Here is a 288,358-nt window from a genome sequence, read left to right as displayed (position 1 = left end):
ATCCTTAAAGGAAGCTGTTTCCATGTATACTGCATACTCTGTGTGTTCAGTCCATGCTAGTCGACAACCGCCTGCCCTAGTTCTTCTGAAAACCTCCATGAATATGGATTTTTTTCTTTACTTTCTGAACCTGCCTCAAAGACAACACACCCATTTCTGTTCCAGCACCTTCTGGCCCTGTATTGCTCTTTCCCATTTCACCCCTTCATCGTTATCTTGGATTTATAATAAAAATATGAGGCTCTCTGGTGCAAACTCCATACAGGTCTGCCAAACAGGAACAAAAAACAAAAGCAACTTCTAATATTGAATATATTATGTATTTTTTTTCTGTAGTAATGCTGCACATAAAGTCCCCTATGTGCTTTATTTTGAGCTCTCTGCTGAGTGGCTTAATCAGCCCATCCATTCAGTAAGTCACCATAGACAGAGAACAGTAGGAGCTCATGGCTTTAGTGAGATTGTGTTAAACCCAAAGCTGCTACAGCGCATTCCCAACAAACTTTTCTTTATATAGCTTCTGTTTCTTAACATGCCTCGCTGTGAGCTGCTTCTAATGACCTTTGAAACGTTTTATTTAATTTGTCTTTTCAACGTTGTCATATAATTTTTTTTCTTTTATTAGTCTACACATTAGTTATAGTCAATTAGGTATATGATAATAGTATACTGTATACTACTATATTTTTAACATCAAAATACATTTATTTTAACTTGTGTATATTATCTTGCTTAGCCATATGTACTATAAGTACATTCATTATGTGCTTTCACACTGATTTTTAACATAATCCACCTTATCTTTAAAAATGTAGAACCTACACTGAAAAAACAAAGGCTGGATTTACTTAAAAATATAGTGCATCATTTTTGCATCCATTTATGCAATTGCTTAAAATTTCAAGTAAAACTTACTTTAAAAAGTGGATGCAAAAATGATACACTATACACAAAAAATGCTGGGTTGTTTTTAACCCAGGGCTGGGTCACTATGGGCAGAACACACTGCTGGGTTAACATGACCCAACTGCTGGGTTATTGTCAATCAACCATGTTGAAACAACCCAGCAGTTTTGTACAGTGTAGAAGAATAACACAAATATGTACACATAAAATGTCATACTAAATGTCCTGAAATGCTTTAAGACAGTAAAACTAATCCTAAACACAGTTCACCTATCAGCTTACTGGCATGATTTGATAAATAAGGGGAGTGCTGGTTTTGGATTGGACATATTATACTCGTACAACAGAGTTTGTCACAAGACTGCTGGAAGTTTTTGGAGCTTATGGGTTTGTGATTGACAGAGAACATGATGCTTAGTTCAAAAGGTGTCACATTTGCATCCACAACAAGATCTACAACTTGATAATTATGCAGCTGTTCACAGCCGGAGACCCTGATACGCATTTTAAAGGATTCTAAGCTACATAATTACCAAGCCCTAGCATGTATATATATTTCAATGGTCCCTTTCAGTTATTCTAGATATACTATTTTATACAACAGTTCTTTCTTTATATAAGTATAGTTTTATTAACTTTTACCGCGCGCCAAAACAATAACAACACAAAAGACAGTAAATATGAATAAGAAACCAAGTGAACACTGACGTCCGCTCATGCTCTGGTTCTCATACGTACCGAATTAAGCAAACGTTCAAACAGGCGCTATCCTTACTAATCGACTGCAGATTTAAATATAATATATATATTCTCGACTGAACTAATCTTAAAACAACACTTTGTGACCAAGAAACAGTAATATAAAGAAATGGCTACTTCGTCCATTGAGTTATTATGAGATTCAAAGCAGCCGAAAGTGTTACCTGTCATTCTGGCCGCCCTCAAATCCGTGGCTGAAGAAAGTAGTTCCCAAACAAAGAGGCTTTAAAAATAACTCCGTTGTTGTTTTCTAGTTTTCTTTTTTCAAACGTGTGCCGTTGAACTGTTGTATAAAAGCAATATCGCTCTCGGAGTCGTGTGATATAGCTCTATATCATCACGGCTGTGATTGCCCCCGGCACTCGTGCCTCTGACCCAATCACAGCCGTGATGATATTGAGCTATATCACACTCCTCGAGCGATATTGCTTAAATATACTACCATCAACAGTTTTGCAAAATTCTCAATAACAATAATACTTTTATTTGCATTTATGAAAAAGTAAAATGGGGAAAACATGGTCAAAATAAAAAAAGATGCTGTGAAAAAAGATTTTCCGATCTTTACATGTATTTTAAGAAAAATAAAAAAACGGATTTTTAGTCACATCCTTCATGAGTCTCGTCATGCTCAATCTTTTATATTTGCTGTTGGGTGACACTGTCACTCACAGGTTTGCTTTTATTGAAATTCATCAGTTATATATCCATTTTATATTATATGTACATACAACACACTTCATCTGATATTTGTGGTGCTCTGAGCATCATTATAAAATTAATCATGTTTTGGAGGCAAAAAGGTCAATATTTTCAGATTTGTCAAGTGTTTAATTAATTTTGTCCACCACTGTATACTAATTCTAGTATCAGCAAATAGTTCATAGAAAATAAATGTAACAATTTAAAGGATTTTCAGATCTATTAGATTTGAGTCACTTCACTCCAATTAGGATTCTCAGTCACTCAGTGCGCAACATTTCTACCTGCAGTTTCCCAGCAGTTAAATTTACAAAATTTCGGCGTTAACTCTTATTAGTACCATTTTACATAATTATTTTCACAGTTCTTGATGATTTGTTTAAAGTTCAACATTCAGGTGGTAATTCAAGGAAATTCGTCTCTCAAATCTCATCCTGCATGCTATTCCCTAAATCTGATGCTAGCATTAAGGATCTGAAGATGAAAATGAGACTTCAGAGCTTTAGCTGAGGGAAACATTAATATTATATATTGTACACATTAGGAAGAAGCCATGTTTAGTTGGCCACTACAAACCTGCATAGAAACAAAGCCAATTTTTACTTGCATTTGGCCGTTGTTCATTTGGATCCTGTAAATACTGCACCCTGCTTGGTTGTTTTGCTCTGTTTGTTGTTTGCACTCCATGTTTTAGCTGCTACTATGCGGCCAGGATATAACAGACAGATCAAGCTGAGAATACAATGGCTGAAGTTTTTGATGTACACGTGAGAAGCAACAGCAATGAGGCGAGGCCTGACCGGCAACCCCATTGCATTAAAGTTACATGCTAAATATTTTCAATGCAAATAAAGTCTTTTGTTTTTGAGGTGAACTGCCCCTTAAACATGATATGTGGACTGCTTACTCAGATATATTCACATGATTGTTTGTTATTTGAAAGAGAGAGCTAGATGTGCCTTTGCAATGCACAGTCATCAAAACTATAATGAAATAATGTATAGGGCTAAATTAAAATTTGGTGGAACAAAACTGAGTCGACATCACAGATAAATGAAAATAAACTAAAAAGGTGAAGAGCATGTCACATTGCTCTACCATTTAGATGGTAGTTTTCTGGTCCAGCGGCACTGAGGTCTTCAAGCAACGGATCAACAGCTCTATTGATTTCCTGATTATATAGGCGCTACGTGCTAAAGTCAGTGTTTGTGTATTAGATCTGAATTGCTGAATCCACAAAATCGAACGTCTATGTTTATTTTCTCATTTACAAACTTTAGTCATGTGCTTGCCAATTAATCCCTCATTTAATCGGTTAGCAGAAACAAATTGTGTCAGGCAAATAAAGATGAGATGGATCAGCATCCAGTTTCTAAAGCATATATTTAGTTCAAAAAAGCTTAATTTTAGGTTTACTTGAAATGATTATGAAGCAATCTGCTAAGGACTTTGTCATCAAATTTTCCAGCTTTCATTTTGATATATGATATACACTACCAGTCAAAAGTTTTAAAATACATGACTAAAATGTTAACAATAATCTTCAAAAACGTTTAATCTAGGGGTGTAGGGTTAAATGCTTGAAATACTTTTGTAGACAAAAATATATGTGCAAAACAGATGTAAAAATGTATTTAAAAAATCTATAAAAAAACATGATTTAGACTGAAAATGTAAGAAACAGCAGCCAATAATAGTCCAGATTAAATGTGAACTCCTTTTTAACTCATTATTATTATTTTTTTTATCCTAAGGTGAAACTTCAAGAAGCTTAATTTCCTAATAAAATGACACCAGCACAGTTTTTCAATGTTTAGGCAAAGGGTGACTTCATGTGATAAACTATTACAGAGTTTTGATCACAACATAATTCCCACAGTTACATGTGTTTTCTGCCATAGATAGTTCATATTATTTTATAGATATTTTAATGTGAAAAAATACATAAATACTGTTAAGAATGTGTTAGTGTTTCAAAACTAGTTTTTGCATTGTAAAACAATACTCATGTCATTTTATTTATTTTATGTCAATTTAGGATGATTTAATAAGAATATTGAAGGAGTTCACATTTGATCTGACTCTTAATGGCTGCTTTTACTTCAATATTCAGTCTAAGTCATCTATTTCAAATAATGTTGTATTATAATAACCAAAATTAATGTGTTTGGCACAGCTATATATTTGTGTTTGTTTTCTTCAAAAGTAATTTCAAGCACTTAACCATGCACCAGATTTTTTTTATTTCAGTCACGTTTTTTAAAACATTTGACCAGCATTTCAGGGTTTTTTCATCAAATATCAATTGTTAATCATTGCGAAAATACAAAAATAAACTTGTTTTCTTTGCACTAATCAAGATGAAAACAATGAAAACTAAATACTATTTATCAAAATGATAACTGTTGATACAATATCAGGGGAAATAACTGACAATTATTATTATTTTTTCCCTTTAAAAAAAATCTATTGCTATGCATTGATAATACAAGGATGGTTAGATGAAGGATCATGGATGGATGAATGTGTGGATATCCATCATAGGCAGATATATAAACAATATCCACATTTAGTATAGTATATAGACAGAATTTTATTGAATTATTTGTGTTTAAACAAAATTACAACAAACCCTCTGTTTGTTACAATTAACCAAACCTACGGGGTAAATTGTATCATTTGTACTCATGTCCCTTTTGGTGTAATTGAACGATAATGGTAGGTCCCACAAACAAACTTTGTGTTCATTTGTAGCATTTGTTGATTGTGTAAAAAATTATTAATCTAACTTAAATAATTTTTGAATGATAGAGCCAAAGCCACAAAGTGTTAGGTTCTGCCCCGCTCTCCCCTACATTAAAAAAAAAATCAATAGATGGCATTTGATACTGTAATCTAAAATAATGTTTCAGGAAACACCTCATATATTGTACACATGATAACATGTTTATTGGTCATTCATACAAGGAAATGAAATGTAATAATAGAAACCACTAGCAATTGAATTTCTGCATCCTGTTTACTTTCTGAATTTTATTCATTTCCAAATGCACATCTACCGTTCTCTTGTTGATGTTGTGCTGTATCCTATATCCAGACTTATAGTGCAGAGCAATGCAGTCAAGCTATACATTTTTATCAATGCCTGTTCCTTGGGATTTAAACCAACAACCTCTGAATTGCTTGCTCTAGCACACAGATTTGTAGTTAAATAAGACAGATTTCCAGGCCACTCTGGGGATGATACAGGGCCGTGATGTATCGCAGGAATGAGTGTTAGGGTGAATAGGAGGTGGTGTGGAGGATGTTTTACATGCAAGAGTCGAAGAGGGGCTGCATAAGGATATTGATTACTGCTGGGATCACCAGGCCATGAGCATATCTCTGTTCGACAATGTAATCATCACAACACCAATTGTAATTCACTAGATGCTATAGCCGCATCAAAATGAGCCGGGTAATGGAGCTGGGGAAAGAGAGCTAAAAGAGGCTGAACAGGTTTGCCCTCAAATGTCCTTCAGCTTATTAACATCCTATAAGTTTATGTTCCCAGCTTATAATGCTACACCTATAGGAAGAAAAAACTTATACAGTTGTATATCGTTAATGGTATTTAGACACGGCCACATGATTGTGTTAAAAACCTTTATAAATACTTAAGTACTTTGCATTATGGTCTTTCTGTGCTACAGTAACTGTATCAGATGAGTATACCCGAAACGATAATATTGAAGTTATTATTTTTCTCTAACAAACTTTAAATATGGCGGTGCTAGCGTCCAAATATCATTGTACTACCACAAAAATGGTTAATGGTTAAATGGTTAATATTAGGATCCTGTTAAAGGGTACTGCCCCAGTGATGGCTTGGCATCATTTTTTTTTTACTTTTTTTGTTTTTGTTTTGACCGTGTATGCATGAAGTGAATATTGTAAAGTAGCGTAAATGTTAACAACTTTAGCTTTAAACAAAACCTTCTCTACAACAGTAATAGCACAAAAGTCCCTCAATTTAACAACACTGTTATGACAATACCTATGGAAATATGTGACCTCTGAAAAAGTGTGTAGGAACACAGTAATACTCGCCTGTCATCACCCCAGTTGATCCTTTGACAGACATCAACTAACAACAAGTCAATCCGGAAGAGTTGCAGGCTGCTGCGGATTGTCAATACTCAATCAAGAAATGCCTTCTGGTGGTTAATGCTTGGGCTTGATCCTGGATCATAATGATATCCAAGCTTCAGATGGGGAGGGGGGAGTGTGAAGGTCTGTCTCTCTGGGTGTTCTGGATTGGCAGCAGGAATTAATCCTTTTCACCTGAGCTACGCAGACTGCCTTATAAAAACAAAATAAGGATTACAAGACCAGTGTTTGGACGGAGTGCAGGGAATGATTATGAGGCCAACAAGATATGGAATGAAATATTATCATCAACTCATGACCCGGTTGATACTTTTCTGTTATGATTTGTGAAGGACGAACCCAAATGCAGACAGATAACTCAAATAGGACTTTTAATATATAATGAACAGAAAACAAAAACCCACGAGGGGGCAAAACAACATAAACAGGGTTATATCAGGAACACTAAACTGTACAAGACACAAGACTAGACTAAGACATTAAACAGGAATACATGAAACAAAGAACTAGACTGGATAATATAAACTCTACAATACTTCAGACAGCGTACTCACACGATGACAGAAACAATGCACAAGCACAGGACAATGAATACAAGAGGATTAAATAGGGTAACAAATCAAGAGGGGAGCAGGTGATAAGAATCAAACAATAATGAGGAGGATGACAAGGGAGCGGGGTAAAAGAGACAAGACACAGGGAACACGTGGTCTAGTAAACCAATACTAAGACCACATGAACCCACACAAAACATGGGTCTGTCATGATTCTGCCACAAGACTAGATTAAATAAAGGACAAGATGGCAGAACCATGACACTTTTCAACGAAATTCAGTGTTAAACAACCACACACGCAAAACTCTGCCGCTACCCCGGATAAACAAACTATATCCATTGTTTCCATAAGGCTGGCTTACTTCTCCTTACATCCAAAAACACACTTCTTCTTTCGTGCCATTGTTGAGTCTTGATATGTAAAACAAAGCTGTCGCGTGATGCCTTTGACTTCTAGCATTCTCGTTTCTCGATCTCCCGCTGATTGACGTGTGGCCATGCTTTTCTGTGGGATGTCACCCTTAAGAGAAATGATGTCCCCGTGTAAGAAACTTGTATACACCCTGGTGAAGTGCATTTGGCACAGAAATACTCTCTCACACGTCAAGACGTTAATAAGTCAGAATGCATGAAATACCATTAACACCCCCCCCCCCAATGGAAATTTCCCTTTTTCTAAAATATGCTCATTTTCCAGCTCCCCTAGAGTTAAACATTTGATTTTTACAGTTTTGGAATCCATTCAGCTGATCTCCGGGTCTAGCGCTAGCTTAGCATAATCCACTGAAACTAATGAGACATTTAGCATCACCCTCAAAAATAGCCAAGCAGTTTCAATATTTTTCCTATATAAAACTTGACTCTTCTGTAGTTACATTGTGTACTAAGACCGACGGATTTTCTAGACAGATATGTCTAGTAACTGTACTCTCATTTTGGCATAATGATCAGGGACTTTGCTGCTGTGGCATGACTGCGGGAGGCGCAGTGATGTTGCGCAGTGCCCGAAAATAGTCTCTTGCCATTGAAAGTTACCAAGGGGACTATTTTTAGCGTAACATTGTGCAGCGTAATATCATTAATATCGTAATATAATTTTTGTAGCGTGATGCTAATGGTCTAATCAGATTCAATGGATTATGCTAAGCTATGCTAAAAGTGGTAGCGCCAAACCCGACAATTGGCTGAATGGATTCCAAAATGGTAAAAATCAAATGTTTAACTCTAGGGGAGCTGGAAAATGTGCATATATGTTTTTTTAAAAGTGGAGTGTCCCTTAAATTTAATAAAAGGCCCACGATTGCGGTTGTACTACACTGACATTTGAGGGCAAAGTTTTTCATTTATCCTAACAGCCCAATAACTACTGATATTTGTGAAATTTGTTTATAGGAAAGGTTTTGAACATAAAACTATTTAAAATTTTTCATAATTTAAAAACCACTAACACAAACATTTTTAACAGTTGTCTTAAACTGCTAATTTGTACAAACAGTTGCTCCGTCTGCCATTTTACAAGTTTGATATACAGTGCTAAAACAAAAATATATTTTTATTATAAAAAATGTATCTTTTCTGATTATTGATCATTGTCCACACATCAGACAGCACAAAAACATTAACATTGCGTCTTAAATATTTATAACTTTTAAGTATTAACACATTCACTAATTTCAAACCATTGCAATATCCACATTGTAATATGCACATGATATTTCACATACTGTGCAGAACGGGTAAAAAATAAAACAACAACAACGCTATATTGCATAAATAATGTTTCTTTTTCATCTCTTTTAGCATACACCTTAGCTGATTTGCACTGCTTTGTGTTTTAGGTTTTGCGTGTTTCATTTGTTTGGTAAAGCTAATCTTCTCCTACATATTGCCATCCGTTTCATGTCCACGGCTAAATCAAAATGCCAGTTTGCACCCACAATTCCCATTTTTTTTCATATGCTCATCAAACAGCTTTCTTTCAGTTCAACTCTGCCTCTGTTTGCCAGGCCTGTCATAGTGAAGTAAACAACTCTGAAACACAGCTGTTCAAACTCATGCTGAAATGCACAAGAGAACATAGCAAAGCAAAGCACCAGCACAAAGCCTGTAGAGCTGAGATTGTTCTAGGCATAAAGTCAGGTGTCTCGAGTGCACTCATGAGCTGAGATTTGACGTTGCATTCTTCAGCATTTTGTCTTAATATGAATTACATTAGTATGCAACAATGAACAATGCTGTACATGTTAATGTTAAACTAATGCAACATTTCTGTAAAGTGTCACTATGTCCTTTTAAAAATTCCAGTCGACAAATATTCTGTTGTAAAATGTGACCTTACAGTAAGATATGACAATACATTGAACCTGTTTTTTTGTTTGTGTATCATACTGTATATATCACCTACCCGGACTATGAAGTATCCTAAAGGTTTATTAAAATCTGTAAAGAGAAATGTTTCATGATTCACTCTAATTGTCTTTACAAATAAAGAGCTTTTCTATTTATTCTCTCTGAAGTCTTTTAAAAAGCCCCAAAAGAGCTTTATCAGGTGCTTAAGCGACAAGTCATTTGGCTTTGGTTCCTCTCAGCATTAGTAGGAAATCTCATCTACCACAATGCAATGTAGAAACAGACAGGCATGAATTAATTGATGCTGCTGTGAGGTGCTGTTCCTGGCTAACATCGATTGAATGTTTAAGAATGCAAAACATCCGTTAGACTTTAAAGAAGAAAAACATCACATTATACAAGAACTGACTCTGAGATTAATAGCACCCTCCACAGGAACATGTCAGCATGGCAAAATAAGTACAACTTCAGTTGTGAATACTGGAGACTTAAGCTGAACATCGAGTGTTTCTTATCATGAGATTAATAGCAGAGTAGGCTATAAATGGAGATTCTTTTGTGTTGGTTACATACTACTTTATCATTTATAAAAAATTCTGTTAATTCCCGACAGAGACCTCAGTGCAGTATTATTGCAGAGGAAGAATGATGCTGAGTCTGATGATTAAATAAACGGATGAAAACAGCGTGACATGACTTTTTGCTTGTCGTTTTGCTTTTTCAAAGAAAAAAGCCTTCATTTTGTATATTTTCAGCATGTTCAGCAGAAAGAAAAAAAAAAGCAATTCTGGCAGGTCGCTGATGACCCTGTTTGTATCTAAGATGGCATCTTTAACATCTAAATAGACTAGAAGTAAAGTCAAATGGGAGATTTCATTTTCCTCTTTGAAATGACTTTCATTATAACTGAAATGACTGCATCAACCATTCCACAGATATACATAAACTTTAAATTATTTATTCAATTACACTTTAACAATAAATAAATAAAGTAAAATAAAGTATAAAATAAATGTATTTAAATAAATAAAGTAAAATATGCTAATTAGATTTTTGTGAGACTCCTCATCAAGAAGGTAAAAATAGAAATAAAATCTAATACACTTTTTCAGCATGTTGTCTAAAGCACACAGCCAGTCTAAACGGGCATGTCTGGAAAAATGGTTTGTGCGCCAAGCGCAGAGTCTAATAAGGTTGTTCCTATTCTTGTAATAGTAATGGGTGTGTTTTGGGCGTAAAGTGCAATAAACCAGTTAGAGTCTTATATCTCATCCCCTTTAAAATCCAGTTGCGCTGCGCCATGCCGATTCCCTATTTAGATGGCGGAATTTGTAAACCGAAAAACTAAGTGGAGGAAAAAGACTAGTGTTGGGAAAGTTCACTTTCTACATGAACTAGTTCAAAGTTCTGTTCCCAATTTTTAAAATGAACTAGTTCAGTTCATGGGTCATGATTCAAAATTTTGAACTAGTTCACAATTCCAAAAATGACCTAATTTATAGTTCTTTTTTCCCATATTATTTTTTTATTATTGCCATTATAGCCCATATAGAACCACAGACAGCAATTATTTTATCAGTTTTAACACTGAAGCTAAATGAGTCAGATTTCATCTTCATATCCAACTTTAAAGGTGCTCTAAGCGAATTCACGTGTTTTAGACCATAAAACATTTTTTGTTACATACAGTAAACATCTCCTCACTATCTGCTTGCTGCCTGTCCGCTGATCAAACTGTAAAAAACGCGATCTCTGTAGACAGCCCAGGCTTCACAAACGGCAATAAAACACAGTGGCCAAACCTACCAAAACGAAACATAACAAAGTGTTCCAGCCAATAAACGACCAGAAGGATTGTGGGGTGGGGGCTGAGCGCGTACATGAACGCACGTAAGGGAGGGGGAGGAGTTAGCTACGCTCCGTTTGTTTAAAAACAGTTTAAACATCAACAAAAAGTGACGTCTCACGGATTCGCTTAGAGCGCCTTTAAATCCTTATCCAACCAGGGTTTACATTAGCATAGACTGTCTTTTAATTTTTGTATTTGCCTGCACATACCTTGAAAGGCTAGCCGGGTGCCTCAAGGGGATCGCACACGGGACGAGAAGCACTGCGCGGTGTTGCGTGTAGGACCACTCGCATGTATATTGCATGTGCACATTAAATAGTGTGAGCTTAGTCAGAGCTTATTTCAATATCTAAAATATGCATTAGCAGCCTATGTTAATCGTTAACGATTTGGGACAAATATGATGTTATTTGATGTTAAACTATGTGAGTGGCGCTCTGTGGCGCGGCAGGGATTTCAGCAGGGTCCAGAGTCAGTGTGTTTGTACATTTAAAGAACATAATGTGTTTGATTTTTAGATACATGATGCGATGCGACGCTTCTCGTTCGGTGTGCGACCCCCTTTAGTTCAATGTGCCATTTCAGGTTTGCAATGGATGTGACAAAATTGCGGATTTTTTGTTTAAAAGCCGGCGGTCAAAGTTTGCACAGAAGTTTAAGATTTTTCCCATCCTCATCTTCACCGACCATGTCATAAAACTCATTGCTGCTTTGTCGCCTACATGCCGCTGCCACCCTAATGCTGCATTTTGTTTTGATGACGCATGCAGCGGTGAAACACTGGTAGCTGGAATTGCCAGATTGGGTGTTTTTCTGCTACCCATTACGGCCTGTTTACAGTGTGTTTTAGCTGAGTTTTTGCCTGGAAGACTATACAAATCTGGCACCCTATTGAACGACGTTAAACTGAGAGAAAGTGCCGTTCACAAACACCAGAATGAACAAGTTCACATTAACGTTCATCAGGCAGTAATACAGTACGTTCAGTTCACGTTTGCCCAAAATATGAAAGAGTTCATGAACTATCGTTCAATGAACTTGTTCAGGCACAACACTGAAGAAGACATCCAGTTTAAGAGGTCTTTAAAAGCTGTTTTCCTTTAGTCATGGAAGCTACTTTTTACTCCTTCTAATGTCTCATAATCGGTCCTCATTTATGTCCAAGAGACTCTAATAATCTTTTACATTTTAAATTTTTTGGATTTTTCATATTTTAAAACGTTTATGTGCTGCTGCGCATCCATGTGTGTGATAAGCAAGTGTGTTGTCATCCCGTTTATAGGCGCATATTCGTAAATAACAAAAAACAATATTGCGCTATTTACCTTAGACCAGGTTTTGGTCAATGGCGTAGTCTATTTTAGTTGCCTAAAAATAGCAACGCGCCAACAATGCGCCTGAACACACCTCATTTTCAGACCAAAACGCCCATGGTTGTAAAACGTGGCGCTAAACGTGAAAATGATATTTGTGCCAGGTTAAAACTAGCAAAAGACACTTGCCTCCCGCATTGCACTCCCCATGGAGTCTATTTCATAATAATTATTAATTAATTTAAATATTGCCCTAAAATTGTAAAATATGTTACCCTGCTATTAAAAACCCATGAAGTCATTTTTTTGTGATTTACTATACAGAAATTTTGTGAAATTATAACCTTGATATCTTTAATATTGACTGAGTAAGACCATGTCAAAGAAAGCAATGAAATGAATGATTAAACTCTTTAATACTTCTAATCTTAGCATTACATTACCCTGGATTTCACAGGCAGGGTCACATATAATAAAGAAAAGAGAATATAATTTTTTTTACACTTGATGTTTTATCTTTGTATGGTAGAACAAAAATGCAGTCGAAATATTTAATTTTAAAAATAAATATAGGAATTTTCTTCTGATAAAAAATTCCCTACCTTGTGGATATTTCCACTTAATCCCAGGATCCGTCGACCTTGTGCCAGAGTGTCTTCATCTCATCAGGGAACAGAGTTGTGTCATCCTTTTGGGATGAGATCAGAGTTTGGCCTCTGCAGTGCTGCTGCTGATTCATCTCTTCACCCAGGTGGTATTAACATCAAGCAGAGCCCTGAGCTGGCCTGCAGATGGAACCTCCGCTCATCTGCTGCTCAGGAAGCCATTGATACTCAGGCTCAGCATGGATAATGAGAAACACGATCATATATTCTCTTTGTGTGCTTTGGCCACCTTTCTGAGAAGATGACTTTTATATTTGGAGTTGTGTTGTGGGATGTGCAGAGGAAGACGCAGAATCAGCACATCTGAAAGACTGAATGTTAAAAAATTGGAAAGTTCCATTTATTTGTGTTTGCAAACTCTATATATATTTAGCGCGGTTCAATGCCAATGTCAACATTACCATAAAAAAAGGTTTTTACCCAAAGTTTACCCATACAGATATCTTAGATGTCGTAAATGTCACAACCACAATTCTGGATTTTCGCTTTAAAACTAAATAAAATACATAAAAATAAACATTGTCAAACTAATACATACACATTCAAAATATATAGTAACATTTCAGAAAATCAGTAATCATTACTTCTAGTCCATTGTGGCTCATAAAAAGCCTGGACTTGCGTGATGCTGATGTACATTAAAAGAAAGCTGAGGAGAATAAATAGACCGAATGCATGACAAGCCACTCCAATCTGAAGCCTAATGGGCCCCCAGTGGCTTTACCTTGCAGAGAAGATTTGCTCTGTTTACCGTCCCCAGCTCTGATAACATGCTGTTTTCAAAAACTTGACCTTGGGCACTCGGGCGTAACCAGTCAAATCGCAGTGCTTCAATCCAGTTGGGTAACGTTTTATCTCAGAATGAGCCTGTAATAAATATTTGAAATGTTGTGGGGGCTGCAGTCCAGACTTTTGGTTGTCTGGTGTTTAGTGCGTGTGTTGCTGAATGTCAAGTTCACATTGTGCTGTATGTTAGCAATGAGGAAGGCAAAACACCTCGGAGGCTTCTGTGGATACTCATCAAGTTATGTTTCAATTGTTGCTTCTATTTCGCAGTGACTCATTGATATCTAAAATGACACATGAATATTATACTGACTGGTTAACTGTTTGGATGGTGTGTTTTACATATCATGTTTTTGAAAGCTTTCGCTCCTTAAGCTCACACAACACATGCTGTTTCTGCATTTAAGATGTTAATCTGGAGTACCTATAGAGTAGTATTACATCCTTTATATCTCCAAAGAGTCTTTAGTTTAATCAGATTTATAAAAGAAAGATTAGCTTTACCGAATCTTTCCGATAACGTACGAAAAAATTAACTCTTTCCCCGCCAGCGTTTTTAAAAAAAGTTGCCAGCCAGCGCCAACATTTTTTGTGATTTTCACACAAATTTAATGCCTTCCAGAAAATGTTCTTCTTTAAATATACAGATGAGTATATCAATAAACAATATATCAGATGAAAAAACAGCAACAGGCCCTCTGCTTTCAAACAAAAAAAAAAACGTTTCATCCTACCTTCATTAGTTCTCTTGTAATCACCTCTCAAACACGGGTAGGTTTCTTCAAAAACACCCAATTTTGAGCAAAAAGCTGAGATAATTCCATTTTTGCGAAGGACTTTTAATAGAGATCAGATGCAGAGCGATCTTTAAAACATACACAGAGTTCTTTCTCTTTCACGTGAGGCGCTACTTCCGGGTTGTATAAGTTGCAGAAGTGCAGATAATAGCGGTATTGCGGAAAGACAGAAAATCTCGTCATTGGCGGGGAACCGTTTTCTCTTAATTGACGAGATATCTCGTCAATGGCGGCGAAAGAGTTAAGAAGGAGGAGTTACTACTGCGGGAGGAGCGAGTATGAGTCATGCAACACTATACAACACTTATAACTTATGATTCACTACTTGTTCGTGTCATTTATATAATATGCACACCTTACCGCATGCAACTCATGACCCGGTTGGGAAAATCCTGTGCATCAAACTTCACTGCTACCTCGGATAATAAACTATATCCATTGTTTTCATAAGGCTGGATTTCTTCTCCTTACATCCAAAAACACACTTGTGTTTTCGTGCCATTGTTGAATTTTGAAATTAAACAAAGCTTTGTTGCGTGATGTTTGCAAGTTCTAGTGTCTCCTGCTGATTGACGGGTGGGCAGGGTTTTCCGGGAAAGCGCCCATTACAAAAATTGTTACGTATAGAAACCCCTGAAACATCAGCTGGACTTGTAATCGAAAAAACCTTTCAGAAACTTGCATTCGGCACAGAAATACTCTGTAACTGGTTTTTTGACACTTTGCCTACGTTAAGCATGAGGAAACAACTCCTAAACAGTGTTAATAAGTCAGAATGCATGAAATACCATTGAACCACTCCTTTAAAAATATTTTTATCTTCAATCCATAGTTGGGTCAAAAGGAACAAACACAACCGTGCTGGGTCATTTTAGCCAAAAATCCTGGGTTGTTTCAATCCATGGTTCAGTCAGATATAGACATTTAGGTTAATTTAACTCAACTTTGTTTCTTTTGACACAAACATGGGAAAAATTAATGTCTATATTCCTTTGGAGATTATAATACACATACCCACATATTTGATGAATTCAAATTTTATTTGAAGAAAATTCCCTGTAAAAAAATAAATAAATGAATGAATTAATGAATGTTTTAATGGATAAACAAACAGAAATCCATTGCAGCTTGGTCTAAGAAAAATTGATAGACAGGTAAAGCACTTGTTGAAAGGGGGCAAGTTTCCTGACAACAACTCATAAATTATAGTGAGTCTGTCAATCTGTCTCGTATTAAAAACGTTTAATTTTTTTTTTCAAAAGAATTTCAAATGTATCTCATTACGAATCAGATTATCATATCTGTCACATTTCTAACCCAACTACTCAGCTACAGAGGGATTCTGAATAATTCAGAACACCATATAATGCAGAAATACACGACGCATTATGATCAGACATGTCAATCAATGAACCGCCAACACCAGCAGTACCACACACACTCAAATGTAATACATGCACAGCTCTCATTTAGTCCACATTCAAACCGTAATGGAAGGAGGTGATATGATCATGCGTGCTTTTCCAAACCGATTTTCTGGAACTGAATCACATTTGGCTTAGTGTTAGTGGATTAGCACAGGTGTGCAGGACCCATTGTGAGTTTTCATTAAAATGTGTGTCATATCCCACTTCCCCCACCCTTTCTCTCTAGCTTACCCTGCTGTAACCATATGGACCCCATACAGAGTCCCATTATACTGGGAGAAACGAATTAACTTCCAGAAGAGAGAGAGAAAAAGAGAGAGAGATTGCTTTATATTTGCTGCACGATACTTATTTGCATTTTCAGCTTCTCTTTTGAATTAATTATCCCAATCATCTTGTCTTTAAATGCATTGCACTTAAAATATTGGCACGCTTCTCAGTTTTAGACATTAATATTTGTAAACATATCCATAACAAATCTCAAAATCTGATTCAGAGGTGTTTCCAGACTTTGGGACATAAGAGGTTCCTGATCATGCAAGGACCAGGTAGGGCATAACATTAATGCTTGTCCAGGGACAAATGAATGGATTTGGATGGGCAAGTAAGAGACAATTTTACTTGCCCGACTGGACAAATAGTGTAAAAATGTCTATAGACATTTCATTGGATTACGCAATAAGTCGGAACTTTATTTCCTGTTTCTGTTTGTCTAATGCTGCATTCACACCAGCCGCAGTAGAGGGTCAAGCGCGAGTGATTTCAATGTTAAGTCAATGTAAAGACTTTGAAGTTGATGCGCTTCTGGAGGTCTCGTGGATGAGGCATTTAGCGCGGTGTAGTAGACGCGATTCCTAATGGCGCAAATTTAGCATTGCCGAACGCGCAAGTTGAAAATTTTGAACTTTGGGGGAAAAACACGCCACGTTAACCAATAGGGTGCTTGGTCAGTAGTGACGTGATTACAGGAAGCGAGCGGAGTCGCAAGAAGCCCCTCCCATGCGCGTGGTAGACGCAAATTGGTGATTGGGCATTTCAGGGAAAAGGAGGCACATAAATAAGACATCCGGAGAACAGAGAAGGAAGTTTGATTCCGACCAACGCTGTGGGTGAGACGGAGTGTTTGGTGAGTTTGGAGAGACGTATCTGTGCGGATATAGCAGGCTGGGCGAAGTCAAAGCAGAGGATTGGGCTGAAGAAAGACGGAGTTAAGTGGTAAAGCATTCCTTTTGAAGTATATGTGTTGACATGTGCTACTTACCTTGAAGAGATTGTGTGCATTGGGAAGTCACCGGAAATGCATTGAGAAGAGGAAGGAACGGAGAAAGTGTTGTACCATCGACCTAGGATACACCAGATTTCTGGAAAAGAGAGGGAAGTAACAAGTGTCAATGAAACTGTGAGCTACATTGGAAATGTTGTCTTCTCAGTGACATCTCTGTTAATACTGTGTCCCAGTGTATCCCTTGTGTGTTGATCAGTGTGTGAGCGGCCCCACCTGTGACAAGGATTTCGGTGGGTGAGCCGGAACTGACCAAGAAGAGGACGGAGTGGGTTTTGGAGATCGTTGTCCCGACGCTCTCACATGGTCGTCCTCTTCACCCACCTTCGACTATTCAGGACGATAACCTCGGCCCAACGTTGTGATTCTGACCTTAATGCACTGTGAGTGTGTGTAGTGCGGTGGGTGAGTCCTTTGACGTGTGTACACCTGAGATTGTAGTGTTGTGCTGTGTCAGTGTTGTCAGACATCACTCCTTAGGCTGAAGAAAGAGCCCTGTCATAGAAGAGTGGAGTGGCTATGTTGGGGCGGCTGTCCTCTATCTATATACATCCAACTGCGACTCATAAACCCCTCTGTCCCGCCTGGTGGCGGTGTGGCAACTATATGAAGTAAGCATTTGCTGTGAATATTGGGTGGAGTATCGAAGGAGGGAAAACTTGAATCAGCTTCTTTGTGAAATGAGTGGAGGTGCTGTCTCTGTGTATGATTATACATCTGTTGAGTGCTTGTAGATGCGAGGAGAGGGAAGCGAACGACCTACTCGAGCAGGACATCTCATGGTGTGGCCCCCTATCCCAATCTACCCACCTTTGTGATACCACCTGTGGGCGTGCCAGGCCCAACATGCAGCAGCCTCAAGCTGTACCTCAATCTGCACACCTCGTCCAAAGTAGAGAGGTGTTGTATCTTTTCCTAAGTGTCCACTAGAGCATTATACTGATAAAGGGAATCTGTGTGTTTGTCTGCTGCCAGTCTGCAGGTCTGAGCCAAGGGCTCTGTGTAGCCGTGGGATTGTTCCACTACGAGTTGGAAGTCAATGTCTAAAGTGTTCCTTAGAAGTCTGTCCTAGTGAGGAAGACTAGAACTTTGCCGTGTGCATATACGTCCTCTCCAGCCGCCTGAGCCTCGAAGAGCTAAAGCCTGACGTCCATCCATCTACGGGTCTGTGAGTTGCCTCCATTTCAGCTAAAGCTTAGTATACTCACCTGTACGCCCAAAGCCAAGAGCCCAGTGTACCTCCCTGTATACAAACCTGTACGCCCCAAGCCTAGAGCCCAGTGTACCTCCCTGTATACTCACCTGTACGCCCAGAGCCAAGAGCCCAGCGTACCTCCCTGTATACTCACCTGTACGCCCAAAGCCAAGAGCTCAATCTACCTCCCTGTATACTCACCTGTACGCCCAAAGCCCAGTGTACCTATCTGTATACTCATTTGTACGCCCAAAGCCCAGAGCCCAGTGTACCTTTCTGCATACTCACCTGTACCCCTAAAGCCCAGAGCCCAGTGTACCCATCTGTATACTCACATGTACGCCCAAAGCCAAGAGCCAGTGTACCTCCCTGTATACTCACCTGTACGCCCAAAGCCCAGAGCCAGTGTACCTCCCTGTATACTCACCTGTACGCCCAGAGCAAAGAGCCCAGTGTACCTCCCTGTATACTCACTTTTACGCCCAAAGCCCAGAGCCCAGTGTACCTACCTGACCAAGTTACCTGTGTCTCGTCCCTCTAAGTCCGGACAGGGAAGCTGCGAAGAACCACGAAGAGGGAGACAACATTAAGGATACTCAACTTAATTCACGTGTGGACAAAGAAAACGAAGGACAGGTTTGGAAGACTTACCTGTGGTCCCCGTGTGAGTCAGAAGCGAAGGAGTCACCCAACACTCTAGAACTTACCTTTTAAGTACCCATCCCCTTCCCCATTTTAATATTTAAGAAAGATTGTCACAATAAAATGTTTCTTGTCTGTTTGTTCATTGGGGCATTTTGGGACCTCCTCGTGGTGGAAACTGAGGGAGGGGCGTGACTCACGTTAGAGGTGGTCCGCTTCGACCTGTGACATAATGGTCTTACTAGTCGCTAAACTAAACTCTTGAACAAATACCTTGTCGAAAATAACAAATGTTTTTGTTTCCTAGGTAATGTACGTGTTGTTTATTTTGTTTGTTATATAAATAAACTACTTTAAAAGGACTTTGTTGTTAGTTATTCTTAGTGGAGTTTTTATTATATAAAAAATAAGCTTAACCGTACATAGATTTTCAATGGTTGGGACTAAATCTAACCTTAAAACATCTTAAACTGTGTTCCGAAGATGATCTGAGGTCTTCCGAGTTTAGAACGACATAAGGGTAAGTCATTTATGACATTATTTTAATTTTTGGGTGAACTATCCCTATTAAGGAGCCACTCTGTTCCCTTTGGGGGCGGGGGCAAAAACACCCGCTTATCCAGTATGTAATGCATGCTAGAATCTCTGAAAAAAAGCAGATTTCAACCGAAAAATGTACATTTTTAAAGGTGCTCTAAGCGAATTCAAGCGTTTTAGACCATAAAACATTTTTTGTTACATACAGCAAACATCTCCTCACTATCTGCTTGCTACCTGTGCGCTGATCAAACTGTAAAAAATGTGATCTCTGTAGACAGCCCAGGCTCCACAAACTGCAATAACAACACAGTGGCCAAACCTAGCACCACGAAACATAACAAAGTGTTCCAGCCAATAAACGACAAGAAGGATTTGTGGGTGGGGGTTGGGCATGTTCATGAAAGCATGGAAGGGAGAGGGAGGGGGAGGAGTTAGCTACGCTCCGTTTGTTTGAAAACAGTTCAAACATCAACAAAAAGTGACGTCGCACAGATTCGCTTAGAGCGCCTTTAAATATACAAAAACTGCTATCTCAAACATGGAGAGGCTTCTTCGTGATCTCAACTAACAGATTCTGCAATAAAACAAAAATCACAAATTTTGAAAAAAAAAACTTTCTTTCTCATTTTCGTGAAAGCTGTGCTGCCGACTTGTGTCACTGGTTTCTGTGACGGGTCACATTTGTTATAGTGGTACCGTGTAAAAGCGTCCTCTAGTGGTGAAAAACGAAATATTGTGGCTTTAATGTCAAGTATGGAATTGTTGAAAAGATTTATATCAGTCATTCTTGTTATAATGGGAGTCGTTTCGAAAGAGGGAAAGAAATTTCCTATTTGACTTTTACTTATAGTGTATTTAGATGTCAAAGATGCCATTATCTTAGAAACAAACAGGGTCACCAGCATCCTAAAAACATTGCCCCGACATCTCTTCCATTTGAACACCTGTCACAGAGGTAGCAGTCCTTTTATATGTGATCAGTCACAATGCTGACACACACACACACACACAGAAGTGCAGTTCTCAGCAGAAAGACCGAGACAGCCACTTTCACTTTGATTTAGATACTGCCTATAATGTAATCATTTACAAATCACACACGGATATGAATGAAGAATATATAGCTTGTCTAAAAAATATTTTTCCATTTGTAAATGGCAAATAGTAAAAAAAATAGACAAATGCAAAACTTACAATTTAATATACAGTGTTTTGACTGCTTTTAAAATTTTGTTTATTTTTGTTCTTCCTTAAGATGATTTATTTTAGGAGACATGAAAAATGACATCATCATCAGCAAAGGTAATAGTTACAGCTGTTGAGCATAGGTTTGGACTGATGGTATTATGATTACCGTGAGCTCTAAACTGCAGTATGCAGTGCACCAGTCTGGATAGATGGGTCACAAACAGGTTTTGACATATTCTAAAGCTACTGGACCCATCTATGCAATTTTAATGTATAGTGTGGCCTTAGGGAATCATATATTATTGAAATATTTCTGTGGGCTTGCCTCATGTTGAAAATAGTAAGTTTGACAGGCTGGAGATGTTGTTTAAGCTGATAAAGCAGTGAAGAATTATTTCAATAACTGAAGCAGGGGTTCGCAAACATTTCATTTGTCGACCCACTAAAAGGGTATAATCTATGCCATACCATAACATTTTTAAATGAAAATACTAGTTTTTTGTTTGTTTTTAAATGAATGAAATGTAAGAGGAATTGCAATATCAATACGCTGGGATATATCATTTCAAAATCATTGTCATTGCTTGTCATTAGTTGTCATTGTACCATTCACTCCTGTAGCCAAGCTGTGCAACCCACCTTATATTACTGTGGAACCCATAGTCTGAAAACCAACTGATCTGAAGGGTAATGTTAACAAAATTGTGAATGCATGCACACAACTCTAAATTAGAGTATATTCTATATATAACTTTTAAACACAGTTTGCAAAATGTGAATGTGATTTTTAGCTTTGTATTTGATTATGTGCTGGGGAGTTCGCCTGCCGGCTATTCTTGAACTACTGGACCCTGTTTTAATCTGCCCACCTGCCAATATGCTTTCTGATTATATACATTTATAAATATTTAACTCTTTTTCTTTGGCTACAGTGGTGTCAAAATAATAGATTTGGCTAATCAGAAAATTGTAGCTTTGAGGTAGCTTTATATATAGTGTGCTCCGTAGTGGCAGCATGCACTTGATCTGTTTTGTCACAGGCTTTGATATGTTAACTAATGATTACTAAAACTAATGCTTTACTTATGTTCTTACCAGGTAGGAGATGTAAAAAAAATTCTGTTATACTGCATTTCTTTGCCATATGCTCAGATTTCTTAAAGCAGACATTTTACAAGACTTTTTTAAAATGTAAAATAAATCTTTGGCGTCTCCAGAGTACGTATGTGAAGTTTTAGCTCAAAATATCATATAAATTTAAATTTAAAATTGCCACTTTGTAGGTGTGAGCAAAAATGTGCCGTTTTGGATGTGTCCTTTAAAATGCAAATGAGTTGATCTCTGCACTAAATGGCAGTGCCGTGATTGGATAGTGCAGATTAAGGGGCGGTATTACCCCCTTCTGACATCACAGGGGGAGACAAATTCCAATGACCTATTTTTTCACATGCTTGCAGAGAATGATTTACCAAAACTAAGTTACTGGGTTGACCTTTTTCACATTTTCTAGGTTGATAGAAACACTGGGGACCCAATTATAGCACTTAAACATGGAAAAAGTCAGATTTTCATGATATGTCCCCTTTAAGAAAAATATTAATAAACAAATGAGATATACCAAAACAAGATAAATTTTGTCTTTCAGTATGAGGTTAGAGCTAAAATATTCACGTGGATACCACAGTTTAGGTCATTTTTATTTGGAAATGTAAAAAACTGTCTTGGTATCTTGGCAAATCTGAGAACAGTTTGTGACATTGTCTTTTCTGAAACTCTAAAAGAAACCTGATTTTCATAAAAATCTGAGAAGCAGGACACTTAAAGGAACAGTATGTAAGAAATGTATATCAATTAATCATAAAATGGCCCTGATATGTCACTAGACATTAAGAATTCATTTTCATTTCAAATACTTACATATTACTTATAACAGATATTGTTATTTAAAAAGTGGAGATGCAGTCCTCAACTGATGTTGATGTTGTCATTTTGTGTATTGGCCACCAGTTGTGTGATTGCAGTACCAGTTTAAGCCACAAGTTTTGTGGTTGCAGTACCAACAAAGTTTAAGTTTAATTTTTCTCTATTTCAGCTCATTGCTTTCTAGTACACTTTCAGGAAAAATAGTCAACAATAGTCCCAAGCTGTCACTGGGGCAGTACCCTTTAACAAGATCCCAATGACGTACTTGAATGAACTCTTTAGGTGCAGAGGTGTATTTTTTTCTATAGGGTACTGCCCCCGTGACAGCCAGGGACCTTTTATTCTTACCATGTTGATGCAAATTTGTTATATTTTTCACTCTCTCCTATGATATTACAGACAGCACTTCATTTCTATTCATGTAGTCCCAGCAGGATCACATTTCTAATATCCAGAGTGTTATTCATGTCTTAATTTGTGTTTTACTGCAACCCACCAATAATATAAAATCAGGGAGATACATTCTCGTAGTATAGAGGACTTTGTATATCAGACCAACAGTTATTTTTACATGGCCGTGCAAAAAAAAAATACAGAAACTACAGGTCTACCTGAAAAAATGCTGTTTGAGGAAGTAACACAAGACGTGCCTATGCACATCATAACCTGATGGAAGAGAGTGATGAGGTTTTAAACACATGGGTAATACATTCAGAGGCTGTGATGTGGGAGAGGTAGTCAGGGGTGGGTGCACGCTGCAATACTCATGCTTCCATCTGCTGCTGCTCATCGTAGCTCGCTGTGCGGATGGCTCAACAGACACCGGGAGCATTTGGAAGCGGGCCCAGGGTCCGCCTCCAACATCGCTGGCAATTACTGCATAAACACATTTGAATTAGTGCCTGTATTTGGACGCCGCAGTGTTATCATATCAGCTGCTGTCGGCTGTCAACAAACAGCTCATGGAAACGGCTGTTCAAACAATAAAGAGAGAAAAAGCGTGGCTAGATGGAAAAAAATCTGTTGATAGATCCTAGAAATATTCAGCCGCTTGTTGTGTAAATGTTTAAATATTTGGCAGGACATATGAAGTTTCGAACCTAAATTTGGCAGGAGGTATTTATAATCTCCAGGGTGCAGATTACAAGGGTGATTTGTGGAGTCTGACCCTCTTCATTAAAGGTATAACACTTAATAGTAAATATAATTTTTTTTGTAGTCTGGAATAATGTTTTCAGCACAAGGTACACATTGGTACCTTAGAGGTACATACAGCTACCTCAAAGGTACATTATTAGGACCTTTTTAAAAGGTACCGTCCCAGTGACAACTTTTGTACTTTTTCTCTGTACAAAACAATCTAGTAATGTAACTATTTACAGTTTATGTTCAAAGTAATAATGTATGTCAATAATATAATATAATATAAAAATACTTAAAAAATATATAATTATTGTAATAATATAATATAATATAATATAATATAATATAATATAATATAATATAATATAATATAATATAATATAATATAATATAATATAATATAATAATGTATGCGGTAGTTTACCTATGCAGTGCTTCATGCAAAACATTATGGGGGAGAAACCATTCTAGTCAGGCAGTCTACCATATGTGCACTGACAGTCAGGTTCACTGTGAGCATAATAAATTATAGAGCAAGCGATGGAGGTGTGGGTACAAGGTACAGTGTTGACGGCAATGTCAAAAAACATCAGTAAAAATGACAAGTCCAAGCTTCTGACCTGCAACAGTGACACTTGAGCCTCTAATCGGAAGCTACAGCTCTTCCCACTGTCCAGCTCAGACTGATGCAGGACAATTCAATTATTTATTAAGTAAAATGTGGTGGTGTAGTCTTATTTTTATGGGATAAACTGTATATATGTGTGTGTGTGTGTGTGTGTGTGTGTGTGTGTGTGTGTGTGTGTGTGTGTGTGTGTGTGTGTGTGTGTGTGTGTGTGTGTGTGTGTGTGTGTGTGTGTGTGTGTGTGTGTGTGTGTGTGTGTGCATATAGTTCTGAAAAGGTGTGAAATGTTTCATGGGTATGCATTATTTTTCAATAAACGTACACCTAACCTGTCGGATGTTTTAAAATAACCACCAGTGCAATATTGGTAACTGTGGTATGGGCGGAATAATATATTTCGGTTCTTTGAATTGTTTAAAGGGGCCATGGCATGAAAATCTGACTTTTTCCATGTTTAAGTGCTGTAATTGAGTCCCCAGTGCTTCTATCAACCTAGAAAATGTGAAAAAGATCAACCCAGTAACTTAGTTTTGGTAAACCATTCTCTGCAAGCATGTGAAAAAATAGGTCATTGAAATTTGGCTCTCCTTATGATGGCTGGAGCGCGCTGCGATGCTTCGATAGCATTTAGCTTAGCCCCATTCATTCAATGGTACCATTTAGAGATAAAGTTAGAAGTGACCAAACACATCAACGTTTTTCCTATTTAAGACGAGTAGTTATACGAGCAAGTTTGGTGGTACAAAATAAAACGTAGCGCTTTTCTAAGCGGATTTAAAAGAGGAACTATATTTTATGGCGTAATAGCACTTTTGGGAGTACTTCGACTCGCCTGAAAAGTCCGCTCCCTTTCTCACTCTCGTAATGGGAGAGGGAGGGTGTTACTGCGCCGAGTCGAAGTACTCCCAAAAGTGATATTACGCCATAAAGTATAGTTCCTCTTTTAAATCCACTTAGAAAAGCGCTACGTTTTATTTTGTACCACCAAACTTGCTCGTATAACTACTCGTCTTAAATAGGAAAAACGTTGATGTGTTTGGTCACTTCTAACTTTATCTCCAAACGGTACAATTGAATGAATGGGGCTAAGCTAAATGCTATCGAAGCATTGCAGTGCGCTCCAGCGCTTACCTGCACGCACACAGATGATAGAGGGATGTATCAACAATTCTTAGTTAAGGTAATAACATATTTTAATATTGAAAATGAGTAGACTATTCCTTTAAGTGCAGAGAGAAAGAGAGAGAGAGAGAGAGAAAATAATTCATAGCACAATTGAGTTTCGATTGCAACAAATCACCATCATTGCGATCATTGTTAAAATTTCATCAGCTCATTTGCATTTTACATGACACACCCAAAACGCCACATTTTGGCTCACACCTACAAAGTGTAAATTTTAACATGTTATAATAAATTATCTATATCGTATTTTGAGCTACAACTTCACATGTTTACTCTGGGGACACCAAAGATTTATTTTACATCTTAAAAAAGTCTTGTGACGTGGCCCCTTTAAAAAAGTAAACATTTTGCATTGTGCGCATTACTACCTTGGGTGTGCATTATTTTTGAATAATTCAACAGGCCAACATTAATATTCCTTATATACTGCATGTACTATATAGAGTTCCCACATATGCATATTTTTATGTGAGTGTGTGTGTGTATATGGATATATATATAGAGAGAGATAGTGGTTAGTCACTCTTTGAATATTTGTATAAAACTTATTGTTTTCCAGATTGTCATCAGACCGGAGTTGCCATGACGACAAAGTGGAACGGTGTGGTGAATGTCACCTTTGCTGTCTAAGCTCTCATGTCTGGAGCTCAGGTCTGTGTGTGTGTGTGTGTGTGTGTGTGTGTGTGTGTGTGTGTGTGTGTGTATGTCGAGTTCCTGAGTGTGTGTGATGGGGCGCGGAGGGTGGCCCCTTGGGCCCCTGCTGCCCTGACGGCCCTGCCACAGCTGCACTCAGGTGAAACCGACGTGGTGGCAGCAGCATGAAAGCTCCCAAAAACAGAAAGCAAACGTCTCTCCAAGATCAAAGACTGAACTCTGTTTCTTTCCAAATAGATTTTGTTGGGTCTATTTGTGGGAATGTATTAAAAAAATCACAAAGCTCTCTCTAGGGCAGTGGTTCTTAAACTGGGGGCTGGGACCAGGGGCCCCCAGTTTTATGACATTTAAATAAACCTCAGAATAATAAGGCTAACCAACAGCACTACATTGTATAATTTATAATATTTTATTCAAATATTAAAATTCTATGTTTAAGATTGTCTAATGTCATGAATTTCCCAAAGGGGGAGCACCCTACACAAGGCTAACTTTGTTAGGGGGACTGCACTAAGGCTAACTTTATACCATGTAGGGTTGCCAGGTCTACGGAATTGGACTACATTTAAGATGGCTGTGTTTTTCCATGGATTTCCATTAGATTGTGTTTATGGTTATAACTATCCAGTAATATTTTAGGAAGAAGTTGTATTTACTGCATAAACAAAGTGACAATAAAATACATATTTTAGGTATGGGATGAGCATATTTTGAGTTTTGGTGTTTGGGCTAAGCTTATTGGGCTACTTTTGGCTACTTTTGATTGGACATTGGGCTGGTTTTGTTACACAGACCTGGCGACCCTGCACACAGCTAAACAGCCCGATGTCAGTTTTATAGATTCATAAATTAATTGCTTTCTGGGTTTCTCTCATTTTATCACACAATTTTTATCAAACAACCCTGTGAAAATCCTGGGATATTCAACACAGATTAGGTCAAATATCGACAAACCTACTGTAAAGATTCCCCAAAAGCTGGTGTCTGCTCTGTTTAGGGCTTTTATTTGAGGGAATACATTTGAGTCACTTTTGATGTGAAGGAGGCAATAGATTTTGCATTATCTCAGACCCTTTGGGTGTACTAGTCCATTGCAGCATTTGTTAAAGCAGGAAGCCCCTGTAGACCTGCTGAGTTCTGTAATGTGTGGCCAGCATCACTGACAGGTCATTATTGGCCATCATGCTGAGTGACGGACGGCAAGAACCGAGCTTGCATTTATTTCATTCATTGTTATTGAGAAAGAGAAGCAACATTTTTCTACCTTCAGAGTGATCAGAGAGCACCAGCAAGGGTTTGTGCTGATGTATGAGGTGGAACTGCCGACCAGTAACACCAATATTTTGAATAACACAACAAACTCTTATGAGAAAATGTTAGATGAATGTGTATTTTATTTTGAGACAATAATTAATAAATTTCTTTGATTTTATGCTGTTCAACGTTGCTAAAAAGGCTGGGGTTGTTTCAACCAAAGATTAGCTCAAATATTGATAAACCTGACAAACCAAAAGCCCTATTTTACTTCTGTGTAAAATGTTTGGTGTAGCCTACGCAGAGTCAAGTTTTAGAATACTATGAAAAACCATATTTCCAGATTTCCTTTGCTCTTTTTAATCCCTTCCAAAAATTAACCAAAACCAGCTGAAGATGGTTGGCTGGCTTTAGCTGGTCTCCCAGCCTGGTTTTAGCAGGTGAAGTTTTAGAGAAGTTTGGCCACTTAACCAACTTAAAGCAGCTAAGACAAGCCAACCAGCTTAGCGAAGCTGGCCAAGCTTGCAGCAGGACCAGGCCGGTTTCATTTGGTGGGTCAGATGATGGTCCAGCAATATAATAGCTCGACCAGAAAAAAGTGCCCAAAACCAAATCACCCTGCTACATCAGCTAAACCAGATAAAATCAGACTGGGAGATCAACTAAAACCAGCCAACAGTAGGCTGTTTTTAGCTGTTTTTCCAGCAAGGATTTATCCTCTATGAAATGGAAACATAGTTTTAACTATCTAAGCGCATGGTCCAGACTAGAGCGCATGGCACCAGTGTACTTAGGGCTTGTCCGAATGCTTAACGACAGGAAAAATGGTTAGCGTGCCCGGTGCATAGTCTTAAAGAGTTGTCTTTATTCTTTTAATGAGTAAAGGGTGTATTTTGGGAGTAACATGAAAAAAACTAATAAAAGTCTCATCTCCCTTCTCCGTTAATAGCAGTTGCGTTCACGCCATGGTGGAATCCCTATTTTTATGAATGTATAAGTGGAAAAACTAAACAGAGGAAAAAGACAACCAGTTTAAGATTGATTTTAAAAATATTTGCATTGGTTTTTTTGTAATAAAAGTTTTGGTTTCTTTAAAGGGGCCATGGCACAAGACTTTTTTAAGATGTCAAATAAATCTTTGGTGTCCCCAGAGCACATATGTGAAGTTTAAGCTCAAGATACCATATAAATAATTTATTATAGCATGTTAAAATTGCCGCTTTGTAGGTGTGTGCAAAAATGTGCCGTTTTGGGTGTGTCTTTTAAAATGCAAACGAAATTCAAACACTGAACACAATGATGGTGGTTTGTTGCAATTAAAACTCATTTGTGCTTTTCTCTGCAATATTTGGCAGTGCTGTGATTGTATAGTGCAGATTAAGGGGTGGTATTATTATAATAAGACCTTCTTATGACATCATAAGGGGAGCCAAATTTTAAAAACCTATTTTTTCATCTGCTTGTAGAGAATGGTTTTCCAAAACTAAGTTACTGGGTTGATCTTTTTCACATTTTCTAGGTTAATAGAATCACTAGGGACCCAATAATAGCACTTAAACATGTAAAAGGTCGATTTTCATGCCATGGCCCCTTTAAAAGTCGTTAATTCAGTCATGGAGTAAGTAAAATCAGCAGGGTTTTAAATGCTAAAAAAGTATTGATACATGATCACTGTAATTTCAAAAAGTATTTTTACAAGAATATTTTACAAATATGCAAAAAAATAAGGGTTTTACTCTAAAAATATTTAATTTGTAACAAACAAGAGAATCTACGAATGTATCAAGAGCTGAAAAGCTTCAGCACCTGGGAAAGCGCTGTGTTTTGATATAAGTAGCTTATTTCTTAAAAAAGGTTCTCATCTCACATATCCAGAGGTACAAATTCATCATACAATACATATGGGGTAGCATTTCAAAATAACATTTCAAAATAAAGGCAATATTTGCACTTTTTAAAAGCAAAAAATTCAGCTTACCAGGCTACAGGTGAAGCAGCTCTTCTGCAGTTGATCTCAGCTTCATGCCTTCTAAAGTCCAGTACTGTAATTTGTCCGCATTCATGTCCAAGAGACACAATAACAATCTTTTACATTTTAACCCTTTACAGTATATATATATATGAAGAGTTTGCTTCCAAAATTAGATAACCTCCGTTTTTTAAATTTTTCAAAAAAACGTATTAAAACTGTGCATATCAGACTGCAGTTGGTTTGTTTTAATTGAAGCCTTCATAAATAATAAAATACAGCTAAGTAACACAATAAAACACTATAAAAACATGATAACATAATAATAAACATGTTTTGACAAAAATGTTAAAAACAAAGTTATATCGTTTTGGAACCAAACTCTTCATATATACAAAAAAAATCCATTGGTTAGTTAACAAATTTAGTGTAGGACATAAAAGTGAAACGGCGTCAGGCTGGAGCAAAAAGCACTTGCGTTGGGCCTGGCGCCAAGTGTATGAAAGGGCCCACTGAGTTTAGAGTTGATAACAAAATGCTATTTTAACCATTTCACAATGATATGTTATACCAACTAACTGTATTGTATATAAATGCAGAAGGCTAACTCTTGTACCAATCTTGACTTTTAACCCATGAGCTGAACTAGATCTGTGATCCTTAGCATAACTTTGTATTGCAATATTTGATCAAAATCTAAACACTTAAGAAGTATGTTGCTATGAGTTTGAGTATACACATGACTATGTCCCTTATTTAAGTGTGAGTACATATGTAATTATTGTATATATGTATATGTTTTTCTTTTGCTATGTTATTTGATATTTGTATCCTTGTTTTGTATTTATTTGAAAATAGAAAAAATACACATCACTATACTATTATACACTTTCTATCAAATGTTAGTGAAAATATTTTACATTATATTGTGAAATAGGACATGTCCCTGGAGAAGGATGTGTGGGGTACAATGAAAATGTTTAAATAAGCTACAACCGAGAAAAAACTACAACTACTACTACTACTACTACTATCTGGCAACAGTTTATTTATTGATTAGTTGTAGCAAGCCAAAATGAACAAGTGCATATTATCCCATGGGCTGAGGTTAAGGTTGGGGTCAAATATTTTCTGATAAAGCTCTGGCGTTTGTTGACAATCATGATAACCATTGAGGATGTGCACTGGAGGTGCTTTGGTATATTCTGGAATGTGCTACAGTACTACTTGTATATCATTTCACACCATAATGCAATACTATCTGAAAGTCAATGATTTATCTGCTCTTAAAATATTTCATTCATAATTTTAAAGTTTTAAGAGTGTAGTAACACCCTCACAAATGCATGCAACTGAACTTAAGAAAATGCACAAATAAGATAACTGTTAAATGTTTCAACATTTCATCTTTTCCAATGCATTGATGTTTATCAATACTGATATTATACTGTAAAGCAAATCATAACTCATATGTGTCATGTGCTCCAATAATGTGGTAGTTAAGAGATTTATGTAAGGCGTGTGAGAACATTACACATGTGCTTATCAGTTCATATGTAACTCTGTCAGAAACTTTCTGATGATTGGATATAGAAAACAGTTTCTCTGTATATATACCTGAACAACTTGATATTTACACTGTAGCTGATTTTTTGGAGCCGAGGAGAGATGAAGCTTCTGATCTTGGCAGCCTTGCTTGGGCTGAGCTTTGCTCAGTTCGACCCTAACACTAAAAATGGACGAACTTCCCTTGTCCACCTGTTTGAGTGGCGCTGGGCTGATATTGCTGCAGAATGTGAGCGATACCTTGCACCAAATGGCTTTGGTGGGGTTCAGGTGAGTATTTAATAGTATATCATTATTTTGATATTTTAAAGCGTTCCATGAATTGATATGATACGATTGAATGAAATATTGGCTTTCTATTTAAAGATCTCCCCTCCAAGTGAGAGCATTGTTGTTACAGACCCTTGGCATCCTTGGTGGCAGAGATATCAGCCAATCGGCTATAATCTGTGTTCCAGATCAGGAAATGAAGATGAGCTGAGAGATATGATCACTAGATGCAACAATGTTGGGGTAAATATGGCAACAAAAGATCTCCAAATATACAGAACTTGAATTGTAAGTTGTAATATTTGTTTTTAAAGGTGAACATCTATGTGGATGCTGTCATCAATCACATGTGTGGAGCGGGTGGTGGAGAGGGTACACACTCCAGCTGTGGTTCATATTTCAATGCTAACAAACAGGATTTCCCTTCAATTCCATTCTCAAACTGGGACTTCAATAACGGCAAATGCAAAACTGGCAGTGGAAACATTGAGAACTACCAGGATGTCGAACAGGTCAGAAATATTTGCGGTGCGACTGTTTTCTTAAACTTTAGCTCTGTCATGTATTTGTTTTTCCAAATACGTCTTTCATAACATTCCATAACCAAAACCATGCCAGGTCAGAAATTGTCGTCTGGTTGGTCTTCTGGATCTGGCTTTGGAAAAGGACTACGTGCGAAGTAAAGTGTCTGACTATATGAACAAGCTGATTGATATGGGTGTTGCTGGATTCAGAGTGGACGCCTGCAAGCACATGTGGCCCGGTGATCTTTCTGCTGTTTATGGAAGACTACATAATCTCAACACTAAATGGTTTCCCTCTGGCTCCAAACCTTTCATCTTCCAAGAGGTTATTTCATTCATATTACATGTCAGCTAATAGAATAACATCAATATAAAAGTGGCAAAGTCTTTACTATTGAGTTAAAATGTTTTTTGGCTATTAGGTTATTGATCTTGGCGGGGAGCCCATCACATCAAATCAGTATTATGGAATTGGAAGGGTCACCGAGTTCAAATATGGCGCAAACCTGGGCAATGTGATCCGCAAATGGAACAATCAAAAACTGTCCTATCTCAAGTAAGATTTTTATTAATAACAGAAATCAGACATAGAAAAGTTTCAACTCAATATGTAACTATTTTTGTATACCAGGAACTGGGGTGAGGGTTGGGGTATGATGCCTTCTGATAAAGCCCTGGTATTTATTGACAACCATGATAACCAGAGAGGACATGGAGCAGGAGGTGCATCTATCGTCACGTTCTGGGATTCAAGGTACAGCTTAACTTCAGTATAAACATACTTAAAACTTTAAGTCTTTAGAATACAGTATATATGAAGAGTTTCGTTGCAAAACGAGATAAATCCATTTTTTAACATTTTTGTCAAAACAGGTTTACTATTATGTTATCATGTTATTATTTTGTTTTATGGTGCTACTTAGCTGTATTTTTAACTTATGAAGGTTTAAATCAAAACAAACCAAAAGCAGTTGAATTGAAATTAATTGGAATGCACAACCAAAAAATGAGATTTCTGAACAATTTAAAAAACGGAGTTATCTCGTTTTGCAACGAAACTCTTCATATCACAAAAATACTTAAACTGGGTTTTCACAGGTGTGGTCACATATTGTATTTGTTTCGTTTAGACTTTACAAAATGGCCGTAGGCCTGATGTTGGCTCACCCATATGGAGTTACAAGAGTGATGTCCAGCTACCGCTGGGACCGCAACATTGTCAATGGACAGGATAAAGGATGTGCTAAATTCTCTTTTGAAATCAGATCCAAAGAAGTAACACTGTGTACGGATAAAAATGACTGGATAGGACCTCCCAGCTACAGTAATGGAGCCACCAAGCCAGTTCCCATCAATCCAGACTCTACTTGTGGAGATAACTGGGTTTGTGAACACAGGTGGCGACAAATCAGGCGAGTCCCAACACTTTCATTGTAAAGATGGTTTATGCATGCATGTACTTACATAATCCACAATTTATGATCAGCTATCGGTGTATAGTTAGACCTGAGAAATGACCAAAACGCACATTTTCTCCACAGAAACATGGTGATCTTCCGTAATGTTGTTAATGGACAGCCATTGTCTAACTGGTGGGACAACAACAATAATCAGATTGCTTTCAGCCGTGGCAGTCGTGGGTTCATCGTCATCAACAATGATAGTTGGTAAGAACTTTTTGTGAGAGAAAATTTCGGTTTGAATCGCATTGCGAGAAACATAGCATGATGCGTAACGTTCACTCTGTACTTTAGGGATCTGGACGCGACCCTGAACACTGGCATGCCAGCAGGCACCTACTGTGATGTCATCTCTGGTCAGAAGGAGGGAAGCAGATGCACTGGGAAACAAGTCCAGGTTGGAGGAGATGGACGGGCTTACTTTAAAATCAGTAACATGGAGGAGGATCCATTTATTGCATTCCATGCTGATTCAAAACTGTAAAAAGTTAGACATAGAAAGATACAATAAATAAAAGAGTCATGCATAATAAAACAAAGGTGTTTTAGACTTGAATGTAAACACTGTTGTTAAACACTATTCTATAAGTATAACTACAGTAAAAACTTGATAATAGGAGATGTATTACAGTGCAGCTATGTTTAGAAAAGTCACTGTAATGAAAGCAAAATGTGAAATTTCAGTTTTCCTTACAATTTTTTTTTTTACATATTTTCTACATATTTTAATAAATTATAAAGTCCAGAATTCTAACATGTGCCAAACAGTCAAGAGATGGCAATTCACAAAATAAAAACACTACCTGCTTTATTTAGGCCACATTTGTTGATTCATTTTACATGTTTCATCTAAGAAGTCATGTAAAATGCTTTTATTTCTAAGTGCACTCAATAATGAATTAACTACTTTAATAAATCATAAATGCATTGCCTTATTTTAATTTATAGCAATTACATTATATATTAAATTGATATAGTTTTTTAATATTAACATATATATATATATATATATATATATATATATATATATATATACATACATATATATATATATATATATATATATATATATATATATATATATTTAATTTTACATTTTATTTATCATTATCAAACACTGTGTTTTTTCACTTATTTACCCCATATTGATTTACATTTACAATGAAAGCCTGTGAGCATGTGTGGAAGCGCACCAGCACCACCATGAGACAGCAAGACTATTTTAGAGGCAGCATAACAAATCCAGTTTCCTGAGAATATAACCAGACTATAATCCGCATCGGTCTCTGATTGTGCAACTTTAAACTTTAAAATCAGTCTGGATATGACTTCAACAAACATCAATGCAAGTCTACAATAAGAAAGTTAATGAACAATGATTAGTGTCTGGATAGTGATGATACACACTTGTGTAAATACTCATTCATTTGACATCTGTGTGTGTTTTAGACGAGCAATCAAGTATTTGTTGTGAGATGATGGAATTATCATTGATCTTTACAAATTGAGTCCAGTGAGCTAGTGTTTCTCTGATGTTAACCCAAAACTGCTTGATGAATACAACACAAAGCACATTAGTCTGGAGTCTGTTGAAATTCCCAGTTGAAAATGTCGATTGCTTTAGTAAAGTGTGGAATCGACAATTATTTATAAACGGGGCATATTGTGATCTATTATAAAAGTCGAGCAGAACTGATAGTGTAGTGCATATTTTGATAATGTAATCTGGCATTGCAGCATGAAGAAAATATTCAGAGAGCGTTCCCAAAAAGACTTGGAAAACATTTTAGGATAATAATAGTTTTTAGGAAAAAGAGGCTTATTTTCTGATTTGATACTGTATAGAGGTAGGCTGATGTAAATGTAAATGAGGGGAGGATACTAAGAGAGGAGCTAAAGTATGTGCTGGAGGATGGAAAGTTATCCACAGAAGTACAGATGGAATCAATTTTATGATCTGGTTTCACAGTAGTCAGCGGGAAACTTCTTCTCATGGGTGCAAGCCGAAAGACAAGTCGTTCTGTTTCCCCTGTCTCTCTTCTCCTGTCTAAGAATGTGTTCACTATTGCCCTCGATGATGAAATATAAAGTGCTTATTGTTATCTTACTAAAGAATTATTTCGGTAAAGATTCCCCTTAACGGTAACACTTTACTTGAAGGGGTGTTCATAAGACTGACATGACACCTTTATAATTCGTGTCATGAACATGAAGGAGATTTTATGCACGTTTATGACAACTGTCTTTAAGTGTCATTTGTTCAATTATGTCATTTTTAATGGAAAGATGACATAAACCAGTACATCATAACTTGTCATGACAATTTGACATTACCAAGACAACATAACTTGTCATTAATTTAAGTGCCACCACTGAAGATGCTCGGTCTCCTCTGTTCTTACGCCTAGACCGTGGAACATCTAAGCATCTGATTGGACAACCTCAATGATCTAGCCGGAGTCATTAAGTGTTAATACTATTTGTTAATAAACATACACGTCAAAAGATTATATTTAACTTTATGTATGTGCAAAATTCATAAAAAAACTGACAACTAACAGAAGCTGTTCTTCCTCACACAGAGGGTCCTGAAATTTTCTGACATACTGTAGAAGAAAAAAATGTACAAAAAAATTTAATTAATTAAATGTGTAATTGCTATGGAACATGTTTTGTCACATTTGTCTAAGACGATGGCATGTTTGTCCTGTGGCAGCTACCGTAGCTTCACCAGCACTTTGAAAGGGAGGAGTGAGTGGTGGACTGACGCGTTGGTTGCAATTCACAATCTCACCCCTAGATGCTGCTAAAAATCTACACAGTGGACCTTTAAAGGGGACATATAAATCTGAGTTTTTCCATGTTTAAGGGCTATAATTGTGTCCCCAGTGATTCTTTCAACCTAAAAAATGTGAAACAGATCAACCCAGTAACTTAGTTTTGATAAACCATTCTATGCAAGTATGTGAAAAAATAGGTCTTTTTTTTATGAATATCATCAAGTATAAAACACATTTTTGTTCAATGCCACATGAACATGAGGTATTACTCACACATTGTTCACAAGTTATCGGAAAAGAAAATAGAAAAAGAAAAAAAATACAAAAAATTTAGTATTTTTAAAATATTATGTGTTTTCTGAGCTTTTTTGTTCTTAACTTTTTCCAAAGGGGTACTGTATAATTTGAAATCATTTATAAAATGTGACAGGTTTGGTTTACAAAGGGCCCATTTTGTTTTGTGTATATGATATTTTCCTAATACAATAAATAGCTGTATAATATATTGTTCATTACTTTCCAAATTATCTCTCTCAAAATAAAAAAACACGTGAAAAAATAGGTCATTAAAAATTTGGCCACCCTTGTGATGTCAGAAGGGGATAATTCCACCCCATAATCTGCACTATCCAACCACAGCACTGCCATTTAGTGCAGAGATCAGCTCATTTACATGTTAAAGGACACCCAAAACTGCACATTTTTCCTCAACACCTATAAAGTAGCAATGTTAACATGCTATAATAAATTATCCATGTAGTATTTTGGGCTAAAACTTCACATATAAACTCTGGGGACAGCAAAGACTTATTTGACATCTTAAAAAGTCATATGAAATGTCCCCTTTAAACAGTTTATTATGCTAACAGATTGTGGAAAATATACATTTTGAACTAAAAAGGTAGAACTTTACAAAATATTTACTAAATATATCGACTGTGAATGTTAAAAGTTTAAAAGGTGTTGACAGTTTTCCTAATCTTTCTACTTTGATAACTTTCAAATAGGGGAGAGCGGGGTAAGTTGTCACACGGGTAAGTTGTCACACTGTTAATAACTCCAACACTAGAGGCTCTATCTCAAAAATCAAATAGCCACTTTATGTGACTTCTTCTTCTATAGTCAACTTCCTGTTCACATGTGGTCAAGATCACTGTAATCTGAGGTTAGCACAATTTTCTTATTTTTCTGCTTAAAAAGTAAAAAAAAATCACTTTACATTTTATGCAATACAACTTTGTTAGGTGTGAATGTTTAAAATGATTATTTTGCACAAAATAGAGGAGACCGTAAAGTGTCTTTTGATACTTTAGCTAAAGTGATATAATGAGCTATACTTGAGATTTAGACAACATTAGCACACAAGTAAGTATGGGGCAAGTTGTCTCAATGACTTTGGGGCAAGTCGTCACATCTGACAACTTGCCCCTGTACAAACAAACACATCGAACATGCTCAGAAAACATGATATAGAAAAGAATAAGCCTCAATCTAGCAAAAAGCTGTTTCAAAAGAAAGGGAAGCAGAAATCTGGACCTATGAAAAACAAGGCAGCTAAAAGAAGAAAAATCATGCAAGAGTCATCATCAGATGATGAAGAGTGCTTCTGCCTCGTCTGTGTAGAGCCATTTTCAAAGAGTCGTCCAAAGGAGACCTGGGTAAAATGTGTAAAATGCAACAATTGGGCCCATGATGCTTGCACCTCAGGCCAGGCAATTTATGTGTGTCAGAATTGTGATTCTGGAGATGAGTCCTATTAGTCATACAGGGCATCTGTTTTGTTCAGAGGTTAAACATGTTAAGTTAAGCAAGTTATCTGCAGCGTTCCATTCAGTTATCTGGTTTTATGTGAAAGCCATAGAACATTTGAACCAAAGTTCAAAGTAAAGTGGTCTTGCCACTTAATTGAAATGTGCATTATTTGGATTGAAATAATTGTTTTTCCAGATTCTCCAGGCACGGATGTTTATATTTCCAGTTTGGTTTGAGTTTAAAAATTAAAATCAATTTTCACAATTAAGTAGTTGTGTTCTTATTTTTAGATAATCTAGTGTGACAACTTACCCGCCCTAGTGTGACAACTTACCCTCCGATGGGGCAAATTGTCACAAGTGCACAGTCACTATTCAACGGTCTACAACTCTGTAATGAGATAAGATATAAAGATGTTATGAATACAACATATGTGCCCAAGACTTCCTTCTTTCATTTGGTATGAGATTTATACCATTTTGATGTATGGTGCTCAGTAAATGTTAGACAGTGTGAAAAGTGTGACAACATACCCCGCTCTCCCCTACATTGATTATATTAATATGATATTATATTATATTCTTTAGCTGGCACAAATACCATTAGCCTATTGAAATTGTAACCGAGTCATGACTAAAATGAAAAAAAAAGAAGGTTAACTGAAATACAAGCAACTCAACTTCTTTCAATAGCCTACAAATGTTACTATCCTCCTGGGCCCGTTGTCCAATTTGTTACAGGCCAAGAAAACTTCTGTTGTCATAAATGCTTAAAAAAATGAAGGCTGTAAACTTCCATGTATGCTCTTTAATATTTTGTTGTAAATATTTTCATAATGCTTCTCAAATATGTAAAGAATTCAGGTAAATATGATGTCTGTCAGATGACTGAGATGTCCTAACAAACCTGAAAAAGCTGTTTATATTATTCACCAGGGAATTGGATTTTTTAACTTAGTTAAAAGTGAGACTCCCAAATGTGTAAACCCAGTGCACACATGGATATTTAAAATTGTAAAGAAATGCCTCGCTTCAAGTGGAAAGGGTGAGAACAGAAGCTGACCAGATGATTCAGTGCCTGTGGATTTTTATTTGTTTTGATCATGGATACAGTTCACAGTATGCTCAAAATTTTGCCTTTTTTCATCCAACTTTCTGTGTTCATCTGGCTCCGTTCTGCTAAAGGACGCTGCCATAACAGTAGCCAAGAGAGGTTCTGAATTAGTGGCACCAGAATTCAATCTGCTGCATTCTGTTACCAAAAAAAGAGAATTGCTTGGTGCAGACAACATGACATACTTTTCCATTTATATTCTCTATAGACAGCATGGTTAGATTTTCATATAAATATCTTTTCACTGGCCTTCAGTTTCAAATAGTTTTGATTTCTTTTTAATTTGTATCTTTTTCTCTTGTCCTTTACTGAAATTAGCTTCTTTTGATCTAAAAAAAGACTAGTTCACTAAAAAATCCATGAAACGTGTTATTAGTAAACTGTATATTTGACTAATTATAACATTGAAATGGTGGCCTTGGACCTACATTAAAGGACCAATTCAACCCAGCAATGTCATTATTTATGTCACATGTCATTCCAAACATCTATGAATTTATTTTTGGGGGATCTGCGAGTTGGCTTGTGAATTTGTTCAGTTTGAATTGTGAACGAATGATTCCTTCACACATCCATAGTTGCTATTGGCCTGAACTCTCTTGAAGCACAGATCTCCAGATTATTTATATAAAGCTATCATACTACATTGCTTTAGTCTCCTCATTATAACTGCATTGAAAAAATAACAACCACAAAATGTAAGTGTTTACTTTGGAACAAGTTGTGATAAAGTGATGACAGAAATTTCATTCCACTTCTTAAAGGTGAATGTCAGTTTGAGGTCAGGGTCAGTCAGAGGCATGGGACTGCCACCATATGCTCATTCTAGATAACATATGTCGTGTTCACAGCCACAACCTTTGTGCGTGTGTGTGCTTCTGTCTGCTTGTTTGTGTGTGTAAAAGTGAGAGTCTGAAACAGAAAAGATGAAGCTTTAAAATCCAGGAAGTTAACTTTGAAACAAAGCCATAAAAATTTGATGGCAGCTCTTGCAGAATAGAATTAGGAGACACGGGGATGTGAGAAGGAGGTACAGTTGGCTAAAGAGCTTGTCTTGGCTCTGCGGTCAGACAGGGATTCCAAGCCACACAAAAAAGCATAAAACTTTTCACTTACTGAAGATCTTACTGAAGAGAAAGAATAAGAGAGACAATACATTGATGATGCAAGGAGCATTTGAAACGCCGTAGTTGAAAATGTCACATGGGGGGGCTTTTTAATGATCACTGTACCAACTCTTTCCACTAGGGGACACTCCACCCAATAAAATGTGATACAGCAATAGGTAAACAGAATTCCTTGGACTGCTTTTCAAGAATTATAATGCTTTGTTATTTTTACATCAGACGATGCAAGATCCTGTTATCTTTCTCCAGGAGGATAAGGAAAAAACCTCAAACTCATTTCCCCACTGACTCATCTGGAAATGGTCACTACATTTTGTTAACTCAACAAACTTTAAGACTTGCCAGGTCCTCGGGTGGTGTTTCCCAGTGTGTGCCAAGCACTCTTTAGCTTGGCACCAGAGGGCAGGGCTGTAACCTGTCCACAGATCCATTTGCATGTCTTCGCTGACACACTGAACCACACGCACCCCTGACATTTTGCCTTTTCATGACTGCAGGGTTCCCAGGCATATTTAAGACTTCAAAACTGAACCAACCACATCTTCGTCGAGGCATTCATTGACTCGTTGCCATTTTTTAGCCCGTCGCAGAGATTTCGATACTATATAAGTACAGCCTTCCATCCAAGACGGTCATTAAACAAGTGTGGCATACATTTGAAGCGAGCTTGACAAAGCCACAAGACTGCAATATGGTTTCGCGGTTTCATGCTACTAACTGAATGTTGGCTACTTTGTGACATCATGCCACCAATTACAGTGCTTTGATTGTAGGTTTTAGAAAAAGCATGTGTAGCAGAAAACGCAGGACATTTATCAGATCTACTTGAAAGCATTTTCTGAAAAGCTCTCTGTCCCTGCGAAGAATAACCCTTTGGGTAGTTTATTTGCGCTGTTCTAAATCACAAAAGTACGATTTAATATTTTTACTTGGCTTCATACAAACGTTCTTATGTCATGTAAACATCTGCTTTTCTGTTTAACCTCTGAAATTTATTGGAAACAAATAAAGAAAGCTGCAGTCACTGGAGCAGTACCCTTTCAAAAATACACTTTTGTGCATATTAGAGGTACATATTGGTACTTCAAAGATACACATTGGCACTTCAAAAGTACATATATGTACATAAAACGTATATTAGGACCTTTTCAAAGCGTACTTCCCCAGTGACAGCTTTACCTTTATATCTGAAAGTGCCGTAATTCCAAAAAGAGACCCATCTAAAGGTTAAAAAAACTCTGGTGTCTATGGAAACAATGACACTCCGTATGGGAAAATCTGATTTCACTTGAAGGAATGTGCTTTCCCACTTTTAACAGCTTCCAGATATGCCATATAAGCTTTTGCTCCCTGTCAAAGTTTTTAAATGTATAGCATTTGTTTTATCCGAGCTTTGTCTTATCTTACACATGTCAGCAAATTGTTGGCATCTGTGTGCAGAATAAAAATGAGCTTGCTGTGTGCATGTGGTTGGTCACATTATCTCAGTCATTCTCTTTGACTTTTTGTTTTTGATACCTGTATTTTCCACTGGTCGATGTGATAGGGCCACCGAACAAAAACTAATTTTCTGCCCAAATGCTTAACAGGATGGAACAGATCATTGGAAAGATTGTTTTGGGGAAAATAATCCGTTATTATCAATGGTCAGCTGGGCAAATAAAAAATTGTAGCAAAATATGTGACAATGACTCAAAGTGTTGATGGAATTGGTGCTCTGTGGATCACCGGGAATTCAAAATGGAACTATAGCTTTGACCGCATTGGTATGTGTATAAAGACCAACGGAAAACCCGTGTGATTTTTTTCCAACTCTTCCAACACGCCACTGGGAGAAGATGCATAAAGAAGGGGGGAGCTGATGAATCAGGCAGGATTCCAAAAGATCTCCTGTTTTACGGACACGACAGAGGAGCACCTCCATCACACTAGTATTTGGAGATCTACATCTCACAGGTTGATGTGTGCTTTTCTCAGCCGCAGCTGCATCATTTGTCTCAGTCACAACATCTATTATCTGATTAGATCCTTGGATCTTCTCTCATAGGTTAAAATCAATCCAGTTGTGTTCGTGAAATGCCATAAGTGTTTTGTTCAGATCACTGTCACGGAAACAAATATCAAACATTCCTTAGTGATTGTTTTTTTTTTTTTTTTTTTTGCTGATGGACATTCTTATTTCCCAGATGACCAGTCACTGTTCCTTACGTTTTCCTTCGCTAAAACTGATATGATTGCGGTGCTGCTAATCAAGTGCATGTGTTTTTCCGAATCCTTGGCCAGAGCCGCTTCTTTGCTCTGCGGCTTGGGTTTACAGCAATAATTGGAAAGAAAATCAAAGCAATATGTTCTTAATTGATGTTCTCTGGTAGAGAGAGAAAGTGACATCTTTCAGTTTTTGTATCGGTGTCAGATACAGAGATCAAACAGGCATCTTTTCACATTCCTACATGTATTAGCTAAGTGTAAACAGATGTCAGATAGCAGTGAAACGATGGCTCACACAAAAAATAATAGTACCTTTTTAAAAAATCATTTACATAAAGATTCAAGGAATGTGTCAAGGAAGTTTGGAGCATACATATATTTTCAAAAGTTTGCATCAACATCAATTAAATATGAAATTAAGCATATTTAGCCTTGCTGTCCGAGGGGAGGGGTCCTAGTTCGGAATATTAGTGTGAACCCAGAGTACTCCCCTATCCTTAAAGAGTAACTAAACCCTAAACCAACTTTTTTAGTTAATGATCTGTAAGAATGATGCTTTATTGGTGCTGTTTAGTTAATTTTTTTGACATTTGGATATAAAGTGTTTCAATACTAATATATGGTGTAAAAACGTATAAGTACTGCCCTCTTCAGGTTGAACGGTGGCTACTGCAGTTGAATTTTCCTATTGGATGTTGGGTCCAAAAAATACTTCGTGACGTAAGCAGGTTCAAGCTCACCACACCCTTGTTACGATCTCACCACACTTGGTACAAGCTTAGCTCGTCCCCTCTATCTCCGTTGGGATCTGCCCACTTTTATTGCATTTTTCAAATATTGCAAGTGGGTGGAGTCAGGCTCTGACCTGGGGTTTAGTTACGCTTTAAAGGCAGGGTTCATGATCTCTGAAAGCCAATGTTGATATTTAAAATCACCTAAACAAACACGCCCCTACCCCAATAGAATCTGGACCTTCTGTTGATAGACCCGCCCACACATATGCAACCCAGGCAACAATAGAGACAGAGCGCAGCGCGTCACAACCTGAAAACCACGCCCACCGGGGGGGAAAGCAATCCGACAGCCTCCATTGACTTTGTATTGCAAAAGGCCGCCTCCTTGTCATTTCTGGCTTATAACAAAAAACTGAATAATGCCTAAAAGCTGCTTTGGGACAATATGTACAGCTAACAAGCCAAAGAACACAGAAATAAGTTTTTATAAGCTGTCAAGCCGTAAAACCCAGTCTTTAAGGAGAATAAAGTGGATCGCCGATTACGTTTCCCCCTATTGGACGCAGTTTTACTAATAGGAGTACTATGAAAAGTTGCCTGTTTCCATTTCTGTGTCTAAATGCTCGTTTTTTGAAGTCGACAGCTTATAAAAAATTATTTATTTATTTTTTTGGCGTGTTAGATGTACACCTTGTCACACAGCAGCTTTTAGGTATTATTCTGTTTTTAAGTTTAATCTGTAAATAAGTTTTTATAAGCCGTCGACCCCAAAAAACGAGCGTTTAAAGACACAAAAATGGATACAGGCAACTTTTTTATAGTACTTCTATTAGTAGAACTGCGTCCACTATGGGGAAACGTAGTCGGCGATCCACTTTATTATCCTTAAAGACTGGGTTTTACGGCTCGACAGCTTATAAAAACGTATTTCTGGGTTCTTTGGCTTGTTAGCTGTACATATTGTCACACAGCAGCTTTTAGGCATTATTCAGTTTTTTGTTATAAGCCAGAAATGACAAGGAGGCGGCTTCTCGCAATACAAACTCAATGGAGACGGTTGGATTGATTTCCCCCCCGGTGGGCGTGGTTTTCAAATTTGCATAACGGCGCTCTGTCTCTATGTCGGTTAATAGACACGCCCCTTATACTGCCGATTGGCTACAAGTGTGTTGGTAGTCGGCCCGACTCTCTTTTCCAAAGCGTTTTTTAAATATCATGCACTTCGCCTTTAACTGGCATAGATACTCTATACCAGCTGAGAGTGAGGCGATGGGGTGGAGGAGGGATGCTGCAAAAAAATGGTCACAGGACAGAGCTAAGGGATGGAGATGCTGCTACCCAGTCTCATGAGGTAGTCACGTAATTTTTTTATTCTTTTTTCGTGATATTATCACAAATTTCCAAGTTTTTTCGTGATCATATAAAGAATTCCTGTTTTCGTGTGATTATCACGTATTGGTTACTCAACTGCTTTTTCCTATTTTTAAACCATTGTCACTTCGGTTAGGGTTAGATTTGGGGCTTGCATTAGAATGTCACTTTATATATTGTTTTATACTAATATTTTTTTTATATGTCGCCTGGGATTAGGGTTACAGTTGGGTTTGGGTAGGGATGTAATTTTATGTAAATGTAACCCTAAACAGAAGCGACAATGTTAAATAAAATAGTAACCAATACGTGATAATCACACGAAAACAGGAAATGTTATACGATCATGAAAAACATGCAGAAATTTGTGATAATATCACGAAAAAAGAATAAAAAAATTACGTGACTATATAACGAAATGTCATGAGATTGGGCTGGATATAGAGACGTCTGTGCACTTATTGGTTGATTACATGACCATTCCCCTCCCTAACTTAATTAAATAAACTTCATTTAAGCAAATCTCTAACTAATGTATTATAGGTATAGGTTTTAGAAATTATAGTAAGAAAATTCGAAATGTTATAATTGTTCAGTGGTAAAGTCTAAATATGTGCAGTACACTACAGTTCATTTTCTGAGGAAATGGATTATTTACTGTAACATTGGATGATGCTCATTTTTGGACATTCCTGTTTAGTCTAAATGACCCAGAAGTTGATCATGTGATGTTTAATAGTAGCCCTAGTCTGTCTAAGGGTGTTTACTTGGTCCTTTAATTTTATTGCCAAAGATTTGACTGTGTTTTTGTTTCAAACATTTCCACTTCTTTCATTGCAATTTTAAGCAGTCTGTTTTATATTAATCAGCTAACCAAACAGATAAAACCAAATGAAGATAATATAAACTGTGGTTTATTCAGGCTCAAGACACATTTGTGGTCTTCATAGTCATTTGCAAAGAACTTCCCAAACGTGAACCTTCATTCACCTCAGCCAGTGGCTTTTCTGTCTGTCTGCACCTATGAGATGGACGTGGCCAATGCTAATAGATGTAGAACGATCTATCTGCTGTAGTCATAGATGTCAGTGGCTTGACACCATTGTAGTCAAAGCTATTTAAACATGTGTGTGTGTGATCATTTCCAAATGAATAGCCCTGGGAACATGCACTGCTGTAAATAATGTGGAGACTCACTGCGAACACATGGCCGTAATTACACAAATCACACTGATTTATACTAAACCCTTTTTTTCTATTGAACATTTTGTCATGCCTTTCGCTTCTCATCGCTTCAACATGCAAGATTTATGCTACAGTTGTTTGTACACTATAGTGCTACAAATAAAAAAATGCAGTACTGCTAAACGTTTTTGAAAGGCAATATAGTCAAAACAAAATGCTGAAAGAACGCTGAATAATGAAGGACTAGATAAAAGCTCAGAAAAGGCTAATAAATATTAAGAAAATACATTAAATCACAGGGCTACTCCCTACTAGACCAATATGATAACATTTCAACCATGCAACTTATAGTTTCTTATTTTGAATTAAAACTATTGGTTTCTGCATGTATCCGTGTGAGAAAACAGGTAGTAACAAATATTTAAACAACGAATACAAAAATCTATACGTTTCAGATACAGGTTGTAATAAATTCATGATGTTATTTAGTTGCCAGTGCAAGAATTATTTTCTACAATTTTTTAAAGTAACATTTTTAATGGAAACTTAATAGACACAGATTTGTCCTCATTTTGAAAAATACATTCAAGTTCATTTAAATTTACAAAAAAAAAAACAATATGATATAACAAATTTAACCACTCTTAAATTTTTAAAAAATATGGGATTGTATAAAAAGGGGAAATATCATGAACGTTTAAAGGCACACAAGGCAAGTCTGAGTATTATTTCTCTACTAGCTCCCCCTAGTGTCTGGGAGTAAATGCGTTCTATATCTGAGACTATACGAGACTGAAGGACACCGGGTCGGATACAGCGAACTTGCAAGTGGGGTATTCTTCCTACAGACGGTAGGGGCGGGCGAGAGAGTCTTCATTCGTCATGTAATGAGTCATTTAACCATATACCGACTTACGAAGATGATTTATTAACATAAAAATACTGCCTTGGGTCCCTTTAAGTGCTATAATTGGGTCCCCAGTGCGTCTATCAACCTAGAAAATGTGAAAAAGATCAACCCAGTAACTTAGTTTTTGACTCCCCTTGTGGTGTCAGAAGGGGTAATACCGCCCCTTACCCCTCGTTCAGACACCCAGCGACGTTATCGCTGTGTGTCTTTGTCTCTTTCAATGAGGCGTTTCTAAATCTGCTTGTCATAAACAAATGAGTACCATCCACGCCAGTAACTGACGAGAGAAGGATGACGTGAACTCCACTGCTTTGTTCTCATTGGTAGTCGCTCCCGAAAGTCGCTCGACATTTGCATAAAGTTAAACTTTCTCGCGTCGCTGGACACGCCCATACGGTCCCAACGGTCACTTTCGCTCGTGTCGCCGGAAGTCGCCAGGTTTCCATTGAAATGAATGAGATTGCGTCGCTCTGCTACTGCTTATCGTTGGCTGTCTGAATGGGGCGTAAATCTGCACTATCCAACTTCGGCACTGCCATTTAATACACAGATCAACTCATTTGCATTTAAAAGGACACACCCAATTAGCACATTTTTGGTCACACCTACACTGTGGCAATTTTAACATGCTATAATAAATTATCTATACGATATTTTGAGCTAAAACTTCACATACAGACTCTAAGGACACCAAAGATTCATTTTACATTTTAAAAAAGTCTTGTGAAATGTCCCCTTTAAGCTGCTGTGTGCAGATAATGTTGCTCTTCAGCCAATAAAAACATCCTCAGACTAAAGCACATTCCAGAGTCTTGTGGTTAAGCCACTCATCCATAACCTACCGCATGGTTTTACTGTAAGTTCTGCCTGCGTCACTGCAACAGTTTGAGGCTGATATCAGATAACAGTTAGTCTTACTGCATTAACCATTTTGATCACCTTTAAAGGACATTTTATGCAAAATCTACTTTTACGAGGTGCCAGGACATGTGTGTTGGCAGTGTGTGATCACAACCACCCTACGAATTAGTCACTTATTTTTTTGTCTTATTAGACATGCTGTTTTGATTCTCTTGTAAATGTGATGTCACACTAACAAAGCCTCACCCATGACCCCCTACTGACTGTCATGCATTAGTTTCCGCTCTCACTGAGTTGTCTGTCATATCTCAACAGTGAGATACTATTGTCTCAGACTGTATTTACAGGACTCAGATATATTTTTACTGAAAGCGCTTACTGTCTTTTTTGGTAAGGGAGTGAGGAGCAGTAGCAAATTTGCATTTAAAGGTGCACACACAAAAAAGCATGTTTTTACTCCCACCCAAAAGGAGCTTTAGAAGTGAATCTCCAGCATTTGAACATTTCAGTATTTTACCAGAGGCTGGATTGCTCAGAGGATAAGTGCACCCTGGCTATTTAAGCACAATGTCCACCAAGTTATTCTGCTTCATCTTTTGTCATGTTTTGCTGCCTTGTCATTATCCATGACATTTCCCATAAGAAGAATAGCAGGAAAACTGAAATCAAAATCAAATAGTTTTTTTAAACTGAAGATTCACAGATGCAGTCTGGGCACAAAAGAGACTTATATTACATCTTATAAAAATGGGCATAATAGGTACCTTTTGAAGGGGACATTTCACAAGACTTTTTAAATAAATAAATCTTTGGTTTCTCCAGAGTATACAGTATGTGATAGGGCTGTGTAAAAAATCGCCTGCGATTCTCATGCGTGTTTCATCAGTAAAGCTTGTTCCTTGATTAATAGTAAATCGCCATCAGCTGCTTTCAGATGGAGCGGCATTTACTACACAGAGCTGTACTGTACTTCACAAAGAAGCTAGCCAAAATCGCGTTCATGATCGAGGAAAATCGACTCAGATAATCTATGCGATTTTGCCTAGCTTCTCTGTGAACTACGGCTGCGTCCGAAATCTCAAGGCAGTGACTCATTGCCTCGCTGCCTCATGAGGAAATTACATTTTTTGAGGCATGAAGGCAGCTCAGAGAAAGACTTTCGGACACACTTCAAAGGCAGCGTGTTTGAAATATAAACAGAGTGCGCCTTTGTGATAACTAATCACATATTTGAAAACTACAATACTAATTTCTCACTAGAAATGCAATTAAAAGGTGTAAAAATTGAAAATCTACCTTTATTTACACTAAATTTGTGCTCCAGTCGCTTCCTTGCCATTTTATTTTTTCGAACTCAACCAGGCTCGACCAATCACATTGGAAGTAAACCTAACATCAAATTCGGACATGCCTTGATGCCTTCCTGCCTTGGAAAGCTGCCTCAGAAGGCAGCAATTTAAAGTTTTCGGACGCAGCCTACGTTTCTGTGTAGTAAATGCCGCTCCATCTGAAAGCAGCTGATGGCGATTTACTTCTAATCATGGAACGCGGCTTTACTGATGACACGCGCATGAGAACCGCAGGCGATTTCTTGCACAGCCCTAATATGTGAAGTTTTAGCTCAAACTACTATATAGATAGTTTATTATAGCACATTAAAATTACCACTTTGTATGTGTGAGCAAAAATGTGCAAAATGAGCTGAACTTTGCACTTAACGGCACTGCCGTGGTTTGATAGTGCAGGTAAAGGGGTGCCATTATTATAATAAGATCACGTTCTGACATCACAAGGGGAGCCAAATTATAATGACCTATTTTTTCACATGCTTGCAGAGAATGGTTTCTCAAAACTAAGTTACTAGGTTGTTCTTTATCGCATTTTACTAGGTTGATAAAAGCACTGGGGACCCAATTATAGCCCACAAAATTTCAGATTTTCACGATATATCCTCAGGATGCCATAATGCTACCACCAGCAGTGCAGCAACAGAGTAAAATTCTGGTTTTGTTTCAAACCTCTAAGCCTATCATCAAGCCAAGACAGAAGTCAACAACAAAGCCACAAAAGTCAAGTTGTAATGATAATTTGGAAAACAGAAGCTTTGAGGTCAAGATCTAAATGACATATAGCCTATGGCAGCAAAGCAGACCAAAACCAGAATATAATGTCCATGGGGCAAGAGTAAAAATTGACTCATGTCTCAAAACTTCTGGAGCCAAACCTATAAATGTATGGCTTTGAAGAGAAAACAGAAAATGTTTGGCATGAGAGCCTGCTTTTTAGGTTAAATCTGAACTATAAGTTAAACTAGCCGATCAAATTGAAAGGCTCTATAAAACAGATGAAAAATTGAAGTATGTCAACGTACAATGTTTCAAATGCTTAATATAGAATAATTATACAATGCATGGATGTTTGTGCATTGACTGCTTCATTTATAGAAGGTTTGTAAAAACAAAATATAAACATGTGGATGCTGAAAATTGTATGTTATTTGTAAAAAAAACTGTATAGACATTTGTAGCAGCTGCTTTGTGTGTTTTACAATGTTTTTGCTTGCTCCAGCAAGGGGTCGGCATATGTTTGTGGTTGTGTTGTATTGTGTTGTAAGACAAAACTTTGGGGGAAAGTAGAAACAACTAGGCAAAAAGTTAAAACTCTTTAGCAAACTTTAATTAGTGAAGGCTTGGTACTTTGTAGATATATTAACCATTTGAAAACCAGATGAATGCTGACTGCATAAAGTGTTGTTTTGAACCTCCAGCTGCTTTACAAGCAGTCGTTTAAGTATATTGTGCTTCATGTTTAAATTGAAAATTCACGCATTTGGGTCTTTTCCATTTACTTACAGTTTAGTCAAAATAAGTCATTTTCTCCACACACAACCTATTTTGTCAATATAATTTAGTGTTGGAAACTTAGTAATGTATTTCTGCTCTCGCATGCATAACACCCCTGTCTCATCTGCAATTAAACAGCTTGTAATTTGCTGCATTTTGAAGAAAGATACACTACGAATCCATTTCTTTTATCACTTGCTTTTATTGTTTCTCTCTGCATTCCAAAAATCAATGTGCAGTTATTAAGGGCTAACACATGATGTTGGTAAATGTGTTCTGAATTTCGATCACAATTATTTTGCTGTCAATTATGCCACTAAAATTTTAATGTGGAGAAGCTTTAAAATTTATAATGACTGCAGCATTATATGCATGCCACCTGTTTATCAGTTAAAGCATTCAATGACTTAAAAAAAAATCCTCTGCCCCACAGAAATCCCATAAGACACTTTTAAAAACTTTCCTTGTCTCTGGAAAGAATTCCAGCTTGAAGCAGTGGCGGATGCAGAACGTGACATATGGGTGGGCATGGATTAAGTCCGGGTGGGCCTGAATCTATGGGTGTCACTTTTGAATAAGAAACTATAACAAGTCTATAAAATTCGTCAAAACTTCAGAACACTAATTTAAACAGCATACACACACACCCGAACTGCACGTCACATTTTTGACATTATTGATACTGCAACGTGACATTTATTAAGCCTTTTTGGTAAAAAAAATATTGGGCTCTCATAGCCTACAAAAAAGAACATGCACACAGTGACAGGAAATATAAATGAACCCAAAAAACCCTTATACTTTTTTAAATAACCTATTAAAGTGTTTAAATAAATACGGCTACTAAATGCTTAAAATGAAGCTTCTAACATCATATTCTCTTCATGCAAATCACTAAAAATATATTTTCGTTCTCACATATTTAAGTTAACTTACTAAATAAAGAAAGAAAAAGGGAATTGCTAGAATAATGTTAGACTCTGGGGTTAAACGAAATGACAAATAAATAAACATTTAATATATATGAGAAATAGCAGAGCGTGCTACACTGGTGGTCAAACACTGGTGCTCTTTGGACGTTAAGAGGCAATAAATATACACAAATCCAAGGCACTCGAGTGAGAAAAATATTAAAAAGCCTTTAATACACTGGGCTACATACAAAATTAAAAGGTAGATCTACGCGTTTCGGCTTACGCCGTGTATCCTGATGAAGGCGTAAGCCGAAACGCGTAGATCTACCTTTTAATTTTGTATGTAGCCCAGTGTATTAAAGGCTTTTTAATATTTTTCTCACTCGAGTGCCTTGGATTTGTGTACATTTAAAACATTTAATATACTTTTTGATGAGCACAAGAGCAAGCCTACTCGTGAAGAGCGGAGCCGAGGAGCGCGCATATCAGACGTGAACGAAAGGAATAATGGATTTAATGCTTTCACTTCATTTTCTGACAGTTTCACTTGTTAGTGAGGATAGTAATGGCTAACAAGATGACGCCGAATTACATACAACATAATTACCTAACTAAATCTGAGAGAATGCAAACACATTACAATATTTTTTCCTCCGCCCGACGGCCAAGGCGCATCATTTGTTTTAGCCCGACAGGAATTCGCCATAGCCCGTAATGGACGTCGGGCAAGCGATTTTGCGAGGTTTGTTTTGTAGAAAGACTTTCTTTAAAGTGAATTTCGTTTTGTATAAATTGTATCTTAATATTAATCAATGTTTGATCAAACAATTGCCTCGATTTAATAAATAAGAAGCAAACCAAGAACGTCTGTGGTGTGGATTGAAGTGAACCCACTATATTTCCGCAGCCTACGTCTTTCTGCTTTAATGCATTTCTTAAATTAATGTCTCAATTACACAGTAGGCTTATAGGTTGTTATGAGAGGCTATTTGTTGTTTAAAAGCAATAGGCTATATTGTATAAAGTGTAGCAATAAACGTGGCGTGACTTATAGTGCTGCTATATCGCTATATCAAACAACATCACTACGATCAGATGTTTTCTTTCTATTTTTTACCCCGCTGTCATATTTGTTGTGTGTTAATGTTATTGAGAGGAAAGCGCGCAGCACATATTTATAACGTGTTGTTATTCAAAATACGTTTTCTACTTGCTTGCAAAAAAAGTTCTCAAAGTGATCATGGCTGAAAGCTGCTCGGGAATATTTCATTATAACGCAATATTCAACTGCTTTAATAGTTTTTAAATAGTTATCAGGCTTACTTATAATTTTACTGTTTTTAACATAACATGCAATAGATAAATTACACCACATAAAGTAGTATACATGTCTAACTATACAGAGTAGTATTTTTACATTTCTGATTGGGCGGGCCAGCTTTCAATCTGGGCGGGCCCAGGCCCGCCCAGGCCCGCCCATAGCTCCGCGCCTGGCTTGAAGTCTCATCTGCAGCTCTCATTCATGCTGATAGTATCTTTTACCACATTTTGAGGAATTTAAAATGTGCCACTTCAGGCTAACACTTTACACAGGCAAGAACGTTTTAACAAGTTTGCACATTTGCACCTGAGTAAAACTCTAATGTACCTGCAACTGCAATCACGGTTTCGATTAAGCTATTCAGTATCTTAACAGCCACATATGCAAGTTTTTGTTAAAAAAAGATACATAAATGACATAGTCATTACCTAGTTAATGTAAGTAACTGATAAGGGACTAGACAGTAAGAGACAGTATTTCAGTGCAATAATAATCATCACCATTAGTAAATCAAGTTGTGCAAATAATCCTTATCAATAGTCAAGCCAGGATGCAGGATGATAATCCAGGGCATGATGTGACTCTCTCCTCCAGTAAACTGGTGTCCATCCCCATCTCAAAAATGCAAAATCCCGACGCGAAGGTACACCTAGATCTGAGTTTTAAGGGACAAGTTTAAAACTTTTGAAGCCCGCATCAAAAAATGGGTGTGTCTTTCCAGGGCTGCCGACTTTCCCGTGTTAATTTCTTTTTCCTCGCGGGTCACATTTTGTCCACATGTCCAACCCTCCAGAAGACTTGAGCTCTTCGGGGAACAAACGGGTTTCCTTTTTTTCATGAGAGCCCGTTTACCTTCAGTCTGTCTGCTGGGCGGAGGGAGTCAGGAGTTTGTTCACGGAGAAACCTATTGATTTTTTACGCTCATGGCAGTTCAGAAAACATAAAAAAGAGTGTGGAAGGGAACGATTTTTAAAAAAGACGCCCGTTTAATTTATGCATTTGAGGGCGACGGTCATGGATAAGGAAAGGTGGTCCACAAGATGGAAAACGAAAAAGTGTCTCAGGAACTCCGTTATCACCGCTATCATCAGTCTAACAGTAATCCTACAGGCAGCACATGTGAGAGCAGGTAAGGAAAATTTATTCAAGAGACGACGAACTTTTAGTGATGCCAGTTTACAGTACATCTTATATTGAATTAGAGATGGACTTAAAATAATGGAGGGCATTTCTGTGCCAAAATTTTAATGAGTTGAATCGATTGGCTGCGTCCCAAAAACTAATGAGCTGCCTACCTAGATAGCATTTTCGAGCACTTTTCTTAATTATAAATTTGGTTTAGAGAGGCAGTCCAACAGGTTTTGGGACACAGACAGCACAGTAAGTGTGAAGTGATACGCAAACACAAGGCAGGATCTTTTTTTTGCAGTTAATGACAAACTATGGACAACACTGTCATCTATTGTATTTTTTGTAATAGAACACTATTGTTTTTTTTTTTCATTTATTATTATTGGTTTTATAGATTTTTTACTTATTTGTGCTTTAGTAGTGCGTTTTCAGCATTTGGGCATTTCAATATTTAACCAGAGGCTGAATTACATAAATGCACCCTAGTTGTTAAAGCACCTATTCTGCTACATCTTTTGTCATATTTTGCTGCCTTGCCATTATACATGACATCTCCCACAGGGAGAATAGCAGGAAAACGGGAAATCAGATTGTTTTTCAAACAGTTATAAGGGCACCTTTAATGATGTTAAGGTGCACTAGGAACAATATGTGCTTATTTCCTGCCTTTATGGATTTGGGATACTGACTGATTTTTTTTAAGAGCTTCTGTGAGAGGGGGGTCCTGCGTCTGCCAATTCCACATCTGGAATATATGAGGCCTTTAGGTATGCAGCAATGCTGAGAGGCATTCTGACGAGCACAAAGAGACATTCAGTTTAGAGTTTTGAATAGAAAAAAACAGTAGCACCGGATTTGGAAGAGGCTTATAAAAGTTACAGTCTGTTACCTTCTGCTTTACGAGTTTGGATGCGTTTTACTGATATCTTTTTTTTGCTCGCTCTTATTAAGAATGATAAGGCAGCGAGTTGCTCTTTGTTTTGTCAGTGGGGGTTACACTGAATGGAAACTCTTCAGAGACTGTTTTCACAAAGCTACATTAAGACCTCACCGCATCATTAAGCTCACAAGCGTGCACATGGATGTAGACACAGTGAGCTTTATTGCATGCAGCTGTTTTAACGTTATCAAAAAAGTCTAGCTGTCTCAGCAAAATATTTCACATTTCTTTAATAAAACTTAAGATACTGAATTATACACTACAGAAAAAGATCTACATCTTAGTTGTAGGTTAAAATACAGTAGCAAATTTCAATTTATGCTTTTTTTCAGTGCCTTAGATTTTCTGAAAGCTGTGCCATGCAGACACCATAATGTGTTTTGCATGCTCACTAACCCTAAAAGAACACCACCCTTGCCACATATGTGAAACAGGATCTACCAAATCAGCACTTCCTGCATGCTCCTACCATATGGCTAAAGACAATAATATATGACCAAAAAATCTGTCAAGTTGTACTTCCATACATTTTCAGATTTGGGTTTTAATTGTAGGATGAATTTGTAGAGGCTTTCAGCATTTGAAACTTTTTTCTTGTATTTAAAATGTTATTTGGATGACCAAATGGCTGTGTGGAGTTTCCCCAGTGTCTGTTAACAAATGTAGCTTTTATAATGTATTGTCTGGTTTATTGTGCCCTCTATTGCATCTTGTTGTAGGGCTGATCTTTAAAAGTTAAATAAAAAAACTTCTGTATAATACTAAAGTGCTTTCACAGGCTTAGTTAGTAGAGTAAGACACGGTGGAAAATGAAGCTAAAACCGTATTTGAAAACTTGAGAAATCCAAGTGTGTTGAGAGCTCATTCTTGGATGTATGGTTTATTGTTTTTAAGACTTTGAAAAGGATACTTCCTGTCTGCTGCCTGACTAGAAGACAGATATGTTCAATTGAACTGATGTTAAAGTTTTTGTAGTCTTTGGTTATGGGGGTAGTCAAAGGAAGAGTATTTATGTGCTAGTCATCTGTTGAGGCTCTGTTGCTGGTTTTTCCCGAGATTCAATGACCAGTTTGAAGCAGGAAGTTTCAGTTTCCACTGTTCAGCATCCTTAATCTTCTTCACAATCATGGTGGTGATGACAAACAGCTGCGTCACAGGGACAGACACTGTGTATGTACAGATGTATGATAGCTTAGACAGTGATGGATGGACGTAGCCCAGCTGATACTTTGTAACTCTTATCTCCTGGACCTTGTGTATCTTCTCATTTATCAGTCTGGAGTGAGGGCATATCTTTTCCTTTTCAAACAGCATCAAAGCCTAAAAGGCTCAAGTAGAGCGATAAATCAGTGTGACATTACAGTCCACTCTACAGCACCAGCCATGAAACGGGCATATTCATCATACTGTAAATCTCCGAACCTGTTGAAGAATTAGCTTAGACTTGATAAGGATCATTAGAAATGAGTCATGGGTGAACAAAACCCATGAAAAAACTCTTTCATAGAACATTGGTAGCTGCAACATGATGGAGTGCAGTACCTGACATATTAACTAAAGGGAGCTGAGTGGAGTTGAGTTGCTTGTAAAACCTGCGTCTTGTTGAACCGCCATAACTGTAGAGGAGCAATGACCGGCACCAGTGACTCTTAACTCCTGGAATGTTTGGATTTGTGTATGAGTCCATGTGAAGTGGGGCCAATGATCTCTGCTGGATACTTTACATCTTTACTGTTGTGCTGCCCAGAACTCACATAAAAGTAAATTTGCGTTATTGTAGCAGACACACAGTTGCGGGGAATTATGGACTGTAGGGTAAAACCATCCGTCTGCATTGGTGTTTTTACAAAATGACATCTTAGCAAAAGGAAAGATTTTATTTTATTTGTTCACTTTCAGATTTAAAGACAGTAAAATCTGTTAACTTCATACAGTGTAACTGAGTTAATCACTCCAGACAAGGTAAAAACAACTAGGCCTTATTGCATGAGAGAGGAGAGAGAGGTTGTCAAGTCGCTTCCAGTTTAACAGTTATACTGTCATAAAATGTAATAATAACACAATGGTATTTTAAAGGAAATGTGAAAAGCAAACATCTGGATATTTACAGCTTTATACTGTAAATGTTTAATAGCTTTGTTATGCTAAAGGGCACCTATTTCATTGCTAAAAAAAACGTTATTTTGTGTATTTGGTATAATACAATGTGTTCACGTGGTTATGGTTTAAAAAACACATTACTTTCCACATACTGAAAATATTTGCTCAGGATATTCTACCTTCCCCAAACACTTTGATTTTGTACAAAACTCACCGATCTGAAAAGCGTTTTGTCCCTGATTCGCCAGCTATTCTGTATGTTGTGATTGGTCGAATACCTCTGACGACAGATAGCTGGAAATGTGACGCTTCTTACTATGTTTGAAAAATTTGCTTACAATACAATGCTAACAGGAGTTAACTTACAGGCTGAGAGTCCGAAGCGGGAGGAATTATGATAATGTCGTTCTTGTCTACGTTAACAATCCCAGGAAGTAAACTGTTGCCTACAATCTGTGTGTTTGTTGTAGTCCAAGAAAAGAGATTTACATTGGAGACGATAACTCGCGTCATTGTTTACTTTGGGGTTTGTACCTTTTGCATATCGTTAACATGTACTAACATAAACTTACACACCAAAGGGAATGTAAAATCGTGAATCGGATCATAGGTGCCCTTTAAGTCATACCCGATTCACAGATACTGTAATGCACACACAGAAATATTTTGGAGATATAATCTGATATTATTGCATGTTGCTTTAATGACACAACTTTGCCGGTGCGGGGAAGAGAGATGTTCGACATTAAAACTGCCGCCAGTCAATGACATATTATTGTATTGCTTTTAAACATGTCATTTTACAGCATAGTAAGCTGATTATATATTAAAATTTAAAGATAATTATAGATTAATTTTGAATTTTCTCTGTGTCACTTTTCTAACATGTAAAACGTATCAAATCTATAAAATAATACTTTATGTTAAGACAAATTAATAACTTCCTCAGCGACAGTTTAATTTAGCAAGTGCATGACATAACTTACCACAGTTAAACCGTGATACTTATGAATTTATGAAACTAGGTATGCAGCATGAAACTATGTTATGAAACTATGGTTATACAAATAATAATCAAAAAATTTTACTATAATGAAATAATGGGTAATTTAATAATAATGGGAGTCTTTGCATTGCATTTGTTTTCTGAACTTGTTAAAGGACAAGTTCGGTATTTTACACTTAAAGCCCTGTTTTCAGATTGTTTATGATGAATTAGAATGGTTTTGACTGAAATTTGGACATATGATGCTGTCCCGAGAATTTTCAGGCTCCGGTTGTATCACCTCCCACCTCTATAACGCACTGTATAGGTGCGATTTTTGTGTGAGCATATCAGTGAACACCCCTGACCACTCGATAAGTTTCACGTCTTTGTAAACGAAAGTTTAATGCATTTTAGGAATGCATTTTAGGAATAAGTTGCCAAAAGGATAGAGCTGCACCTGCACACATACAGTCTATCTGTATATCTGCACTGTCCATGCCCAAAGAGCACGAGATAGAGATTCAATGCAAGACAAAGTGGTGAACGTCCAAAAAACACATCCATCATTAAAGAAATCCAAATGATTTAATTGGGTTAATAAACATCATCTAAAGTGAAAGATAAATTTTTGAAAAAAATGTATTTAGGGAAATTACGATGTATACAAAATTTAGAAGAAAATGTATTTAAATATGCCGGCATAATGATAATGTGAAATCCCAATAGTTCTCGCATGTATTCTGGCTAGTTGCTTATGTATGTTTCATCACATGACACCCAAGAACCAGTGGGTTTGAGATTATCCATATGGCACTATATTTAAATTTACTATGAACATGAAAAGCATATTTATTGTGTTGCCACAGAGCTGGACTACTGCACCTAATGAAGAAGTAATGAAGTTAAATAAGCCCAAATATATTAATAGTTTAATCCACTTTAGTCATTTGAGTCTGTGAGTGGGGCTGAAGAGGCAATAATATGAAAAAAGGCTTTGATCTTCTTCTGCAAATGCGTTTTTTGGTCAATGATGATGTCATACTGAGACATCAAGGGTTTTGGCAGCACTTTTTCAATAAAAGCTTTTTGAATGAACAAGGTAGTCATGAGTTCTGAAAGTGTCAGTATATTTTTATAAGTCATTGACTTTTTGTATGTCAAATGATCATGAAAAATATCTCAATTCATCACCCCTTTAAAGGGTGATTTTGACTTTTTCCATGTTTAAGTGCTAAAATTGGGTTCCCAGTTATTTTAAACCTAGAAAATGTGTAAAAGAACAATCCAGTAACTTAGTTTTAGGAAACCATTCTCTGCAAGCATGTGAAAACAGGCCATTGAAATTTGGCTCCCCTTGTGATGTCAGAAGGGGATAATTCTGCCCCTTAATCTGCACTATTCAACAACGGCACTGCCATTTAATGCAGAGATTAGCTCATTTGCATTTTAAAGGACACACACAAAGCGGCTTATTTTTGCTCACACCTATAAAGTGGCAATTTTAACATGATATAATAAATTATCTGTGCGGTATTTTGAGCTATAACTTCACATATGAACTGGGGACACCAAAGATTTATTTGACATTTTAAAAAAGTCTTGTGAAATGTCCTCTTTAAGTTTGATAAACTATAGAAATAGCTGAAAAATAGATTTTTTATCACTGTTTAGGTGAAGCCTATGGTGTTTGTTCACCTGTAAAATGACATAATGATAATGTCGTTTTTGTTTTTACTTTTCAGCTGAACCAGTAGATGTGCTCAAGGTCTTAGACTTTAAAAGTTCACCTGAAGGAATAAAGAAAACGCAAGGCTTCTGCACCATCCGGAGAGGATCCAAACCAGATGTTGCTTACCGAGTGGACAAACGGGCTCAACTTAGTACCCCAACCAAACAGCTTTTCCCAGGTGACTAAACATGAATTAATTATGTGCTCTCATCACTACTTATATAAAGCAGCTTTTTAGCATCGACAAGGCCATAAATCAGCTCTGAATGTTGTGAGAATGTGACATTTTAAGTCTTTCCTTAATTCCCTTTGAAATGCATCTGTCAGGAACTGCACAATGTTGTTAAACCATCTCATTCCAACTCATCTGGACTGTTGCTTGAAGTCTGATGCCCAGACCTTGATGAAGGAAATTAATCCACATTTGTTGTTTCAGGAAAGGGTCCATGAAGAGAAACAAAACGCTCTCTTGATACTGTTTTCTTTGCATTGGCTACTGTTTCGACCAGCCTAATGCTTACTGAAATGTTAGTAAGTGAGAAAAACTGCTACTAATGGCCAGTAATGCCAAGTCTTTTGGAAAGTTACAGCTTTGTTACGTAAATCTGGTATAGTATGTTGTCCGTAACAACATGCTGTTAACTGTTATGTATACACTAAGCATTTAAAGGAATGGTCCATTTTCTTAAAAGAAAAATCCAGATAATTTACTCACCACCATGTCGGCCAGGATGTTGATGTCTTCCTTTGTTCAGTTGAGAGGGGGTTGTGTTTTTTGAGGAGAGCATTGCAGGATTTTTCTCGTTTTGATGGACTTTAATAGACACCAACACTTAACACTTAACTCAACACTTAACAGTTTTTTCAATGGAGTTTCAAAGGACTACAAATGATCCCAAACGAGGCACAAGGGTCTTGTCTAGCGAAGCGATTGTCATTTTTGACAAGAAAAATAAAAAATATGCACTTTTAAACCACAACTTTTCGTCTAGGTCCGATCCAGCGCGACCTAACGTAAATGCGTAGTGATATAGGGAGGTCACGTGTTACATATATAAAACGCACATTTGCGGACCATTGTATACAATAAACTGACACAAAGACATTAATTAGTATCATTCCACATACAACAACGTCGGAACGGTCCTCTTTCAACACACTGGTAAACACTGGGGAGGAGTTTCGCGTTCATTCTCTTTGACCTCTTGACGTCATGACGTATTGCGTGAGGTCACCCTGACGCTTTCAGGGCCGGATCTAGACGAGAAATTGTGGTTTAAAAGTGTATATATGTTATTTTTCTTGTCAAAAATGACAATCGTTTCGCTAGATAAGACCCTTATGCCTCGTTTGGGATTGTTTATAGTCCTTTGAAACTCCGTTGAAAAAAACTGTTAAGTGTTGAGTTAAGTGTTAAGTGTTGGTATCTATTAAAGTCCATTAAAATTAGAAAAATCCTTCAATGTTTTCCTCAAAAAAATTAATTTGTTCTTGACTGAAAAAATAAAGACATCAACATTTTGAATGACAGGGTGGTGAGTAAGTTATCTGGATTTTTCTTTTAAGAAAATGGACTATTCCTTTAAAGTCTCCCTGTAGTCAATAATTTTATCAGTTAAACTCATCTTTGAGCATCATAAAAGCATATAATTTTTTTATTTATATAGCGCTTCACAGTTGTTTGTTTCAAAACAATTAAACTTTACATTACTTTGCATTAATAAAAGCATGAAAAAACACAGATAGGATAGTACAGCAGCTAAAATTAAACCGTACTAGTGAGTGGAGTATAGAAGAGAGTTCTAAGTTAAACCAATGTCAGCTGACTCCCTAGGGGTTGAAAAAACTCCTAGGAGATAAAAACCTAATTTTGTTAGGAGGAAAAGTCCTATAGAGAAAAAAATCTCTTGAGAGCCGGACAGGATATATTAGATACTATATTATAAAATTTTATGGAAATTAAAGCATGAGGCAGACATCGGCTAGGCATCACATTGAAGGAAGGCCAGTAGATTAGTGAAGAGTTGAAGAGTTTGGTTTCAAAACAAGATAACTCCGTTTTTTTTTAAATAATTTTTTTTATTGTGCATTCCAATTAATATAAATCAAACCACAATTGGTTTGTTTTGATTTAAGTCTTCATAGCTAAAAATATACAGCTAAGTAGCACAATAAAAACATGACAACATAATAATAACCATCTTTATCTTTTTTTGGAACCAAACTCTTCATATATAAAAGTGTTACCTGTCACAGTAATTTTTTTAACCCTTGCCTCATTTAGTATACGCGGATCTATAAATATGCAAATTAGTCCCAACCTCTACTCAATCGCACAGCTCGGACCATACCCACAACCGGCGCAACGTCATAGAATGTCTCTGAACAGGTTCACGTCCACTTTTGGGGGTAAACAAGCTAGACCTTCCATTGACTTCCATTCAAAATAGCGGAACAAAGCAACGTTCGTACACAGCTGAGAGGGGTAAATAACTTAAGAAATCATTCAGATTAAACATGTTGAGTAATTATCTGTCCACCATGGCTGCCATAGAGCGCGAAAGATACATTAACACATTTAATTTGGTCAATATAAAAACACGTCCCTTTCATTCTCACAGCGTCAAATTTGTGTAACAACACTCCCTATTGGTCAGAGGTGTCTTACCCGGACATTTGCTCGTACCTCATCGTGTCAACAGGGAAGCAAGTGAATGATTTTAATTCGTATTTGAAAGTTACTTCGTATTTATATATTATGTCTTTATATTTAGAGTACTGAGTGCACTTTTCCGTCCAGCCATACAACTAGCCTTAGTGATATTTTCAGCAATCACTGGAGAGCATTGTTACACAAATTTGACACTGGGAGAATGAAAGGGACAAATTAAATGTGTTAATGTATCTTTCGCGCTCTATGGCAGGCAGGGGGGACAGATAATTTAATAAGTTTAATCTGAGTTATTTCATAAGTTATTTACACCTGCCGGCTGTGTACGAACGTTGCTTTGTTTTGCTATTTTGTATGGAAGTGTACGAGAAGTCTGGTTTGTTTTCCCCCAAAAAGGGGCGGTGACGAAATTTACAGTCAAGTTCCCGGATGTGCCGGTAGTCCGTATACATACTGTATGAATATGCAAAATAGTCCCGACCCCCCACTCTTTCGCACCCCATCAGACCATAGATATACAGTACTGTATATGTAAATAGATGCAGTTTCAGACACATGACTGCCAAGTTCGGTTTCACACAATGCATACGTGAACCGTGTGTTTGCAGCACTAATCTTTTAGCACTGATGTTAACAGGTTGAGCATTCACAGTGCATGTGTGAACATCACAGAAGCAGAGCTGAAGCAGATGTGCTGCAGTCATTTCAGGGCTGAGTCTATGCAGCATCCATACATAATATCTATGACTTGATCCATGTGTTTAACTTTATTGATGTGATTGATTACATGTTTGTGACGTTGGAACCAGTGCGATTTTAAACCGTGGGAAAGAGACTGTCTCCAGTTTTATGGAGAAAATATTTAGCAAATTAAAAACACCACATAGACATATATAAACAACATAAAAAACAGATTTTTCAGACTAATGTATTATGAATCTAGAGAATTCTCTAGTGTTGAAGTGTTATTGCTCATCATGAATTGTTACTTCAACAGCAAGTCTAGGGTAATGCAGTTGAGTATTTTTTTGTCTCTCTAATTATTTGCACCATATAGATTTGCTAAGTGACCCTACAGTCAGATTAGCTACAAAAGCTACACGCACTCGCTTGATTTAAAAGTATTTATTACTTGATAAAAGTAACAAAATATATTATATAAAATGCCAAACTTATCAGATATATACAGAAATATGCATTTTCCGCCATCTTGAATTATTTTCTTCGAATCAAGCCACTGACCTACATCACGGTTCCCATTCACTCCGATTGGCAGTCGCTTTGTCGCATCCCTCAGCATTTGCATAAAATAGCCTTCTTGTCTATTTTGGCCCTACGTGCTCGGCGCAGCGGCGAGCTTGTCGCTTGTTGCGGGCAAACAGCCACTCCCATTAAAATGAATGGTAGCCTGTCGCTCTGTCTCTTGTAGCTAATGTGAGTGCGGGGTAACTCTTATAGATCTTGTGAATTGGGTCTTCCTCCAAAGTGGCCAGTCTGCTATGGCTGAGACACTAAATTGTAGAAGAATACTGTAAACTCCTTAAAAATAAAACTGCATTCAAACCTTGTGGTTAAGGTTGGCAGATGGGTTTTGCGAAAAACATCAGGCAATAGTTGGAACTTCAGTTCCACTCCAGTCAACACCTTTAATTGTAAATTTCATCTAACACATCGTAAAGTTAATGTGGTAACAGAAAAGACAAATTGTTTCATGGTTAATTCATTCCATGCAAAGGATGTTAAGGGAGGGATTGTTGTAAAAGGGCAATTGCATATTTAAATAACTTTTTGGTAATTTACTGTATAGATTACATTTGTTCATTTACCAGATGCTTTCTATTTATTAAATTCGACCTTTCTGCTAACAATAAACATGGTACACAAAGCGAGTAAGTAAGTAAGTAGGTGAAGTAATGAAGCATCAGAGAAGTCGAAAGGCTTTTTCTAATAACAATATACTGGAAACTTTTTCGATGAGATGTGTCTTCTTTTGATTTTTTGGATATACTGTAGTGTGGTCTTACGTCATCTCACCCACATAAATGAAAACAAGCTTATGAATCACCAACAACAGCTGATGTTCAACCTACAATAACTTTCTTGTGTCTTCTAAAGGAGCCGTCCCTCAGGATTTCTCCATCCTTATGACCATAAAGCCGAAGGTGGGAGTGCAGTCCTTCCTGTTGTCAGTATACAACGAGCAGGGCATCCAGCAGCTGGGTGTGGAGGTGGGCCGCTCTCCGGTCTTCCAGTATGAGGATCAGCATGGGAAACCAGCTCCAGAGGATTACCCCCTGTTCCGTGCCATCAACCTCGCAGATGGAAAGCAAGTTGACTCTTATATATATGTTCGGTGTATAAATCTTTAGCCTAGGCCCTAAACCTTTAAACCTTTAATTGTGCTTTGTATTATCAGTCATTAAGACATTAATCTCAATCATATCAATCATAAACACTTATAAGATTGAAAAAACATATGAAAAATTATAAACGGAGTACGTAAGTGTTACAATTATTCCTGCCTCTCCCTAATGTTATGTCTATTTTCAATCATGATATGAAGATTGTCCACTTAAGCTATGTAAACAGTTTCTTTAGAAATACACACTCTTTGATTTATTGCATAAATTCTATGGTTGTAGACACACAGAAAGACTATAATCACTCTCCAGGGAGCACAGTGTTTGAAATTTACATTGATTAATTTGCATGAAGATAAAATTATTGTGCAGCCACATCCGCTAAACATATTCAGCTAAGAAATGATTTAAAGGGATAGTTCCAAGAATGAAAATTCTGTCATCATTTACTTACTCTTATGTTGTTACAAACCTGTATAAATGAGCCCCATTCACTTCCATAGTATTCTTTTTCCTACTATGAAAGTGAGTGGGGCTCATTATCCGTTTGGCTCACTTTTTATCAAAGGGCATTTGAATATGTCTCAATTTGTTTTGTAATTTGTTCATGGAGATTTTTAAATGCATTTTGAGTGGTTTATTTTTTTAGCCATCTGCCTATTTAACTATTTATCTAAATGTATCAATGTAACTTAAGCAGGATAATAGTGCCGTATGTGAGTTTATTCACTTAATCCGTATGATAATAAAATTTACACTTGCATGCCAAAATGCAATCAAACATTTGGTTAGTCAGGTACTGTATACGTGTGTACTGTAATCGGGATAGCAAAACAAAGCATTTGTTTCAAGACACAGAAAAAACGCAGCTAGCTTCTGTGTTTCTCATTACTCATAATAAGAGGTGTTTTTAATTTAGGAAAACAAATACCGTCAAACAAAAGCTCATGAAATATTTATAATTGATTCAGCATGACAAGTAAAGCCGAGTAAAGTTTTATCATGCAGCTATTGTCTTTCTCAGTTTAAAGAACCAAACATATGTTTTAGTTATGTAAACATGGACTGAAACAGGGGTCCCCGACCTTTTACATCGCGGACCGGTTTCAGCTTTAAAAAAAAGAGGACTGGAGGTGGGGTTTTGGGGGTTGGGGGGTCGCTGAGTTGCTGTTCGAACAAAGTGTTGAAAATCCTCCTTCGCAAAATATGTAACGTTTAAAATGGAAGTAAAGATCAAAGAACCACGCATTAGGAAAATGAATAACAGCTTTATTTTAGTAGATGTTTAAAACCATAGTTTAGCGGATTGTTTTACTTTCATAGTTTCACAAGTTTGCCTGCCCATTTATTCGTAATAATTAATTGTAAACGAACTAGGCTTGCTGTTCTCAAAGGCAGCTTGAACCTCTGATCGGGCTCGAGCCCCAAGTTCAAGTAACAGAACAGAAGAAAAATATGAGCAGTGACAAAGGAGATGAGGAGGAGGAGAGATGCTCCTGTTTACCTTATGATATTAATGATGATTGGCACAAGACTAAATGTTTAGGTTCCTTTCAAACCTGCATTAAAAGTGTACCCATTAAAATATGGTTACTGCAGTAAAGGAGTTTATTTTCATCATGCCACAATCGCTGGGTAATTTTTAAGTTGTTTTCCAATTACTTTTGTGATGTCACAGAGTTGAACATCTTCACGTACTGACATGATTTGTGAGGTACATTTGCAAATAATTCATACCTCAGCAATTCTTTGATCGATTGTGTTGTAGAAGTACGCTCAAACTCTAATGATCGATGTTATTTGAAGTCGGCAATTTAAGGACAAAATACCCAATTAAGCTATTACGTAGCTATTAAACACATTTTTAAGGACGTTCTTACGACCCGGTGGTAACTTGTCCATGACATGGTACTGGGTCACGACTCGGTGGTTGGGGGCCTCTGGACTGGAACATACATCAGGGTCCAAAATTCTTGAGACTGCTATTACAATAATAACCTCTGGTTTTATATTTTCTGATTTAATCAGAAACTTTTCAAAAGAAATGTACTGAATTGAGTTTAACAAAATTCTCAGTACTTGGTATTTCTATATTTACAGGTTTAAAATAGATTTTAATAGTTTAAAAAACTGTGCATTTTGTTTTTAAACTAAACACATCACAAGCTTCATGGGTTCATCTTTTTGACCTCTTCACAGATGGCATCGTGTTGCTATTAGCATAGAGAAGAAGACCGTCACCATGATTGTGGACTGCAAAAAGAAAATCACTAAGCCACTCAGCAGAAGTGACCACGCAATCATTGATACCAATGGCATCACTGTCTTCGGCACCAGAATCCTGGACGAGAATGTTTTTGAGGCAAGCCGATCAAATTTTCTATAAATGTTTTGACAGATACTAATGGTGGACCAATATGGATTATCAGATGCCGATATAAAAGGGGCCCTATAACCAATATCAGATTTTAATGACAGGACTGAAATGTGAAAATATTTTTATTTATTTTCCTTTTTTTTATTTTACATCTACAATCACAAGGTTAATCAGACTAGCACGTAGTTAGCAGTTGATGTTGATAATTTCATATTGGCCATCAATATATCTGTCAATAGTAAATACACTCTTTTCCAGCCAAGGACAGTCTTGCAGTCTTGCATGCAAGTTGCATGTTTTATTCTGCATGTTTCTTTAAAGGTGACTCAATATCATAATAATTAGGTTTTAAAAGCCTGTTAGGCTGAGGATACAAGATAATGAGTGCTTGCTTTAATTTGGTCTCAAGGAATATGTCAACAATGTGAATATCCTTTGATTCAGTATGACTGAAGTTATGCAGCAAACAACATACTGGCTTGATATACTGTCCAGTCAGATGATAATGCTTTATAAGATGATTTCACTTACATATGACAGGGCAGGTTTATTTGCCTATTAATCACTAGTAGATCCGCAATACTTTATCAGCTGTTCAAGACTAAAATACCTGTAAATTTTGGAAGAGCTGTTGAGTCTAATATCTATATAGTTTATAAAAAAGTAACCAGATGAAAGGTTACTGCTTCTGGAGAATAAATACTCTAAACATCCCCATGAAGATATAGCCTTGTTATATAATGGTACTATAACGTAACATACAACACAAGTTACAAATAAAACCTGCCGTATCTCATTCACAAATTTCTCTGTGCTGTTTTAAGTAAGGGCAGCCGTCTTATGTAATGTCGCATGTGAGACAATATCTGCAGAATTTGTCTTTGATGTGAGCTGAAGGAATGTTGTCTAATAAAAACAGCATGCTAAGTGTTAGCCTCCAGGTTAGAGATGCCGTAGAGCAGAGGACTCTTTTAAAATTCCCATTTCTTCGCTTTTTCTCCTTGTCACACTAAAGAGTCAAAGGATTGTGATGAGCCAGCTAAATATACAGCCTCAAAACTAAATCTGCCATTGCATGATTGTCCATTGCAAACACAATAAGAGACTTTTCATACTTCATGTGATTGTGATGGAAGCACTGGTCTGTCAAAAGCTTTGGTATAGGTTTTAGTGTTGTGAATTAAATGTTTTATGCATGTAAAGCCTAGAAAGAGAAATACAAGTGCAAAGGCTGTCGTTGGGGCATAACTTTTCAAAAAGTATGCATTTGTACCTCAAAGGGACATATTGGTACCTCACAAGTATGATGCATAAGGATGATTGTTATCTCTATATGCCTCTGGTAGAAAATTATGTATTGGTTCTGTTAAAATATTTATGTTTCTAGATGTCGTTGTGGTTGATTGACTGGCACGGATGATTTTAAAGGTTAGGCTGCTAGCATTGTAATTGACTAAGTTAGTCTCTACTGTATATTATACTGAATTTGAAGGTTTATAGAGTATTTTGTTTCTTTTTAGTAGTGCCAGGATCAAATTATTTGATTTATTTAAGTGTGTGTCTGAGATTCATTTTGTCTTTCTTTTAGCTAACTATATTTCCAAGTGGTGATTCAGTTTATGATTTTGCTTTAGCAATTTTCCTATTGAAAGCCACAGTCTTAAAGCCTGGTTTGTCAAACCCGCTTCTGTAATTGTAAGTAAACAATAGTTGAATTTGTTCTTGGGTCAGGATTGTGACGGTGGAGGAAAATAAGTCGCATATATAAATATGCATTAACCATATACTTTTAATAAGGTGACAAATGTAAACTTTGCAGTACTGTATATGCTCCTAAATTGATAGTTTTTTACAGCCGTTTAGACATAACAGTTACAGCCTGCCCATTAAATTCCACTCAATCAATGGCAAAATAATTTCAGCTCTGACCACTATGGGAGCTTTCCAGAGTCTGGCAACAGTAGGCTATGTTATTAATGCAATAATGACATAATACCGTGTGTTTGCTATCAGTAAGTGTGGTTTTAATTTAATGTTACATGCTTTCCTTGGAGTGTTTGCACATGCGTATGCTGAAAAAAGTGAGTTTGAATAATGAGACTAAAAGGTAACACCAACAGGCAAGATGTAGACTCCTATTAAATAGATCAGCAGAAGGGTTTCCTACCCATTGTCTTTACTTGGGAGGGCCGCCCATGCATATTACTGTAACAACTGCCCATGTATATCTGGCATCAAATTTTGTCTTTTTTTGTTCTTCTCTGTTTATCTTTTTGTCACATTGTATCCTTCCACGTGTTGTCCAAGTTGTATGCATTAGAGGTCTTCACGGAGGTCTTCATTAGAGGTCTTTCTATATTTGAAACGGTCAGTCAGATCTGGGTCAGTCCCAGTTTAATTACTTCGGGTCTGTTTAACATTGTGCGTAAAACTCGAGTCGATAGGAGAACGAACACGCTAAAGCGCATGTGCAGTCTCAAGCGTGCCTCCCGTTTCTTTCTTTTTATATCTAAAATGTTTGCTCAGATAGCCGAGATGGTAGCAAATAAGCAATGCTAATGTCAAGCCCATTGCACAAAATGAGCAATTAAAGCTCAATGGGCAAACCGTTATTATTATGCAAGCTGACTCAAGATATTAAAACCTGCAAAGCTGTAATATTAAGTCACCCGTCACCGGGACAGCAAGTAGGTTTCTGAATCTGAAATAATAAGTGGATTAAGTTCTTTAAGTCAGCAAGAGAGGAATAGAAAGAGAAAGCCAATCTATCTCTATACTGTAGATCTATTTAATAGAAAGTGAAGAAATTTACATAAACCATTACCGGTCTCTAATCTCTAGACCTATTTATAATCTGTAGACCTACATTGTCTATCATTAATATGCTTTATATTTATATTATTGTATTCAATAGAGTTTTTCTACACCTTTCACAGTGTTAATAAATCCATTCAAACACTGTGTTTTTGTGGTGCTTTGACAAACAGCGTCTGCTTTGTTCATGCCAAAGCGAAGGCAAAGAAAATTTGGAGTGGTTGGATTTATAGACATAAATGTAAATGTTCAATAAATCAAAGTATTGGCTTAGGTCACACGTTACTAGTTGTTTTGTCACACATATAGTGGACCATTTTTTGTCGGTGCGTAATGATTGTCTTTCACCCGCTACCACCACATCTATATTTTAGGTCTATCTTTTTTCAACAAAGTTTTTTTAGAGAAGTCTTCACTTTTAGCCAAGAAAGTAGCAGGGCTCAGCCCATCTGACTCCTGTGAGATTTGGCACAGATCAAACAATCGCTGGCGCAAAGTCCAACATGTCACAATCACTCCAAATTGGTGCTCCGTTGAGGATGTGTGTTACATTTTGTGTGTATGGAAAAAATCAAGATGAATAAGCCTGATTAAGTGCAGAACACTTTCTTACTGAATCATACTGGCTGTTTCATTCTGGTTTAAGAAATATGATCATTTGTTTGTATAAAGCAATTTTTTATGTCAGAAAATAACCATATATGTGAAATTTTTCTGCATCCACGGCACCCACTTACAGATCCACTACAGCTTTTCAAGCATCACGTCAAGTCAGAAGCAAATTGAGGCACGTTTTGCATGCCAGCTTGTATGCTATAAAACTAAACACAATCTTTTAACCCTTTTCTCATTGTTTTTAAGGGTTGTTTAACTTTAAAGCTACAAAGTAATGCCTATAGAGTTAACTGGCATTAAGCAAATACAAATATGGGAATAGGCTCATCACATTTTTGTGACTGAATCATTAAATCATTACTTTTTAACAAATAATCAGTTTTCTTGACACTACAAAGCAGCATTTTTAATGTTTGTATGCAATGTATATATGATCATGATAAATGATTTTTCAGTCCATTAGTCAAACTAACATGGAAAGCCAATAACTGCTAACACAGTTTTCCACAGTCCACACTTCATTTTTGTTCTGCGCATAAACAGAAGAGTGAAATCGCTCACACTAAGAACATCTCCTATGTCTCTTAAGTCTTGTCGACACTCAACTAGTTTCTCCCAGGGGCACGTCATGTCTTAATTCCTTTTGGTAGTCATTGCTCAATTGGAAAAAGATTTTTCACAACTTTGTCACATCGCTGTATACGCCCTTAACGCATTTCCAACGATCACACTCTCGTGTTGCCAGCAATTGTCAACTCTCATTGAATATAAATGACTTCTGGTTGCTTTGGTGCAGTGAGTATGAAGCCCCCCCTTCTGTCTGATGCAAACTATGTAGCTCATGATGGAGCATCTGCGTTTCCAGCTTTTGCAGATAGTATAAGCAGGTGTGAACCTGGAACTAGCCACTGAGGGGAAAATATGATCAGTGTGTACTTGGACAAAGATTTGTGGGTGTTAAAGAGATATTGTATCCAACTTAGTCTTTGTAAGGAAAGTCATATGAAGTACAGCTTGAATGTTTGTTTTTCTCTCTCGATAAGAAATTACAATGAGCTGATACCTGACAAAATTGTCTAGTAGATTTATTTATAATTAACAAGGGTAGTCTGGCCTTGGAAAGATGGTGGTTTATTTTGGTTGGTGCTGATTTGATGCTGGTCTAGCTGGTGGATTTACAAAACAAAGATTTTCAAAGATTTTGCTGGTTAAGTTACAATAGTTAAAAAGCTTCTGGTCCGAGTACAGAGTACTTGCGTACTTGTGTTTTAAATAGAGCATCTATCTCAAGTTAATAACTTACTGTTTTTGCTGACTTGATATCCAACTATTCAGAAATTGTTGTGTATACCTGTGCTCCAGGGTGATTACCCCCCCCCCCCCTCGCTTTACATTCTGGACATTCTGGACCAACAGATCATCCAGTAAGCTTGAGTTTTCCCAAAGATGTTACATTGCATTCTTATTTTTATCTCTCTCTGTACCCTTTACTCCGCCAATTGGTCTGTTTCTCTGTCCCGTTCACTGCTGGGAAACATAATTTACTGTTTAATAGCTCCCAGTAGAGTGATATGGTAAGAGGCCTGCTTCAGGAGTCTGTAATGGCTGCTGTTTGGAGCATTGCTGGAATGGGCCAAGTATGCTGAGGGCTTTATGCTTAAACCATTATTTGAAGTCATCCTTGATTGTTAGTGGCTTGAATGAAGGTGAGAGGGGCAGATTTCAAGTGAGCATGGAATTTGTCTGTCCTTTTTTTAAAAATAAGCTTATTTCCCCAGACCTTGCCGCAAAGACTGCATTTGATGAAAAATACAAAGATTTGTAGTGTGTTAAACACTGAGTGTTGTCTGTTCTGCTTTCTGTGCAGTTTTTAAAGAATGTGCATTTTCCATGATATTTTTCCTCTCTGCACTTTCCTCTGAATCTTTGTCCAAGCCTCCTGCTGATTTTTTATGATAAAGTGTCAGTGGGATATTCACTGACTTTAGGGCTGTGTTTAGGTTTGTAGGTTGAAATGTATATGAATGTGTAAGGGAAAGTCAGTGTTTGTAAATTTCAGGATTTTTCCTGGCTCAGATTGAGGCTCAAGCAACAGGCTTTAAGAGCTCTTATAATTAATAAAGAAAATGACAACAGAGTTTTTTTATATTATATTAAAAAGTGCCCTGTTTAACAGCAATGAACTACAGCAAATGTATTCATTTACTCGTAAAACTCCCATCACCCCCTGCCCAACCCCCCAAATCTTTACATCTCCAGAATGAGAAAAGGGGCTGAAAAAATAAATTTGGACCCCACACACACAGCCCACTCTTTCTTTGAACTGTTGCCCTTTGGCCGGCACTACAGAGCACTAAGCATCAGAACAGTTTCTTCCCCTTAGGGTTTTTTAAAGAGACCCCTATTACGTTGCTTAGAAGAATGTTATTTGGTGTACTGCAATGCGTTTGCGTGGTTTATGGTTCAAAAAGCACATTATTACTCACATACCGTATTGTAGCTCCTCTATGCCACGCCTTTCTGAAACGCATTGATTTCTACAAAGCTTAACCTTCTGAGAAAGCACGGTGCTCCGATTGGCCGAAAAAGTGCGGTGATTGACTGAATACCTCAAATGTGTTCTGGAAAAATGACGCTTCTTACCATATTCGGAAGGTCAGTTCCCAAAGCAACAGTGAAAGAAGATAATCTTTACTATTTAATCAATACAAGCCCAAATCTAATCCAGAAAATGCAGATGGCCAAACTGATCTATCAACTTTGCAGAGCAGCTTGAGCAGAATGTTACAGGATCAGTTGCGGCTCGTGACTGCTCATCCGAAGGGCGCAAATTCAAAATATGTGTTCGGAGTGTCATGTGTGTTGCTTGTGTTTTCAAAATATGTGTTTGTTGCGTCATGTGAACCATGTGCATCACGTGTTTTGTCAAAATAAGTGCCTGCTGCAAAACCGTTTATGATAAAAGACGCTCACGTTCACAAAATACACGCAAGACACTCCCTTAAAAGTAAATTCTGATTACGCATGAGATTGTGCGAGTATCTGGCAAACGCGAGCATCTCTTTTATCATAAACTCTTTCGACGCGTCTGCAGCAGGCACTTATTTTGACAAGACACGTGATGCACACAGGATCACTCGACACACAGAACACATATTTTGAAATTACGAACCACACACATGATGGGCTACATACATGTTGTGACGAACTTCGCATCGAGCACCCTCAAAAAAGAAGTCACCGGCCGCCACTAGTAAGGATACTAAAACATAAAACCATGCCTGCATTTGGGATCATTGACAAGCAAGTGCTGCTCTACACTGCTCAAAACCTATGTTTGAATTGTAAGTAGTAAATTCTTAAAGTATAAAACATAGGCTACTTACAGGGCGGAGTTATGATAATGTGCATCTAGTCCACTTCAACAGGCTGAGGAAGTAAACTGTTGCCTACAATCCTTGCATTCAAGAAAAGAGATTTTAGTAGGAGACGATAACTTGTGTCATTGTAGACTTTGGGATTTGTAACTGCTGATCGTTAACATGTACTAACACACACTTACACACTAAAAGAAATTATGAAAAGGAAAATAGGGGCTCTTTAAGCCTGAACAATTAAAGCACCCATTACTTCCACATCTATAGTATAGTAAATGCACATTTTACACATCACTATAGATTTAGTCAGGTCATGTCATACTGAAACAGAAAATCCTGTGTTGGCAATTAAAGCTGCAGTCAGCAAGATTGTTTTGATCATATTCACTGAAACCGACACTATGCTCCGATAAAACAACATAAATTAGACAGAAAAAACAGTGTTTCTACCTCCACCTAGAGCCTGTTATTTGTTTGGCAAAAATCCACCGCTCCCGGTTAATATGGTCCAATCAGCGGAGGGCTGTGTAAAATCTGCCTGTCAATCACAGTTCCTGCACACGCCACAGATCCACCCTCCCCCCTCGCACGCGTTACAGTATCACATGTATCCGCCTGAAGTGTTGGATTGAACGCAGCGTGATGGCGGAGAAAACATTCACAAACAAACTTCTGATTCCTCAGTTAACAACCAGAGATAGGAGAACAACCAAGGAAAAGAAAACAATCAAGGAAACAAAGATAGAAATAGGGCTGGGTATCGATTCAGATGTTCCTGATCGATTCGATCTCGATTCACAAGCTATCAAATCGATTCGATTCGATTCTCGTGCCCGTAATAGAACTAGGATCATTATCGGACCGGCATTTGAAAGGTGGAGAGATCTATGAGATTTCAAAGAGTTCAAGCTGGATGCAGGGCTTGCCACATTTCATCTCGACAGGTAATCGTGCTTTATCAACCATTGATTGTATTTCTGAGTGTCTAAGTATGCTTGCACACGCACTGACGAGGACGAGCTAGATGGGAGGTTGCTCGGTGGAAGTGTGGGAGGGGCATGAAAATTGTAAACATTCAAAATCATCTCAATCCTCCAGAGTTGCCAACTGCAGCTTTAAGTTGCTGTTGTTGTTGTTTGATTTTTTCTTTTATGTTCTTCAGCATATTTTCCTTTTAAGTTTATTATTAGCACAGCAGGCACAAAAATGCTACAGATGGCAATGGTAATTACAGGCAGAGTAGATGCCCTCAACCTTCATAGATATGAATAGATTAAGGGCATACTTTCTGATTCACTTCTTAAAAAACAGTTTTATGTTTTTTTTTATTAACGTTTTTGACTGTCTTAACCTGAATTGTCTTTAGTTCCTGCATGTTCCCATTGTTTCTTATGCACTAAGCTAAAATTAACACATTATGGGGCGGTTTCCCAGACAGGGCTTAAAGGAATAGAAAATGAGTAGACTATTCCTTTAAGCCCAGTCCATGACTAACTTAAATGTTTGTGTTGTCTTGACCGAAAACAACTTGCTCTGACATATCTTAACATATACAGTATCAGTGTGAGTGAGGTGTCTGAAGATGCACACCATTAATGTTTATTTATAAATTATACTTTTAAAAATGACTTAAACATTAAACTAAGGCCTAGTCTGGGTTTAAAAGACAAGTTCGGTATTTTACACTTAAAGCCCTGTTTTCAGATTGTTTATGATGAAATAGAAGGGTTTTGACTGAAATTTGGGCATATGATGCTGGCCCGAGAATTTTGGGGTGTTTGTTGTTTCACCTCCCACCTCTACAATGGGTGTATTGGTGCACAGGAACAATCCTTCCTTAAATGCATTAAACTTTCATTTACAAAGACGTGAAACTCACCAAGTAGTCAGGGGTGTTCACTGATATGCTCACGCAAAAATAGCTGCAAAAGACGCATTCCAACAGGTTTTATCGTAGTTTTGTCCAACTCCATTGACTTGTATTAGATGTGCTGTGAGGTACGGTATTACTTCGCGCCGGGAACTTTGTTTGTATTCTTGCAATTGGCAAAGGCAGATTATCGCCACCAACTGGGCTGGAGTGTCTATTATTCAAACTCTCAACGGAAGAATACACGGGTGTGAGAGGCGTTTGGAAAAATAGGTCCACAAGTTTACAACGAATGGTAAAACACCTGTTGGAAAGCATCTTTTGCAGCGATTTTTGTGTGAGGATATCAGTGAACACCCCTGACCACTCGGTGAGTTTCACGTCTTTGTAAACGAAAGTTTAATGCATTTTAGGAAGGATTGTTCCAGTGCACCTATACACCCATTGTAGAGGTGGGAGGTGAAACAACATACCCCTTTCAGTCAAAACCGTTCCATTTCATCATAAACAATCTGAAAACAGGGCTTTAAGTGTAAAATACCGAACTTGTCCTTTAAGCTAATCCTTGTCCGTGAAACCCCCCCTAAGAGAGTTTTTTGCAGACTAGTGATGCATTTAAAGACAAAATCGAAATAATTGGCAAGGGTTTGGATAATTATCTGTTGTCAAAACATTTCGCTTCTTGATCAATATTCAATATGAGTTTGCTTTAAAATTACCTTTTCTCCTAGACGTTTTCTGTTATGAATCACCAAAGTTTACAACAATCCACTCTAAAAACAAACGGTGCTATATAGCACCAAAAGTGGTTCTTTGCTCGTAATCATAGAAGAACCATTTTTAGTGCCATATAGCACCGGTGAAGCACCGGTGAAGCACCTGTGTAGAACCATATAGTGCTATGTAGAACCAAATGTGGTGCTATAGTGGTGCTATATGGCCCCTATATGGTTCTACACAGGTGCTTCACCGGTGCTTCACCGGTGCTATATGGCACTAAAAACGGTTCTTCTATGGTTACGATTCAAATCAACAGTTTTGGTGCTATATAGCACTGTTTGTTTTTTTAGAGTGTTGTAAGACAGGGCAACCCAATGGATGTACTGAACTATTCAACGTAGATATCTTGTTATCCCCAATGTTCAGTCCAGATCCACAATAGTATTAAAGCTTAGGTCTCAGTAGTAACAAAGATGCCAAGCACTTGAATAACATCTTTAATCCGATAATTTAAAGTCACTGGATAGGACAGTAGTGTGTTTAGAGAGATAACAGTAGTAGTCCAGAGCTTTATTGAATTTACTTTTAACTAAGTCAGGTGTGTTCGATTGCTCTGTCTGAAGTGTTTGAATGGATTCACTAAAACTACATTCACACAGTTATTTATTGGGATCTTTAGAGATAAATACAGGTATGATTCTCAAATTCACCTATATAACAGGAGTGGATATTGTCTGTGCAGTCAAGTAACCCAGTCAAATTTGTATTGTGTCTTTGATATTTTGGGACACTCCTGCTGTTTTCATTCTCCAAGGTATATGGTCAAAAGCTCTCTGATTTCATTCAATTCATTTTTCTTTCTTGGTCCTCCACCCAGACATTTGACCAGGAGTCAATTCAACTCCTTTACTGGAGATTTATCTCAATTCTCTGACCCCTATTTTTACAGTTGTTGTTACTTGAGAGAGTTTGATAGCCCTTACATTAGTGCTTGACATTATTGTATATTAGTAAAGAAGATAACACATAAAAATTCTTGTTGAGTGTTATTCAGTTTCATCATGGTGTTAGAAACCACAAAATCATAGTTTTGATTTCCATCTTTATAACCAGTTTAACAAATTTATCAGCAACAACATTGAAAACACTAAAGACAGAACTGATAACCATGTTGTGCTGTGGTGTGATCATATGCTGTAGCTTCAGCCAACTCCCATTTAATGCCTATCAATGTGTGTTAGTGTCCAAATGTAAGATGCTTGTTGTACAGAGGGTTGTCAGAGCTCTTTAATGTGTACATGGATTTATTGGTCATGCTTGCAGGAAGCATCTTTTGGTACCATAAAATGTCTTCCAGTGCTTTAAGCTCCTACAGATGTAATTTAATGTAGTCTGCATGCTAGTATTCTCCTCCTCTGGCCACCCTGCTTGACTCGACTTTCACACATCAATCAAAACCAAGAAGGAATGATTTTGGTGTTTATTTACCTCGGCTCCTCTCTAAAATATTTATCAGTTCACAATCCATTATGTCTGGGTTTGCATATCCAAGTCAGCACAGGACAGCTGAGGTATTCTGCGGTCACTGCAGCAGTAGTTTACATACCCGGCTTGGTTTTGTACAGGACTGTTTGGACTTTGTATCGAAGTGGGAGCAGAGGTCTTATTTCCTTTTCCAGGATTTTCATGAAAAACAGACTCAGATATTTCATTAAAGCATGGGTGCTGATAGCATTTCTCAGTCGTGGGCTGTGCAATGGGACTCAAGGTGGAGCACAATAGTGCTTTTGAATGAGATACTGTATAGTTTAGTATGTTTTCGGTGTATGCCCATGCTGCACTTAAAGAGATGCTTTTGCTCATCCTTGTTTTTTCAGCTGAAAAATGTGTCTGCCTTCTTCCTGTCTGTGAGTGGATTTTAAAAGGCTGGGAATGTGGCTCTCAGGAGCTCAAGGGTTTTAGCACTCAGTTCCCCGCGCCTGCTTCTGATGCTATCGTCCATAGGTCTCAATGGCACACGGACACATGCTTATTTAATTTAGCGCAATATTACAAGCTTCCTCTTGTTCTTTGTGGTGATGCATCTGTTTATTGTTATATAGCAGATTGAAAATGAAGTTGCTGTGTTTGTTTATTTATGGTTTTACAAAGATTTTCTTTTAGTTATTGAATAAAAAAGATGTTTGTTCAATTTCTGCATTTGATACTTTTATCCGGAAAAGCCCATAAACGGCTCAAGCTAAATCTGATCAGCACAGATAGTTGATTTTGTGTTGCAAATGTAAATGCCTTAAAGGAAAACTCCACTTTTTTGAAAATATGCTCATTTTTCAGCTCCTCTAGAGTTAAACATTTGATTTTTACAATGTTGGAATCCATTCAGCTGATCTCCGGGTCTGGCGCTACCACTTTTAGCATAGCTTAGCAAAATCTATTGAATCTGATTAGACCATTAGCATCGCGCTAAAGATGGCCAAGGAGTTTCGATATTTTTTCTATTTGAAACTTGACTCTTCTGTAGTTGCATTGTGTACTAAGACAGAGAGAAAATGAAAAGTTGTGATTATCTAGGCCGATATGGCTGGGAACTGTACTCTCATTCTGGCATTATAATTAAGGACTTTGCTCCAGTAACATGGCTGCAGCAGCCGCAATGATATGACGCAGCGCCTGAAAATAGTCCCCTGCTATTGAAAGCAACCATGGGGACTATTTTCGGACAGTGCGTAATATCACTACGCCTGCTGCAGCCATGTTACGGCAGTTAAGTCCTTGATTATTATGCCAGAATGAGAGTATAGTCCTAACCATATCTGCCTAGAAGATCGCAACTTTTGATTTTCTGTCAGTCTTAGTACACAATGTAACTATAGAATCAAGTTTTAAATAGGAAAAATATCAAAACTCTTTATTTCGTTATTTTTGAGCGCAATGCTAATGGTCTAATCAGATTCAATGGATTATGCTAAGCTATGCTAAAAGTGGTAGCGCCAGACCCAGAGATCGGCTGAATAGATTCCAAAACGGTAAAAATCAAATATTTAACTCTAGAGGAGCTGGAAAATGAGCATATTTTTAAAAAAGTGGAGTGTCCCTTTAAAGTGATAGTTCACTGAAAAATAAAAATTCTGTCTTAATTTACTCACCCTTGAGTTGTTCCAAACCTCTATAAATTACTTTGTTTTTCTGAACATAAAGGAAGATATTTTGAATTGTAACCAAAAAGAGTAAAGGCATCATTGACTTTGTAGAAAAAAATTATACTATGAAAGTGAATGGTGCCCCTGATCTGTATGGTTACAAACATTCTTCCTTTGTGTTCAGCAGAACAAAGTAATGTTCTGAAAATTCAGGCAGACGCTGAATGCCAGCTTTTTTTAACCGAATGCCAGCTTTTTCTCAGCCGAATGCCAGCTTTTTTCAGCTGAGCTTCCATTGGAAACAATTTAAAATATACGCTTGCCGCCAGCATATTAGCATTGGGGTGCACGGTACCTAAATCAGGGATTGGTTAATTTTCCCTTTAACTAACTTTTTTGCGGTTTCGTTTATGCTCATGTCTCTGTGTGTATACGGTAGGTTAATGTCACAAATGGAAGTAAGCATAAAGTAAAGCATAAAAGTCTGCTCTCAACTCATGCAGTTGGCCGAGAAACTGTGAAAACAAAATCTATGTTACATTTTACAGGTTCTGCAGATGAGAAGATATACAGTAGAGTTTAAACAGATTTTCCACAGCTTTTTGAATGACTATGTACTATAGCGGTGACGTCACTGTCTGCGAGAAACCTTACAAATCTGCAAATAACATGTAAATTTAATTGAGTTTTCTGCATAGCTGGTTTATTGATTTGCATGTAAACGCATGAAAACAGGTTTGTAGAATAAGCAGATTTTTGATATGTATGTAAACGCATATATTTGTGTAAACACATATGTAACGCATTTACTGCTTAACGTATGTTTGCGTCCTTTTAAATGACTGTCAGAGAAAGATGATGTATTTAGAGTAGTCCTAATGTGTTTCCAACTTTATTTATTGTGTAATGCTGTTGTTTGAAAGAAAAAATAAGGTTTTTAAACAATGAAATACAAAACTTTCCTAGTACACTCCCAAAACAAAATCAGAACTTCATGAAAAGGCATCATACAGTAAATAAAATGGCATAACTTTTTTTCCAGTGTTGTTTGAAAGCATAAGTGACACACCAGACTTTTAAAGTATACAGAACATTTGTGATAAATGTCTGTGATGTTTTGTTTTTGAGGGTGACATCCAGCAGTTCCTTTTGGTTGCGGACCCTCGTGCAGCCTACGACTACTGTGAGCACTACAGCCCTGACTGCGAAACCCCTCACCAGAACAAACCACAGGCCCAGGAACCTGAGGAGGAGGTCAGTATGTAGCTGGATTTGTCTGAGACAGGCATGCGTAAATATGATAAATGTGTGTCTGATGATATGTTGATGGATTGTACACGGTCTATACCTTCAGTCTCTTTCTGGAACCTTCTTAGTTCAGGTCCCAAAATGATAAATCAACATTTAGTACTAAGTACAATGTTGTTGTGGAAAACTGGGCTGGAGATCTGTCTGTATTTAATTTATTGTGTGTTTAAGTGTTTTCCAACATTGTCAACTCAGTAAGGAACTCTTGCTTTACTCACAAAATATAACAAAACCTATATTTTTTACATTTTCATTTATTTGAGTTTTTACTAATCAAAATCTTTCCAAGTGCAACCAACTATTTGCTTATGGGTTCCCTGAGGGGTTCCTCCTAGTCTGGAATCATTGATCTGGAACGATTAAACTCTCCTGTTATTCTTTAATTGAAATATTGCGTGGTTTGTCTGGATTTTGATATTTGTTTTTTTCAGTATGTCAGTTTTCCAATAATATTTGAGCTCAGAGTGGAAACTATTTCCCCCCTTCCACAGAGTCTTGATCCCACTTTTGAGTGGCGTGGAAATATATTCTTGTCTAATGACTCCTGCATGCTTGTTGAGAAAAACCTAGCTTCTCCTTCTATAGTTCTGGAATACCTGGAAAAGTGAAGTTATGCTTCTCAGCTGTTAAAGAACTCCTGATTATAACATGAGGATAAATCACCATAACTGTTGTAGAGGGATTGAAAACTATACTACAGTACAACAGGGAGATGGAAAATGTAGCTTTATCACATATTGAAGAAGATTCCAGGACAAATTAGTAAATTGATAACAATTAATAGCATATGTTCTCACCTATTTAAAAACACATGATATGCAGCTATGAAATCTGCTTTACATTTCTAGTTTTACAATGCATATTAACATCTAGATCTATTTGTTAGCACGGAGCGTTGGACATATGCCTGTTCTCTTTCTCTGTTGCTCCCCTGTGCCGTACCAAATGCTTAAAGACACGTGTGGGAAGCGGGGACACATTTTTAATGGCCCAGGACGATATTTATGCCTTTCATCCAGCTCGTTGCCCACAGCCATGGCAGGCTCCGAGCTTGGCAAGACCTTTTAATGGCGTAAACTGACTCACAGCTGGATGGCTCTTCCCTTTCGCTTCTATTCTGCAGCCAGTGGAATGCCGCCAGTCCACTGAGCCTTACTTCTTTTTTTCACTGTTATTTTTTATGAGCTCAGCTGCTGTACTGGGATTTACATTCATCTGTCTCTGATGGACAAAGGCATATCGCAGTATGCCTGTTAACTTAATCTGCTTTGCCTCACCTTGGGCTCGTGCACTTTATTAGAGTCAAAGAGAATCTGATTTAAGTTGTATGATTGCTTGTTTAACAAAAGCTCTTTGTTTAAATTGGTAAATTTTCTTTTATTTAAACACATTCAAAATGACTTATACTGATACTGTTTAAAAATGTTTTGGATTGTTTAGTGTTTATTCAACAATTGTTTTACACTTTTAAACAAGCAGATTAAGTATACTACTTCTATTAAACTACTCTGTTATTTAATAAATTACACAAAAATGTAAATTGCAAATTAGCATGCATGCAATTTAATGAAACAATTGAACAGTTTATTCATATGAAGTCACTTATCGAGTCTTTTTTAAAATGTCTGCTAAAAGTAAATGTAATTGTTAGTAAATGTTTGGGGAAAGTGGCTTGATATTTACGAAGATAAATGCTTTGGAAGACAAGTTGCGTAATCACATCCGCTTAGGTTATCATCACACAGTATATGACTGTGCCCTTAAAGCATTGAATCACTTTTAATCTTTAAATCCTGTCCCATAAAATATTTTGCATAAAAACATCTGCTATATGGCAGGTTAACCTATACAGAATCATCATGCCAGACATCATTCTAAATCACTATAAGCTGTTTGGCATTGTTTAATGATCTGCATTGTCATTTTGAGTTTATAAGCCATTTAATTAATAGTCTAGTAAGAGATAGAGATGATTGAATTACATGGCATGATATATGAAGAATTTGGTTCCAAAATGTGATAAACGCCAAAATCAGTATTATATCAGGTCAGTATTTAAAAGTAAATTCTTAATTTTACGTAAAATCCAATATCCGATGTGTTATTCTGTCATCTTTTCTCCCTTTTTTCCCAAAACGCGACAAACGCCACTTCTCCTTTTCTACAGAATGCAATAAATCCGCTCCACAAATTACAGCACACCATTCCACGCAATGTAAACAAACAATGGCGGCACGTTGAGTACACGGAATCATAGTTTTCCTCATCTACTTTGTACTTTGTGATGAACAAACAAACAAAGACAAAATAATACTTTAATGGCATTGAAAAACATGTGATGTTTTTCTGTGACGGGAAGAAATGTAAGCCATCAACATCTAATAATTTACGTGAGAGGCACTCGGGAGCTGGTCGCTTGTTCTCCCGACAGCATCAAGCTTCTCTTGTGCTAACACATTGAACCCAGCTAGGGGATCTCATGAAAAACTTTCCATTATTTTACTCAAAGTCAATGAAAATTTCACAGCTGATCACTGTGAAAAATGTTAAGCGACAATGTCAAGTATAACCGCATCAATGTCAAGTATAACCGCATCAATGACAGTGATCTTAATATGACTAAGTAAGTGTTTTGATTAATGCCATTAATGTTTATTTTTTTAATCAGTGTGTACAACTAGTCAACTAAATAAATATAAAATGGCAAAGATTAATGCACATTTATACATTGATTGAATAGATTTATAGCATTTAAAAAAAAATTTTTATAATAAATCTTTGAAAATCAAGTTATGGATTTAGTTTGGTTTTTATAACCTAAAGATGTTATGTGAAAGTTTGTAACAGAAAATAGTGGTTTTCATCTTGTCACTTTCTTGGTATAGAAAACACGTTTTTACTTAAATTTGTCAAAATGGATTTATTGCGTTTTGGAACCAAACTCTTCATATCTACCTACACAAATTACTCAAAAATCATACAATGCATTTTCCCTCTCGAATGTATTGCGATTTGCTGTCATATCTTTTTCTCTAACATGCATCCTTCCTCTCTCTCAGTACAATCCAGAATACACCGATTATAATGAGTTCTACGACTACACAGACGAATCAACTACCACTGATGTTCCCGCTGAGAAGGTCAAAACTGATACCAAGGTAAACACTCTTGCTCATTTATATGGACCAGATGCGTGTCAATCACTGAGATTTTCTCCAGCCCGACCACCATGTGTTATCTCTTTAGACTTATTAGTCTGTCCTGTTGACCTCTGTTGCTCTCCCCAAGTACATAAATGTCATGATTGTACAAAAATAACTTGCCTATGACAGGCATATATACATATTATGTGTGTGTGGGTTATATGTGGTTTACAGGGAATGTGTATAATGACATGTTTATAATGCAATAACGACACTTCCTGTGTCCCCATAAACTGAACGGCTTCAATAACATGATAAATGGTACTTTTTCATAAATTAAATACGGCCAACAGGTTTTTGTGATGGTTGGAATAGAATATACAGTTTGTACAGTATAAAACAATTGTGTCTATGGAATTGTCACCATAAACCACATATGCCTGTGTGTGTGTGTGTGTGTGTGTGTTTGTCATAAATACACTTGATTTTTGTGGCATAATATGGAAATGTGAGGAAAATGTGTGACGTGTCCTGTGTCACTTCATGAGGGGAGAAAACATTCAGGTGTCCTGTGTAAACATCTGATAGTAAATTTCACGCTGAGAAAGAAGCATGACTAAAACACAAAAAAAGAATGGCTTGTGACAGATGCTTTCTTCAGGAGACAAATCACTTACATCAGTGAGGATTGTACTATAATAGTTCTTACAAATCAATTTAAGACATTCAGTTTCCAACTGATGAGTAACTAAGTTAACTATTTTAGAGCTTGGCAAAGGTTAATTTCAGACACTCATTTATCAAATATGTACACTGACCAGTACATAACCATCAACATCTTAAGATTAAATTGAATTTGTCTCTATTCTGAATGATCTGAACCTTGTGTTTGTTTGAACAGCCCAGCACTACTGATGCTGACTACTATGTTGACTATGGCACTGAAGCCCCTGCCATCTCTCATCCTTCTAATGAGGTAAAGATCTACCTGCCTGACGTATTTTCGTTGACTATTTTAAAGGTGGACTCTGTAGTTTTTTCCCATTAAAGGTTTTACATTTAAAGGTGCAATGTGTAGATTTTAGCTGCATCTAGCGATGAGGTTGCAAATTGCAACCAACGGCTCAGTCCGCCTCTCCTCCTTCCTTTTGAGGCACATAGAGAAGCTACGGTAGCTGCCACAGTAGTCTAATAGGTGTTTCACACGGTACGTGGCAGCTGCAAGTGTTTAGTTCTTTATCAGTAGGAGACGTGCAGAAAGTGGAAAAACGGGGATGGTTACAGAGGTGAGTTGATCCACACGTCCTTTTTACGGACATGACTCTTCATGGCAGGCACTGTTTAAGATAAACATATTTCCACTAAATGCTGCACAAAACGCTTCCACTACACGAGAAAAGCTGTAGCCTTGCGGCGAGTCCGCCGCTTGCCGCGTACCATTTGAAATGGCCTTAACCCTGGATTTCCACCAACTGCAGGGCGGCTGCATATCGGCTCCTCTGCGATATGGCTCCGCACTCCGCCGTCCCCCAATACCCACCAGTTCCATATTTGTTGCAGAGCGGCTGCGTGCTGAAGTGACGAGGACCCATGAGGTCTCGCAAATTCACGTGATGATCGCATGATATCTAGTTCTGTCTCCGCCCATTATAACGTTGAATTATGACGTTTTTACAAACCAGCCCAGATCACAACACAAGATCTCGCGAATTCAGGTATGATCACTCGATGTATAGTCATGGCTCCGCCCTGCAGAGCAAAAATAGAAGCTCTGAGTATTTGTTCCGGAAGGCTGCAGATGGCCGGAGCTGTGACGGATTCGGAACGCAGTCAGTGGAAATACACACATTTACTTGAATGGAAGTCGTTCCGCAGCGGATCCACAGCCGTTCCGCAGTCGGTGGATATCCGGGGTAAGACAGCATAGTGACGAAACGCTCTCTGTAGAGCAGTTTTTCGTTTAGGGCTACTGTATGCGGCACTAAATGTGACTTCCATGTAAGTATGTAGATAAAAATGGTTCATTTTAAGGGGTCGTGTACACCAAAGCGCTTAAAGGTGGCTGAAATGCCAGGTGGACACGGACTGTGGGTGCTTGCCAGCGTTTCTTTATCTAAGGGCTTTGGTTGCTTTGATACTTCTGTTCTGTTTGTCATTGAACGATGCTCTGGTTGGATGTTGTGGTATTTGTACTGCTCCTCGTCCAATGTGATTGGACGGCTGAGTGAAAAGTGACATTAATGAGCTGAGCGTTTCACCCAAAGTTGAACCTTTTCTTCCAGTAGAAACAATTGAAAACATACGCCAGGCACAAGCATAAACGCCTTGTTGTACAAACCCCAAAGGTAATAAACCATAACTGTTCATTATTTAAGGTATTTTTCACCACTCAAAACAATTTTATATATATATATATATATATATATATATATATATATATATTTGCATTTCTGCCAATAGATCCTCCTAAAATGTACACATTGCACCTTTAAAAAGATGAACAGTAGGTTTTAGGAATGTTTAAAATGATTACTTTGTATAAAATACGTATAAATAGATTTTTATCAAGATATTTAGAAAAAAAACTTTGATTTGTGTTCTCTGTGTGTAGTGGTAAGTTGTGATTTTTCTTACTGACAGTTTTATAGGTACACTGTCAAATAAAAAACACTATTTTACAATATTATCCAATTAAATGCAGTAAAATCCTTGCATCTTTCCTTACTTGTTTAATTCTGAGGTCTGACTATTCCTTCACAAACTCTCTAAGAGATTACATGAATGAAGTCTTAATGAAGAACAGCCAGCTTTAACTGAAACAGTATGTGTGTGTGTCAAGGCCAAGCGTCTGCTTTAAATGATGCACCTAGAGGGGTTGACGCGACCTATAAACCACTTCTACAATAAACAACACAAAGGCTGGGATTAATAGGGGAAATTTTAAGTGGGTTTCATTTCTGCATAAAGGTTCCTGGGTGAATAAGACTATTAAAATAAAAACTATTGAAATAGCGTAATTCGTAGAAAGCACAACGGACTTAGAATGAGACTCCAATAAAGGATTATTATCAGATTTTTATGCTAGCAATCATACACAATCATATTTCGAAATTTTCACGTTTTTACATTTCTTTACTGCCGTTGTGTTTGATTGTTATTTGTTACTTTTTCTATGTTTTGTTTAAATGTCAAAACACATCTAACACATTTTTGCCGTAACGAGTTCAGGGAGTTCAGAGGAGAACTTGGGTGCAATGAGGTCAAAAGTTTAAAAGCGAACATATGCTTACCCCATATATTGTTTATGATCTGTTGTAAATTGTAAGGTAATATAATCCAATACGTATATCTAACATTGCAAAGCAATTCTTATATAAACAGACAACGATACTGATTGGAGTTCTGATGTTTAGTTTAATTTGATGTGTGCATTGATGAACCCTTCTTTTGACAGAATCCAGAAAACAAGGAGGAAATAGTGGATGACTACATTACAGGAATGGAAGAAGTTGGAGTGGATCCAACTCTTCCTCCCAATGAGAATGTGGACATCGTTGAGTCCAAAAGCACAAATGGCGGAGACGCTCAGGACTTTAAGCAGTACGACATAAACGAATACGATGCGAAAGAGTTAGACCCCAACCATTATGATGATCCGTTCTATGACTACAATACGAATGAAGCCAAACCCACCGGTTCTACCTACGAGGATGAGTTTGGACCTGGCAAACCTGCTGAAACAGAGGTCACAGAAAGCAATGTATGTTCTTCATCATCCTTCTCAGTTCTTCTCAAACTTAAATTTTTATGTTAGCATTTCTACCTTATAATTGTAATAATAACGCTGCAGATTACTAGTAACAATTGCCATTTTCATTATTATCATTTAAAGTATTTCTGCTGATGCAGTAACACATGAAAGTCTTTCATTTCTAGGCATTGTACTTGAAATGTTAGCTGTCTGATTGTGGTGTTATAATTCGACTCCTTATTTTCACAGTTTAAACACAAGTGCTCATTCACACACACACACACACACACTGACCACAGTGGCTTTGTGCTTTTTTCTTCATTCCTGGGAAGATGTATCATTTAGTCTACAGACAGTAACGCAGACTAAAGCAGTGAATTTCTTGGCTGATGCTTATGTGGAATTACTCTAAAAATATACTTAAATGACTGGGCACTTTTCTTGGGTGGGTCTTGGGTTGTGTGCCATTCTAAGAAAATCACTGCTCTGCTATGTATATTTTTTTTAATAATAGGCTACATTTAATGCACTTTGGATTACGCAGGACGAATTTGTCTTATGCATAACACATGAGACATTTCTAAACACTTCAGATGTTAATAAACAACATTATTGAAATGCCATATTATATTTAATTCATATATTTTTATTGTTGCTTTGGAATATAAGCCGTTTTGGGGGTAACGCATTACATGTACCGTAATAATATTAATTTTCTGAAGTAACAATAAAGTAGCGCATTACTAAATGTACACATTAACTCTTTCACCGCCAGCATTTTTTTAAAAAGTTGCCAGCCAGCGCCAGCGTTTTTCATGATTTTCACAAAAGTTTAATGCCTTCCAGAAAATGTTCTTCTTTAAATATATATACATACAATATACCAAATGAAAGAACAGACCCTCTGCTTTCAAACAAAAAAAAAAAACGTTTCATCCTATCTTCAGTAGTTCTTTTGTAATCAGCTTTTGAATATGAGTAGGTTTCTGCAAAAACACCACATTTTGAGCAAAAAGCTGAGATAGTTCTATTTTTTGTGACGGACTTTTCATAGAGATCCCATTTAGAGCGATCTTTAAAACAGACACGCAGCCATAGGGCAATACTTCCGGGTTTAAAAAGTTGCGGAAGGGCGCCACCTGGTGGATAATAGCGGTATTGCGGAAATACGGAAATACTCGTCATTGGCAGGGAAGCGTTTTCTCTTGATTGACGAGATATCTCGTCAATGGCGGCGAAAGAGTTAATATTTGAGTTACTTTTTTAGTTTAACTAATTTGAAAAAAAAAGTACTGAATTAAACTAAACGTAGTCACATTTTAAACAGTTTGAGTCAGAAACTGAGATGGCAGGCCAGAGCTCGACATTTTTGTTGAAATATGCAATTTCTGAATGCAGAACTTTTCAGTCATAAAAACACCTTCAAGGCCTGAAAGAGATCAAGCCTCAGCCAAGAAAAAGTAACGCGAAAGTAACGTAAGCATTACTTTCCATGAAAAATAACGCAATTAGTTACTTTTTTTGGGAGTAACTTAATATTGTAATGCATTACTTTTAAAAGTAACTTTCCCCAACACTGAATATAAGCATGTTGGATTACGACAGAATAAATTTCCCAGAATGCTCTATTATTATTCAATTCTAATTTTAGGTTCATAAACAAAGATTATTAGATTACAATTCAGTAAATGTGTATTCGTGCTATTCCTACAGTATTTTTATTTTACATGTCACATTTATAAATTAGAAGTTAGCTCCCTCTATACTGAATGAGAAAAAAATACTTTTGCCCAAACCACTATACAAGATGACTTTAAAGTTTAAAGGGACATTAAAGTTCACATATCTAATCCTCACAGTTGTAACTGGGCATACTGCTAGTTCCCCACTTAGCTTTATAGAGTGATGTAGTCCATTTAGGGCATTAACTGTAGTGTTTAATGTACTGTTTTACAGTTTTTTGGTCTAAAGGAATAGTTCTTCCCCATCATTAAACCTCAGTTTGTTTTGCCTCGGCTGTAGGTTGATGGTGGCTATGGTGGTGAGAAGGGACAAAAAGGTGAACCTGCAGTCATTGAGCCGGTAGGTAAACTCTTTAGCGAATAAAATGCAACTACAACTAATGCATTACCATTTGTCCTCCTAAAAGTATGGCAGCTCTGAATGTTACAGACTTCTAATTTTACCGTGTGAAGTGCTTTTATAATATAACAGGCAAAGTTTGGCAAATAATCTTTGTGTCTTTGTCACTTGACAAACAAAAAGATTGTTGCAGTCCAGGAAAATGGTTATCCTTTCAAAGGTCAATGTATTTTTCATCTGTTTTTTGACATAAATGGCATTATTCACTTTTATTGAATTGCGGAAAATGGGCAATTGGGTCATTTGGACGAAATGAGCCACATCTTTAGAGTTCCCATCTTCAGATCAGTCTATTCTTCCCTAATTCTCTTTATATTTCCGCATTGCTCATGCTCTGAGATTTACAGCCTGCCCAGCATGCTACCATAGTCATGTTTTTATTTCCCCCTCTCTTTCCCTTCTTTTCAGGGGATGCTTATAGAGGGACCCCCAGGACCACCAGGGCCCGCTGTGAGTATCACAAGTTTCCACACTCTTTTAATACACAAGAAACTCTGTGAGAAAAATACCTTTGTGGAAAATGTCTTAGTCGGCGCCAGTTATGTTAGCTTTAACCTGGTATGAGTGTTTCTGCGTGTCTCACGCAATTTTCCATTGAGTTTTGAATGTCTTTTCTTTAGGGCCTCCCGGGCACTCCAGGTATACAAGGCTCCCCAGGCGCCCATGGAGATCCTGGTGATAGGGTAAGTTATCATCTTAGTATCCTGTGCCTAAGCTCAAACATGGTGCTGATACCTTATTCAAGCAGACAGTGTAATGGGACCAATTACAGGTAACGGTAGCCTTGGCAGAACTCTTTTATCAAGTTATTAAAACTTAGTAGGTTTTGACTTTCACATTGGCACAGCGTTACAGCTTACGTTGTTTAAAGCATTGACACAATCCGCTAATGACATGCAGCATGTCGTAACTATGTGAATGAGCAGATGTGCATTTTCGAAAGATCTGCGAGGCCACAGTGAAACCAGATCTGCCCATAAATCCTCACTCTAATAACACTACCAGAGGAGGAGAAAACCTTACAACCTCGCTTTCATATTAACACATCATTCTGACACAGGTCCTTATGTTAGTGTTTATCTTCTACAGTTCCCCATTTTAGTATGCACTTTCTTGATTGGAAAAATAGATATGCACCATACAAACAAACAAATGGCTGGACTTTTTCTCTTTAATGTGGTAGTGCTTGGACTCTTCTTCTACATCTAACACATGGTTAACCTTTCCAGTGCATTCTGGGAAACAGACCGCACTCCCACTAACAGTGTCCCACTACCAGTGTCCCAATACAAAGGGCCTTTTGTCCAGACGGGAAGTGATTTCCCACTCTACCTTTGATCTCCGTCAGTTCCTTTTATATACAAACAAAAAACTCAGACACACTCATAATGAAAAACGAGGGCCACTTCCCTTTGCCTCAAAGGTTTTAAACTAGTATACACAACACATCATCCCCGCTTCATCATCTGGGAGCCTTAGGTGTCAGTGTACGTGTAACACGGAAGGGATGTTTGTCCAGCGTGCGATATACCCGCACACACATGCAATTACACAGTCATATGGGAACGATTTAAAGCGAACCATTTAAGAGAGAAGCGTGACGTGCATGCTAAAGAGATCCCTTTACCAAACTACTTCCATCATATGTGTGTTTGCGTTATAGTTGCTTTCTTGTGGGGTGTCGAGTTCATTATGAGCAGACACAAATAAACAGTGCAATGAAATAAACTATAAACAACACAAAATATACACACCTCAGTATAAATACGAAGTGAAATAAAAGTAAATATATCATTATGGGATAATGACGGGTTTTAAGTCGATTAGCTATTTTTGTTTTGGGTGTAAGCTACTTTGTGGAAATCTGCAGTTTAACCGCATTTCACTTTAGTACCCACAACAGTTCAGTCAGGCTTTTGTTTCTTAAAGCATTTAGGGATTTGGGGTAGGTTTTGATTTAATTTGCATCACCAATTTATGGTACGGTTCAAAAAAGATAAACAATTGTTGATGCGCTTTTCCTATAGTTTCCTTTTTTATCCACCCATTTACGCATGCATTTTCCACACTCTTTATGCCTCATTTACTTTTGGTCTCTCTCCCTCTCTCTCTCCCTTTTTCTCAGGGGCCTCCTGGTCGTCCCGGTTTGCCAGGCGCAGATGGAGCTCCAGGGCCCTCTGGCACCATCCTCATGTTACCGGTAAGCCTGTCCAACTCATACATTTCTAATGCTTCTGATCAGGGACCAGTTTCCTCCCGGCCTCCCCAGTTAGAGAAACCACAAAAACATATCTCCGACTATAACTTCCTCTAATATCTGACAAATTACTGTCATTGTAAATGTTCAGCTGGGTTATGAATTGTTACAGCTGCAAACCCCACCTCATAACCCCATAGTACTCACAGTGCACAACAGTCTACAAACTGGCACTTAGGAACCCAAAAGTAAAGCCATAATAACAAGGCAGATGAAGCGACTGTATGTTGTAGTAAGTCCAGTGGCTACTGTAAATACATGAATGTAGTAAAGTACGAAAATAAAGCACCTATTTTTGTGTTTGTGGATGTTTCGCTGACAGTTTCGGGCTGGTGGAGAAGCTATGAAAGGTCCAGTGGTGACAGCACAAGAAGCTCAGGCCCAAGCCATCCTTGCCCAGGCCCGGCTGAGTTTTTGGACTAAAACTCACTTTTTGCATAAAAATATTTTTCTTATCACAGCTCAATTTGCAGAGACAACTTTATGTATGGGATGGGTAGGGTGATCTCCCTAAGAAGTTGTAAACACTGTTTCTTTTTGGCACTATGAAACTTATGAAGCTATTTTTATATGTATCCTGCGTAACACAACTATTGCTCAACCAAAAGCATCAGTTCATGCCGGATTTATTTTTTGATATGACCAACAAAAGATTATATATATCTAGTAGCACAGAAATGACAATTTAGGTTTCAAGAGACACACACACCACACAGGTTTATAGTTTTAATAATATTTTATGGTACATGGAATTGTGTTTAGTAGCCAGTAAAGCAATATAACTGATGAGGTCATTTTTGCCATCATTTCATCAAGATGAATTATCTGTGCTTTGTGAGTATTGTGTGTTTTCTGACTGCTTACTATGTCAATGCAGCTGACCATGAGGGGGGCACCTGGTCCAGTGGGACTGACAGGACGATCGGGCCCTGTGGTGAGTGTTTGGTCTTTAACTTCCATAGATGAGGAACACAGATGACTCCCTGTTTCTTAAGTACATTGATTGATGTAAAAGCCACATGCATTCCATGCTTGCCTTCTCAAATGTCTGTTTCCTTTTACTGTATTGTCTTTTCGCACTGATTTTTAAGTCACTTTCCTTCTGTTCATTGATGTCATCATCACGTACCGTAAACAATGAGAGGAGCATGTGGTACAATCTTCTTGCTAAGATTTATGACCAGAATTTGAACAGTTCTTTGATGCTAATGTGCTCCTATAAGTCAACTTGTGTCACGAAATTATGTACTTATAGTCACGTAGATTTTTTATTCTTTTTCGTGACACTGCCACGTTTTTCCGTGACCGATTTCTGTTTATGTGTCATTGTCATGTATTGGTTACTCAACTGCTTTTTCCTTTTTTTAAACCATTGTCGCCTGGCGTTAGGGTTAGAGTTGGGTAAGGATGTCTTTTTATGTAAATCTAACTCTAAACCGAAACGACACTGGTAAGAAAATAGGACAAAACAGTTGAGTAACCAATACGTGACAATAGGTACGTTTACATGCAACCAAATAATCCGTTTGTAATCGTATTGATGGCTCAATCGTATTGAAAAGCCTTCATGTAAACACCTTAATCAATACGATTGAGGACGATAAGATGCAAATTTGGATCGTATTGAAGAGGGTACTCCAATCTCTGATCCGAACAGCAGGAGAAAAGTATGCATGTAAACGTGTGAATCGTAGTTTTTTCTGAAACGGATGCAAAAATACCTTGTGCACATGTGCAGAACATTTGTGCTCCACGTCTTTATTTATTTCTTATATCATTTGATTCTCGTCACAGAAACATGAAATAGCATCACGCATTATTAAGGTAACCTTAATGGTGTCACGCGCTGTACACGCGATGTACTTAATTCTGCAGCGTTAAGTATACTTTTAAAACATTAGGCTACTTAAAGTAATATAATAGCGTTGTGACTTTTAAAAAGTGGGTTTTCATATCCTATATCTGAAAACTTCTTAAGAACAACATTCTCCAACTCAGTTTTGACTTTTATCCAGAGAGAAAGCGTAAACTCGACGAAAGATGCTGTTTAAACTGTTTCCACCAGTTGTTGTTTTTCCATTCGGATGGTTTTGATACGCAAATCTGGCAATTGGTTCGGATTATATATAATGTACATGAAAACAAACATTTAAATCAGATTGCAATGTATAGGGTGTATGTAAACTGTATCGTCGTAGCCAATGACACGTAAACAGAAATGCATGATACAGTCACGTAAAAACGTGACAGTGTTATGGAAAATAATCAAAAATTTACGTGACTATAGGTACGTAATTTCGTGGTACCGGGTTGTATAAGTTTCCCTGCTGTTTAATCATGTTAATTTTTGGTCATTTCTGTCTTGATTTGTTTAAGGTCAATTATACTAAAAGCTTCGTGAGAGAATCTCATTCTCTTCCACAGCTGCCTCCCACTTGAATGCCCTTTGATATTGGCAGCGTAATGTGTTTGGGTAGCCTTACGTGTGTCACCCAAACACAGCTCCATGGATATGATATTGGTGTTTAGAAAGGTGTGTCTAGGGCGCGAGAAGTAAAACTGCTCTGTTTGTGTGTTTCAGGGTGGTCCTGGCGCACCTGGTGCTAAAGGAGACAGTGGAGATCCTGGCCCACAGGTGACTTTCTTTTAACTTTAAAGGCCTTTTTGTGTGTCCTTCATTCTTGTAATTCCAATGTGTTAAATGGATGACATTTTAAGTATTTCTCACACCCACTAATGAGGCAATAGTATTTTCAGCTCTGTTGAAGCATGTTTTACCATGTTTCCATATATTACATTATGTTTCTTTATGTTTCTTCAAACTCAGCTTAGCAAATGTAGGAAAAGTCTGGAGATTTCATCTGGCCTACTTGTTAACAAGACTTAATTTGATTTTAAACTTAATTTAAGTGATTTATATGTACTGTTTGTCTTGTTATTTAGCAGCAGATGCGTTGTTACACACTTTTCTGTTTTCTTTAAGGGACCAAGAGGACTTCAGGGCTCTATGGGACCACCTGGAAAAGCAGGCAAGAGGGTAAGAATGTGCAAAATGTGGACATGCTAATGCAATGTATCTGGTTTACCACAGACTCTCTCCATGTATAGGGTTTGATTGTGGTTAATACCTGATACATGCAAGTCCTAGAAGCCCAAAGACACTACACATTAAGGATTAGTCCATTTTCCTAAACAAATAATAGATAATTTACTCGCCACCATGTCATCCAAAATGTTGATGTCTTTCTTTGTTCAGTCGAGAAGAAATTATGTTTTTTAAAGAAAACATTCCAGGATTTTTCTCATTTTAATGGACTTTAATGGACCCCAACACTTAACAGTTTTAATGCAGTTTAAAATTGCAGTTTCAAAGGACTCTAAACGATCCCAAATGAGGCATAAGGGTCTTATCTAACCAAACAATTGTCATTTTGGCAAAAAAAAGCACTTTTAATCCACAACTTCTCGTCTATCTCCGGTCATGTGACGCGCCTGCGCGACCTCACGTAATTGCGTAATCCCGTGGAAAGGTCACGTGTTACAAATATGAAACGCACACTTGTGGACCATTTTAAACAATAAACTGACACAAAGACATTAATTAGTATCATTTGACATACAACAACGTCGGAACGGTCCTCTTTCTTCACACTTGTAAACACTGGGGCGTAGTGGTCAAGAGGTCACGGATGACGTATTGCTTGAGGTCGCGCTGGCGCTTCACAGGTCGGAGGAAGACGAGAAGTTGTGGTTTAAAAGTGCATATTTTTTATTTTTCTTGACAAAAATGACAATCGTTTTGCTAGATAAGAATCTTATGCCTCATTTGAGATCGTTTAGAGTCCTTTGAAACTGCAATTTTAAACTGCATTAAAATGGTTAAGTATTGGGGTTCAATAAAGTTCATTAAAATGAGAAAAATCCTGCAATGCCCTCCCCAAAAAACACAATTTCCTCTCGACTGAACAAAGAAAGACATCAACACTCCGGATGACATAGTGGTGAGCAAACCATCTGGATTTTTCTTTGACTAATTGACTAATTTTTTAAATATATACAGTAGTACACTCTCCAACCATACACCAGGCTTTCCATGACACGTTTTATGTCTATTAGCTTTGACCTTAATTTACCTGTTTCAGCTTAACATATTGTCAGATGTCTGCCGGATTCACATCTGCCAGTTTTGGATGTGACGTTGCCAGAAGTCTCAGATTCTCTCTTGACACAGTTTATTCACAGTTTCTTTATTAATGAGTCAACTTGCCACATTACCGCAAAACTCAAATGCACCGTAGACTCAACACACCTTATTTAGGTTGTTTTTGGGTCCACTTACTCACTTAACGGCATCTCCTGTCTCATAGATTCTCCAATTGTTTAAAACATATGTTAAGCACATTAACCAGCTCATAGCACAACGCTTGAGGCTGAGGATGCTGTCTGGTTTTACAGGGCCGAAATGGAGCCGACGGAGCCAGAGGAATCCCTGGTGAATCTGGAGGCAAGGTAAAAAACATCTCTTACAACGCCCTTCTTCCATACAATTTTCACTTATATTTCATCATATATTCATTTATACTGCTTTTTCCGATTGGAACCAGTGGTGAATGTCTGTCATGAGAGTAAAATTTATGGTATAAAGAAAACACAAGATTTTTGTTTCTGTTGGATTTAAAGCTACAATCTGTCACTTTAAGGCTTACAATAATGTAGTGTTGTAGTTCTCGAGAACGGTCTCGGTCTCGAGACCGGTCTCAAGACCACTTTTTAAAGGTCTTGGTCTTGTCTTGGAATCGACCGCACTTTTACTCGGCCTCGTCTTGGTCTCAGACAAAGAGGCATCTGAATTTTATTTCAAGACCACAACTGATGGCACTAATCATATGCATATTCCACATTTTAATTGTTTTACACATTTTAGTGTAGTGACTTGCACTGGTCTTGGTCTTGACTTGGTCTCGGCCTGTCTTAGTCTTGGTCTTGACTTGGTCTCGGTTTAGGTGGTCTTGACTACAACACTACAATAATGATTTTAAAGCCTATATGAATGATTCAAGTCAGGATTGTCAGGACATTTCAGTTTTTACTTGCAACTTTATTTCAAACAAAGATGGTGATAAAGAGGCAAATGTTGCTGATTGCAGCTTTAATGTTTTGCCTCTATATGTATTTATTACATAGTTATTGTATAATACAATAAAAATATAAAGACGATAAGAGAATGTATAGACCAGTGGTCTCCAACATGGTGCCCACACAGAATCTATCCAAAGCACTTTCTATGAATAGTCTCAATTGTAAAATTAATATTTTTTATATTACCTTGGCTTCTTTTATGTATGTTAACATTTTAAAAAATGATAAAACATATCAACAAGTAAAATAAAATAAGTTAGTTTTGAGTAGAGTATATCAAAACGTGACCCTCCAGATCCATTGTGGTAGCCCTTGCTAACAAAAAGGTTGAAGACCCCTGGTATAGACTAAAAATGTACTTTTTTTGGCTTTCATAGGGGGACCGAGGATTTGATGGACTTCCTGGTCTACCTGGTGAGAAAGGACACAGGGTAAGTTCTGTGCTGCACTTAAGTAAACTCTTACTTAGCTTCTCACCATTATTCATCTTACCAATTTATTATTATATAAATATATAATTTGTAAACTCCTCACGCGTTATAATTTTTAAAGTCGAACTGAAACACATTCTAGACAGACGAGCGAAGGCCTGACCGCCACCCGTGGGAAAAACTTATTTTTAGTGCACAATTATCAAACTTTCATCTTGACCCAATCTGCCCTTTATGGTTAGGGGAGCGCTTCAAGTCTGTTTTTTATTTCTCAAAGGAAGCCTTCATACAGAAATCTACTGTAATTCGTTAACTCCGTTTGAACAACGTCCTATGTACCCTTGCCAAGATCAAAATAGACTTGTACACTTTTATAATCTTGCATGTTTCCCACTGTAAGTTTCAATTAGGGTGTTGACAGGCAGACATAGTGGCAAGAGAGCTTGACCTGATTCCAGTAGTGTCTGTTCATGCGAGGGCAAAGGAGTTTGTTTGGTCTACTAGGGCTTCTCTGGCATAACAAGAAGGCCCATGCTAGGCCCAGCAGAGTGTGGCTTGCTTATCCTGGGCTAGCTCTATGTAAAAGGGCCCGTGATCACAGGGAGCCATGTATATTTCCAGCCGAATGCTGTACTCTTAATCCTGCCCAGGGTAATTACAGGCCGCTCTATGTTATAGCCTCTTCTTATAGGGGCGCAGTTTTATAAATAATGGTCACGGCCTTAACATAGCACGGAGCCAAAAGCAGGCAGGGACAATAATGATACATTTACTCTTTTAATCCTCTGTCATTTCATGCATTTTCGTTTCAGGGTGAGGCGGGTCCCATCGGTCTACCAGGCCCTCCAGGAGAGGACGGACCAAGGGTGTGTTATTCTTACCTTTTTTTTTGTTGTTTGTACTGTATAGACATACATGGTGTCATTAAAAAGCATATGTTTTATTTCTGCAGGGTGAGGATGGTGAGATCGGACAGAGGGGAATGGCGGGTGAAAGTGTAAGCATCTTCATCTTTATTCAGAACAAAATAAAAGCCGAAGAGGCCATGACTACCCATTATAATCACTCTTCCGAACGAGCGCCCCACCCTTCGCTTTCCTGCAAGTGTTCGCATTAAATCTCTGTATTTGTTGTTCATTGAGTTAATAGCTTTATGCAGGAACCAAGAACTGCAATTTTCTATTTTCTCTCTCTCGCTCAGTTTCTCACGGCACATTAAAGTTCTCACGTACGGCACTCGCACGTCGACTAAATATTCCATCAGCGGAGAAGTAACAAATAACAGCATTAGCCCTGAAGATTTGAAACCTTAAAGGACCCGCAACTGATGGAAATGATTAAATAACGGCCTAAATGTCTTTGTTTCTGTTGTACATATTTGTTACAGTTCTGAACCAAGTAATATAAAGCATGTTTATTTAGCTAAAGGGTGTCATTTATACTGTTGAGATTGACTTTATTGTTTGGAGACTGTAAATATAATGTGGTTGTTTGAAATCAGCCTATTTGACTTCTGGCAGTAAAAGGAAAAGAAATCGAATTAATGAACCGGAATGTGTGTGCACCAATTAGAAAATGTTAGCATATAGCATGTTAGTTATATTCATAATTGTGTAAATCTTGGCCATACTGTAGATCAAGCACAGAATGTGCATCTTACATTTTATCAGTAATGTTTGTTACTTGGGATACAGTACAGTCGATGACCTTTTGCGCTGCTAATGCAATTCTCTTTCAATTGAACTAGATTGTATTTTCTTTGAACGAGATTGTATCTTACTGTCCCATGAGTTCACATCATATACGGCATTATTGAACGTATGTCTTTCATGCACTTGAATTCAGTGTACAGATCAAACAGATTCTCATGACATGCCTTTGTGTGTGTGAATATCAGGGTCCAAGAGGACTGCTCGGCCCAAGAGGATCTCCTGGTACCCCTGGACAGCGTGTATGTACCATAAACATCAAATCCTTCTGATTTATGTCATCTATATGAAATACAACAGCTAGACACCTCTGTTTTTACACATGCAGGGTCTTCCTGGATTGGATGGACAAGCTGGCCCTAAAGGAAATATGGTAAGGATTTACACTTTTCCTTTTCTTAATAAAGATTAGAGTAGTAGACTGAATAATATAATAATAGAGAGCATCTATCAGTGACACTTAGCCCTGTAAGAGTTTCCCAGTTTGTTTTTTGTTGCTAACAACCCCTGACCTCTCTAAAATGGATTTGTTGTTCAGAGCAAAGGTCAGAGCTACAGTAAGTAAGGCTGTTTAGATAAAAGATACACTGTAGGGCTGGCGGGTAAGAGTTAGGGAGCAGCGGGGGTGAGATCTTTGACCTGGAAGTACTTAAATAAAGAAGATGCATTAAACTGCCACTAAAATATGCAAGAGAGGAAGTGCAGATTTCATTTAGTGACAACAGTGCATTAAGTTATTTGTTGTTTATTTATTGTGGATTTAAATAACTTTCTCCGTCTACAGGATTCAGCACTTTTAGTTTCGCAGTTTGAACATTTACTCGATTAATTTGTTTACATATTTTATAATCTTTAATTATCAACTCAACGTACAGCTGGTTTTCATGCTCAACCCACATTGTTATTAGATTCACCAGTTACTCGTCTCCATGTAAAGTTGTACTTTTTTCCAGTGGTTTAAAGAAGCTGTAATAGATTTTATTACAGTAGGCTCAATCATTCAACAAAAAGAGTGGAAAAAGATGGATATGCACAAGTCTGTTGTTAAACATATTGAGTTTTGAGGTATTGGGATTTTGCGATGGGGCTGTTTTTCATATCTACTGTAAAATATATCAAATGTCATGGGCTCACATAAGTTATAATAACAGTGTTATGTACTAAAGTATTTCCATTGAATTAAACAGGGTCCTCAAGGAGAGCCTGGACCCCCTGGGCAACAGGGTAACCCCGGTCCTCATGTAGGTATCAGTCCATCTTTCACAGATTTTGTCTGTCTTTATATATATTTGATCTTTGTGTGAAGAGCTCAGATGCAAAAGTCTAAGTGCGTCTGACATATTTCCTTGCATTTTTTATCATACTCTTAAAGGATTTTGCCAACAAAGCAGTATTTCTAAATAGCCTGAGGACGGAATTAAGCAGATTTGAAGCAAAAGTATTTGATAAACGTATAATACGTGCAATCTCATTTTTGACAAAGGTGGCGTTTAGTGACTTTACATCTGAGCTCCGGAGCGTCTGATGTGTTTTGATTTTTTGATTTTCCATTTTAATGCCCCTGAATTCTCCCTTTTTGTGCTTTCATCACTTTTTCTTTTTCATTCAGTTAATGAACTGCCAGTGTAAGAAAGAAACAGTGTTAACCAGCCAAAAAAATTTTGTGACGAAAGAGAAAAAATAGAGGCATTCATCTGTTTCCACATTCTTGAAAGTAGGGTACAATGGGCTAAATGCCCCGTTTAAGGAAATTTTTATTTTTCCTGATGTACACTGGCAGTCCATTAAGCTCTAAGAGTATTTTTACACACAATTTGTGTAAAAAGGAGGGGTAAAAATTGAATATTTGTCACAGTTATTTACATTTACGCATTTGGCAGACGCTTTTGTCCAAAGCAGCTTACAGTGCATTAAAATGTATACATCAGTATGTGTGTTCTCTGGGTTTGAACCCGTGACCTTTAGCACTGCTAATGCAATTTTCTACCACTAAGCTATACATGAGCACTAGCCTATATTTTTATATAGCAAACTTTTTTTGAGTAACAATAAAGTACTAATTTCTTTATAGCAAGTACTGCATTTATTTTAGTGTATTTAATCATATCTGACCTTTCTTACTGACAAATTTTGATTTAATTTCCTTTAACCAAACTGAAAACTGCACAAGTTTATATCTTTTGTTTCAAAATTCGTAGAAGCTACATAAATTTAAATGCAAAGACTATGAATCATAAATATTGTAAAGTGCACAGTTACAAACTGGTGTTAAAAATGGTTAGTGCTATTTAGTTTATTAAATTAAATTTAAAATGCATTATTTAGTTTATTAGGACATTTTCACTGTTGTAACCTAGAGGACAGACTCAAACACACAGACACACATATTAAATGGTGTTTCCTGCTTGACATTCCTTCTCAGATTTGACTGAGAGGTGCTCGCACAGCTTTTTCCAATATAATCTTTACTATCAGATTTCCTCACCACTGAAGACTCCATGTTGTATTTTCATCACTGCAGTATAGCTATTTGACTTCTGAAATCTTCTCTCGCAGGGTCTGCCTGGTCCTCAAGGCCCAATTGGTCCACCTGGAGAGAAAGTGAGTTTGAATGAGAGTTGGCCTTCCCTCCAGACGCCTCCTTTGTTATTACAGACGGCTTTTTGCTACCCTAACCCTATAAACGATTCAGCAGACTCCTCAGTTTCCAAGCTTTAGGTTGCTAGAAGATCAGTGCTGACTTGAGGAAAACCACACACATACACTCACACACAAATACACACATAAAGACAGCCTAATGCTTAAAAAGTAGGAGATATGCTTACACACTAACTGTCATTGGTTAGTCTTTCAGACAAGCATTTTGTCAGGGCCTCTGGAAGGAGGCCAGAGAGTTTGAAATGCGACTCCAGAAGTAGTGGAGTGTTTCCAGACATACCATATGATTAGATCTCTTCCTTACTGAAAAGAAAACTATGATAATGAAGTGCTTTAGAATTGGACTGCTTATTAAAGTTGCCCAATGAATCACGAGGGCACACCAGTAATTGCCACCTTAATTGTGAGCGTTCCTTTAATTTCTTCCTACTTTTCTCACCATTTTTTTTTACATTTCTTTCTTTCTTTTCCTCTCAAAGGGTCCCAGTGGAAAACAGGGGCTTGCTGGGCTGGCTGGGGCAGATGGGCCTCCTGTAAGTGGATTTTGTTTCTTTTTATTTCCCCTTTCTTTAAATTGCCAGGTTCAAGTGGGAAACACTCTGTGTTTTCATACCTTGTCTGGTGATCTTGGAATTAGGACGGCATATCATAGATTCAGAAAATAATTTATGTCACTGTACTAGTTTCCAGCTAAATATTTCTGTCCATAATGGAAATGTGCACCAATGCGATTTCAGTGTGGGCGTAACCAAAACAATCCGGTTTATCTTGCATTTATAACTGTTTAGGTCAATAACTAAAATAGTTTTTATTACATTTAATGTTGTGCATGGATAAACACAGTGCTTTACAGTATATAGCAATATTCAATGCAGTGTGTTTTAGCTGAAATCTAGATATCCACCAACCTTAAACAGCAGTCACTTTGTGATGTAACAAACAAAGCAGGTACTTAAAGGGAAACTTTACCCGTTGAAACATTAATCTTTATTGAAAGTGGGTCATATTTGTAGTCGAAATGTAACATAAATTTAGAATTTGGTGCCTATTTGACCGAGAAAAGGCAGAATGTGACTTTAGGGCACATTTGTATGAAAAACTACAACTCCCACAATGCACAGCTCTGCAAGCCACTCCCACTAATCCAGAACACCGCTCAGCTGTATGCTATTGTGTCAGTGGTGGCTCGTGAATGCTCATCCGAGGAGGCGCTAATTCCAAATAAGTGTTCGGATTGTCACGTGTGTGGTTCCCTTTTCCAGAATATGTGTCCTGCGTGTCGGGAGATCCTGTGCGCATCACGTGTTTTGTCAGGGTGGGTGCCTGCTGCACACGCGTCAAAACCGTTTATGATAAAAGAGACGCTAACGTTCCCAAAATACACGCTAGACACTTCCTTAACAGTAAACTCTGAATACGCATGAGATTATGCAAGTATCTGGCAAACGCGGGCGTCTCTTTTATCGTAAACCCTTTGGGCGCGTCTGCGGCAGGCACTTATTTTGGCATGGCGCGTGATGCGCACACGATCTCTCAGGGCGCAGAACACATATTTTGAAATTACGAACCACACACATGACAAGCTACATACATGTTGTGATGAACTTCGCATCGTGAGCCCTCAAAAAAGCTTGTGAGCGCCTGTGCTCGTGAGCCGAAATGCTTCTGTGAAACGAACACGCCCTTACGCAAAGTAACTCTCTTCCCCAGGACCATTCACCACACAAACGTACGTATCTTGACCTAATGCAGAAATTTCATACAGAAGGCGCACAGCGAGAGTACAGGCACTACTAGTCTGGGTCTGTTAGCTTAGCTTCCAAAAAGATGGCGGCTGTATTGTTTCTTTTTGTGTATGTTCGTGTTTTTTCGTAAGTCCCACCCACTGATCTGTAATAGGTCTGTAGCATGAGTGGGTCCCACCCATATCCCCCCCTGGAAAAATGAGGAATGAGTGTTTGTAGTCTCACACCCTTGACAAAGATATAGCACTCAATGACGCAAAATTACAATTTTTACATCATTGAAAGAAGGAAGTGCAACACTGAAATCTGTATTTCTCCCGTCTCAGGGGAAACTGAGGGAATGATCCACGACCATTCAAAAACATGACTGGGTTTCTAACGATACAAAGCTTAATGCAAATGTGTGAAGTGTCCTTTTAAATGTTTAAGCTTGCAGGTGATCTATGAAGACACTTTTGTTTGTAATCCTTGAACAGGGTCATCCTGGAAAAGAAGGTCCTCCCGGGGAAAAAGGAGCAGCTGTGAGTATATTTTTAGCATGTCCCAAAATTAATTATCGCTCGGAGTTCCAGTTATTGACCACGTTTCAAGTTCAAAGCCACTTAACACCCCTAAGGTGTTATTTTGCAGCTGTATAAGAGCCCAGGAAAGCTCGGTACAAAATAAGCTTATTGAATGGAAAAGTTAGTTAATGACTGAGAAATCCAACATGACAACATTTTGGTAACAAAATTAAAGCCATTTTTCTGCTTTTAAATTCACTTAAATTCAAAGTGCCTCTAATTTAGTGGTTTTCTACTTATAGGGCCACCCAGGTCCCCAGGGGTCCATTGGCTATCCTGGCCCCCGAGGTGTAAAGGTAAACAGTCTGTATTCCCTTCATTTCTTTTACTTGATCTGCTCTGATTCTGTTCACAAAAGCTTATTCTTGTTTAATTTAGGGTGCAGAGGGCGTTCGTGGCTTGAAGGGCGGCAAAGGTGAAAAGGTAAGCAAACTATTCTGTTATCCATGTTTTAGTGTTCAGGTCTTACCTCTGTCTCCATTAGAGAGCTGTTAAGTCTGTCTAAGAAATGAGAAACAGGTTGAAGGTTGTTTCATTGACTGTCTGCACTGAAACAAGTTAAATTAACTCTTTCACCGCCAGCGTTTTTTAAAAAAGTTGCCAGCCAGCGCCAGCGTTTTTCATGATTTTCACCAAAGTTTAATGACTTCCAGAAAATGTTCTTCTTTGAATATATAAACATACAATATACCAAATGAAAGAACAGACCCTCTGCTTTCAAACAAAAAAAACCGTTTCTTCCTACCTTTAGTGGTTCTTTTCTAATCAGCTTTTGAATATGGGTAGGTTTCTGCAAAAACACCACATTTTGAGCAAAAAGCAGAGATAATTCCATATTTTTGACGGACTTTTCATAGAGATCCCATTCAGAGCGATCTTTAAAACAGACACGGACATGCAGCAGCTTGCCAGAGGGCAATACTTCCGGGTTTAAAAAGTTGCGGAAGTGCGCCACCTGGTGGATAATAGCGGTATTGCGGAAAGACGGAAAATCTCGTCATTGGCGGGGAAGCGTTTTCTCTTAATTGACGAGATATCTCGTCAATGGCGGGGAAAGAGTTAACTAAAGTAAGAAGATTGCCACAGAGCTCTGTGAAATCTTAGACAGATAGACAGACAGATACATAATTTATAATAAGCAGAAATAAGAAACCAGGGTTGTATTTAGGTACAATATTGTGGCAGTGATACAGTACTAATTGCATGAGTTGCAACTGCCTGTTGTGCTTTTAGATGTAACCTAAGCAGTGACCACCAGGTGTCAGTGTTTCATTCACACAAATACCAAGACCAAAGGCTTTAATGTGTCCAAAGTATATTGTTGTAGTTATGAAATGTTGTGTCAAGTTCAATATTTAAAATTCAAACAGTTTTGTTTAGTCATAATCCTTGTTTAAAAATACGAATTCTGGCAGCCAGATATGAGATTTAATTTTAAGTCTTGCATAACTGGTATAAGCAAACTTTTTTTCATTATGGCCACTAGATGTCAGCATTTAGATGATCAAGCCATTAAATGTTCTTTGTGGATTATTACTGTAGGTTGAATTACTTTTTTATTAAAAATGCTTGATAGATTTATATCCTAATCGTTTTATTAGGAATTGAGGATGCAATTTGCTCAGATGCAAAAGCCACTATGCCACCTCCATCAATAATGACATTTATATATTAACTTCTCATAGCACATATTACACATTCATCAAATACTTAATTCAAAAAATGCTAATTTACACGAAAACATTAGCGGGTTTTGCATCTGAGCTCTTTAACTATTATTTTATTGCTATATAACTGCTAAGTTTTCATTTAACCAATGATTTCTGTTGATTCCAGGGAGAGGATGGTCATCCTGGGTTCAAAGGTGACATGGGTCTCAAGGGTGACAAGGTGACAAATCTGTACTTAGTATGAGATTATTATGAAATAAAATATTAAATACTAGTCATAGTTTTGATGTGAGATTTGTTGTTGGTGTTCAGGGAGAGGTTGGTGTGGTGGGCCTCAGAGGAGAAGATGGACCTGAGGGGCCGAAGGGAAAATCGGGTCCCAGTGGAGAGACTGGACCCATGGGCACGGCTGGAGAAAAGGGAAATTTACCTAAAACTTCCCTAATCACAATATGACTGAAATATTGTTAATTTTTGATTTCTCACAGTCATATTACATATGATAGAAAACAGCCCTAGAAAGAGCCAACACTGCTTTTCTTTTGGGTGCTCATACTGTGTCATACATTATTAATGCATATGAATTAAAACAAAAATAACATGAATTACAAAGTCATAATGCTTATTGCTTATTTTAAAGGTCAGCCAAATGTTCCATTACAGCTTTCATGGTTTTGCAATTTGTACATGGCGGTGAAATACTTTATTGCTGTCCTGTATAGAGCCTTTATAGAACTCCAAATCACACTGTGTGGACCTTTTTAGAGCGACTTTTTGTTTCTTTCTAGGGAAAACTTGGGGTTCCAGGATTGCCTGGCTACCCAGGAAGACAAGGTCCTAAAGTAAGTTGTTGTTCACTTATTTTCTGTTGTCTTTCATATAGAACATCTATTTTATGAGACACCGGATAAACAAACATTCTGCACTATATAGCAGGGCTGGATCTTATATTTTCTTTCAATTGTAAATGGTGTTCTTTAACATTCAAATTTTAATGTTTAATGTTAAACTTTTTTGTTAGGCTTAATTTTGACATCCTTTCATGCCTTTCCAGTGCTCTGTCAACCCCTCAACTCTTAATTTCTGTGCGTATTTGCAGTTCTCTGTTTGACTTGTGGCATTATTTTGTGCATCCTGTGAAATAAATTACTTTTGCATATCCATTGTTACGCCGGTTGTGTAGGCTGCGTGGCCCTCTTTGTTTTTGCCAAAATAATGTGACCTTTAATTTCATCATCTGTCTTTGTGCTAACAAGCACGCACCCTCCTGTTTACCAACTCCACAATCGTGGACTCTGAGTATTGCCTGCATAAAATTAGCATTAGATATAACATTGTTAAAAATACCAGATGCACTCTGTCTGTCAACGTAACAGGCTTTTTTGGATTGTTTAAATCTGTGAGGACAAAAGCTGGATACTTCTGACTCATAAACGTGTTGTTTAAACATTTTGCTATAACTGCCTATCTGTCTCCATCTGCAGGGCTCTAATGGCTTCCTTGGATTAGCTGGAGCCAATGGAGAGAAGGGAGGAAGGGTATGTATGAGGTCATTATGCGGTTTGCATAAGACAACGCATTTATTTTAGCGAGCCGTAACCTGGAGGGAGCCATTTTTATTATAGATCTGTGGTCCTGATTTCAAGTCTCTACCATACTTATAGCTCGACTTGATTTTGCCAATGTCCTCAGGGAAACATATTGTGTTGACCCAAGGACAACATTTTTGTAAATTAAATCTAAACCCACCCCAACCATAACCACCATACCCTAAAATCGGAGGGAAATGATGCCAAACAATGGTGCCAAACTGAGATTTATTTATTTAAAACGTCTCTGTTCTTGTGCCATAAAAATATTTGCCCCTGTAAAAGGTAACTCATTTCAATTATGAGTAACTCAAAGATGTTGCTACAGTTTCATAGAAGTTTTACTTCTGTTGTACTGATATCTTTTGGGGTTTTTTTGCAGGGCATTGCTGGCAAAGCAGGTCCAAGAGGACAACGAGGTCCAACGGTATGTCAGTAAACCACTTGGAAGCGTCCAAGTAAAAAACAATGCTTTTGTCCAAATACAGTAGTAATGCACAGTACTTATTGTGGTTATGTCATGATCTCAGGGTCCCCGTGGTGGAAGAGGTGCCAGAGGTCCGACAGGAAAACCTGGAGCAAAGGTTGGACTTCATCAAATATGATTCAACTAATGCGATTCCCATCAGGACATTAAGAGTTAATGCTGTCAGGAAATGTGTTCTCGAAACAAGAACCTTTAACTGTGTTTTCTTTTTTAGGGGACATCAGGAAATGATGGACCACCTGGTGGTCCCGGAGAGAGAGTGAGTGACAGTTCAAACATTTCTTGAGTGACTCAGTATGTGTCAACATATGTATTGTAGGGTATAAAAATGCATCAACTCATTTCTATCAAACATTTTCTTTTATATTTTAGGGACCCCAAGGACCTCAAGGTCCTGTTGGTTTAGCAGGCCCTAAAGGCCCACCTGTAAGTGGTTTTATCAATTTTATTTTTTTATTTTTACTTTGTTGATAAAGTTACTCTACTGGCTAAGTCACCTTTTACTGTATTTTTCTTGAAAAACAGATCTTAACCGCATTATATCAAAGCATGCTTGTCTTGTGAGAGATTGATAAGATGTTTTGTTATTTTGTCAGGGACCTCCTGGAAAAGATGGATTGCCCGGTCACCCTGGACAGAGAGGAGAGACAGTAAGTATAATTTTGTATTCAACTTTTTTTTTGAGAAGATCGGAAAATAGGTTGTTTTTTATGTGATATTACATTTTTGCTGATGAGTGTCAGGGCATTGCACTGTTCTTGGCAATCTCGTTTCTTTGATTTAAATCAAGAAATGTCTAATAGATTGCTCATGTTTTGTTGACTTGTCATGTTTTGATGAAAAAAGTTTTTTTTTTTAAGTTAAAATACAGAATAGTATAAAATGTGATTTAAAGGAAATAGCAGATAAAACAAGAACATGCATTTTTTTAGGTCACAGACTAAAATGTACAATATTGGTTGGAGGTTTCATAAAAGTCCACTCACATAGTCTTCCAAATATGTGATTTTTACTTGACTAAATGCAATAGATGCTTCATAAAGATTATGTTTATCCCCACCACAGGGTTTCCAAGGAAAGACCGGACCTCCTGGACCTGGGGGTGTTGTTGGGCCACAGGTAAGCTACAGTATAGTGGTTATTGTTTTATGCAAGTGGAACATAACACACTAACAGATTGTATTAATAAAACCAATATTTGAAATCAAAACATCATTCTGTTTTTATTTATATCTGTTTATTTTAAACTGGAAAGGGCCCTACAGGAGAAACTGGTCCTGTTGGAGAGCGAGGCCATCCTGGATCACCAGGGCCCCCTGGAGAGCAAGGTCTTCCTGGAGCTGCTGGCAAAGAAGGTGGAAAGGTAAAAATTTGCAAATTTTTGTCTTACTTAAGTGTACAAGCTGAATTTGCCAAATGTACAGTCCAAAAGTAAATCATGTAGAGTGCTGGATATGCTTACAAAAAGTAAGGTTTGTGGTTTTAAGTAAAAAGACTACAGTAGATCTCCTTGTCGCTTTCCTTTAAAGGGTGATCCAGGCCCTCAGGGGGTTGGTGGAAAACCTGGTCCGGCCGGTTTGAAAGGGTTTCCAGGACAAAGGGGTCTTCCTGGTACACCGGTAAGAACAAATAAGTTAATGTTAGTGCATGTGCCTAGCTAAATGGCCTTTAGCTGCCTTACTGCCTTCTGTTCTTGCAAATGCTCACTCATTTTCTTCACACATAAGGATGATGCCTTAGAAGATGCCACTACTATAACTATACAACCTAGGGCTTATGGAGATCATGTGACATTTTACATGTGTTTAACTCTTTCCCTGCCAGCGTTTTTATTTTATTTTTTTGCCAGCCAGCGCCAGCAGTTTTCATGATTTTCATGATGCCTTCCAGAAAATGTTCTTCTTTAAATATATAGACCCTTTTACTGTTTGTACACAATGATGACGTGGCAACGTATGCGTGCGCAGTTTGGCAACGGAAGAATGGCAAGAATCAGCAGTGAAGCACCACAGACAGAGAAAGTTATTTTAAAAAGTTGACTTTATCAAGTACTATAGTGGAATGGATAGAAGACGTAAGCAAATGGCCAAATATAAAGTGTCCAGATACATATATACGTATATTAGTGCAACCAAACGCAACAACCAGACATTTTGATGCTGGGAAACCGTTTTAATAAACTTTCTGAGTTGCTAACATGTTAGAAGCACTGGGGAACAACACCACTTCTGTTGCGCAGACAGGCTATTTGATCACGTGGGCTGCAAAAGGGTCTATAAACATACAATATATTAAATGAAAAAAAAACAGCCCCTCTGCTTTCAAAGGAAAAAACCTGTTTCATCCTACCTTCATTAGTTTTCTATCATTACCTCTCAAATATGGGTAGGTTTCTTCAAAAACACCAAATTTCGACCCTGAGATAATTCAATTTTTGTGAAGGACTTTTAATAGACATCAGATTCAGAGCAATCCTCAAAACTTACACGGACATACAGCTGTTTGCCCTAGGGCAGGGGTCGGCAACAGGCGGCCCGCGGGCCAAAAGTGGCCCGCCAGCAATATTTTCTGGCCCGCCGGATTAATTTGAAGTCCGTTTTTTTATTATTTTTTTAATCAGACTTTTTTATTTTACAATAACAGTTTACAAAAATGGTACCGTGTATCATTCCTTCACTCGCTTTTTCAAATCAAAACCAAAAAGACAAAAAACAAAACGACTTGTTTTTCTATTATTTATTTCCTGAACTAAAATCAAACGACTCGTTTTCTGAATGTGCGCTCAGATCAAAAATAAAAAAATGAATGTAAACGGGTTCGGACAAATTTTAATTGAACACCTTAGCAGACATATACCAATGAAATAAATTTAAACAGATCAGGCACTAACAGATTACATTTTAATAAGGGTTTTAATAAGGGTTTGAATAGCAACCATGCTTTCCTGTAAGTCTCATTCGCTTACAGTCCGACTTTTGAACTTTTTTCATTATTATTTATTCGCGTATAACACACTGACAAATAGCAAGAATGTCCTGAAAAAAATGCGTATAATAGCTATCTTAACGGGCCGCTTTTTCTCGTTCTCTTTCTCATACCAGCGCATCCGCGATCATAACTGTCATTAGAGTTTGAGCATACTTCTAAAACACAATCGATCAAATAATTGCAGAGGTATGACTTCATGAATCATTTGCAAATTTACCTCGTAAATCATGTCAATTCATCACGCGTGAAGACGTTAAACTCCGTGACATTGCAAATTACTGAAAAGTAATTGCTAGCTTTTAGAAACCACTACAAAATATGATAAAAATAAACTCTTTTACTGCAATAATATTTTAACTAATACACTTTTAAAGTAGATTTGAAAGGAATACTGTTGTTTTCTGCTACTTGAACTTGGGGCTCGAGCCCGACCTAAGGTTCGACCTGCCTTCGAAAACAGCAAGTCAAGTTCGTTTACCGTTAATTATTAAGACTAAATGGGCAGGTAAATTCGTTAAAAAAATGAAAGTAATCCGCCAAAATATGGTTTTACATGTCCATTAAAATAAAGCCATTATTAATTTTCCTAACGCATAGTTCTTTGATCTTTACCTCCGTTTAAAACGTTATAAATTTGGCAAAGGAGGATGTTCAGCAATTTGAACAGCAACTCCGCAACCAACTCGGTTTATGATGGTTAGAAATTTGAGTGAGAGGCTTTGTCCTATTTAATTTATTATTTATATTTCATTATAAATACAATGAATACAATGTTAAAATAATATTTTTATTGGCACGAACACAATTTTTGTATAACATTTAAAATTATATGTCTCTTTTTGTTAGAGACATTTGAATGTGAGATTCTGAAAACGAAACGTGACGTTAAGTTTTGCGGACCCGTCAGGTCGGGAAATAAAGCGGGTGAACACAAAGTGTATGAATGTATGAATAGAACCTTGTCGGAGCTGGACAAAAAACAGTCCAGCGGAGACCTCCTTAAATTTTAGGTGTATATGTGTGTGTCCCGGATAAATATTAATAAAAAAGGAATAGTTCAAAAGTCGGACTGTAAGAGTATTTTATGAGAGCATAAATGCCTGTAATATTACCACTATAGTACTTGATCTGTTTAAAATGATTTCATTGATATATTATGCCTATAAAGGAGTTAAATAAAAAAAAACGTCTAATCCAGTAATTAATTTTTTTATTTGAGCACACAATCAGAAAACCCGTGGTGGTTATTTTTTTCATTTTTGTTTTTAATTTGAAAAAAAAAACGATCGAACGAATGATACACAGACCCATTACCATGTTTTTAGCAATTTTTAATGCCGTCTTTCGTCTTTTAAATAGGAAATAAAGACAATGTTTCTTGACAAAAGATCAGATAGCCTATACTAGGCTAATTCAAAATAAGACGTAAGTGTGCCAACAACAGTTGGCCCGCCATCTACTGGCTAAAAAAAATATTGGCCCGCGGCCAAAGTTACTTGCCGACCCCTGCCCTAGGGTGATACTTCCGGGTTTTATAAGTTGCGAAAGTATCCTTCTGGTGGATGATAGCGGTATTGCGGAAAGCCGGAAATACTCGTCAATGGCAGGGAAGCATTTTCTCATAATTGACGAGTTAACTCATTGACAAGTTAGCAGGGAAAGAGTTAATGTGCACATGGTTGTAAAACTTAAAGGGGCCACTGCATGAAAATCTGACTTTTTGTCATGTTTAAGTGCTATGATTGGGTGTCCAGTGCTTTTATCAACCTAGAAAATGTGAAAAAGATCAACCCAGTAACTTAGTTTTGGTAAACCATTCTCTACAAGCACATGAAAAATTAGGTCGTTGAAATTTGTCTCTCCTTATGATGTCATAAGGAGCTCTTATTATAATAATACCGCCCCTTAATCTGCACTATCCAACCATAGCACTGCCATTTAGTGCAGAGAAAAGCACAATTGAGTTTTAATTGCAACAAATCACCATCATTGTGATCAGTGTTTGAATTTCCTCAGCTCATTTGCATTTTAAAGGACACACCCAAAACGGCACATTTTTGCACACACCTACATAGTGGCAATTTTAACATGCTATAATAAATTATTTATATGGTATTTTGAGCTTAAACTTCACATATGGGCTCTGGGGACACCAAAGTTTATTTGACATCTTAAAAAAGTCTTGTGCCATAGTGCAATTTCTGTGTTAAAGGGGCTATGTAATCTATATCATCTTTTGAACATTTGAAGCTAACAGGAACATAAACCTACAGAACACTAAAACCGATAATACTGTACCATTTTTTCATAGCTACTATGTTTTGCTTTTTTGGGCAGATACGATAAAAAGGAAAACCCATTTTTGGGTTGAAGCAAAACTATTTTTTTAATTATGCAGACAAGCAGTTTTTCAGTCTTTAGTTTGTGTTTGCTTTAATGCCGGAGGCCTGTAATTAAAACCTATGGAAAGAAACACACTTCTGTGGGTGCCAACATATCCCTATTACAGTATGTTGCAGGAACCTTGTGAATTATTTTTTTTTCATTTGATTAATTTAGTTCAAGTGAAATTTTATAGTTTTTGCACCATAAGTGCGTGTGCAAATCAAATTATTCATTGCACTGTCCTGTAGAAAGATACTAACCTGCTGTTCAACCCATAAGCTGTCTTCTCTTTAATGAGCATCTGTAGCAGTAGTGCTAAGACTGCATAAACAGGCTATGTGCAGAACTGACCTGTACATATACATGAGAAGGATTTGAGATGATAAATAACCTCAAGTATAAACTCACCAGTAAATGTCTGGTCTGCTTTTGGATCATAGATTGAGTTTGACATATTTATTGTGCTTGCAGCTCTGATTCAGTATTCTCTGGCCCTATTAATGCCTCAATGCATAACAAACTCACCGTAGACAACTCAATAGTATGCAAAAGGAATAAGATCTCACCACTGTTTTTTCTTTATTAATAACATTTAGTCTGGACAGAATGTTTACTTTCAGCTTGGACCGAATGTTTTGATGTTTACTTTCAGTCTAAATGATTCACATAGTGCCTTGATGGCAAGAGATAGAGCTGTTTCCAGCACCATATGAGACTGTACTCGCAGCACTTATTTTCTGATGTAAGAAACAGTGAGATTGCCAGTTTTATAAACACTCTGGGCTGTAGTTCCAGAAAAAGTATAATGCAAAGTAACATCTGCCATAGACTAGCACAAACACATTCAAGCACACACACAGACTTTCAGATGCCACTTGACAGATTGCGCAATACTGCTCTCACTGGAAAATCTTGAGTTGCTTTAATGTATGCTGAATTAAATCTCTCTCTCTCTGTCTCTCTCACACACAGGGTTCATCTGGCCTGAAGGGAGGAGAGGGTCCACAGGGTCTACCCGGCCCCAATGTAAGTACCTGCGTTACTATGGCAACTCTGCAAATGGTCAATCGGCCGACTTTTTTCTCGTACTAATGTGACATCAGGCAAATTTTGGATCGTGTTCAGTCAGCAGGTGGTGAATTTAATGATCGGTAATGTTGGCGATGAGAGCCAAGGTTGGTGTGTGTGATATGATCCCACGCAGTCTGTTTGCACTGAGTGAGTCACGCAAAATCAGTGTGACTGTCACCACGTAAGCAATTACATTTGAATCATACATGTAGTAAGGAAATTACATTTAGAGGCATGCAATATAGCACAAAATGTTTAGATTTTGGGCACACTGGGTGGATCCGACAGTGGGGTACAGGTGAACACTCCAGAATATACACTGTGATAAAGGATTTATAAGTTAATTCCAGTGAATCCCATATAATATAATGAGTGATTTATGTAAAATTAAGTAAGGAATAATTGACGACGGGCTGTTGAATTATTCAAAAGTAATGCACATGCAACATAGTAATGGGTGATTCTCAGAAAATCCAGATTTAGAAGGTGTCCAGCATCAGATATTTTAAAAGCCCTTGAAGCCAATTTTTTGCACATATAAGATTTAGGTCTGAACTTACTTTTACCATTATTTAAAACATATGTCCTATAGAATTATTTAAATTTTTTAGATTATCATTATTAAAAAAGTATCATTACCGCAACATGATATTACATTAAATATATGCATTTACAAACTCATGTTTTGGTAATGAGAACTAAAAAGTTGTCTAGGTACTATGACAAACAAAATTTCAACTTTTATCTGGAGAGAAAAAATAAGAATTGCTTACCTGGTAGCCATCTTGTGTATCACAGTCAATTATGTCCCTTCCAACAATTTTTTTTAAATGTTAGTTCCTTGAGGGCTTAAGCAATGACTGAAAATTGTTGCGGAGGATGAGAGAATTTTTATTGGACACATTTATATTGGTACATTTACCAATGAAGAGATGTTTGTAACTGTATGTTTCTTATTTAGATACTCTTACTTTGCATTTACTTTTTTTATCAAAATGTTTCATGACACCTCATAAGTCTAATTTCGTGAGAATCATTCTAATGTGGCAAGACACGAATCAATGGATTATACCAAACGCTTATACCATGGTTACCCCATGGCTCTGGTGGTTATTTTAAGACATTTGAAAGTTGTGCATTTATTGAAAAATAATGTATACCCATGAAACATTTCTCAACCAATCAGATTAAAGCATTAAACTGCCCTTAAATAGATATATTATGTTAATAAACAAATGTTGTGTGAGTGAAATTGAAAGCAGAACTATAATACATTTTGGAAGTGAGGGGACATAAATGGTAAATTGGCCCATGAAAGGAAGACACTTAATAAAATGCTGGGAACGAATTTACGTTTTAATTAAATTATTCTACGACCATGAGATTTATGTATGTCAGTTTATCATATACAACTTTAGTATATGAAAGAAAGTTAGTTGAATAAATATGCTTTGCAACAATTATGGTAAGAATGTTTTTTTAAATAGTTGTTTAAATAAAAACAGATGACAGCTCTTTTGAAAATATATGCTGTCTGTCTTCTTTCAACGCTCATTGCAGTAAAGGCACAGCAGTACAGCTTAACCATCAAAGCTTCAGCTACGCGTATGTGAAGTTCCTTTCAGCTGGAGAAAGATTGCTTCAGGGATTCATTGTCTCTTGTATAAAAGACATCTGTATAGCCAGGCTAGAAAATCTTAAATCAGAAAGATTTGGAGTCTGTGGCCCACCCACGCCAATCAGCAATGCTATCTTTGCCTAAGTAGACCTCCTGCCAGGTGCTTAAGATGAGCAGCAGTGCACATCTCCTCTGAGATTTTTCTAACAAATAGTTGAGTCAGTTTTGTGAAGTTTGTTTTCCAGGAAGTTTGCATGGTGGTATGTTAGATGGGGAGTGAGTCAGAGTTGTATGTTGTGTCATTGATACTCGCTTGCATGCCTGGACGTAATCTTTTATGGTAAGGCTACTTAAAAAATGCTGGGTTAGTTTCAACTGATCTTGGGTCAAAAAGGGATGAACCCAACCTGCTGGGGGTTTTTTAAACCACTGTTGGGTCCAATATAAACATTTTCTGGGTTGATTTAACCCAACGGCTGGGTTCTTCCCTTTTTGACCCAACCCTTTGTTAACAATAACCCAGCATTTTTTAGAGTACATTAAATGACATTAAACTAACATATGAACATTCCAACATGATCTTACGGCATATCGTATTATTGTCACGAAAAATTGTATACATTTATTCGTGTCCATGGCACAAATTTCAGCTTTTTTGTGCCTTACGCACAAATGTAGTTTACGTGTCACTCAGCACAGATTTCTATAAATAGTTTTGCGTGTCCAAGGCACGACTTTCTTTTTCATGTCATTTTATGTATTGTTTTCTCATTTTTTTTCCTATTTTTAAATCATTGTCACTTGGGGTTGGGGTTTGGGTTAGGGTGTCTAAAAACCCCAAACGACAATGGTAAGAAAATAGGAAATATATACACAAGAGATATCCCGCACACTAATAACTTGCAAAATTGTAATTTATTGCGACGTTTCGATCGAAAGATCTTCTTCAGGCATATCAGAAGATCTTACGATCGAAACGTTGCAATAAATTACAATTTTGCAAGTTATTAGTGTGCGGCATATCTCTTGTGTATATATGTTTGATGGACTACTATTGTCTCATTATCCAACGCACCTAACCGGAACACACAGGTGTGCGACATTGGTCGTTTATTGAAAGAAAATAGGAAATGAAAATAACAATACATAAAATGACACGAAAAAGAAAGTCGTGCCACAGAAACGCGAAACTATTTGAAGCGTTTCGTTGCAAAACGAGATAACCACCGTTTTTTTAATTGTTCAGAAATCTCGTTTTTAGGTTGTGCATTCCAATTAATTTCAATGCAACTGCAGTTGGTTTGTTTTGATTTAAACCTTCATAACTTAAAAAATACAGCTAAGTATCACCATAAAACAAAAGAATAACATGATAACATAATAATAAACATGTTTTGACAAAAATGTAAAAAAAAATGGATTTATCTCGTTTTGCAACGAAACTCTTCATATATAGAAATTTGTGCAAATGACAAGAAAAAGACATTTGTGCTAAAGGCACGAAAACAGCTGAATTTTGTGCCATTGGCACGAATAAATTAATCACATTTTTCGACAGTCTGGAACATTTTTTTATTTTATTTTAGGCATCAAATGTTGTTATGCATTAAACAAATGCGGATCTCCCACCTCACCCAGAAACGTTTTTTAGCTGTGTAGCAAAAGGAGTTGTATTTATCCATCATTAAATCAAATTATTGTTTTCACAAAAAAATTATTATCATTATTTACTCACCGTAATTTTGTTTGGATTTTATATTCATTGTGTTTTCAATACAGTGCAAAAGTAGAAATTCTGTAAAATTCAAGCTGAAGTCTTATAATCGAATTATGAGATTAGGATTTTGATTCATTCATTAATTTTAATTTTTGACATGGTCGTACTCAGTCAATCTTAAAGCTATATTTTTACAGAATGTTCTTTTACATTATACATGATGATTTTGAGTAAATCACAAATAAAATAACTTTAGACTTTTAAATGCAGGGTCACAAATTTAGTTTTATGCATTCCTACTATACAATGTTTATAGACCTTTTAATGTCATAATATGACAAGTCATTATGTACTGCTAATCTGACCCTCGCAGACTCCAGAGTATCACACATTTCCCTGAATATTGATATTTACCTATCTCTAAAGTCTAATTTCCTGTTTTAAAAAAATATGTTGTGCACTCTCTCTAAAGTAAGCATGGTATGTGGAAAACATACTGTACTGTAAGTGCTGCTGTGTGGTGCAGAGTGACCTTGGCCCTTATTGTGTTTGAATGCATTAACAGTGGTGGCTAATGCAGCGAGCTGATGTTTGTGGTTTTTAGCATGTGTTGTGTGTGAATGTGCATGCGTGTGAAAACAACTTGGTTTCCTCAAGTAAACAGTGAAAGAAGCTCACATTTGAAAGCTCTCTTTAGTAGCAAACCCTCAGCGCTAATAGCACTAATGGACTGTTTCTAAAGAGGAAGCACACTCCATGTTGGTTTCAAAGCAGAGCTCAGGTCCTCAGAGAAACTTTTGCCTGTCAATATGACCTTTTTGAGAATCTGTACAAGTACAAGTTTTGAAGTATATCTGCTTCTGTCAGTCTGCCAAAACAAACTTAATAGACAGATCTACAGAACAGCTATCAGTGGTTGTAAACAAATGTTATTTGTTGGCGAAACTCTTACCTCCTTACTCACTAAAGAAAGAGCTTATATCTGAGACATCTAAGACATTTTTATTATTTTAATACCACTTTATTAATTAATTAACTACATGAAAATAAAAAAATCACATCACTTAATATGGCTTTTTGTTTAAAATATAAAAGAACAGTATTAAAGCTGAAGTGTCAAGTATTTAGGGTAAACTCCCCTTCCACTTGAGCAATAGCAGGCAGCTGCAGGATCTCTGAAACCTTAATGAAATTAAATCCTAATTTCTAATTCTAATCGAATGACTTCAGTACTTTAGTCCTCAGAAAAGCTCAAGATGTGTTTCGTGCCAAAAGAGGTCACACTAAATACTGACTGATGCCTAAAGAAGACATTTAGTTCTGAAAATTGTTTTGTTTTTAATTTTGTGTACAAATTTAATGTATTTTCTGTTTGTATCTTAAAAAAAGAGTGAAAAAATAAATATGGATGGACATTAAAACTTTGCTAAAACAACAAAGCTGGTGATGGTGGCCTTTTGCACAGTACTGTATATCTGGACCAGTTTGGAAAATGCATATTTTTTATTTTTCACCTGATTTGAACAAAAGGAGAATAAGTGGTAGTACTTATGTTTTCACAGTTACATTGTCGATTTGAACGAAAATATTGAAATGTAACCGTTTTGAAACATAACCTGAACAGGTTCTACATGATTGACATAAGTTTTCTTAAAATAAACTTAACATGTTACCTCTGGGGATACATGCTAATTTTATTTTAAGAAAACTTATTTCAATCATGTGAAACCGGTGTCCATAATTGATTTACATAAATAAAATAAAAAAATTCAATTAGATTTTGATGAGATTTATGTGTCACAGGGTTCTCCAGGAGAGAGAGGAGGAGCTGGACCAGGTGGACCTATTGGCCTAACAGGGCGCAATGGCCCTCAGGGACCCCCAGGACCCGCTGGAGAGAAAGGTGGTCCGGTAAGTAAGCGATTTATGAACTTCAAAATATATGTAAACTTGTATATACTCTATGTGCTCATTGTGTACGAGTGTACGCCGTAGCTTGCGCGTAGATGCGTGCCCTATGCCAAGGCCTGATGTGCACCTCACCAAAAATGTAACAGTGCATCAATTTTATGTGCCTTGGAAACATTGTGATTGTTCTGCTAGGTTAACCCCTTCCTCAGGTCAAAGAATCTGCAATATATAGCGTTGAATTTAATCATACTCTATACGCCTGTGAAAGTGAAAGCAAAGACCAATTTGAGAAGCGATATTTAAAGCGACAGTCAACTTTTTTGAAAATAGGCTAATTTTCCAGCTCCCCTAGAGTGAAACATTTGATTTTTACCATTTTGGGATCCATTCAGCTGATCTCCAGGTCTGGCGCTACCACTTTTAGCATAGCTTAGCATAATCCATTGAATCCAATAAGAACATTAGCATTGCGCTAAAAAAGCTTTCCTATTTATAACTTTACTCTTCTGTAGTTACATTGTGTACTAAGACCGACGGATATTACACAGTGCCTGAAAATAGTCCCCTGCTATTGAAAGTAACCAAAGGGACTATTTTCGGGGGCTGCGCAATATTGTGCCTGCTGCAGCCATGGTACGGCAGCAAAGTCCTTCATTATTACACTGGAATGAGAGTATAGTTCCTAGCCGTATCCGCCTAGAAAATCACAACTTTTAATATTCCGTCGGTCTTAGTACACGATGTAACTACAAAAGAGTCAAGTTTTAAATAGAAAAATATCGAAACTCTTTGGTTATTTTTGAGCACAATGCTAATGGCCTAATCGGATTCAATGGATCGTGCTAAGCTATGCTAAAAGTGGTACCGCCAGACCCGGAGATCAGCTGAATGGATTACAAAACGGTAAAAATCAAACTCTAGTGGAGCTGGAAAATGAGCATATTGTCAAAAAAAAGTGGAATGTCCCTTTAACAACTCATGCTGTCATGAAAAGTTGCTGTCAATGTGCTGCTTTTACTGCTGATGCTTCTCTGACAATGTGCACAACAAGCTGCTGCTTCTTCGGCTTTTGCCTTCAAACTATTTGTTACACCGGTAACATGCCGGTGGACACTGCCTACTAGCAATCTGCATGTCGACATGGACAATGACGCAGAAGTATAAATAAAACTGACTCGTAGGTCTGACGCAGAAGTATAAATCAGCCTTTACACTTTCTGGAAAATTTTAATACTGAACACTTTTGTCATAAAAATAAGAAGGTAATCTAATTTAATTCACCCTAAAGGAAATATAAAAGCAATTGTGCCTCAGGGAGGGAGTTTGAGTTCATTACTTTTGTGTCTTTTAAATAAACGCATCAATAGCTTGCGGATTTTCACACAGCATGCTAACAAAAACGTCTTTTTTAATTAATTCACCCTTTGACAGTGCAGGATAAAAGCCAAGATCAGTTGTTTGCTGACTGTACGTCTGCATAGTTTTTTATTAATTGTGGTGGCGTTCTCATTAGCTTTGTAAGCACAGACTGCATGTATTAAATGATTTGTATAGGTTGTTAAAGCATATCTTCTTTCATTAGTTACTGTATTAACATAAAACCCATTTTTCTTACATATGTACAGGGTGAGAAAGGACCTACTGGTCCCGCTGGCAGAGATGGCATCCAAGGCCCGGTCGGTCTTCCGGGATCAGCTGGACCTCAGGGTCAACCTGGAGAGGATGGTGACAAGGTGCAGCACTTTGTTTCTAACTTTATGCCCATTGGCATACCTGCACACAGATGCTACAGACAGAATTCCTTCTTATCCATCACTATAATTAAAAAACACAAAGCCATTACCACAATAAAGTGCTGAAACTCAATGCGCGCATACACAATTCTACACACTTGCACGTCAAAATAAACAAGCATGCTTTGGAAGCTTAAAGCTGAGAAACTGTATTGTCACTAATGTATTCCAGAATCCATTAGCTCCCTGTTAAATGGAGAGAAGCCTTTTTTGCATCCTTATCACGTTCAAAGACACATTATTCTTTCCAGCTTTAGCGCCAATGGTGTCAGGGGGCCAAGTAATCAATTAATTGCAAACACACCCCAAGGTCTTAGTTTTACTGTTCAAATGAAATTCTTTGGAGTAATGTTTACCCGAGGCTGCTGAGCCTGAAGTGACCTTGAACATTTTTGATGACCAGACAACAGGGAAAATGTATTAAACGGGGCTTCAAATTATACGATTTTAAAAGCAATTCTTTACATTCGCAATTTTCACAGGGAGAGGTCGGTGAGCCGGGTCAAAAGGGAAGCAAAGGTGACAAAGGCGAACACGTAAGTTACTACTCTGTGCAATATTTGAATTGTAAGATATTTAAATTCCAACAGGCTTGTGTTGCATTTACAATCTAGCATGCATTTGACTAATGTTAATGTTAATGCACTTGTTAACTTTATTCTGACAAAGAGCATCCTTATAGGGCATACATTTTTATTTATTTTGCAATTTGTGATGTTTACATGTACTTTTGACTGTTCCTGCAGGGTCCCCCAGGTCCAACAGGTCCTCAGGGTGTCATTGGAGCTCCAGGTCCCGCTGTGAGTACCCAACTATCATTTTTATTAGTACAGCCAGTTACACACATACTGTACACAAGCATCCTGATAGCTGAGAACCCAACAGTGTCAATTGGGCTTGTAAGGTTTAGTGGTTAGCAATCTAACTTAAAGAATATAGTTTTGAATTCCACAAGGAGCAATCCATGAACCATCATCATTGAGCAAGGCACTTAATTCCAGGTTGAGGTTGCTCCAGGGGGATAGTCCAGGTAACAAGGATACTGTAAGTTGTTTCCGATAAAAGTGGGTGTGAAATGAGTAAGTGCTCAGTTTTGTCTGTGTCGAGCAGCCCGCTGTGTTGATGAAGTGAGCGTGTAGTCAGGGCCAGGTGGCACAGAGTTGATTATTTTAAAGTTTATGACTCAAGCAGAACTTTCCCAGCTGGGCTTCTCCGTTTACTTGATGCATCCTCCTCATTAGCCCCCTAAAAGCTTATAATTACACCTATTCTGTGCGACTTTGTGAAGAACATTCTTGGAGAATGTTAAGCTATTTTACTAAATCACAGGATATGGGTGGGAAACATGGTGCAGGATAAATCACAGAGATGGCTTACTGTTGTCAGTAGCTTGTGCTTCAAAGATATTGTTTGCCTAAATATAAGCAATATTTGAGTTTGTGTGCTCAAATGATATTGTAAAAGCACATCCATCATAAACACTTTATACAGAGCATACACGGTAAAAAAAAGCTGGGTTATTTTAACCAAGCGTTGGGGTCAAAAAAGACACCCCAACTTGACGGATATATATATGTATATATATATATATATATTTTTAATTTATATATATTTATTTATTTATTTATATATATATATATATATATATATATATATATATATATATATTTATTTATTTATTTATTTATTTATTTATTTATTTATTTATTTTTATATATATATATATATATATATATATATATATATATATATAATTTGCTCCTTTTTGACCCAAATAACCCTGCATTTTATAGAGTCCCTGCTTTACTTAGTTTAGGTTGCCATTGTGAAAGTTTTTGTGATTTTTTTTATGCATTTGTATAATGCAGATGTGGTTCTGCATGTGTTGCTGGACATCTGTTGTTTAAAATTGTTACAACCCAAAGCTCACGTAAGTCACAGATACTTTACCTATATAGACACTGTCTCTAATGAAATTCTTAACTGGCTAAGCAACAGAATTATTAATGTATTTTGAAAATACAAATGCATAATTAAATGTACAAATATATTGCAAATATAGAAATAAGTAAAATAAAATATTCACATACAGTTCTAAGACCCCAGTTTGAGAACTTCTGTTGTAGGTTAATCAATACTTCATTCCCTTATCGTCTCCAGTGCATAATGATCAAAGTCTAATGATCAAAACCCCACATTCCCTATAGGCATTTCTTTAATGTGTCTTCATTCATTTAATATGTCTTCAAAATGGCTGTTTAACAGTCTAACTTTAGAGCAGGCAGTTTTAGAAATAAAGTTTGCACATTATCAATCCCTTCACATCTTTTCAAGTCCTCAAGCCCTTTTGATGTCTGACCAGGAAGATCTCATTCTCATGCTCGTCTGCACCGTATAGTAATGTATGAGAAATCTTCTGGGGTCGCCATCTTTGGACTGTTTTTATTGCACTTTACATGTTGGCCATCATGTTTTGATGTTGTATCTTTATTAGATGTAGATGAGTAATATATTTCTGTATGATATTTTGTCTTGTGTAGGGAAGTGATGGAGAGGCCGGTCCCAGAGGTCAGCAGGGAATGTTCGGGCAGAAGGGAGATGAGGGCCCTCGTGGTTTCCCGGGTCTTCCAGGTCCGGTCGGACTCCAGGTAGGTTTATAACCTTAAGCTTTGCCATGATCTGTGTCTATGGGGGTTTTCACACCTGCCTTGTTTAGTTTGATTGAATCGTACCAGAGTTCGATTGCTCAGTTGGTGCAGTTTGTTTGGGCAGGTGAGAATGCAGCAATCGAACTCTGGTGCGCACCAAAAGCGGACCAAACAAGCAGACCGAGACCAGCTTGCAGAGGTGGTCTCGGTACGCTTTCAAACAAACTCTAGAGCGAACCGTTTGTGGTGAGAACACGATCTGAGATCGAACCGACCGAACTGCAAAAGTACTGCGCATTTTGGACTAAACCAGCTGCCGTAGTCAACTGCGCAGTGCATTATCGGATGAGAAAGTGTTTGTTGACCGTTTCTATTTGCAATATTAGCACAATGACAAATCCCGGACATACCTGGAGTTGTGAGGAGGTGCAGGCGGAGCCTCAGAAATTTTTTGTCTTCGCCGTTTGTAGTACATTAAACCGTTGTTTTCAAGCCGCATCCCCGATTCATTCTGAAAATGAACAGTTTGTCTAGAGTGCTGTATACAAACTATGTATAACAACCACGGAGACATAATTACAGTGCGCAGCCGTCTGTCCATGGTGTCTGCTGTATTATCCTTCTTTTGTTTACTTCCGGGGGTTCCGTTGGAATTTGCCGCACGTTGATTCTGATCAATCGTGAAGCCATTTAGGAAATACGTTCAAATACATGTGGCCAATGAGTGATGTTGATCTTATCACATGACAGAATTTTGGTTCGTTTCAATTGGTGCGGATCAGAGCAATCAGTGTGGTGTGAAATGGAACCAAATCTGCTAAAAAAGTTACAATGTATCATTTTTTGCTTTTGGTCCGGACCAAATGAACCGAATTACAGATGTGAAACGCCCTATGACTTGTTTATAGATATATCTGCATATTAAAGGGACACTCCACTTTTTTAAAAAGATGCTAATTTTCCAGCTCCCATAGAGTTAAACTTTAGATTTTTACCATTTTGGAATCCATTCAGCTGATTTCTGGGTTTGGCGATACCACTTTTAGCATAGCTTAGCATAATCCATTGAATCTGATTAAACCATTAGCATCGCCCTCAAAAATAACCAAACAGTTTCAGTATCTTTCCTATTTAAAACTTGGCTCTTCTGTAGTTACATTGTGTACTAAGACATATATGGCTAGGAACTATACTCTCATTCCGCGTAATAATCAAGGACTTTGCTGTCATAACATGGCTGCAGGAGGCGCAATGATATTACGCAGTGCCCGAAAATAGTCCCCTGCTATTGAAAGTTACAAAGGGGACTAGTTTCAGGCACTGCATACTATCATTGTGCATCCTGCAGCCATGGTACCGCAGCAAAGTCCTTGATTATTACGCCAGAATGAAAGTATAGTTCCTAGCCATATCGGCCTAGAAAATTTCAACTTTTAATTTTACGTCGGTCTGCGTACACGATGTAGCTACAGAAAAGTCAAGTTTTAAATAGAAAAAATATTGAAACTCTTTGGTCATTTTTGAGCGCGATGCTAATGGTCTAATCAGAAGCCGTTTCTCAATACCAAGTACGCCAAACTCGGACTTGTGTCCTTCGTAGTTCGAACTTGCAAGTTCAGACTCGGAAGAACGAACTCCTGACGCGAAATGCATTCTGGGAAACTTCGCTGTAATAAGTCCACTCAAGTCTCCTCTGATGCATCCTCGATAAAATGGGCGGATCAAGAACACATCCGGGGATTTTATGTGAACTTGGGCTTGATGCGAACTTTGAATTGGAACAGTACTTGGGCCGTGACTGATGACGTTTCACATGTCCACAAGAACGCAAGTACAGACGCATATTGAGAAACGGCTAGATTCAATGGATTATGCTAAGCTGTGCTAAATTTGGTACCGCCAGACCCAGAGATCGGCTGAATGCATTCCAAAATGGTAAAAATCAACTCTAGGGGAGCTGGAAAATAAGCATTTTTTTTTTTAAAGTGGAGTGTCCCTCAAGGCTCAGATAGAAGAAATTACACACGTCCCCTTTAAGCAGAGAAATGAGAACAGAGGCTGTTACTCAGCACACCAATATTACAGAGTCAATCAGAGCAATTGACCACTAATCAGAAGTAATAGGAACAGTGATTCATTCCAAGCAGCTGTGATAACTGTTTTTCCACTGCGTCTCCTTGTTAAATAGCTAAGTGCCTCTGACTGATCCTGCTTTGTAATGATTTTTGATCCCATCCTAATTTGTTTTCTCTCAGGTTTTGAATAACTTGCTAATGAGCAGATATTAAGTTTGATCAGAAAGGAGACATTTCATAATGATTTTAAAACGGACTTTATAAAACGGGCAGTTCTGGTTCTTCATTCTGATTGGTTGAAACGCGTTCTAAGCCGTGATAAAATACACCGGTAACCTCACGGTTCAGACCACATTACATAAGTATCACTGCGCCACTGTTGCTGTGTACTGATTTATGAGAATAAACACAACAGTCTTTAATCATATTTTTAATTTGTCTACAATTGCACAATTAATGGCGATATCCAAATAAATGTCAATAAATACTGTTGAGTCATCTCGTCAATAAAGAGAAAACGTTGTCTGAGGAGTTTATAACTGAAGTTCATACGCCCGCTATTATCCACTGGGTGGCGATCTTTCCCAACTTAAACACTGACGCATTCACTGAAAACACCGTGTAGTATCAGTGTGTTCATGTCTGAATCTGATGATTTCTTACTAAAGTTCTTCACAAAAATGGAATTATCTCCGCTTTTAGCTGAAAATTTGAGAGGTGATAACTGATAAGATAACAAATTAAGGTAGGATGAAACTTTTTGTTGTTGTTGTTGTTTGAAAGCGGATGGTCTGTTCTTTCATTTTATATTTATGTTTATTTAAAGACGATAATTTTTCTGTAAGGCATTAAACTAAAACCGGGTGGCAACTTAAAAAAAAACGCTGACGGGGAAAGAGTTCAGCATGCTTAAGTTACAAGCATATTTGATCATCACTTCAACAGCAGAATATAAATGTTAATGTATAAATTAGATGAATGGTGATTTATAAAATAAACACCACCGTCTTTAATCATATTTTCATTGTATCTTTGCTGCGTCTGTGTTGTTTGTGAACTGCGCTCTGTTTCAGTCACACTTGATTCTGAGGAACTACTTTGTTTGGCGGAAGAGTAATATTTATACTAATATAATTACAACTTATTTGTGTTTTATTTTATAAAATCCCGCTAACTTTATGCATATGAAGTAACCGTTTTATAAACGCAATAAACCCCTCGAAGCGTTGGGTTACCAGTGCATTTTATAACAGCTAAGGGGGTTTAGGCACTCCGCTTCGCGTCGTGCCTAACAACGCCCCTTAGCTGTTATAAAATGCACTGGTAACCCAACGCTTCTCGGGGTTTATTGCTTTAGTAAATATAACCCATTTATCATCTTGACTCTGCAGACAGTTGGGAAAATTTTAAGTAACGTGATATCACAACTCTTCAACAAATATGCAGCAAGCTATGCGTTATTTGGTACCAAAGAGCCTGCCTGCCAGATACAATGACCCAGAAAGTCTTCTCATTAGAGATTATGTTGACTGTGAACAATGGAGATATGCGTGTTGGTATTGTTGGGTGATAATGATCTGACTAACTCTCAGACCCTTTTAGTCATGCACAATTATATCGCCAAATGAAATGCTTGCCAAGCTTCGGCTCTTTTTGTGTTGCATATTTTCAAAGCAGCGTCGGGGTTGCACTCACATTCCTTAGCGCTCGAATGCAAATGTGATAATTACCATGAGGTTTCTTCTAGTGCTAATTACAGAAAATTGTTATATGATTAATAGTGTTTACACTTGGGTTTAAATTAATATTCTGTACCGTGAAACTTATTGTTATTCTAAATCATCATGTTTGCTGTGCTTGAGGAAACACGGCATTGTGTACTCTTTCGTAACTGAAACAAAGCATTTTTAAAGCTAAAAAAATGACACAACTGGCAATATTTTACCTACTATTTCACTTGATTGGTATTGGTATTTAAACTACTGTATATAATATTTACATTTGCTTTCTTCTAGGGTTTGCCAGGCCCGCCAGGTGAGAAGGGAGAAAATGGAGATGTTGGCCCAATGGTGAGTTCATACTGACACCAATGCTTAAAAATATGATGTGTCATAACATGTGTATGATTGTGATGCTTATACAGTGAGTTTCTGTAAAGCTTAGTATTCAGTGCCATGCAGAAGACAGATTCAGTCGCTGTATAGTTTCAGTAGTGATGTAGTGCCATTGATTGTTAAAGGAACAGTATGTAAGAAATGTATATCAATTACTCATAAAATGGCGCCTAGACATTAAGAAATCATTTTCTTTTCTAATACTTATATCACTGACAACTGTCGTCCGGCCAGGATATTGTCATTTAAAAAGTGGAGTTGCAGCCCTCAACTGATGTTTATGTTGTCGTTTTGTGTATTGGCCACCAGTTGTGTGATTGCAGTACCAGTTTTAGCCACAGGTTTTGTGATTGCAATACCAGTTTTGGCCACAATCCTACATACTGTTCCTTTAATGTTCCTGACAAACTGCTGTTTTTCTAACAGGGTCCACCTGGTCCTCCGGGTCCCAGAGGTCCTCAAGGCTCTAGCGGAGCAGATGTAAGTTAACTGTAATATATTTGTTAAACATACTGTAGAAACTTCCTAAGTTCAAAGTGAATCAGACAAAACTAAACATTGTTATTGACAGGGTGCTCCTGGTCCTCCTGGAGGTATCGGTTCAATGGGTGGAAATGGCGAAAAGGTGGGAGAGCTTTTGCTGATAATATAATCAGATATAATATGTCTTTGATCATTTTTTCTCTTCATATTTCTTCATTATCATATTTTAAATGAACATGTACAGCATAGTGCCGATGGTAAGGCAGAACCAAAACCCTATCTAACACTTATTTTGCCCTTAGGGTGAAACTGGTGAGGCAGGTAACCCAGGACCACCCGGAGAGCACGGTCCAGGAGTAAGTATGTTTTTGTGTGTAAGGGTTGTTGAGCATGATTTCCCAGGTGTGACCTACTGTATATTTAATCTATTAGCATTCAGGGATCTGCGACTATTCTGTCGTCATTCAGGGAAAACAATGTTACTTTATGAATGCTTGGCCCTACAAAATGCTAACATATTAATATCTCAGGTTGTGCATTAATAAGCTGTGAATCGATTTGACCTTATTCTGCTCAATAGAGTACGAGTGCATGTTTTTCTTTATCTCATACTGTACAGTATATGCTGAGGTGAACATGACCTGTGTTCCAGATGGGAGCCATAGTCATCATCCTTTTCCCTCTGGGACATTATTGTGTTAACTGCCCATTTCACAGACCTGTTTATGTGATATTAGCATCTTTAATGCAGATTTTTGTTTATTTGTTTGGCTCAATGCATATCCAAACTAAATTGGACAAGAGGACAGTTTCTCATGCTGTATCTTTCTTTACATCCTTATGCTACATGCTAACATCCTTAACCTTAAAGGGATACTTCTGTGAAAAATTTAAATTACCACATGAATTGCTCGCCCTCGAGCCGTCCTCGATGTGCATGATTGTCTTTTTTCCGGACGGACACAGTCTGAGTTATATAGGGGCGGCAGTGGTCGAGTGGTTCATGTAGGTTACAAACTGGAAGCTTGGTGGTTCAATCCCTGGCTTCAACATGACCAAGTGTCGAGGTGTCCTTGAGCAAGACACCTAACCCAAGCTGCTCCCGGCGAGCTGGATGGCGCCTTACATGTCTGACATCGCCGTCGGTGCATGAATGTGTGAGTGAATGGGTGAATGTGAGGCAAAAATTGTAAAGCGCTTTGGATGGCCATAGGTCTGTTAAAAGCGCTATATAAATGCAGTCCATTTATATAAGAAAATGTCCTTGCTCTTCCAAGCTTTATAATAGTAGTACAAGGACCAGCAGGCTACAACTTCTGACTTTGAAGCCTTAAAAGTGCATCCATCCTTTCCAGACGTAATGCACATGGCTCCAGGAGGTTAAAGCAACATTAAAGAGTTTTTTTACGTTAAAATAACGTTTCCAAAAAAGTTTCAGTCGTTCATCCACTCGAAACAGGGTGAACGGCACTTTCACATTCGCTTTGCAGCCCTCTATCAGCCAAAACCGCACTAAAAAAGTATACATCCATCGGGTCGCGGTCATGTAGTTCGAGTGAAAACTACAAAAATCTTGCTTTACGGCAGACCTGCAATCCCCCCCTACAGAGCCAGCTTTGCTGCAGTAGGCTAAATTATTTACGACTGTGGTAATGGATAATTCCGCTTCCAACCTGTAGGGGGAGCAAAGAGCAAAAACTCTTTAGTGTTGCTTTAAAAAAGCCCTTGGAGGGTAATGAATGCGATTTTGTAAGAAAAATATCCATATTTAAAACTTATAACTTATAAACCATACTTAGTTGCTTTCGGTATCGGCCAAAGTGCATTTACAGAGCTTCTTATTCTTTATTTAATGGCGGGTGCCACCAACGTTAAGGTGCATTATCGCCACCTAACTCACTCTTAAAGCCACTCCAGCACAGTAGGTAGCGATAATGCACCGGAAGCTAGTTATTATGGTTCATAAAGTTTTAAATATGGATATTTTTCTAAGAAATTACCCACAGAAGGCCTTTATTAACCATCTGGAACTGTGTGGGTTGCGTCTGTGAGGGATGGATGCACTTTTTGGCTTCAGAGTCGGACGTTGTTCCCTGTTCCCTGTTTGCAACCATTGTGGGGCCTGGAAGAGCAAGGACATTTCTAATAAAACTCCGATTGTGTTCGTCTGGAAAAAGATAATTATGTAAATCAAGGATGGCTTGAGGGTAAGTAAATCATGGGGTTCCATTATTTCCTTCATTATACCTTTAAGAAGTGTAACTCAACCCACATTTGTGCTATAGGCATAAACAATACAGTACTGTATGTGAAATTATTTGACTGGTTAATGAGAATGCCAATACTTTTCCAAGTACACTCTCAGAAATAAAGGTACAAAGGTTGGCACTGGGACAGTACCCTTTTAAAAAAGGTACACATCTGTACCAAAAGAGTGCATATTAGCACTTCAAAGGTACATATTGGCAGTTGAAAGATACATATTTGTACCAAAATGGTACATATTAGGACCTATTTTAAAGGGTACTGCCCCAGTGACAGCTTTGTAACTTTATTTTTGTCAGTGTAGAGCAGTATTTCTCAAACTTTTTCAGCCCAAGGACCACTTTATCTTCCATTTTTTTTCTGAGGACCACCTAACAGAATCCCACTCTAACACTCCCCCCAAAAAACAACAAAATAGGAAGGATAAGCTAAATTTAAGTTTAATATGCAACTTTCAAGTCAAAAACTAATTTTTTAAACACAAATGCAATGCTATGTTCAGAAATTATTATATGAATTTTATTTCATTTGAAAAAGTAAATTGTGAAAGTGAAATGAGTTGCAGCTTAATATAAACAACAAACTGCACATGTGAAAAAAACTGCAATTAAACATACTGTAACAGCCTAGGTCCCACTTAATGTCATTCCAAAGAGCCCTTAGTTTAAAACTGAGGTGGTGGGTATATGAAGTCTATGGTTGTAACTATGGTAACAATAAAATACTGAAAAAAAAATTCCCCTTAATGTCCAAAATCACTGAAATTACAGGGATTTTACACATGAAATAAAAACTAGTACATTACAAAACTAATAGATCTGTGGATTTTACCTGCTTTCAGTTGACGCTTGATCTTTTCTTTTGACTTCTCTTTGGTTTACCCACCGATCCATTTTTACGTTGTTAAAACAGAATGGCAAGAACTGACGATTGTACAGTATAAACACTTGCCTAGTTTAGGTCATCTTTTGGCGGACAACTGGGGGGGGGGGGGGTTGGCGGACCACTAGTGGTCCGCGGACCACACTTTGAGAATTACTAGTGTAGAGGAAACCTACTGTACCTTGTACTGAATTGTGGATGGCTGCATTTGACTTGGGCCAGTATGTAACCTCCATCTTTATGCCTCCGTTTATGTAACATCTATAATGAGAAAGACTGAGGAACACTGTCCTGCTAATATCAGTATAGCATTACACAGTTCACTATTTCCTTCTTTTGAGCTGTCCTTCATAATTTGGTAGAATACAACCTTCACTGCTGTCTTTATGGCCATCAGACACTTATTATAGTTACCTCATACTACTTTAGAATAAAATCAATCAGATATTATCAGTTAATCACTTATACTTTAGCTTTTATTTACACAGTTACTATTGTATTGTTGAGGAAAAGGAAAGTGTGATGTTGATAGTTGTATTCCTTCTCAGGGACCCAAAGGTGAGGTTGGGGAGAAAGGAGAAGCTGGACCTCCTGGAGCTGCAGGACCTGCCGGTGCAAAAGGACCACCTGGAGATGACGGCCCTAAAGGAAACCCAGTGCGTCCCTGAAAATGTGTTTGTAATAGAATAAACCTTCTTGATGTATTATCATTAATTGTTTTTTTTTTTGTTAATTTAGGGACCTATTGGATTCCCTGGAGATCCAGGCCCCCCTGGTGAGCCCGGTGTTGGTGTAAGTTCCTCATTGTGGCATTCAGACACAACATATTACCTTTAAAGGCGGGGTGTATGATCTCTGAAAGCCAATATTTATACTTGAAATCACCTAAACAAACACGCCCCTACCCCAATAGAATCTAGACCTTCTTTTGATAGACCCGCCCCACACATACGCATGCCACGCCCCTTACCGCTGACTTGCTACAAGTGTGTTTTGGTGCCCAACTCCCTTTTCCAAATTGTTTTTCAAAAATCATGCACCCTGCCTTTAACTCCCATTAATTTTGAGTTTAGCTGCTGTCATAACATATGTTATGAGGTAATTATTCATTAATCAGTGCCGGCCTCTGTATATATGGGTTAATAATGCATGTAGAAAAGTGTCAGAGATTAACTTATTTGTGTATATACAAATGATATAAAGCTTTTAGGAAATGAAATAAAACAAAGGGCAATGTTGTAATGTAATTATTCCACACAGGGACTCGATGGCCTTCCTGGAGACAAGGGAGATGATGGAGAGGCCGGTCAGCCCGTGAGTGATAATCAACTCGCTTCGCGAATCATATTTCACATTCAAACCGCAATGAAACTTTCTCTGTGTGAGAGTTAACATGCTGAATTTTTTACACCACAGGGTCCACCTGGTCCATCTGGTGAAGCTGGTCCTCCAGGACCTCCAGGAAAGCGAGTGAGTATCTGAACCAGATATTTTGTGCATTTAAATTTATTAAAGGTGCTTGCTAGGACAAGAGCACAATTAAGTTTTATGTTTTTTACAATGTTTATGTATCATTAAGGGATGGATATGTATACATTTGGTTCCAATTTTAAGACTTTTGGGGGCCTCATATGTACTTTTAAGAAAGTAATATGCACTTGTTGTTACCAGTATGTACCCCTGAGGTACTAATATTAACTTTTTAGATGCAAAAGTCTCCCAGTGACGGCTATAGGGACAATTTTTTGGAGTATTTTGTCTGACAGTATAGCAAAGCCCTGGCAACCATCCACAACACGTTAGCTGCAAGAGGCATTTTTCACATTTTCTACTATAAATGTCATATCATCTACTTCATGTCTGCCAAGAGACACACATTTTCAAAAGACTTTATGAGTCTCTATAAAAGTATATTTTGTGAGAAACTGATCTCACCTGCACAAACAATAAATCTTTAAAAGCAGGACTAAGTCAGGGTTGTGTTGCATCTTAGTTTCCCATTGCAAATTGTTCCCAAGTGAGTAAAGAATGCAGGTTGTTCCTGAGAATAGGCAATTTTGTGAAATCTATGCATAACATCAAACCCGTGAATAAAGAAATGGCCTCGGATCCGTTTACATTCCTTAAGGGCAAGAGACGAGGCTGACATTTAGACAGATCTATTATAGAATATTGACCAGATTAACTTGAATGACAGCAGTGTGATAGGCAAGAGGAAATAAAGTTGTCATTGTCAACTGTGATGTCATTGGCTCTGAATAGATTACTCTCTTCCCTGTGGTGTTCTGATGAATTTAATGCAAAGATCCATACAGTTTTCCATAAAGGCCCAACCAGCTAGAGATAATTAAGTAAATAATAAATCATACAATAGTGTTTTCTTTAACACACTGCTGACCTGAGAAACAGCACCCACTGGTTATCTTGTGGTCAAATCTGATAACTTCCTAAATGCATTATTCGTCTAGTAAAGATGGACAATGACAGTTGACTCAAAACCTAAAGAGAATTTGCTTTAAATGCTTATCTAAAGTGAAGTTTATCGCCATGTTTTTGACAGGATTGAGACTCTTTTAATGTATGGACACATTAGGCTTTTAGTCAGAAATATTGAATTTTCCCGTATCAGCAGAGTCGTGAGCTAATAGCAATGAAAATGCATTACAGAGCTTTCCATTTTTACCCGACTTGCTTACAACTTTAAATTGGTCTGTGCGTGAAGCTGATTCATTCACCAGAGCTCAGCTTTTCTGTGTCCTGAATCTAAATGTGCACACCCATATTGATTATGGGCTTCAGGGAAACATTTCAGGCCTGCCCTGTGTTTGTGCCTACGCTGCTATTAAAGAATCAGCATTAAGACTTTGTTCACTAGATGAGCTGCGATTCATCTAAATAATCATGTTATTGTGCTCACAAATGTGGAGATGGCAATGTTTCGCATCTGCTCACATCATTTGCCATTACTGCTGGTATCTTGGCATAAACTCTCCATAGAACTATTCTGAATCAAATAGATTTGCTGTGCTGAACAAAGACTCTAAGAAATGTTGTTTTGGTTTAACCCTTGGATGTGTAAATAATTGGGTTAAAAATAAACCTACAGTATACTGGGTTGTTGTTACCAAGCCATGGGTTGAAACAGCCCAGCAGTTGGGTTGAAGCAACTCAGCATAGTTTTTATATAACCCAACCAGAACCAGTTTTGTTTCTTGGGAGATGTCTGCAGAAATATTGCTGCTATAGACTGCTGCTCTGTCGTACTGTTTACAATATAGAGTTTCTAGAAATCAAAAGTGAAAAGTGCCCAACCACATTGTTGTCCTGATATATAGAGGCAGATAACAAATCTTGACATGAGTATAGAAATGCTTATGGACAGATGTGGTACTCAATGATATGTTATACCATACAGTGCAAGAAAACTAAAAAAACATTTACATAAGCAAAATTGTGTGAGATATTAAAGAGATACTCTAGCTAAATATCAAAATTACACGATGATTTACTCCAAAATACATACAGTGGCAAGAAAAAGTGAACCCCTAAGAATGAACTGGTTTTCTACAGTAATTTGCCATAAAATGTGATCCGATCCTCATCTAGGTCACAACAATAGACAATGTGCATAATTACTTTTTCTTGGTTTTTTTATTTTTTTCAAAACACCAATTAAACATTCACAGTGCTGGAGGAAAATGTAAGTAAACCCTTGGATTTAATAGCTTGTTGAACCTCCTTTGGCAGCAATTACTTCAAGCAAGCGCTTCTTGTACTTCTGAATCAGACCTGCACATTGTTCAGAAGGGATTTTTACCCATTCCCCTTTACAAAAATGCTTAAACTCAGACAATCTCTCTTGAGGTCATTCCACAGGTTAAGGTCTGGGCTTTGACTAGGCCACTCCAAATGGCACATTTTGTTTTTTTATCCAGTCTGTGGTGGATTTACTTGATGGTTAAGGTCATTGTCCTGCTGCATCAACCAACTTCTACTGAGCTTCAACTGGCGGACAGCCACCCTGACATTATTCTGTAGGATATTTTGTTAAAGTTGGAAATTCATTCTCCTCTTGATGATGGCAAGTCTCCAGGCCTTAAGGCAGCAAAGCATGCCCAATGTTGGTAAGCTGGGCCATTTTTGCACCATATTCCACGTTATCAGTCCATAAAATATTTTTCCAGTAGCACCGGCGTTTGCTAAGTTGCACTTTTGCAAACTTTAGGCTCACAATGTTTTTCGGGAGAGCAGCGGCTTCTTCTGTGGTGTTCACCATGCTTTTTCAAAGACTTAAGTGTGGTAGACTCATGAACAGAGATGTGTGCCAGTTCCAATGATGTTTTTAAGCCTTTAGCTGTTTCTCGTGGGTTGTTCTTTACTTCTTTGCATATTCTGCATTTTGCCTTAGGAGTCATCTTGGCTGTGCGGCCACTTCTAGGGAGGGGAGCTACACTATTAAACTGTCTCCATTTATAGACAAACTGTAGACTGATGGCTGTCTAAACATTTTGGGGCGGTTTCCCGGACATGAATTAGCTTAATCCAGGACTAGGCCTAAATTTAATTAGGAAATATAACTAGTTTTAACAAATATGCCTTACTAAAAACATTACCTGTGTGCATTTTGAGGCAAAATAAAGGGCACTGATTTATGTTAAGATATGTCAGTGCAAGTTGTTTTCAGTTTGGACAGCTCTTAAAAATGTTTTAGTCTAGGACTAGTCTAATCCCTGTCCGGGAAACCGCCTCTATGAGATTGTTTTGTATCCCTTTATAGCCTTATGAAGTGCAACAACTCTTCGGATATTTAGATCGGACATCTTTAGAGAGCTCCTCCTTGCGAGGCATGGTTCATAAGAGTTGATGCTTCTTAAATGGGCCCTGTCACAAGACTTTTTTAAGATGTCAAATAAATCTTTGGTGTCCCCAGAGCACATATGTGAAGTTTTAGATCAAAATACCATATAAATAATTTATTATAGCATGTTAAAATAGCCACTTTGTAGGTGTGTGCAAAAATGTGCCGTTTTGGGTGTGTCCTTTTTACTGGGTTGATCTTTTAAGTTAAAATTAAGTTACTGGGTTGATCTTTTTCACATTTTCTAGGTAGATAGAAGCACTGGGGACCCAATCATAGCACTTAAACATGGAAAAAGTCAGATTTTCATGCCATGGCCCTTAAGGACAGCAATCTTAAAATGTTTGAGTGTCTTTTTATCAATCAAATTATCACTAAACCACACCTTTAAACTCATTTTATTAATTGTACTGAGGTTTGCCAGATTTTGACACAAATTAGCTTTCATTAAAGTAATTAGTCTATGGGTTCACTTACATTTTCCTCCAGCACTATAAATGTGTAATGGGTGCTTTCAAAAAAAGGAAACTAGAATTATTTGTGTTGTCAGCTTATGCACATTGTGTTTGTCTGTTTTTGTGACTTATATGAGGATCGGATCACATTTTGTGGCAAATCGCTGTAGAGGGCCGGTTTATTCCTAGGGGTTCACCTACTTTTCTTGCCACTGTATGTCCATCATCTTTCAGAGGAAAACACTTGAAGTTATTTTGGTAAATGGTCTTGCTTTTCCCTGTTTTCTCCCATTATAAAACTTGGAGGAGCAAGGACATTTGCTAAAATGAATCCAAATATGTTTGCCTGAAAGATGATGGACATATTTATCTTTGATTACTTGAGGGTGAGTAAATCACAGCGTAATTTTGATATTTGGCTAAAGGATCTCTTTAAGAATTGTATTATGAGAATATATCCCTTTTGCCTATCCTAGTTTCATTTTAAAGCACACATATAACAAAATTCTGTAAGGCTTATGTTTAAAAAAATGAAAATTATGGAATTTGGAATATTATATTTAAGATATAGATATATAGATGTTTAGATACTATATAGATATCAATATAGTTTGTGCAACCAGTCTAATGTGAATGTATTTTGATGGAAAACAACACAATTTAAAGAATATAAAAAGGATTTTATGCAGTGAAGTGATTATTAATGATTGATTATGGTTTGATTTTCTTTTTTTAAGGGTTCTGCTGGCCCCGCTGGTCCTGAAGGCAGACAGGGAGAGAAGGGTGCCAAGGTAAGACTTTCATCTGTTCTTAAAAACAGCAGCATGATTGCCCTTTGTATTGCTGTGCAAAACCTTTGTTGTCTTAAGCTGTTGATTTGTTATCTGTGCGAAGGCTTTTGTGTGCTCTCTCTTAGCACTGAGTGTTTCTGACTTTCAAAATCCTTTTTTAAAGATTTTTGCACAACAAAGCCTTATTGGATGCCAAGTCAAGTTAATCCCGCACTATGGATTCAGCCATAGAAAGTGGCAGAAAATCTATTTTAAAGCTTGCTTTTAAAGCTCTAGTTTCTAAGAATGATCAGTTGATCTATTGTTATTGTTTTATCTAATCACATAACATGTTACCCTTGATCACATCACTGTTGATGTTAGAAAATGTGCATCCAAAAGCTCAGTTTAAAGACTAAACGAACATTAGATAAATAGAAACTTTCGATTAAATTGTACATGTTTAGTGTATCAAACTTAAAATATACACACAATAAATAAAATTCAGTGTTTCATTATTATATTTGCTGATCACCCTGTAAAGTTTTCTTTTGCAGTAATGACCGATTGACTATATATACTGCCTTTCTAACTGTATTTTTGTCACACAGGGAGAAGCCGGTGCTGAGGGACCAGTGGGCAAAACTGGCCCTGTGGGTCCCCAGGGACCTCCTGGAAAGGCTGGTGCCGAGGGGTTACGTGGTATCCCTGGACCTGTGGTATGCTTTTAGGAAACTCATTTTCTCCAAACACTCTGTAATTATTTTATGTTAGCCAAATCATTACATGTTTCAAAACTGAGTCTCTATCTTTGTCCATTCTGTATATTGTAAAAATTCTTTGTTTTGCTTAAATTTCTTTAAAGTTCAATCAACTTGAATTTTTAATTCAACTTTCTTGGCTAGTGAGGAGTTACTATAAATTATAAAAAAAGTTAAATTACTATTTATTTTAACTTAAAAATGTATGTGCAACAATACATTTTTACAGTGTAGAGGTTGAGTTTATGTACTGTGTACTATAATTTGTCATTGTCTTTTGTCTCAGGGCGAGCAGGGACTTCCTGGTGCCTCTGGCCAAGATGGTCCTCCTGGGCCGTTGGTAAGAGAATGCACAGCATAATTTGTTTACTCAGATGAATGTATCGAGTAATGTTTAAAGTCACTTATTAGCTTTGATTCTGAACAATGACAACATGCATTTGTTTTGACAATGTTTAGGGTCCTCCTGGTCTTCCTGGCTTGAAAGGTGACCCTGGTTCTAAGGGTGAGAAGGTATGTTGGTACATTTTAACAGGGTTGTTATGTTTATAGAATAAAAAGCAGAAAACTGAGATCAATGCAGAAAACAAAAAAATCAATGCTAAAAGTACAAAGAAAACAAATGGGAAGTTAAAGACATCAAAGCATGTCCAGTAAAGTATAGGTGTAGATAGATAAAAATGTTATTGTTAATTATAGATTCCCCTGGTCTGAAACAAAAGTATTTTTCAAAGTGTGTACAATATCAAAGACTTTACAACACAGTCAGAGAGTGTTTTCTTATTCTAATACATCAGATACAGTAGTACAGTAGCGCTATAACTTAAAGGGATAGTTGACCCAAAAATGAAAGTCATCATTTACTTACCCTCGTGTTGTTTTAAATCTTTATGAGTTTATTTATTCTCTTAAGGACAAAAGAAGATATTTTGAAAACTACAGCTTTTCTTAAAAAAAGTTTTTATTAGTAATGCTGAGCTCAGTTAAAAGTTTGAGAGAGCAGTTGGCTTTACTGCCATCGCTATTTCATATAATGACAAGGTATAAACAGGATTAGATTTAGTGTCAGACAATGATTAAACCTTTACTTTGCCAGCAATACAGTTATAAATGCAGTATACCTCTCTAAAGATGTTTTATGATGGGACACCTGGTGAGTTGCCAGATTGTATTATGTATTAATATTGTGCAGAGGCAACTAGCTGTAGCTGTAAATGGCAGGTGTTGAATAAAATTATTCCACTTAAACACATTGTCTCTGTGCTTAGAATAGCAATGCACAATGCTATAAAAATAATATTGATTCACTTTAATGAAATATAGTTGTTTGGCATTGAAGTTTTGCATTTTGTTTTTTATTTCACTTTTGTTCAATTTTATTAAGTGAAAACAGCTTGCACTCGCATATCTTGACTTAAAATATATGAGTGCCATTGTTTTGTGTCAAGATGCAAACCAGTATTGTTTTTTGTAAGGTTTGTTTGTATAAAGTCCTAATCGTGGCTTAATCTAAACCCTGTCTGGGAAACTGCCCCATAGAGTCATCCGTTTGTTTGTAGAAATGATGCTAACAGGGATCAACAACACTTTCATCTTATTGGCATTTCTGTCAACACGTTATTCCTTTGAGCCTTTTTTAAACAGATTTGAAACCAGTGCATAGATTCATATGAAGGTTTTTTCTGCTCTTTTTCAGGGTCATCCAGGTCTGATTGGTCTTGTTGGTCCTCCCGGTGAACCAGGAGAGAAGGGTGACAGGGGATTGCAGGGACCTCAGGGACTGGGTGGAGGCAAGGGTGATGTTGTGAGTAGATGCTCTTTACACGCTTATTTCGTTTTGTGTAGTTTTTCGGCTCAACATCTGCCTTGATTAAGAATTAACACTTACTCCTGGTTTCACAGACAAGACTTAATGCTAGTCCTTGACTAAACACAGGTCCTCAAGATACACACCTGCAACGAATACCCTCTATTTCTTTATAAAAGTGGTTTAAACAGTTCAAAGATAGTTCAAAATTATTAATAATGGACTTCTCTCGAAGAGTAAAGATTGAAAGATTGGTAAATGACAGGTAATGTCATGAATGATCTTAAAAAAGATCTGAAACTTCTGCACCTATTGTACTGGCTTTTTGTTCTGGATAGACTAACACTGATATATCCTAATGCATCATTGATTTATTGTTTGCAGGGTCTTCTTGGTTCTCCTGGCCCACTTGGTCCCCCAGGTCCTCCTGGTATTCCTGTAAGCGTCTTCTTTACTGTAGCATGTCGTACATTTTACTGTAGTATTATTTGCATAGTTGGTTTCCTTGTTTTCTTCTATCTTCAGGGCACACAAGGACAGAAAGGATCCAAAGGATCATTGGTAAGTGCTAAATCTCTAAAAGGCTCCATAAGGTTTTTATTAACTCTCAGTTAATCACCATGTTCTCTTTCCTCAGGGTTCAGCTGGCCAGAAGGGAGAACCTGGGTTGATGGGACCACCAGGTCCACCGGTAAGAAAAGCACTGTACTTTGTAAAAAAACAAATGCATTGTAAGCTGTGTTGGAAATCATTATATAACTTGTCTCATTGTGCTGTCCATCACTTAGGGTCCCGCTGGTGACATCATCCAGTCCCTTCCTATCCAGGCAAACAAAAAATCAAAGAGGTCAGCCGATGTGCAGGATGACGAAGCAGCGGGTTTGACGGACTATGGCATGGAGGGAATGGAGGACGTGTTTGGCTCCCTCAACAACCTAAAGCAGGACATCGAACGTATGAAGTTCCCATTGGGAACCCAGGACAACCCAGCCAGAACCTGCAAAGACCTCCAGCTCAGCCAGCCAGATTTCCCAGATGGTGGGAGAAAGTTTATGAGTTTCAGTAGTCAAAGCAGAATTATAAACTTATTTGAGGCTAAGAAATAAGAGTCTGATCTACTAGTGAACTAGATTTGATAGTCTCTCTGTAATTGGAGCAAACGCATAGAGAATCTTCTAGTAACTTGCATGTTTTTGATTGTAGGAGTATACTGGATCGATCCCAATATGGGATGCACAGGAGATACCTTCAAAGTGTACTGTAATTTCACAGCAGGAGGAGAAACTTGCATCAACCCCGATAAGAAATCATCAGGGGTAAGAGAAGAAATGCTGCTAAATCTCACGATCAATTGAAAGTAAAATCTTTATTAGGGTGAATTTGTTTAACCAAACTTCCTTTTGTTTCAGGTTAGAATATCAAACTGGCCAAAGGAGGCCCCAGGATCTTGGTTCAGTGAATTCAAGCGTGGGAAAATCGTAAGTCCCCTCCATTTTAACATTCATAATCTTTGAATCAAAGCTCAAGCCACTCTGGATCCCTGCGGCTGAAAGTGACAATAGTCTATCTAATATTAAAAGCTGCTTCAGTCTCTGAGATGATGTTTGATCAGAGATGATGTTTTTCTCTGCCTCAGCTGTCTTATGTGGATGTCGAAGAGAACTCGATCAGCTCAGTCCAGATGACGTTCCTCAAGTTGCTCAGCTCTTCTGCCCGGCAGAACTTCACTTACATTTGCCATCAGTCGGTGGCTTGGTATGATGCCAAAGCAGACAACTATGACAAGGCGCTGCGTTTCCTAGGCTCCAATGACGAGGAAATGTCCTATGACAACAACCCCTTCATCAAGGCTCTTTCAGACGGCTGCTCGGTAAGGCTGTTGGTTCAAACATTTCACTTATTCAGTTCCAGTGGCATTCATACATATTTAAGTATGTCTGTAAATAATCCAAATGCTTGCATAAATGTATTAATTTTAATAAAGGTGCTTTTTTACTTGCTCTCAACAGGGATGCATTAGTATCATTTATTTGTTATTTATTTATTAAAAACACTTTATTTCACAGTGTTCAGCACCATTTTATGAAATAAAATAATTTACGCACAGTAGCCTAAATTTGGTAGCCTGGCTAACACCAAACCAGTCTCATAGAGAATGAGACGTGGTCTGGGAACCACATGCTCATTTTCTCGTATTTGAGGCGTGGTTTACGAATGCCCAGAGCCGTTTATTGGGCACTACGAATGTCTATCAAATGCGTCTGTGTACGTAGCTCATAGCCAATCGTTTCAATTATACCAGGTGACGTACGTAGAGCGACATCAATTCAAACGTCAACAACTTTTATCGGTACGTGTGCACACCGGTACACACCGGTAGCTGTATATTGATATTGAAAAGCAACACAACTTAGTGGCACTGTGAAAACCACAGTACAGGCATACTGACAATATGATATTAATAAATACCACTTATCATATATAAGTTAAATGGACTTCGTCGACGATGATGCCTAGCAGGTTGGTCCTATAAAACTCCATGGCTATCATGTCTTGCCATATCCAAACATTCTTCTTGGATATGAAATTGTTTAACGGCAAAAGTTGCTCTTTTTTTAGTAAACTTACGTTCAAAATTACTTACAACACTATCTAAGGCTGCATTGAAAAGTAACTTTCCGTCTGCTGCCGTGTTGGATAAACAAAACTGCTTCAAAACTCGTCATTGTCTTGCTGCCCCCTCCCCGTTCTGTGATTGGTTCACTATTTCAGGGGAAAAATAGGTCCATGGTTTCCATGCTAGACTTGCAGCGTGAATAAATTTGCGTACAAGGCAGCATGGGGAAACCCAGGCTATAAATTTGGTTCAAATTATTTCTCAATATCGATATCTTCATCTGATACAGGCTCAAACATAAGGTCTGTTTGCACACACACAGCTACTGAAATGAGCCACTCCGTGAAACAACCAATCAAAGCAGAGCTCAAAATTATTATTCATGACCATTTCAACTTTGGTAATAATAGACCATTTAATACTAGAGACAAGTTGTAAATTGACATGATAAACCATTTCTGGATCGTTTTCGCACTTTATAAAGCCACAAACCTTCTATGTAGATATCAGAGAACAATTTGCATTCTTTGGCAATCTTTTGGATTTTTAAATAAGTGTGCTAATTTAACACGAGATGTATAGGCCTAATGTATTAAACAGTCACGAATAACCTCATGTGTCTTCCTCTCTGTTCCAGACAAAGCAGGGATATTCGAAATCTGTGATGGAAATTAACACTCCTCGCATCGACCAGGTGCCCATCATCGACGTCATGTTGAATGACTTTGGGGAATCCAATCAAAGGTTTGGTTTTGAGGTAGGCCCTGTCTGCTTCCTCGGCTAAAGGACACCCTTTACCGTCATGGCAAAGGTCAAGGAGTGTGGCCAGCCAAGAGCCCCCCTACCCCTGGCATCAGCCACCCACCCCTTCCTCGCGCCACAAACACATCAGCTCCCTCACTGCGTAATTTGAAATGTTTGAATGCCCCGTTTGAACATTTGAAAACCGTTATTGGAATAAAATTGTGAGAGAGGACTTGAACTGCCTGGTGGACAGTGGCGCACATTCAGGGGAAGGAGGTCCATTGCTTCATCTTCTCACCACACTATCCAGCCTAGAACCAGTAGGATTTTTCCCAAACCCCCAAATTGTTATTCACCACTTTATTGTCTTACACCTTGTTTTCAACCTTGATCTCAGCACCACTTCTTTTAAAATACCCACGCAGTCCTTAATCTGTATTCCTTATGGATCGTATTCCTCTTGGTGCTGCTCTGAGAAAGACAACCACAGCGGTGTGCTCTTGTGGTAAACTTCCAAACACTTACGGTGCTATAAAAGTGCATTTTTGGTAAAACTGTAATTATTATTTTGTACAATACTGTTCTTTCTCAATTTCCTTTTTAAATCTTGCATGTATCAAAATTGATGTTAAGAAATTTTAGTATCTATAAAGAGACTTCGCTAGATAGCGGTTTTGTTTTTATTTTATTTTTTTCCAAGCAGCATTACTTACAAGATGTCAATCCAAGTGTCTATAAAATAACTATAAAATAAAATACGCATTCAAACCATCTATATTTGTAATTATAAAGTATCCCTTTTGTAAATATCGGCCCATTTAAGCACTATGAGCTTCCACTCTATCCAGGAATATATGGGCATTCAGTCATGTGTCTAATGTAAAATGAAGGATTGAACTGAAAGTCAGTTTTCTTACTTTCTCTTACTGAAGTCTGCAGATTTCCACCGGCTTTTGACGTTCACAAATGATGCGGTGGGAATCAATGACTCTCTCTCAACGATGCAAAAGAAACTTGATGAAGAGTAACTTGATGTTAAATTAAATATCTTCACAGTATACCTCAGTCTTTTGAAGGGAGTGTCAGATTCGAAGATGTTCAACCCTGTACATACAGAGCCTTGGTTGGATAATCAAGTTGATATATCTGCAGGGGATTTTAAAAATAAAAAAGGCTATTTGTTAAACTTTGGCTATTTGTGATTGCTTTAACTTACCCCCTGAAGAAACGGAAACAACTTTGAGGTGCTTCAACATTAGAAATGGATTCTGGACAGTATTGTATTCAAAGTGATAATTGTTTACTTTTAGTGTGAATCATTCCTGTGTTTCTGTGCTGTATGTCCAAAAGCTTATTGCATACTAGAACTTCATATATTTAAATCTTACTGTGGTAAAAAATGTGTTCAGGTTTGTGCGATTCTTTAATGCTGAAACTGTACTTTTCATTGCTTGATTTTCTTTTACCTCCATTGTTTTCTGTCTGTGTCTTTGAAAACCCTTCAAATATATGACAGTAATTTCACGACTTACCCATCTGTGTAACATAATTATAATTTATGTAAAACTTGGAATAAATGATCAGTACCTTTCAATTAGATAATCTGCTCTGTTTCAGTTTTGCTCTAAACATCAACATGTTTAGTTAACAGATCATGTTTCATTGATACATCAGTGTAATTTGTTTCATTACTTTCAACATTTTAATCTTAAAGAATGTTTCTGTTAGAATGAAATGAAGAAATTAGATTGTGACGTAACTTCAGTATCTAATGTTGCCATGGTGCTATTAGTAGAACAGTCCAGGCATGCAGAAGGCTACATGCACGTATGGTGTTGAACAAATTGCTGTCTGTGATCTCCTGGAATAACTTTTTCGGTAACACTTTACTTGAAGGTGTGTTCATAAGACTGACATGAAACCTTCATAATAATGACATGACTCGTGTCATGAACATGAAGGAGATTTTATGCACATTTATGACAACTTTCATTAAGTGTCATTTGTTGAATTCTGTCGTTTTTGATGCAAGGATGACATTGTTTGAGATGTCTTTGTTATGGGAACTTGACATTAACCAATACATCATAACTTGTTATGACAACTTGACATTACCAAGACAACATAACTGACCACTTTTGTCATTAAAATGCCCTTGAGTGTTAATATGCTCTGTCAAATAGTTTTGTGGCGGCATCATGAGTGTTTTTCTTGACCTTATCTACAGTGATACAAATTGAATTTGTCATTAAAATGTTGAGTGCTAATACTCTGTCATATAGTTTTTGTGGCAGTGTTATGAATATTTTTCTTGCCCTCAACTACAGCGGTACAAATGTAACTTGTCATTAAAATGTCATTTAGTGTTAATACTCTGTCAAATAGTTTTATGACAACGTCATGAATATTCTTCAATTCAAAATGTTTTTGTTAAGTTTCCTCCAGGTGTTAGAGAAATAAAATCATCCAATAATAATAAAACTAATAAAATTGATACAAATATATTTTATTGCAAATGAAGACTGTATAATAATGGGTTAAGCCATGCAGCGTTGGGTCCGTAAAAAATACTTTGCTGCCTTCAAATTTTTTGTTGAATCAACTCGGATTTACATGTCATTTCAACGTACTATTATTTATCTTGACAAGAGATGAGTTGTTAAAACTACAGGTGAGTTGTTATAACTTATAAAATGAAGTTGACTTTTTTCAACTGTATTTTGTAAGTTGTGACAACTCATCTCTGTTGACATGACTTGTAAATCTGAGTTGATTTAACAAAAAAAATTGAAGGCAGCAAAGTTTTTTTACAGTGTGGAAAACAGTTAATTGCATTAAATTAATTAAATATTTTCTTCTAATTAAATATAAGTTTTTCTTCTATGTCAGAAAATTCTATTAGTTGTCAGTTTTTTATGTATTGTGCACATAAAGTTTTATAGTATTAACGCTTATTGACATTTTAATGACAAGTTAGATGTGTGCCAATGTAGTTGAGGTCAAGAAGGATATTCATGATGCTGTTATGAAACTATTTGACAGAGTATTAACACTTAATGACATTTAAATGACAGTTTAATGTAATGTTAACCCATAAAGCTAGGTAGTTTCTTACGTTTGATAATTATTCTGCTATTTCATGTTATGACAGATTTATGATAAGTTATGATGTATTGGTTTATGCCAAGTTGCCATAACAAAGACATCTTAAGCAGTGTCATCTTTGCATTGAAAATGAAATAATTGAACAAATGAAACTTATTTACATAAACGTGCTAGAAATCTTCTTCATGTTCATGACACGATTATGAAGGTGAAATGTCAGGCTTATGAACACCCCTTCAAATAAAGAGTTACCTCTTTTTTTAAAATAGTATTGTTAAATATTTTTGTACACTGTAAACATTATTGGTTGCATTGCATTTTAAAGTATAATCAAATTGGCTATTATAAAATAACAAATTAAATAAACAATTAGGCTATTGAAAAAGTTAAATTTTAGCAAATTAAGCAATTGTAACTTTATTTTATGAGTTACAGCAACACATCATAGTCAAGATAAAAATATTAAGTTGATTGTACTTAAAAATTTAAGGCCACCAGTTAATTTTGAAAGTGTTTTATATTCATTTCATAAAACCTTGGTAATAGTTTTATAATAACATTACTCAACACAAATTTAAAGGTATAAGAAAATGTTTAAAAGATATGAGGGCTCTAAAAAGAACTGTTAGAGGGGCATATAGAAACGATTTAATCGAGAGCAGTTTTTTATTTTTGTTGATTTTTTTCAAAAAGACACATAGTATACAAAAATATCTTATAGTACATGTTTTGGATGAAAATTAATTTTGAAGAGCAGCGTATGAAAAAGAACCAGGCCATCTACCGAACTCCATCTTGAGCTTCTGTTTTTCTACAACCAAAGTATTTTAATAAAAAGTTCTAGCTTCATCATTCTCCCTTTCTGCTCTATCCATTATAATTTTAATAAAATGTGACATTCTCATATATTTCTAATGGTGACAAAAATGGCAACCAGCAGCAGTGGGCTTACAGAAATGGATTCAGATCTTTCATGTGCTTTAATATGAAGAGTGGATAGGGTTTTGATGATGCTGTTCATTAATGAGGAGACAGTCTGAATTTAAACCTCGCCATACTTCTGGTAGATTTAATAATTGAATTACGGGGTACATTCAAGGACCTGGCACTGGATCAACGTTTTGTTTTCCTGTTTTGTCTTTCTGCACTCTGATTGATGTTTTGTGGTATAATTGGATTTATATGGACTGAGGTCATGCTTCAGTCAAAAGTTAAAACCAAAACACTTTTATTTGGAAACAGTAACAGGGTTTTACTGTAAACCTGTAAAACTAGCAGGCAAAATAATCAAAATAAAACGCTAGTCATTCATACAAATTGTCTGCCATGTTTACATTTCGGCTAATCTGATACAGATTTAAAGTGTCAAGCTACAGCCAGACTAACCTTTTGATATAAATATAGCTGCACTAAATGACTGTTTGACAAACAATAAATGTGTTTAAAACTTTTCTTTTCTTGAAAAAAAAATTCTATATTAAGTCTCTGTCCAGTCCCACGCAAGGCATGCTGGGAAGAGCATGCCTTGCTTTTCCTTTATAAAATCATCAAGAACATTCTGTAAAAATATAACCTTGATATCTTTAGGTCTGAGTAAGACCATGTCAAAGATTGAAATCAATGTGAAATCAAGCTTTGATGCTCTTAATCTCATAGATTATTACACTTTAGCCTGAATTTGACAGAAAGTTTCACATATTGTCAAGAACATTGTCAACTTTTTAAAATTATTATCTAGTACAAAAGGTCAAAAACACCCACTTTGAACTGATCAATAAGCAACTGATGTCACTTAAAGAGGATGACATATCTTGCGGATGATCCTGCAGTCCCTGTCATCATCTGCAGTAAGCACAATACTGAAATATATACAGGATTATGCCACATCAAAGGTCCTGACAGCTACTTGTGAAAGATTGCCTTAATACCCTTGTTGCATTATTCATTCCTTTCTGAAACATCAAAGGTACTTGATCACTTCATAAAAAGTGATCTTATTTTTGTGTCCTCAAAGATTCAACTTCAAGAAAAGTCTTTCTCTTTGAGCCTCTGAGACGCATCTATGAAAGGCATATGCTCTTAGCATATTCAGTACAATAATGCCTGGATCACAAATTTAGTAGTGCTGACGCGGCCTAAAGCATGATTCAATTCTATAGCACAGAATTCTTGTCTTTGCAATACACGGTCAGAAAAAAACAACACATTGAAATCTTTTACGTTTTGGTACTGTACTTAACTGTGCCTTTAATGGTACACAATAGCTCCTTAAGATACAGTAATGTACCCAAAAAGGTACAAACTGAACTTTGTACCACTCCAGCTGTGTATATAGTAACAGCTGTGATGCAAAATACCTGTTCAACACATATTGCATGGTGCAGTACATTTAAATGTTACCCTGCTGGACTTTTTAAGGTGTCTCCCAGCCATGCTGATCTGTTTTGAAGCATTTTTATAATGAACTTGCATTAACAAAACATGAGATAAAACTGTTTTTGCTAAATTTGCAAATCACAGTGCAGAATAATGCAATTGACTTCATTTTCAAAGCAAAGGTTTAAGAATGGGTAAGAAAAGGGAGAAACAGATTTGGAGGAGGAGAGTGAAGTAAATAATAAGCAACTGCACATGACGTGTTTATCTGTTCTGTGAGTCACTGTTTATATACCAATCTGGAACTTGTTTAATCATCATAACATTTTGCCTTTAGTCATGGCTTGTATATTTTACTGTAAACTCATTTCACAGGACACAAACTTCTGGCAGGTGCCTTATTCCTGTCTGAGCTCCTCCTTGTATTTTGTTCTTAAAGAAAACTAATCTTCTTCTTCATCCTATGGAATATACTAAAAGAACATAGTGTACTATGACTTACTTCCAAATATTGATTTATGGCGAAATGTTCCACAAGCAGAAAGTCCATTATCTGTGGCTTTGATGTGCCTAAGCGTGTAAAATAAATCAGCAAAGCTTATTTGCACTTATCAAATAAGTTCCTGCTGTCTGTACAGTGATTGGTGAGATGAATAATGTCTGTTTGTAAATGTTCAGTTTTGTGCGTGGGAATGTTGTGTGCCTGCATGCGTCTGGTGCTCTGCTCTTGTTGGAAACACCTTTCATTCACAGCTCTACCGTAATGCAATGTGTACACATATCAACCTGTTAGTCTGTGCCTAAGTTTGCTGCCTCCTTTTTCTCTTTTAGGTCTCCTTTAATTCAAAATATTCTGTGTTTTTAGGAGCCTTACCAACCCATTAGCGAAGACCTGTTTAGGGAAGCAATTTTCACGATGAACCAGGGCCTCATTTATAAAGAGTGCGTACACAAAAATCCACAGCAAAGTCCATATTAATAAAAACTGTCTTTGATGTGGAAAAGTGCTTAGCGCCACGTCAGGGTCTGAGCAGACATACGCACTTTTGCTGGTCCGATTGCTGCAGGTTTTTGGAAATAAAAGCCATTCTTGCTGCTCGAAAGGATTTGAACTTTGACAGGTGCTCTTCGTGTCAATAACATTAATTGGGCACCGCTTAAAGGCGGAGATTGGAAATTTGCAGCTTTTTTGTCAAATCAACAAATTTTTTGTTACTTTAACTTAAAAAATTAAGGTAAACAATTTCAAATGTATAATTTATGACAATTTTATTAAAGCCAAAACTTATAGTAGGTTGAAATGACTTGGAAAACGCTTAAGTTACTCACGTAACCCCGGTTCCCTGAAATAACGGGAACGAGCATTGCGTCAGTTGCTGACGCTATGGGGGGAAACTCCTGTTTACTCCTCGATTGAAGCCTATTGGTTAACGTCTGTAAAATTACAGACCTATGGTGTTCGAGCCCGTGAAAGGTGCGGGACTATGCCCTATGATAGTCCGAAAAAGAGCGCCATAACTCACTTGCATTCGACTGAAGCGCGTAGCCGAATGAAGCTCGCTGCGTAGGCGTTTGCTCGTTCCCGTTATTTCAGGGAACCGGGGGTTCGTGAGTAACCTAAGCGTTCCCTTTCAATATGATTCACTTCGCATTGCATCAGTTGCTGACACTATCGGGGAACGTAATCCCATCACGCCTTGCATACACAACGGACTGAAGTGCCTTACCGGAGAGACACTGTATGTGGCCCTATATCCAGCATTTTAAACGCACAGGGTTTTAAACGCACAGGGAAGCACATAACATAGCACAAGACGGCGAGATCACAGAGCGAGCTGCGGGTGTGCGAGAATTAAGTAAGTCCAGAGTCACGTTGGTGAGCTCGCTGAGCGCACCACGATGTACACATAAAACGCATAAGTGTGCATGGTTAAGCCGAGAGAACCTGCGCTCCTAGGGCAGGGACGTCTAAGCTGTAAAATCTGACAAACGTAGACGGCGAAGAACAGCCGGCTGCGTTGCAGATATCAAGAATGTAAACCAAGCCCATGATGAAGCCAACTTCGCGCAGAGTGGGCTCTAACATCATAGCTCATTGAGGAAGGTGTGAGCCAGCGCGATGGCTTCAACGATCCATCTGAATAGCAACTGTTAGTAACCGGCATACTTAGTGAGTGATCTGCGAAGCTCACGAACGGCCGATCTGACTATAATATGCGGCAGAACGGATTGTAACGTGGGATTATACAGATACCACAATAGTGTGAACCCAGGTGAGCCCTCGAGCGCATCGGGGATGCATATACAGTAGGTAATATAATAGTGCACAGGTCGGTGAGCTTCCCAAGCGCGCCATAAATGTGTACTGACAATAAATTGCACAGGCACTGGTGAACACTTCAGTGCACCGTGAATGCGTATTGATAAATCATTGCACAGAATGCGCCGTGAATGTGTCCGCTGCACAGGGCTCGTACCACGGCAAGCGGAGGCTATCTTTGGTTCTCTGCCGGAAAACGGCAGGGGAAGACGCTAGGCCTGGATTCCGCTGCAGGGCTTGTGTCGACGGCGAATAAGGCTTCTTCTTCTTCGGAGCAGCGAGAGGTTCACGCTGAAGGAGAATGCGAATGAGTTATGGCGCTCTTTTTATTATAGGGCATAGTCCCACCCATTTTGCAGGCTCGAACGCCATGGGTCTGTAATTTTTACAGGCGTTAACCAATAGGCTTCAATCGCGGAGTAAACAGGAGTTTCCCCCATAGCGTCAGCAACTGACACAATGCGAAGTGAACCGTATTGAAAGGGAACCAAGTTGTTTTAGTTTCGTGTTGGATTTTTTTTAAGGTCCACAATTTCAAGATCATTTGCTATTTATAGATTTCACATCTGAAAGAAAGAGGTACGCACATTTTCATTTTATGAATCATACGTATGCATTTTTGAGAAATGATTGTGAGATTAAATTTAGGATGGTTTCTATGCAGCATTTTATAAATGAGGCCCCAGGTGTCAGGGAGGGGAACATTTATTTCACACACTGTGAAAACCCATCAGAAGCCAAATTTTATCCACCAGTTTCGTGGAGATGAAAACCCCATTTTACTTCAAATGAGACATGCCCTGAAGCAACAAAACAACAACAACTTAAAGAAAGCTCTTTGACAAAAGTTCACTTAGTTACTTGTCAAAGTAAATCGCTTGTGTCCTACGGGTTAACAATAAAAGCTATGCCTGTCCTCCATTCACCACATTTGTTATATCTGCTACTTAAAGCATAACATAGGTTCATCCATTTGCTCAACTAAGTGGTAAAAAACACCAAATAAAAAGATAACTGAGATATTGATTTATTTTGTGTTGGCTTAAAGATAACCTCTGAGATAGCCGTCTGCAGCTTTAAAGTTTGATACATAGTTAGACTGATATGTGCACAGAGGGTGGGCACATCCCAGCAAGACCAAGGTGACTCTTGCCGTTCTTGTAACAAATAAAGGAGACTTGGTTTTTTAAAGATGTCTAAAATAGGTCCATTAAACGGACTTTAATGAGAACATGTGACCCTGTCTGTGAAATCCAGGCTAACGTCTCAATCTAAAAATGAGATTAGGTGCATCAAATTGGTCAGGAAGTTGTCTTCCTGAATATTGATTTCAGTCCTGGACACGGCCTGACTCAGTCAGAATTAAAGATATCGAGGTTTATTGGCACAGAATCATCTTTACATTTTGTAGTAAGGTTTTATGAAAAAAGAAAATTCACTTTAGCTGGGTTTTCAGAGACTGGGTCACATGCAAGTGTGTGCTGAAGATGATGTACAGTCCAGAACAATTGCTTTGATATAATGGCCATTAAAAGGCACATTCATTGAATTCATTGGTACAAATGAACAATTAATATAGTGAACTAACAAAGGGATATCATGCTTTTACCAACATCTGTTTTTTGGTCCCTGCTGGTACCATTTTTAAATGGCACATCTCTGAATTTAAATTTTGAATTTTGAACATGCTCATAAAGTTCAACCCAAACTTGTTTTTATTGTTTAGTAGTATCTCTGCATGAGGATAATTGTCTTTTGCAAAAAGTCACTTTTCAGAAGGAGCATACCTCTATAAAAAGGACATACTAACTATACATGTTGCCAAGCAACTAATTGAGATTGTGAGCTAGGTGCAGTAAAGTATGCTTAACTTCAGAAGGCTATTTTAGCATTTGTGTTTGCAGATGATGCAGAGATGCTTGTTTGCAATAAATAGTGTAAATGATCAAGATTTTAGTTTATGTAGTTTTATGTAGGCTACCCTTAAAGGGGCCATGGCATGAAAATCTGACTTTTCCATGTTTAAGTGCTATGATTGGGTCCCCAGTGCTTCTATCAACCTAGAAAATGTGAAAAGATCAACCCAGTAATTTAGTTTTGGTAAACCATTCTCTACAAGCACATGAAAAAATAGGTCGTTAAAATTTGGCTCTCCTTATGATGTCATAAGGAGCTCTTATTATAATTATACCGCCCCTTAATCTGCACTATCCAACCACAGAACTGCCATTTAGTGCAGAGAAAAGCACAATTGAGTTTTAATTGTAACAAACCACCATCATTGTGATCAGTGTTTGAATTTCATCAGTTGATTTGCATTTTAAAGGACACACCCAAAACGCCACATTTTTGCACACACCTACCAAGTGGCAATTATAACATGCTATAATAAATTATTTATATGGTATTTTGCTAAAACTTCACATATGTACTCTGGAGACACCAAAGATTTATTTGACATCTTAAAAAAGTCTTGTGCCATGCATGGCCCCTTTAAAAAAGCTTCTAATGGTAGCAATTTCATAGTAGAACCATTTTTGTTTGCCCAAAAAAACTTTTAGTTCAAGAACCATTAAAAGAACCATTTCTTTACTATCTTGTAATAGTCTGTTGAACATTTATCCACTAAAGTGTAACTTTTGTGAGTCAGAAAGGTTCTGTTTAAGTTTCTTTATGGAACCATACAGCCCGACAAAGATCATTATAAGCAGTGGCGACCGGTGCCTTATTTTTCGAGGGTGCGCGATGTAAAGCTCGCCACAACATGTATTTAGCCCGTCATGCGTGTGGCTCATTATGTCATAATATGTGTTCGGCACGTTATGTGAACCACACGTCTAAAGGGTTTATGAAAAAAATGATGCTCGCGTTTGCCAGATACTGGCTTTATCTCATGTGTAATCAGAGTTTACTGTTAAGTGAGTGCCTAGCAAGTATTTTGTGAATGTGAGCATCTTTTATATCATATGCAGCAGGCATTTATTTTAACAAGACGCATGATGCACATGGTTCACATGATGCAACAAACACATATTTTGAATTCTCGCCCTCGGAAGAGAAGTCACCTGCCGCCACTGCTTTATTTTTATGATTGCATTGATTCACTGTAGCCTATGTGAAATCCAGGCTACAGTCTTATAATCTAATTATAAATTTAGAAGATTCATATTGATTTCGATCTTTGACATGACCTTTCAGTCAATATTAAAGATATCCAGGTTATATAATGTACATAATGTTCTTTAGTTTATGAAGGATGATTTTATTTAGAAAACAGTCATCACAAAAAATGTCTCTTACAAGCAGGGTCACACGTTGGAGTGGTTGTTCTTGTTAGTTTTAATTTTGCAGGGATTACTTCCCCCTATCCCCGGAAACAAAGTTAAGTTTACAACCATTCTGAATCATATTTTACACAGGCATAATAATGTCCCATTAATTCGCAAAATTTAACAAATTTATACAGTATAACAATTTTAAATGTTTTTAACATCACATCAAAAGACAATTTAATTGAATCATTTGTATTTCAGTAACATGAAAGAAATTGGTGAGCGGTGTAAAGACTCGCGAGGCACTGTAAGTGTTACCTAATTGTAGTGTTACGTCATATGTGAGCAGCATCTAATGGACATATGCTTTATCTTTCTCCTTTATATCGTAAAAATATCAAGATGTTTAATGAACAAGTTGCTTTTTATATTTTTCACGATTGTGTAAATGAAAGACTGACCCTTTTGCAGATAATGATGTAATATCCGCTGAGTGAGTCGCCACAAATCTCTCAGCCCGAGCTCAAACTTTTCTGCGCGTGGAGCGGCAATGACAGCGCGCGCACTTTTGGAGCCTCTGTCGAGGGTCTCAGATCCCAACACACTGGATCTTAAGCTAAACTATTAAGAAATTCGATCGGAAGCAAGTATTGGAGAGACTGTGAAAGAAACGCGTAGACACTCGAGGCAGGATGCACGCGCTGTTCGTGGTGCTGAAACCGCTGTGTTTGCTCGCTCTCTTCAGCTCTTGCCCTTCCGCGGTAAGTGTTGCTGGCTTACATTCAGACTGCACTGCACATATATCAGTCCAACTCCACTTGATACGTCCTATAAACATGCGAAACTTAAGTTATATAGACTTTGTATTCTTATGATGAATCATTTTTGATCGATAACGTGTGCTTAACGTAATTTACAACATGCGAGATAAACGGAGAGATGCGATAAAACCAAATTTTATTGAAATCAAGAAATGTGGAATAATATTAAAAACTGGATAACCTACATCGAATTAGATTCTGAGGCAAAGTGATAGAAAGTCACATTTAATTTTTTAGCAACTTCCTTATAATTGCAGCATTCGCTATAACGTAATTGGATGCAGAATGAGGTACAGTACATAAACATCCCATTTTGTTGTTTAAACTATATATTCCATATATCTTAAACATTGTTTGCATTTAACCAACTTTTTGTTTAATTATATTGATGGTCAGATTGATTAATATGATAAGATATTTGAAAGTGGTAAATGAGAGGCTATTATCAATATTTTTGTTAGGCTGGTTTGTATAGAAAATGATGGTACTGTTAGATTTCAGCATGTTTATACCCAGATAACATGATGCATTTCGTGTCATCTGTGCCTGGAAACTTAAAGGATCCTTGCAAAAGTGTCATAAAGATGAAATCCCTCATCCAGTCCTAATAACCCAGCTGCAGGTCTTATTCGAGGAGCAGCATCCTCTGCTCATATCTCATAATGGCAGTGAATAGCAGGAAGAACCCATCCAACTTGGATATGTTACAATTTGCTGAAATTGCAGTTAGTTGTTGGTTGCCGGAGCATGGGGAAGTGTGTCAGAGCTTGTTTGAAAATCTTTTATCCAGCCTGCCTCTAAATGGCAAGTCCTCCGTCTGTTTTTCATAGCTCACTGGGAGAGAGAGAGAAATAACGTGGGAGTTTAGAAAGTACCTTTATTGTTGCAGACAATCTAGGGAAATGTTGGTGGATGAATAAAAGGCTTTCATACGAAGGTGTTTGTACAGAGGTGTGACTTGTCATCAGATACTACTACTCTTTGGCTGCCATGTTTTACAGCAGTTGTGAGTTAAACTCAGATTAGCTTGAATTGGTTTCATTGCTGGTGAACCAGTGTACCATATTTTCAAAAGCATTCAGGCGATTAACAAAAGGTGAAGTGGACTATGCAAAAGCTGCTTTATATATATTTCCCCAGTGCTTAAAACCTTTTTATTTTTGAACAAAGTCGTAAAAGTCAGTGTCTTATAAGGTCAGGGACTGAGATTTTTAATATACTATTAGCCTGAATGTTTCACTGGAAAATAACGGATGACAGCCATGCTTAAAAAATAAAAGGATTTGAGGCAGAGCATTCATTTTAACGACAACATTGTTTCTATTAAGGGGGAAATTCTGCAAAAAGATGTAATGGGTTATACATTGGAATAAAAAATCTTTCTTATGGATATGGAAATACTATCAAAACATTTCTGCAATGTAAGGTAATTTTTATTGTGTTTCTTATTATTATTCTTGATTATGTCACGTGATGTGTGCCATTAAAATTCATCACCTATGCGATAAAAATGGCATCAGAAATGTAATATTTCTTTTGTTTGTAAACTAGGGCTGTCACAATGATTAAATAATCGTCTCATCGCAATTGTTTGACCTCATCGCCATGATTTCAAATCACCGCAATGATTGCACATCTTTTTTAAAAACCAGAAGGGGAGCTGTAGTATAAACGAGACGGTATTAGATGGCGTTCCTTAACTGCCAGTGTAATGCGATACATTGCAAAACCATTCAATACAGTGGAAAAACAGCATTTAAAGAAATGCTGCGAAACTTTGATAAGCAGTATGAACTATTTATCATTAAATAATTACTTTTAAATATGTGTTGTGTATTAATATTCACTGCTAGGTAAACCTCGCAAAATATTTAATTTAAATAATCACAACAATGTATGAAAATTATTTCATGAACAAGCAAAATTAATTCAATTTTTCAATTCAATTTTATTTATATAGCGCTTTTCACAATTTGGTAATTGTATCAAAGCAGCTTTACATTAATAGAAGCAGTGAAAAGCACAGAAAAATGACAGATAGCACAACATAATACATAATAGCACAAGCAGCTAAATTTGCTGCGGCTATAAATCAACATTAAAACGAATGTATTACTTATGTAACGTATAGAAGTTAAAAATATAAAATATAAAAATAGCTTTTGACGTATAAAAATTAAATGTCAAAGCAAATAAAATAGACAATTAATCATCATAACCGGCAAAAGTCAAAAACAGGCAATTAATTGTCATAATCGTCATAATTTATTGGGCAATTAACCGTAAGCAAAATTTCATAATCGTGACAGCCCTATTGTAAACAAAATGTAAGCTGTGATACATCATGCATGCGTGTGCTCTGTGTGTGTTTATGTACAGACCATCAGGCCAAAGGAAGGCTGGCAGGTGTACAGTTCAGCACAGGATGCTGACGGCCGTTGCATCTGTACGGTGGTGGCACCAGAACAGAACTTGTGCTCCAGAGATGCCAAGAGCAGGCAGCTCCGCCAGTTACTGGAGAAGGTCTGTGTGCACTACGCTCACACACACTCACAATGTGTCTAAAGTCGCATTTCATTGTGATTTCGTTTTGATAACAAAAGCGTTGATAGCGTGTTGAAAGCATTAGCTTAGACTGCTCATCATTGTCATGTGTTAAGAATGCCACAGGCTTTCTACAGCCGATTGCTGAGAAGCATAAAGATGATGATCATTCAAAAAGCCCCGAAGGTAACTGGGTTATCTGATGCATATGAAGATAAAAGACCTGTGAGCTATCGCAGTTTAGTCCATTTTTTTTAGCCGTGTCAGCTGTGGTATGTCTATGAGATCTATCAGGTTTTGCCGTGGTCGTCTTCGCTGGAATTATGGAAATGTAGAAATCCTCAGAGACATTGTGCCACGGCTGATTTACACCAGTTGGAAATACAATTTAAATAAATCACAGTTCCCCATTGCAGTTCAAGGAGTGATTAATAGAACCTAACTTCATTTTTGCCCATTTCCTCTCTTAAGATTCAGAACATGTCGCAATCGATAGAAGTTCTGAACCTGAGGACCCAAAGGGACTTCCAGTATGTCATGAAAATGGAGAGTCAGATGAAAGGTCTCCGATCAAAGTTCAGACAAATCGAGTCAAACCGAAGAACATTATTGACTAAGAACTTTCAGGTAAGCTAAAATCATGCCTCTGAGAAAAATCAATGCTCTCTAATGTGCACAGAATGGCTTAAAAAGCCACATTCTAGCCCATTACGCTGCAAAAATCAAATGCGGCTTGAAAGCTTTCTATCTTTGTCCTCCACAATTATCACATCAACATTCAACATCCTAGGAAATTTTGCAAAGCTGTGAAGGTCAATATTCTTTTCATTCCAAATCCAAAAATCTTTTCTATCCTCTTTGTCTGTGCCAGTTTATAAAGATAGGCCGCATTTACCATTATGAAACTTTTATTTAAACGTTGCTTTATTTATCCAGGAGCTGAAGGGTCGAATGAACGAACTTCAACCTCTGATTCCAGTACTGGACCAGTATAAGACAGACGCCGCTCTCATTTCCCAGTTCAAAGAGGAGATCAGGAACCTGTCTCTGGTGTTGACAGCTATCCAAGAGGAGATAGGAGCGTATGATTATGAGGAACTCCAGCAGAGGGTTCTTAGCTTAGAGGGAAGACTGAGGAACTGTATGAACAGACTTAGTAAGTTTTAAAACAATGTTAAACCCAATGAAATAACATAATTCGGTACTTCGTCTTTATAGAGTGTTTTGAGGCTGAAATGATACTAGGATTTATTGTATTTTGTTAAATATGATGTAAGAATTTACTTTTGGCTTTATTGATATTTATTACTTTGTGTTTTGTTACCTGTGGTAAACTGATGAAAATCACAGGGCCCATCACTGTAAAGACATCAGGAACAAGGTTTGGAGCGTGGATGACAGACCCTCAGGCCTCACCCAAAAACAACAGGGTAAGCTATGCATGCATGCGATATGTTTCTTGCAAAATATTCAGGTAAAGCCAACAGTGGGAGCTGGTGCAGCAATTTCCATTTCCATGGTAACAGTGCTAATTGCACTAAAACTTGAAAATCTTCTCCCAGCAAAGGCAATAAAGCAAGCTGGACTTTTTTTTAGTAGGAAGAGTAAATGGATTATTGTGTGTATATACGGAATAAAATTAGTTTTCAACATGTCTGAACACTTTTACATTAACAACGGGTTTGAAAGTCCCAGAATCCACAGCATCGTGTAAAATTATGCGGTTATTAAAAAGGATTGCTGTTTTAGTGTTTGCTGGCTTTTTGTTGTTTTTGTTGTCACTGTTAGTTATTACATATAGTAAAAGTGCATTTAAGACAAGCAGTTATTTGAATAAGGTTTTGGACTCATAAACTCAGATCTATGTGTAATAAATTTCCTAATATTTTAAGTTGTTTCGGTCTTTTATTGCAGTAAAGTTAAAAGACATGAGACATAACTCAGGTAAACTACTTGGAATAAAAGTTAAACTTAAAAAATTCATTTTTTAAAAAAAGCTTTTAACTTTTGTTAACCTCATACATTTTACAGAATAGTGTACCTTTAAATAGTATATGTAAAATAACAGAAAAAAATATTTTTGTATTACGGAAAATTTCTGTAATTTATTGTGTTCGTTATTTTACTGTATTTTTCTGGGACCCAGCTGCCGGAATTTTACCGTTTTTTTATGGATTTTTTTACAGTGTTAATGTACAATTATAAAAAAATATTTTTGTATTACAGAACATTTCTGTAATTTATTGTGCCTGTTATTTTACAGTAATTTTACTGCTTTTTTTTACAGAATTTAGTTTTTTTTGTGTAGATTCTGCTGCAGGCCCAGGTGATCACATTTGAAGTGTCCCTCCACCCATTTTTATATAGATTTTATATTTTATCTGTATATATTGTATCATTACCTGTTCATTTTGTATCTGCATCTTTTCTAACAAAATTATATATATTTATATTTAAAATATTTTTAAAAATAAGTTAACTTTTTAAATTAACATAGACTCCAGACTAACTTATTTTTACCAGGAGCACTGTAGACCCTGACTGAAAATTTTAGCAGAGCAAGAAGAAAATTTGTGCACACCAAAACTTTTAAAACGCGGCTAAATACGCCTGGACAATGCCTAATGCCAGCTGTTTTTTCAGCTGAGTGCCAGCTTTCTTCAGCTGAGCTCTTTGGTAGCTGTGATACTTTAGCTGTGAGCCGGTTGGTTGCTGTGGTAATGCCCCACCCCTCCTCCACTGTGATTGGACGGCCATGTGAAAAACTGACATTGACGAGCGGAGCTTTTTGCTCAAAGTTGAATATCTTTCAACTCTCGACGCCCAGCGCAGAGTGCAGAAAAAACGCAGAGTGCCGGTTTTCAGAGCGGAAAAAACGCTAGCTGCTGGCTTATTTGAAAAACGCTGAGTTTCTATTGGAATCAATTGAAAACATGCACCGGCCGCGGGCGTAAAAGCTTTGGTGTGCACCTCCCCTAAGTTAGCATATTGTAATGAATGGTATGGCTATACATACTTTTATCCTTATACACATTTTCTAGGCACTTGATGTCTAAGAGCTTTATTCTCAGCTATGATGTTTTTGGTATTAATTTATTACTTCCGCTCTGTCTCTCTCTCATCTCTGTGACCCCGTGCCTTCTTGTGGTTCTGAGTGAGATGTGTAAATGTTTTGAAATGCGTTCAACTTCACGCGAGGCTGCATAGACCCATCAGCAGATTAACTGAGCGCATGGTGACATAAAACAAACGAATGCGTCATGCAAATGAGCATTAAAAACCTGAGTAGGCTACTTGTAAAAAATGCTTGCGCTGTCTTAAAAACTGGTCGCAGTCCTGGAGCCCTTGGTGCCCTCCTCTTGGCTGTTGCCCCAGGGAACTTGCCCATCCCGTCAATGAATAATACGGCCCTGTTCTGCTGAAGCATATCGTTACTTAAAAAACTCAGATTTCATGATAGATCTGTCTTTAAAGTTTATCAAAGAATATAAGCTAAAAAATAAATGAGTTTACCTGTGTTACAGTATTTATCACATTGTACTGATCTGATGCAGGTTTGGTACATGGACAGCTATACAAACAACAAAATTGTCCGGGAGTACAAATCGATAAGCGACTTCATAGCTGGAATTGAGTCAAGAACCTACAATCTTCCGTTCCATTGGGCTGGCACGAACCATGTGGTTTACAATGGCTCCCTATATTACAACAAGTTTCAGAGCAACATTATCGTCAGGTACAGCTTTGACAGCGGCCGGGTCATGACCCAGCGAGCGTTGGAGTTTGCTGGCTTCCACAACGTCTACCCGTACACCTGGGGTGGATTCTCTGACATTGACCTGATGGCTGATGAGCTTGGCTTATGGGCGATCTATGCCACAAATCAGAATGCAGGGAACATTGTGATCAGCCAACTAGATCCTTTGACCATCCAGGTCCTGAATTCGTGGAACACTGAATATTCCAAAAGGAACGCAGGCGAGTCCTTCATGATCTGTGGAACGTTGTACATCACCAACTCGCATCTGACAGGGGCTAAAGTATACTACTCATATTCCACCAAAACCTCTACTTATGAGTATATGGACATCCCCATCCATAACCAGTACTTTCATATGTCTATGCTGGATTACAACACAAGGGATCGGGCACTTTATGGCTGGAATAATGGCCATCAGGTACTTTTCAATGTCACGCTGTTCCATGTTATTAAAACTGATGATGAATCCTGAGGGATGATAATGGAAATTTCTGGAGAGACATGGTTTCTTCTGACATTGTTTCTGCAATTACACTGTTCTGTCACTGTGACTCTGTAATAATGGGTTTGATATTCACTACTTTAATCAAAAGATCATATTTGGAGAGTTGATTAGATATTACTGGTAACAGTGTCTCTGGAGATTTTATTGTTTTACTTTGCTCCATTTGTAACCTTATGATAACTCAGTTTAAAATAACAGCAAGGACAATAATGTGCTATTTACTGTATGCATTTGTTTTGTGTTTATTGAGTGCACAACTTTCAGTGCAACAATGATGTAAAGCTGTGATATTTGATTTACAAAGAATGTAATAAACTTAACACTGTAAACTTAGAAACATTAAATATATTTCTTGTTAAGTATAGTATAAAATGATCTGTGAAACTAAATCATTGAGAGTACTTTAATAAATGAATTTCTGATTTATATTCAAAACTTTCAAATCACTGAAAAAGTCAGAAAGTACACCACAAGTAATTGTTACATTATGTGGTCTTGGTTTGAAGTTAATAGCTGTATCAGATATATTAATTATGAATGTAAATTAGTCTTAATAAGTAATTTTAATAATAACATTCCAAATATTATTTAAATATATCTAAAAACTCAAATACATATAAAGAAATATTCAAATATCAAACAAATATATTGAGCCAGCAAAAGCAGGAAGCAGTGGCCTTTATCTAAAATGCTATCGAGCTACAGGTATGTTATCTCTTTAACACATTTTCAGAAGAAATGTAACTATACCTTGTTCATGCTTCATTTCTTTCTGCTCCAAGAAATGCTGCACTGTAAAAGTTATATTAAACCAATGTATTTTTTATGTTACTTTAACTTAAAGGACAAGTTCGGTATTTTACACTTAAAGCCCTGTTTTCAGATTGTTTATGATGAAATAGAACGGTTTTGACTGAAATTTGGACATATGATGCTGGCCCGAGGATTTACGGGTGTTTGTTGTATCACCTCCCACCTCTATAATGGCTGCATAGGTGCACAGGAACAATCCTTCCTAAAATGCATTAAACTTTTGTTTACAAAGACGTGAAACTCACCGAGTGGTCAGGGGTGGTCACTGATATGCTCACACAAAAATCGCTGCAAAAGATGCTTTCCAACAGGTTTTATTGTAGTTTTTGTCCAACGCCATTGACTTGTATTAGATGTGCTTGTACAGTACTCCGCCGCCGGGAACGTTGTTTGTATTCTTGCAATTGGCAAAGGTGGATTATCGCCACGAACTGGGCTGGAGTGTCTATTATTCAAGCTCTCAACGGAAGAATGTACGGGTGTGAGGTGTTTTGAAAAATAGATCCACAAGTTTACAACGAATGCTAAAACACCTGTTGGAAAGCATCTTTTGCATTAAGTCATGTGGTTGATTTGATGTTTACATTCAATATACATTACGAAAATATTATATATTTTTTGAAAGCATAACATAATTTAACGCTGGAGAACCCACGGGTCAAATTTGACCAATGTTAATTGTTGCTAATAAAAGGGTTCTTGGTTTCTCCAGGGTTAAAGGCTTTATTTTTACCTGGCATTTGAAAATAACACATTTTAGTGTTGCAATGGCAATACCGCAACACAGTGAAACCGTGGTATTTTTGCTAAAGGTTATCATACCGCCAGAATCTTATACCCGCTCATGCCTATGTGGTACAAAAGAATTTCTTTTGGGATCTGAGTCAAGCGTCTTCTGTTGCTGTTTTAAGATAAATATGTTCCCCCGTTTCTCCATTAGTAACAAAAACTGTTCTGTACAGTGCTAAAGATTCTAGCAACATATTCACACAAAAGAACTAGTAATTATGGAGTTTTCTTAACATTTGATTCAAAGTCAGCAGTAGCCTATCAATAATTACTAATAACAAAGTTTGATGAAAACAATGTCATTATTTTGTCTTGTCATTGTTAAAGTCTTTAAGTGGACATATTTGACGCAGGATGTTTGCACATTTACTGATAAAAAGGACACAAATGACACAACTAAAGTCTGCAAAGATGTCACCACATCTACAAGTTCATATGCAAGGTCATATTTTTTCATTTAAAAAGAACACACCAGTATTAAAGGCGGGGTGCATGATTTTTGAAAAACACTGTAAAAGGGAGTCGTGCCGACCACAAAAACACACGTGTAGCCAATCAGCAGTAAGGGGCGTGTCTACTAACCAACATCGTTGCCTAGGTTGCGTATGTGTGGGGCGGGTTTATCAAATAAAGGTCCAGATTCGATTGGGGTAGGGGCGTGTTTGTTTAGGTGATTTCAAATGTCACCATTGGCTTTCAGAGATTATGCACCCTGCCTTTAAAAATACACCACCGTGTCTCTGATTCAGTGTTAACTTTATTCAATATATTCATATCCTAACATTTCCTCATTAAAATCATAATGTTCTTTTACAATCACATTCATTAAATGAAGTCAAACACGTCTTTTGAAATCATTTGCTCATGCAATTCATTTCACACGTCACATTAAAGTCGTCTCTGTGACAGACATTATAATCACTATCTCATTATAGGATAAATGAATGAGGGTCTCCTTGTAATTTGTCATGTGTGACCTGGCTCTGGTTAGCCTGATTCTCCGGGTGTCTCACTGCCCACTTGACTGACAGATCCTGGGCGGATGATTTGGACAGACTGTCACCCCTTATCAAAGCTAGGGCAGGTGCTGACTGAGACAGGCCAAGCACAGCATATAAGGCCAACACTTAAATTATTTTTTCAACAACCCTTCTCCGCAGGCTGCCAAATATTCAGACTTTGAAAAAGAGAACAGAGGAACAAAGATAAATGGGGAAAAAAACAAGTAAATGGACTGTGTGTGACCAGGCAGCAATACTGTAGGTGGTTCATGCGCATCAAACCGCTTTGGTTTTCTGGTGTCAGTGAGAATGGGTTTGAATACATCAGACATGGTGAATAATACCTGTACCGTGTCACATTGGTGAAAAGTGTGCATCTATTATCTTCTAACTTTTATTAATGATATTGACTGCAGTTGAAAATGTGATTGGTGACTGTGCACTATGATTCATTATATTGCCTCTTGATATAATTTAAAATAAATTTTTGATTTTTCACTGCAAGTTTTATAAACCATTTGAAAGATTTAGCGGTCTGCGGTCATACAGTTGCTAAAATAGTGCAAGTCAGTCTTTGCTGTCTCTTTGTAAATGTCTCCAATATCAAACATTTGAAATATTGACTAGTTGAGCATCGACTGGCTGCAACCTGGAAAATTCCCAAATTATTTTCAGCATATCTGAAAGTTTTTGTCTCCTTTGACCATGCCCTGCTGAAAAAAACAGCATCAAACCAGCATGGACCAGCATGGGAATTATGCTGGTCTATGCTGGTTTAGCTGGTGGTCACAGCATACCAGCACCAAAACACAACATATGCTGGGATGACCAGCATGGGATGTTGGTGCTAATGCTGGTTTAGCTGGTGCTAATGCTGGTTTGGTGCTGGTTTAGCTGGTGCTAATGCTAGTGCTGATGCTGATTTGATGCTGGTTTAGCTGGTGTTCACTAGCAAACCAGCACCAAAACACAACTGTTATGCTGTTTTTTTCAGCAGGGTGGAAATGAGGGTCAGGAAAGAAATGCTGATTTAATCTTGTATCAGATTTCAAAAGCATCTGCTTTTATCTGTACACTTTAAATGCTGATTTCCCGAAGGGAAAATGTCTGATGGGTGCTGATGACAGCACAGACAGGTAAGGATATCAATTTCCCTGTTTACATTTTTGTCTTCATTGTATAGACGGTTTTCAGCCATATGAAGGACAGGAGAATTCACTGTGTCTGTTTTTTGGGGACGATGGCCGGTCATGTCACCGGGTTGAAAGTAGATGTCACTAGGCTTCCAGCACTCACAATATTATCCAGCCCCACTCGTGCATTTTGCGGGTGGGAGATGTCCCCACCGCTTTATGCCCAAGTTGATTGTGTCCCGAGTCCTGACCACTTATTGATAAATTCTTGCATTACGGTCCATTAACATCTTAATCAACATTTCATTTTCATAAGCCAAAAAAACAATTAAGCTGATATTATAATTATATAATGTATTAGTTTATAGATGCTGACGTTATAATAAATATATATAAATAATATATAAATAATTTATATAAATAATAAAAATCTTCAACAATTTTTGGGGGGTGTTATGCACATGTGATTTTACAGTGGATATATAAATTTGCAGTCTATTTCTGTAATTTTAAAAATTTTCACTGTATTTCAAAAAAACTTTGAAATCTGTTAAATAAACTGTAAAATTGTGGGTTTTTTTGACAGTACTATTATTTTTATTTGCCACTACATTTAGGCCTATATAGGTGGTCAACTCAGTTGCTAAAACTAAATTTTGGCTGGCTCTTTCATGACTTCATTACTCATGTAATTTATAAAAACTGGTCTTTCCTTTGATGTGTTAAATGTTAATATTAATCAATAATCACTCTGTGTCAAAAGCAGCAATTTTTCCACATCAAAGCGTATTAGCATCAAGTAACAGGAGTGTAGGCTACTATAAAGCATTTTTTTTCAACCATGGAGGCACAAAATTACTTAAGACAAAACAAGCATTAAGCCATAAAAAAAAACAATATATTTCTTCAATGTTCAAATTTTTTGGGCTTTGAAGTTACAAGTTGAGATCCCTCTACCGTAAAGACAGTGTGTGATGTCTCCTAGCGGCCGAAGACTGCATTACACGATTAGCATAAAGCTGATTACTGAACTAGGGCCATCATCTTACTTTTCTTTGACATTCAGAAAAACATGATTGTCTCAAACTTTTCAATCAGTTCAGTTATCATGATGTTATGTCTAAGAACTGACCCCATATCTGACATGACATAACTCCAACATTAACAGCAGCATTAACTCTCTGCTTCCTAAAACTTGGGTGGTGTCCCCTTTAATTAGCAGCTCTCCCATCCTCAGCACCTTTTGATGTACGTGTAATTCCCTGGCTAATTATCCTCTTTATTGATCACTAAAGACAACTGACTGTTTATTTCCAATGGTCCAGTTACTTCCCATTTGATGTCCTCAGAATTCAGCAGAAGATATTTAGTTGTCTGATACTGTAACATCTTACTCCAAAAAGACAAGGACAGATATGATGAGTTGTGGTCAGTTCAGCTAAAATGGATGAAATGAATGAAGAAATTGAGTCTTGTACAGGCTGGGAGACAGTTGCATGGCATTATTTTCTCCTGGCGGACTTGAGAAGACATAGATCCGTTAATAGAGTTGCCTATTTTGAGGTAAATGATTACATACATGAAAGCTCCAGGACTAAATTTAAGTAAAACATGTATTTTATAAATGTTTATGCATGACAGTGTATTTGTGGACTATTATCTCTGTGTGTGGTCATGCTTACTTTGGCTCTTTTATACAGTTTATTATGTTAGCAATGCTTTGTTTATTTTTTATACTGTAGCTTGATGCTAGTAGTCAATGTGTCAATCTCTGTATTTTAAGCAATTCTTTGCTGCCTACATTTTTTTGTTGTTCAATCAACTAAGATTTACAAGTCATTTTAACTTTATTAGTATTTTAACTTTACTTATCTTGACTAGAAATGAGTTGTTATAACTTATAAATTATAGTTGAAATAAGTCAACTTCATTTTATAATGAAGTTACAAACTCATCTCTAGTCAAATAATAGTAAGTTGAAATGACTTGTAAATCTGAGTTGATTTATAAATTTGAAAAATAATTTTTTAAAGTGCATTTATAGACAGATTCATCCAAAAAGTGTCAACACTGTCAGAAAAAAATATAAAATAATAATCCTGTTATTATGGCAGTAAAAAAATTCCGTAGAAATTACAGTGTTACTTGCAGCTGGTTGTCGGTAACTTACTGTAGATTTTAATGTATGTTATTTACTGGCAAGAGTTCAATGTTAAATACATTTTAAATATTAAGAAACTTTTATTTTTACAGAATAAAACTATACAATAACAGCCTCATGCAAAGCATTCTGGGAACCAGAAATCATCATCAACCTTTTTCTGTTTTTTGCTTCAGATTTTGTGATTTTGCTTGATGCTGTTTTTTTAGTTTTATTCTGAAAAGACAAAGACTTGTAAATGTTTAATGTTCATTTAACTTTGAACAAAATGTTGCCAGTAAATAACATAAATGTAAATCTACGTAAAGTTACCGGCAACCAGCTGCAAATAACCTTTTACAGTGAAAAGGTCCTAATACAGTATGTAGGCTGTAAAATATTTGCTGTAATTATGCAGCTGATTGCCAGTAACTTACTGTAGAAGATAAAGACTAAAAATTTTCAGGTTCATTTAACTTTGAACAGACTGTTGCCAGTAAATAACATAAATGTAAAATCTACAGTAAGTTACTGGCAGCTAGTTGCCAGTAATACCCAGTAATACTGTAATTTCTACAGAAATGTTTTACAGTGATACTATTTAGGCACAGATATGTATACATTTGGTCCCCGTATGTACCTTTGATGTACCAATTGGCACTCTTTAATACAAATATGTACCTCTGAGAAACTAATATAAACCCTTTAGGTGCAAAGGTGTACTTTTTTAAAGGGTACCACGCCAGTGACAGCTACCATTTTTTGAGCCTTGTTTTTTTCCCAACCAGCACTGCGCACTGTAGTATGTCGCATTTTTTTCCAAGATGTATTCCTGAATCTATTTTGGCCCTATAACAACATTTCTGTTAAAAACTTAACTTCTTACCTAAAGCCATTACCCAAACACAAACACAAACCTACCTCTTCAATCAGAGGAAAATGCGTTAATAAGAACGAACCTAATCCTATGGGGTATGTGTGCAGAAAACCAATTTTAAGAACAATTTATTTATACATAGGCCCATATTTTGCAAGGTGATAGTGGTGCAGAAATGACACGCTTCACCCAAAGCTGAAAATCAAGGCTAGAATATCAATGAACTGATAGTTGACAGTGTTAAAGATTTTCAAAAGCTTGTGCAACATGGTACAGAAGGGCTGATGAACTGTTCTGTCAGAGACAAATTTAGACCAGCATACAGATCAAACTCTAAGCAATGCCCCTTATGTCTTTGCAAGGCTGTCTGTCCATTTGAATATACACACAACTGTATTTTTTTCTTTGCAAACACAGTTTACGATCTGCCAGGCCCTACTGGAAATTAGTCTGTGTGTTAGGAACATTTAACACATACATGTAAACATACTGTAAACTGTGATTGACGTTGTTTAAAGGCCAAAAATGTGGTAACTTGAGAGATTATGTAACTATGTCAACAAGATCCATTGGCTGTACAGTACATTAGATACGTCTATGAGGTCATCATGAACATGCCATTGATTACCACGTGGGTGAAAGAGTCTGATCACCTATCAACTGACCTGTCATCAGTGCACCAGCCACCAAAATCAGGACTTATCTAAAGCCCACAGCGGACATCATGGAATGTCTGGATTTAAGAGATCTCTTCACCGTAGCCCATTTTATAAAGACCAGATGTGACCACGGCCTGAAAGCTGGTACAGCAAATATTAAGAATTACGTTTTTTTTGAGGTGGAGATTCTGGATCCCAAGAGCAAGGCGCAACTCTGCTACCTGGATAAGGTGCGTTAGTTAATATCTCTATCTTATAATTTGTGAAAACCCAGCTAAAGTCAGTATTTGCGATTTACTATTTTTTACATGAAATCATCCTCTATATAATGTAAAGAACATTGTGTGAAAATATAACCTTGATATCTTTAATATCAACTAAGTAAGGCCATTGAAATCTATGCAAGTCAAATCAAAATTTTATGCTCATAATTAGATAATGAGACTTTAACCTGGATTTCACAGACAGGGTTGCTTGTAATTATAACTAAAGCTAGGTTAAAAGGACAGTGTATTTTGGAAGTGATTATTATGGGTGTTAGTCTGAGAACAATTTTTTTAAATCTTTGTTACTGTAGGTGGAACCCAACGCCACCATTGCGGAGATTAAAACACTATTGCACAAGATTTGTAAGTGGTTTTATTATCATTGTCCTATCTATCAGAGATTTGGCATTGTCTTCTCATTCATATTCACATGTCATTGTTGAAATGCCTGCAGACCCCAAGTTTTATCCATCAAGACAAGCACTGAAGCTGCATCCTGGTAATCATGTTTTGTTCATATTCTATGTATTTTAAAGATTAGCCAGTAAATGCATTAAATTAACCTTTAAAGGTGCTCTAAGCGAATTCACGCGTTTTAGACCATAAAACATTTTTTGTTACATACAGCAAACATCTCCTCGCTATCTGCTTGCTGCCTGTCCGCTGATCAAACTGTAAGAAAATGCGATCTCTGTAGACAGCCCAGGCTCCACAAACTGCAATAAACACAAAGTGGCCAAACCTACAAACAGAAACCATAACAAAGTGTTTCAGCCAATAAACGACAACAAGGATTTGAGGGTGGGGGTTGGGTGCGTTCATGAAAGCACGGAAGGGAGGGGGAGGAGTTAGCTATGCTCCGTTTGTTTGAAAACAGTTCAAACATCAACAAAAAGTGACATCAACAAAAAGTGAGGCTTAGAGCGCCTTTAACCTAAATGGAAAACATATACAAAAAAAGTAAAACATTGAAGTATTAAGTAGTCAGATGCTATTGTAAACTGAGATCTACTACAGCTATAACCCATATGGGTGTGCTAATTTCCTGTCAGGATATCAGGCATCATTTTATATAGACAAAGCAGTGGTATTTAGCAGTGGCGGCTCGTGACTGCTCTTCCGAGTGGCGCAAATTCAAAATATGTGTTCAAAGTGTCATGTGTGTTGCTTGTGTTTTCAAAGTGTGTGTTTGTTGCGTCGTGTGGGCCATGTGCATTACATGTTTTGTCGGAATAAGTGCCTGCTGCACACACGTCAAACAATTTATGATAAAAGAGACGCTCACGTTCACAAAATACACGCAAGACACTCCCTTAACAGTAAACTCTGATTACACATGAGATTATGCGAGTAAACCCTTTAGATGCGTCTGCAGCAGGCACTTATTATAACAAAACATGTGATGCACATAGGTTCACTCGACATGCCAAACACATATTTTGAATTGACGAACAACACACATGACGGCCTACACACATGTTGTGATTAACTCTTTCGCAGCCATTGACGAGATATCTCGTCAATTAAGAGAAAACGCTTCCCCGCCAATGACGAGATTTTCCGTCTTTCCGCAATACCGCTAATATCCACCAGGTGGCGCACTTCCGCAACTTATACAACCTTTCAAGTAGTGCCTCACGTGAAAGAGAAAGAACTCCGTGTATGTTTTAAAGGTCGCTCTGCATCTGATCTCTATTTTTTGTTTGAAAGCAGAGGGTCTGTTCTTTCATCTGATTTATTGTTTGTTTATATATTTAAAGAAGAACATTTTCTGGAAGGCATTAAACTTTTGTGAAAATCATGAAAAATGCTGCCGCTGGCTGGCAACTTTTTTAAAAAACGCTGGCAGGGAAAGAGTTAACTTTGCTTTGTTCGCCCCCTTTAAAAAAAGTGGTCACCGGCCGCCACTGGTATTTAGCAGTAGTAATAGACAAAACTGCAAATTGCCTGTCTTTATAAGGTGCATTTATTATACAGTATTTAAGATATTTTATATACAGTATTATATTTTAATGACTTCTCAGAGGGAGAAGCCCTCAGTGATGACGACGTGCTGGAAGATCTACCAGTTGGTACGACCGCAACAATGTTCTTTCAAGATCTCGGCCCACAGATAGGGTGGACTATGGTAAAGCGATTCATGCATCATTTACAAGTTAGATGAGTTTAAAAATATGTTCAAATTGTGTGATATAATATGGTTTGTTTAACTATAAAAAGCTTTTTTTGTTGCTGGCTAATTGTAGGTGTTTCTGGCAGAGTGTCTTGGTCCACTTTTCATTTATTTGCTGTTCTACTATCGGCTTCCGTACATCTACAGTCATGAGTACGACTACACGCGAAGTCCATTCAAAGTTGTCAAGTGAGTTTAATGTCCTGGAAAGTCAGGCAAAATTGTCTGAATTTATTCATGTCCACGGCACGAAATTCAGCTTTTTTTCATGGTTTGAACACGAATGTCTTTTTCGTGAGACTCACGCAAATTTCTATAAATAGTTTCTTGTGTCCGTTGCACAACTTTCTTTTTCGTTTCATTTAATGTATTGTTTTCTCATTGTTTTTCCTATTTTCTTACCATTGTCGCTTGGTGTTAGAATTACTTTCTGTTACATTTTTAGACATCCTAACCCAAACTCTAACCCCAACTCCGAGAATAGTTTTAATAGCGGAAGCAAAACATGTAGAAACCAAGTACATCCAAACCCCAAATCTAACCCCAAGCGACAATGATTTAAAAATAGGAAAAAAAAAGAGAAAACAATACATAAAATGACACGAAAAAGAAAGTTGTGCCACGGAAACGAAAAACTATTTATAGAAATTTGTGCGAGTGTAACAAAAAAGACATTCGTGCTCAAAGTACGGAAAAGCTTAATTTCGTGCCTTGGACACAAATAAATGTATAAAATTTTGCGTGACTATAACACGACTTTCTGTGAGATCTTGTTGTGAAAAACACTTTTTTTATGTACTTTAATAAACAAAAAATTTACTGCATTCAACAAATTTGTAGTTGTGACGTTGTAATGCTTATTCAAAAATGTAGCATTTGGTTTACATTTGGCTTTGCTGTTACAGACTAGCCTGCTGGTGCCACACTCTCCATTACATAAAGAGACTTGTGGAAACTATTTTCATCCATCGCTTTTCAGACGGGACTTTACCTTTACGCACTATCATGCAGGTATGTTCATTTCAGAATGTGAATTTATGCATTTTTTTATTTTGTGTATTTTAATATGCTTTCATTAAGATGAACAACATGCACTATGGTTTCTATCCGGGGACATAAAAAATATTTCTGAAGTGTTTATGAGCACAAGTTCTCTGTTATCACTATGCTAAGTATGGTGGTGGTGGTGGGTAGGGCTATTTGGCTACTTGCCAAGTTAAGTTTCCTCTCGCTGTTGTACTGTATAATATTCCCTAGGAGATCATTTACCCATTAGAGAGCATATGGTTAAGCCATATGGTGGAGTCATATATACTGCCTGCACATGTGAATGTGATAATATACTGTAATAGTTTACGCTAAACATGCAAATGACTTCAAATGACCAAAAGAGATTTGGCAGAGTGTGGAAAAGATGACCTTTTACTGTTAAAGGGACACTCCACTTTTAAAAAAATTAGCTAATTTTCCAGCTCCCCTAGAGTTAAACATTAGATTTTACTAGATCTAGCTGATCTCCGGGTCTGGCGCTACCACTTTTAGCATAGCGTAGCATAATTAATTGAATCTGATTAGACCGTTAGCATCGCCCTAAAAAATAACCAAAGAGTTTCTTTCAAAGAGTTGTTTTAAATTTGACTCTTCTGTAGTGTTATTGTGTACTAAGACCAATGGAAAATTAACAGTTGAGATTCTCTAGGCAGATATGTTTAGGAACTAAACTCTCATTCTGACGTAATAATCAAGTGCTTTGCTGCCGTAACATGGCTGCAGGAGGCGCAATAATATTACGCAGTGCACGAAAATAGTCCCTTGCTATTGAAAGTTACCAAGTGGACTATTTTCAGGCGGTGCGTAATATCATTGCGCAAAGTCCTTCATTATTATGCCAGAATGAGAGTATAGTTGCTAATGGTCTAATCAGATTCAATGGATTATGCTAGGCTATGCTGGGGGTGGTACCGCGGGACCTGGAGATCGGCTTGATGGATTTCAAAACGGTAAAATTTGAATGTTAACTCTAGGGGAGCTGGAAAATGAGCAAAAAAGTGGAGTGTCATAGGTAAGATATGGATAGTGTAGATTTTTTGTTAAAGTTTTTTTACCTTCTTTCACCTTTAGATCTGTCTATACTATTGGGGGTTTGCCGCATGGCAGGCCTATTATATCAACCATCCACTCTACACCCCACCATGTAAGTGCTCATTATTTTACACAATACAGATAATCTAATTGGTTTGTGTTCTCATTTTAACAACTGATTGTTCTGTCAGCCTATGGGAGACTTCAAATCTATTCTGCGCTGACAATGTTTTTGGTATGTATGTCAAAATCTCCTAAGCAATAAGATAACCTACTGTAGTATATAATAGTTCTTTATCTTTTTGTCCCTGTTCATTTTGAATAGATCTGCGAGTGTGGAAACTTCTCCGTTCACCTGATTCTGAATCGAATAAGCTGTAATGGTGAGTGCATGTGGGAGTTATCAGACAATGAACCCCAGCAATGGTGATTAACTTCCGTTTTTAGGAACAAGACATCATTTTTAGAGGCTTTGTTTCATTGACAAAGGAATGTGGGATGGGGTGTGCAGGCTTGTGATGTGAAACTATATCTCTATTAAATTAAAGTGGTCGCCTGACAGCTAAATTGTTTATTCTTCAGTATCTAAATAGATATTTAATTTCAGCATACCTTTACATTTATCTCACACATTGACAGGATCCAGACCTACAGAGATCCCGTATCCCACAAAGAATCCCCTAACCTGGCTGTTTTTCTTCGTATCCTGCCCAAACTACACATATGAGGTTTGTCAGTTTTATAAATTAGCCTGTTTCGTGTAAAAACAATATGTTTAACATTTGGGTATACAGCTGGGGTTATGTACACACCTCTAGAGTGATTTATCTTAACATGTGGAAAGCTTTTGGAAGATGCTAGAAAGAGTCTTGAGGAATGTTTTGGCTGTTTTGTCTCTAATAACACAACTAAGTCAACGTGCACTTTTTCCAGGTTGGATCGTGGCTCTGCTTTACAGTCATGACACAATGTGTTCCAGGTACATAGCGTTCAATCACAAACAGGAAAATATTGTACAAACGTTCTGCTTTATATCAATAATCAGTTTTTTCATATCTCCACAGTTGGAGTTTTCGCATTTTTGGGTTTTGTACAGATGACTATATGGGCTCGAGCAAAGCATAAAACTTATGTCCAGCAGTTTGAAGACTATCCTGTACTGAGATCAGCCATCATTCCACTGTTTCTTTAGATCTCCTCAACATAGGATGAACATGCACTTTAGCCACTGGATGCCTCACCGCCTGCTGATTTTTTCGGACACTACTACAGTATTTATTTTGTGTGATGTACTCTCTGATGTGCCAAATGTAATTATAAATAATTACATTACAGTCTAAGCTGATTTTAGACATTTTCTCCAAACTAAGGTGAATGCTTTCAAAACAATAACACTGTAATTTTCCTAAACAAAATTTTCTTGACTTCATAGAGATTACAGAGATAATTGTTTTAAATAGCATAGATACATTTAGAGAAATGTGCACTTCGTTATTGTGAATCTTAATGATAATCTGTTTTTTTTTCAGTACAGTAGTCAATACAGCCTTATGGGTGCATATGAAGAGTTCAGATGCAAAACCCTCTATAGATCTGACATGTTTTCTAAATTACATTTTTTTTATCAGGTTCTTATGTTTAGATTCAGTAATTTCACTTGGCAATAAAAATGTTAAAAGTCACTAACTGAAATTACGTATGGACGTGGATCAAGCAGTGTGGAATTCACAAATAAATATTCACAGGGTTATCAAAAACACATACACACGTTTGCTCCAATGTAAGAGCATGCTAATGTTAGCTGGCTAGCTAACTCACTAGATCATTGCTTGCAAAAAATGACGGTTCTTTGATCATAATGCATATGTTTAAATGTAAAATAAGATGATTAAAGGCAAGATGGAGGCTGACGGAAATCATTTTTTAGCATTTTGTTAATAGACGGCCTACCCCTGAGTACCCCAATCCGACCGCGGCTCTCCCGGGCTTAGTTCTAAAAATGTTATCATTGCAAAGTGGTCAGGCTGATGTCTTGTGTTTATTCCACTGTTTGATTTATAATTATTAGATTATTTTCACTTACCCTGCTGGGCATGAACAAAGCTGTTACTCAATTTGTGTGTTTTTCATCTGAATGGTCAGCGTATAAGGCGGCTGCTGTCTCAGCTCAGACCTAACGTAATAGGCTTTAGCTTTAATTTTTTAATGTTGTGGATACATAACTTGTGTCTATTACATAGCATAACTCCCTTTTGTCTCGTTTCTTCTGATATTTCAACTGTTCGCCAAAAATGACTAATTATCTCCTTGGGAATGTCTGACACCGGTGCCTACATACTGTAATAGACTTGTCAGGCGCAAAAGCTTGACAGGCGTAGCAACAGTAACTAAGGGGGGCGGGGCTTAGCAAAGGGTCAATTGTGTCGCTTTGTGTCCGGTTACACCGCAAAAGTTAGGCAAGCTAATACAAACAATGGCTACTTGTTGACTTCAAAATTAAGGTTTTTGATAAGTCAAGATACAAATCTTGCAATGGTAAATATTTATTTGACATCAGATGGTTTGAGGTGCTATGATTGATGAAGATTTTAAGATCATCAAATTAAACAAAGCATGCAATGGTACAATGCATAATTTTTTATTAATGCCTATTTATTTTTGTATTCCATTACCATACATAAAAAAACATCTGCGTGCTTGTGCTGTAGAAAATCTGATTTTTACATTTATCTTCTTCTCTTAGGAAAGCAAATGTCAAACTTAAAAAAAAATTAAATGTTTTCAAATCACTGTTAAATAATTTCAATTTCTTTTTAATTACGACAATGTGTTTCCATTTATTTAAATTTCATTTGTTTTATGACAGCATGCATTTAGTCTATTGAGGTGACTTTAGAATTGAAGGCATTTCCATCATGTACTAAAAATGCTGGGTTATTTTCAAGCCAACTTTGGATCAAAAAGGGACAAACCCAGCCGGTGGGTTAAATTAATCCCAAAAAAATGTTATATCTGACCCAACTGTGGATTAAAACACCAGCATAGGTTGAATTACAACCCAAAATTTTATGCTGGAAAAATAACCCAGCATTTTTAGAGTGTGTTATGTTTTAGAACCTAATAAAAGTGTCAGCGAGTGGGCTTAGAATTTGAAATACTCAGGCACGCAGAGAGACTTTGATACTATTCTATTTGTACAATAAAAAAATGTACATCAAAGAAAAACTGATATGTAAAACTGATATTGTATTTACTGAAATAAAAAAAAATAGTTTACAAAAATCTCAAAGCAAGCATGCTTTTGTGTCCCAAAAGATATCAAGTGCAAACATTTTATTTTCAAAAACTGATCAATATTAATGTAACTATTGTTTAATCTACTCTGTTAATGGCAGCTTATTTTTAGCAAAGAATAAAAAATAGGTAGAGAATTGTCTTTGGTTCTGTTCTGTGGAGTATTATTTCATACAATATGTTAAAGGGCTGCTTTGGACACGGGTATAAAAATGTCAAATATTATTAAAATATCTGTGTTATTCTTGAACCGAATGAAATGCAGTCTATGTATAAATTCGTATATACAAGGCTTTAAGGAGCTTTATAAACAAAACAGCATAATATTTTATCAGTCTTTCATTAAGCATCTGAGCTTGTTTTATCTGCTTTTGGTCACAACCCTACGTAGCGGTGAGATCTTTTTATCACGCTTTAACCCTGATGATCTGGGCTGAGAGGGGGAACTGTCGTCCTCTCCTGACTGCTGCTTGGCAAAATTCACAAACACCTATAAGACAGCACAAAACAGCATTTAGTCCTGTCAGTATCTGCTGATCCCAGGTAAAAATAAAGTACCTGCAAGTACATTTGTAGTACATTGATATTTTTGTGCTAAATAAAAGTTATACACTGCAAAAATACTAATTAAAAGTATAGTTCTACATCAGTAGTACTTCAATGCACTTAAAAAAGTATAAAACATACTTATTTTTAGTGTATTGAAATAAATGATGTCTTAAATAGCATAGTTGAGTGCACAATGGTTTTTTGAATTTTATCTTAAAGGGGGGGTGCATGATCTCTAAAAGCCAATTTTGACATTTGAAACCACCTAAACAAACACGCCCCTACCCCAATAGAATCTGGACCTTCTTTTGATAGACCCGCCCCACACATACGCAACTCAGACAACGATGTCTATTTGTAGACATGCCCCTTACTGCTGATTGGCTACAAGTGTGTTTTGGTACTCGGCCCGACTCCCTTTTCCAAGGTGTTTTTCAAAAATCATGCACCCCACCTTTAAGAATTCAAAATTAGTGTGTGAAAATAGTACATTTACTAAGTGCACTTAAAAAAAAGTGTAATTTTGTGCACTTTTTTCCACCTGGGTCTAGCCAAGTCCTGAGATATATGACATGGTGTTAGGTCTTATTTCATAGTTTTACATTACCTGGTCTAGTGTTGTCTGTGACACAGAATAGTCTTCAATATTCAGCCTCTCTTTATTGGCCAACACTAGCTGGAAGATTCGTGCCAGCGAAGCAGCAGCGATCTCATATTGTAACGTGTTGTAGTGTTTCTCCCGCTGTATACATCCTGGAAAGCTGCTTTCCATGAAAGACTCAGCGGGGAGCAGGTCTGGAGACAGGCCTGCTTTTGAAGCTTTAATTTTCATCGTGACCACATAACCACCCCCAAACCTATCCACAAGCACAGCCGAAAATGTAAAACAGTATAAGTTTTACGGTAAGCAATTAAGGGGCAGTGGTAATACTGCATGATGATAGCATCCTTGATTTATGAGTGAACCTACCAGAGATTATACTTACTTGTATTTCAGGTGCTGGATTGTTCCCAGACATTTAAATGTGCCATTGACCATAATGGCCAAACGGGTGCAAAGGGCCTCACACTCTTCCATGCTGTCAATGCAAAAAGTTATTTAGGGAAAATTTAAGCAATGCTTTTATGTAATTGTACAGGACACTCCAAAATATATGTAATAGGTTTTAAATCATACTAAATAAACTTGAGACCACTGACCACAACACCAAAAATAAATGTTGATCTTGCCTGTGAGATGTCAACACGACTGCCCTTCCATCACGGATGATACTCAGAATGGCGGTCCACAGGAACCGGCGAGAGTGAGGGTCCATTCCTGTAGTTGGCTCATCCTGTTCATTTACATACAGTAGGTGAATTAGACCAATTTTTTATTTTAACACCACAAAAAAAAAAGAATGTAGATGAAAACGCATACCAGTAGCACAAGAGGAGGACAGCCAATCATGGCAATCGCAGTAGACAGCTTCCTCCTGTTGCCACCACTGTAGGTACCAGCACATCTGCCTGCATATTCAGATAGACCCAGCTTCTGAATGGCCCACTCCGCCACCTACAGAAAACATACAATCATTTATAAATATTACCTGAATCATACCAAATCTGCATGATTTTTCTTTAATCTATGAAACGAATGTAATTCACAATGCTCTGTTTAATGCAATAAAGGACATGCTGACCAGTAGCTGTCAAGCTTCAAAATTAAAATTGAGACTCAATGTATTGAAATGTCTGAGATTTTGCTAACATATTCTTTTATGTTTCTCAGAAGAAAGAAAAGAGTGAGTATAGGGCTAAATTATACTCACTCTGCCGATCTCAGACTCAGGGATCCCGCGGAGGCGAGCATACAGATACAGGTGCTCCCTCCCCGTCAGCAGCTCATCTAAGGCATCAAACTGAGGGCAGTAGCCCATGTTCTGATGCACATCCAGGATGTTGGTAAGAATACTGCGGAAAACCACTTTTCATTTTTAGTGTCTGCACCCAACAGTGAGAGGTGTTCATGTGCACATGATGTAGTTTAAGCATTATATTTAATAAACAAAACACCTTTCTGGATAATAACAGCACACTGTTATCTGGCTAAACACACAAACAGCTTTGTCTAAAGTTGAATTTATAAGGCACAATATATAATAATAATTTAAAAAACTTAGTGCTGGGCAAAGATTAATCGCGATTAATCGCATACAAAATAAAAGTGATTTTTTTGCATAATATATGTGCGTGTACTGTGTCTAATTATTATGTATATTTAACCACACACACATTCATATATTCATTTCAGAATTGTTTTATTTATATATCATTTTTTTAAATTTATATTTAATATAGATTATATAAAAATATAAATAAATATATATAAACATGTAAATGTTTCTTAAATACATACATGAATGTGTGTGTATATATTTATACATAATAATTAGACACAGCACACACTCATATATTATACCAATAATCACTTTTATTTTGTATGCAATTAATCGCGATTAATTTTTGTCCAGCACTAAAAAAACTAAAAATAAATTACAAATACTTTTACCTGGTTATACTGTATTGCAGGTTTTAGTAAATATCAGAAAATATTATATTTTAGTACAAATGTTTTGTGAATTCGACCCTAAAAATTTACCCTAAGAATTTTAATATTATATCAACATGATTGTTTTTAATAGTGACTGTGTTTTTATTTATAATTGTCTAGTTCACTGAAAAAAATAAAGGCTGGATTATAAACATAGTGCATCATCTTTGCATCCATTTTTTTAAGCAAGTATTACATGGAATTTTAAGCAATTTATGCAACTGCTTAAAACTTCAGGTAAAACTTATAAAAAAAAGTGGATGTAAAAATTATGCAATATATTTTTAAGTAAATCCAGCATATTTTTTACAATGTATTTACGTTGTCTAATGAATTTGTACATTACCTGTATCCAGCTACTGATGCTTCCCCTGAAGTCACATCCGAGTCTCCTGTCAGCATTTTAAAGGTTGTGGTTTTACCTGCACCATTCACACCAAGCAGCCCAAAGCACTAGAAAAAAACATTTGTTGACTGTTACATTTAGCAAACATTTTAAAGTTTATTATCGTCATGTTTTAATAATAAGAAAGATAACGGTTTTATCATTAGACCTCTCCTGCAGGAACTCCCACAGAGATTCTGCTCACAGCCGGCCTTTTTCTGCCCCTGTACGTCTATGAGGAGACAGCAGACCTTAATATGCCATGCTTAAAAAAGCTACATTTACTCTGAATTGGCTTAGATTTTTAATGTTGTCTAAAAATGTAAACATTAGTTCACTATTAGTACTATCAGTACAGTTTTAGTAAGCCACTCACTTTTGACAAGTCTCGGATCAGAAGAATGTCATTCTTGTTTCCCCCTTTGTTAATCCGCTCTCTTTCCTGAGCTACATCAGCATCTTCATCTTTAACAGGACCTCTCACACTGTCAGACACCCTAAAGACAAAGGTCAACTTAAGTAAGTAATATTAAATCTTTCTTAATATTGGATACAAATATAAAATGCCAGTGGCGGCCGGTGACTTCTTTTTCGAGGGCGCTCGATGCAAAGTTGTCACAACATGTATGTAGCTCGTCATGTGTGTGTGGTTCCTTTTTTCAAAATATGTGTTCTACGCTCCTGTGTGCATTACGTGTCTTGTCAAAATAAGTGCCTGCTGCAGACATATCTAAAGGGTTTATGATAAAAGAGATGCTCGCGTTTGCCAGATACTCGCATAATCTCATGCCTAATCAGAGTTTACTGTTAAGGGAGTGTCTTGCATGTATTTTTTGAACGTTAGCATCTCTTTTATCATAAACGGTTTTGACGCATCTGCAGGAGGCACTTATTTTGACAAAACACGTGATGCACACAGGATCTCTCGATGCACAGAACACATATTTTGAAAAAAGGAACCACACACGTGACACTCCGAACACCTATTTTGAATTAGCGCCACTCGGATGAGCAGTCACGAGCCGCCACTGTAAAACGTGTGAGCTTAATGTCTTCAGGATATAAATAATGTCTTCTTTTTCCTTACCAGTAATCAAGGAAAAATTTATACTGGATGAGCAGATTAAGGATGAAGTACACAAAACCCTCCACGGCCATACAGACACAGTTTTTCCCTAAAAAGTCCCATTTGAATGGATCCACTGCAAACTCCTCCCCTGTGCCAAAACAGAGATCCAAAAAGTAAGTTGAATACAATCATATTAGTTGCCATCAGCCAGGTTAATAAAAATTAGGTGATAACATGGTGAGTAGTGTCACATGCAGAGATACATATCAAATAATTTTACCATTCTGAAAGACTTTTAAGTCTCAACTAAAAAAATACTACTGAACCTTTCTTAAAAATAAATGCACAAAAACACTTACACTAAAAGAAAATGACATCAAAACCGCCCTTGAATCCTATACTGTAATCAAACCCAGTGAGGATTTTAGCTTGGTGGTTTTTCATGCAAAAAAAATCAAACATTTAAAAGCAATTCTGTCTTTGCATAAAATTAGTTAAAGGGCTCATATTATGCAAAGTCCACTTTTACAAGGTGTTTGGAGATAAATGTGTGTTGGCAGTGTGTGAACACAACAACCCTAGAATGAAAAATCCATCCATTCTTTTGTTAATGTGACATCACACTGATGAATTCCCCCCCACAGCCACTAACTGACTGGTTAATTTTACCCAAAAGCTTTTCTTAATGTGTTTGTTAGCAAATTGTAGCGTTAATGTAGCTAGAGGTACTATTTTTTCCAGACTGTATTCACAGGAATCAATGTATTTTTAACCAAAAGCGGTCAGTCTGTTAGTAAGGAAGTGAGGGCAATAGCAGTGTTTTGTGCTCCTACCCAAATAGATATTTTGAGTATAGTATAACAAATGATCTGTGGGGTATTTTGGCCTTCTAGGCACACCTGAGACTTATATTACATCTTGTAAAAATGGACACAATTGGGCGGTTTCGCGGACAGGGATTAGACTAGTCCTAGACTTAAACACTTTTAAGAGCTCTCCAAACTGAAAACAACTTGCACTTACATATCTTCAAATACATCAGGGCCCTTTGTTTTACCTCAAAATGCACACAGGTAATGTTTTTAGTAAGGCATGTTTGTTAAAACTACTTATATTTCCTAATTAAACTAAGACCTAGTCCTGGATTAAGCTAATCCTGGTCCGGGAAACTGCTCCAATATGTTCCCCCTTAAAGGTGCAGTGTGGAATTTTTAGAAGTTTCTCTTGACAGAAATGCAAAACAATATATAAAACTCTATTATGAAGACCTTTTTATAGTGAACTTTTATGTTTTAATTACCTTACAATGAGACGTTTTTACCTACATACACAGAGGGTCCCCTTACATGGAAGTCGCCATTTTGTGCTGCCATGTTTCTACAGAAGCCCTTAAATGGACAAACTTTTTTAGTAAGTTGTGTCCGACGATGACATGTTTTTCTGGTGGCGGTTACCGTAGCTTCTCTATGCGTTTTAAAACAAGGACTGAGCCGTTGGTTTCAATTCACAACCTCATCACTAGATGCCGCTAAAATTTACACACTGCACCTTTAATGCAAAGGGATGTCTGTTATCTGATCCTGTCGCGCTCAGACTTCATAGACAAGCTTACCAAACCTAGCATAGACATCAGTCACAGCCTGATTCATAGCCATATCAATGAGTCCTCGACCGAGACAGAAGTGAGGAAAGATCAGCAACACTTTCTTCAGCACCGCATTAAACATCAGCAAAGACTGAAAAAGTTGTGAGGAAAAAAGCTAATTGTAATACAAGGTAGACATGGATTTCAAGCAAAACTCTTTATTTTTTTGTGTAACTTTAAGGCTTTATTAAGCAACAAATTGTGTATGAAAATTGCGAAAGTGTGTGAACTTTACCCTATTGTTCTCAAAAAGCTCTAAGATGAAAGTGATGGCACTGCTGTTGATACCAATGAACAGATTAATGCAGGAGAGAGACACGTATGCCGTGCTGGGAATTCTGAAGATGTAAGACATTGGGTACATCATGGGCGTCACTGACCACCTGCATACAACACAGAAAGAAATCACTGTTGTGATCAACTGGTCATTTTTTTTACTTAGTCCAAAACCTTAGAGAGCATAAAAACTGACCCATAGAGAAGCAGCAGTGTGATCAGCGCTGGGAGATTGGTGGGTGATGTGTAGCATTTCTTATCAAAACCCACAAAAATACCCACAACCATCGCTGTGCTGGCAGAGTAGTTTATCTGGCATAAACAAATGCAAAGGAAACGAGCCATCTAACAGCAGTTGAAAAACATTAAATAAATTAAAATAACAGAAATTTGCATTCCTGCTGATGAATCTCACCATGTCCCAGAAAAAGTTGGCAACCCAGTAGACCAGAGGACTGACTCCACTAACAAACTGCAGATGTTTGGCCTTGGTGGCACGTTCCTGAATGAGGTAGAGGACAAAGCTTGCTGGAATGAAAGACATGGCAAAGATGACGCAGATGGCAACCACTGCATCCACTGATGTGGTCAGACTGTGGAAGAATAAATTTGTTTTATAACATAGTTTCAAAATTCACCCTCTTCTGAACTTAGACGAAATGGTACATTTTGAATAGCATGAGCTCGGCAAAAAGTACATGATTATTCAATTATTTTAAGTTTTATCTGCACAACGTAATATATATTACAGCCTTTAATCAAAAATGTAAATGAAATTTTTTATTGCAAAAACAAATTACATGATATAAACAATTATAATCACTTACTAAAAAGGCCTTAAATAAAGTTAATTCAGATTATTAATAATTACTGAGCAAAGATTAATCGCAATTAATCGCATACAAAATAAAAGTGATTTTTTTTTTGCATGATATATGGAGTTTGTGCTGTGTGTAAATATTATGTAAATATAAATACACACACATTCATGTATGTTTTTAAGAAACATTTACATGTGTATATATATTTATTTATATTTTATATATTCTACATTATATATTAACAATAAAAATGGATATAAAAATAAAAAATTCTGAAATGTATATATGTATGTATGTGTGTTTATATATACATAATAATTACACACACATATATTAGACAAAAATGCACTTTTATTTTGTATGCGATTAATCACGATTAATCTTTGCCCAGCACTAACTGTATATTCATATTTTAATTACATTTTTCTGTCAGCACCACATAAAAATTACTTAAAGTACTTAGAGTTTATAATCAATAACGCTGAATTAAATGAAGCACTATTGATTATACTGTACAGCCTAAAAGGCTATCTTAATATATGACACTCACACAGTGACCTCTGAGAGCTGCTCTTTAGTGAGGTTTAGCGGGTGGTTGATGACAGTAATGCCATACTCTGATGGATTGACGTGAGGTGGCAGAAAAGCTCGGAGAATAGCATTGTTAGCCACGTTCAGGAACGAGACCATGGCGTGCCAACCTTTGTTGTTATACCACACCTGTTATGAAAGAGAGCACAAAAAAGTCCTCAATGGATAATTAAACATGGCACTACTGAAATTATAAAATAATTTATTTACTGTTCAAACTTAAGTTAAAAGGTGTCATTTTTTCATATGCCAGTTTGTTAACATTTTCATATCTTTACAATACAATGAAATTAGTTTTTGTGACCTTTCTATAAAAAAAAGAAATTGTATTATTCACTTTTTTATGTAGGAGGATTAACCTACCTTAACATTGTACTCACTCTCCATGTAGCGCAGGAAAGTTCCTATTTCTTGCATGGCTAATTTTGAATAGCGACCCTAAGGATCAAAAAGTATTTATTTGTGTGAGTATAGAGCAGAAAGTACTGTTATCAAATGCTTCATAATCTCATGATTATTTAATTTGTGCAAACAGAAAAACAAACCCCTGAAATATTCATCATACGTCCAAGCTGAGACAAAGCGTTCTGGATCTCCTCAGGATCCACATCAAGAATTGGCAGTTGTCCACCAACAGAGAGTCCACCGTACCTGAGAAAGATGAGTTTAAACCAGAGATAATATGAAAATTCCTGGGACAATTTGTAGCAAAAAAACTTCAAAAATGAAGTATGATTGTGAGTAATATTTCCACAGACAGACAATATCGGCAACCATCATTTTTGGAGAAAGTTACTTTTAAAAGTAATGCATTACAATATTAAGTTACTCCCCAAAAAAGTAACTAATTGTGTTACTTAGTTACTTTTCATGGAAAGTAATACGTTACTTTTAAGTTACTTTTGCGTTACTTGGCTGAGGCTTGATCTCTTTCAGGCCTTGCAGGTGTTTTTATGACCAAGAAGCATTCAGAAATTGCATATTTTCATTGCAAAAATGTCAAGCTCTGCCCTGCCATCTCCTTTTCTCACTCAAACTGTTCCCGCTCAGACGCGCACCCAAAGAGTACGTAATTCTACGTGACTACGTTCAGTTTAATTCAGTACATTATTATTTTTAAATCTAATTAATTAAACTGAAAAGTAACTTCCATTACTTTTTTTTAAAAAGTAACTCAAATATTAATGTGTACTTTTATAAAATAATGCGTTGCTTTACTCGTTACTTCAGAAAAGTTATATTATTATGTAATGCACGTTACTTGTAATGCGTTACCCCCAAAACTGGCAACCATATCAACATACTAAATTACTAAACTAAATAAAGACACCAGAACTTTACCTTTGTTCATTTACCCAATATTTGCTCTTCAAACTGCATATGAGGAGAAACAGCAGTCATTACAAAACATTACAATTAATATAACAGTACGAACACACTGTAGTTTCTTTTTTTTTGCTCACCTGCTCTTGATGAGACCTGGGTAAGTCTTCACCAAGTAGTCTGTAATATTTCTATTTGTAAAGTCAAGCAAAATGTCTCCCGTCGGCTCTTTTCTCTACATAGACCAACACAACATTATTACAATTCATGGTTCCTGTTAGGCATAGATCTGTTTTAATAATTGCTATGTAGAGATGTAAGATCCAGGTGAGCTTTAGACCTGACGTGGTGGCAGTCCTCCAGCTCCAGCTGGACACACTGGTAACATGGTGAGCTTTGCATCGGTGCTGCACTCACAGGAAGGGGAGGGGTTTCTGGAGTGCCACTCTGGGCTCAATAAGATGTTGCTGACCTCAGGAGATACTGGAGGATCTTCCCAATCAGAGGATGTGTTTAAGCAGGTAAAGAGGTCCCTGTGCACGCATATTCACTTACTTTATACATTATTCGAATAAAGCCATACAAAAAGTGTAAAAAGGTGCAAGATTACGATTAAAAATAAAAAACGGACTTTAATGGCTGACTTAAACTTACTCCAAAGGCTGATTCACCATACAGCGAGTTCCCATGCCAGGTTCTTTCAGCAATGTCTGTATGAAGTATTTCATCTTAGGATGAGATGGCTGCTCATTACTGAGAAGCAAAAGAAGAGAACATTAGATGGCTACTTAAAAAACCCTGATTGTTTCATAATGCTGCAATAAGAGTTGTCACCTTATGAAAGTGAACTGTGCTCCGTACATCCATGGAGAGAGGGTCAGGCTGGGATACTCTCCAAATGGTGGAACAATCATGGTAAAGATTAAAGCAATAAGTACAAAGCTAGATGGCAAAACAATCTGTAAAAAAGACATCATACATCCATTGTGCATTTTATAAAAAGCTTACAACAATATTATTAACAAAAAACATGCATGTTTTATAGACTACCGTCAAAGTGATCTGCATGCAACCTTTGCTTACCTGAGCAAGGAAATCTTTATGGCTACGAGTAGCATGGTGAAATCTCTTTACTAGTAATGCATAGAACTGCTTAAGTGTCAGGCTAATTCCTTTAATCTGCCTGGATGCTCTTCCCGCACTGTTGTCACCTTCTGCAGGGTTTCCCACACCATTGGCATCTACAAACCAGGGCAGATAAGGTAAATCCTAATGGCTTCATGAAAGCAAAAGTAAATGTTGTTTTGGTTTGGAAGGTTTGCTGCCTTGTCCCTAAATGGCAGTCATTGATAACTGACCAGCTCAGACTCCAAAATCAGCAAGCCCACATTAGCTGACCAGCTTAACCAGCAAACTCCTACTGCTTTACTATAGCCTAACCAGTTGCCAATGTAACCAGTCCATAAGCACAGTTTAGTCAATCAATAAATCAGCACTAACCAGCAAATACCATCCTGGCCTATAAGCAGGAATTTCAGCAGAGAGCAAAGCCGCTGCTTTGAAGATATAGGTTACACTTTATTTTGGTAGTCCACTTCGGATATTCTACTTATATAGTACACGACAACTAACTCTCATTAATTTGCAACTACATCAAACAAACTCTTATTAGAATATTAGTAGACTGTAAGGGGTAAGGTTAAAGAAAGGAGTTAAAGGAAAACACCACTGTTTTTCAATATTTTACTATGTTCTTGTCATGGTTTACAAAGGATGGGACCCAAGTGCAAAGGTAAAGGTGAACTCAAAAGGGTTTAATAACCAAAAGAGCCCACGAAGGGGCAAAAGACATAACAATAACAATGACCAACTAGACTAGACAAGACAACAGCACAATATGACAAAACTATACAGAACTAGGCTTTCTTGACTTGACTATGATGACTATGTTTCACATAGCAACAAACCAGAACATACAAATGATACAAAACGATTCAGCACAGGACAAGACACACTGGGGCCTTAAATAAGGGAAACTAAACAAGATAACAAGGGAAGTTCAGGTGCGAGGAGTTAACCAATAATGAATAACTAACAAGGAAACAAGGGGGCGGGGCCAGAGACAAGACACTGCAGCACACTACACAAACAAAAGGCCATGTGCTACAATACAAAACATGGGTACTGCCACAATCCTGCCACATGACCATTAACTACTATGAATAACTATAACAGACATGCAGGATCATGACAGTACCCCCCCCCCCTTTAAGGGGACCCCATCTGGCGTTCCCCAAGGGGGTACACAAGACAATTGACAAGACAAGACTATGACTAAAACATGACCACAGATACAATGAATATAAACTAGAATAAACAGAGTCCAAGGTGACAAACGTAACTAATAATACTGAAACAAAAGTTCATAAAGGTGAGCATAACAGAGTCCAAAAGAAAGTCCAAGGAGGCTTGGGCAAAGGCCTACACAGAAGCTGTGGCTGCGGTGCAGACGGCTGAAGTGGCTGTGCAGACTGCAGGAGCTCTGGCTGTGGCTGGGCAGACTGCAGGAGCTCTGGCTGTGGCTGGGCAGACTGCAGGAGCTCTGGCTGTGGCTGGGCAGACTGCAGGAGCTCTGGCTGTGGCTGGGCAGACTGCAGGAGCTCTGGCTGTGGCTGGGCAGACTGCAGGAGCTCTGGCTGTGGCTGGGCAGACTGCAGGAGCTCTGGCTGTGGCTGGGCAGACTGCAGGAGCTCTGGCTGTGGCTGGGCAGACTGCAGGAGCTCTGGCTGTGGCTGGGCAGACTGCAGGAGCTCTGGCTGTGGCTGGGCAGACTGCAGGAGCTCTGGCTGTGGCTGGGCAGACTGCAGGAGCTCTGGCTGTGGCTGGGCAGACTGCAGGAGCTCTGGCTGTGGCTGGGCAGACTGCAGGAGCTCTGGCTGTGGCTGGGCAGACTGCAGGAGCTCTGGCTGTGGCTGGGCAGACTGCAGGAGCTCTGGCTGTGGCTGGGCAGACTGCAGGAGCTCTGGCTGTGGCTGGGCAGACTGCTTTGGCTGAAGGAGGCAGATCTCCAAAAGCAGCCTGTCAATAAATGTCCATGACGAGTCCACCAATACCTGCTGGGTCCCTGTCTGGCTGAATCGTTCTGTCATGGTTTACAAAGGATGGGACCCAAGTGCAAAGGTAAAGGTGAACTCAAAAGGGTTTAATAACCAAAAGAGCCCACGAGGGGGCAAAAGACATAACAATAACAATGACCAACTAGACTAGACAAGACAACAGCACAATATGACAAAACTATACAGAACTAGGCTTTCTTGACTTGACTATGACGACAATGTTTCACATAGCAACAAACCAGAACATACAAATGATACAAAACGATTCAGCACAGGACAAGACACACTGGGGCCTTAAATAAGGGAAACTAAACAAGATAACAAGGGAAGTTCAGGTGCGAGGAGTTAACCAATAATGAATAACTAACAAGGAAACAAGGGGGCGGGGCCAGAGACAAGACACTGCAGCACACTACACAAACAAAAGGCCATGTGCTACAATACAAAACATGGGTACTGCCACAATCCTGCCACATGACCATGAATTACTATGAATAACTATAACAGACTGGCAGGATCATGACAGTTCTTACCTCAACTAAGACGAATTAATACATCCCTATCTTTTTTCAATGCGTGCACTTCATCTTTGTACAGCGTGTCATGAATTTGTTAGCATTTAACCTAGCACCATTCCTTAGGATCCAAACAGGGATGAATTTAGAAGCCACCAAACACTTCCATGTTTTCCCTATTTAAAGACTATAACATGAGTAGTTACACGAGTAAGTATGGTGGCACAAAATAAAACATGGCGATTTTTAAGCGGATAAAAATGAGAACTATATTTTATGGCGGAAGAGCACTTAGTTTCCAGCACTTCGACCTCGTGGCTTCTAAATTCATCCCTGTTTGGATCCTAAGGAATGAATGGGGCTAGGCTAAATGCTAACACATTCACGACGCGCTGTGCAAAGATGAAGTGCGCGCATTGAAAAAAAGAGAGGTATGTATTAAGGTAAGAACATAGTAAAATATTGAAAAACGGTGTTGTTTCCCTTTAAGGTCAGTAGAATAATTTGACATGTACTTGAAAAAGCACTTATAGTCTGCTGAATGTCAGATGAGGGATTATCACAACAAAGCGTTTGTAGATACATTATTAAGCAGACAGTCTACTGATACTCTAATGACTGGCAGTCAAGTAGTTGCAAATGTTCTTATAATTAGTAAAATGTCTAAAAGTGGACTATCAAAGTAAAAAATTTTCCTTTTCATTACTTTAGCAGCATGAGCATTAAGCAAAGCTGAGCTCTGGAATCTCAATTCACCTTCTGGGCCACCAGTATTACTAGGGGCCACATTGTGTCTCAAGAAACCATTGCCATTTTTCCTCTGTTGTAGCATCCATTGCTCTGAGGGTGCAGGTGACCACACAGTCAAACAAAGAGTTACAAACAAGAGGTTTAAGAAAAGTTTAGGGCTTCAAGAATAATAAACAACTTATTTTTTTAAAGAACATTTATTATTCCCAAGATTTTTTTTTTTAAAGAACAAGTTCGGTATTTTACACTTAAAGCCATGTTTTCAGATTGTTTATGATGAAATAGAACGGTTTTGACTGAAATTTGGACATATGATGCTGTCCCGAGAATTTTCGGGTGTTTGTTCTATCACTTCCCACCTCAATGGGTGTATAGGTGCACCGGAACAATCCTAAAATGCATTAAACTTTCGTTTACAAAGACGTGAAACTCACTGAGTGGTCAGGGGTGTTCACTGATATGCTCACACAAAAATCGCTGCAAAAGATGATTTCCAACAGTTGTTTTACCATTCACTGTAAACTTGTGGACTTATTTTTCCAAACGCCTCACACCCGTATATTCTTCCGTTGAGAGCTTGAATAATAGACACTCCAGCCCAGTTGGTGGCGATAATCCACCTTTGCCAATTGAAATAGTTCCAGGCGCGGAGTAATACAGTACCTCACAGCACATCTAATACAAGTCAATGGAGTTGAACATGAACTACGATTAAACCTGTTGGAAAGCATCTTTTGCAGCGATTTTTGTGTGAACATATCAGTGAACACCCCTGACCACTCAGTGAGTTTCACGTCTTTTTAAACGAAAGTTAAATGCATTTTAGGAAGGATTGTTCCAGTGCGCCTATACACCCATTGTAGATGTGGGAGGTGATACAACAAACACCCGAAAATTCTCGGGCCAGCATCATATGTCCAAATTTCAGTCAAAACACTTCTATTTCATCATAAACAATCTGAAAACAGGGCTTTAAGTGTAAAATACCCAACTTGTCCTTTAAATAAAGCAAGACTGGACAATCTATTATCTTAGTTTATCTCAAAGTAGACTTAATTTGTAAGATCTAATAGTACTTTAAATTAACCTATCAGTTTTTAAATAGTATTGACATGATATGGTAAACACTATTTGTTACCCAGTCTGTGAAAACCCAGCCAAAATCATTTTTTTGTGTGATTTAGTGTTTTCTATATGAAATCATCCTACATAATGTAAAGAATATTCTGTGATAATATAACCTTGATATTTGTTTTGTATGCATTTGGCAGACGCATTTATCCAAAGCGACTTGCGCTGCATTACAAGATGACATTTTATCAGTATGTGTTTTTGATAACGCAATGCTCTACAAGTTGAGCTACAGGAACACTACAGAGTGGTTTCCCAGACATGTTTAGATTAATCCAGGACTATGCAAAAAAGCATTTTGGTATGAATCAACATTCGCTTACAGAAGATATAAACATTTAAAGCGAATAATATGAATTTTTTTCCGGAAAACTTCTTGCATAAAATAGGTTCAAGCACTTTCAATGACCTGTATCAATATTTTCAAGAATCTCCCAGGGCCTTGAATATTTCCCCCAGATTCACAAACTTTCAAGGATTTCAAGGACCCGTGGGAACCCTGAATACTGGTGTGCATCTTGAGACAAAACAATGGCACTAATGTATGTTAAAATATGTCAGGGTGTTTTGAAATTAAGGCAGCTCAAACATGCATTTTAGTCTGGGACTCAAATAAGCCCTGTCCAGAAAAAAAAACATCCCTTTATCTTTAATAGACTGAGTGAGGTCATGTCAAGATTGAAATCGATGATTAAAAACACAATTTTGATTCTCCTAATCTTACAATGAGATTATGACACTTTAGCCTGGATTTCACACACAGGGTCGCATACTGTATACTTAAATTCTGGCACTTCCCTTACAGAAAAAGCACATGCATTTCACATGTTTTGCACATGTGAGCACATGTGTATTGTACATGTGAACAGATGTTTATTGCACATGTGAGCACATGTGTTTTGCACATGTGCAATGCATGTGTTTTTTCTGTAAGGGTTATTTCCAGTTTACAGCAACCTACTATATATCACAATTATGATTGCTTATTCTTACGGTAGGTAATATAAATGTATCTACCTGGTGTGACAGAGTTGTTGGCTGCCTCTCCATCTGCTGTAACCTTCAAAAAAATCTAGATATACAATTTTTTATATCATTATTGAGAACAGGGTTTTGTATACAGCACAGTCATGACTGACAAATAGAACGGATTCAAACTATAAACTACAACACATTACACAAAGTACACTGTCAGAATAAAGGCACCTTTTCTGTCACTGGGGTGGTAACCTTAAATGTTTATTTTTGTACCTTTGTGGGTATACAACAAATTCAAATGTTGTACCTTTTGGGGTACGATATTATACCATAAGAACCTATTGTGTACCTTAAAGAACAACTTTGTACCAGTTAAATTTTAGGGGAGACTGTTACTTTAAAGGTACACAATACAGGGTCTTTAAGGTACAGTAATGTACCCAAAAATGTACATCCTCATATTATGTTTAGTATACCTGTTAAGGTACAAAATGGAATCTTGTACCACCCCAGTGACAGAAAAGGTCTGCCTGACTTATTACTGTATAACTAAGAAACAATAACCATATGATGGTAATGCGCCTAATACAGTTTTAAATGTTGTCCAACCTCCTCGAGTGAGGTGTCAGATATTCCAAAGCTGCTGAGGCCCATGTCACCCAATGTTTCCTCCAGTTCTCTGAAGAGACTGGCGTAAGCACGATGCTTAAAACCTTTATTTGGCAGCAGGTAGGTCATCTCTTGGCCAATCATTTCAATTAGCTTTGCCTCGGGTACATGGTGATGAATCAGAGTAGTGATGCTCTCCACGTTCCCTGTGCAGAGAGATGGAAAAATTGATTACTTTTCGAAGAAACAAAACAAAAGAGGCTGTTGTATTACTGGAGTTTTAATAGACTGACCATCCAGAATTCTCTCAGGCTGAACTGTCTGACTCTCCTCTTTATATTTGGTGCATGTGGAACATGCGCAGGAACATTCAGATGCACAGTCACACTCATTCTGAAGGGTACAGTCATTTAAATCATTCTTAATGTACATCAATAAAGCATGTTTAAAAAAAACATTTGCCTGTAGCCTTGTATTAAATATATTTGAGTTTGCTATGGTGCTCTAGGTGATTTTAGTGCATCGCTGTGTAGTTGCTAAGTTGTTCTCTATGGTTACTAGATGGTTGCTTGGGTGATTACTTACTGGCCTAAATCACCCGAGTCCTTAAAATTTACTGGTCCCCACGCAGAGCTCAGGTTGGCTCAGTGCAATAATTTTTTGCTCATTTTCTACTATGCCATGCAACATGATAAGTCAAAGTTTAGTACCTAGGTTTAAGAGAATCCCTAAGCATAAGCAATAACACCTCGCAATCTCAATACTTCATTCTTAATAACAACAGGGAACATGCACACTGATAAAAAATCTATAGACTGAATGTAAGTCGCTTTTTAGTTACTTGGTCACAGAAGTCTCACCTCTTTCTTGCGCTGGTCTTTCATGCGACGTACCAGTGTGAGGTAAAAACCAACTCCAAAACAGTTCTTCAGGAAGAGAGGAGAACCACTGCAGTGCAGTTTACCTTTGGAAATGATAGCAACTCTGTCACTCAGCAGGTCTGCCTCATCCATGTGATGTGTAGACAGTATTACTGTGCGTCCTGGGATAAAAGTGATCGACACAAAAGAGAGTTCGTTAGATTTGTATCTTCGAGAGCAATTATGCTACACTGCAAAAATGACTTTCTTATTTGGTTACTTAGTCTTGTTTTCAGTAAAAAATATCTTAAAACTCCTAAATCAAGATAAACAAAATTACACAAAAAATATGTATTTTAGACAAAAATATAAGTGAATTTGTGCCTAAAACAAGCAAAACAATCCTATGGAAGCTTGTTTCCGCTATGTTTTAAAAAATAATAAATGGAAATTGTGACTTTGTATCTCAGAATTCTAACTTTATATAAAAGATGTAAAGTCAGAATTCTGAGATGTAAAGTAAAAATTCTGAGATGTAAAGTCAGAATTCTTAGATGTAAAGAAATTCTGAGATGTAAAGTCAGACTTCTAAGATGTAAAGTCAGAATTCTGAGATGTAAAGTCAGAATTTTGATATGTAAAGTCAGATTTTTGATATGTAAAGTCAGAATTCTGAGATGTAAAGTCAGACTTCTGAGATGTAAAGTCAGACTTCTGAGATTTAAAGTCAGAATTCTGAGATGTAAAGTCAAAATTCTGAGATGTTAAGCCAAAATTCTGAGATGTAAAGCCAGACTTCTGAGATGTAAACTCAGACTTCTGAGATGTAAAGTCAGAATTCTGAGATGTAAAGTCAGACTTCTAAGATGTAAAGTCAGACTTCTAAGATGTAAAGTCAGAATTTTGATATGTTAAGTCAGATTTTTGATATGTAAAGTCAGAATTCTGAGATGTAAAGTCAGACTTCTGAGATGTAAAGTCAGACTTCTGAGATGTAAAGTAAGACTTCTGAGATGTAAAGTCAGAATTCTGAGATGTAAAGTCAAAATTCTGAGATGTAAAGTCAAAATTCTGAGATGTAAAGTCAAAATTCTGAGATGTAAAGCCAGACTTCTGAGATGTAAAGTCAGAATTCTGAGATGTAAAGTCAGACTTCTAAGATGTAAAGTCAGACTTCTAAGATGTAAAGTCAGACTTCTGAGATGTAAAGTCAGACTTCTGAGATGTAAAGTCAGAATTTTGATATGTTAAGTCAGATTTTTGATATGTAAAGTCAGAATTCTGAGATGTAAAGTCAGACTTCTGAGATGTAAAGTCAGACTTCTGAGATGTAAAGTCAGACTTCTGAGATGTAAAGTCAGAATTCTGAGATGTAAAGTCAGAATTCTGAGATGTAAAGTCAGAATTTTGATATGTAAAGTCAGAATTCTGAGATGTAAAGTCAGAATTTTGAGATGTAAGTAGAGATCGACTGATACTCATTTTTTTAAACCGATACCGATAAATATTTGGATGCTTATGTGCCCGATAACCAATACTGAACCGATTTTTATTTACTATTATACTTCTGTTTCTGACATAATTACTACAACACGACTGAACTGAACAAACCCTTATAATAATAATAATCATCATAATCACTCACTCCCTCTTTGCATACAAAGTCATAAGAGGGTCTGAAAGAGTGAAGAATAATATTAATTTAATGAATAATGTAGAAACTATATTCTCAATACATGGACCATTCCAAACACCCCTATCATTTCGTCAGAAATGGACTGATCCAAAGTTCGCACTAAGGTTGCCAGGTAACGAAGCAGGAGAGAGAACAGTATAGCGGAGTTGGCTGCATATTGTACATAGTTTATAGAATAAAACAGGTGGATTAAGTGCCTTTTTGGAGATATAATATCGTTGTCTTGACCAGCAACCTGTAGCCTTCAGCAATCCAACCAATAGTTATCAAAGAGATTTTACACATAACATCACTGACTGGAACACTACCTTCAGGAAAGTAACAAACAAAACGGCTTATATATCATTGAATTTCTTAACTGGTAATGTTATTTGATGTCAGAATAAATCATATTTTGTTGTTATAGCTTATGAAATGGCAGTTGACAGCGCTGTTTATCTATGCACTTACTCATGGATTAACTCAATCAAACTGTGACCGCTTGCAGAGGTAATAAATAATTAATTAATATCCACAGACATTTATTTAGATATTTTAGTAAAATAATGTTTATCTGGTAAATGTTATTATAACTTAGGGTAAATCTTGTTAAAAGTTAGCTACATGTGGTGGCTATGCTTCAGCCTTCAACCCCAGTAAGTGAACAGCATATGGACGTGATTTTACGATGCTAATGATAAGCATAAATAACAAAAAAAAAAATTAATTTAGTGGTTTTATTCATGCAAAGCTATGTCGTTATTGGGACCGGATTTTATAGATCAGCGTGACTCTGTGAGTTCGTCTCTATTCTTGGACAAGCTGCATACATTGCTTTTAATATATCATCTTATTTAACATAACATGCATTAATGCACAAATAAGATGTGTTATAAATGCCTGCAAATATACAAAGTAAGTATACTCAAAGACCTTTTAATGAAGTCGCGTCACTCCGCCTTTATATTTGCTGTGCACGCTGCTTCTGCTGCTGTGAGCTTCTCTCCTCAGATGCTGTAAGGATCCTGCTGGAACCTTGTCTTGTTTTAATATTTAGTCCAGTATGGCAGGGTTCTGACATTACAATGTTTAATGTGGGAAAGCGTGATCTTAGTATTATTGTATTAGACCACGTTTTTCCCGTGTCTCGTCACTTTTACTCTGCTCCCTTGTCATCCTCTCCTCATTATTGTTTGATTTATATCACCTGTTCCCCCCTTGATTTGCTCCTCTATTTAATCCTCTTGTATTCATTGTCCCGTGCTTGTGTATTGTTCCAAGTTCCTGTGAGTAGTGATGGGGAAGTGAAGCTTTCTTGAAGCAGTGAAGCTTTCAACCCAATTGTATCGGAAAAAGGTTCATTACTCAAAGCTTTTCAAATCAGAGCTCGATGAGGACCTCTGCAGGTGAAAGTGCTGTATCACTGAATGTTTCACAACCAAACAACGTATTAATTATAGAAGCAAGAATTAATGGATTGACAAATTAAGGATAGGATGATAAATAAATGTAACAATATATAAAATACATGACCAAAGCATGTTCCATTTCATACGAATGGTAACTCCAAACAAAAATAACAAATTAAGGATAAAGCCTGGTCTTAAAAGTATAAAGTGTGAACCATTTAAAAAATATCATGGTATTAAGTGGTGCAGAAAATACTTTTTACTACTATCCAATATATATATTTTATATTATAAACTCACTATACAGTAATCGATTTCGTGTAACGCAATACTTCAATACAACCCATGAGGGCTCGCCACGTATCGAACAATTTAAAACCTTTGAATCAGATAACGAAGCAGTCACGTGGGTGTGAGTGAAACGAAGCTTCGGACGTCATTGGTCACGTGATTTTGCCAGAACGAATCAAGCTTCGATACAAAGCTTCAATGAAAATCGGTTCATTTTTTTGACACACGCCTCGGAGCTTCGGTGTCACTGGTAAAATCACTACCTGTGAGTACGTTGTTTAAAAAATCAAGTCTAGTCCAGTCAAATGTTATATATATTTAGTGTTTTGTCTAGTTCATTATTTAGTGTTCTTATCCACTGTATAAGTATCTTATTTATGTTGTTTTGCCCCCTCGTGGGTTTTTGTTTTCTGTTTTGTTATAATAAAAGTCTGTTGTGTATATCCACCTGCAGAAAATATCGGAAAACAGATATATCGATCGACTCTAGATGTAAAGTCAGAATTTTGAGATGTAAAGTCAAAATTTTGAGATACAAAGACACAATTTTCTTTTATTATTTTTTACAACATGGCGGAAACCAGCTTCCATAATTAAGTGTTTAAGAAAGTTTTTTTTCCTACCCCATTGGCAAATTTTTTGTCTAAAAACTAGAATTATTTTCTTAGGTCATTTTCAAGAAAATGCATTTTTATTTAACAATGTTAAGATATTTGTACTGAAAACAAGACAAAAATACTAAGTAAGAAAGTTTATAAAAAGATAAGAAATCCCTGTAATGTTCTCTTTGGCCAAAAGGTGGCAGTACCTGCACGGTACTTGAGCAGCAGGTCCCAGATGGAGCGTCTAGAGTAGGGGTCAACTCCTGAAGTTGGTTCATCCAGGATGACCACTTTAGAACCGCCCACAAATGCCATAGCCACTGACAGTTTCCTCTGCATACCCCCTTAACAGAGAGAGTCAAAGCTCAATTATATTATACATACCCAAACTGTTTTGCTGGTCTCTCCCCCCTTGGTTTGCTGGACCATCTTAAACATGCTAAGATCAGCAATTCATCCTATTTACATTAGGGTGAACATCTTCACCAACAAGGGAACAGCAGTTTATGAGTATGTGTGATACCTGGGAATCAAACACACAATCTTTGTACTACTAACCCAATGCTCTACCAATTGAGCTAAATGCAAGTTTATTTCATAAACCTTACACTCTATCAAATTTCCCACTAATAAGACCCACCAGAGAGGTTCTGAGCCTCCTCATCTCTTTTATGAGGCAATCCCAGGTCCGCAAGCATGTTCTCGACCTCCTGCTCTGCTTCCCTGAGGTTTCGACCCTTCAGCATAGAGTAGAAAAGAATATGCTCCTCTACTGTCAGACTGAAAACCACATGATATATCACATGATAAATTCACACAGCAATCATATTGCACAATGCATTGTAATATGGTGTAGAGAAATGAACTGACTGGTTGAAGAGGATGTTGTATTGTGGACACATGCCCAATGATTGTCTTATGGTGTCCATTTCTGTACGAATGTCTCTGCCATATATGTAAGCAGTTCCAGAGGTGGGTGGGAACAATCCAGTCAATATGGACCTAGTGTGACAAATATCAGAAATGCATCCAACAGCGATTCAGACTAAATGGAGTAGAAAATGAAAAATAAATTGAAAATGAAAAGACGCACAAAGTGGTGGTCTTCCCTGCCCCATTATGGCCCAGGAAGGAAGTGATCTGGTCCTCATAGAATTTCATATTGAGACAGTCGACTGCAGGTCTTGAGGAACTGGAATACACTTTCACCAAATCCTGCACTGATACTCCTGTTACCAGCCCGTCTAGCTCTGACTCAAAGAATGGATTCCCTGCGGGCAAAAGACCAATGCAGACACTGAATCAAACAAGCTAAATTAGGTTAAATACTGTCTATAGATTATAATTCTGCAATTAAAGGTGCAAATGTGAGACTTTTAGAAGGATCTCTTGACAGAAATGCAATCTAATATACATAACTATATTATCAGTGGTGAATAAGTAGCGTTACTGTGGCAGCTACCGTGTACCGTAGCTTCTCACTGCGTTTCGAAATTGAGGTTGGTTGCAATTCGCAATTTCATCACTAGATGCCACTAAAACCCACATTGGACCTTTATCCACCACTATCAAAGGCGGAGTGCACGATTTCTGAAAAAATGCTTTGGGAAAGGGAGTCAGGCGACTACCAAAACACACTTGTAGCCAATCAGCAGTAAGGGGTGTGTCTACTAAACAACATCGTTGCCTGGGTTGCGTATGTGTGGGGCGGGTCTATAATCAAAAAAAGGTCCAGATTCTATTGGGGTGGGGGCGTGTTTGTTTAGGTGATTTCAAATGTCAACATTGGCTTTCAGAGATCATTCACCAAGCCTTTAATGTTAATCTTACCATTATGCACATGCTGCATCTCCTTATGCTCAATCTGATCTTCCTCCTGCATCTTCAGCTGCTCCTCACGCTCCTTCTCTAGCCTTTCTCTTTTCTCTTTGTGCTTGCATTGCTTGCTGCTTCGAGAGCCGTTGCATTCCCTCGGCTCCGGCGAACTGCCACCGTACTCCTCCTGCTCCTGCTTTTCCATGTTTTCAACCAGAGGTTCCTCAGGCCCTACAGAAAAGCAGCGGTGTGTCTTTAAAATGAATGTAACGCTATAAACCTGGATATGAAATCAGTTTCAGAGCCTAAATAGTAAAGGTTCAAACCTGGACCAGGGTTCTCTGAGGGTGGGGGTGTCAACTTTAGCCAGTATGAGGGTTGAAGAGGGAAGTAAAATGGCCGACCGATGCCATACTGACCTGAAAATCCAATGGACCATGAATGATCTTACACACTCAAAAGTGTTTACTTTTAGTTTAGCATAATATAATGAAAAAAAATCTAACCTGGAAAGACATTGTCGAGATACCAAGCCAGAACAGCGTAGAGAACTGCATCTAATAGCATCATGCGTATAGAAGTAAAAAAGGAGTACTCATCGCCCTCGAGTGGGCTCGTGCGGATATTGTCCCACTGCAGACCCAGGCCTTGCTCCTCATAGCGGGATAGATACTCTGTGCCAAACCCAAAGGCCACTGGTGACAGCAAGCTCTGCAAGATATTGTGTAGATATTTAAGGATTTTGATAATATCTCCCTAATAGGAGCAACTTAATGCACTGTTTGAACTCTACATTTACATGTACTGTATGCATTGGCTTAAAATGACAAAGTATATTTAAGGTACACATTTTTATCAGTATGTGTGATCTCTGTGTGTCAATTGCATAACTTTGTGTTGCTAATGCAATGCTTTATTAGTGAAACTCACCACGGCTAGCTTCATGTCTTTGGTAATGCGGTCCTGCCAGGCGAAACAGAAAATGTGAGGGAGGTAGAGAGTGAAGTAAATGATGCCACTGCAGGCCGCAGCCAGGTTGGCTTTGTTAAAGAAGACGCTCATGAGGAAGCACTGCATGATAGTAGCCACAGTGAACGTCAGGAGGAAAAAGAAGAGGATGATGGGATTGCTGTAATTGAGCACCTTTCCAGCCTGAGGACAAAGAAAACACAACAAAATAACGTTGGTGACTGATCTTACTGTACAGTAGGTGTTATGAAAAATGATGATGCTGACCTGTAGGCAGGCTTAGAAAGGTAATACACTTTAAATTACCTCTGAAATTTCAAATATATTAAAATAGTGGTTTCATAGTAAAATATGATATGTGATTACATTTGCTTAAAGACACTTTAATGTTTTGTTCTATAACATAAATTACACCGAGTCATGTCTCAATTTTTTTTTTGAAATGTATAAGTGCTTATAAACACATTGCTGTATGTTTGTCCAAACATGTGGTAGCGGTAGTCTTTTTGTAGCAACTTTTTAATAATTTACGTTTTTCTATTTTCATCCTAGGTTGGTTTAGCTATTTTAAGTCAAAACTACAATATCTGATACGTGACAGATAGACTTAAAGAGTAAGGCCTGGTTTCAAAGAGAAGGTTTAGCTAAAGCCAGGACTAGCCATTAGTTACATTAAGATTTTTAAGCATGTGGCACTGGCTTATTTAAAGATCTGTCATTGCAAGTTATTTTCAATCAAGACAGCTCAAACATGTGTCTTAGTCTAGGACTAGCCTTAGGCCTTGTCTGTGAAACCAGGGTTAAGAGACTATCAATGTGTAGTAGCAACATGCAACCAGCAGAGGTCACAATGAAACAATTAAAAGAAAGGATGACATCCATAATATACAAATTTCCAATCAGGTATGGCAAATAGATATAAAACATTGTGTATATTAAAATACCATGACAAATTTTCCTCACCATTATAATTCCAGTCAGTAGAACAGTGCTGGAGGCCATCATAAGGAAACTGTCAATAAACCAGGTGTACCAGATTACTCCATTAGAGACTCCCATGGCCTTCAGTGTATCCTTCAGCCTTGTCTCCTTCTCCAGCACAATGCTCTTCACCACCATGGACACAGAGTAGATCCAAGCCAGCACCATGAAGACGGGGAAACAGCGGTTTAGGGTGAGCATAAACCTTGATCAAAGACAAACCACACAAGTTCAATTGGACAAGACATGACTTAGCTTTTAATAACATTTTGTTTGTAGCAAGTGATGAGCAATAGGAGATGTTGGAGTAGCTTTTTTCATTGAATTTCATCCATCACTCACATGTCATCCACATAACAGGGGTAGGGCATCTGCTGCAGATAAACACCCAAAGGCCAGTCATGACCTGTCTGTAACTTGAGGATACCATGTTCAATCATATCCTGCAGGTAGGCAAAACCTCCCCAGATATAGCGAAGGTCCTCCACGGGGTCTGCCCTGGGGCCAGGGTCCCAGTACCTGAGAGAGAAAGGAAGTGGGTAAGAAAACTTTGATGATACATAGATCCATAAGAAGTTACCATGAATGCAAGGTTTCGCGTTATGTATTTTACAGTTATGTCAATAAATTGTTTAATATCTTGGTGACATTATTATGGCCTTTTCCATTGCATAGTACCCCACGGTTTGGGTCAGGTCGGGTCAGCTCACCTCACTTTGGCTTGGTTAACTTTTCCATCGAGTTTAGTAACACTTCGGAGTGGGAGGAATTATAGGCGTGTCGTTATATTTGCGCTGCCTACTGCTGTCACATCATACAAGTGAGAGCTTCGTTGGAATACATCCACATATATATTAGTTTAACATTATTTCTCAGTCCGCCGCAAAATGTAATTTTGTCACAACAAATAGATGTTTACACATCGCGTTTATCACTACCTCTGTCTCTCATGACAGTTTCTGTACAAACACCCATGGCGTAAGTCGACGCGCTCACTGAGCCTCATTTAAAGTTGGATAATATATTTAATATGCTGACGTGCGTGTCGCGAATGTGCTGCCACAAACTGCAAGTCTGGAAAAAAACTGGTATGGTGTTCCTGATTCTCAGCCTGTGGATGTTTTTCATTGCTAAAAGCGAGTTTGGGAACTTATAGCAGAACAAATATGACAACATGTTTGCTCGAGACAGCGCAAGCTAGCATGAAGGTAAAGCTAATTTTTACATTATAGTGATGACGCTGGTAGTGAAGATTCTCTTAGACCAATCAGTGACCTACAGTGTTTTCGTGTCATGTTTTGGTATCAGCTCGGTTCGCTTGGAACACCAACCGAGGTGGTACTAAAAAAGTATTGGGTACTACGTACTGCACCCAGTGGAAAAGCGCCCTAAAAGTAAGCGGACCCAAACCAAACCGTGGGGTACTATGCAATGGAAAAGCGCCATTAAATGTATATACTGAATATACAAAAATGACCACATAACAGGTAGCTTGAAAAAGCGTTTGAGATCTAAAGAAAGATCTAGCAATCATTTCTTTGTAGATGTCACTTACTTTGTTATCTAACTAAATGAAACTGATACATTTTCAAGTGTAGCTTTAGTGTGAAAATATTTAAGGACTGTATTGTATTCACTCTCACTGGGATAAATATTAACAGTAACACACTTACATTGGATATCACACTTATATACACTCTATATGGGATGAATCAGAAACGATTTAATGGGTAACAACAAGAGTCACAGTTTGTAATTCAATTCACACTGTTTGTGCTGGCTGCACTTTACATGATGCCCAGATATAATGGCAACACAATGAACCCTCAGGCCCACAGTGTCATTCAATCTCTGACTATTTGTCTCAAATAGGGACGGATACAATGAGATCCGACCAGACTAACACCTGCAGGCATGTTTTGAATTCCACAGAGAACCTGAATCAAGGTAATGGTGGTGGTGTCACTTTGCACACAGAAGAAGCTTATACGATTGTGCTGCTCTTTCTCTTATGACACACAATAACAGTAACAATAGTGCGTTGGATCATAACACCTTAAATAAACAATTAAGAAAAGATCTTTCATTCTTGATTTACACAATCAACTGTAATATAAAATCTGTATCAGTACACATGTGTATATGTTCCTTCAATGTGGTTTGTTTTGCAACAATGCAGAGGTTGTATATTATCCTTAACCTGTTTAAATAAAAGTGAGTATTTTATCATGCCTCACCATAATCCAGCATGGTTTTGTTCTAGATTTAACCTTACCCTTCTTCTATGTTCTCTTTTAGATGTCTCTGCAACAGGGTTGCCAGATCCACGAAACAACACCAGTCAATGGCCATTCAAAACTAGCCCAAAACCATTCACAACCCAAATACCAACAACTAATGAATGAAAAAAACAAACCACAAAGATATTGTAAAAGTAGCCCAATTCAGAATTTTGCCAAAAAGCCGTGGACATGGCAATCCTGCTCTGGAAGTTCGAGACTATAAGAGACCTTGTTATGGCGCTTTTCCATTGCATAGTACCCCATGGTTTGGTTTGGGTCAGGTCAATCAGCTCACCTCACTTTGGCTTGGTTAGCTTTTCCATCGAGTTTAGTAACACACTGTAGTAGAAGGGGGTATAGATGTGTCGTTATATTTGCGGTGCCTACTTCTGTGACATCATACAAGTGAGAGCGTCATCATACATTCCCATACATTTATTTATTTCTCAGTCTGCCACAAAATTAAACTTGACCACCACAAATAGATGTTTGCTTTGCACATCGCGTTTTTCAGTACCTCTGTCTCACATGACAGTTTCTAAACACTTGTGGCGTCCGTCGATGCGCTCCGCTGAGCCTCATTTAAAGTTGTATTTAAGCATATATGTGGATATGCGAGTCCCGTATGTGCCGCCACAAACTGCAAGGCTGGAAAAAAACTGTTATAATGTTCCTGATTCACAACCTGTGGATGTTTTTCATCACTAAAAGGGAGTTTGGGAACTTACTGCAAAGCACGGATGACAACAGGTTTACTTTAGACAGGACAAGCTAGCATAAAGGTAAAGCTAATCTTTTACATTATAGCGATGACACTGGTAGTGATGATTCTCTCAGTCCAATAAGTGATCTACAGTGTTTTCACGTCACGTTTTGGTATCAGGTCGGGTCGCTTGGAACCCCAACCGAGGTGGTACTAAAAAACGTATCGGGTACTACGAACTGAACCCAGTGGAAAAGCTCTCAAAAGTAAGCTGACCAGACCCAAACCGTGGGTACTGTGCAATGGAAAAGCGCTATTAGGTCATGTAAATAATGACACATGTAAGGATGCTGTGCTTCACCTGTCTTTGATTTTGTTGGTACGTTCCACTGCATCTATATCCATTCGTATCTTGAACTTGATGTGTCGTGGCAGGTCTGTGGTCCAGGGGTACATGTCCGTGAAGACCAGGCCCGCCCAGAACTTATTCTCCTCCAGCAGGTGAAGAGCTTGATGGGTCATCAGGTTCTCATCCATGTGACCCACAAACTTATCCAGGCTTATACACTGATAAGATAAAAGATAAATATCAATGAGTTTTTTTATATATATATTTTGTGTTATTCATTGTATTTCGTAACACCATTGTATCATCCAATAAATGGCAAAAACTAGTTAATCTATTCACAAGTACGGGGACGGCCAATTTAGCATCTCTAATTCCCCTAGACTTGCATGCCTTTGGACTGTGGGAGGAAACCGGAGAGTAGGGAATTGGGTTCAAATCCCAAACTTCTTTGCCTAAGAAATAACCCATTGGTTACTGCATGTACATTTGTTTCAATACAACAGGCCTCTCATTCACGAAGCTCTGCATTGACATGGGAAAATCACAGTGCCTGTGTTGGCCCTGCATTGGATATCTTCGCTACAATAGCCGAGTGAACATGCCACCACACAAGAGCCAAGAGGCCTCCATTAGCACTATATAGAATGAAGCCCTTTACAGTACTGTACAATGCCACAAGAGATCTGAATACACTAGTGAATGGAAAGACCCAATGTGAACTCATACTCATATGTTTTTCAGGAGCATCTAAAAAGGAGATAAATATTAAAGAGAGCTCTACACAATGTAACAGCTAAAGTTTCGCTCAGGCTTAATGGTGACAGCTATAGCTAATGGGTTTGTTTGTAAAGCACAGGGCTTTGCTGCTCTGATGTAGACAAAGAGAGGCTGAGCTGCTCTATGATAGCCCTCTCCCACCATCACCATTCCACTCTAATCAATTTGCGGGAAGAGGCCTCCGGCTTACGAACACTCCGGGACGGTGAGGTAACAGAACGAAGCTGAGTGATTTGCCCGCTTGTTCATCAACGAAGCCCCCCGTCCGCAAAAACAACAAGGCACTGGCAAAGGGTGGCTCTCCCACCCACTCCCCTCTTAATCACAGCCATACAAAAGAGTGGTCTGCATGCTGTTGACAGCTTGCTTGTTCTTCTCCCTTTCACCCATCTGGCCGGGTGGGCTCTGTATAGCCGCGCTAAGTGGTCTTTCTCGTGGTGATGTGCTGAGAGCAATCAGCACTCTGAAGAATGAAGGCTGTAGTGCTCAGAGCTAAAGAGCCTCTTTCTGTGGAGTGAGAGATCAGCAGATCAATGCTGGTTTGAGGAGATACTCTACATGAGAGCATCAGTAGACCTGGGATGAAGGGACCTAAATCCCTAAAATCCTCACCAGCTAGGATATATCCACTGACACAGTTGAAATATCACTTGGTGTGAAAAAAAAATTTCTACACTGTCAGAAACACAAAACTGTACCTTTTCTGTCGAGGTGGTACCCTTTAAATGTTCGTTTTTGTTATACCTTTACAACACAATGAAATGTTGTACCTTTTGGGGGTATAATTATACCCCAAGGACCTATTTTGTACCTTAAGAAACAATGACATTACTGGGACACCAGTCTACTATGATTTTTATAAAAAGAACACTACAGTATTTCGTAGTACGCAACATGGGATGCAGGGTACATCCCTGGGTACATTGCATTGTTGCTGTGGCAACATATTATTATTTTTTTATTAAATAATGTCACAGGCTAACATGGTCTTTAGCATTTATTGAGATCTTCATCTCACCTCACTGTACTGGTTGAACATTCGAATAGTCTCATCAATGAGCCTGAAGACATTTCTCCAGTCAAAGTTATACGTGTTTATATATCTGTGCTCTTCTGGCCCATTCTGAAGGAAGTTGAGGATGTCTTTTGTGGTGATTTCTGTGCCTTCAAGACGCCTGTCCAGGAAGTCCATCACTGTGGGGTTTCTGAGTGAATCCTATAGTGCAAAGGAAAAGGAAGATTGGAATTTGATTCAGTGTTTAGTGAAAAATGTACACAAAAGAATTCTGCCACCACATGGACAGAATTTAATATATACTCCAAGTTTGGCTTTTTCGTTAATTCTAGATAAAACACATCGTAATACACTGTTGAGGCAACATGTATACAGGAAATAAAGATCTTTGATTCGCTTATATTTTTAAGAATGTGTTTTATTATGTCTGATATAGGGTTGATCCCATTGAACACCTTAAGGGTAAATTGGAATGTCAGACCACATCACTTTCTGACCTCACTGATGCTAATACAGTTTATATTATTTGGGTGTGTTGTTTGTTTTCATTCCATACAATACATTAGAAATCCGATACTAATACTAATGGATATACAGTAATCGTGAGACACAAAGCTTGATCATATATTGCTAATCTAGCATCTGTCAAATAGAAAACAAAATAATCTACAGTAATGGATTCACTTTCATAAGTTCCTTATCATGTCCGAATATACACTCACCTAAAGGATTATTAGGAACACCATACTAATAATGTGTTTGACCCCCTTTCGCCTTCAGAACTGCCTTCATTTTACGTGGCATTGACTCAACAAGGTGCTGAAAGCATTCTTTAGAAATGTTGGCCCATATTGATGGATAGCATCTTGCAGTTGATGGAGATTTGTGGGATGCACATCCAGGGCACGAAGCTCCCATTCCACCACATCACAAAGATGCTCTATTGGGTTGAGATCTGGTGACTGTGGGGGACATTTTAGTACAGTGAACTCATTGTCACGTTCAACAAACCAATTTGAAATGATTCGAGCTTTGTGACATGGTGCATTATCCTGCTGGAAGTAGCCATCAGAGGATGGGTACATGGTGGTCATAAAGGGATGGACATGGTCAGAAACAATGCTCAGGTAGGCCTTGGCATTTAAACAATGCCCAATAGGCACTAAGGGGCCTAAAGTATGCCAAGAAAACATCCCCCACACCATTACACCATTGCATTAATGAGAAATTGAACAGGTTTTCCTAATAATCCTTTAGGTGAGTGAATATTCCCAGAGGAAACCACAAGGGAACTGAAAGACGATAATGGGTGAGATTGTTGATATCATATCATGTAAAGTGACAAAAAGCAGGAGGTGTGTGTGTGTATGTATGAGACACAAAGAAACAGAGCGCTTACTCGGATCATGTTCATCTGAACACTGTTCTGAAAGAACTCCCAGAGCTGGGGTCCAACCTCTTCCCAAGCCTTCCCCATCTTCAGCAACCTTTCCAGCTCCTCAAACGTAGTGTTGGCCTAGTAAACACACACACAGACAGAATTCATAACAGCTACAGGCAAAATTTTACAATAAGGTCCCATTGCATTGCATTTAGTATAAAGTTTTTTGTAAAGTGTGACCATACTACTACTTATCTCTTATTTGAGTAGTTTAAATATAAGTTTACCATTTAAAGGGATAGTTTACTTTAAAATGAAAATGAATTCTGTCATCATTTACTCATCCTCATGTTGTTCTAAACCTGTATGAATTTCTTTTTTCCAATGAACACAAAATAAGATATTTTGAGAAATGATGGTAAACACACAGCATATAGTGACCATTGACTTCCATAGTAGGAATAAAAAATATGATGGAATTTAATGGGTACCATCAACTGTGTGCTTACCATTATTTATCAAAATATTTTCTTAGTCATTTATCACAATACTTCCAAAAAATTTGTTTTCCCTACTATGGAACTCAATGGACACTATCTGCTGTGTGTTTACCATTTTCTTTTGTGTTCATCAGAAAAAAGAAATTCATACAGGCTTAGAACAACATGAGGAGAAGTAAATGATGACCGAATTTTCATTTCAAAGTGAACTATCCCTTTAATAAATGAGATGTTACAGCTTAATGCTTCAAGCGTGCTAGTCTATGATTAATTTCCTCATGAATGTAATGACCTCACATGTATTATTGCATTAGCAAAGGTTAAAGAGACAGTGCATGTGTTAGAGGGGGGTATTATTTTTTCTTACACTCTTTAATATCTTTCTGACAGCAGGGGAGTCTGGGGTGTACAAGATCTTTCCCATCAGCAGAGGCTTCACAGAATTCCAAACGATTTTCGTAACAGGGTTTGACTCCAGGTTCTGCATCAGTGCATTACAGAACGGAGCTGTGGAAGACACAACAACATCAACAAAAAGAATGCGTGTGTGAGAGAGGAAAAAGAAAATGAAAGACAAAGGATTAAGTGAAACGAAACAAACTGAAAAGTCCAGAATTTAGGGCTGCTCTGCAATACTAAGAGCATTTAGTACTAATAACATATCTACAATATTTAAATTATTTGGAGTATGTATGTGTCTAAAGATCATGGAAACATGAAATTTTTATGATGTTATGGTAATATAATTGAGTAAAAAAGACAGTAAATGTAATTGCATTAATCCACTGCACATACTCTGCAAATGAGGTAAAATATGAGGTAAACTATATCTCAGCACTCTTACTTGCAGTGTTGTCATAGGCGTAGGTGTTGTGTCCTCTGGAGCTGTTGATGCCCAAGAATGCTTTGTAGTTGTTATCTTCATACCAGTTGAAGGAGAAGACCCGGGTGCCTTCACCCTCAGGGTAACCACAGAACAGATCTGAGACAGTGGATATCAGCTGACTGAATGAAGAGGGACCACCTGGCTGCAAGATGGAGGACATCACCCGCATCAAGTCTTTAAAGCTCTGCCTCTCTGCCAGCTGGAGAAGAAAAGTTTAATCAATGTTTTTTGTGTACAAATAAGGTGTGGGACGCTTGAATGTATTAACCCCTTTCAGTTTATTCCAAAAAGTTTTTGTGAGACTTCAGACGTCTTGAACAACTTATGACTTGGTATGACAACTTGGTTATTATTTTAGGTGAAATATTACTGCAAGATTATAAGGTATGGCTGAAATAGCAACTTAGTATATCTTAATATTAATCTCCATGATATTTAATAAGAATAGTTGGTAACATAAAACAATGATTAATATCAAACAAAATTAACTGAAAGCTTTTAATAAGTTCTCTACTGTGTCTTTGTAAATATGTATGTATTTTATGATATAATTTATTGGTGCGGTCTCTCACTCTGCCATGCACGAAAGCACACTGCTCGCGCCAATGTCACATTTCATTATTTCTATTTTTGCCATAGAAAAAAGTCTATATACTATATACTTACGTCTACCCTTGACTAGACATAAGTTTATTCTGCGACGTTTGCCTAAATGGTGCAACAGGTGTAAATTCTATGTCTGACGTAAAGCCATTTTACATCCAAACTAGTCTTACGGCCGGGTTTACGCCCAGCTTAGCTAAAGCCAGGACTAGGCCTAGTTAAATTAAGATGTTTAAACAGTGGCAGCCGGTGACTTCTCTTTCAAGGGTGCACGATGCGAAGCTCGTTACAACATGCATTTAGCCCGTCGTGTGTGTTTGGCGCTTCACGTGAACCATGTGCATCATGCATCTTGTCAAAATAAGTGCCTTCTGCAGTTTAAAAGGGTTTATGATAAAAGTGACGCTTGCAATTGCAAGATGCTCGCATAATCTCATGTGTAATCAGAGTTTACTCTTAAATGTATTATGATTATTTTGTGTACGTGATCATCTCTTTTATCTTAAACCGTTTTGACGCGTGTGCATCAGGAATCTGTGATGCACGGGTCAATGTATTACTTTATCTACTTAAATGTCCTACTCTCTTAGAACGAATGCGTTTAAAATAACACAATCAGTGTTAGTTTTGGGACAACACACTAATTGCGCTGTCCTAGTATAAATACATCTCTGTCTTATTAGGAACAACACATTTTGAGTTACTTTTAACACAACTTGTTTAATTTTAACACAAAATGACGCACAAAAAATTGAGTGAAGAGTGTAATATAACCAAGGCCTGGTTCTGGCTTAATCTAAACCCTGTCTGGGAAACTGCCCCATAAACATACAGTCAGAGTACTCATGACCTAATGGTTAAAGTTTGGCTTTTAACCCGAAAGTTATTGGTTCAAATCTCACAGCCAGCAGGCTGCGACTGATGTGCCGTTGAGCAAGGCACGCTTCCCCCAATTGCTCCCTGGATGCTGCCCACTGCTCCCGTGGTCTGTGTGTGTTTACAACTTACACTGCTTGTGTCGGCATTGGGTCACATTTCAAATATAGGCTACCATACTTGACAAATCACGTCCCTTTCACTACATTTGTGCCAAGTTGTGGAAAGATTTCATATTCTGGGTATGGAATTCATCCAATTTAGGTTCAGACGTTTGATGAAATGTATAGTATGGCAACTATTTTTGTTGCAGAGAAACTACAAAAAAATAAATGTATTGTAAACTCAAAATGTACCATATAGTATAGAACTGTTTTGCATTTTCTGCTTTCTCTTCAAAGGAAAAAGTCCTTAGAAAGGAAAACAATTTAGACATTTCTCTGCTCTTTTAACAAAACCTGGAGAATGAGGTCATATTTCCAGCATACTGTTTCTCAAGAGAGTGCTTAAACACAAAAACAATATCAGAAAAAAATGTATTTAAAAACATAATCTCAACTGATGTTATCTTTAATGTTAACACTGGCTTGAGGGAAATCAATCACAAAGAATTCCTGGGAGGTGCAAATATCCTCTCACAAGAAGAAGACATTTTTCCAGATGTTAACCTTTGTATTTATCTCCAGACTGAACTCAATAGCTAGCAAACATTGCTCTGTGTCAAAATACTAGGCCAGCAGGATATCGTGGTGAACGTGAGATCCGGCGATTTTGAACGGATCGTGAACTCTTACGCACACCGTGATAGCCACAATATGTAAAATCAGGTCAAGATAACTAGGTGAAAACATTAAGATTTCCACAGAGGTTTTCAGTATGAAGAATGACTCATTGCTCAGCCATGGCTAAACCAATACTTTTCCTCCTTCCTTCCTGTATTGATATACTTTTGTTGTACACATACAGTCCCACGGACTGCTGGAGATAGATTTAGTGATAGATGATAACATTAGTTGGCCAGGCTTTTTGTCACCCAAGCAAAAGGGAAAGAATCGTGCTCCACCTACAGGATGTGACCTCCGTGGAATGTCCTTTTAACATTATTGTCATTGCACACATTCATTTACGTACATACATACATATATTGTGCTAGTCGGTCATATGAACGTGTTGACCTCACTAACATACACAAAATAAGATATTGTTGACTTTATATCTGTGATGATGATGTGATAAGGACATAACACACACTTTTCAAGCATCGTTCCTCAAGCTCAAACTTAAGAGCTAAAGGGAAGCGAAGAGTTTCCTGAATGCTAAAATAGGCTGTAGAAAGAAGGAGAGGAACTGGACGTTGTCAGTTTTACCTCCTGAAGTTTGTCAGACACTGCTGAAAGAACACGACCCCAGAAGTGCAGGTCTATCCCAGCTGAGTGACTATCCAGCACCATGGGCAACTAAACATAAAAAGAGATTTACAGAGAAATTTAAGATTATATACATTTTCTAACAACCACAAATGTATATTTAATTACATATGAAGAGCTCAGAAATTGCATCTGACATGTTTTCTAATGAACATTTATTTTTTATCATACTCTTAATAGATTCTGCCAACAAAGCAGTATTTTTTAATGGCGTGAGGGCGGGATTAAGCAGATTTATAGCGAAAGTATTTGATGAACGTATATTTGTCGAGAGCATTCGGATAATATGTTTATGTTGTCATGTTGTGTATTGACCACCAGTTGTGTGATTGCAGTACCAGTTTTGGCCACAATCCTACATACTATTCCTTTAATGATACTTTTGTATATATATTGTAAATATTGTAAATTTTATATTGATTCGGCTTTAATACCAGTAAAAGATATTTGATTATGTTAATACAGAGGTCTCCAACCTTTTTGTGAGCAAGGGCTACTAGAATTAAAACAACAATCTGGACTGCTACTTTTTTATATTCTACTCAAAACCTTTTTGTTTTACTTTTGTTTGACTTTTAGCATTGTTTAAATGTTAACATACATAAAAGATCCCAAGGTAATTTAAAGGCGGGGTGCGTGATTTTTGAAAAACACTTGAAAAAGGGAGTCGGACGATTACCAAAACACACTTGTAGCCAATTAGCAGTAAGAGGCGTGTCTACTAACCAACATCATTGCCTGGGTTGCGTATGTATGGGGCGGGTCTATCAAAAGAAGGTCCAGATTCTATTGGGGTAGGGGCGTGTTTGTTTAGATGATTTCAAATATCAACATTGGCTTTCAGAGGTCATGCATCCCGCCATTAAAAATATATAATATATAAATATTAAAATTGAGACATTAATAGAATGTGCTTTGGCGGGCAACTCACAGACTCCGTGCGGGCAACCATGTTGGAGACCACTGTGTTAATATATTAAAGCAAGCAAATGAAAGTTATAATCTCTATAATGTATAATCTCTGTAACACTGATTAGAACTGTCTAGAATAGAAAGCCCTGTTTAAACCTGGTACCTGATGCATTTTGGTCGATCAGATTTTGATGGATCAGGAAGATACAGGTAGATGGTTCACAAACCAAAACCATCATGAGAGAAAGCAAAACTGATGTATAACCAGCAAGTGCTTTCAGTGCATTTCCATCCACTGAAGAATGTATCCTCTTTAATCAGATTAGTAAATAAGGCCAAGTAGTGTGTCATGCTAAATCTACCATCTGCTTTGACCTAACCCAGCGTGAAGCACTTTGAATTAGAGAGAGAGAGCGTGTGTGTGTGTGTGAGTGAGAGAGAGAGAGAGAGAGAGAGAGAGAAACAGATAAGCAGTGTTGTTTCAGCAGTGGTATTCAAAGTAGTCCTCCTAAAATGTAACAACAGCTAAGTAGGTCTGAATCTGACTCAAGCTCCAGACATCTAGTTTAGTACAACACCTGCTAACACACACTGTGTGTCCAGTAAACTTATCCTAAAACTGTAAAGTATGTGACCCAGTGCACTGTGCTGTCGTTTTTTAAACCTACAGTTTAAGACACTTTTAACCATAAGAAAAACAGAGTTTTATATTAGGATAATAGCATCACTTCATCTTGCTTATTGCATGCTGTACATCTCCCATGTTATTAACCTCACAAATGTATAGTGTGCAATTATAAAGTATGAACGTGTAATACATAGAATATAACCCCCAGGGTGTTCATTTTTTTGACTCTTTAACCATGTCTAAATTTTAAAAAGTTTAATCAAAATTGATTAAATTGTTTGTATGAAGTTTTCAAATCTGAGAACTCTTAACCAACCCATAGCAGCCACTCAAACTAAATGCTTTAGTTGTTTTTACAGCAGTGTTGTGGTTTATCAAAAAAACATCTAATTACAATGAGTCCTGTCCTCAATTACAAATTACTGTATCAAGGAAACTGTCTTTTCAGATTTAAACTTTTACATCTTAGTTCTGTATAGATCGGAATAACAGAGGTGTTATGAATAACATAATAACAAAAGTGCCATAACTGACCAGCCGGAAGAGCTTAAAAAAGTCTATGTTGGCATAAAGCACATCCTCAATGTTCTGCAGTTTCTGCTGGGAAAGGGCACACATGGCGTTGCGAACCCCATACAGTCCTCTGCGACTGGGGAAGATGAGGAATCGCTCCAGGAGAGCCTGGCTACAGGCGATCTCCTTCAGGGACAGATCTGGGACTCCATATGCAAACTAGAAACAAAGGAGAAAGAGCTGAATCATATTGCTTTAAAGACTAAATCTACATTCTCATTGGTGTTCACACATTGAGGTCAACTTTGGTAACTCTTTGTTTCCCTGCTATTTCAGAAGAGAAAAACAAGGTTGCTTTGGTCCGCAAATGAAAAACATAGGATGTTATCTTTTCAAATTGTTTTTATACAGTGTATGAGGACTTTGGTGTCATTTCTTTAAGCTATAACACTTGGATTTGTTGAGTGTTACAGACAATACATTGTGGTTCATTCAGGTACTGTATAGGATCAAAGTTGCATACTTAAGAGCCTGTGATTGATGATTTTCCTGAGACAACAAAGCCATAACCATAAATTACATTGTGTGTAAAAGGCCAGAATTAAACAAAAGACTTGCGTCACAAAGAAAATGACATAAAACCGCAGGAAGGGTTCTCAAAGCCAGTGACCCTTCAGAAAACACATACTGAACACATGAGATTTTGCTGTATCTGAAAACATCCAGTGGCTCAGCTTAGAATTGTCCTGATTTTTGGAATTCACATTTAAATCACATTTGTTAAAATTAATAAGCCATAACAGAAACTTTTGTAACGGTTTTTGTAATTTCAGTTCATATGTTATAAAAGTACAGTATTACTCTAGCTTACTTGCTCCACCCGGACTTCTGCATTTGTAAGATCATCCACCACAGCCACTGAAAGTCCAGCATCCCTCAACAAGAATGAGGTCAGAATCTCATCATCTTTCAAGATGTACTCAACCTTTAGGCCTTTTCCTGATGGAAGAGAGGAAAGGTTGCATAAAGGAAAACACCACAGTTTTTCAATGTTTTACTGTGTTCTTACCTTAACTTAGATGAATTAATATATATACGTATCTTTTTTTAATGTGTGCACTTAATCTTAGAACAGCGTGTCATGAATGTGTTAGCATTTAGCCTAGCACCATTCATTCCTTAGGATCCAAAGAGGGATGAATTTAGAAGCCACCAAACATTTCCATGTTTTCCTTATTTAAAGACTGTTACATGAGTAGTTACACGAGTAAGTATGGTGGCGCAAAATAAAATGTGGCAAATTTTTAACCGGATAAAAATAAGAACCATATTGTATGGCGGAAGAGCACTTAGTTTGCAGCACTTCGACCTCAGCGCGCAGTAGGGTTACACGTAAAAGTTCTCTGTAAAGAATCGAACCGTCATGTTATCCTCCCACGGTTCGGCAAGCACGTGCATCACGGTGCACCACCATGTTTGATTCGACCACGCATTTCTAATATAGTTTGGTGAAAAACAACACATAAAACCGCTAATGTATGTAGTATGCAAATTTGTTACCGACCTCACAGTTCCTCCTCACGTGTTGGTGTGTGTGTGTTGCGGACTGTTTAGCGCAGCAAGATAAGGAGAAAAGCCGCTAGAGGCACCGCCAGCTTTATTTAACTCTACTGCAGCAGCGATGCTCAAGAAAACATGGACAAAACTGTCTAATTCGCATGGCGTGATTGCCGTATGTTCAAAACAATACATCTAATATATCGAGTTGCTTGCTTCGTTATCACTAGGGTGTTGTTAATAGCAAGTTTGAGCGAGAGGGGGAGTTATGCTAAATGCTAACACAGTCACAACACGCTGTACAAAGATTAAAAGTGCATGCATTGAAAAAAGATAGGTATGTATTAATTCGTCTAAGTTGAGGTAAGAACATAGTAAAATATTGAAAAACGGTGGTGTTTTCCTTTAATAAAAACGTATAAGTGTTACTTGCCTATGCAAACCTTGCCACCACTACTAAGCTGTTGTGGGTGGTTGCCAGGGTGTTGCTATGCTAAGATGTATTTGATTTTATTTATCCATTTTATCATCTACAAGGTGGCATTGCGCAACTAATTATCCTTATCTGTTTATTTAGGAAATATTTTTGGTGATCTGATTTGAACTATCAGCAGTAGTACGGCAGTATAGTGCTTTTTAAAACCTCTCCCCCACCATAAAATCTAAAGAGATTTTTTTTGTGTTTTAGAACGAATGTTTAGCATTAAAGCCGCAATTTAATAATAATATACTGTATAATTTGTGCTCTCAAGCATGATTTCATGGGAAAAATCAGTTCAATGGTATTTGACTTCAGCCCATGTTAAAAGTAAAAGTATGTAAAGTATGATACAGTAAGTACAGTATGCAAAGTAACCAGCAATTTTGAAAGAAAGAAGTTATGGACTGCAGCTTTAAGGAAATCTGTAAACTATACACAAAAAATTACTAACTTTGCATTTGGAAGATATAAGCATCCAAAACGGATGAAGGATTTTTATAAAATCATTTTGCACTTTAAATGCTCTCCAAAATCTGAAGTGCCCCAATTAATGTCCCTCCCTAACTTCCTGTTTACACGGAAATTACGTCAACACATGAAAGAAAGCTGCATATTTCATGGCACAACAGTGTGTCTTTAAAAGCATTCTGTAAAATTCCACAAATTTAAGAGGAGATATGCATGCGATGTTCCTTCTCAAAGGATTACAGATTTATTGATTTAATCTTGAACAGCTGCTTTCTTACAAACTAAATCTTTTAAAGGTTTAATTCGTGATGCAAATAAAAATATACTTATACTTTCCTCATTTCCTCAAAACCTCCATTTGTTTGACATACTGTATATACTTGTAATAAATAATGCATTCCACACCTTACGAACTGAAGCTCTCTGAACTTTGCAGCAGTCTGCTCAACAGTATTTATAATGACTAGACAAGTGTTCACTGTGAGGATGACAAAGTGGTTGAATGGTCACTGAACTATCTGACGTGTCCCTGAACACTAAATACACTCACCTAAAGGATTATTAGAAACACCATACTAATATTGTGTTTGTCCCCCTTTTGCCTTCAGAACTGCCTTATTCTACGTGGCATTGATTCAACAAGGTGCTGAAAGCATTCTTTAGAAATGTTGGCCTATAGACCCCTTCAAGGTTTGTAAACAGTGAATGACTATCGGGTGCGCGCGCAGCACGGGGTCGAACTGTTCATACCATTTAGGCTTTATAATTTAATCTAACAGTGCTGAAAAATGATGACTTACCTCAAATGAAGTGAGCACTACAAACACAAGCCTCTTTGATCTTTGCATTGTCCCAGTCTGCACGTTAATTGCTTGCAGACGCAGATGTAGTATTTTTTTGTTTTTGAGATTCTGCATGACTCGCGAAAACTTAACGGAAGACCTGGTGCGATTTTCACAGCCCACGACGTAAGTATGCATTTTTGACGATACCGAATAATACGCAACTGAATCTGCTGTAATGACTTTTCTGACCCCGACATGCGCAGTGGGAACAGCCTGTGACGTGAACCGTGAAGGGGTCTATAGGACAGAATCTTGCAGTTGATGGAGATTTGTGGGTTGCACATCCAGGGCACGAAGCTTCCGTTCCCCCACATCTTAAAGACTGTGGGGGCCATTTTAGTACAGTGAACTCATTGTCACGTTCAAGAAACCGATTTGAAATGATTCGAGCTTTGAGATATGGTGCATTATCATGCTGGAAGTAGCCATCAGAGGATGGGTTCATGGTGGTCATAAAGGGATGGACATGGTCAGAAACAATGCTCAGGTAGGCCGTGGCATTTAAATGATGCCCAACTGGCACTAAGGGGCCTAAAGTGTGCCAAAAAAACATCCCCCACACTTTTACACCATTGCATTAATGAGAAATTGAACAGGTGTTCCTAATAATCCTTTACGTGGGTGTATGCTGAAGGGTCACAACATAGAAGTCATTTCTGAAGAAGGTGCTTACACAGTAAGTAACCTACAGGTCTGTCACAATTAAGCATGACAAAGAAATAAAAAGTATGATGATTGCCAATATTTGGAGTAAGACGTGTTCCTAGAAAATCATTCTTGTTGGTCCTGGAGCAACATTTATTTTAACCAATCAGATGTCATTGTTTGGCTTATGGCTGATGTTAAAGAGATATTAAAATGACAATTCTGTTATTTACTCCTCCCTTTAATGCAAAATTCCTGTTAACATCACATTGCATCATGAAGCGCAAGTTTGTCAATGATTTTCACAGTTTCTTTGTCAAATGCAAGGTGCAAAATTATTTTGTACAAAAAGAAATAAAAATCTCACCAATTTGGAATGACATGAGGTGATGACAGGATTTTCATTTTTGAGAATAACATTACCAACCTCTTAGGGACTACGTTAGAAATACATTTCATCGATAGGAATGGCGATTCAGCAAAATATATGCTGATAAAGAAAAACAGCGTACACAGCAAAATCACTGGTGTTAAAATAACACCCACGGTGTCAAATTTAACACCGGCAAAGTGTGTATATGTGTCCACACTACACTGTGTTAATTTAGTCAAAAGTGTAGTGTTAATTTAACAACACCCATTATATGTTAATTTAACACTCAATATTGTTAAATTTTACACTTTGTTCAACACTATTCATTGTTGTTTCCACACTGCACTGGTGTTGGCACAGAAATACAGTGTTAAAAATTAACACTCCTAATTTAAGGTCAACACCAGTGTAGTGTGAATTCAACAATGTTAAGTGTTAAAATACTGAGTAATAGCCACTTTTGTTGCTAATGGGTTGTTTCTATAAAAGACAAATGACAAGAAATATTGCAAAACCTCTTTTTATTAAAGTAAATCACATTTAATATTTACATTGATACACACAACACTTTGCATTAAACACTGCTTATTTAAATACCTCAGCTACAAATAGAAACAGAATACAGTATGGAATAATGAAAGTTATCTTATACCACAGCGCAGTGACATAAAACCACTTATTATAAAGGTCTTTAATAAATCAAATAAGAGTTAAAAAAATTAGCCACCCTACTCAACACTTGAACATTAAAATACATGCAATTACCTTATCGGCAAGCAGAAATGCTTATCCTTCACAATACTAAAGATTTTTCCATAACAAAACAGACATTTCAATTCAAAAGACGTTTCATTTTTCTTAAACACGTTCCAACCTGGTATTTAGTTCTGTAGTTGTTTTACTGTACAGTAGTGGAAGGCTGCATCAGTGGTCTTCATCATGGAGGGAATGGCTTTTTGGTCCAGAATGATGCAAAAATTCTGGATGCAACTTTTGTTCCCAACGCAGAGCAGGCAGGGCTGTGCTGATTCATTCCCCTCAAAGCATGGATTGATGCTCATCACCTAAGTGTTTTAAAAGAGTGTATTTGATGAATGTATTTGATGTGTATTTATGAACTTGTATGCACTTACATGGGGTGAACAATGCAAGCAAACTAACTGCTGAATAAATAACTAGAACAAAATACCAAAAAACTTACACAGCACAATCAGTAGCTTCAGTTGCACATTGACCCTCTCCAGTCTTTCTTCCTTTCACAAATGAAGGCAAGAGGTGAATGAGCCAGGGAAGAGCTGCCACATCACTGTCCCATCCTAGCAAAACAGAATTTACACCATGAGTATACAGTTAAACTTTAAAACCGTAAAAGTAGCAAACCCATTTACATTTACCATATTTAAACTCCTGTTGACCAGACAGAGGGTCATCCATATCTTCATCAGGATATAGGCTCCAATTATCCTTTAATTGCTGTATGTTGGCTATTTTGCAATACATCGCCTCAGCATATTTCTGCAGATTTTCAAAGACAAAAAGGGTCAAGAAAATACCAAAAAGGATGCAGTTTTAATCGTTATTTGAATCAAAATCATCTCAGTATAATCATGTTAGAGACAGTGTACAGTACTAAAGTACTGTGTGTACTCACATAGTTGGTAAGCTCTTATCCTCCAAACTGGGTTAAGGAATAACAGTTCAGAATTCATGGGTATGCCGTATTCAAATATAGTCTGGTAGGGTCCTATCACAAAAAAATGACAATAAAGACTCTGAAAACTCAACATTATTTTTATATTAAAAACAGCACTCAAGACAATATGAATCTTCATTTATACATTTTCAAAATAGTAATCAATTTGATTGCTATTTAATATGATATCAATAGCAAAACGATGTATGAGAAGATAATATATTTTTATTAAAGTTGGCAGCAGGTCATGTCACTTTCTTGCCAGATTAATAACCATAATATGTACAAAACTACATATACTTAAAAGATTGGTTAACTGTTCAGTTATGTCAAATAAAATGATTTATATGTTTAAATGAAACTTACCTTCTGTAATGAATTTATATAAGTATTAGTCATTTCTCATTGGAAGTCATCCATGTCAGGTCTTCTTTAATAAACTGCCCTAAAAACAGCATCTCTTCTGAATGATTTTAAGCACTCAGTGTACTTTCACCAAACTAGCATCTATAATGACAGAAAAACAAATGTTCGCCATACACGTTTTACACTTTCGTATGTATTTGCTATTTGCATCTGTCTGACATCTAGCGCCACGAAAAGCTTACAACACACAATGCATCCAATCTGTGCATATTCTGAGGTAAAATTAATTGTTGGTTTGGCGATATTTTCCCTGTTTGCATACATCAAAAAAAAAAAAAACACATGACGATGCGGTTGCGGTTTTCTCCGTGTTTTTCAGTAATTTGAATAATTAACCGATATCCGTGCACTCACGTGCATGTAAACGACCTCGTTAACTCACGGTATCTAGCCTATATGATTACCTCATAACGAGCATCATGTGGTGAATAAACAAGCTTTCATTTAACTTAATTTCATACCTTCAATTTGTAGTGCGTGTCGCGTTTTATCAGGGTTTAATTCTTACATTCATTCATATCTCCTGTTAATATTATCCTTCTTGGTTAAAACTTTTAGCTAGAAGTTTAACTTTATACCAAACTAACAAGGGAACAACGTAACACAAGGTAGCTCTGATTAAACTGAACCAAATAACGAACAAAGGGGAAATAAAATGGGAAAAATATCTTATTTAGGTTTTTTGGCAAATGGCTGCGTAGAGTCAGACAGAGAAATAACAGTTTAATTTAGCTAAACCATGTGAATATTATGAGATTTACCTGCTCTCTTCAGTCCTCCTTTGAAAGAAAATGGCGGTAAAATCCCTGACAGGAAATGTTTAGTGGAGGCGTGGCTTGATTTACACCGCTCAGTGTGAAATCTGGTAACACCCTTGTTTTACACTGACACTGTCATGGATATAACACTGGCCTAGCAATGGCAGTGTTATTTTATTACCAGATAGTGTTAAAACAGCATCAACACTGTGTATTTAACACCATCCCTGAAAATTTAACACTGGTGATTTTGCTGTGTAGTTGATCAAATAATGGTTGGCCAACATTTTTTCGAAAAAACAAGTTATCTAAATATAAAAGTTTACAGATATTAAGAGAGACTTCGGATCACGTTCACTCCAATAGTCAGTCATCAGCCCATTAGAGAGAGCAGGAAAAGGAAAAAGGTATATGGGGAGTGGAAGTACATGGAGGAAATGCCCACTCTCTCCATCCATCATTCACATCCATTAGAAGACATCCCATCCAGTTAAACTGAGGAAAGGGTTAGTGGGTCAGAGAGTAGAAAGTTCCCACCCAACATACCTGCCACCAGTCCAGGATTGGTGCGCAGTGTCTCCATAAAGTTGCTCATGATAGAGACTTCTTGCCATAGACGACCGAGCTGTTGAAACTCAGTGTCATTGAATAGGAGCTCCTGAGAGTCTGCATAGAATCGGGCCAGTCTGAGAAAACAGCGAGAGACTTTAAAAACTGTACTGTATGGCACACAACTGTTGTAATGAACTTAGATTTACTACTATTGAGACCACAATCCTAGCTTTTAGTGCTGCAAAACTATTATTCATGTAGTTTTCTTCATAACTAAAATGTGACAGAGTTGTATCCTCTGGACGCCTATGAGTCTATGACGTGCAGCATATTTTGAATTTCTGAGTACTTCCTGGCTTAGTTTGGTGTTGGGAAAGTGCTTGACTCACATAGAGTTGTGGTAGTTGGAAACGACCCCAGGTGACTCTCCTCGAGTTTGGTGGCGAAAACAAGGGTTATTTGCATTGCAGAAAATCCCTTGGATCCAAGGCAGGATTCCTGTGGAGGGCATAGCCTTGCTGGGAAAATGACCTATATAAAAAAGATGAGCAAGTTCTCACAACCCGTGAACACATATTGAGACACAAAGAATTTATCACTTTTAATTTATAACAAATTTGATTCTCATTTAAGGTATATCTATTGTCTAAGGTACTCAAACATCTTATATTACACAAGCAAGGTTTATAATATACTGAATTTTAAATTTTTCGTGATTCGGCCATATGCACAAGGTTTTGATATCTTGGGTACCTTACACTATTACACTACCTTGCATGCTAATATTTAGTACAATAGTATGATTGCAAGTGTGATTTTACTTTCTATAAACAGTTATAAACAAAAAGTTAACTTTAAAGAGGACATTTCAGAATACTTTTGTAATGTAAAATAAATATTTGGTGTCCCCAAAGTACATATTTAAAGATCTAGCTCAAAAATACCTCACAGATAATTTATTATAGCATGTTAAAATTGCCACTTTGTAGGTGTGAGCAAAAAATGTGCCATTTTTGGGTGTGTCCTTTAAAATGCAAATGCGTTGATCTCTGCACTAAATGGCAGTGCCATGGTTGGATAGTGCAGATTAAGGGGCGGTATAAATATAAGATGACCCCCTTCTGACATCACAGGGGGAGCCAAATTTCAATGACTTATTTTTTCACATGTTTGCAGAGAATGGTTTACCAAAACTAAGTTACTGGGTTGATCTTTTTCACATTTACTAGGTTGATAGAAGCACTGGGGACCCAATTATAGCACTTAAACATAGAAAATCATATTTCATGATATGTCCCCACTAAGTAACTGAAATGAGATGCAATATTGCCAGCAATATTTTTTCATCAGACAACAAAATAATTTGGTTACAACATAGATTTAAGTTTTTGTACTAATTGATATAAACAAATCCAATCAAATTAGTGGACTGGAATTGTTTCAGTACTACACATTATTACACGGTTCATTGGAATGCTTGATTCTGATTGGCCAGTCGTGACATCTGCAGGTTTGTTATTCCCAGATAACAACCGCTCAAAAATAATAACACATGATAACCTGGATGCTGCAAATCATTTGAAAAATTAAATTCAAATGTCTTTTAATAACATATGTGACATTATATTTACAAATGATTAAACCAAATAGTGTGCTTGTGACATTTGAACGTCTTTATCTTAAAACCGAAAGTAAATGGGTTTTCCTTGCGGAAGGTCTGCATTTGTTAAGCAAATAAAATATTTTAAATCAATATTTAATCTTCCTTACCTTACTTGTGAGTAAGGGATAATGTACAGGAAGATGGTTGTTATTGTGAAACACCTTCGGCTTTGCGTTGGGTCCTGATTGCACTGTTAGGGCATATTTCTGTGATAACAACCGGCTGCCTATACATTATCCCTTACATAAGGTTGAGCAGGGCACAACCTAACGTGGGGTTAATAGTAACACAGCTTGTTTATATACGTTAAACACGGTTAAATTATTTGTGTCTTTCTGTCTTTATCTCTCATTGTCAGTAGAAAGTCAAATTTATGAAAAGTTTTGATGCGTTTTCATTGTGATACTAGACAAACAGTGATTTTGGGGCATGAAAGTAAATTTCTTCATCCAATGTTTTTCTTATTTTTGAGTTGGGTGTCTGTCTACTATACTGTATGTTCATCTACACTGCAGCGCAGCACCAGAGTTCTCAAACTAAAACAGGGTCTGCAGCGTTTACTAGGGCTGTCACAATGATTAAATAATCGTCTAATCGCAATTGTTTGACCTCATCGCGATGATTTCAGATCACCGAAATGATTGCATTTCTCTCTAAAAAACACAAGGGGGAGCTGCAGAGCCTGCATAAACAAGACCGTATCTAATGGCGCTCCTTGACTGACAGTGCATAATCAAACAATGTGTAAAAATTATTTCATGAACAAACAAAAAATCTATGAGAATTAAATGTCAAAGCCCTAAAATAGGCAATTAATCGTCCTAGTCGTCACAATTTATTAGACAATTAACGTCAGCCAAATTTCATAATTGTGACAGCCCTAGCGTTAACAAATAACTCCATTTATGAGGGTCGAAAATGCTGGAATAGTCTGGATAAAAGACGTTAACATGGCAAAAGTAATGTGTTTTAAAACGTGCATTAATGTAAACCAGCACCCATTGTGAAACATTTACTCCTAGCAGCTGTTAACTAGGACTTTTTTCACTGCAGGGTTAGTAACAGTGTTACAACTAAGTCTAAGAAACTTAATGTTACAGGGCCCGTAACCTATGTGTTTTCAGCTATATTAAAATAGTCTTTGGTATCCCCAAAATGTTTCTGTAAAGTTTCAGCTCAAAATATACCACAGATCTTTCATTATACGATGTTCAATATTTGTGGCTGCAAATTAACATTTGCACTTCTGTCACTTTTGGTGTATTTGTACAAGAACGGTTGGTTCTAGAAACCAAACCTAAATGTTAATTTGTAGCAGGTCCAGAATGTTAGGTTGTGCCCTGCTCTCCTTCATTTAATATAGCATGCAGTATTCTTACATTCATGTTGGCGATACAGGGGGTTGGCTCGTCGTAGCCACACCAGTCCGATGAATAAAAAAACAGGCCACAAAATCTCTACCAGGAAGCGAATCTGCAAACATACGGCAATAGAAGGACATGTTTAGAAACAGCTATATATCAGCAGTGGTGGTTCAATATTCAAAGGATAACACAAATAATACCAATTAACATATTACAGATTATGGGATTTCAAAAGATATTATATAGACGGTTTCATCGGATGCACATGTGGTGACGCGATACGCCTGGTGTGAACTTTACTTCCGGTTTCAGTTGCTAAACTGGTGCTGTTTTGGTTTCTTAAGTCATTTACGTGTTGTTTATTTTGGTTGTTTTATAAATAAACTATGCTTAAAGTTGCTATTTACTCTTAGCAGAGTTTACCGGAAGTTACGTGTTGACCACGAAAGCCGCTTGTTTATGTTGTCACTGCTGAAACCTTCTATACTCTATATTCTGGATTTGTGTGCCTCTGCAAAGCCTGTGCACTTAAACAAAAAATGTTGAGGTTTGTCTCACATCACATGATATAAACACTGTGCTCTAAATAGAAGCTGTGTTGAGGTTTCGAAAGTACAGGCCATTATGATTGTTTTGTATATCTCAGTGAAACGGCAAATTGTACCTTTTGTCTCTTGCGGAGCGTCCAGTTCTTCCATAATAGCAGACGGATCTGTCTGCTTGTGTTCATTGCTCCAGAGCTTCACCCCTTGTAGGGGTCACCAAACTGTGATGAACCTGACAGCACATAAACACTTTTACAGCATGCACTGTAACTTTTGCGAGTTGACATAAAAACCTACACAATGCGTGTAAATGTGTGAAGCAGTAACATGTGTGAAGCAGTATTGCAGGGCTTCAAAAGAAACGGTACTTTAAACGAAAGCTATTTCAGTTGGAGCGCTTAAGTTAGTCGTGTATAATTGAGTGTCACACATCTTTAAAGGAAAATATGCACCTAGCACTAAACCACTAAACTATTTTGAGTCTGTTCGACAGACTAAAACCTCAGATGTACAGAGAAGAGCTGTTATTATGTGTCTTTAAGATGTCTAATTATCCGGTGTGTTTCTTGTTACACAAACACTAATTAAAGCTCTTTGAATTTAGGTTCAGATACAAATCTCTAATCTTACAGAAACACATAAAGAGTATCATATGTACAGTTTTTTTAATAAATGCAATAAATTCATGGCATCATGTAATAAAAACAAACACAACTGTTTAACTTATACACACTGTACCTAATGTATTAAAATATGATGGCACTCAACTTTACTGCAACAGTTCTACAGTTGTATTACACATACTCAAAAACAGAAACAATTATTTCTGCAAAGTCAAATTCATACTAAATTCATAACGTAAACCGAAAAGTAACTTACCTCAGTGCTAAATAGGTTTAAAACCCTCAACATTTACATTAAAAAGTAAATTGTTACAGTCCATAATATTCCCTGAAACACAACAGCCAAACTTGCTGCTTCTGACTAACCCAAGTGACAGAAGTAATCTGATTGCCTTAATCTGCAGGGTTTACTAGCCATCAGCAAAGTCCTTCATTTTAAAATGACTATTACTTACCCCCTCATTTATGTGGGAATGATAAGGCATTACAGGATAATGCTGGCATGTTATATTACAGTATGTTTAAAGTTAGTTTGTGTGCATCTTACATGTTACATCTCTTATTTGTGCTTTCATGTGCAGGATGAGTCAGAGCTGATCAGCTTAGGTGACTAATTAGAGATGAGGAGAGACAATCTGTCACCGAACCAAACAGATACACAGAGAATGAGGACAAGCCAACACAGCCTCTGTCAGGGACACACACACACACAAACACAATGTAGCCTTGCCCTGCAGTATATTATTACAGCAGCCTACGCTTGACATGAAGTATTGAACATACTTACCTGATGATGTCATACAGTAAGTATGCCATCCACCTGGTATAATTAGTGATGTAAAGGCTAAGGCTGGCACCAATATTACCTCACAAAGTAACATCAAGCAGGGGCGTCACGCACCATTTTTTAAGGGGGCACAGTGTGCACAGCTAACAGACATTTGTGCATACACAGACATCAAACGAAATATATTATAGAGCTTTCAGTCTTTTCCATGGCACTCACATTTCTAACAATCTGAACACCTCTGCCTTGCAAAAACCGCCAAAATAAAAGTGTTGACTAACTTTTATATCAAATACTATTCAATGCAAATAATGACATATTTGCGCCATATTTACATCTGAAACGGCATGTTTTGTTTATTTACGTTTTGTTTAATTGTGTCATTAATGTATTTTGCACAACAACTGCATTATCCTATAAAAATTAATGTAATTTTAAATCCATAATGTATATAAACAACGAAAATTACATAAGCTATGGGCACGTAATTGATTTTAATGTTCAATAATGATTTTAAAAAATACGTTTAGATAAAATTATTAGAGGAACGGGTTTTGCATTAAATTTTACCTCATATTGTCATATGTGATTTCCGCGCCCCCGTGAACTCTGGCGAACTTTGACGTCGGATGTACCAAGAAGATGAATCTAGAAATCTCTACTAACGTTAAAACGGTCACATTTTAAACCATACATTTTATACACAGAGGAGGTTAACTGCACATTACAGTACTGGGGTTTGGAAATGTTGTGAGCGTTTCTTACACGTTTTAATTCCTCAGATAGCCAATGCACCACAACAAAGAGCTCGTGAGCGCGCTCAGACGCTAATGACGTCTGCGACTGCGCTTGCCGCCAGAATAAAGTAATGTAACATGATCAAAACGGCAAAAGTGACAAGGATGCAGCACAGAATTGATAATATTGTGCATAATAAACAGATTAAAAGAAAGTAACAAATTAAAGGGGCCATGGCACAAGAATTTTTTAAAATGTCAAATAAATCTTTGGTGTCCCCAGAGCACATATGTGAAGTTTTAGCTCAAAATACCATATAAATAATTTATTATAGCATGTTAAAATTGCCACTTTGTAGGTGTGTGAAAAATGTGCCGTTTTGGGTGTGTCCTTTAAAATGCAAATGAGCTGATGAAATTCAAACACTGATCACAATGATGGTGGTTTGTTGCAATTAAAACTCAATTGTGCTTTTCTCTGCACTAAATGGCAGTGCTGTGGTTGGATAGTGCAAATTAAGGGGTGGTATTATTATAATAAGAGCTCCTTATGACATTATAAGGAGAGCCAAATTTCAATGACCTATTTTTTCATGTGCTTGTAGAGAATGGTTTACCAAAACTAAGTTACTGGGTTGATCTTTTTCACATTTTCTAGGTTGATAGAAGCACTGAGGACCCAATCATAGCACTTAAACATGGAAAAGTCAGATTTTCATGCCATGGCCCCTTTAATGGACGCTTCTTTGATTTTGAGGTTGCATGCAAAATCCATTTGGCTCAAAATTGGGCATGACACCTCTGACATCAAGTATACAACTTTGCCAATGCTTTGGCTGTGACATAAATTAAACCAGGGGTAGGCAAGTTCGGTCCTAGAGAGCCGCAGTCCTGAATATTTTAGCCTAAGCACTGATAATCTAACCTGATGTCTAAATCCTAAAGACATTGATTAGCTTGTTCAGGTGTGTTTGATTAGGGTTGGAACTAAACTCTGCAGGACTGTGGCTCTGTAGGACCGAACTTGCCTACACCCGAATTATACTGAGGAGAGATGGGCTATTTGAAAAAAACAACACAAGTCATATGTGACCCAGTCTGTGAAAACCCAGAAAAATCATTTTTTTACTCTTTATATTAAATCATCCTACATAATATAATGTAAAGAACATTTTGTAAAAATATAACCTTGCTATCTTTATTATTGACAACAAAATATTCAAATCAACGTGAAAGCAATCAAACGTTAATGCTCCTAATCTCATAAATAGATTATTACACTTTAGACTGGATTTCACAGACAGGGTCACAAATTTAGTAAAGAAAATAAAAAACATCAAAGATGATTGACCTAGCCAATAAGAAAGTATAAAAGTAAAAACAGCTCACATTTGAAAACAATTCTGTTCTAGTTAAATGAAAGAAAGAAAAACAAAGCGGACACAATACTAGTTTTAACTAAATATTTAATTTGCAAACATGTTTCATGTTTTCAGGAATTGTTTGTATAGTCAGACGTGAATGGCAGATGGTGTACAAAATGTAAACAAATGTACATAACTCAGAAACAGATGCACGCACACTGCTTAAAAGACACGGGAGCAGCACAATGTTAAAAAAACAACAACAGTACAACAGATAAAATACCTGGCAGTAACTTGATTACATCAGCATGCAAGGGCGATGACGATGCAGTGGCGTAGCATTAAAAATATGTTAAAAATTCAGGTCACAAACATCCCTCGGGCTTAGCAAGTACATTACAATAATCACGATGACATATACAATACTATACAATTTCCATATAAGTTTATACAAAGGATATTTTACATGTAGCCTTTTTTAACAACATATTAATATAAATGGCTAATTACTGAGTCTCTTGAAAACCTCTGGATGGTTTAGAGTAATTTTTTATCACAGTGAAAGGGAAACATGATATGCTTGCTGACACATTTGGCATAAAGATAAGAAAAAAAATCACATGAGAATGCTCACTTAGAATTAAGTGAATGTCACAAATGTTCTGGACCTCTGTTGCTTTTCCTGGATCAAACTGTAGCTTACATAGACCGGATAAAAAGCTATTTATCCAGAAAATGTCCATTGAGATGTTTCGCGCACACATCTCACATATTTCTAAATATGTTTGCCCTTTCTCAAAGGGATATAAAACAATTACATATATACAGTACAGTATGGCACAACCAAGACAGTTTATATACATACATACATACATACATACAGGTTCATTCGATTTTAGGTCCATTAGATGAAAGTCTGAAGCATCTAAAAGAACATTGTACCAACAACGACAAAAACTGACCTATAGGCCAAGCTTGGGTTTAAACAAAGTGGGCTTCTCTACGCTCCATCTCCTGCGTACGCCGGCTGCGTCTCTGGTAGAGGGGCTTGGCGTCGGTAGGGCTGAGCTCCTCTGCGCTGGAGCTAGGAGACTGAGGGGGAGAGAGCATGACGGGGCTTTGCGAGTCACTTTCAGAAAGTCCTTCCTCAGCTTCTCCCGTCTCCGCCGATACGGCGCCCACTGACAGCGTCAACGTCGTAATTGACGGCCTGGCCGCCGTCGTAGCTGTAGCCATTGACGTTGTGGGTGTGGTAGGGGGCGTGGCCATTCTTGTAGCAATTGTTGCGACTGTTGCTGTAACCGCAGTCGTTACAATAGTAATTGATGTTGTATATATAGTTCCTGTGGTAGTTCCAGTTTTTGTTGCCGAGTCAAATGCGCTGGATTGGCTTGCAGACGGAGGTTTATAGAAAGTCTCAGGAGGGGGTTTTAATGTCCGTGGCGCTCTAAAGGTTATCGGGGCTGTGCTGTACAGGTTAGTACCAGATATATAAGAGCTAGAGTGGGGTATCGCTGTTCCTTGAACAGTCTCGGCTGATTTTACTTTATTCGTCACGCCAGAGGACGGAAGGTTGGCCACTATCATTGCAGTTCTGGGCGTCACGTCGTAATGCTTGTACTGTTTGTCCCAGGTCCTTCTCAGTGACTGAGTGTCTATGAAGGTGTTCCTGTTACTGGCGAGGCGTGGCGTCGAAGGCTTCTCTGGTTCGGTGGTCTCCTGGATAGCAGCTGGAGTTGTTTCTTGCTCGGCGGTGTTGCGGCTGTTACGCTCATTAAGCAGTCGATCCACAGGCATGCTGATGGGTCGGGACACCTGCTTGGACCTCTGGGGACGCATCTGCACCACTCGGCTGCTGGCACTGGGCCGGCTGAACACTGATGTGATCTTCTGAGCCTCCACGGGACCCAAGACCAGCCCGTTGACATCTGAACCTGCACCTGTTGGAGATAAATACCCAACAAATTAATAAAAAGTTTTATGGTTATGTATTGTTACTGACATTAGTCCATAGTTCAAACATGTAATCAGGAGTAACATACACCAACTGAACAAAATTAGCTTAGCTCAACCCACTCCAAGCACTAACAAGGAGGCTTAATTTAAACTTTAATTAAAAAAATTAGCAGTCATACGAACCAGATGTTTGAGCTCCTTTCTTCATCTCCTTTACTTCCTCCAGTTGTGAGGAGGTAATGATAGACGAGTGTCTCTTGTAAAGTTTAGCACTCTGCACGAAAGATAAAAACAGACCTCCTTTAAAATTATTTTGAACAGAAAAGCATCAAGTTGTGCTAAGTGAGATTCAAATAAGTCACAGTTTACGTCTTCCATCCCATCTCACCTCTTTGATATCCATGAGAGAACGTGAGTGGCGGCTGAGTTTGGGTTCTTTGTCCATTGAAGTGCGTGGTGCCGTTGGGCTGGTGGGAGACACGGGGCCGAGGGAGACGTCAAAAATCAATTGATGATGAGTGATGAGCAATTCTATCATGCGGGCCTGGTGTGGGTAGTCAACCAGAGAGGACAGGGACACTTCTGCCTCCAGCTGCCTGGGCTTGATGAGCGTGGGACCGAAAATGATCCCGAGGTTACTAGCTGTCATCTTATTCTCCTCGGCTTGCTCTGATACTCTGTAGAACAATGAACATCAGACTGATTCAGAACAGATTGTTAAAGGAAAAGACCACCGTTTTTCAACATTTTACTATGTTCTTACCTCAACTTCGACAAATTTATACATCCCTTTATCTATTTTCAATGCATGCATTTTTGATCTTTATACAGCGTGTGGTGAATGTGTTAGCATTTAGCCTTGCCTCATTTATTTCTATGGCTACAAACAGGGACGAATTCAGAAGCCACCAAACACTTCCATGTTTCCCCTATTTAAAGACTGTTACATGAGTAGTTACACGAGAATGGTGGCACAAAATAAAGCTTTTGTTTGGAGCCATAGGAATGAATGGGGCTAGGCTAAATGCTAGCACTGCCAACAAACACTGTACAAAGATCAAAAGTGCACGCATTGAAAAAAGACAGGGATGTATTAATTCATCGAAGTTGAGATAAGAGCAGTAAAATATTAAAAAACGGTGGTGTTTTCCTTTAAGATGTACTTTGGTTTTGTGCTGCACTAACAATGTTTGAGTCATTTTGTACTCTGTGTAGGTGGTTGATTAGGAAATTTAGGGTTTTGTAGTGGGCTGTAGGAAGCTGGCGAAGGAGGTCTCTGATTTTGAAGAGGACTCTTTTGAGCTCAATGCTGAGGCACTGCTGCTCTCCTTTACCCGATTTAGCTGAATCAGGCTCGTCCGCCAAGATGGCGTGGGTCTCTTTTGACAGCCCGATGATATCGTTATAAAACCGATACAGAATCAATGGCTCCGGCAACTGAAAGATAAATAAATTACGTTTCTTTTTTGAAAATCAACAAGACCTCAGTCACCAAAATGATGCTTTTGCTAAGTGACCAGACAGGGTTTAGATTAATCTAGGACTAGGCCTTTAATTAGTTTTACAAACATACCTTACATAAAACAATACTGGTGTGCATCCTAAGACAAAACAGTGGCACTGATATATGTTAAGATACAGTACTGTGCAAACGTCTTAGTGTTATCCATATTTATTTTTCACTCTATTTTAAGATACAAACAACAAATACAGGAAATATGTACACAAAATTTAAAATAAAACAATTTTCCAAACTAAATGTCTTCTTCAGGCATCAGTCAGTATTTAGTGTGACCTCAGTTTTTTTCAACAGAGTTTCAAAGGACTATAAACAATCCCAAACGAGGCATAAGGGTCTTATCTAGCAAAACGATTGTCATTTTTGACAAGAAAAATAACAAATATACACTTTTAAAGCACAACTTCTCGTCTAGATCCGATCGTGATGCGCCAGCGTGACCCCACGCAATACGTCATGACGTCAAGAGATCACAGAAGACGAACGCGAAACTCCGCCCCAGTGTTTACAAATGTGTTGAAAGAGGACCGTTCCTACGTTGTTGTATGTCAACTGATACTAATTAATGTCTTTGTGTCAGTTTATTGTTTACAATGGTCCGCAAATGTGCGTTTTATATATCTAACATGTGACCTCCCTACGTCACTACGCATTTACGTTTAGGTCGCGCTGGACCGGATCTAGACGAGAAGTTGTGCTTTAAAAGTGTATATTTGTTAATTTTTTGGTCAAAAATGACAATCGTTTTGCTAGATAAGACCCTTGTGCCTCGTTTTGGATTGTTTGTAGTACTTTGAAACTCCGTTGAAAAAAACTGTTACGTGTTGAGTTAAGTGTTAATTGTTGGGGTCTATTAAAGTCCATTAAAATGAGAAAAATCCTGCAATGTTTTCCTCAAAAAACATAATTTCTTCTCGACTGAACAAAGAAAGACATCAACATTTTGGATGACATGGTGGTGAGTAAATTATCTGGATTTTTCTTTTAAGAAAACGGAATATTACTTTAAGGAGACTGAAGTCCTGAAATCATTCGATTAGAATTAGAAATTAGGATTTAATTTTATTTAGGTTTAAGAGATCCTGCAGCTGCCTGTTATTGCTCAAGTGGAAGGGGAGTTTACCCTAAATACTTGACACTTCAACAACTTATACTTTTATACAGTTTTTAATACTACATACACATTTCCTGTATTTTCTGGTTGTATTCTAATAAAAAGACTGATACATAATTTTATATGATCACTATACCATTGCAAAAACAAATTGGATGGTAGCATGGTGGCCTAAGACTTAAGATAAAATATCCATTTTAGATCAGGACTAGAATAAACCCCATCTGGAAAACGCCCCTTTATGTTTAAACATTACAAAACTAGGATAGGTTTATTTGTCCCATCACACCTGTCTCAGGTAAAGCTTGAGCACGTTGCTGATGTCATGCGGGTGAAGGTCAGAAAGCTCCACCAAGTCTTTTCCATTCTCGAAGGCCTGGCACAGCTTTTCCACACGAGACTTCGCCCCATTCACACGATAAATGCCCTTGAAATTCATTGAAAGTAGGTGTTACACGAATGACTCATGTGTGATTAAATGACACCTTTTCAACACTTCAGGTTTGTTACCTTAATGTTCAAGGCACGACTCTCGATCTCAGAGGTGCATTTTTTGATGATGAAAGGGATGTCATCAGGGCTGTTCTTGGCAACCTGAGCAAAGTCGATCCCAAACAGATGCAGTCTGCCCTGGAGCTTTTTATGACCACACTGAATGGCAAGAGTCTCCAGGCATTTCTTATGACAGGCCAAGGAACACTATGTAATAAGAAAGCAGGGCAATGACAAACTACTCTCTACTGAACATTAACAGTATCAGTGTGGGTGTTGAAGAGGATGATGTCAATGATACCTCCTCACACTCAGCTCCATGAAACACCACAAGGCCGTCACACTCTCTGCATTTGGAGGGCGCGCGCAGTTTTCTCAACTTGTGGGTTTGCGAGGCTTTTGACATCTGAGCGTTCCGGAAAGGTCCGGGAGAACTGGCAGCTTCCATAACCATTTCGGCGAGACCTGGCAGGACAATTTGTAAAATGTTTACAAAAACTCTCCTGTGACTTAAACAATCTGATTAGACCAACAAGCAGATCACAAAAAGTAAAATATTTGAGAAATATAAAAAATGCTATTTAGAATTCAAGAAACAAACTAGGACTTTTTTATTATCTTCAGTAGCCATTAAAAAAATGAAACGCTTAACAATAATTGGTGAAATTATTATTACTGATATATTACATTTGGTGGTGAGGTAAACTGAAAAACAGGAAGTGTTAACGGAGGCATTTTGCCAGTATCAACACTACGCCCATCTGTGCAGCTGTACTAAGAGCAAAAACATGGATGTGGAGAAACAAAGAGCTTACGTAACACTTTAACATGTAATCTGTCACAACACACTTATGTGAAAACAGACCCGAGCAACCACACGCCTCATGGTGTACTACTAACCATTATCTGATGGGGAAGGTGGTTCTCTCTCATCCAGGTCATCCGCTGAAGACATGGTACCAGTTGAGGGAGTTCGGGGAAGCCTGCGTTTAAAATCCCCTGCAGCATGACCACACACACATTAGTCTTACTTTTGTCCTGTAGGGGACTTCTCTTCTTCAACCAGCCCACCAAGAACTAAGTAAAAACTTTGGCAAACAAAACTTAATACAAACTCGTCTGAACCTCCAATATTAACAAAGGTGAAACTAGTTTTTAGTATGCAAACTCTTGCTAACTTATATAGTGCATGACAATAACTAAGTGTGAGAGAACTTATGCTGCGTTTACACCAACCGCGTTTCATGCGTCAAAATCGCGTCTACTGCGCCTAGTTTGGCGCTTGAACAGTTTGCCAGCGATGCCTTTGCATGTCTAAAGCGAAGTAGACGTGCGGAAAAAGCAAGCATTTGACGCTTCTTGTGGGAGGGGCAAGTGCTATGCGGTTGTCTGTTTGCAAGATGACTGATGTTGATTGTGCATTTATCAAGAGAGTTACCGGTTTGTATTTAGTAACCTTACTATAGGGGGGAAATAAACGGCGTGGGTCGATAAACGTCACGTGACTCAAAAGTGAAATGTGTATTTACAACTTACCAGGTTGCCCAATGTCCTCACTGACACTCTTCCAAGTGAGGTCCTTTTTATTCCTGTCTCTATAGAAATAAGAACTTGTGTCGTATAGCTTCGGCTAACTGCTAACGGCACAATATCAAGCGTTCCTTCAGGTTAAATACGCGACTCCAGGCGGGGCTGCCGCCACAGCAGCAAGCAGGCTCCTGATTGGTTAACGCAGCGCGAAATTCCGCCAAAGTTCATATTTTTCAATTTGGGTTTCAGCCGCAAATTCGCGTCAAATGCAAAATGCACAAAAAGCACAATTTGCGCGTACCGCGCCAGGCGCTCAATTCGCACCATTTGCGTGAACTAGACACACGAATGAGGCGGAATCGCGCCATAAGCCTCATCCGCACCGCGAGACCTCCAAACGCATCTTTACATTGACTTAACATTGAAATCACTAGCGCATCACACCGCTCCCGCGGCTGGTGGAAACGCAGCATTAGGGTCAGTATATTTCAAATAGACCACCAGTCAAAGGTTTTGAAACACTTGACTGAAATGTTAAATATGATCTTAAAAATCTTTTAATCTGAAGATGTGTGGTTAGATGCTTGAAATTACTTTTGTAGACAAAAATATACCTGGGCCAAACAGATTAATTTCTGTTATAAGAAAACTAAAATTGTATTTTTGAGGTGACTTAGACTAATATTAAAGTAAAAGCAACCAATAAGAGCCTAGATTAAATGTGAACTCCTATGATATTCTTAAAAAAAATTCTAAGGTAAAACTTTAAGAAGCTTCTTGATAAATAACATGAGTACGGTTTTGCAATTTCTAGGCAAAGGTTGACTGCATTTCTAAAATATTGAGTTTTGATTTATTTTGGATGCTTCTAGTCACCAACATAACACAAATTTAACTGTGGGGGTTATGTCATAGTTTGGACAAGTTTATTATTATTATTCGGTAATGTGGAAAAATCTACAAATAAAGAATGAGTGATTGTTTAAAAACATTTGACCGGCAGTATATCATCTTGGCAATGTTATTAAACAAAATTAATGTTTACAGCAACCACATAAAGAGTTTTGAACAATAACAATAAAAACAACAAGTTTCAATTGTTTATTAGAGTGGGCAACAGAGAATAAAGTCTTACCCCAGAGTCACATTAGCTACAAATGTGAGCGGCACGAAGCGACACGCACTCGCTTGATGGGCGTTCCTGGGCATGCCTACTCCTAGTTGCTTGGCAACAGTAAAGCGGTATCAAAAGTCACTTCAGAGGTATTGTTAAGTTACAAGAATGGTGTTTTTGGATTTAAAAGTATTTTTGTCTCGAGAAAAGTAACAACTGCCTCTTCACTACGATTGGCAGTCACTTTGTCGCATCGCTCGGCATTTGCATAAAATAGCTTTCTCGTCTATTTTTGCCCCACCTTACTAGGCGCAGTGAGTGGTAGCCTGTCGCTCTGTCTCTGGTAGCTAATGTGAGTCTAGGGTTACTATTGAACCCAGACAAATATACTTTATTTAAAAGATGTTCAACAACATGCATGATGAAATCAATGTATGCGAATATACCTGGACTGGCAGTTGGGGAGTCCATTGAGCGAGACTCACTGCTTCCTCCGGCGCTTTCTGAATCACTGCACATCCCTCCTCCACCAGCACTGCCTGTGCTCCAGACCCGCTGAGAGCCCGGTGTCCTCACTGTTAAACATATAAACCATTTCACAATCAGCCCAGAGTCTCAACTGCGGCCTGCAACAGCCATAAACGCGTTTGGTGTGATTGGCCCCTAAGATAGTTTCTCATAAAAATTACCCTTTTATATTAGATATGATAGTTAATTTTCAGTGGAAACAATGTATATGCTGTGGCCTTTTAGTGTTTTATAAATGCTGATAAAGTTCCTATCCAAGTTTAAAGTGTAGAAACAAACTATATAGGTCTAATATATATGCTGATTTACTTTCTGTTTGCACAAACTTTCCGTTTTCACAAACGTCACATGACTTAACACAAGTCAAAGGGACTATCTTCCTGAAGCAATATGTGTTGCTCAAGGCCTTGACGCAGATGTACTACCTCTTTTTTGCAAGGTCTGAAGTTAAAAACGTTTAGTTCCTTCACAAACCTTGTAGGTCTACACTGCTATTGGAGCGTCTCTCTGAGATCTTGGCCTTGCAGGGTTGTGCGGTCCCTTCGACTTCATCAGCGCTGTGGTTATCCCCAGAGGTGACCGAGCCCTGTGATAGGTTCCCATGGGAAGAGTGAGTGCTGCTCACAGACCTCTTATGAAAGGACATTCTGTAAAAGAAATAAAACGTATGGATTATCTGATAAAGTTTTGCTTACACAGATTCAATAGATATTACATCATTATGGCAGAAAAAATGCATTGAAAATACTAAATACAAAGTTATTTTTAAATTAATATCCAACAGTTATTTTCCTTTCTCAAACCAATGAATATTAGCCTAGCACTGTCTTGTTTTAAAATACTGTCAAGTTAAATACAATTCAGCAATTCTTGCATTCTGTTTCAATGTATTGTACTATTTTTGAATGCAAGAATGTGTTCTTTGTTAACAGACGCCTACTCTCAAAAACCATAGTTTGGCAGACTTTACTACTTCAAGCTTAACTTGTTCCTGTGATTTGCATACAGGCAAGATTATCTGTATGTTTTTTTTTTACATTAAATTACCATGTTGTCATAAAAATGCCACAGGCACAACAGGTGTCAGTTGACACCGATAAGCCTATGTTAAATTTCCAATGAGTAATTTCATATTCAGAGGTGAAATTTGAATTCACTGGAAGGAGGTGTGATAGCACCTATAACAGTATGTGTGAGTGCATCCTGTGTGATTCAGAGGTCCAGCTAAAAAAAACAAGTCACTCAAAACAGCAATTACAGAAACTAAAACTCTACATTAAACAACCCCATTACAACTGTTGCTTCACTCATCACTCTTCCTGAGGAAGATGCAAACAATGCACGCCCCTCTCTGGCACGCACGGAAACAAGAAATCTGCGGAAAGTGTGGACTAACCCAGTTTTAGAGGGGGCGGTGATGTCCTGAGACAGAGATTCCAGCCACACACGCTCTTTCGGCAGGCTGCACACAAACTCAGAATAGCGCTGGCCCGGCTCATACTTTTTGGCTTGTTCGCACAGAGCTTGATAGTTGACTGGCAGTGGCACGGTTTGAGTCTGCTGCATTTGAAGCCAGTTCACAGTCACCTACAGCGAGTTCAAAAGAAAAGTCAGTATACACAAACATAACAACGTTTGTGTGCAATTTTCTGCAGCTTTTTTGCATGAAAAAGTGTTTCTGTAACTAAATTTGTGAAGTATTTGACCTTTGCATACCTAAAAAGCACCGCAAGTCACTTCGGATAAAAGTGTTTGCAAAAAAGATGTCATAATTAAAGCAATACTCCATATGGTAATTTTGATATTTGGCGGATTTACTCACCCTCAAGGCATCCGAGATACACATGTCCATCATCTTTCAGACAAACACATTATTTGGAGTTATTTTAGTAAATTCCAAGTTCTTCCAAGCTTTATAATGGGAGAAAACAGGGATCAGGGAACAACTTCTGACTTCAAACCCCAAAAAAGTGCATTCATCTCTCACAGAAGTAATCCACACGGCTCTAATTGGTTAATAAAGGTCTTCTGCGGGTAATCGATGTGACTGTGTAAGAAAACTATCCATATTTCAAAATCCATAAACTGTAATAACTAGCTTCCTGTAACCATAGATGTCTAGAGATGGCTAGATGTCTCGCGCGCACTGCTGGCCAATGGAGATCGACTTCCGCAACTGGCGGCCATCTTACAGCTCGCTCATTGTGTTTTAATGGTGCATGTACTTTTAAATGACCATAACTTGCTAAATTTTCTACCGATTTTCATACAGTTTGGTGTGTTATGATTGTCAGAAATGTACCTATGACACTGCGTACTTATAAATAATTTCCATGAAACATGTTAATGCATCCAGAATTATAGCCATGTTGATAACGTTTGTAAGAAACCATACCATTTGAAAATCGGATGAATATTGAGCAAGTTATGGTCATTTAAAAGTACATGCACCATTAAAACACAATGCTACGAGTGAGCGAGCTGTCTGAGGTAAGATGGCCGCCAGGTGATGATGCTAGAAACTCCACCGTAAGACATCTAGCCTTTATTATACATGTTTATGCCGATAACGGCACCATCTTGGACTTACGCAATTCACGAAAGAGTGTTAGCGTAGTGAGCGTTGGGTGCCATAGGAACGTTGCACAGTGACTCGGAAGCTAGTTATGATACTTTATAAAGTTTGAAATATGGATATTTTTCTAATTACCAACAGAAGACCATTCTTAACCCCTTGGAGCCGTGTGAATTACTTCTGTGAAGGATGAATGCCTTTTTTAAAGGTGCAGTGTGTCATTTTTCAGAATGATCTCTTGACATAAATGCAAAATATTATACAAAACTATATGATCAGAGGTGTATAAAGACCTTTCATAATGAATTGTTATGTTTTTATTACCTTAGAATGAGATTTTTTATCTACATACACAGAGGGTCCCCTTACATGGAAGTCGCCATTTTGTGCCGGCATGTTTCTACAGAAGCCCTTTATGAACAAATTTTTTTCTCCCACGATGACATGTTTGTCCGGTGGCGGCTAACGTAGCTTCTCTATGCGTTTCAAAAGCGAGGGGACTGAGTCATTGGTTGCGCAACCTCACCACTAGATGCTGCAAAAATGTACACACTGCACCTTTAAAGTTTAAAGTCAAAAGTTGTTCCCCGATCCCCGCCCTCGCCCATTACAAAGCTTGAATAAGCATCTACTAAAAAAAACCTCCAAATGTACTCGTCTGAAAGATGATGGACATGTGCATCACGGATTGCTTGAGGGCAAGTAAATCATGGTGCAATTTTGGTATTTGGCTGGAATATCTCTTTAAACGCAAAAATTACACTGCAATGTAAAGTAGTATGGTATATGTCAATAATAATGTAAGGGGAAGGTATACAGACCGCTTTCAGGGTCAGGTCACATTGAAAGACCAGCTTCCGGATCTGAGCGAGTATCTCACTCTTGGCACTCGATAGGCTGATCTTCCTTGCCTCTAGATCGGCGACGCTGGCTTTATACTGCTCATGTGCTTCCTCTGCCTAGAGTGACCACAAAAACAGATTGTGAGCCAAATATAACCACACAGTAGCAAGGTTTTAAAAATGCTCTTTTTAAGCTCTGTGTAATTTCTGTGCACAAAAAAGATTGATTCAAAATAAATATATGACTGTTTAAAGCCATTTTGTTTGAATGGCTAACTTATATTGACTGAACTGTAATTGAACAGTTTTGCAACTTTAATGATTACAAGGTATTTACATGACTATGGAGCAGTTTCCCAGACAGGGTTTAGATTAATTCAGGAATTATATTAGGACATTTAAGTAGTTTTTACAAACATAGCTTACAAAAAACATTACTGGTGTGCATCTTGAGACAAAACAATGGCACTGATGTTGTTAAGATGTTAAAGGATTAGTCCATTTTCTTAAAAAAAAAATCCAGTTAATTTTCTCACCACCATGTCATCCAAAATGTTGATGTCTTTCTTTGTTCAGTCGAGAAGAAATTATGTTTTTTGAGGAAAACATTGCAGGATTTTCTCATTTTAATGGACTTTAATAGAGCCCAACATTTTAACAGTTTTTTAAACGGAGTTTCAAAGGACTATAAACGATCCCAAATGAGGCATAAGGGTCTTATCTAGCGAAACGATTGTCATTTTTGACAAGAAATATAAAAAATATACACTTTTAAACCACAACTTCTTTTCTAGGTTAGGTCCTGTGACGCGCCAGCGCGACCTCACGCAATACGTCATGACGTCAAGAGGTCACAGAGGACGAACGCGAAACTCCGCCCCAGTGTTTACAAGTGTGTTGAAAGAGGACCGCTCTGACGTTGTTGTATGTCAAATGATACAAATTAATGTCTTTGTGTCAGTTTATTGTATACAATGGTCCGCAAATGTGCGTTTTATATATGTAACACGTGACCTCTCTACGTCACTAGGCATTTACGTGAGGTCGCGCTGGCGCTTTTCAGGACCGGACCTAGACGAGAAGTTGTGGTTTAAAAGTGTATATTTTTTATTTTTCTTGTCAAAAATGACAATTGTTTCGCTAGATAAGACCCTTATGCCTCGTTTGGGATCGTTTAGAGTCCTTTGAAACTCCGTTGAAAAAAACTGTTAAGTGTTGAGTGTTGGGCTCTATAAAAGTCCATTAAAATGAGAAAAATCCTGCAATGTTTTCCTCAAAAAACATATTTTCTTCTCGACTGAACAAAGAAAGACATCAACATTTTGGATGACATGTTGGTGAGTAAATTATCTGGATTTTTTAAGAAAATGGACTAATCCTTTAAGATATGTCAATGCAATGTGTTTTTTTTTTATTTACCATTTCATATTAAGAAATATATAATTTGAAAAATGTAAATAGTATAGACTCAGAATATGAAATATCGGCTACAACACCACTAGTATTATACACAATTTAGGTCCGTAGCCTTATCTTTTGCTCGGTCCACAGAAAGAAAACCAGATGTTAAGTAGATTTTGTGCAGAACCTGTACTCTAAACTAATTCCCAGAAACTCATTTACCACTTTGAAGCCTAGTAACTAGTAGAGTAAACACAAGGGCGTGTGTGTTTGTGCAGTCTGTGACGGTGGTGGAATTTAGAGTTGCAAAATTCGTTATAGTGTGGTTCTACATTTATGCAGTAGCCTACCCTCTGTAGGGCCTCTTCCTCCACCCTTCGTTTCTTCTCCAGAGTTTTGCCTCCTGCGGCCGACTGCTCCTCCTCGGTGCGGCTGGTGGAGCTGCGTGCCTTCTCGTACTCCTCCCTCTTCTGCACCTTCAGCAGCCGGGCCTTTTTCACAGCGTTCTCAGCCTCGCTCTGAAACACACACACAGGCTATCAAGTCTAGTTCTGATAATATGTAAACTCAGAGATGAAATTCAGAGATTTCAAATAATAATCAGCACCATTTTCTTCAGCTCTCTTTGCCATTGTTCTTTAATCTCCTTCCTTTGCTTGTCCAGGTCGTTCTTCCGGGCCAGCAGTGGCTGTTGGAATTATGGGAAACGTGTTGTTGAATACCTGGCTTAGAGACTACTGCAGACTGAACGGATTGTGTATGAAATCTATACACAAAGTCCAAAATTGAAACATTTCTGAATTTTTGCCTGATCATAATCTTACCTGTATGAATTTGTTGGTTTGCAGAGCTGCGGCTGTTTGCAGCAGAACCTGATTGTACTCGATCTCATTTTTAAAGGCAGACACATAAATATCCTGGAAGGGCATGTAGTCCTTTAGAATAATAAAAACAAATTCTCATTAGAACTTTGTTTAGAGTACTGACTGACAAATATCACATTTAAATCCAAAAAGACCAGCACCTGTTGACTTGCAACTGCCTTTGCAGATTCTGCCATCTTAGCAAAGCTTTTGGCACATTCCATGTCTGTTAAATGAACAGAACGAAATTAAGGTAAAGCTCAAGAGCAATTCAGATCAATAAAGACAGAGCTTTACAAAAAGACTGACCCAGGCTGAGGCGTTTCTCTACCCAGGCCAGAACGTCTTTGGTGTATTTGGACCAGGCCTTAGCGTAGAGCAAAGCCGACTCTACTCCACTGTCATTCTTCAGCAGAAGCAGGTCCACCTGCTCCACAGGGGACAATTCTGGGAAGGACAAGGCAGGATCTGGACACACACACAACAACAACACTTAAAGGGGTGGATCAAATATATTTCATGCATTCTTACTTATTAACACTGTTTAAGAGTTGTTTCCTTATGCTAAACGTAGGCAAAGTGTCAAAAAAGCAGTTGGACATGATACAGAGTATTTCTGTGCCGAAAACACTTTGCCAGGATTAGTTAAAGTTTCGGAAAGTTTATTCGATTACGGGTCCAGTTGACGTTTCAGGGGTTTCTATACGTATCAATTCTTTTTATGGGCACTACCCCCAGAAAACCCCGCCCACCCGTTAATCACCGGGAGACGCTACAACTTACAAACATCACATTACGCGACAGCTTTGTTTAATTTCAAAAATCAACAATGGCACGAAAGAAGAAGTGTGTTTTTGGATGTAAGGAGAAGAAAGCCAGCCTTATGGAAACAATGCATATAGCTTATTATCCGGGGTAGCAGCGGAGTTTTGCGTGTGTGTTTGATGCGCTAGATTTCATTGAAAAGTCACAACCGGGTCATGAGTTGCATGCGGTAAGACTTCTGTCTTATGTTGGAAATAGGCGCGTACATATTATATAAATGACACGAACATGTAGTGAATCATAAGTTATAAGTGTTATATAGTGTTGCATGACTCGTACTCGCTCCTCCCGCGGTAGTAACTCCTCCTCCTTAATTTTTTCGCTAAAGCTGATCTTTCTTTTATAAATCTGATTAAACTAAAGACTCTTCGGAGATATAAAGGATGTAATACTACTCTATAGGTACTACAGATTAACATCAGAAATGCAGAAACAGTGTGTGTTATGTGAGCATACACATACAAAACAAACAGATGCTCCACATCTTTAAAACATGACGTTTATGCTTCTTCAACCTCATCCTCACGAACTAAAACTGTCATTTAAAATCCTTTATTAAATTTAGCATTTTATAGACTAAAAGGAAATTTTACAAGTCAGCTTTATTAAAGCCAGCGACAGCTGTGAAATTGGTGGCAGACTGCATGTAATATTTTTAAATGAGGTCTAACCATCCCCATGACACCAAAGGCAAAGAAACAGATCTGACACTAATCAGTACGTGCATGCTTAGAGGTCGGTATGACAGATATACTGCATTGCATGAGCGTGCAATATCATCTCATAAAATATGTGCTTAACCTTCGCCAGATGCTCTGACACGCACACTTTTGACCCCACCCCCACACATACACATCGCCCAGCTGTGCTCCATCTGAATCCAAGCACCCCACCCAAAAAGCCACATGTGGTTCCAATTTCACACACAAACATTAAAAAACTGAAAGAATGTCCACTATTTGGCAAAAAAGAGGAATGTGAGACAATATGAAAAATATCAAAAGTGTAAAAGGACAAAGGAGTGTATGGACCCCTGTGGTGGAGCGTGACCTATGTCAGGACTGCTTATCTGTGTCTTTGGTAAACTAACTCCTTTCATGTGAGGTTTGTTTAATAAACTAGGACATCATTTGTTGATGTTTGTATTTCTGTTTCTCAAAAGGAACATGGAAAATCTGTGAAGAGATTTACTACCCTATAATGGCATGAGTTGTATGATGAAAACAGGATGTAAAATAAAAACAAAACTGAAACTATTTACCTGCCAGATCATTTCTCTCCTGATTACATCCCCTCGAATCATCAGAGAAATTTTCAAAAGACTAAAAAATATAAAGGGAAACATTTCATTAGATAATGTTTTATTATAGAGGTTAGGAATGAGATATGCGCTTGTTTTCAACTGCGTCTTTGATCTGAACTCAAAACATCTCAGTCGATCAAGCCTTTAAAGGGACACTCCACTTTTTTTGAAAATAGGCTCATTTTCCAGCTCCCCAAGAGTAAACATTTGATTTTTACAGTTTTGGAATCCATTCAGCTGGTCTTCGGGTCTGGCGCTGCCACTTTTGGCATAGCTTGGCGTGGTCCATTGGATCTGATTGGACCATTGGCATCGGGCTCAGGGATGACCAAGGAGTTTCGATATTTTATTAATGATATTACGCAGTGCCCGAAAATAGTCCCCAGCTATTAAAAGTTACCAAAGGGACTATTTTCAGGCACTGCGTAATATCATTGCGCCTCCTGCAGCTATGTTACGGCAGAAACGTCCTTGATTATTATGGCAGAATGAGAGTATAGTTCCTAGCCATACCAGCTTAGAAAATTGCAACTTTAAATTTTCCGTCGATCTTAGTACACGATGTAACTACAGAAGAGACAAGTTTTAAATAAGAAAAATATCAAAACTATTTGGTCATTTTTGAGCGTGATGCTAGTGGTCTGGTCAGATTCAGGGGATTGTGCTAAGCTGTGCTGGAAGTGGTACCGCCGGACCCGGAGATCGGCTGAATGGATTCCAAAGCTGTAAAAATCAGGTGTTTGACTATAGGGGACCTGGAAAATAAGCCTTAAAAAAGTGGAATGTCCCTTTAAACACTTTGCTTTTAAATCAAAGAGGCCGACACACATGAATTATTATTGTCAAAACAGTCATCTGAGCTTTAAAAGATACAGTTTACCCAAAAATAAAAAATATGTCATTATCTTCTCATGTTGTACCAGACCCATATGGTTATTTTCTTTGTGAATCACATAAGGAGTATTTTAAAGGGATAGTTCGGCCAAAAACGATATTAAACCCATGATTTACTCACCCCCAAGCTGTCCGAGTTGCATATGTCCATCGTTTTTCAGACAAACACATTTTCGGATATTTTAGAAAATATTTTAGATATTTCTGTTCATTAAATGTTATGTTACGGGGTCCAGGAATAGTCCACGACCTTCAAGTCCAAAAAAGTGCGTCCATCCTTCACAAATTAAATCCAAACGGCTCCAGGATGATAAACAAAGGTCTTCTGTGGGTGATCCGTGCGGTGTTTTTGTGGAAATATCCATGTTTGGGGTGTTCTTGGCTTTGTGGACTAGCTTCCGGTGGCGCCGCCATTTTGGAGTGATGCGCATTCAGGATGAGAGCTTACGCAGCGTACAGAGTTTCTCTGCTGCTGCTCGGTGCCCCCGCCCTCCGAATTTGTCATACGTCACTAAGAAAAGTGCGTACACTACGCTAATCCTCTCTCCTGAGTCTAGGATGGCGGCGCTACCGGAAGCTGGTTTGTGGAGTTGATAACATTTTAAGTGTGGATATTTCTACAGGAACGCCGCGCGGATTGCCCACGGGGGACCTTTGTTTGTCATCCTGGAGCTGTTTGGATTTGATTTGTGGGGGATGGACGCACTTTTTTGGACTTGGGGGTCGTGGACTGTTCCTGGACCCCGTAACATAGCATTTAATGAACAGAGATATCTAAAATATTTTCTAAAATATCCGAAAATGTGTTTGTCTGAAAAACGATGGACATATGCAACTCGGACAGCTTGGGGGTGAGTAAATCATGGGTTTGATGTCGTTTTTGGCCGAGCTATCCCTTTAAGAATCTTCATGGAGCTCTTAGCCCCGATGATGTAAACCACATCTATAAAACTCAAATAAAAAAAAAAACGAAACGCCTACTATAAAAACCATTACAGATGTTGTCCACACAGTTCATAGCAATATGACTGTGTGAAAAACAGCTCCATATTAAAGTCATAAGTCAATGACTAAACAACACTTTGTATGACTTTTCTTCGCTTTTATAATAGTTAGCAGAGTTAAAAATGTCTGTTTTTAATTTTTGGGTGAACTAGTCATTCAATAATGTTTAAATAAGTAATTGAAGTGCCCCCGCACAGTTTGCTGACTCAGTATATGTACCTAAAGACCCAAATAGGAGGTGATGACTTACACGACTTCTGGCCTGGGGAAACCCCAACCTGCAGCCACTGTCCACATCTCCCATAAGGAAGTCAGACACTCTGAAATTTGAAGAGACACACATCACAGTCAATACATGTGAAATATTTAATATGCAAAAACATCATAGCCTTAAAGGAATAGTCTACTCATTTTCAATATTAAAATATGTTATTACCTTAACTAAGAACTGTTGATACATCCCTCTATCATCTGTGTGCGTGCATGTAAGCGCTGGAGCGCGCTGTGACGCTTCGATAGCATTTAGCTTAGCCCCATTCATTCAATTGTACCATTTAGAGATAAAGTTAGAAGTGACCAAACACATCAACGTTTTTCCTATTTAAGGCGAGTAGTTATACGAGCAAGTTTGGTGGTACAAAATAAAACGTAGCGCTTTTCTAAGCAGATTTAAAAGAGGAACTATATTTTATGGCGTAATAGCACTTTTGGGAGTACTTCGACTCGCCTGAAAAGTCCGCTCCCCTTCTCACTCTCATAATGGGAGAGGGAGGGTGTTACTGCGCCGAGTCGAAGTACTCCCAAAAGTGCTATTACGCCATAAAATATAGTTCCTCTTTTAAATCCGCTTAGAAAAGCGCTACGTTTTATTTTGTACCACCAAACTTGCTCGTATAACTACTCGTCTTAAATAGGAAAAACGTTGATGTGTTTGGTCACTTCTAAGTTTATCTCTAAACGGTACAATAGAATGAATGGGGCCAAGCCAAACGCCATCGATGCGTCGCAGCGCGCCCCAGCGCCCACGCGCACGCACACAGACAACAGAGGGATGCATCAACAGTTCTTATTTAAGGTAATAACATATTTTAATATTGAAAATGAGTAGACTATTCCTTTAATTTTTTGTTTTAAATGTGAGAAACATTAAAGGAACAGTATGTAAGAAATGTATATCAATTAATTATAAAATGGCCCTGATATGTCACTAGACATTAAGAAATAATTTTCATTTCAAATACTTATATCACTCACAACTGTGGGCTAGCCAGGATATTGTCATTTAAAATGTGGAGTTGCAGCCCTCAACTGATGTTTATGTTGTCATTTTATGTATTGGCCACCAGTTGTGTGACTGCAGTACCAGTTTTGGCCACAATCCTACATACTGTTCCTTTAAGTAAAGCTCATCCAAAAATGTAAATGCTTTCATCATTCACCCACCATCATGTTGCATAAGAAAATCGCACAGGTTTGGAACAACATGAAGGTGAGTAAATGACAAAACATTAATTTTTGTATGACAATTCCATCCAATTAGGGATGCACCGATAGGATTTTTTGGGTCGATACCGATTTATACAGATAACTTCTGGCCGATACCGATATTAAACCCTTGTATACAATACTATACAGTTGGTCTATTAGCTAGTTTATTTCTGCATCAAATTATTTTTACTGAACATGGATTGGGTCTAATTAACATTCAACTTACCAACCATAATAAGAGAGGCACAAATTAAGCTAAAACAAATATAATAAGACAGCATGACAACCTTCAAAGGTGGTTTTTGCTATTCAGCATTTAATTTATTTACAATATTAACTCATTTTTTAAATATAATGGATTTCTTTATGCAGTTAGTTAATAAACAATCGGTATCGGCCTTTCTCGTGCTATTGCCGATATGCCGATGGTTTTAAATTCATAAAAAATCGGCCGATAAATATCGGCAGCCGATACATCGGTGCATCACTACTTCCAATAATATATTACAACATGTCACAAGCACATTTCATTAGCTGTAAGAGAGTACTATATACAGCTGCCATGCCACAAAAACCAAAAGTGACTGAACTCTTAAGCTGATGCAGGGTTAGTTCTGTCCACAATTATGATTTAGAAAAGACCAATGGTACTCACACATTGCCAAACGTGAATGCCAAATTGTCAATCGACGTGTATATCTCGCCAAAAATGGTATCTTTATTTTCTTTACTGACTTCCTTGAAGTTTACACCTGTGGGAAGTGATAAACCACTTGAGAAAAAGCAACGGCACCAATTATTAGATTGACACTTCTTCTGCCTAGAATGTCAATATGACAATTATGCATAGATAAGCATTTCAATCGTTTGTCAGATAATGTAACATCAGTCATTGTTATACTTTCAGAAAAGAGACCTGAACCAACCTTTGTAAAAAAGGAACTACATCTTTCTTCCTTATTTAACATCTGATGCTGTTTTGTGCTAGGGACATGCTTCCCCACAAACAACAAATGCTGAATTGTTTAATGTTACTAAAACATCAAGGTCTTCAATGATAACATTGTTTCAAGCAGCATACGCAAATGTTGCTTTCTATGTTTTTAACACTAAGAAGTTGACATCCTATTGAATGTTTTCAGTAAGAAACAGTTACTGTAAGGTACAACAGATAAGTGCAGCAAGTGAAAACTAAGAAGCAATGAAACTTGCATGAACCAAGAGCTTCCTGTCTGCTAGCTGTGCCTTTCCTCAACAGGAAACCCTCAGAAAGCTTACATTTTCAAAACATTCAAGAGGAGATTCTTACCAGATTCTTAAACTCGCCCTTTAGTATAAGTCCAGTTACATCCAGGTTCAACATGCTAAAGCAGGGATTACATACAAACCGAAGACGACTTTTCCATGATATTCAGGAACTAATGCCACAGCCCAGTTCAGAATGATTCAATGGAGCTTGACTTCCACTTTTTCCTGACATACATGAAAAAGTAACCAGGGCCAAAAAAACCCCGACATCTTCTGTCGCAGTTTCCAGTTCCGCAGTTTGAAGATTGATTTAGGTTGTCACACAAAACGCAGCGGCGGTCGGCAACGGTGGGAATCCCCACACTCAACTGTCAGTCACGCTTGCGGCTTCGATCAGAGGCAGACGAGGACAGAAGCACAGGAGAGCGAGAGAGGTGCATGGCTCCTCATGCATGCCTCTCTGCTTCTGAATGCAGGCGGGCGGCTCGGTGGCCCCTGCAATGGAACGCTGACTTCTTCCTCAGGACATCCTGCAGTTCCACAACAATGCTTCCACTTCTGCCCCTCGAAGCTTCAATATGAGAATGGCTACATTCAGACAGAAAGCAGTTTTCCTGAAGTAGAGAATCCATCTGCTTTTTCTCGAAAGCACTTTCTGTGATTTTAGAACTGACCGATTATTTATTCACAAAGAGCAATTTTTAAGATCATGAGGTAGTTAAGAATTCTAAGAAAATTTTATTACATACAACTTTTTCTTCCCTAGAAATCTTCAAAGGCCTGTGCTTTAAAGGTACAATTCACCCCAAAAATGAAAAATCTGTCATTATCCACTCTTGTTGCTTCAGACCTGTATGCAGTTATTTCTCTATTAAAGGTACACTCACTCTGGCATAACAATCAAGGACTCCGCTGCTGTAACATGACTGCAGCAGGCGTACTGTAGTGATACGCACTGCCCAAAAATAGTCCCCTTGCTTACCTTCAACAGCAGGGGACTATTTTCAGGCGCTCAGTCTTTCCAGAGTTTTTTTGTGATTGTTGCGGGCAAAAATCCTTGATCTTGCCGCACGTTTTCTTAATAAATGCGATTAAATATGCGGGATATTTATCCAATTTTATGCAATAAAATTGCGGGAACTTGCAAAAACTGTTTGCAGCTTTTTCAATGATGTTCACCCCACATAATCATGGCACTTTATAACGTTCCCATGACAACAGGGGACATGGCTGCGCTTGTGTGAAGTAAATGCAACATTTTTCAACTTTCGTCTAAGATGTGCAAGATATGCAATTTTTGCTACGGAAATGTGGGGATTATGAAATCATGCAAGCCCCGCATATTTTGCGCACGGAAATCTGCAATTTATGCTGCAAAAGTGCGGCGTATTTGAAAAAATGCGGCCCCTGCATAAATATGCGGACTTTGACTAATTATGCGTTAAATCATGCGATCGCATAATCGCGTTTTTCTGGAGGGACTGGGCGCTGCGTAATATCATTGTGCCTGCTACAGCCATGCCACAGCAGCAAAGTCCTTGATCACTACGCCAGAATGAGAGTATAGTTCCTAGCCATATCGCCTAGAAAATTTACTTTTAATTTTCAGTCGGTCTTAGTACACGATGTAACTACAAAAGAGTCAAGTTTTAGTTTGCGCGATGCTAATGGTCTAATCAGATTTAATGAATTATGCTAAGCTATGCTAAACGTGGTACTGCCAGACCCGGAAATCGGCTGAATGGATTCCAAAACGGTAAAACTCAGATGTTTAACTCTAGGGGAGCTGGAAAATGAGCCTATTTTTTAAAAAGTGGAGTGTCTCTTTAATAACATGAGAAGTATTTGGTATAGACCAAATCTATAAAGCTCAAATGCAAACCAAACACCCACTATAAAAGTATCATAGTAATAGTTTGCATCATTTATACCAAAACAGCTGTGTGACAAACAGCCCAAATTTTAATCGTAAATTAATGACTATTTATAAATATATATACTTATAAATCCATAACTTGTCGCAGGTACAATGCGTCAGAACACAAGACAAAATACCAGAGATAACAGAGGCTCCTTCAGATGAGAAGCAGAGATAAAAATACAGCTAGTCAGATGCCAATGACTGCTCTAGACATGGGCGGGGAGAGAAAGAATTTCAACTTGAGACACTTGACACTTTTATTGCCTCGCCCCAAGAAATTTTGCAGGAAAACTATGCGGCAAAAAAAAGAGACCTCATGGACTGTGATCAAGGCAAAAAAATGTGCATCTGATTTCTCCAAGTCCCTTCTAGCAAAATATAGAATGACATGCATGCTTGATGTTAAAAAGCAAATGGACTGAAGTTTATGTGGGAAGCAGGAATGTGGGTACTGCAGGTAACTTGAAGCATGTACGTTGAGCATGTATCCAAGTCAACCACATTCCAAAAAGTACAAAATGACAAGTAGCAAACACTTGTAAATCAAACGCCTTAAGAATGCTGTATAAGGCGACATGCAATACCTTACTTGCTACTACAAATATCTTCAGACCTCCCTTTGAAGGAAACAATGGAAAGGGTCACTGGCCCTCTAGTGGCAAAAGCTGATGCACTCTAGTAGCCCCTCAAATTGAAAACATGCTTTTGAAAACAGCTGGGAATTATGTGGACAACTAGTAAAAGACACATTTCAGTATTATTCAAAAAAATCATCTGTTCTGTATTCTGAAGCATCAATCTGGACTCCAAGCTGCACTTATACACAATTGGACATTCCTGTGCACTTGCCAAAAGTAAAATTCCTCTTTTATTTCAGACAAAAGAGTTTCTAAGTGCTCATTTACATTTAGGAAACTGCAAGCTTGGTTTAGAGAACTGTCTAGTAACTTCCCCTCCCAGATGATGGCTTAGTGTTGCCTCAATGTTATCAAGTACTGGAACAAAACTGCAAAAGTGAGTGAAAAGTACTACAGGAGGTAGCGCAGCAAGATTGTATTACATTTTTGGGCGCTATAAAAAATGGGCGGAGCCACAAGAGGATGCTCACCTTTGACTTTGGCGATAACTGTACCCGCAGCTCCAAGGATTTCTGAAGAGTTCAGTGCTTGGTGCTTTCCGATGACACCCTTCAACGCGCGAACCAGCTCCCCGAGTCGTTCATCGACCACGTGCTGTGAACAATCTTGATTTTCTTTGGAGTGAGAAAACAGACAGAGACCACAAACTCATCAGCTCGCTACCTCGACAGGTTTGGGGAAAGCTCAGTTTTAAGACAGTATGTGTGCAGAGTGCTTTAGACTGAAGCTATTTAAAAATACAAGAAACTGAGTCATTCGTAAAAACTACCCCAATCGCAGATGAGGAAGTGGCATGCGTGATGGCATTCAGAGGCTTTTGTACAGTGAAACAGCATATTTGCTTTTGGCATGCTTGGATGAATGCAGGGTAATTGTGCAAGTCCTTGTGGTCAGAGTAGATGAGCAGATTACGAGGCCGCGTTGTGCCTGACATGCAGAGCAAGATAGTCTGTGTACATCAGAGATAGCTGGTGGCAAGATGAGTATACAGACAAAAATGAGAGCAGCAATGCGTGGGTATCCAGACATAGTTTAGTATAAGCGTTTATTGTTGTTGTTTGAAGGTGAGGTGTATGCTGAGAATGAAGCAGAGCCCATTACTGGTAATTGGATTATGGAAAGGGGATCAGGGAGATTTTACTTATTTCCTGTTTTCAAATATCTGTGTGTCTGAATTCATACATATTTGAGAAGTTGCTAGGAATGTAACTAAATGTTTTTAGGAAGTACCAAGCGTTTTTGTGTGACTAATTTTTCTTTATTTTAAAATAGCAGAAGTGTGTAAAAAAAACCATTCACTCTAGCCACCAGCAATAAACAGTGTAAAATATTCACGTCAAGTCAAGTCAGTTTAACCTTTAAGAAAGTTAAAAAATGTTAATCCCAGGTATGTTTGCACTAGGTCGATGAGCTATGTGTTGGCTGGTACACAGTAGATGAGATTATATACACTGTTACTGAATGTTGTAATGAAGACACAGAGAGATGATAACTTCACATTCTACGAAAGATAAAAAGATCAGCTGATAGTTAAACATCATCCATGCAAAAAAAAAATTTTGTCGTCAACAAATAAGCTCCCTCATCATAGATCAGACAGAATCTGCAGACCGCTTTTTGAAATTTTGCAATATGGTGAATTCTGCAGATTAGATTAAAAGAAACAGTATGTAAGAAATTTATATCAATTAATCATAAAATGGCCCTGATATGTCACTAGACATTAAGAAATCATTTTCATTTCAAATACTTATATCACTGACAACAGTGGTCCGGCCAGGATATTGTCATTTAAAATGTGGAGTTGCCGCCCTGAACTGATGTTTATGTTGTCATGTTGTGTATTGGCCACCAGTTGTGTGATTGCAGTACCAGTTTTAGCCACAAGTTTTGTGATTGCACAATCCTACATACTGTTCCTTTAAATAACATTAAGGGTGTATTCACACCTGAGTCTTTGTTTTGGAACCTGGTGCGTTTTCTCCTTTGGTTCGGTTCGTTTAGGCATACGTGAAGATGGCAGTTGTGCTAGTATCCGCACCAAAGCAATTGATCCGCCTAAACCAGGTGGTTGGCCCGATTGCAAATTAACTCTGGAGCGGTTTGTTATAAGTGTGAAAGCAGTCCGACCCAAAGGACCAACAAACAGGCTGTCTTATTGCTTTATTAAATATCAACATACATGATAGCGCTTTGATGACCAATTCCGGAGAGCACGTCACCATCATTCAAAAAACGTGCACCTGCCCCTTATGAAATTCTAATTGATCTCTTTGCAATAGACCCCTTCAAGGTTTGTAAACAGTAAATGACTATCAGGTGCGCACGCAGCACGGGGTCAAACTGTTCATATGATTTAGGCTTTCTAGTTAAATCTAACAGGGCTGAAAAACGATGACTTACCTGAAATGAAGTTAGCACTACAAACACAAGCCTCTTTGATCTTTGCATTGTCCCAGTCTGCACGTTTATTTGCTTGCAGCCACAGATGTTGTATTTTTTGTTTTTGAGATTCTGCAGGAATCCCAAAAAACTTAACGGCAGACCTGGTGCGATTTTCAAAGCCCACGACGCAAGTAGGCATTTTTGACGATACCGAATAATACGTAATGACTTTTCTGACCCCGACATGCGCAGTGGGAACCGCCTGTGACGTGAACTGTGAAGGGGTCTGTAGGTACATGGTAAGATTGTTTACATTTTGATTACTGCTCAAAAAAATTAAATAATGTAACTAGGGCTATTATTGTTAGGAATTACACAATTTGATTTGATTTCGATTCTTGAGGCTTCGATTCAGTTCAATATTGATTTATTTGCTTCGATATTGATTCAGTAATACATAAATACACAAGTAAATAAGTACCAGAGTATATTTTTACAGTGTTTCCACAGGATTTTGAAAGACTGTGGCAGTGATGACGTCAGACGCCAATTAGCATATATGTGACGTCATTGTGTCGGGTTTTACTCTTTGATCTGTCACATTACATTGCATTTTAACACAAATTTTTACATATTATCTGGTCTACAAAATAGTGACTAAACAACCCAGTAACGACCCACGACCCAGTAACTCCTTGTTTAATTCAATCAGCTCTTTCTTTAACTGCTGCTAAAAACGGGACATCGTCTGACAAAATCAATCACCATACATTTACATTGAGGCTGTACTGATGGTGCTCTGCTCATCAGTGTTGTTGCTTGCACAGACACACAACAAGAGAACGGGTATGTGTGGGAAACTTCTCAAAAACAATGTTTGCTTGGTTTGATGAATGAAATAAGTGGATCTTTATGTATATTTTTGCAGGTGCATGGCCTGGTCAAAGCTGATCCCAGTGGCCATTTCCCACTTCCAACTAGGTCTAAACAACAAGAGAGTAAAATCCTACAGCCAAGTCCTAAAATCATACACACTCACTAAACGAAACTCCACTAGAAAACAACATAATATGCTCCTCCACCACCACCACCTGGGCAGTCAAGTGCAGGTCTTCTCCCTGAAAGAATTAGGAGATTCCAGTTTGGTAAGTGGAGTGGAGGCCCTAGCCTCAGGGGTAACCAGAGTGTCCTCCCCTTTAACTTTGAAGTGTCCCTCACCAACAGCACAGAGACAAAAGCCCTCCATTAGAATCCCCAACCCCTGCTGTAGGTTTTCCTCTCTGTGCCCTCCTAATTACTGGTGAGGGGTCAAGTCCCAACCAGCAGGTCAAAGAGGGAAACCCTGCACTGATTTGGCTTTAACTGTTTGCATGATCTAAAAATCAGAAAACTCGCATTCTTGATATTTCTGAGGAAGCATTTTACTATTTGCTGGTGTCTAAACATGTTAAATTGGAGATCTGTTAATCAATCTATGGCCTTAAATTCCTGTCTATGACAGCGAGAGCACCACCCCAAGACAGCAAGACAGATGGAATGTTCTATCCACCCAATGGGGGCCCAGCACACGGGACTATGTCATGTGTCAGAGCTGATTGGGGTCCCAGGACGTCTTCATGCCAGCGTAGCAACCAGTGGTCTCCAGTCCCGCTCTAGGTCTGTTATGAATAATGCATCATCTGGGCCCCCAAACACTTTAGTGCTGTCAAAACAATGGGATTAAAAAAAAACTATGCATTAAAATTGCTCAGGGGGAACTGAGGGACATTGTTTCGGTGGGCATAATGCTGGAGGCACACACGCATTGTTCAGGACGAGCCCCCTGCCGATGGCCCTCCGTCCAGGGTCTATTTCACTCAGAGAGCTCCAGCAGCGAGTCGCTGTCCCTCCCACGCTCAGCCTGCGTGCTGGCCCAGCCACGCTTCACGCTCAGTCTCTTCATGTTTCACTGGTGCTTTTCGACCACCCCTCCGTCTCTGATCAGAGCTGTTTAACATAATCTCACCCAACTGTCAACAAGCCTCGCACCACAGTGTGAGAATGAAGCCTCCTAATGGCCCCTACTACACATTTCTGTCTCATTATGGACTCTTATGAACACACATTTCAGAACGTGCATAACCATTTGACACCAATAATGCTTTTCAGATCTTAGCAGATACGTATTGTTTAAACTGAAATTGTGATTTGTCCATAGCTGACAAGGACAATAGGAGAAACTGGTATTTAGTTACTATGGTACGTCAAACACTAAAGATTGTTAAATGACACACCAATCCACACAATAAAATAAAATAAAAAATGATTCATGTGATCAAATCTTTAAATTCAATAACTAAAAAAGCTTTTCATTTAGTAAACCTATTGAAAGACGTGAAATTAAGCTAATTTTGTTTTTAGTTAGTATCCTATTAGGGGTGTAACGATTAACCATGTAAATGCGCGTTTTCTCAATGAATGAAATTGAATGAATTACGGTGAAATCCAGGCACATCCGAATGCCAGGGGGCGCTCCAGTGCAGAAACTCCCTTTGTGCCAAAGAAGAAGTAGCATTACGAATGCTATTCCAGGAAATGTCTACAGTAATATTTATATAACTGTTCTTCAAATTGTTTCAGGTATTTTCATGATAATAAAGAATATTTTAAATGATTTGGTTTAACGAGTGTTGCTTTTTTAAATGCACGTTATAAACGACTCCAACTCGTTATGATTTTAGATTGATAAAGACTTCCTACTGACCAAATGCCGTAGTATACGCACAAGCTGTGCATTAAACAAAGAATCGCAGTCTTGCGATTCCGAATCAATTTCAGACAGGCATTTTTAATGGGACACACGGTTTAATCGTTACATCCCTATATCCTATCATTGAGCAACAAATGTAACGCAAATAACCAAGATAATACCAATCGTAACTTAGTAATAATGACATATAACAGCTGGATTGTACAGAATGTTACTGTCTGAATGAAACTAAAACGTCAGTCTTTCCCTAAAGGCCCTTGCATATTTTTTGTTCCGGCATTATGTTCCCAATGTTCCCTGGAAAACTAGCGAGTTGACACAATGTCATCATGGACTTCAAAGCTTTTACGCACAGCTGCTGGCATTTCCTCCGTTGCTAACAACAGGTAATCAATAGGCACGTCTCGACCTGCCTTAGTTGTGTTTTGCCCAAAGCGGCAGCCGAGCTTAGCGACACTCTGTTGTGACTCATCTGTGAGAAAGCGCCACTGGGTTTAACGCCATGCCTGTCGGCCTTCCTCAAATCATCCCACTTCTCATTTATGGGAACTGAAAAAGCGTTCTTTGAAGTGTAGGAAATTAACAGAGACTAGAGTGTCTATTACTATATTAGGGGGGAAAAAAACGCCACAAGCACCACTTTAGAGTGGCAAGTCACGTTTCATTTCAGTATATTTTATCAGTCAAAATAACTTCTATCAACAAGCTTTGATGTGATGATTTACATCCCAAAAAAAGCCACACACGTACACACGTCATCCAAGCTAATCTTGCTCGATTTTCATGGGCCAACTGGCACATCACCATGACCAATCTGCTGAACTGTGGCTTTAAATCCACACCCCAGGAAACGCTCCCCAACCGCAGGCCCACACAAAACATCCCTCACCTTCAGTAGGAAAGTTACTGCCCAACAAATTTCTCTCCTACACTTCACAAGCGCAGCGAGTCATTATATGGCCTACCAAGGGGACTTTGGCAATGGTGCCACCCGCAACACTCTGTAAAGCAATCTCGTTACACAAGGGTGGGATGTCTTTTTTTCACTTTTCAATTTTGAAGGTTTTGTCCATATCCCCAGATTAACACCACTACAATATGCCAAAGGGGCCTCCACCCCAGGACCTCCAACAGGCTGGGGTATTCAGGCAAACAATTTCTCAACTGGGTCCAGCTATGAGAAAAATGTAAAATCTGACTCCTTTTATTTTAGATCTCAAACCCACATTTGCCTTACAGTTATCAGGACATTTGTAGAGCAGTTTTTAAAACATTTTTTTGTAGGTCATTCTCTGTGCACAGTCCTTGAGCAATAATAAGAAAATAACAGTGAAGATAAATAATGCTTATTTTTTAACCATGTCTAAAAATGCAAAAGAGCTGAACTAGTTTAAAACTAGAACCGATCTTTCAGAGTTCCCATGCTTTAAGACTGAGAGAGTTTTATAAAATCAAACCCTGTAAAGTAAAGTTACTGGTGTTAATTGTACACTGCTGGTGTATATATGAGTCTTACCAGACAGGGTGGGACTCACCAACAGTGTACATTTAAGTGATTTAGCATTTTAAAGGCTTGTGAGTAAAATTGCATATATTCCCAGCAAATAAAAAACGAATAAAGTGGAAAATCTCAGAATACTCACACAATAAAACCTTGAATCATTTCGCCTGGATTATTTTAGATAATTGACAGAGTTGCAAGTAATTCAGACTATTTGATCGACAATGTAAAGCACAGAATAGAGATGCACATAGGAAGCACAAACAAACACTTAACAACGCTATCTGAATGTATATCTAAGATAACTATAGTCGCAATATAGATGCATGATTGACTGAAAGCCACATGCCACATGACCTTTTCCTGGTTATGACGGCACTTTTCAAACTCATTGCACTCAAGAGAAGCCATGAAACTTTTCCTCTTAACAGAATAGCACATACTTTCAGCTAGCCACATGATGAGCGTGAATATGCCACAATACACTTACTGGTTCTGGAATCTGGATGTGCTTCTCTCCTAACACATGGGGAATTATTTAATATTTAGACCTTCCAGTAAAAACACCCCAATCCTCTGAATCTCCAACTGTTACGGGAGTTCAACATTACATTAAAAACATCTCATTTCTGGATTCAAAGAAAATCACACTAGGCTTGGCTATGAGATGTGTTTTGACGAAAGAAACAAACATACTGACATTTCTCTCGAAGGATTTGTATAACATCTAGAAGTTTTACTGGGAAAGATGTAGCTCCGAGAGAAGGAATAAAAAACATTAAACAAAGGCAAATTTGATCATCAAAACTTTGCACCTCACTTAACACTTCGGCGGCTGCCAGTGTCAAATAATCAAACATGTCTATGAAAGCGTTTTAAAATTTCAACAAGGAAAGAGTCATTTTTCATCTGTCGCACACCTAACAACAGTCAATCGAAGGCCTCATAGCAACAAGTGAACATTTGTTCAAGAGGAATGCGGGGTATGCAGGAGAAGGAGGAGGGGGTTTCATGGCGGAGGAGTAATCACACACGAGAAGAGTTTTGTCACACCGATCAAAGTGATGAGCCAAGCTTATAGTCAACATAAATGCTAAGCGCTAACTAATAATATAGCAACAAGTAAAACCTAAAATTAATAAATAAATAAATAAATAAATAAATAAATAAAAGCAACATGGCCTGTTAAAAAGTTTAAATGCCAAAAATTTTTGTGCCCGATCACTTTAAGGCTACAAAAGCTTCGAGCAGGCATTCAGCGTGACATGAATTCAGATTACATTAGTAAATAAGCATAGAGATTAGTTTCTCCAGTGTTTCTCTCGGCTAACCTGTAGACCCCAAAAACATGACGTGAAGTGTCTGGGGAGCTGTGATGATTGATCTCTGTGCGAACGGATGAATCCATACATTTAAAGGGTCAGTGAGCATCTCCTGCACTAAGAGAGATCAGGGCAATGGGAGAATGGGGAGGTCGAAAGCATGTGCTTGTGAGAAGTGTCACCAGACTGTGCCCAGCTTGACAGAGGTGATGATGTCACAAGTAAAGACTCATTGATCAATAGTTAACTACACAGTCAACAGATTATAAACAGCTAAAATCCATTTCGCAAGGCCTCTAGGACTGACTGAAATAATGGGAAACGGTATCAGTTATTTAGATTCTGTGAATCAAATTCAATGTTTTGTTGGTATCTCTAGGGCTGCTTGATTATGACAAAAATCATTATTTGGTAAATTCTAAACATCCAAAATGAAATAATACGATGTAAATAATAGGGATGCTCCGATTGATCGGCCGCAGATCGGTACACTGAAAAAAAAAATTATTCATTCAATTTACTCAATTTTTTAAGGTAAGTGGTTGCAATCAATTTATTTAAGCTACATTTAAACAAACAAGATTAGTTAAGTAAAGTAAAATAAAAAAACTTTTGTTTAAATGTAGCTTAAATAAATTGATTGAAACCACTTACCTTAAAAAAATTGAGTAAATTGAATGAATCATTTTTTTCAGCGTATGGGCCGATAACGGCATTAAATGATTAGATCGATACTTGCTTAATTTGCGACCTCATGAACCGATCTCTCTGTTCACTTTTGTCATCATAGGGATACTGAATGCGGCTGCAATTAGAGAGCATTTTTACGCAGTGCGAGCATTTTTATAACCCGTTGCTCATGTACGGCGTGCAGATTTGGATTTCTCTTTGCCTTTACAGAGATATGTCTATTTTCTATGAGGTTGCGCTACACATCACATCCCCATCAAACAACACATGTCTATCGCGGACAATTGCATCCTCATGCCGAAAGTTTATTATTTGCATGCGTTTTAAACATTTTTAAACAGTTTTGACATTTTAAACTTTCATTTTCCTAACAGCTGCTTCATTTTCCTCCCAGCATGTGCACACAGCAGCCTGTCATCAATACACGTGAACAGAGCGATCTACTGTATCTCATGTCTTAAAGGGACATTCCACTTCCTTTGAAAATATGCTCATTTCCAGCTCCCCCAGAGTCAAACATTGTGTTTTTACCATTTTGGAATCCATTCAGCCGATCTCCAGGTCTGGCAGTAGCACTTTTAGCATAGCTTACCATAATCCATTGAATCTGATTAGCCCATTAGCATCGCGTTAAAAAATAACCAAAGAGTTTTCTGCAGTTACATAGTGTACTAAGACCAACAGAAAATTAAAAGCTGCAATTTTCTAGGCTGATATGGCTAGGAACTAAATTCTGGCGTAATAATCAAGGATGTAACATGGCTGCAGCAGGCATAGTGATTTTACGCACTGCCCGAAAATAGTCCCCTTGGTTACTTTCAATAGCTAATGCTAATGGTCTAATCAGATTCAATGGATTATGCTAAGCTATGCTAAAAGTGCTTGCGCCAGACCTGGAGATCAGCTGAATGGATTCCAAAACGGTAAAAATCAAATGTTTAACTCTAGTGAAGCTGGAAAATTAGCATATTTTCAAAAAATAAGTGGAATGTCCCTTTAAATCTACAGTAACCTAATTCATCTCTAAATAAAATCACTCTCTGCTCTTGACTGAAGAACTGTTGTACTTCATATGAATTCTTGTATATTTAATTCATACAGTAAAAACTGTGAAGTGTTTTATTTTATTACTTTTAACAGACATAAGCCTTTTTAAAGGCATATAAAATTTCTCTTTGCAGAAGAAATATTTGTTGTGCTTATTTATTTGATTCTCTATTAAAACAATAATATACCTAATTACTTCAAGTAATATACAAAGCAACATCTGTGGTATTACTTTATCTAGAAAAAAATGTTTGCATATCAGCTTTAAGAATTGGTATTGGCCGATCACGAAGACAACAATTCGGTAATTGTTATCGGCTGCAAAAATCCTAATCGGAGCATCCCTAGTAAATAACTTAACAATTGTGGGAGTTAGGTTGTTGGTAAAAAATTCAAAACGGCTAACGACACGCCAACTTCTCAATTTTAAAATCTCCAATTTACCACTGTATTTGGTGCCCAAACATACTGGCAAAATGCATAGAAATGAGCACAAATGGACAGCTGTAATGGAGGCTTTGGGAGATTATGTAATTGTTTCCCTCGTAATTGTAATCCTGATTAGTTTTTTTATTAATTGTGCAGCCCTAATAGCCTCTTTTGAAAAGATTAGTGTAGTGCGCTATGAGACTTAAATACAAATGTCCAGTTAGAAACAGCACATAGATACACCACACTTACTGGAAATCTCCATTTTAGGTGAACTGCTTTTTATAATAAAACAAAACGGGAGACTAGGGGAAGACCAACCCTACAGTAAATCCTGTACTTTTGCAGGAGATGGGACAATTTAGCTATTCTTAGATGAGAAAGCATTTAAATGTGTAAATGCCACAAACCATAATTTGCCAGTTCTATACTCCAAAGCTCTGTCATTAAAGTTAACATTTTGTTAACTTTCCTTGCAGGTCGAAAATCAACATGGCAAGCAACTGTTTTTTTTTTAAAGGGAAAGTCGAACAGGAACACAGCCTTCTGGCTGTTACAGACAGTGCAAACAAGAACACAAAGCACCTGGAAGAACCAAACAGAGAAACTTTCAACAGGAACATTGGGTCGTGCACCGTCATATCTATTCTGGTTGTAGCACAAGGAGGCGGCAAATATCAGAGATGCCTTGTGCAGCAGAAAAGAAACACTCTCAGCAGGATGGCCAGGAGTTTACCCATGGCATCCTGACAGACATGGCACTCCTCCAGTGATGGGAATGAGGAACACTAAAACAGCGCACAAGCATTCTGCATTTGCGTGGGCTGACAGAGTTACCCACATGCACGCTTAGCAGAAACTAACACAAACAGTGATACCACATCAACCACAGCTGTAACACTTTACAAAGAGGTTCTGTTAATGCATTAGCTGACATGAACAAATAAACAGTATGTTCTTTATTAATACTTAATGTAAACTGTTAGTACAAATACAACTGTTCAATGTTTGTTCATGCTAGCTTATTGTGCGTTAACTTATGCTGACAGATGCAACTTTGGATTTTAAAAAAGTATTAGTAAATGTGTTGACATTAGTAATGTTAGTTAAAGGTCTCGTTTTTCCTGATTCCATTTATCAAACTTTAGTTGGTGTGTAAGGTTGCTGTTAGAGCATAAATTATACCTGCTAAATTATAAAGCTTAAAGTTCAATGCCAAGCAATATATTTTCTTTAATAGAATCCCCTTTCAAAGCCTACAGCGAACGGACGGTTTGGTACAGCCCTCTACTTCCCAGTTGAATGACATCAAAATAAGAGTTTTTGACTAACCTCCACCCACGGGAAAAAAGTAAATTGTGTGAAAAATTATGCGTTTTTAACATGTGAAACATGACCACGTTATATTGCATACCATAAACACAATCATAGCTTCAAAAACACAGAAAAACGAGACATTTAATTTTAGAGCCTAATAGGAAGCATTTGAAACAGCAAGCCTAAACAACGTTAGACTCTCACCTTTGGAGTGAAAAGCCTCCTTAAGGCTCAGCAGCACATCAGAAAACTTGCGCACATCATTGACCAGTTGCATGATGTAGTCGGGGTCTCCTCCGGGTGGGGTTATGGCGTGGTCTAGGCCCATAGCGCTGAAGGGGTTCGTCTTAGTGCTGCGGCCCATGTCTAGTGTTTTGCCAGAGCCGATAGCCAGAGGCGCGCTGTTGGAAAGGGACAGACGAGCACCGCTTGTCAAGCGCTTATTCCCGCTGTTGCTGCCCTGTCGGAACATTCCAGCAGCCACTTCTGCCGTTACTGAGCCACCTCAGCCGCGGATCCAACCGCCCGCCTGCCAGTGGAGAGCTGAGCAAACACCGGGAGAAATCACAAATGATCACTGACACAGCAAAAGGAAGCACATCAGATGCAGAGTCACACTTTTACAAGACTTATGTTCTTCCTGTGTTTTGAGGATGATGAAATTTAAAGGTTGCATGTAGGGCTGCAACTAACTAATGATTATTTTTATAATCGATTAATCGGTGATAAATTTCGATTTATCGAATAAAAATCTAGATTTTTCACTTATACAGGGCTCCAGACTGCCACCAAATGTTAGCATTTTGCCACCAAAATTTGAGAGTGTGCCACTGAATTTTACATCCATTCGCACATGTGCGACCATTTAATTTGACCTTTTTTTGTGATGCGACACTAAATTTGAAAGTATTTATTAGTAATACAGTGGAAATTAGTAGAAATGTGATTTTTTTTGGTTAGCATGTTGATTTACGGTGTGCGCCCCTAAATTTTCTGGTTGCGCCCCTAAAATTTACAGTTGGGGGCCACTGTGTGCTCCTAGTGCAAAAAGTTAGTCTGGAGCCCTTAAATACAACCCTAAATTAAAGAATTGACCTATGGCTAAGTCACGCCCCCAAACGCGATGAGCCAATCACAGTGCACATAGCTAACTCAATACACTCGGACAATCTCTGCTTACACGTCCATTGAAATGCATTGCAGTTAGTCAGTGTACATTCATTTTTATATGTTTTTTTCTTGTCATTTTAAGTTTAAAATGGTCAAACGGTGTGCATGGGGTACATGCAACTTCGACAGCTGCCATAGCGCCTACCACCAAATGTTGATTGTTTGTCCAAGTGAGTGGAGGGGGCGTGGCTTAGCCATAGGTCAATTAATGCGTAAAAGTGTACTTTAAAAAGTGCAAAAGCCACACATTGAGTTTTACTAATATAATCTTTAAGTTTTTTTATATTTTAAGCCTTGAATAAAAAGTTTAAAATAGTAAAACATCTTCAAATGTCAAAACACATCGAGTTTTCTCAATCTTTAAGGATGTGCTGGTGAGGAAACTTTGCCACAGATTAATAAACTCATTTTAATCTTCAATATTAGACCCTGATGAGTTTTAATATTATTTCAAATAAAACAGATTACATGACAATATACATGTGTTTTGTTACAGTAATAAACAAAAGATCTGGATTTCCCCCTTACCTTAATACAGATGCTTAGTTTGTGGTTCATTACCTTTCCACTGTATATTATGAAAACCCAAAAACAATAAAACACAGACAAACTCATTTATACTAAAGACAGAAGTAAAACCTTTGTTAACAAGCTTTCTTTCACGCTTTTGCTCTGTCATCTTCCTGTCAATCATCACGCTCTTTTACTGTCACCACGTGACTCTCGCTGCCTTGTGGTACGTGCCGCAACTGACTATACTTTTAACCAAGCTGGACGATTAGTTGATGCAGCCCTAGTTGTATGTACAAACCTTGTTAGCTTTGTAGACTATACAGTACTTACTTTTGGCTTCTAGGACAAAATGTTAAATGTAAGTTGCTTGGGTATTAGGGATGGGCATGATTAATCGACGATCGTTAATTGATCGTTAAGAATTTAGTCGATTACGTTAATTTGTTATTGATTAATCGAATACTTTTTTTATCTAATGCAGGTTGCGTTGCCTAGCGTAGCGTGTGTCTTGAAGCAATTAAATGAATTTCACTGTGTGGCAGCAATTCAACATTTTACCACCAGGGTGCAATATTTGACACCATACTCTGTTATCTGTGACCTTCCGTTTTGATTGCAAAAAAAGAATCATGAAGAGGTCATGATTTTTTGGGAACAAATGAGGTCTCTTTTTAAGAATGCGGCTCACAGCTGCAGGTTCCACTGCTTTAGAGCACCGCATATTCAAGCGCATATATGTTCCGTTTGTCTAACTAAATGTAGTTTAACTGTTTGCCACAAGTTGATCTTGTAATAAAGGTCTCATGGAGGAAAACATGCTGTATTTTTGTATTTAACATTTTTTAATTATAAAAGTTAAATAATTATTTTTTATTATAAAAATATTAATGATTAATCGATAGTCGATCGTTAATTCTCCCGACAATCGACTAAAAAAATTTAATCGAATGCCCATCCCTATTGGGTATAAGTGTTTGCTAAATAAATAAATGTAAATGTAAGGTTGCTCCATAAACTTTTAACACTGTGGTTTAACTAAGATACTTCACCTTGTTAAGTTTTCACTGTCTGGCACATTTCTCACTCTATTAAATGTGCTGTACTATTAGTAGCTCTAAGGTGTCATCTAAGACAGGTTTGTTTTTTCTAATTGTGGGTTGCACAGTAGGAAAAGATGGGGGCGCATTCACTTAAGGTGTTGTTGTGGTGAATGACAACGTTAGTCCAGTTATTCACTAGCAATTACAAACTTTGATATGATATATTAATTGCAATTAAACTTAATTTGCCTGTTAAAAAAATGAAATATTAAGAACTCTCGACTCGAGAGCAAATGTGTGTTTTTTCTAGATTTCCAATAAAAAAATATTGAGGCGAGTCCTAAAATATATGATACTATTTAAGTGAGTCACAAAATGACAAGTTGAACTAAGAGAACGCTTATGTCATTTACATACTGATCATAGCTTGATAAACATATTGCCCATAAATGAATTAGCATGTATTGGAGGAGTCGATGGTGATCTATTAGCCATACATATGAAAAGCCATTGACTTTTTCCTGTAATTACAGGTAACGTACGTGCCTTTTGTCAATACGTGACGTGTTGTGTGTAGTGTGGAACGTGAGTAATGCACAGATCTTTATCATTTAACAGTAGTTTGACACATGTCACTTAAAATTACAATATGTCTTAAGAAATATGTTGCCTAAATGGACAAAAATTATACCAGATATTCAATAAAATATAAATATCGATAATTTGTTTCGGTGTTAAGCAACACATTTATTTGGGCTTAAATTCGTCTCTGACATGGGGGGGTTGATTCAAAACTTAACATACTGTTAAAATTCGGTATTAGTATTAAATATCCGTTAACTGTTATCTCGCTATTGGTCGAAACAGACTTGATAGGGTACATTTAATAACTACTTCTTCATAACGTTAGTACTGTAATTACGTGCCTATTCAATGCATAGCGGCTTTACATTTAGCGCTGTTAGCTAACTAATTTCCCTGTTAAGTCGAATTAACGTTTCAGTTGTGAACTGGTGTGAATCGAACGAGTGACACTTACTTGAATATTTCATCAGGAACATCATATTGCAAAGATGTGAAGATAAATCTTGTGTAAATCCATGAAATCTGCTCAAATGATACGCTTGCAGATCGACCGTACTTCTCATCAGAACTAACGAGTGGAGTACTTACTGAGGGCTTGACTCAAAACTCTCTCACGTGACCTCACTGCTAACTTCCTATTGGCTGGCGTAGTCCGGCAAGACCATCCGCTTGTTTTCCTCGTCAAAATTGCATGCGTGATGCTGTGGAATTAAAGCACAGTGATTTAAATAAAGTGCACAGCATCATTACTGATCTTTGTAGTCATATTTTTATTAGGTTAAAGGAACAATTACATCGATTTACTTGTCCAGCGTATATTGTAGTATGTGGCTGTTAAGTATGGTTATATAGTGAATTATGGGATCATAAAGAAAGACTTGGAGACTTTGCCACAGATATGTGAATTTTATGACATCACTAAAGAATGTGGACTTGGATTTATAACTGGAAAAGCTTGTGATCTAAAAACCTCATCTTGAGGAATACATCGCTGGTTTTATTAATTTTCACAAGATTGCAAGCCTAAATCAGTGTAGTTAAAACAAAAGAAAATAATGCATTACTACAACAGTAACAATTGCACAAAAATACGGTAAATTAAAAATATAAGGCTTTTGCTTCTGATTTACGTTTAGTTATTCATCACCTCAAACATATCTACAGTTTTTATTCTTATTATAGAACAATTTTTACAGTTAACCAAACAATTTTCTCGTCATTTGTTCTTGTTGTTTGTTCTCTGTGATTTTTCTATTGCAACATAAATCTGCAAATATGAAATGATGGTCGCACATTGAAACAATAACATGACCTTGACGACGCCTTGTGGCTGATAGTAGCATTACACGCGCATATGTACATCCGCTTGTGTCATATTCTCAAGGTGTGTGCGTAGTACTGTGTGTATATGCCTGTGTCATTGTGTATCCTTGTGCACGATATAGAAGCGTAATGGTGAAAGTCTCGTTTTAAAAAAGGGTAGCGTGGGTCCTTCATTGCCTGCCGTCGCTTCCTGGTTTCACAGTGAACATGGCGGCTGTTAGTAAGTATCTGACAGCCGGTAATTCCTCCATCGCAGGTGCAGTGCTATTCGCCGCGTACGTTATAAAACAGAGGCTGTCTGCGAAAAATACAGGGTAAGACCAATTTATATCTGATGCCGTTTATATCACCGGTGACAGATTTAACCTATTCGACATTGAGACATCATTGGCATGGGTCGCAGGGATGATTGGTTATTCATTTATATGCACGTAATGAAATGCTGTTGTAAATCAGATTAAAAACACATTGAAACTTCTCATGTTTTTCCCACGTGTTTTTTCTATAGAGAGAATAAGGGAACAAAACCACTGTTTGACAAAAATGTAAGTATTTTTTAACCTGTGTCAGTCTGAGTATAAGCAACATCCTATACTGTACGTGGGCAATTATCGTAACCAGTCCAATAACATTTTCAGAAAGATGGAAAAACAGACAAGGCTGCAGTGGACAAGGTGTTTTTCAGCCGCATGCGTCATATCATGAAAATCCTGGTGCCAGAGACCTTTTGCAAAGAAGTGAGTGCTTTGTTAATCTGGCTAGATGATGAATAAAAGTCTCTGTGACAGCTTTTGTTATATGTGTGGATGTTTTGTGGTTACAGTCAGGATATTTGCTAATGATTGCAATCATGCTCATGGCTCGAACCTACTGCGATGTCTGGGTCATCCATAATGGGACAATGATTGAGAGGTATGCAAGATGATACATTCTTAAACACGTGTAGTTTTGACTGTAAGTTAACAACCCCTGTTACTCACATTATTCCTTTTCTTTGGGGCATGTTTTATATAAATATTTATGTTATCTTAAATTATGATCCATGTTTAAATAAGTTACATGTCTTAGATCTTTTTTACACTGGTTGAATTTGTAGTCCAGTGCGTTTCTTGGTGGTGCAGTTTTTACTTCTGGGTGTCGGTGCCTGTAAAACATGCTTGATCACCTAAATGTCGTCTGTCCTGTTTTTCTTGTAAGTTCTTTAGACTACAAGAACATAAAGACTGTTATGTGTGTGCGTGTGTGTTCATTTGTGTGTGTGCGTGTGTGTATTGCAGTGCAATCATTGGACGGTCGACAAATGCTTTCAAAAGATACTTGGTCAACTTTATCACGGTCATGCCTTTTGTAAGTGGACTTAACTTTGGAGTTACGTCGTTAAATTCCTTGACCTGTATTTACAGGTCTGATGAATCAAACAGTATATATTTCATCTTAATAAATATCTTTAAGAAATAAAGATATACTGTGTAATTTTGTTCTTGATTAAAAGTCTTTCTACATATAGAAATGGGTTGATTTACATGCAGTCATACAATTAGTGATTTTATATGGAGCAAGTCACCTAATAAAGACCAACATACAGTACACAGGGCTCCAGACTGACACCAAAATTTGAGAATGTGCCACTGAATTTCACATCCAGTCGCACATGTGCGACCAGTAAATTTGACCTTTTTTTGTGATGTGACACTGAATTTGAAACAGCACATTGTACTTTCTGCATCTATCATTAAAGTATGTATTAGTAATACAGTGGAAATTAGTACAAATGTGGATATTTGGTTAGCATGTTGATTTTCGGTGTGACCCCCTAAATTTTCTGGTTGCGCCCCTAAAATTTTGGGTTGGGAGCCACTGTGCTCCTAGTGAAAAAAGTTTGGAGCCCTGGTACATTATTATGACCATATAACCTGTTATTGAACACTTTCACTGACTGCATAAATAAACCATAGCTGATTTTCCTTAGGACTGTAATGTTTTGTGCATACTTTTAAATGGTTTATATGTGTTTTAATTTAACAGATATCACTAGTAAATAACTTATTAAAGCTGGGACTCAATGAGCTAAAGCTGTGCTTTAGAGTGAGACTTACAAGTCAACTTTACAACGACTATTTAACGTAAGTTGTATATTTATTATGCTTATACTTAGCCTTTTCTTATGCATTTAGTGATGTTTTTTTGCACGGCTGTATTGTATCTACAACAGGGGATTTACATATTACCAAATTGGCAATCTGGATAACCGCATTGCCAACCCTGACCAGCTGATAACTACAGACGTGGAGAAGTTCTGTAACAGTGTGGTAGATCTCTATTCCAACATCAGCAAGGTAACACAGAAGCGCCAATCGTACTTACATGTCCGGATTTGTTATGAATATTTAATATATACGCTTTTTTCTGCAGCCTTTACTAGACATATTGATATACGTCTTTAGGCTGAACACATCCATAGGTGCTCTTGTAAGTGTTCCCTATTAAAGAACTCAGTAAATATTTCAGTTTCTCCGCTTCCACTGTGTTAAGTTGCAACATCTGCCTGTGTCTCTCTAGGGCCCTGCCAGTTTACTGGGCTATCTGGTTTTGTCCAGTCTACTCCTGACGAGACTGCGCAGGCCGATTGGCAAGATGACGGTGACTGAGCAGCGATACGAGGGGGAGTACAGATACATCAACTCTCGGCTCATCACTAACAGGTATCGGTTGGTCTCTTTCCCTTACCTGGTCGCCTGTCTCCTTGAGTCATTTTAAGAATGACAAACCTAAATATTGCACATGTTGTTTCAGTGAGGAGATTGCGTTCTACAATGGAAGCAGGAGAGAAAAGCAAACCCTTAATGGAATCTTTCAGAAACTTGTAAGGACAATCATTATTTATTTATTTTTTATTTATTCACATACTTTCAACGGGTCTTGTTTTATAGGTTGACCACTTGAGTCAATTCATACACTTCCGTTTCACAATGGGTGTCATGGACAGCATCATAGCCAAATGTAAGTAGATATTTCCTGCTAGATGGCAGCAGAATCCAAGTAATACGTTTGTGACCCTGACACAAAACCAAACATCAGCAATAGCCAACAATATATTGTATGGGTCAAAATTATGGATTTTTCATTATGATATTAATAAGTGAAGATCATGTTCCATGTAGATATTTTGCAAATGTCCTACCTTTTTTTCCCTACCTTAAATATATAAAACAATTTGTATCATTACTAATAATTACTAATATCATTATACTAATTTTCAAATATTGTCCTATCCTAGTAAACCAAACACCAATGGAAATGATGAATAAATCTCAATTTCAGAGAATTTACCCTTATAACTGGTTTATGTTCCAGGATCACATTTACGTATTTACTTTCTTGTTTGAAATGGTCATTGATATGATACATTTAAAACCCTCTCAGTCAAAATAGAATTTTTTTTATAATTCCAGACATAGCAATGGCGGTGGGCTATCTGGCTATTAGCCGGCCGTTCCTGAACGTCACAAACAAGCGGCATATTAACAGCACATATTCTGAACGGCTCGAGGTAAGACATTACAAGACAAGTGACGGATATTCAAAATTGTGAGCAAAGCTTAATTTGAAAACCTAGTGCATACCTAGCTGGTTTAAATCTACAGTCAAACCAAGCATCACGCAAATATCATCTGCATGTGATACGAGAAGACAATAATATATTTTACTTTAGATTATTTTACTTTAAAATTAAATCGTTAATCTAACATTTTACTTTTCGTACCTGTAGAAAGTTAAATCAGATATGTCCTGACTTTACTAAGCTTATCACAAGAATTTCTCAGAATTGCTTCTCTGCAAAGGCTACATGTATTGATTTCACTTTAATTTCAATCTTTTACATTGTCTTACTCAGTCAATATTTAAGATATCAAGGTTATATTTTTTACATTATGTAGGATGAGTTTATGTAGGAAATACCAAATCACAGCAAACAATTTGGCCTGGGTTTTCACAGACTGGTTCATCAAATGACCTGCCTTTAATGCATTAAAATGCTGCATTCATGGACAGCTCACTAGGTTTAGGAACGGAGCTTAACTGAGTATCTAGATAGTTGTAATAGGAGTTTACAGTAATACAGTTGTGGTTTGCTATGCAAATCCTGTGTGAGAGAACAAACAGATAATGTTGCACAGTTGTAAGTAATTGTTCATCTTTGAACTCTCTTTGATTTATTGTTTGTCATTGTCTTCATAAAATTGGTTTAGGTTATTAAGGATTTATGTGTTTACATAGAAGATAAAAGTTTCTCTGTGTTTGTTCCTGTGGTCCAGGATTATTACCAGAGCGGACGGATGTTGATGAGTTTGGCGCAGGCCCTGGGAAGAATCGTCCTGGCAGGCAGGGATATGACCAGATTGTCCGGGTGACTTTTTTTATGTTTTTTTTTTATTCGGCTCCTCCTTTGCTATGTGACTTTCATATTGTTTATGAGCATATGTGTGTTTCTCTGGGGGTCTGACACTATATTGATTTATTAGATTCACTGCACGAATCACAGAGATTCAGGAAGTTCTGAAAGAACTGAATTCGGGCAGATATGAGCGGACTATGGTCTCAGAACGAGCCAAAGGTTTGAACTAGCCTGCATTTATGTTTCACTGTTTAGTTTAAATGCCACTTTATATGCTTATTCCAATAGAAATGGTACTTTAAAGGGACATTACACTTTTTTGAAAATATGCTCCTTTTCCAGCTCCCCTAGAGTTAAATATTTGATTCTTACCGTTTTGAAATCTATTCAGCTGATCTCCGGGTATGGCGTTAGCACTTTTAGCATAGCTTAGCACAATCCATTGAATCTGATTGGACCATTGGCATCGTGCTAGAAAATAACCAAGGAGTTTCGATGTTTTTCCTATTTGGAACTTGACTCTTCTGTAGTTGCATCGTGTACTAAGACCGACAGAAAATTAAAAGTTGCGATTTTCTAGGCAGCAGGCGTAGTGATAATATGCATTGCCCTAAAACCATATCTGCCTAGAAAATCGCAACTTTGGATTTTCTGTCGGTCTTGCTACACGATGTAAATACGGAAGAGTCAAGTTTTAAATAAGAAAAATATTGAAACTCTTTGGTTATTTTTTAGAGCGATGCTAATGGTCTAATCAGATTCAATGGATTGTGCTAAGCTATGCTAAATGTCTGTATTATTTGTGTAATTTTTGATTTATGGTTTTGTTTTATAGACACTACAATACAAAATATCCCTCTAATACCAGGGAGAGGTGAAGTCATAATAGCTGACAACGTTATAAAGTAAGTAATCTGATAAAATGATCTTTCTGTCTTCTGTAAGTCTGGAGTTCTTGGAAAGTAATGAAGATAGTTTATTTATTTATTTATTATATTTACTTGTGTTGTAAAAAATGTTTGGGCAAGTTGTCACACATGTTTAAAATGTACAGTTTATGAATAATAAATAATAAAGTTTTTTCAAATATCGGTTTAATAATTGTATGCATAACATTTTTACTTTTTTTATGTTTCTTAATTGATGTTTCACATTTGATGTTCCAAAAAAGCAACATTGAATATATTTAACATGTGTCTCATCCAGAGCATGTCCTTTGTATTCCACCAGGTTTGAACACATACCTTTAGCCACACCCAATGGAGACATACTTATCCGGGATTTATCCTTTGAGGTTAGTGTTTCCAAAATGTTTCTTATCCTAATTTGTATGTTATTTTAAAGCAAATTGACTTTGGTCTTCTATCTCCTTTTCTTTCATTTCTTTCTAGGTGTCATCAGGGACAAATGTGTTGGTCTGCGGTCCAAATGGCTGTGGGAAGAGTTCCCTTTTTAGAGTACTTGGAGAGGTAAGAAATGTTTTTTACCAGATCTATATGAACTTCAATAGCCTCTGTGCCTTTTATTTGCTGACAATGTTTCTTTGCTTCTCAGCTGTGGCCTCTGTATGGAGGTCGCCTCACGAAACCAGAGAGAGGAAAGCTGTTCTACGTTCCTCAGGTGCGGTGAGCTAAAAGACTCTTTTCACTAGGGTCCTAATTTCTTTTACTGTGCACATGTTATAATGTGCTTTAAAAGTTCATATATATGTGATTTTTCCTTCAGAGGCCTTACATGACCCTGGGTTCTCTTAGAGATCAGGTGATTTATCCTGACACACACGAAGACCAAAAGAAGAAAGGAACTTCAGATCAGGTATTTATTATCAGATAGCAAACCGATAAGTTGTGTGAGAAATGAGGAACAATATATTGAAGAGTTTTGTTGCAATATTGACTCTGTTTTTAACATTTTTGTCAAAACATGTTTATTATTATGTTATCATGTTATTATTTTGCTTTATGGTGCTACTTAGCTGTATTTTTTAAGTTATGAAGGTTTAAATCAAAACAAACCAACTGCAGTTGAATTGATATTAATTGGAATGCACAACCAAAAAACGAGATTTCTGAATAAAAAAAAAAAATTGCAACGAATCTCTTCGTGGTATATCGATACCTTGATGCTATTCTGCTTTAGTTTCCGACTAGGAATTAGAATTAGAAAACAAACCCACAACTCTCATTTGACAGATATGTGAATGTATTACTGTATGTGACTCAGGGGGACAAATAAAATGCATAAATCAGGCAAATTTTCTACACTATGTAACGATAAATACTCTTTGCAGAGACGGGTGGTAAAAATTGAGCTTTCCTGAGGATAATTAGACATCTGCAAAACAAATGCTAGCATTGCATTCCATCCTTTTTAATTTGCTAGCTAGTAAACATTCTTGTTGACAACCAAGCATCTGTTTAACATCTGTTTATTTTTTTACACCATTATTCAAGTGTTAGGCAAAAGAATTCCTTTATGGTTGGATAACCAAATTTGAATTAAATGCAGCATTTATACCCACAACAATTTCCACAGTTCAGAATACTTTAGCCTTAATTTAGTAATTGAATAGATATTGTTAGTATCCGGTGCATACATAAGTAACTGTTATTATATGTATTATGTGATTGGTCAGGTGCTGAGGGAATACCTGGACAATGTCCAGCTAGGACATATCCTAGACAGAGAGGGCAGCTGGGAGAGTGTGCAAGACTGGATGGATGTCCTCAGTGGAGGAGAGAAGCAGAGGATGGCTGTAAGCTTGGACACATTGATCTGTTTATGTTAAACGGATAGTTCACCCAAAAACTTACTCACCCTCATGTTGATCTAAACCTGTATGAGTTTCTTTCTTCTGTTAAACACAAAAGAAGATATTTTGATAAATGATGGCATTTGTTTATCGTACTATACACACACCCTTAAGGATTATTAGGAACACCTGTTCAATTTCTCATTAATGCAATGATGTAATGGTGTGGAGGATGTTTTCTTGGCACACTTTAGGCCCCTTAGTGCCATTTAGGCATCGTTTAAATGCCCCGGACTACCTGAGCATTGTTTCTGACCATGTTCATCCCTTTATGACCACCATGTACCCATCCTCTGAAGGCTACTTCCAGCAGGATAATGCAGCATGTTACAAAGCTTGAATCATTTCAAATTGGTTTCTTGAACATGATAATGAGTTCACTGTACTAAAATGTCCCCCACAGTCACCAGATCTCAACCCAATAGAGCATCTTTGGGATGTGGTGGAACGGGAGCTTCGTGCCCTGGATGTGCATCCCACAAATCTCCATCAATTGCAAGATGCTATCCTATCAATATGGGCCAACATTTCTAAAGAATGCTGTCAGGACCTTGTTGAATCAATGCCACGTAGAATTAAGGCAGTTCTGAAGGTGAAAGGGGGTCAAACACAGTATTAGTATGGTGTTCCTAATAATCCTTTAGGTAAGTGTAGAAGTCAATGGGTACATCAACTGTGTGTGGTTACCATCATTAATCAGAATATCTTTTGTTATGTTTAACCAAATAAAGAAACTCATACAGGTTTTGAACAACATGATGGTGAGGAAATAATGACTATCCCTTTAATTTAGACATTAATGTGCTCTGCATTGTCATCATATTCTAAGCTGTAATAGGTTAAAAATTATGACATATAAGATGGTTTCTACATGTAATCATACAGATGGCCCGTTTGTTCTACCACAAGCCACAGTTTGCCATTCTGGATGAGTGCACCAGTGCTGTGAGTGTTGATGTAGAGGACTTCATCTACAGCCACTGTCGAAAGGTAACTTCCTATAGGTCACATAACACATGCTGTTTCATTATCTCATGTAATCTTGAGTATCTATATATTATTACATCCTTCATACATTCAAAGAGTCTTCAGTTGTATTAGATTTAAAAAAGATAGATCTGCTCTACAGATTCTTTCAGAATAAGTTAAGGCTCCTAGAGGCATACCACTGGTGGAGTGAGTCACGAGCAACCAACACACACAAAACATCATCTCAGTATCTCTGGAAAACTTATGATTCACTATGTTCGTGTCGTTTACATTATATGCACGTACGCACCAATTGCCAACAAAACATTTGATGCAGTTTTACTTACCGCCTGCCACTCGTGGTCTCATTTCAACAAAATCCAGCATTAAACAAACACGCAACTCCACTGCTACATCGGATAAACAAACTATATCCGTTGTTTCCATAAGACTGGGTTCTTTGGGAAGCTAAACAAGCTTACATTTCCCTTACAAACAATAACACACTTCTTTGGTGACATTGATTTCATGTCAGCTCTTGGTTGGTGTGTGTGTGCGCAATTCCAGTAAAAGTGCCCATATAAGGACTTCCACTGTACTTCCTGCACTGAAATTGCCCATAAAGCAAGATTGTTATGTATGAATCTTTCACGATCGAAAACAACTTTCCGAAACTTGTACGAACCCTGATGAAGTGCAAATACTAAATAAAAATTACTTTTAACCCATCCCATTTAAAGGGGACATTTCACAAGACTTTTTTAAAATGTCAAATAAATCTTTTGTGTCCGAGTACATATGCGATGCGATGTTCTAGCTCAAAATACTATATAGATAATTTTTGTAGCATGACAAAATTGCTACTTTGTAGGTGTGAGTAAAAATGTGCCGTTTTTAGGTGTGTCCCTTTAAAAGCAAATGAGCTGATCTCTGCACTAAATGGCAGTGCCTTGGTTGGATAGTGCAGATTAAGGGGCGGTATTATCCCCTTCTGACATCACAGGGGGAGCCAAATTTTAATTAACTATATTTTTACATGCTTGCAGAGAATGTTACTGGGTTGATCTTTTTCCATTTTCTAGGTTGATGGAAGCACTGGGGACCCAATTATACCACTTAAACATGGAAAAGTCTGATTTTCATGATATGTCCCCTTTTAAACATTGCAAAAATGTGAAAGAACAAATCTAACCAAATAATGCATACGGCTGGATTGCTAACATGCTGTGTGGGTGTTTACTGAAGAAACTAATGTTGTTTTAAGCTCAGCTGGATGTGTCTGTTGCAATCTGTTTAGGTTGGCATCACGCTGTTCACAGTCTCCCATAGGAAATCACTATGGAAACACCATGAGGTAAAACTTTGATTTCATCTTTCATTATAAAGTTTTCAAAAATTTTGTGACTTAAGTAACTTGTGAATTTGAAAAAAAAAACTTTTTTGTTTTTTAGTATTACTTGCAGATGGATGGAAGAGGCAACTATGAGTTTAAACACATAACAAAGGACACAGTGGAGTTTGGCTCATAATAATGAAATAAGGCCTTATTCGTGATGACATTTCTCTGTACATTCTATGTAAAATTATGCACGTTAGTTGTTATATGAATGTGATTTATGTAAGAACGATTTTACCAGCGATTTACACTAGTGTTTCATGAATATGAAAGGCCTATATCAGTACTACATGTTTGGACCTGAAGCAATATCATTCTGCACAAGGCGAGATTCTTAACTCTATATATAAAACATAACTGCTTTTCCTCATTTGAGGGAAACAATTGTAACTCGTGTGGATAAATTATCTCTCAGGGAGAGGTTCATTATCTAAAATGATATTTGTAAGGAACATATTTGGGTTTGATATCTTTTTTTTAAGAATCAAGCATTTGTAATGTAAAGGTAGTGTTTTTACTGGTCCTTGATTTGAAATATGGAGACATGAACTGGAATATTGAAATGAGTGGGGTCACTTAAGTTTTTTTAATTATTCTTTTTTGTCCATACTGCTGCATGCCATGTGTAGTTAACTACATGAAAACTGTATTATTTAAGTGTAACAAGGTGTCTTTACCTATTTATTTCATGTAAAAGTAATTTTATGAGATAAATAAGCCTAAAAAAACCTGTAAACTAAATATTTATATTAATATACTGTATGTACATACGTAGTGCCTTACAAAAGCAGATCAATTCTCTAATTTTACAAATTTGCAGAATTATAAAGTCTGCATTGAAATTTTGTACTGTGTGATATTTCTTTATTTCAAAATTCAAATTTGTTTGCATTTTAATCAATCAAATTTAAAGGGATAGTTGACCCAAAAAATTGTGTCATCCTTTACTGTAAAATAAATACTTTTTTTTTTCTTATGAACACAAAGGAAGATATTTTTAGGAATATTTCTAACCAAACAGTACATTTCTCAAGTGTCCGAATTATGTCAAAGCTTATGGGAGGGGTTCCCTAGCTAAGCCCCACCCCCAGTCAAGCCCCCCTTTGTCATTATAGGGTCGCAGTGATTTCACAAAAGGCTTGTTCGACTTCATGTGGCGCTGCAAGAATCGGCAAAATACCGAAAGAACAATTTGAGAAATCATACAAGGTGTAATTTCGTCTCACGGCACTTTGACGTCATGCGCCTGTCAGTTCTAGCGGCACCGCATGAAGTCGAACAAGCCTATAGTAAGATGTGCTCCTGGATCAACAACCATCTGATCCTGGTTTTCTACTAGTATGGAAGTGAATGAGGCTCATGATCGGTTTGGTTACAGACATCCCTCAAAATATCTTCCTTTGTATCAATTAGACCAAAGACATTTGTACAGGGTTTTTTACAACATGAGAGTAAAAAATTGACATTTTTATATTGGGGTGAACTATCCCTTTAAATTATGTGCAGTCAGAGGCGTCATGCCCTTTCAAACTGAGAGGGCACGTGCCCCCTTGTTTTTTTTAGCCAAATGGTTTGCATGCAACCTTAAAATCAAAGAAGCGTCCATTAATCTTAATTAATATGCACAATATTATCAATTCTGTGCTGCATCCTTGTCACTTTTCTGAGATTTTCGCCGTTTTGATTGTGTTACATTGCTTTATTCTGGCGGCAGGCGCTGCAGTCAGCGCAGTTGCAGACGTCATCAGCGTCTGAGCGCTTACGAGCTCTTTGCTGTTGCATTTTGCTATCTGAGGAATTAAAACGTGTAAAAAACGCTCACAACATTTCCAAACCCCAGTACGGTAATGTGCAGTTAATCTCCTCCGTGTAGAAAGTGTAGATTTCTAGATTCATCTTGGTACAACGAAAGTTCGCCAGAGTTCACGGGGGCCCAGAATCACAAATGTTCACATATGAGGTAAAATTTGACGCAATAATGCGTTCCTCTAATAATTTTATCTACAATTTTTTTAATCATTATTGAACATTAAGTCAATCACGTGGCTATAGCTTATGTCATTTTCGTTGTTTATATACTTTATGGATTTAAAATTACATTCATTTGATAGGATAATGCAGTGTTGTGCAAACTTAAATAAATAAAAAATGCCGTTTCAGACGTAAATATTATATCAATATGTCATTATTCCGATTGAATAGTAGCCTATTTGATATGAAAGTAAGTCAACACTTTTATTTTGGAGGTTTTTGCATGAAAGCAGGGGTGTTCAGAGCCACGGAAAAGACTGAATGCTCTATAATATTTCGTTTGATGTCTGTGTACGCACACATTTCTGTGAGCTGTGCACTCTGTGTTCCCTTAAAAAAATGTGTGCATGACGCCCCTGTGTGCAGTACGGCGTGTTAACCACAAGGGTGAGCTACTGAGGTAAGGGAGACCGCAGGACTTGTAATGCTTGCAAGTCCCTAGAGTTGCACAATCCGAGTAAATCCCTACATTTATACAAAAAAAGGGATTCAAGCTACAAAACAAAAATTAAACCATGACAAATGTAATAATTTATTTGTTTGTAAAATCACAGAAACTATAATTTATGCTTAAAAAAAAACATTCAAAACATTAAATAGTTTCTTCTATACATATAAAACTTTATATACATATAGAAGCTAAAGTAGAAAATAAATATAAATAGTTGCATGTTAAATGGTACTTAAAGTCCGATATGTACATATGTAGTGTTTCACAGAAACTAGTCTAATGCTCCAGATGTGTTAAAAAATACACACTATCCATTCCCGGAAAAAAAAGGGGTTTACAGTCCAGCTGCATGTCCCTTTCTGAGGTCAATGTCATGTTATAATCCTCTAGTCCAGAGTCTAGACTGTGATGGTTTCCTTCGCTGCTGGTCTTTGCAATCGTTTGCAGCACAGCACAATCAAAACTATTAAAGCAATCACCAAAAGCAGTATAATAACAGCCGCTCCGCCAAGCACAGCCAATCCATACTCTAGAAAAGAAAGAATGTAATAATGTTACTTAAATGTCAATATTACGTTATAAAATATGCTTAAGTGAAAGATTAGGGTATGCATTATGCAATTTGAAAAAATAAACAGCATTTGAAAGTTAAAAATAAAAAGTTAAAGAAAAGCGATCAATACATTAAGGATAAGTTGCTCTGTTGTATCCTTAAGTAACATTTGTACTGTTAATGCGAGTTCGTATGAAATGTTGTGATCTCCAGGTGCATAAGTTCCCACACAACTAAAGGGAGTCACATTTCAGCTCAGCTGTGCTTTCCTGGTCAGCATCTGACTAATGGTATGTCATCCCTCCTACTACTGTTAACCAACCCCGATCTGGCCTCTTTACACATAACAACCACCCTGTTTTCCATAACACTACAGTTTTAGAAAACCAAATCTTATTTTTAAAAAAAGTTTCAAACAACTAAATGCTTGTTTAAGGGAAGGCTGAAAAACACTACATGACTTTTAAAATCTGAACACACTTTTGACACAATTGAAAGTGACTACTGCTGAACAGCATAAGCATTACATATTAAACATAACATACTTTTATGAAAATACATGCACTGACATTTTTGTCCAATTCTTTTGGGACCCTGCATGCTTGGTCTAATGGTTAGCCAGATATCAGAGGAAGTATTTTAGTGTTTACTCCAAAACTCAAGTCTTAAAATATAAATATGTATTTATACGCGCCACCGCACCCCAAATACAAATCTGGGCAGATGTTAAATTGTTAAAGGTTAATGTTAAAGTTTAAATTGTGTAGTGCAATCCAGCCTTTAGTCTGTCTATACAGGTTGTGATTGATTAAACTTTGTACACTGTAAGGGACTTCTTATGTTACTGCTTTCCTTTGACAAATCGCTATGCTGTTTTTTCTTGCAAGTCGCTTTGAATAAAAATGTTAATGCACCAGTATAAATCTTTTACCTTCAAAAATGCTCTTGTTCTCTTGTGATGAGCATTTGGGGAGGCTCCATTCCCCAAATCTCTTGTTTCCTTTCCTAGAGGGGATGTATGCCGCCACACTGAAGCAGTAACTCTGATCTTCATCTAGTTTAAGTTTACTCAAATCCACTTTATTTTCATTCACCGTTTCGATTTTCTGTAAACAAATGAAGCCACGTGAGAATTATAATTTTGGGGACATTTTTCATTAGTTTGCTTGCTGGTAATCTGATACTCACTTTTCCAGTGCTTCCAGCTTTGTTGTACGTAATCTTGTATTTGAGATTTTTCTTAAAGATGTCACGGATGTTTAGATGCGTGTTATTTTTGACCAGAGCCGTGACTGGGTCGTGTATGATGAGCATAAGCTTATTGTCTGCACTCATCATCAGCTTGAAGTCAGGTCTTCCAATCAAAGCTACAGGATGAGATCATTATTAGTGCAAAGTTTGTTGGTTTCAATGGATTTGAGAATGCAGGGTAAAGACACTCACTGTCATTATATGGGCAGAAAATTTTTGATCTGGTAAAGGGAAGCTCCTCGTGGTTAGCATTCATGCCAGGCAGGGGTTCTGAGAGCACCTCCGCAGTAAAATCCTCCTTTAAATGTTTTCCGAGTTCGTTGGTCAGGTCACATTCAGTTTCGGTGCTTCTAATGCAATGGAGTTTTCGCTGCTTGATTATACCAGATCTGTAGTAAAAAAAAAAAAACAGATGTTGATTACATTTACAGGAAATATTTTTATATTTTAAGATATGTTTTAGCCTCATTTCACAGTTTAATTAATTTAATTCAACTGTTTAAGTAAAACAAAATGAATGCTCCTTACTTGTTATAATATTCAACAGTATATGTGTAGTTGACAGGTTTAGGCCCCCATGTTAGAATTGTCTTGAAATTGTATGATGTCCAGGATACATCTGAAGCTTTAGTAAGCGCGTGCACTGGTACTGATGCTGAGGACAGAAAACATAAGTCACATTAATATTGTACACAACAGTGTGACATACAGTATATCACGTGGCTTAATTTTGTATCGCAACCTTTGAAACAACAATGAAGTTCATTATGATACACTATAACACTTAAACTATACTATACTAAAGAAAATAAAATCACTGTACTGCCATACATTAAATACAATGCTCGACTGTGATCCTGGATGAATAATCTTGGATGCGTAAATTAGTATGATCTCGTGCTTCACTACAAAACACTTCAAAACGGCAAATACATGTTTTAACTCGCAAGAAATAACCGCATATGTTTACATCTTTATCAATGCTTAAAAACCTACCTGGGGATCCGTTAACAAGAGCAAGACAGGCAAGAAAAAGTGCACAAAGCATAGTGATTCTGCTTTCCATCGTTTGTGACAGCAAATAATCCGATTAATATGCAAAAATATATCGCTGGATGTATTCCTCTGTGGAGCGATTATCAGTCAAATCTTCCAGCCGTCGCGTGCTTTTATAAAGAGTTTGCCTGCGTGTGCACACGTCATGACTCATGAATAGCGCCCGCCCCTTACTTAACTTTGGGATTTTGTCACTGGCTTGACATCCATGGTAACGCGCACCTTCTGACCATATATGGTTATCCGGGTAGTGGGTTTATTTCCAGTGATCTAAGCACGTACCTCTGGCTGACCAGCATGAATAGACGTTTTGTTCTAGTTTATTCTCTCATTCTTTTACTTGTTAAAGTACTTTTGCGTTGTTTTACCTACTAATAAGTTTGTAATATACATAAGAGAATGTGATCTAATGTATACTTTTTATCAACTGTTTAATCTGGCACTATAAGAACTGTCCATTTATTGAAATGTATAGCCTATCTTTATCATTTAACACTATCGTCATCTTATGCTTTTTCATTCAGTATGTTTCACTATTCTGTGCCATATTGTGGGAATGATTTACTCATATGATGTAAAAAGCTTTATGACTAGTGTTTCTCAGTGAATTCTGTACCTACTTGCCTCGTCCATGTGTCTTTAATTAATTTACCATTGCCATAACAATAAAGAAGTGGATTTGAGTTGTTTTCCTACTAAAGTGATCAAGGTAATTTCTTATAAAGAATGCAACACAGTGTTTACAGCGCAAAGAGTTGCTGTGAAAAACATTTAAAAAAAAATTGAACTACATTTTTGTAGGTGGCCTCTTCCTACTGGCCCTGGTCCAATGCTTGTCCAGCTGTCCCTGTCGACATTTGTGCAGGACAGACTGTGAGAACAATATTCTGGCTAAACATTCTGCCGAAAACATGATTTTTTTGTAATGCTAAAATAACTGCAAAACATGCCCCTTTGTAATTGGTTTAATCCTATCAGGGTATTACTTAGGTCAAAAATACAAAGTGCACATAACAAAGTGAATTCACAGTGTTTCATCAAAAACATTATATAACTGCAAAAATTTTATAAATAAAGTTTATTTTCTTATTTCAAATGTATTGAAAACATTACACATTCAATTCCAAATCAAAGCATTAAAGGTGTAGTGTGTAAATTTTAGTGGTGAAGTGCTGGTGAATTGCAACCAACGGTTCAGTTCACTGCTTACCCCTCATTTTAATCATATAGAGAAGCTACGGTAGCCGCCACCGGACAAACATGTCATCGGAGACAACTTAGTAAAAAAGTTTGTCCATTAAGGGTTTTTGTAGAAACATGGCGGCACAAAATGGCGACTTCCATGTAAGGGGACCCTCTGTATTGTAGATAAAAACGTCTCATTCTAAGGTAATAAACACATAACGGTTCATTATGAAAGGTCTTTATACACCCCTGATAATATAGCTTTGTATATTATTTTGCATTTCTGTAAAGAGATCCTTCTAAAAATAACACACTGCACCTTTAAGCACAAATCATTCTTAAGATTTAACTTCATTTTAAACTATTGAATTACTAAAATGTAATTGCATAAATATTGTTGTTGATAGCTGCTGCACATTTTTGTTAAATCTAGTCAACCGACTTCTGGCACATAGTAACAGTATTTCTGCATTTTTAATGTCACCCCACAAGTTTTCACTAGGGTAGAGATCATGGGATTGAGCTTGACTCCAATCCTTTTTGTCTGTAACCACTATTTTGCCTTCTTGCTTGTGAGATTGGAGTTTTTTTCTTGCTGAATCAACTATTTTAGGGGCATATTAGTGCATTGCATTCATGATCATTTTCAGCAATATGGTATTTTTAATGAACTTTTAGTCTTAACCCAACAGGTATTCTGCTCTGTGATGATGAGGTTTAGTCATTAAGCGCAAGTTTGTTAGTAGCTAATATAAACTCAAGAGATCTAAAAAAAGAATTAAACACTTGACAAACTTAAACAGATTGAGTTATTTTGAAATTTGCTTCCTGTGGCTTTTAACTGTAAAGTGGAATCGGGGTATTTTTGTAGCGTGAGATAAAATTGATGCAACTTGTTAACGTTTGATGGCCACACAGTTGTGACACTATGGTTGGTCAGACACTATAGTTGCTTCATTAACTTATTTCAGAGATTGAAATGTAAACAGGAACATGGTAAACAGGACGCCAGTGAGCTTTAAAATTACAAGTTCGACTTTAGATTAATTGCAACACAATGGGAATCAAGATGATAGTCTCATGATCGTCTTTGGTTCAAAATGTGGTTGAGCTGGCATTTCCCCATCATACATTAGAACGTTGGCATTGTCATATGTTCAGTAAACTTTCATGACTGTAAATGTCTCACATTTGACAGAGATAAAAATGATGCCCGATCACATTCATGATTAATGCCTGCTTTATTTTTTTGTCTCACAATCACTGACTTTTAATTCAAGAAAATCTCATAAAATTTTAATGAACGTTAGAGCAACAAGTTGGTCATGTTGACAATTTTTAACCAGAATATTTTTGATTTTGTCATTCTGGACACATCTGACCCTGTGAGAATTAATGTAAAAATGTAATTCAGAAATGATCTGAATATACCAGAACTGTTTTAGTATGATGCAACTATTTCAGATAATGGTTAAACTACTAACATAATGGAAAATACAGTTCCTTCTATTACGGTGCTTTTCCTACTATCACAATAGGAACTGGAGAGCAGAAATTAAATACAAATTATAAAACAAGAACTGAAAGAAAAAAATTGCAAACTGATGGCAGAAATACAACAAAATAATGCTATATTGTTAGAAAAAAAATTATGTTGTTTCTTATTCTTATTATTCTTATTATTATTATTTTACTAAAACTTGAGTAAAACCACACACCGTACTCAGCAAATACCCTAATTGACTATAGTTTATATAAATATAATAGCAATAATGTAGGGAAAAAATGATTAACCTCCTAAGACCTGGTGTGTGTCCACATACATGGACATCACATTTTTTTGTTGTTTGCATCATAATAACTGGAACCTGTTGCACACAAACGGGACTAACCTAACTCCAAAATAGCTGGAAGATCTCTAAAATGCTATTTTAGGAGGTTAAATGTTATAAATTATAAGACCATATCTTTTATCAGCAGCATAAATAAAATCCATCTAAAAACACCTGTGGATGATTCTTTATTTTTATTTTTTAATAAAGTGTCATTTAGTATGACACTGTAGTTTTGATTCTTTTTAGCAATCCATTCGTTCAGTGAGTTTTCACACACTTTACATCTCTCCATGACAT

The 288,358-nt window shown here is 37.5% G+C and overlaps 8 protein-coding genes and 1 long non-coding RNA gene across 14 annotated transcripts; 5 read left to right on the top strand and 4 right to left on the bottom strand.

The window, feature by feature from the left end:
* The first annotated feature begins 31,485 nt into the window (after positions 1 to 31,485).
* amy2a (amylase alpha 2A) lies at positions 31,486 to 34,217 on the top strand. Of its 2 annotated transcripts, XM_073876486.1 has the most exons (10): positions 31,486 to 31,694; positions 31,791 to 31,937; positions 32,009 to 32,206; positions 32,313 to 32,543; positions 32,641 to 32,774; positions 32,850 to 32,972; positions 33,349 to 33,454; positions 33,515 to 33,630; positions 33,760 to 33,885; positions 33,973 to 34,217. In XM_073876486.1, the coding sequence occupies exons 1-10, from the start codon at positions 31,527 to 31,529 to the stop codon at positions 34,160 to 34,162; spliced, it is 1,539 nt and encodes a 512-aa protein (XP_073732587.1). In that variant the 5' UTR covers positions 31,486 to 31,526; the 3' UTR covers positions 34,163 to 34,217. The 2 variants fall into 2 exon arrangements, with proteins under 2 accessions (XP_073732587.1, XP_073732586.1); XM_073876485.1 differs by having other exon boundaries at positions 33,349 to 33,630.
* Positions 34,218 to 53,557: 19,340 nt separating this feature from the next.
* Positions 53,558 to 144,956, top strand: col11a1b (collagen, type XI, alpha 1b). The gene is made up of 67 exons (XM_073876484.1): positions 53,558 to 53,926; positions 59,699 to 59,863; positions 64,472 to 64,682; positions 66,916 to 67,078; positions 80,758 to 80,883; positions 83,997 to 84,095; positions 84,982 to 85,056; positions 87,535 to 87,840; positions 89,854 to 89,913; positions 90,382 to 90,423; positions 90,594 to 90,656; positions 92,099 to 92,173; positions 92,553 to 92,635; positions 93,107 to 93,164; positions 94,812 to 94,865; positions 95,214 to 95,267; positions 96,686 to 96,739; positions 97,747 to 97,800; positions 98,613 to 98,666; positions 98,753 to 98,797; positions 99,698 to 99,751; positions 99,838 to 99,882; positions 100,697 to 100,750; positions 102,066 to 102,110; positions 102,647 to 102,700; positions 104,389 to 104,433; positions 104,718 to 104,771; positions 104,854 to 104,898; positions 106,312 to 106,365; positions 106,458 to 106,570; positions 106,939 to 106,987; positions 107,630 to 107,683; positions 108,117 to 108,161; positions 108,265 to 108,318; positions 108,436 to 108,480; positions 108,594 to 108,647; positions 108,818 to 108,871; positions 109,287 to 109,340; positions 109,477 to 109,584; positions 109,751 to 109,840; positions 114,567 to 114,620; positions 119,804 to 119,911; positions 121,537 to 121,644; positions 122,187 to 122,240; positions 122,451 to 122,504; positions 124,245 to 124,352; positions 128,443 to 128,496; positions 128,968 to 129,021; positions 129,113 to 129,166; positions 129,327 to 129,380; positions 132,720 to 132,827; positions 132,910 to 132,963; positions 133,432 to 133,485; positions 133,588 to 133,641; positions 138,222 to 138,275; positions 138,866 to 138,973; positions 139,302 to 139,355; positions 139,475 to 139,528; positions 140,712 to 140,819; positions 141,207 to 141,260; positions 141,348 to 141,383; positions 141,460 to 141,513; positions 141,611 to 141,860; positions 142,026 to 142,138; positions 142,232 to 142,300; positions 142,459 to 142,692; positions 144,077 to 144,956. Exons 1-67 carry the CDS (start codon positions 53,791 to 53,793, stop codon positions 144,221 to 144,223), a joined length of 5,454 nt encoding a protein of 1,817 aa, XP_073732585.1. The 5' UTR covers positions 53,558 to 53,790; the 3' UTR covers positions 144,224 to 144,956.
* Positions 144,957 to 155,612: 10,656 nt separating this feature from the next.
* olfm3b (olfactomedin 3b) lies at positions 155,613 to 163,234 on the top strand. Its single transcript, XM_055202441.2, has 6 exons — positions 155,613 to 156,017; positions 158,457 to 158,600; positions 159,093 to 159,248; positions 159,558 to 159,777; positions 159,945 to 160,051; positions 162,176 to 163,234. Exons 1-6 carry the CDS (start codon positions 155,949 to 155,951, stop codon positions 162,851 to 162,853), a joined length of 1,374 nt encoding a protein of 457 aa, XP_055058416.1. The 5' UTR covers positions 155,613 to 155,948; the 3' UTR covers positions 162,854 to 163,234.
* Positions 163,235 to 170,260: 7,026 nt separating this feature from the next.
* On the top strand, positions 170,261 to 176,383 carry tecrl2b (trans-2,3-enoyl-CoA reductase-like 2b). The gene is made up of 12 exons (XM_055202440.2): positions 170,261 to 170,528; positions 170,876 to 170,927; positions 171,019 to 171,063; positions 172,589 to 172,692; positions 172,811 to 172,926; positions 173,643 to 173,748; positions 174,859 to 174,931; positions 175,011 to 175,054; positions 175,145 to 175,202; positions 175,459 to 175,547; positions 175,753 to 175,798; positions 175,884 to 176,383. Exons 1-12 carry the CDS (start codon positions 170,364 to 170,366, stop codon positions 176,009 to 176,011), a joined length of 1,026 nt encoding a protein of 341 aa, XP_055058415.1. The 5' UTR covers positions 170,261 to 170,363; the 3' UTR covers positions 176,012 to 176,383.
* Positions 176,384 to 177,435: 1,052 nt separating this feature from the next.
* Positions 177,436 to 228,612, bottom strand: abca4b (ATP-binding cassette, sub-family A (ABC1), member 4b). 4 transcript variants are annotated; one of them, XM_055202434.2, is made up of 51 exons: positions 228,459 to 228,612; positions 227,408 to 227,520; positions 226,759 to 226,852; positions 224,106 to 224,247; positions 223,711 to 223,850; positions 216,790 to 216,917; positions 215,940 to 216,137; positions 213,806 to 213,895; positions 210,918 to 211,158; positions 210,441 to 210,580; positions 209,592 to 209,708; positions 208,196 to 208,393; positions 206,413 to 206,618; positions 203,409 to 203,585; positions 203,049 to 203,271; positions 202,047 to 202,268; positions 201,623 to 201,827; positions 201,443 to 201,535; positions 201,132 to 201,347; positions 200,395 to 200,572; positions 200,172 to 200,303; positions 199,942 to 200,081; positions 199,508 to 199,645; positions 195,325 to 195,506; positions 194,758 to 194,857; positions 194,465 to 194,670; positions 193,895 to 193,949; positions 191,753 to 191,836; positions 188,449 to 188,606; positions 188,200 to 188,324; positions 188,020 to 188,118; positions 187,706 to 187,898; positions 187,506 to 187,600; positions 187,384 to 187,416; positions 186,588 to 186,693; positions 186,406 to 186,480; positions 186,002 to 186,171; positions 185,046 to 185,223; positions 184,827 to 184,942; positions 184,590 to 184,737; positions 184,322 to 184,445; positions 182,728 to 182,857; positions 182,017 to 182,137; positions 181,810 to 181,872; positions 181,602 to 181,708; positions 180,474 to 180,615; positions 180,083 to 180,217; positions 179,893 to 179,996; positions 179,649 to 179,741; positions 179,270 to 179,519; positions 177,436 to 178,603 (listed from the first exon to the last, which is right to left on the bottom strand). In XM_055202434.2, exons 2-51 carry the CDS (start codon positions 227,471 to 227,473, stop codon positions 178,475 to 178,477), a joined length of 7,005 nt encoding a protein of 2,334 aa, XP_055058409.2. In that variant the 5' UTR covers positions 227,474 to 227,520; positions 228,459 to 228,612; the 3' UTR covers positions 177,436 to 178,474. The 4 variants fall into 4 exon arrangements, with proteins under 4 accessions (XP_055058409.2, XP_055058410.2, XP_055058413.2 ...); XM_055202435.2 differs by lacking the exon at positions 228,459 to 228,612 and adding an exon at positions 228,168 to 228,299; XM_055202438.2 differs by lacking the exon at positions 187,384 to 187,416.
* On the bottom strand, positions 220,792 to 223,428 carry LOC129439793 (uncharacterized). Its single transcript, XR_012373510.1, has 5 exons — positions 222,347 to 223,428; positions 221,939 to 222,031; positions 221,682 to 221,802; positions 221,489 to 221,603; positions 220,792 to 221,351 (listed from the first exon to the last, which is right to left on the bottom strand). It is a non-coding gene; the product is annotated as an uncharacterized lncRNA (long non-coding RNA).
* A 2,272-nt stretch (positions 228,613 to 230,884) lies between the features above and the next one.
* Positions 230,885 to 269,415, bottom strand: arhgap29b (Rho GTPase activating protein 29b). Of its 2 annotated transcripts, XM_073876480.1 has the most exons (23): positions 269,258 to 269,415; positions 265,700 to 266,038; positions 254,526 to 254,669; positions 250,904 to 251,000; positions 249,011 to 249,080; positions 246,820 to 246,880; positions 245,043 to 245,201; positions 244,895 to 244,959; positions 244,695 to 244,805; positions 244,478 to 244,558; positions 244,221 to 244,388; positions 242,449 to 242,586; positions 240,449 to 240,639; positions 239,527 to 239,699; positions 238,971 to 239,099; positions 236,781 to 236,879; positions 236,182 to 236,345; positions 235,899 to 236,087; positions 235,678 to 235,815; positions 233,967 to 234,192; positions 233,144 to 233,436; positions 232,939 to 233,029; positions 230,885 to 232,739 (listed from the first exon to the last, which is right to left on the bottom strand). In XM_073876480.1, the coding sequence occupies exons 2-23, from the start codon at positions 265,965 to 265,967 to the stop codon at positions 231,781 to 231,783; spliced, it is 4,014 nt and encodes a 1,337-aa protein (XP_073732581.1). In that variant the 5' UTR covers positions 265,968 to 266,038; positions 269,258 to 269,415; the 3' UTR covers positions 230,885 to 231,780. The 2 variants fall into 2 exon arrangements, with proteins under 2 accessions (XP_073732581.1, XP_073732582.1); XM_073876481.1 differs by lacking the exons at positions 254,526 to 254,669; positions 265,700 to 266,038; positions 269,258 to 269,415 and adding an exon at positions 251,558 to 252,266.
* Positions 269,416 to 270,154: 739 nt separating this feature from the next.
* abcd3b (ATP-binding cassette, sub-family D (ALD), member 3b) lies at positions 270,155 to 280,543 on the top strand. Its single transcript, XM_073876482.1, has 23 exons — positions 270,155 to 270,440; positions 270,629 to 270,671; positions 270,765 to 270,863; positions 270,950 to 271,038; positions 271,404 to 271,473; positions 272,152 to 272,249; positions 272,339 to 272,462; positions 272,539 to 272,595; positions 272,686 to 272,828; positions 272,920 to 272,989; positions 273,057 to 273,126; positions 273,579 to 273,676; positions 274,443 to 274,534; positions 274,650 to 274,741; positions 275,358 to 275,427; positions 275,753 to 275,816; positions 275,914 to 275,991; positions 276,077 to 276,142; positions 276,248 to 276,337; positions 277,158 to 277,277; positions 278,220 to 278,324; positions 279,601 to 279,657; positions 279,755 to 280,543. Exons 1-23 carry the CDS (start codon positions 270,334 to 270,336, stop codon positions 279,830 to 279,832), a joined length of 1,980 nt encoding a protein of 659 aa, XP_073732583.1. The 5' UTR covers positions 270,155 to 270,333; the 3' UTR covers positions 279,833 to 280,543.
* Positions 280,544 to 282,238: 1,695 nt separating this feature from the next.
* Positions 282,239 to 285,159, bottom strand: f3b (coagulation factor III, tissue factor b). Its single transcript, XM_055202429.2, has 6 exons — positions 284,982 to 285,159; positions 284,514 to 284,640; positions 284,178 to 284,374; positions 283,923 to 284,101; positions 283,666 to 283,840; positions 282,239 to 282,710 (listed from the first exon to the last, which is right to left on the bottom strand). The coding sequence occupies exons 1-6, from the start codon at positions 285,049 to 285,051 to the stop codon at positions 282,580 to 282,582; spliced, it is 879 nt and encodes a 292-aa protein (XP_055058404.2). The 5' UTR covers positions 285,052 to 285,159; the 3' UTR covers positions 282,239 to 282,579.
* Positions 285,160 to 288,358: the final 3,199 nt, after the last annotated feature.

Source organism: Misgurnus anguillicaudatus, chromosome 2 (genome assembly GCF_027580225.2).
Source record: "Misgurnus anguillicaudatus chromosome 2, ASM2758022v2, whole genome shotgun sequence".
In the NCBI taxonomy this organism is placed as follows: domain Eukaryota; kingdom Metazoa; phylum Chordata; class Actinopteri; order Cypriniformes; family Cobitidae; genus Misgurnus; species Misgurnus anguillicaudatus.
Note: the sequence above shows the minus strand (reverse complement) of the source record. Positions and strands in the feature narration are given on the sequence as shown.

Bases quoted from the DNA above. Each gene is read 5' to 3' on its own strand.
- amy2a (XM_073876485.1), top strand. From the start codon at position 31,527: ATGAAGCTTCTGATCTTGGCAGCCTTGCTTGGGCTGAGCTTTGCTCAG. The intron at 32,973-33,348 runs GTACAGCTTAAC...TGTTTCGTTTAG, and splicing joins GTCACGTTCTGGGATTCAAG to ACTTTACAAAATGGCCGTAG. The intron at 33,886-33,972 runs GTAAGAACTTTT...TCTGTACTTTAG, and splicing joins GTCATCAACAATGATAGTTG to GGATCTGGACGCGACCCTGA.
- col11a1b (XM_073876484.1), top strand. From the start codon at position 53,791: ATGCATTTGAGGGCGACGGTCATGGATAAGGAAAGGTGGTCCACAAGA. The intron at 104,899-106,311 runs GTAAGCAAACTA...TGTTGATTCCAG, and splicing joins AGGGCGGCAAAGGTGAAAAG to GGAGAGGATGGTCATCCTGG. The intron at 129,381-132,719 runs GTAAGTATGTTT...ATTCCTTCTCAG, and splicing joins CCGGAGAGCACGGTCCAGGA to GGACCCAAAGGTGAGGTTGG.
- olfm3b (XM_055202441.2), top strand. From the start codon at position 155,949: ATGCACGCGCTGTTCGTGGTGCTGAAACCGCTGTGTTTGCTCGCTCTC. The intron at 158,601-159,092 runs GTCTGTGTGCAC...TCCTCTCTTAAG, and splicing joins TCCGCCAGTTACTGGAGAAG to ATTCAGAACATGTCGCAATC. The intron at 159,249-159,557 runs GTAAGCTAAAAT...TTATTTATCCAG, and splicing joins TATTGACTAAGAACTTTCAG to GAGCTGAAGGGTCGAATGAA.
- tecrl2b (XM_055202440.2), top strand. From the start codon at position 170,364: ATGGAATGTCTGGATTTAAGAGATCTCTTCACCGTAGCCCATTTTATA. The intron at 172,693-172,810 runs GTAAAGCGATTC...GGCTAATTGTAG, and splicing joins CACAGATAGGGTGGACTATG to GTGTTTCTGGCAGAGTGTCT. The intron at 175,203-175,458 runs GTGAGTGCATGT...ACACATTGACAG, and splicing joins GAATCGAATAAGCTGTAATG to GATCCAGACCTACAGAGATC.
- abca4b (XM_055202434.2), bottom strand. From the start codon at position 227,473: ATGAACACAAGCAGACAGATCCGTCTGCTATTATGGAAGAACTGGACG. The intron at 188,325-188,448 runs GTAAGCAAAGGT...TCTTTTTTACAG, and splicing joins ATAAAGATTTCCTTGCTCAG to ATTGTTTTGCCATCTAGCTT. The intron at 186,172-186,405 runs GTAGGTTAATCC...CTTTCATAACAG, and splicing joins AGAGTGAGTACAATGTTAAG to GTGTGGTATAACAACAAAGG.
- arhgap29b (XM_073876480.1), bottom strand. From the start codon at position 265,967: ATGTTCCGACAGGGCAGCAACAGCGGGAATAAGCGCTTGACAAGCGGT. The intron at 239,100-239,526 runs GTTTGTGAAGGA...TATGTTTAACAG, and splicing joins TAGCAGTGTAGACCTACAAG to TGAGGACACCGGGCTCTCAG. The intron at 233,030-233,143 runs GTGAGATGGGAT...TCTTTCGTGCAG, and splicing joins CTCTCATGGATATCAAAGAG to AGTGCTAAACTTTACAAGAG.
- abcd3b (XM_073876482.1), top strand. From the start codon at position 270,334: ATGGCGGCTGTTAGTAAGTATCTGACAGCCGGTAATTCCTCCATCGCA. The intron at 272,990-273,056 runs GTAAGGACAATC...CTTGTTTTATAG, and splicing joins ATGGAATCTTTCAGAAACTT to GTTGACCACTTGAGTCAATT. The intron at 273,127-273,578 runs GTAAGTAGATAT...TTATAATTCCAG, and splicing joins GGACAGCATCATAGCCAAAT to ACATAGCAATGGCGGTGGGC.
- f3b (XM_055202429.2), bottom strand. From the start codon at position 285,051: ATGGAAAGCAGAATCACTATGCTTTGTGCACTTTTTCTTGCCTGTCTT. The intron at 283,841-283,922 runs GTGAGTATCAGA...ATTTGTTTACAG, and splicing joins AAGCTGGAAGCACTGGAAAA to AAAATCGAAACGGTGAATGA. The intron at 282,711-283,665 runs GTAAAAGATTTA...TTTCTTTTCTAG, and splicing joins GAACAAGAGCATTTTTGAAG to AGTATGGATTGGCTGTGCTT.